Here is a 255,567-nt window from a genome sequence, read left to right as displayed (position 1 = left end):
AGATTTCAAAGTTCGAATAGACAAACAAACACAAATATTGTGCCTGATATTCATATGATGAAATCATAATCTTTCAATCAGTTTAATTGAAGTCTGGAGCTGGCATGTCAGTTAACTGCTAGTAGTCTGTTGTTATTTATGTATAATTGTCATTTTGTTTATTTTCTCTGTTTACATCTTCTGACTTCAGACTCGGACTTCTCTTGAATTGAATTTTAAATGTGCGTATGGTTATTGCGTTACTTTTCTACATTGGCTAGAGGTATAAGGGGGGGGGGTGAGATCTCATAAACTTGTTTAACCCCGCCGCATTTTTGCGCCTGTCCCAAGTCAGGAGCCTCTGGCCTTTATTAGTCTTGTATTATTTTAATTTAAGTTTCTTGTGTACAATTTGGAAATTAGTATGGCGGTCATTATCACTGAACTAGCATATATATACGTTTAGGGTCCAGTTGAAGGACGCCTCCGGGTGCGGGAATTTCTCGCTTTTGTTTTTTCTATGGTCGGGTTGTTGTCTCTTTGACACATTCGCCATTTCCAATCTCAATTTTATGGTTTCAAAGTTCAAATAGACAAACAAACACAACTGATTTCAAAGTTCAAATAGACAAACAAACACAAATGATTTCAAAGTTCAAATAGACAAACAAACACAACTGGTTTTAAAGTTCAAATAGACCAACAAACACAACTGGTTTTAAAGTTCAAATAGACAAACAAACACAACTGGTTTTAAAATTCAAATAGATAAACAAACGCAACTGATTTCAAAGTTCAAATAGACTGATTTCAAAGTTCAAATAGACTGATTTCAAAGTTCAAATAGACTGATTTCAAAGTTCAAATAGACTGATTTCAAAGTTCAAATAGACTAACAAACACAACTTATTTCAAGATTCAAAGAGACATACAAAACATGTACATAAAGTATTGCAAAACACATTTCTAACAGAACTAAAAATTAAAGAAACAAACACACTCATGAAAAAAACAAACATAAAGGAAAAAGGTTTTTATTACTGTTCTTCATCTTAAAGTCACAGCGATACTTTAACATGAAACAAAAACCCCTGCTTCACTATAAATTCGAAATGACCACTATCACTGGTTTATTATATAAGAAAAACAACAGAACTTGAAATAAAAATAACAACAGACACGACTCCCTCCTCTTCATTTTTAGACTTATACATCGAATTTGATATACACAGTCATCTCATGGCCAGAATCTCTGACAAACGAAACAATTTTAATTTTCAAATTATCAATTTCCCCCATCTTAGCAGCAATATACCAATTTCACCTGCATATTGGATATACATTTTAAAACTTAATCGGTATTCGAGAGCTTGCAACTCCAACTCAGACATTGTAAAACTACACCAGTGACTGAAGAAAAAGTTGACAAACCGTTGTTGACATGAATATCAATTATATGGTCATTTTTATAAATTTTCTGTTTACAAAACTTTGAATTTTTCGAAATACTAAGGATTTTCTTACCCCAGGAGTAGATAACCTTAACCGTATTTGGCACAACTTTTTGGAATTTTGGATCCTCAATGCTCTTCAACTTTGTATTTATTTGGCTTCTTAACTATTTTGATCTGAGCGTCACTGATGAGTCTTATGTAGACGAAACGCGCGTCTGGCGTATAAAATTATAATCCTGGTACTTTTGATAACTATTTACACCACTGGGTCGATGCCACTGCTGGTGGACGTTTCGTCCCCGAGGGTATCACCAGCCCAGTAGTCAGCATTTCGTTGTTGACATGAATATCAATTATATGGTCATTTTTATAAATTTTCTGTTTACAAAACTTTGAATTTTTCGAAATACTAAGGATTTTCTTACCCCAGGAGTAGATTACCTTAACCGTATTTGGCACAACTTTTTGGAATTTTGGATCCTCAATGCTCTTCAACTTTGTATTTATTTGGCTTTTTAACTATTTTGATCTGAGCGTCACTGATGAGTCTTATGTAGACGAAACGCGCGTCTGGCGTATAAAATTATAATCCTGGTACTTTTGATAACTATTTACACCACTGGGTCGATGCCACTGCTGGTGGACGTTTCGTCCCCGAGGGTATCACCAGCCCAGTAGTCAGCATTTCGTTGTTGACATGAATATCAATTATATGGTCATTTTTATAAATTTTCTGTTTACAAAACTTTGAATTTTTCGAAATACTAAGGATTTTCTTACCCCAGGAGTAGATTACCTTAACCGTATTTGGCACAACTTTTTGGAATTTTGGATCCTCAATGCTCTTCAACTTTGTATTTATTTGGCTTTTTAACTATTTTGATCTGAGCGTCACTGATGAGTCTTATGTAGACGAAACGCGCGTCTGGCGTATAAAATTATAATCCTGGTACTTTTGATAACTATTTACACCACTGGGTCGATGCCACTGCTGGTGGACGTTTCGTCCCCGAGGGTATCACCAGCCCAGTAGTCAGCATTTCGTTGTTGACATGAATATCAATTATATGGTCATTTTTATAAATTTTCTGTTTACAAAACTTTGAATTTTTCGAAATACTAAGGATTTTCTTACCCCAGGAGTAGATTACCTTAACCGTATTTGGCACAACTTTTTGGAATTTTGGATCCTCAATGCTCTTCAACTTTGTATTTATTTGGCTTTTTAACTATTTTGATCTTAGCGTCACTGATGAGTCTTATGTAGACGAAACGCGCGTCTGGCGTATAAAATTATAATCCTGGTACTTTTGATAACTATATACTGTCAAAGAACGTTTCGTCCTTTTTCTAAAAAAAAAACAGTTCATCGGAAGGTACCAAGACCTTATTGATAAATATTCCGCATCAACTTCACAAAAAATACACGATGGTCTTAAAGCATAGATTCTGCGTACTGACGTTGTTGGTAATTTTAATAACATGTTATAATATTCTTTTATTTGTCTTTATTAACATTACGTTTACTGTTTGGCTGTTTTTGTTTGGCTGTCTAACTATCATAATCTTTGTGTGACTGATGAGTCTAATGTAGACGAAACGCTCGTCTGGCGTTTTAAATTATAAGCCTGGTACCATTGATAACTATTTTGTGATATCCATATGACGCGATTCTGTACTTTATCATCCCGTCATTGTGTCATTGTTCTTTTATTTTTGTATTCTTAACTTCCATCTTTGCTAATGTGCTTTGTCTGTATGACTTTTTGTTTTGTCTTTGATACATAATGACGTGGCCTTTTTTATAAAAATAATAATATCACAATAAGTGACCGCATTTGTGTTCATTCTCAATATTTAAATGTAAGTTGCACTTAATGATAATACATACCATATATAAAGGTTGAGGGTGAACACGAATGCGCCCACTTTCATTTATGACAAAAAAATATCTGACTAGTAAAATACGTAAATACAAAATTTAATCCTGGTATCTATGATGCATTTATTCACATAAACAAATTGAATCGACTGAAGTAGACACTTTAGTGTATAAAATGTATAAAATCTGTCATCAGATGTACCTGCAATTTGAGGCTAAAACTTTTCAGTTCTTTTTTTGTAACATCTATTATTTTTTTAATTTAAGAACAGTAAGAGCTACAGCTATTATTCGATACATTCTATTCATTGAACTTTTTTGTTCAAAATCATATGAAACTTAATAATTATAATTCCTAGCAATGACAATCAAAATCCTCTATAGATATTAGTATATGATTTATTTCGTTTACAAATTCTCCGAAACATGAAACTACTAGTGTTTGTCTTTACTCTGATATTTTTCCACTCAAAATCCATTTAATCAAATAATTGTGAAAAACATTTAAGTTATGATATAGTGGTTTCATTGTCGAGTATACAAGAGTTAAAGTGTTAATTTCTTGTTTTGTAATCCCAATGATGTACACAGTGGTTATATTCCAATTTTATTCCAGAGAGCAACATGGCCAATATGCAGATCACTGTTTAGATTTCAACTATAAGTAACAACCGTTCAGTATAAAAATCTATTAAAGGCCTTTATGTGGCAAGCTATTAAACAATTTATAAAAACGTGAAAACCGGTATAATTTTTATAAAACAATAAACAAAATCAAAACGAAAAAAAAACTCATCGTTAAAAAATCATAAATTGGTAGCTCATTTGCAATACTGTTTATTTACCCTGAATATCGTTTCAAATTATTATTATCAAGATGCCGCATCATTCAGGTATACAAATATCCCCTTTTATTCACCAAAACAACACTTCAGTTCCAATTACCATCACCTAGTATCTATACATACATATTGACATCTTTCCTATAAGATGTTGACGAGAGGTAGCAATTTGTAAGTTCATAAAAAATATTAAACAACACTTTGGCTAGATTCGTTCGCAAACTTTGTTCAGAATCTTTTATCTATGAAAATTAACATTAAGATTATTGACAAACATTTAAGCCCTATCATGAACAAAAACTGGAACCCGAAGGAGACGATACAATTATTATTAAGGTCTTTCCTCCACGCAAGGAAAGACCTTATTGTTTTTTTGTAATATAATGTTTATGCTTTTTGATCATTATTAACTGTATACCGTTTATAAAAATGTATCAATAATTTAACAGGATTTATGATGTTAAAACATACAGAAATTTAAAATGAATGTTAACTACGCATAGACAATTTATCATGAACATTTCTTTTTTATTCAAGTATTCTTAAAATCATAATTGATATAATTATAACCAGTTATAAATCGTTAAGAAACAAAAATAAATAAAACTTCTTTATATCACGAGAATATCATATCCATTCCGCAATGCTATAAGCAATTGCAGTTAGTAAACACGATTATCTCCCTTTTAACATGTTGAACGGGATGATTTTCCCATAACGTACAATTTTAGGCTGTGTTAAAATATGCCTCTATTCATAAAGTCTTATTAGAAGAAAGAATGCTTGATCCTTTGTTTATTGAAAATGAAAAGTTGAATTCAGCTATAACTATAGATGAAATTAGGCGACTTGTCTCAAGAACAAAAAACGGTAAATCATGTGGAATTGATAATATCCCTTATGAAGTACCGAAGACAGAAAACGTTATCGCCGTCCTATATTCTATGTTTCAACTAGTTTTCGACACGAGCATGGTACCATCATTATGGCACCAGGCTATTATCTGTCCGATACTTAAAGACAAATCATCAGATAAACACATTCCACTACACTATCGAGGAATCAGTTTGTTGTCGTGTGTTTCGAAGCTGTACAGTGGATTTATAAACAATAGAGTGTCTTCATATCTGGAGGATAATGATTTACTTTCTGAGGAACAAAACGGCTTTCGTAAAAATCGTTCGTGTGAGGATCATATATTCACCCTTAACAGCATAATAAAAAACAATCCCTATAATGTTATTGCCACATTTATTGATCTAAAAAAGGCTTTTGATTTCGTAGATCGTGATATGTTGCTGTACAAACTGTTGCTTAATAATATGGATGGGAAAATATATAACTCAATTAAAAGTTTATATGTGCAAACAACCGCAAGAATTCGATTAAACAATAAAATGTCTGATTGGTTTTTATGTAACTCTGGTGTAAAACAAGGTGATAAATTATCTCCGACATTATTTTCTGTTTTCATTGATGATCTTGTTGATGAAATCAACCAACTTGGACTTGGCTTCAATATTGGAGAATCGAAATTGTCTTTACTTCTATATGCGGACGATATTGTATTGATGGCCGAGAATAAATGTGATATGCAAAAGATACTAGATAAATTACATGATTGGTGTAAAAAATGGAGAGTCTTAATAACAGACAAGTCAAAAGAGGTACACTTCAGAGCATCCGGCAAAAAAGGAGTGAATTTCAGTTCAGAATCGAAGGGAACATCTTGCAAATTACAGACAAACAGAAATACCTTGGAGTTATTTTCAACGAGAGAAAAAAATATATATCGAATGCTGAAAATCTTTCTGCAGCTGGTGGAAGAGCACTCGGAGCTGTTATATCGAAAATACACAGTTTAAAAGAATTTGGGATAAAGACTTATGAAAAACTGTATGTCTCTTGTATTGTGCCAATACTCGACTACTGTTCTTCATTGTGGGGTATTAAAGACATAAATTGTGTAGACAATGTTCAAAACAAGGCCATACGATACTTTTTGGGAGTTCACAAGTTTGCTCCAAAGCTGGCTATCAATGGAGATGTTGGATGGTTACCTTCAATAGAACGTCGCTGGTGTAATATGGTTAGATATTGGAACCGATTGATGGGTATGGACAATAGTAGACTTTGTAAAAGGGTGTTCATGTGGGACTACGAACTATCTACGAACAATTGGTCATCTAGTGTAAGAACAATAATGTCTTTAGTTGGTATGGATGATAACTTTCAACAAATGTTAAAATGTGATGTCAAAAGCGTCAGAAACAGTCTTATGGATATATGTGCAACACAATGGCATACAAACTTATCTAACTTTCCGAAACTACGTACATATAGAACTTTTAAATCTACATATTCAACATAAACGTTTGTTAAACAAAATTTAAAACGTAGAGAAAGATCAGTACTGGCCCAGTTTAGATGTGGTATTCTTCCGCTAAGATTAGAAACAGGACGTTTTGTTGGTGAGCCAGAATATCAACGGATATGTAAAATGAGCGACTCCGGACAAGTTGAAAATGAACTACACTTTCTGATTGAATGCCAGTTTTACAATGTACTACGTAATCAATTATTCTCTGGACTTAGTGAAACCTAATTAAATTTAAATAACAGTGAAAAGTTAAATTTATTATTTTCAGAATATCCTCAAAAAACAGCTCGATACTTAGAACATGAATTTACAAAACGCAGACAACACTTAAATTTAAATAATTAACATGTATATAAAATTCCTGATGACAATCTGAATTATAACTATAGTATCTATTTGAAGTGACTTATAGGTCTATTGGGCCGGGTGTAATTTAATTGAAATATTTCAATATTGTACATAATTTGTTATACACAATGTCACTATAATAAACATATTTGTATTGTAATGTATTGTATTGTTAACAAACTAACCGTCTTGTTGTGAAAAATTCGAACTTTCATTACACATGTGAAGACAGACAGACACACTATCAGACAGATGGACAGAATAGTTCCTTTTTACCTGCACCAAAAGTATTTTGCATGGAGTATAATAAAAAACAAAACATTAGGTAAAATGCAAAAGAACAGAAGTAACAATTGCTTCTCTTTTCTCCATCTTTAAAGATATCAATAATCAGTTATGAAAAAAATCGTGTTACAAAATTGATTTCAGCAAAAACGGAGATTTATTTTCGAAAATGCCATAATTACTTTTTCGATATTTGGAATATCATAGTATTCAGAGAAGCATGCATGTTGTAAACTCAACGTGCCAAAAAAACTTCATAGGAAGTATATAACATTATTCAAATTTAAGAGTTGACAGTGTATTTTCTAAACTCCGATGTTTGTCTTCTAATGTACTAATTTGTTTTTTCAGTTCTTTTATTTTAACTTCTGTCATCATTTCATTATCATGTATTTTTCTTAGAATTTCTGCTATTTCATCCTTTCTCCTTCTTTCTTTAATCTTATCATTTTTTAAAGACCTTCTATATTCAAATAACAGAAATGATGCCGATATTCCATAAACTAATGTTTCTCCAACTAATTTGGTCCCCAAATTCCTAGCTTCATCTTCTGATAAGGATTTCACTTTTTTTGGTTTACCAAAACCAAGTAATTTACTTTGTACTGTAAAATCCATTGAATGATAAACTGAAAATAATAGAATGAAGCTTCAAATGTACTATAAAAAGAAGTAGGTCCAGTAAGACTCCTTTTTGGCCCTAAAATACAGCAGTTTTACAAAATTGTTTAAATGTAAACTTTTTGTAAACTTGAAATTTGAGGCCAAAATTGGCCCTTATCGGACCTTCTGCTTTACCTGAAAGAAAAAGTCTCCACTTTGAAATAAGTATAACATATCAAGGATATTTTATTGATCACTGGCTCGAACTTTCAAGAAATAGGAACCTCTCGATGAGATAATTTTGACAGATGTAGACAGACGAAATTTGTTTTCACTTGGAATTTATGTTATGAGATATGAAGAAATATTGCTTAGTGTTGCTTAGTCTTTTGTTTTCTATCTTGTGTTTTAAATGTTATCATTTGTCTGTTTGTCTGTTTCTTATTTAGCCATGGCTTTGTCGGTTTATTTTTTTATCTATGAGTTAGAATTTTCCTCTGGTATCTTTCGCACCTCTTTTTTCTGAAACAAACATCATCAAAATGATAAGTAGTCATACATTTAAGAAGTCAATACAATTGAAATTTAAGCAACTGAACCAGAGTTGGAACATCAATACAAGAAAAAGAATTTAAAAAAAAAGAAACTTGGTCAGAAAAAAGAAATCTTCGAAATACAAGCTTCAACTACTATTTCATTAAGGCTTATTCAAGACCATGTGTCTAAAACAGAATTTTCTTAATTAAGGACATACATGTCTACAAGTTTGTATATAGAAGCTTGACAAGATCAACACGACGAGTGTCACATTTGGAAAAACATATGCGTAACCGTCTGAAGCATCCCTACGTTCATTTTGTTGAGTTCGTGTTTTTTAGTCTATGATATTCGATGTTGTGTTTCATATACTGTTGTGTTTCTTTTAAAACGTATTTCGCCATGGCATTGTCAGTTTGTGTTGGAGTAAGGGTTTGAAAGTCCTTTTGTATATTTCGTCTCTTTTTCCATACAAATTTATGATAAGATAAAAGCTTATTTTTTATATTTTCCCGCACAAAATATATATGTTATAATTGCACATCATTTTCAGAAATGTAACACTTTAAATGTATGGACAATACATACTATTTAGGGGAAAACCCACACACTATGACGTACAATAACAAGCAATTCTGGATTTTGTCTTTTCATCTAGATAAATAAGACTCTTATTACGTTTTATAAAATTCTCACAATCCAATATGATAATTACTTTATACACATTTCATCTTAAATTGTCGTTCAACAAAGTGAAAGTGCATGCACTATTTATGCACTTTGAAATTATAAACCTGGTTATCGTATAATTCTTACTTTGAGCCATACGTCCGATACCTGAGCTAAATTTTGGATGATGCTTTGCCCATTCACTCAAACTTTTTACAACTGGTCTTTGGAACTGTTTGAATAGTAACGTTGCCAATTTTACAATTGGCAATACCATATTTTCGTCTGCGTTGAGGTAAAACGGAATATCAATTTCCGGGAACTTTGTCTTCTCGGTTACCCAGACGCTTATGTTATGAAAATGAAAATGATTTTCTCTCTCGATCAGAAGCAATCCTCGACAATTTTTCGGTAGATCAGGTTTTAATACTACTGAGAGAATCAGCTGATGATTTTGATTCTCATTTTCTTATCTGAAACGTGAATAAAATAATGAGTATAATTTCTGACAATACTAAGTAAATTGAACAGTTTGAAATCATTGATGAACATTATATGATTTTCCTTTGGTGGTAGTTAAGATTCGATATTCGGAATAAAGCGGTAGTTGTTGAATATTTGTGATTGACAGGAAAACAGTTCAATTCCATAAAGACATGCTTTGCAAAAGATATATAACACATGAACTAAAACAATAAATGACTTAATTTAATTTTAGATTCAATATACGTATAATAAATGGCACCATTACCAGACTTATGAAGGCTAGTTTATGCCCAAACAGCAATGTTTTAAAAACTATAGAGACAGACTTTCAAAAGATCTCTATAACTTCTGTCACAAATATTTTTTCAATCTTTCCCCTTAAAAAATAAAAAAAAGATCATTAACATTTACCCTAACAATATTTTACCTTCCGACAGAATCAAAAAAGTAGACAGTATCATAATTTTTTTTAATTGTTTTTATTATTTTTCATTTTTTGAAAACAGCCCAGGTGGTCGTGTGGTCTAGCGGGACGGCTGCAGAGCAGGCGATTTGGTGTCACGATATCACAGTAGCATGGGTTCGAATCCCGGCGAGGGAAGAACCAAAAATTTGCGAAAGCAAATTTACAGATCTAACATTGTTGGGTTGATGTTTAGACGAGTTGTATATATATTAAGATCCAGTTTGTTACATCTTGTGATCAATTTTATTTGGCAGTCGCGAATGGCAGTCAGCAGGGTTAAAGAACATCAGTTGTTCGACCTGTTAGTCAAATGCGTTTTGTTTAAATATACTTTTTCACGTTGTTGGTCTTTTGGAAAATGTTGTTTGTGCGGTTTTTAGACCCTTCTACAACGAAATTTGTTTGACATGCACACGTATAAAAATTGCGATTTTTATCCAACGCAATCATAGGTTTGAACGTAGTTTTCAATTTAGACTCGTTTATATATTTTTTGTTTGGGCATGTATCATATTTTCCCTCCGGTTTATATGATCCGTTCATCCTATATTGACTCTTAAATTCAATAGTCAATCTCAAATTGAGAGTAAATTATATGGCCTTCCAAATACCGTTTCGATCCCTAACATCACTGAAGAGACATATATTGTCGAAATCTAGATCTGGTGTACTAAAGAAATATTGACACCGAATGTTTGTGGCGCAACATCGTGACCACAAGTTAACAATTTTTTTTTTCTGTGACGTATTAAATTTATATTAAGATCCAGTTTGTTACATCTTGTGATCAATTTTATTTGGCAGTCGCGAATGGCAGTCAGCAGGGTTAAAGAACATCAGTTGTTCGACCTGTTAGTCAAATGCGTTTTGTTTAAATATACGTTTTCACTTTGTTGGTCTTTTGGAAAATGTTGTTTGTGCTGTTTTTAGACCCTTCTACAACGAAATTTGTTTGACATGCACACGTATAAAAATTGCGGTTTTTATCCAACGCAATAATAGGTTTGAACGTAGTTTTCAATTTAGACTCGTTTATATATATATATATATATCGTGACACCAAATCGCCTGCACTGCAGCCGTCCCGCTAGACCACACGACCACCTGGGCTCTCAAAGAAAGAGCTTTCGGTGGGCATGTGTTACCTTTCCACGTCAGTTTTAATCTAGCGGCGTACTACAGTACATGATATATAAGGCATGAAGATGTTATTGCTACAGATCAGCTAAATTATCTATAGTAAAGGATCCTACAAATTAATGTAAGATACAGTCACAGAAAATAATATATATATATATAAAAAAAGGAAAATCACAAAAACACTGAACTCGGAGGAAAATCCAATGGGAAAGTCCAAAATTACATGGCAAAATCAAGTGACAAAACACATAAAAAACGAATGGACAAGAACTGTCATATTCCTGACTTGGTACAGGCCTTTTCAAATTTAGAATTTAAAACAATAACCAAAGATACCAGGATTACAATTTACTACACAATACGCGTGTTTCGTCTACATAAGACTCATCAGTGATGTTTATATCAATAATGTTAAAAAGCCAAGCAAATACAAAGTTGTGAAAATATAAGTATTCATTTCTATATTGCACATGTCTATAAAATTATACAAAAGAGGTTGAGCGTACAAGTAAATAAGCTGATTCATATTGTTAATACACAAACTTAAATTGTTTAAATACACATAATAATAATAATAATAATACAAATTTGGGTTAATTTATGAATTACATAGTATCACGAGTTTAAAACAAACACACAATCAATGACAGTGAATTTCATATTGTACATGTTGTATGCATATGAGATAATCATATAGTTAACAGGTGCGGATCCAGGTATTATTATTGAAATTATTGAAATATTCTTCTAAAGAGTGTCCAATGTAGATATCTTGCCAAGCAAAACGTGGCGAAAAATATTTTGTGGTAAAGGAAGCGAGAATTAAAGTTTCAAGCTAAAACCGCATAAAAACCCCCTGTCAATCTACAACCACCATAATTAACAAGAAATCTGTAATCTTCTATTCATTAACTAAACAATAGTTCACCTGAAAAATATGAGATTTTGAAAAAAAATCTACTTTAAAATTGGCAGCAATTTTTTATTGCCTTTATAACTTTTTTTTAATTTTATTTTTTGCTGTTTTCGGAGGTCGTGCACCACTTTTGGGAATTTTGGATCCTCAATGCTCTTCAACTTTGTATTTATTTGGCTTTTTAACTATTTTGATCTTAGCGTCACTGATGAGTCTTATGTAGACGAAACGCGCGTCTGGCGTATGAAATTAGAATCCTGGTACTTTCGATATCTATTTATACCACTGGGTCGATGCCACTGCTGGTGGACGTTTCGTCCCCGAGGGTATCACCAGCCCAGTAGTCAGCACTTCGGTGTTGACATGAATATCAATTATATGGTCATTTTTATAAATTTTCTGTTTTTTTTTATCTTTGATTTTGATCTGAGCGTCACTGATGAGTCTTATGAAGACGAAATTTGCGTCTGGCGTATAAAATTATAATCCTGGTACTTTCGATAACTATTTATATACATTATTTTTACCGCAAACCACTTAAATCGGAATGAGATCCTTACGGAGATATTTTTATTTTCATGGGATCCTACGTATTACAGAAGTACGGGTCTTGACCGTTTAAGCATGCTTCGGCATACAGGTTGAAAGTGAAAACATATATTGATACAGAGATATTAAATAATGATACAAATTAATAAACTAACCTTTTCGCTTGAACCAGTATTTCTATCTTTCATTAAGAAAGAATCTAACGTGAACTTTTTCTAGGCCGTGAAATGATGAAATAACCAACCCAACTGCGGGTAGGGCACTTTCACCTACTTCGTGGAAAAGTGCGGTAGGGATGTTTTTGAACTTCGATTATTAAAGAAATTGTTTATAAAATTAGCAACTATAACACTGTCACAATGCTCTTCAACTTCGTACTTTATTAACTAATTGGATTCGAGCGTTACTGATTGATCTTTTGTAGACGAAACGCGCGTCTGGCGTATATGCTAAATTTGGTCCTGGTATCTGTGATAAGTTTATTCACAATTGTTTTACTTTAACTGCTAAAAGTCTATGATATATGTCATCAAAAGCAGTTCTGCGTTTGATACCTTTCTTTGAAGTATATAATATTTTTAGAACTTATAAATAAACCGTAGTTCAGTTTATTAGTAATCACGTTGATTCTGTTAAACATACAGTTTTACATACTTCTTTGAATGTTAAAACAGATGCAACGGGACGACATGAACTTTCGTCTGTTCAAAAACTTTATTGAGCTGAAGAAAACCCATGCTTTGCAAATATATGGGGGGCGCACGCCCGCCACGCTTCGACCTTAATCCGCTCCTGGCTAGCTATTGTGTAATTTAACTTGTTTGCGTTTAAAAAAGTCAGTCTTACAGTATCATTGTTTCCCGGTTGTACATTCAGAAAATTGGTGATTACAAAAAATATTATTAAATGATACAGTTAAGTCTGCTTCATATCTTGACTTACACCTTGAATTGACAATTACGGTTGATTGAAAACAAAACTTTAAAACAAAAGACATGATGTACTCTTCCCAATTATGAACTCGCCACTTCTATGTAGCAACATTCCAGTAGTGCTAGCCTAAGGAGTATATATACATATTAACAAGTTGATACGATACTCCTGAGATTGTCTTTGCTATCATGATTTCTATGTTAGAGAGTTGCTACTAAGAAGAAAGCTATTTAACCAAGAGAACAAATTGGTGACTTTGAAATCATCCCTTAATAAATTATACAGGCTCCGTTTTGGGTTTGTTGACCATTATGGGACATCGGTTTTACAAATGACATCATATATGTTCCAGTTGTCATTATTATAATCCTGTCCAATTTCCCCCGAAATTGACCTACCGAGTCAGGGTTGTCAGCGGGTTTAAACTTGCTTGAGCGACACGATGGATGCTCATTGTTGGTGGGGTTACTTTTGCTCCAATACTTGTTTTCTATGTTGTCTTTGTGTTCTGTTGTTTGTTGCTTGTTTTTTGTTTAGTTATGGCGTTATTCTTTTATTTTCGACTCTTAGATATCCCATATTGGTATCTTTTGTCGTTTGTGTTTTCTCTTATTTTTGAGAGATTGAGATAAGACGTGGCACGGTACTTGTCTATCCCAAATTCATGTATTTGGTTTTCATGTTATATTTGTTATTCTCGTGGTGTTTTGTCTGATGCTTGGTCCGTTTCTGTGTGTGTTACGTTTTGGTGTTATGTCGTTGTTCTCCTCTTATATTTAATGCGTTTCCCTCGGTTTTAGTTTGATACCCCGATTTTGTTTTTTGTCCATGGATTTATGAGTTTTGAACAGCGGTATACTATTGTTGCCTTTATTTGTCGTCTGTCTTTTATTCCTATATTTCAATACATATAAGTCAATAACAGAATTATATACCACTTGGCTAAAACTATATTGCACATTGAAATTGAAATGTTATAAAAGTTAGTTGAAATCTTATTCAAACTCAACATGTTGTCTTTTGTTTTAAATCAATCTCAATATAATGTCATCTACAAAGAAGGGCTAAAATATTAAGCGGTTTAGTCAAACTATGAACTTTTAACAGTCCATAGGTGAAATTATATTACTTAAATGTAGACCATACCAACACAGTTCAACGGGGATAAAATTCAGACGCAGGACAGAATCGAATGTTAATATATATTCTGATAAATACAACGTTTCGAAATTCATGTCTTAGAAATCAACTTACTGGAGCTGAATTGTAAGTATTACTTTCGACTCTAAAAACACTCACTTCGAACAAAAATCGTTTCACATTGTCAAATTGTTAAAATATTTTACAAATTGATCAGTTTGAAGGAGAAGAATTCGGCTTTCAATTTGGTCAACTGTTTTAGCGGTGATACCAAAAAGCCCATGAATAAGAACAGTAAAGTATTTTTAAGTGAAACGCAATTGCTACTTATACCTTTTAAAATAATTATTTTATAAATTTTGTTTTTAGTTATTGTACGTACTATATCTATAAACGATATATAGGCATTCTAAAGAGCAAAATTTAACATCAAGCTAAGATAAACTAATAAGTTTTTTTTACAGAAACTGCTAGTAGACACTTTTAAGTTTGTTTTTTAAAAACTGTTACAGAAATATTTTTTTTAATAGTGAAAAACTGTAAACAAATAAACTTATCAGCAATTCAACACCATCAAAACGACACATGCCTTAAAAGCATTAACCAGGCACTTGTTACGAGATACACATGTCTATAAAAATCAAATTAGTAATTTTTTGTTTAATTATTAATGAAAGTGACGTAAAAAATGAGAATTTGCCTTTTTTTTTTTTAAATGTCCTCTACCATGTCTGGGAAATGGCAGTTGTTATCATATACTTCATTTCTGTGTGTGTTGCATTTTCGTTTGTTTTTTTGCTCGATAATTCGACCTCATTGAATCCTTATTCGTCTGACCTTCAATTTAACCCCTGAACTACAGATGGGAAACGCATAAACTATGCGTGTTCGGTTATCAAAAGGGAAAGAATGTTATAATTTATAGTGAGTAAAGTGTAAATAATTCGATTGAACGATTCGAACCACAAAAACTAATTTTTATACAGACAAAAACAATGATTAACAGATATTTTCCTACTATAATATGAAATTAAACAATTGCACGAATTTGATATCAATTTATGATTGTAGTAATGTGCATAACGCTTTTATGACGGTCGTCAGTCTTCGGAGGTCAACTCGATAGTTAATTACATTTCGACTAGACTAAAATACACACTTAACGATGATATATATTATCGAGCCCATGTAAATTGTTTATTTCAGATTTTAATAACGTGATATACGTTTTGTATATTATACTAGTAAATCAAATATGAGAGTTTGAGTCAAATCGATGAACTTGTATATGGCAGTCAATGCCCCTTTTAAAAATCAGAGCAAATTATCTTTTGCAGTACCTTTTGCTAATGTAAAAAAACAGTCACACAATTTACTTTTTTCAAACTTTTTGAGAATATCAGAGCATCATTTGTGTGTTTTTTTAACATCTCTATTCATTAATCAGCTGGGGTAAGTATGTTCTATTCGTGACTTAGGCTGAAGCTGATCACATGATAATTATATTCATCCATGAACAAATCAATTCTTATCTAAAAGTATAAAAGGTAGTGAGCTCTATTAAAACGGATATTGTTATTTAAATATCTTTTGAATTGCATTATAATGGCATATTGAATTCACACAACATTCTTACAACATATATACGTGTGCATCGTCTCATTAAATGTGCATTCTAAGTAGATATGTTGATAAATTAGGCTTTGAACTGGGACGTTCATTCATTGCTTGCAAAACACTGGAAGTTAGTGTGTATGTATACAAAAACACATAGATGCATAACTATGTTTATACCAACTATTAATAGTAATTCAATTAAAAAATGTTTTATTGAATTTCAGCTTTTGGGGAGCAAGACCATAAACCTTTTTGGAGAAATACTGAACTTTACGAAAAATTAAATTTGTAACAGATTCAAGAAACTGACACTTTAATCTGAAGCAATTTGATGGATTTTCGCTTATACACAATTTTACTTTTGTTTTTGTGATCAGATTACTTTAATGCAACTATTTGTTGAAGAGTTAAACACAACATAAAAATTTGTTCTGCTTACTATTTAAACAATACTTTAACGTAGACGTTTTATTTAATGTCAAGCGTCTGGGTCATCACGAATATCTAGTTCACGGAAACAACCGTCCCACCTCAATGCAGACGACATTATGGTATTGCTAATAGTGAAATTGGCTGGACAATTGGCTAAATTACTAATCAAACAGTCTTTAAGAAAATTCAGAAGACCGCCAAATCGTAATCCAGACAAAGATATTGCAAAGGTACAGTTGGCATCTTCATTCGTAGAACAGTTTACAGGACCAGCTGTACAGAGACTTGGTGAAACGACAAAGAGAAATCTCAAATATCGTATCGTTATTATATGGATTGGTCAAAGTAAGAATTATAGAATAACAATAAAAATTGGCAAACAAAATATTATTAACAAATTTAGAGTACTGTACAGGAATAAAAAATCTACTTTCATTTTGCTCATCCACAGTTTCAGGGCAGATTGAAGAAGAAATGTGTTTTTCTGTGATTTGCACTTATTTTGTAAACATATTATAATTAATATTTCATAATCGATAGACAAATAAAAATAATAATGAACCAGATGACGTTGGAATGAGTTAATATGCACGTCATTATGGTCGTTTACAAAATAAAACAGATTTTGGGAAATGCATTATATACTCAATGAAAGAGTTACATTTAACATGTTTAAGATTTTTTGTTTTGTTATAAAGGGAAATATACGTAAAGTTAAGTTTGTTCAATAACTATCCGTCAGTAAATGTGTACCATTACTATTTCAATTGTTCAATATACAACAAAACATGCATTGCTGTTCAGTTAATTAAACTGATCGTGCTACATATGTCCATACTTTTAGTTTAGTATTGCACTGTGTTTTGTTTTTCTGATACTGAATTATCTTCATTATGAGTGATTAGAACTAAAAAAGTTGGAAATACAAAAGAAGATGAGGTATAATTGCCAATGAGACAACTCTTCACAGGAGACCAAATGACACAGAAATTAACAACTTTAGGTCAGCATATAGTCTTCAACAATGAGCAAAGCACATCGCACATAGTTAGCTATAAAAGGACAGAAGTGACAAAAGTAAAACAATTCACAAAAGAAAACTAACGGTCTTACTAATGTTAAAAAAATATAAAAAGGGTAAATATATAACACATAAACAAACGACAACCACTAAAGTACAGGCTCCTGACTTGGGATAGGCACATACATAAAGATTGTGGCGGGGTTAAACATGTTAGCGGGATTCCAATGCACCCCCTAACATGGGAAAGGGGTGTCACACAATATAACATAAAAAAAGAACTATATGTTCAAAGATATCAATGACAATTATTGACATTATAATCAATCTATTTTCCATTTAAACGTTTATTTTATACTGACTTCTTCTTAATTAAATTTAATATCTATGGCAAGATTTTAACTGTATCTTTATTTTGTAGGGTATCATTTATTGAATATTACATTACAAAGTAAATTACTTGGTTTTCGGAAACCAATTGAAGTGAAATCACTAACAGAAGATGAAGCTATGCGTTTAGGAAACAAAATACTTGGAGAATCATTCATTTATGCAATCACTGCAGCATTTGTGTTATATGAATACACCAAGTCTTCCAAAAAAGAACAGATCAAGGAAGAACACAGTAGGTTTGAAATAGCTAAACTTCAAAGAAAAACACATGAATATGGACTTGTAAATGAACTGCAAGAAACTGAGATTAAAGAATTGAGAAGAAAAATGTTTCAATTAGAGGATAAAAATACAAGTTTAGGAAGCAAACTGTTTTCCTCTCTAAAATCATAATAATGTTTTATTATGGTTATGTAAGGAACTGATTTCATTCTAACATTAAAGTAAATTTACTTACAAATTTTTCTAGTGTGTTTCATCGATCATGGAATCAAATATCTTCAAAGATTAGGGAATCGAAGAACTAAAAAGGAAAAGTTGTTGATTCAGAGAATAAAATAAGAGTTAGACAAGCAAATTACTTACCTCTCCTCAATCAGGAGAATGTGTAATGTCAGAAACTACTTATATATTTTTGTAAATACATCTGTTTCTCAAACCATGCCTCTTTTGTTTAGGGGCCAGCTGTAGGACGCCTCCGGGTGCGGGAATTTCTCGCTACATTGAAGACCTGTTGGTGACCTTCTGCTGTTGTTTTTTATTTGGTCGGGTTGTTGTCTCTTTGACACATTCCCCATTTCCATTCTCAATTTTATCTCTTTTGGGGAAATGTATAGTATTCAAAGATAATTAATTTGGTTTACGTTCTGGTTCCAAATTATGATTTCTATATATGTTTTATCTCATAAAGACATATATTGGGAATGAAACCAGTAAATATACATATGCATATTGGTTGTATTGAACTATGTGGTAATCCGTAGTTTAGAAGTTCGGGACATATAAACCTTGAATTTATACCGTACGCCTCTATATTTTAACCATAAAAAGAGTTCTTATCGAAAACTGCATTGTCGATATTTACAGAAATTGAACCTATAACGATAACTGATTCAAATATTAACATCACATACTCAAACGGTTTTAAAATCTTTGCAGGCTTTTTCTAACTTGTTTTCAATACAATAGGCCTGCACACTATGATATGATGATCAAGGTAAAAGAGAAATATTTTGAAAAAAACGCTGCTTCAAAGACAAATCCGTGAACTGAAAGGAAAATCAATCTAAAATGCAAATGTTTGATTTAAAAGAAGTATATTAAAGTTTGAAAAATAAAATTTTCACATCAGTAAACATGGTAAAAGTTAATTACTGTGTTATAATAAGACTAATTTATATTTTTTAGCTTTACTTTACCTAACATATGTTACAGGCATGTGTCTTTTAAAAATGATATGGAAATCAAAGGATAGACATCACAAGTCTTTCAAAATAGATTGACAAAGATATATTATTGTGTAATTTAAGAACAAAAGTGTGTAGTTTAGATTCAGAAAATAGTGTTAAACAAATTTGATGCGTATTTATTTTCTACATTGTTATACCTGCAAGAGAAATCAAATTTATTTCAGCTCAGAGCGTATATCGCTATTTTTGATGGCTTTACAAGTATTGAAATCTTCGTATATTTTCTGACAATTTGAAAAGTCCTTTGTTTCTTTTGTCAGGGTAACATTAAACCTCTGTATATTTTCTTGATCACGATTTTTTTTTATTTGTTTGTAATATTGAATCTGAAATTGAATAAAGCCCTTTTGGACTCTTGTTTTGCTACTAAGGAATGTCAATGTGTTAATTCTTAGTTTTTAGATATGGAAAGGGACATAACACTCTGTTACACTGAATTTCTTATTTTTATTAGTAGAATAAGTGTTTTCTTATAGAAACGCTCATACACATTCATTAATCATAATTCGTTATAAGATAAAGTCATTCTTTTATATGAACATGCAGGGAAAGTGAAGAATGTTATACAAAGCGATCATTTTTTCCATTAGCAGCACTGTAAATATTTTCTAGTGAATTAAAAAAACATGTTTTCTTATGAAATTTTTTTTTTCATCTCATCCTTAGATCAAGTCTGAAATAAAAAATAATTTAGGCGTCAATAACTTTGTCAAACTTAAATTGAATACTACAAAGCTTGTATTTTGGCACAAGATTTCTCTTCCTAAGCAAATTTTAGATTTAGATTCAATTTTATTTATTTTACTAAGTTCTTAATCTTTTGTCAATCAAAATGACTCTTTTACACTGACAGCACTGAGAAATAATTGATGGCACGAAACATGTTTTGTGGAATCAATGCCATTTTTTTAATATAATTTTTCATTAACTTCTTCATACTAATAAAAATTACATTCCTTCTCTTTTACTCTAAAATACTACATAGATTTATTTATTGATTGGGTATAAGCGACTATATTTTGTGTCATGTAACCTTGATAAGTTATCATTTTTTTTCAAGTGTAAACTGAATGCTTATAATTATAAAAGGCGATTTTTTTTGTTTTTTTATTTTTTTGTTTTGTTTATAAGTTACTACACATCTTTATTCATATATCTGTGCATCACTTTTGTTTAAACACGTACGAATAATTCTTCTGCGCCTGCAAAAGAAGGCAGCACTAGCATTCAGTTTGAGGTTATATTTTTACGACATTATATTCTTCATCGTTAAATTAAAATAGCAAAACTACAGAACTGTCAACGAAATTAAAAAAACGAGGTGTCCTTAAATAATCAGAAAATATTAAAAGCTCAAACAATCAAACGAATTGAAATTGCCTATCATATTCCTGACTTGGTACAGTCATTACCTTCTGTAAACAAAAATGGTGGATTAAACCTGTTTTTAAACACTGCCATGTAAACTGAATATTTGGCAAGCAATAAAACCAGGTTCAACCTACATTTTTTCTTAAAATGTCCTATTTCAAGGATTATGAGAGTTGTTATCTAATAGTCTGATTCTATATATGTTGGCGTTTGTTTTTTAGAGCGTTGTTCAGCGTGTCTGTTGTTTTTCTTTGTTGTCCTCATATGGTTGATGTGTTTCCCTCTGTTTCGGTTTGTTATTGACTATTGAAACTATCGTATACCTCGGAGTTCGGTATTTTTGTGTTTTTACTTTATACTACTGTTGACTTTATTCATATCTAGCTAAATATATGAACTTTAAGAAACATTTGCTGATTTTTTGTGTGTGTTTTATGAGACTGTATTCAGACCAAGAAATTTACGAAAGGAACAGAAATCTGTTAAACTCTGCATACATTTTTAAAATCATCTTTTCTTAAGTTACCAATCAAATAACCTGGCTGTTTGTTTTAATCTAGTTTCACATTTCTTGATTATTCAGGATTAAAGTATGCCCTTGTAAATACAGTGTCAATCAAGTGTCATCACTGATTATTCATGCGTATAAAAAATACATAAAAAAACAAATTCTAAGAAAGACAACAGGTTTAACTTGACTGTAATGTTATCTTTGTAAATGGTATTTTTTTATGTTAGCAATATTTGTTTTGTTAATGAGTTACTCAAAATTTTGACAAATGTTTTCAATCTATGCATAACATGTTCTAATTGTTGAGTTTTTTTTATTAGTTGTCATCATTTATTTTACAACTTGCCTTTACCATAAAAAAATATGTGTCGTCGAGCTATTTTTCACGCTACAGGTTGTGCAAAATTGTCAGATTTTGTATTGGTGTGCATAAAAACATATTTTTTGTATAATGCAACCAAAAAAATTGACAAATAACATAATTTTCCATATAAGAAGGCTCGAGGGTAAAAGATTTTCAGAAAAAAAATAAGATTTAATTTTTCATTACAAATTTCATTCATTACCTTTAGTAGTTGTTTCTTTATAAATCATTCCAAAATATCAATTTCTGTTGGCCCCAGGTGACTTTTAAATGTCGATATTATTGAAAAAGCTCCAAATTATCTTCCTTTGGTGCAAAAATGCCATCTTTTGGCATTAAATTTGAAATATCTTTTTCAACTCTTTGGTGACCTATATTTTTTATTGTTGTTTTCGAATAAGCTGTACATAAATTTGATAATTGTAAAATTTAAGCAATTTCTGTAATTAAGTTCTTTTTTTTCGATATTACCGCTATTTCTCCTTTTTTCTCTCGATATTACCGCTATTTCTTCTATTATCACAGAAAAAAAGGATATTAACAAAAAGGCATGGATTACCTTAGCCGTATTTGGCACAACTTTTTGGAATTTTGGATCCTCAATGCTTTTCAACTTTGTACTTGTTTGGCTTTATAAATACTTTGATATGAGCGTTACTGATGAGTCTTATGTAGACGAAACACGCGTCTGGCGTACTAAATTATAATCCTGGTACCTTTGATAACTATGCCTCTTTCGGAAGCAGATTGTGAGCTTAACTGAACGGTGACCCCAATTTTTAATTTCATTTTTCTATTTAAAGTATAACAAAGGGTGTCTTCCTCGAATGCCAACATTTCATATGTTACCTATTCCTTGAATGCCAACAAAAATATTTCAATGGATGTTTATATATTAACAATAGGTGTTTTTATAAGTATTTAACTGTTAAAAATAATTAGTGAATTTGACAAAATTGCAACATTTTATCACTTTTTCATAAAAAAATAGAAAAATTTTAGGGTTCAAATTATTATGAATTTAAAATAATAAAATGAAAACATTTTTTGACTTTTTATTGAAAAATAAATATAAAATTTGGGAATAGAAATGTTTATTAACATAAAAAACATTAGAAATATTAAAGACATTTAGGTTAAATACAATTATTTCAAAAAAAAAAAAAGATATTAGAGATTTATTTATATTCATATCATTTCGTATAGTTACATGTACATGTAAATATATACATGAACAATATGAAGATTTCAATTGCACAGTAATTGTTAATTAAACTTTAGAAATCATCAGAAATAATTAGGTAAATTTTATAACTTCCAAGCTGGCACTCTGCAAAGCTTGAAGAAAATCCATAAAATAGGGTAACAAGAATTCAGTCTCAAAGGCATGATTTTTTTATTAGTATTCAGTGGGTTTGAACTTATTGTCAGTAACTGCGAGTAGTCTCAGATCTATACTAAGTGTCTTTATGTTGTTCAGATAAACAAGTACACGGCCACGTCCACTCTGTGTAGTATTTCTATTTGTATGCATCTGATGAGTTTAAATTGAGAATGGACATGGGGAATGTGTTAAAGAGACAACAATCCGACCAAAGAGCAAACAACAACCTTTTTTCAACTGACGTGTATTTTTCGTTCTGTATATGTTGTACTGTTACAACACTGTCCCAGGTTAGGGGAGGATTGGGACCCCGCTTACATATTTATCCCCGCCACATTATGTATGTGTGTGCCTGTCTGAAGTCGGAAGCCTGTAATTTACCTCTTACCAACATCTATTTATGTATCATGATCTACAAAAAAGGGTGCAGTATTATAACAAAGAAAAATCCTGAACAAACTGAACATACTAAAACATAGTAATCAAACACATCATACAAAGTTTCAAGAAGTTCTATCAATATGGGAGGATATTACAGCACACACAACTATAGAACTATTGAAAAAAACTTCAAAGTCCAAAGAAGCAGTTGTAGAAAGTGTGTTAACTGGAATTCCTGACAATATGAACATGTTGAGTTTGTGATGCAACACTTTTCAAATTTTCATTTTAAGGAAATCCATATTTGTTGAAGCGTTCACAGCAAAAAATGATTTTCAACAACTTGTAATTTACCTATCTGTTTAATTAGACTAAAAGTATGATTGTTTTCATAAGCATGCACTTTTGTTATGATAACTACTTACACCTATTCCTCGAATGCCAACATTATTTTACAGGTAAATAGTCGGTAAATCAAAGGATGTTGGCATTCAAGGAATAAACCTAACAAAGTTCATTTATTTAAAAATATAGAGAAATCCTATATCAGGAAAAAAATGATTTAGACCCGCAAACCCCCTAGGACTTTAATTCATTAACTATGAATTATTCTACATTAATTAATCTGATCGACAAAAATACTAAACAACAACAACAACACAAACTTACAACAGATCACACAAGGTACCAAAAAAGGTCTCACAAATACTGAAACACAGTTTAAAGCCAATTTAAACGCGCGTTTGTCTACATAAGACTCATCAATGACGCTCATATAAAAATGTGTATAAAGCCAAACAAGTACAAAGTTGAAGAGCATTTAGGATCCAAAATTTCTAAAAGTTGTGCCAAATACGTTTAAAGAACTCCGAAGTGCTGACTCCTGGGCTGGTGATACCCTTAGGGACGAAACGTCCACCAGCAGTGGCATCGACCCAGTGGTGTTAATAGTTATCAAAGGTACCAGGGTTATAATTTAGTACGCCAGACGCGCGTTTCTAAGCTATACAGTCATGAAAAATATGAAACAATTCAATTGAGCAAAAATTACGGCTTTATTTATAGAAGAATGATTAACGAGGTTCTAATATGAAATACATGACACCCACTGAACTACACGCTCTGAAGAGTATGATCGTGTTGACTATGTTTAAAAGCGAAAACCTTCCCCTTACATGGGGCAAACGTTTTAATAATTTAACGTTAAAACAAACTACACAAAACAATTATTAATTTATACACGAAATATGATATGTCAAAAAAACAAAATAAACGTCAACCATTCAATAATAATCTCACTCAAACCGGAGTTTAGTATTTTTGTGATTATACTTTATACATGCACATATTGGCAGGTATGCGTAATAGATTTCCCATAGATAACTATGGTAACTGGTTGTTCTGTGCCTCAGTCCACATCGTAAACGTTGATTTCTCGTTTGGCAGCTGAGATAATTTTACATATGTGGTTAAATTTGTACAAGGTTCATTTCCCGTAAATTATCCCACTCAGAATATCATTTTGTGATGCGTCTCGTCAGGTAAAACAATGCCTTCTTTAAAAATTTAATAACTTGCATACATTTAATAACTCCATAGTTTTTGCTCATTTATACTTTAGTCCTATACTTTCTCAACCAACACAAAAAGATAAGCTCAGTCACTTGTTAAAAAAGAAACGTGTCCAATTTCAATTCACAGAGATTTATTGTTTACACACAACTTTTGTTTTCCTATATTTGGGGTGCATTAGGGATATTGACACATATAGATTGGTGCAGGGTAAACGTGTTCGAAAGCGTCAATCCTCTTCCTAATCTTGGGCATTGATATCACATAAAAACATACATAAAAAATCAGTTAAAAACGGCTTACATTATCAGATCAATACAAAACAGAAAAACACATTTATCAAAACAAAGACCGGATGTGGTAGGGTATTTATATATCTTTCATAACGAAGTAGAAAAAAAAGTACCCATCCGATAGTACTCCTAGTTACTGATATGATTTTTTATGTTGCAACGCCACTTTTAAGGACCGCTTTTGGACTTTTTCGTGGCGACCTTTTTTTTTGGTTGAGGAAGCCGGAGGGCCCACAGAAACCACCAACCTTCGATAGGAAAAATGACAGTTCCAGTCAATTAAAATTGGAGTCGAGTGCACACACATGAGCTGGGTTGAAAGTCGCACCATCACTTATTTTTACATCAGTGTAAACTGGTTAGTGATTACAGTAGTAATTATTTAGACCACTCGGCCACGGAGACCTCTCTGAGTTACTGACGGGTTGTTCCAATTTATCAACAATTCATTAATATTCGTGTATCTTAGAAAATAATACATATCTCAGATATCCAGCATCCAATTGATTTAGTGTAAAGACGTCAATAACAGTCACGGAAAAATGACCTGTGCAATGCAAAAATAAAAATCGGCATTGACAGAAGGAAGTACTGTTAATCTGCATACCAACAATAGTCAGTATGGTTTTAAATTACTGATAATCAAATAAATACGTACTAGTATACACATAAAAACAATATTCAGATATTGAATATACAAATAAAAGCAATATTCAGATATTGAATGTACAAATAAAAGCAATATTCAGATATTGAATATACAAATAAAAGCAGTATTCAGATATCTAAACTGAATCTATCTGTGTTGTTGCAATATCGAGTAAAAGAACAAGACATGAAGCAGAACTTCTACTTTCGGTAGTATTATTTGTCTCAAGATATCGACGTTACGCACAGTGTTCGGTTTAGTAATGATAACGTTACTCGACGTAGTTTTTAATTATTTCATCCTACTTCTATACAAAACGCCAAAGCTTTACACAGTATTTAATACAGCTGGCATTAAGATGTTTAACTTCTTATTTAGAAAAAAAAAAGACTGCATACATGACTGATTACATATTTTTGACAAATAAACTTTATTTCCTCATAATCCTATTGAAAATATATATTTCAAGTATTTTTCACTGCCCATTGCATGTCAATTGTTGCAAATTGCGTATATCCTCTATGATGCTCAGGATTCCGACACCACAAGTATCTTAGTCTAGGCATGTACAACGTGAGGAAACAGTCAGTATATATCAAAGCTGTTTAGTACTTTAAAAGTATAAATGTTATCAATCTTCTTTAATTGTAGTTTTCGAACTATAAATAGGGAATAATTTTATGATCTTTTTTATCCGTACTATCAATATCCCAAATATGTTTCTTTCAAGAAGATTATAATGTTTGTGGATGCGTGGAGGAAATGACTGTAAGTCACAGTGTAGATACTATTCTGTTCGCTATCCGGAAGTCTCGATTTTCAAAGCGAGGATTTCCAACTGGCTAACAAAACGGTTTTGTTTCGGTGCTTTTTCTCATCATTTGTTTACTCCTATATCTATAAAGTGCTTTGTAAACCTTCAATGAATGTATCGCATCCTAAATATGAGTAACTGTAACAAAAACATGATTAGTATAAAAAAATTACGTGTGCATCACACCAACGTCATAGAAAAATATGAAATCGATGGACAATTTTGCTCTCGTAGTACAAAGCAAATAATCTTTTATTGCAAATATTTGCATTCGTTTACAGTTAAATATATACTGTTTCAATATTCTTACAGTATTTAAGTATAATTTTCGTATTTCAAATACAAAATATGTTTTCCTTGAGGATCCCAAAATAAATTTCTGTACGATCAGTCTAAAACTGACTGTATTATAGAAGCGATTTCAGATTTTTTGTCTGTATGACCAGTCGTGATTTTGAAGAAAAAATACGACAATTAAATGGTATATACGTGTCTATGTGATATTATGAACTGTCCATGAAACAATAACGTGTAATTTCTTTCATAAGACAATACAAATATATTTGTGATGATTTTTGTAGACGGCAAAATAATTATATTTTTGTTCCGTCAGTCTTATTTAAAATCAAATGCCAAAAAAGCAATACATGATTCGCTTGTGGACTTTGTATTAGTGTGTCGTTGCAGTTATCTGCTTAGCTATGACATGTTTAAATACTATTTACACCGTCTCAGTGCCGTTGACCAATTGGTTATAAAATACACCAAGCTTGGTCTCTTTTAAAATTACAAAAAAAAGATAGAGAAAGCTTTGTTTAAAAACTTTAGGTATTGAGGAAAGAATTAACGAAATTATACCCGCCACTTCTTTAGTCCATGTTTTGGAAAAAAATAAACCACCAAAAAACTAAATTATAGGTGCACAGGGGCATCATTTTATAAAGATTATGAGGAAGTTTCATTAATATATGGTAAGTTTGTGAAAGTTGCGTGTAGTAAATGGGTACCACCCAATAAGGTAGTGGAAAAGTCCTTATCATGGAAATAGAAAAACTGCTGAATTTTCGAAAAATCAAAATAAGAGGTGCACAATTGAATTAATGATCAAAGAATCTGAAAAAAGATTCATTATGTTAGGACAAGTGTCGGAAGGAAGTTGTGGATATAAAATAGCTACGCCCAGTATAAGGCTATGACAAAGTCCGTATTTTAGATATAGAAACATCAAAAATATGTTTACCAAAAATTCGAAATAGAAGAGACATAATACATTAATTGATTAGAAATGGAGCAATTTTAGAAAACTTTAACAATTTGTTTTGGAAGTCACGGTTGGAAATACCTGATAGGTGCCCCCATATAATGCAATGTTCAAGTCCTTATCTTATATAAAGAAACCCCATAAAAGATTTTTAATAAAATTCGAAATACATTCCTTTTTTATATAAATAAGGCCGTTAATTTTCTCGTTTGAATTGTTTTACATTGTCATTTCGGGACCTTGTATAGCTGACTTTGTGATATTGGCTTTGCTCATTGTTGAAGGCCAAACGGTGACCTATATTTGTTAATGTCTGTGTCATTTTGGTCTCTCGTGGACGGTTGTCTCATTAGCAATCATACCGCATCTTCTTCTTTTTTTTTATATTATCATGTATGATACGGAATCTGAATAAAAATAATCAATAGTTATACTAGTGACGTATTCAAGAAAAATGAAAAAAAATAAACTATCAATGCATTTGTATGGGAACATATGTTAAGAATCTTCTTTTCTCCTGGATTGGACCCCCTCTCCATTTAAAAATGTCTGGAAACCCCAATGTATATTAAGTGGTTTATGAGAAGATGCACTTACTAAACCGGCGAAACATGTTATAACGGTCCAACGGACGGACGGAAAGACGGACTTCATTATCACTATAAACCACCGCTTTATAAAGTGGTGTACAAAACAAAGTGAAGGAACTGTGGTGAATTATAGGCTACAGTACGGCCTCGAATGTTGGTAAATTCATGCATTTTTATATAACAATTAAATATGTGTGTTCGTACAATTAAACAGAGGACATTTCTGCAACTTATATAAACAACAAACCTTCCTCTTAATTTAGCAACATTCAAACATCCTTATACTTAATGTTTTAAGTCGAGTACACCCTATCAAGCTAAAACATGTTTGATAAGTTTTCAGGATGTGAATTAATTGAAATGCATTTGTGTTATTTATAAAACTTCCATCTTCTAATGTATCGTAAATAACTTGAAATCATCACTAGAATACAGTGAAATAAAGACTGATCATACAGTTTCAAAATATACAAGCGAGACTGATCGTACAGTGAGAAATTCAAACAAGTGTAATTTTCTTATTCCTGGATTCAAAGATCTGGCTGAAACTTTTACCACCACTTAAAAGATACTTTTTTTTGGTTAAAAAAGACTGTTTTTTACGTAAGTTTGTACAGTAAGTGTGCAAAAAGATTGTTTTTAGGTTCACCGACTGATTTTTCTTAGTGATGCACTTGCAAATCTCTTGATTAAGGCAAAGATACAAATAATGAATGTGCTAAATTTAATTATGAACCATTTGTGAATATCGATGTCAGCTGAGTTAATCATTAAGCAATGTACAGATGAACATCTTACCGTTTAATACAGTATATCCAACAAATTTAAAATGTAATTTCAAAAAGTTCTCGCCTCGAAAATCGCGACTTCCGGATAGCGTACAGAACAGTATCTACACTGTGTTAGTGTATACAACAAAAAATCGTTCTAGCAGGCATATACATGTTTCTATGTTCCAAAGTCGAAAAGTTATTATTTATCAAAAACTTCTAAGCCTTTAGGATCAGCACATAGTTTACAACAATATACTTTAAGTCGAATTTTCTTGGTGATTTATTACCTTTTCAGAGAAATTATTAAATAATATCTCCAAAAAATATATTGTTACACAGAACATGTTAAATACTATATAGCTTATGTCACAAAATAGCTTAACTTTCAGTTAATGGAAAGAAGAATTATATATAATAAAATTAACGGTTCCAATTTTCTTGCACCAGATGCGCATTTCGACAATACATGTCTCTTCAGTGATGCTTGTGGCCAAAATATTTGAAATATAAAAAAATCCTTAAATTACGTTACATATCATACGTTCCGTGCAAAACACGTTCAATTTGGACGTGATAACATTTTTGGGAGACACTGACAACCTGACGGAAATTGATGAAAAAATTAGCATTTCCTTAACATTGAAGGCTTCAACAAATCTTCAAACAAATTACATTTCAGCAGTAACATTTGTTTTCATAGTTCATTTGTCTGTCACAAATTTAATAAGCATAAATTAAAATGGTACTGAAAAATCCTGAACAATGGCTCTATGGTAACATTTAAATGAGACACGGAAAAAACTGAAAAAAAAATAAAAGGAGAAAAGCTGTGTTAGAAATAAAAACGTGTTCGTAAAATTCAATAAAATTACATTTTTATGTAGAGATGGCAAACCGTATCTTCAATTTATGTGAAAATATTGTAATATCGAAGTGCTTGCTTTCATTTTTGAATACTCGAATTTTCAATTCTTACAGCTTTATGGAATTTCTACAATTGCCGCTAGATTGCGCACTGACATGATATTTATCGTGCGTGACCTGTTCTCACCATGATCACGATCATATTATATTCCACATGTAAAAATTTCACAGGTATTTATTCAGCAGTAAGGTTTTTTTCTCCGTTTATATTTAGATGGTCAGTTATTGTTGTTACGTCTTACACGGCAAAAATGGCAGTATGAACGCGGAATCATTGCTTAATTGTGTAATAATAAATACATAACATTACATTTGATTAAAATCAGGTTTTATCTGATTTCGATTAAACTGATGAATCAATACAAGTTACTATTTAATAACACACAGAGGGGTGTTATGATTGATCAAATGAAAGACCGACCGAAAGGATGTATTTATTGGGGCAATCATGACACCTTAAAGTGTTATACGACAAGTAAACCTTTATAGTATGCATTATTTGAGTTTTATTTATCTATGGAGATTTATTTTCTTTTAGAACGACGTGTCTTTTCTGAAGAATTAATCCGGACGATATCATGTCTCAATGAAACTTGCCTAAAGGTATGAAATAATAAACTTGTGTAAGGTTTTTTTTTTTTGTCTATTTAACTTTTTTGGATTCAAGCGTCACTGATGAGTGTTTTGTAGACGAAACGCGCGTCTGGCGTATATAAAATATCTAGTCCTTGTATCTATGATGAGTTTATTAACTTGATATAAGTGCAATCTAGAATTTACTTCAACATTTGATTCGTTAAAAATTATCGTATTCTGTGCATAAATAATTATCTCCTTCGTTTTTTTAGACGAAATTACCTAAAACTCGCAGTGGACACACCTATTAACTTTCGATATAAATAATGTTATATTTTATTTAATCATTTAAACAATATTTGAGACCATTTTGATAGTTTAAAATAAGCCAGATTTAACATATTCGTGTGCCGCATTTTGAAAGTCTTTTTGAGTCACACTGTATTATAAATCATACATTGACCTGTGAAAACTCGGTTTGTCGTGCTAAGTGTACATGTATCACGTGATCTATTTGTGTCAGTTCTGAATATATTACATCTATAGAATGAAATCCAAAACAGTGTGGCTGTGGCTATTGATTGACAGATTAAATTCATCATTTGACTGGGAAAATTTACGTGAACGTTTGTATGTAACGACCACTGTTCACGACGTACCTACGATAGACATTTAAACTGTGTATAAATAAAAAAATCGTGTTATTTCTGATTAATTTTTCGAATTACTTTATTTAGGTGTTGAGAACCTTTGGTGACCCCATAGTTTGAGAGTCTTTTAAAAGTGCATAGTGAGCAGTGGTAGTTACATACAAACGTTCACCTTAATTGTCCTAGTCAATGGATGAATTTAATGTGTCAATCAATGGCCACAGCCACACTGTTTTGAATTCCATTCTATTTACCTATACCGTTTCCTCAAATGAACAAATGACCAAATATTTTAATTTCTATAGAAAAACAGTCACGGTTGGTTTGGGAGGGGGGAGGGAGTATACTATTGTATTCTGACTAAGATCTTAGTTTGATAAAAATGTATAACCATTCAAAAGTGTAGGAAAAAAATGACTGAACAGCTCTTTAAAGCTTTGGAAAAAACATCTGCTTTTCCACGATGTAAATAGTAAAAATTTACTTACAAATTGACTTGTATTTTAAATTTCCATACAGTTGTGTTTTGCTTCATGCAGTTACATTGATATTTCTATTGTACCTGGATAATAATTGCAATAGCATAAATCTAGATTAAATGGTGAGTTTTGTTTCACTTAACAAATGAGCCGTTGGGCGTATTAAAACAAGAACGCACCAGAAAAGAATACCCAACTTCAATGTGGTAAGTAAAACTGGAAGGAAATGCTGCAAATCTTTGCAGAAAATAACATTTTTTGACGGTGAATATATATAGATTCTTACATTGATACGAGTGGATTATCGGATCTATCCAATCGAGATAGTTAAATTAACAAATAAGGCTCGAACTTTAAAATTTATAATTAAACTATTGAGATTGGATAAATTCGACAATTAACGAGTAACTATGTACATTGATGTTAGATGGCCATTGTTATAGTATTGTTCGTTTCTTTGTGTGTTGCATTTTAACGTTGTGTCGTTTGTTTTCTCTTATTTTTGAGATATTAAGATAAGACGTGGCAAGGTACTTGTCTATCCCAAATTCTTGTATTTGGTTTTGATGTTATATTTGTTATTCTCGTGGGATTTTGTCTGATGCTTGGTCCGTGTCTGTGTGTGTTGCGTGTCGTTGTTCTCCTCTTATATTTAATGCGTTTCCCTCGGTTTTTCGATTTTGTTTTTTATCAATGGATTTATGAGTTTTGAACAGCGGTAAACTACTGTTGCCTTTACTTAAGAATCTGTTTCTCTAATGATTAAAAGATACATGTTCTTTTTTTTGATAACCGAAAATCCCCTTCGAGTGCCTTTAACGTTGAACTTAGTCGTCAATTTCATTAACACCTGGGTAACATTCAATATCGTAGCAGCTACGTAATGCTACGTAGATTTGGACTATTGAACGATTAGCTATAGACAAGTTGTTACATAGATATTGATAGCAGCTACGTAGCTGCTACGTTGCTGCTACGATATTGAACTCCGCCCTGTTATAGCATATTTTGATTCATCCAGTTAGATAAAAAGGTCATGATCCTTACAATCATCCAATGATCTTCTGAGATCACCGGCAACCAAACGTTGATTAAAAAAATATATACAATGGGTTCGGAAAGGGATAAATTTTCATAGAATTAGAGAAATGTAAATATCTGAATGTTTCATTTTGAAAACGTTTTGTATAATTCTGACTAATACATGACCGTGTTACCCCTTACAGCATTAATTCACTTCGTATAGCAGGCAGACATCATAGTTGAATATAAAAACTGCAATAACGAATACTTCTGCATGGCCATTGAATTGAAAAGTAAATGACCTTTTCCTGATCACTGCAGCAAATAATTGAGAGTGAATCAGAAATTAACCAACATGGAATTTAATAATCTGTAGTGTGTCAACCACTTCGGTGTATATCTATATAAACTCATCATAGATACCAGGACTAAATTTTATATATACGCCAGACGCACGTTTCGTCTACAAAAGACTCATCAGTGAAGCTGGAAAAAAAAGTTTAAAAGGCCAAATAAAGTACGAAGTTGAAGAGCATTGAGGACCAAAATTCCTAAAATTTTGGCCAAATACTGCTAAGGTAATCTATGCCTGATGTATAAAGTAATTTTAATAAATTTACTGTGTCAAAAGTTTGAATTATTCTTGATACTAAGAATTTTCTTATCCCAGGCAAATAACCGTATCCGTATTTGGCATAATATTTTTGGAACTTTTGGTCCTAAATGGTCCTTAACTTTTTACGTAATTTGGCTTTCGAACTTTTTTTTTATCACTGATGAGTCTTATGTTTACGAAACGCGCGTCTGGCGTATTAAATTATAAGCTTTGTACCTTTTGATAGCTATTATAAGTGTGTGCTTCTGTCCTGTATGTTCTCCTATTTATTTGTATTGTAGTCCAGTCATGTAATGTTGTCATTCTAATGTTATATCTAACATTGCCATAAAAGCGGGAGGTCTGATTAGCCACAAAATAAGATTAATCCACCATTTTTCTTAAAATGTCCTGTATGAAATAAAGATTGTCGTTGTTACATTTAATTCGTTTCTGTGTGTGTTGCATTTAAGAGTTGTGTTTCCCTCAGTTTTAGTTTGTAACCAGAATTTATTTTTCCTCGATCGATTTATGAATTTCGAACAGCGGTATACTAATGTTACCTTTATTTGAAAAGGGACGTGTATCAGTAGTCAGACATTAAATTTCTGTTAAAGAAAGAAACTGAGGGTCTATCAATACCCATGCCACGTCATTCTCTAAATGTTGCAAAACACTTGTCCTGCCTCCATGACGAATATGTCGTTGTCTCCGCAGATAAAGCCTTAAGTCGTTTTGTGTGTGTCAATCATACTACATAAACAGCTTGATAAACGAATTATTGATAGGTATTGGCAATTTAATTGGAATCTCAACATATATCCCGACGATACGTATTTAAGACGAAATCACATAAGTTTGTTCCATGTTCATTCGAAATTTCAACCACAGATGAAGAACTGGATCTTCCTTCACTGCATTGAATACCTAAACTTCATAAATGTCCCTATGAACAACTGTATAGTGCTGGCTCTTTCGAGTACACCAAGACACTTCTTTCAAGATATTTTTTATCAGCAATCGAAGCCGGCATTCAAAGTCATTTCGAAACTGACTATTTTTGAGATGCTGTGAATCAGAAGTGGATACTAATCCATAGATCTGTTCCGGTATATACAACCTAAGACTCTTTCATCTTGCAATAGTATTAAACATTTGACTTTTCTACAAAGTTTACACAAGTAAACTAAAAGACACACTGGAAGAGTTGGTATTGCTTTGCTTCATTAAAAAGAATGACCAACGTAGATTCAACCATCATGTCTTAGGGAAGGATAATAAGTCTTACTTTGAAAAAAAGCCATTGATAAACAAAAATTGAAAACTAAAATTATCAAGATTCTTGATTTCTTGACTTACAATACATTTGTCACATTTAGAGGACATGTTTTTCAAAGAATTTTGTCATTCCAAGTGAAACCAACTGTCCCCCTCTTCTTGCCGGCTTATTCCTTTATTTTCATACAGGAACTTCTAAAAAAAGAAAGAACAAAGGTAAGAAGTATAACAGCTAAAAAGATGATGTTCTCTCAGTAATTAATTCAAAATTTGGTGACTAAGTTGGACGCATTTATTCCATCGAACTAGAGATAAAGGATATTAACATATACAGTAAAGTGTGCCAAACATCTTGGCTTACACAAAAAAAATTGACAATGAGGGTCGGTTGAAAACAAAACTTTACGACAAAAGCTCCCAATTGCAACTTTCCATCATTTCTATGTAGTAACATTCAAGCAGCCCCTGTATACTGGGTATATATCTCCTAATTAATACGATATTCCCGGGTTTGTATTTCTTTGACACATTTATTCTGAATTGTTATTTAGAAAGGAAATACACTTATCATTCAGAACCTACCTATTAGAAAAGGAATAAGGGGTATCCATGTATGAAACAAAATCACTCCATGTACAACATTAAACATGCAAAAAAAAGGAACAGCGCTTTTATTGCTGGTCTGAATCTCGAGGTCACATTGGGGTCTTCAACACAAAGCAAAAAGCTTCAACCTCACTGCAAGTTTAAAACGTCTCCTATCAGTGGCTTGAGAGGAATTCTCTGCAGAATGTTTTGGATAGACTTTGTTAAATGTAGCACCACTGATTCGGACCCGTTCAAAAAAGAACATACTGGAAAGTAGCACAATTTTTTAAATGCTTAAACGCATTAGTATAAATAAACTATGAATAATATACTTTTAGTAATTTATGTATTAGCAAGCGATTCTTGTTGAATCTGATAAATTGAAATAAAACAAAAATGTATGAATGAATTCTAAAACAAAGCGCATATAAAGCCTGAAGGTGAACTTATAAATTGTTAAGACAGACACAGTTGGAAAAGATTCGTTGATAAATAGGGGGTTTGAATGAATTGCATGGTGGTGTAAAATCATTACTATTTATACGTCATAAAAGATTTTATTAAATTTTCCCGCCAATAAATCGATGTGATGGAAAAAAATCACTTAGAAAAATCAAATAAAGACTGTAGTGGTCTTCAGTGTTACTTTACGATAAATAGAGAAGCCCACTGAGTTAATATTTTTTTTAAACCCATTGTTCATTTGTGCAGCAATTATTTTCTGTATTTTGTGGGCAGATTGTTTTTTAATCCTGTCGTTTTAAAGATTATTTATTTCGTTTTCTAACTATAAAAAAGTGAAATAGAAAAAATACCAAACTCCAAGGATAAATCAAAACGGAAATTCCTTTATCAAATGTCACAATGAAAAGTTCAAACACATCAATCGAATATAAAACCACTGCTATATTTCAGATTTAATCCCTCATATTTATTTTTAAACGTTCATTTCCGAGAAATCCAATCTCTTACTGAAAATGCACAAGCAGCATTCTTGAGAACTGTAGTTATTTCATAATTTCGTTACTGAACCATATATCGTTTTAAATATTTCTATTAGATAATATCAGTCAGGTCAAAATTTAAAAACCAGACAAAAAATATGGTATCATGTATCCAGGTAATCTAGTTAGACTATCGACTGGCTACGTTGTAATGGCGGCCAAAACTGAAAACCTATAAAATTAGAAGGAAGTCATGATACCATCAAAAATTGTAGGTGTACTTCTCAACCATGTTTCAAGACCCGTTGCCAATGGTCTCAGTATATGGGCAAAGAAAAACCCAAAATTCTGTTCAGTTGTTATACGATTAGCACAGCGTAAGTTTCAATTCAGGATTCTAATCTATAAAGTCATCAAAATAAAAGGAAAAATCGCATTTAAAGTTGTAAGTATTTGCACTTAATTTTAAGACTTTATGTGAAGCTATTGCGCAAATTCTAAGGGACCACTCAGACAGAAATTTTAGTTCATACAGAATTGAGTCGCATTATTGATCCTGTATTTGTCATTACACAAAATCTTAGTTCCTCAAATCTTCGTGAAGATTAATTGCTCAGCAGGGAGACATTAAATACCAATTTCTTACAATGCCGTGTATCTAATTTATAGACCAATAGACGACTTCCAAATTCGTGCACTTTCGAATCGGTTCCGTCGTCACACTAATTATGCTATTTCACAACAGAAAGAAACGATTGTTCAGTGACCTCATTTAACCACTTGACCTCATTTATAAAAAAATTAACAAAGAAAAATCATTTATCGAGCATGAGTGTGAGGATTAGCCAATAGCTATGACTTCGCATGTATGTGACTGAGCTTGTTTTGTTATACATATTTATATGTAGCACGCAAGTTGTGTCGTTTCGTAATGGATATTTGTGTCATCTGTATGTGCAGTACTAATACACAGTTGCTATACAGCCAAATTAAGGCAGTTTTGATTTTTTAATTGTATAATTTAAGATCACCTGTCCGGAAGGGCTAAGTGAGCTTTTCTCGTCACTTGGGATCCGCCGTCCGTGGTCCGTTGTCCGTCGTCGTCCGTCGTCGTCCGTCGTCGTCATTAACTTTTTACATTTTGACCTTCTTCTAGAGAACCACTGAATGGAATAAAATCAAACATGGCATGAATGTTCCTTATGAGGTGCTGACAAAGTGTTGTTACTTTGTAGCCGGTCCAACATCCAAAATGGCCGCCAGCGGGGGACTTAACATAGGACCCTATTGGAAATGCATACAAATGACTTCTTTCAGAGAACCACTGAATGGAATGAAACCAAACATGCCATGAATATTCCTTATAAGGTGCTGACTAAGTGTTGTTACTTTGTAGCCGATCCATCATCCAAGATGGCTGCCAGCGGGGGACTTAGTTGAACATAGGACCTTTTGGGAAATGCATACAAATGTCTTCTTTTAAAGAACCACTAAATGGAATAAAACCGAACATGGCTTGAATGTTCCCTATGATGTGCTGACCAAGTGTTGTTACTTTGTAGCCGATCCATCATCCAAGATGGCCGCCAGCGGGGGACTTAGTTAAACATAGGACCCTATGGGAAATACATACAAATGACTCTTTTTATAGAACCACTGAATTTAATTAAACCAAACATGCCATGAATGTTCCTTTTAAGGTGCTGACCAAGTGTTGTTACTTTGTAGCCGATCCATCATCCAAGATGGCCGCCAGCAGGGGACTTAGTTGAACATAGGACCTTTTGTGAAATGCATACAAATGACTTCTTTTAGAGAACCACTGTATGGAATGAAACCAAACATAGTATGAATGTTCCTTATGAGGTGCTGATCAAGTGTTGTTACTTTGTAGCCGATCAATCATCCAAGATGGCTGTCAGCGAGGAACTTAGTTTTACAGAGGACCCAATGGGAAATACATACAAATGTCTTATTTTAGAGAACCACTGAATGGAGTGAAGTTAAACATAACATGAATGTTCCTTATGACATGCTGGCTAAGTGTTGTTACTTTGTAGCCAATCTATGATCCAAGTTGGCTTCTAGCAGGGGACTTGGTTTAACATCGGACCTTATGGGAATTACATACAAATGTCTTCTTTTAGAGAACCACTGAATTGAATGAAAGCAAACATAGCATAAATGTTCCTTCCTTAATGATGTGCTGGCCAAGTGTTGTTACTTTGTAGCCAAATTTTATCTTTTTATATGATTTCAAAAACCCAAGTAGAATCAGGTGAGCGATACAGGCTCTTGAGAGCCTCTAGTTTACTTTCATTGGTGCTATTGATGTGATGCGGTGATGCTTTTCATTTCAAGTCTGTTTACAATGCCCCTTCATAGCATTTTGATTTTTTTTACTCTCTAACGTTATGTGTAGATGTAAAGTCTAGTAATATGATATAGATATCTCATTTATTGTATCCAGAAGGACTGCAAATGTTGTCTTTATCTTGATTTGTTGATAATTTACATGATTCCTTGCCAAGAACTTCTGTTGAGGAAATGCCGTATTTTTACTCTCTCTCAAAAGCAATATTAGAATTTAAATCTTCATATTATTTCTAACCTTGCTTTTGAAATATGGCACTGAATTTGTTTGTATGATGTATGCAATAAGAACAGACTTATATTCTCAATGTAGCCTTTTAGATAAATTTTGCTCTTTTTTAATTGTCGAAAAAAACACTTGGCATTGTTTTCTGTAAGATTGCAAAAAATATATATAATACAAGCTGCTTGATAACAAATTTTTCAATTATAATAATAATGCCACTGACTTTAAACCAAAAATGAGAGTTTTTGTTGTTGTTTAACGTCAATCATCTACCAGCTAGAATAGATAACAATAATAGTCATAAGCAGATAAAAGATAAGCAGATAAGAATTAAAATCCGCTGTTCAGAGGATAATTGGAGGTCTTTCCATCCGAAATAATTTATTTTGATATAAGTTGGTGTGCGATAATCGCTTATTATCCACTGATTCCAAAAATATATGGTTTCCATACACTTTTATTTGAAATAATAGGAAAATTTGTTACTTCAATTTTGAAAAATATCACTTGCGGTAATATTATATCATTGGTTACTTGACCCTGATATCCAAAATATATATGGTTCTATTTACTTTTCGTTTTAAGTCAGTTAAAATATAGCTACTTCAGGTTGATTATTCAGGTCACAAGTCTTACAACCTACTGCTAAAGGTTCAAAGGGTGCAATTAACAGAGTCATATTTGGAGGGACAATGCATGAGTGACTCTTACTGATTGTATGTCTCATGAGGGTATTGTAATATTATTACTGGAATCAGAATTTGCCAAAGGCAAATAGTTTACCTGATATATAATCATAACATTTCCTTATAATAGTTTCATCAGTTTAAAGTCATATGAAACGAGTGAGCGGTGAAAAAAAAATGTTTATCCAATTCTTGAACCAATGCATGTATATATCATAAACTTAGTCCTGTGTGCACGATTTTATCATTATTTTCGCAAATACATCATATAATCGTCAATTTTTCTCTCTCTGTTTGCTATGATTTAACAAATATGGCTGCTCATTAAATGCCGTGTTTTGAAGCCGAGTTTTACCGATTGTTACCTTATAGTACACAAATAACAAAAAGCATGGGTATTGAGCACGTGTTTAACATGTATAATCAGATATTTGTTTATTTCAACGACAGATCCATGCGTATTGCGATCACCGGATTTTATATATTTGTTGACGCCGACGACGACGGAATGTAGGATCGCTTAGTCTCGCTTTTTCGACTAAAGTCGAAGGCTCGACAAAAATGAACGAAAAACAAATATGTAACACATAAACAAACGACAACCATTGAATTTACAGGCTCTTTACTTGGGACAGGCTCATACATTAATAATGTGGCGGGGTTAAACATGTTAGTAAGCATGAATTAAGTTACTGTTAACATAATTTTGTCCCAATTATTACATAAACTAAGTTAAAACGAAGTTCCAAATAAATATTGAAAATTGTTGGGTTTTTTTTTAAATCGCACTTGGAGCCTTTTTGACTATAAAATTACCAAATTTATAAGATATTGAATAAAAATGTATTCAACACGGTTCAGTGGTAATGACCAAATTCGAAAAAAATCGATACTTCTTGTGTGCATCTTTTGGTCCCAAATATATGAGAAAATGAATAAAAATATCATGTCGTTGCACAAAATTACACATTTAGACAGAATATGTTTTTTTTTAAATCTGGTTGCTATGTACCAATCTGTAATATTTGCATTTAGTGTATTATACAGACGTTTTAAAAAATATGTAGACATGCTGTACAATAATCTTCAGAACTGGTTTACTCAATTTGCTTTCACATTTCTATGCTAGAACCTCACTATTTTATGATAAATTAAATATTTATCAATTATGAACTTATGACGAGGTCATTACGTTATATATGAACCTGTTCAGATTATTTTGATCGTGGACGAAGTCAAGAGTGCCGATTGAATCAAACACGTTCATATACAAAAATTATAACGTATTGACTGAGTGAACGTCCTAAATTTTTATATTACATATGTCAATAATTAATTAGGCAAATGACGTTCAATGTTCTTCCTGTGTATTTTTAAATTGTATTTTGTTAGATTTTTAACAATATATTGAAAATATCAATCTTCTTTGAACAATTTCATAGCTTGTAGTGCTAGCTTTCTTGTATTCTTAGCGTCTGCATTCAGCATATTTTTTTTTTGTATCTCCTTCAGAATCTGGTTATAAACTTGCAAATTTTCATTTCGTTAGCTGCTGTGCATCTTGCATCCTGCATCTTTGTAACGTATGTAGCATTATTTTTTATATTGCAAGTCACAGAAATAATATTCTCACATCATTATTCAGTCGGAAACCCGGTTGAAATAGAACAACAGAATCGAAGCTCTTTGTTAGAGAAGACGATAAATGCTTACTATACTGTTTACTATAGTGACAAAAAAATTAAAAGTTAATAGAAAAAAACAAAATTGCAAAATGTAAAAATTAAGGGTTGTCGTTCTGTCAATATGTTATATATGGACCTGTTAATATGTCTCGTAGATATACATAGAAGCATAGCGTCAAAATACTTAAAATAAAAACAAGGCTTCAGATACATGAAATATATGTTGAAACACTTGATCGAAATATTCAATAAAACAGGATGATGCTACCCTATATGTATAACTATTTTCAATTTAAGGGTGCAATCAACAGTGCTTTTCTTAATCTATAGCGTTGTTTATTGAATGATTATGCATACGTGACTCTTAGTGGTGGTTGTGTTAATTGAGATACTCGTATAAAACAACATATTACTGGAATCAGAATTTTCTATAGTGCATATTGAAATAAAAATAAAGTGTAATTTTAATATAATTAAACTTTCTTTCCGTGGGAAGATGTAAATAAATGCCTAATCTGAACATGAAAACCCGTAAATCTAGTCATGTGCATACTCATGTACGCACGGGACAGGTCTATTTCAGAAATAATAAGAACTATATAAATTTCATATATTTGTACCTAGTCGTTCAAAAATTCTCGACTATACATGGTTGTGTGCTTGCTTTGGAAAGAGCTACAGTAGCTACAAATAAGTAATCATTGATCACAACAACAAAAATCAGGAAGTTAACAGTGCAGTATGTTTATTTATTGTCACAAAATATCATATCTATTAAACAGAATTAGTAGATTTATGTCCTTATATTTGAAAAAAATCAACATTTATTTTTAGTGGTAAATTGTTAAACGTTAATTTACTAGCTATAATTAAAATTTGTTTGCTCTCCCCTCTCTGTGATTAGTGTAAAATAATATAACCAACCATTCTCCTGGTATCATTATGGGGAGATAATATAATTTGGTTTTCATCCGTTGTTTTTTTTCAAAAAAGATTTATGTAGGTTCCAATTATAAAGGTCACAAAGCATTTGGCATAAGTGTAAAGCTTCTGGAATAAAGTGGTGGCTATGGTGATTTGTTTTTGTGTTTGTGCGTATGTGTGTTTGTTGTAGGGGGCTACACTTATTTCGTATAGTTTTCTTTAGGGATCGAGTAATGCAGATAAATTTCGACTCATAAAAAGATAATTTGATACAATACCAAGCATGGGTCACTTGACTTTTTTCACCTTGTAGGTTTGACAATTATGTATAGATTAAGCATGAAATGTACAATTTTGTGAGATAAAAAAAAAATACATCATAGAATTTTTAGATCAAATGTGAGAAGATAGTTCTTATAACATGCCTTGGAATAAGAAATAGAAAAAATCGGGTAACCGGACTTGTTTTCTAGCTACATATTAAAATAGGTAAATTCACAACACTTTCTATTGTTAAATTTCTTTTTCTGAGTTATCTCCCCTACTATCTGATTTACATGCCCTTTTTTGGCAAAGTCGAAAAAAAATAATTAAACAAAAATATCGGGTTTTTGTTTTAAAGAAAACACAGTCTTAGATATGATAAAATACATAATTTTCTATGATAAAATTACAAGTCTTACACATGAATGAAATACTACTCTCAACTTTTGCACATTTCATTAAAAATGTTGACCAATTGTTATCTGCTTCATTTAATTTCAAGATGGAGAAAGACACCCGAGCGACCTTAAAGTGGCACTAGCTAGGAAATATATTAAAAATCTTATATATTATTTGTTTTGGCTCAATCAGTAATGAAATACAAAAAGTGAGATAGTATTTCCTTCTTATTATCCAATAGTGTTAAATTTTGTCAAAATAAGCACAATAAAAACATTGATTATGAATTATTCACTTGAGAGTGAATATTTCGACCTCATTGAATCCGTATGCATGTACAATTTAATTTAACTCCTTAGCTTGAAATGGACAACACGTGTATTGTATGTGCAGAGTTATTAACAGAAAGAGAATGCATAAGTTAAAAGTGAAACAAAGTTAAATCATTTGATTGACTGATTCGATCCACAAATACACATTCTAATACATGTAAAAACGATGATAAACATTTTTTTTTGTATCTGTAATATGAAATTAAATTACAAAGACCTAGAATAATTCAACAGCACGTGCTTGCTTAAGGTTCATGTGGACCCTATGGCTAAAATGGCCGTATTTTCACCTCAAAATTTTCTCTAAGTACAGGCAAACCTGTACCTCTGGAAATGTTTTAAGGCATAGCATGCCCTAGATAAATAAAATTCAAATGCATTGTATGATTTAGAAAATTCATAACTTAATTGGATTTTGCCGTACACTTTTTTTCGGCTCTGCAGAAGATGATAAAATAAACAAACAGTTGAGTTTACCTTGATATGGTCCACTCAGGTACACAGTTTAAATAACCAATTATTGTCAGGTATCTATTGTCCATCTAATGTCCATGTCAATTAAAAATGCTCACTTTAATTTTTACCTGTGGGGAAGTTCTCAAACCTGTTTCCCAACTTAGTTTATTTTGGCACCTTCTGGAGGAATGAAAAAAAGTGCACGGCATAATCCTGGTAAGTTTTTATTTTTCTAAAACATAAAACATACTTAAAATTCGATTATCTAGGGCATGCTATGCCTGAATTTTTTTTACAGATGCGCAGGTTTGTCTGTACTCAGAGTAAATTTTGAGGTGAAAATACGGCCATTTTAGCCATAGGGTTCACATGAACCTTAAGGTTCATCATAACAAACGGACAAATATGGCTGTATTTACATGCCAAAATTTACTCTGAGTACAGACTTACCTGTGAACTTGGAAAAGTTTTAATGCCTGGCATCAACTAGATATAATAAAGTTTAATGCATTTTGTGTTTCAGAAAGATAAAATCTCTTTTGGATTTTGACGGGCATTTTTTTTCTTTCATGCAAAAGGTGTGAAAATTAACTAAGTTGTAGTACAACTATGAGGCAAAAACCGGTTTGTATTGTTTTAATTGTCCTTAATTGACATAGACAAGAGGTATCTTCACAACTATAGGTGAGTTAAAGAGTTTATCTGAGTCAGCTGTGAGTGGACAGTATCAAAGTAATTCATGTGTTTGTTTATTTTTGCACCTTCTGCAGAAAGGAAAAAAAATGTCCATCAAAAACCAAGAAAGATTTTATCTTTCTTAAACAAAAACTGCATTAAACTTTTATATATCTAGTGGATGCTAGGCATAAAATCTTTCCAAACAGCACAGGTAAGTCTGTACACAGAGTGGTTTTTGAGTTGAAAATACGGCCAAATTTGTCCATTTGTTATGATGAACCTTAATTTATTTATGTTTACATCGCTTATATGGTCATCGGATGACTATAAAGGTCAACTCGATAAATAATAGATGGCGTCTAGACTCAAATACACACCAAACGAAGCTACTTATTGTCATGTCTATGCCTTGTTTATTGTTTTATTTATACTTTTAATAGTTTGGATAAATGCTTCACATTGTTATTAAATCAAATATGAGAAGTTGATTAGTATTGTTGAACATGAATTTGACAGCTAGTGCCCCTTTCTAAATACTACACATGCTTTTACAAGTATCATGATCATTCCTGTTAAATGAAGCATATCACAACTTGAAAAAATATATTCTTCACAGCAGAATGAAATATGAATTATTCACCTGCATATTGTAGCTCAATTATAATTAAGAGAGCCGTGGTGTAGTGGTTAGTGCATCGGACTACTAACACAAAGGTTCCTGGTGCGATTCCCGTTTGGGATGAAAATTTCAGGAACTCAATTTTCGGCTCTCCCTTGACACCATTTGCGATTATGGTCTTGAGGAAACGATGATAGTCCGTCGGACGGGGACGATAAATGGCTGACCCGTGTTAAGAGAGAGCCACATCTCTTGCACGTTAAAGACACCCTTGTAGATTTCGAAAAAGAGTAGGCTAATATGCCGCTACAAGGTAGCACTCGCACCCGCAAAGTTGAGAGGGATTAATATAAGTTGCAAAACTTGTTTCCCAATCCACTATAAATAAATATGTTTAAACTAAAAGTATGCAGATTTTTTTTTTATTTTGTGGTTTTATTTTTATTTTAGACTTAAGTTTTTCCCAAATAGGCATTTTCAAAAGTTTTTCCCATAGTATGTGTAACTTATATACCCCGGTAATTACTCATTATAGTTGGATCTTTTTGTTTTTTAAGTACTGGAGTAAGTAATCCTGATAAAAAAATGTTGGTACTGTGCTTTTTTTATACTAAATTGTTTTAAAAATACTAAAGTTAGCAAAGGAGCGACGGTTGATTTGGTTTTCTGTAAATGTTCAGCTTATGCAAGATTCATCTGCACTTTTTTAAATATTGAATTGTTCAACTGCTTTCATGACTTCAGTCTTGATGGTCTTTAAAAAACATACTACAATTTGGAATTACAGATGGACTGTTCTTAATTATGCCAAGTCTGCTCATAAAACAATAAAGCAAATTAACAGATTTTTTTTGTGTTTAATCTTGATATACAATCAGCATTTGATGTTGTACAGCATGTCATTTTAATTGATAAGGCGCTTGATCAAAATATACATCCAATTTATTGGAAATTATAACAGAGCTATGTGAAGGGCTTAGTTCAAAAGTGAAATGACCAATTCAACAATAAGCAAGGAGAAAGACTAGGGAGAATACTCTCGACACATATATACCAAATATTTATACAAGTTTTATCGGTGTACCTAGAACAGTACTCATTAGGATATCATTTGGGATACATAAATGAAATTTACATATTATGCAGATGCTGAATGTAATAGACAGATATTATAAAGAGCATTATTATAAAATTCATCCTAACAAAACAGAGGTAATCGTTTGCTCAAAACATAAAACAGACTTCAACTGACAATGGTTAGCAAAACAGTTATAACAACTGACTGTAGTGTTCATCTAGAAATAAAGAGAACCGATGAGAAAGAACATAACTGTTACATAAAAGAAAGAATACAATCAGATAGAAGAACAACTTATGCATTTATGAGTTCTGGTGCAAACGGACTTAACCCTGCAATCTCATAATTTAACAACTATATTATACATATGTAATACCAAGGTTTACTTGTGGACAAACAGTTTAATCGTTGACAAAATCAAATATCGAGGCACGAGGGATATTCCATCAAAATAAAAAAAAAATTGAGGAATCTTCTTTATCTTACCTCCTATACATTTCTAGGAATATGATTGGTTAAAAGCGACCCCGTGGAGTCCGTGTATATTCAATATTAGGTTAGTAGGGATGCGGGGCTTATTTCAATACACGGTTAGTTGTGGATTGATGACTTGGGCACTGTTTGATTATTTAAAACTATTAAAGTTCTGTTTAATATTGTTGATATCAAGGTTGTTGATAATAAATATTTATCGTCTACATTAGTTGTTTAGTGCAGACCAATTGAAGAAGGTTCTTAAAATTGAACACTTGAACACTTTTAAAATACAGAAAAAAGACGATGGGTTATGATAGCAAATAAGACAACATTAGTCTAAATTCAACAAATAAAGATAGTCGGTAAGATAAATTCGTTACATAGAGTGTTAGTGACTTAATATGATATATACAGGGTAAGTAAATTTCAAATGGGGTTCAAGCTTCGCTCTCACCCCATATGGAACTTACTGACCCTATATATATCATATTAGGTCACTTACACACTATGCAACTAATAGTATCTACCGGAGATAACATAAAATGCCATTGCCTTACTTTTATTTGGAACCTTGCCGATAGAAGCTGAAATACATAAGAGACAACTATCACTTTTATAGTCCATCAATAACATGTGACATGTAACAGCAAATTTAAGGACGTTGTGGATAGATAAATACATATCCGAGATAAATGATCTTCCTTCCATCAGTTTTTTTTCAAGAAAAACATACAAAAAGAGTTTACTGAAACTTAGAAAAAAGTAAATCAATTTAGAACGCTCAATTTAAATATGAGGCTTTCAATAAAACCAGTCTAACATATATGAACATACATATGAGAAATGGACAAACGGCACAAATCAGGAATCAACCAAGACTTGAGCTAAAAAAAAAAGCTATTGTACAAGCCAGAATGATGACTGGTACGTCATAGTGCATATTGTTACATCATGTCCAGTGCGCAATACTATAAAAGAGAAATACTTTGTAATGATGAAATAGGAAGTATTGGATAGTATTGATCATACTGAATGGAATACTTTCTGTTGTAACAAGATGGAAATAACCCGTGTGTTACTGGACTGTAATACTTTCAAAGGAATTTAACATAAGCAACTTACTTGTAACCAAGATAGAAGAAAAAGGCATTATTCCAACTTCAAGTCAAGAGAAAAGAATTATTAGATGCGTTAAAAAAACCCAAATAGAATGAAATTCATAACAGTGTAGCCGCGAGCATTGATTGGCGCGCTACAATCTCCCATTGACTGGAACAGATTATGTGAACGTTCGTCTGTAACACCCACTGTTCACGACGTACTCATAATAGATATAGGAAGATGTGGGGTGAGTGCCAATGAGACAACTCTCCATCCAAATAACAATTTAAAAAGTAAACCAGTATAGGTTAAAGTACGGCCTTCAACACGGAGCCTTGGCTCACACCGAACAACAAGCTATAAAGGGCCCCAAAATTACTAGTGTAAAACCATTCAAACGGGAAAACCAACGGTGTAATCTATATAAACAAAATTAATAGCCATTTAAACTGTGGTCACCAAAGGTTATATACGTCTAAATAAAATAATCAAAAAAACTAATCAGAAATCACCTTTGTGTTTTGATTTATATTGAATACTTAAACTTTCTTGACTTGTGTTTTTGTTATGTTTTTACAATCAATTTTCATAATATGATATCGCACGTCCTTTCAGAAAAAAAATGACCTACCTGGCTTTCAAAGTTAAAATGCATCTGTTGATTATTATAATTTTTTTGGAAGTCAAAGCGATTTATCAATTGCAGTTGTTGAATTATGTCATCTTTTTCATCGTTTAACTTTTATCTGGTCTAAAGAAAATATTTTAGAATGAATGCATGTTCAACTTTCAAAAGTTGTGCAAATACAAAACATATAGAAAAATATATCTCTGTCCTGTCATGCTCGTATTTGCAAGTTATTTGATAAATTAAAAAAAGCTACTGGATTAAGTCTTGTGAAAAGACAATGTACGATAAGCCCCCGTATTGGCCTCTCTATTTTTTCAATTTGTCAAATTTTGTTTTGAAAATCTACTTATCAAATCAAAATATTCTCTGAGATTTGAAGTTTGCATGAACTTCAAAATCATTAATTACAGCATACTTGAATCCGTAGAAACAGACAACATACTCTTTTCAAATAGACAACTTAACAATGAAAATATATCAATAAGGAACCACACAGTTTGTTTACTGATTTAATATATCAAAGAGATTATATTATGTATAAAAAAGTTATGGAATGATTGCCAATGAGACAACTCTCCACAAGAGACCAAAATGACACAGAAATTAACAACTATAGGTCACCGTGCGGCCTTCAACAATGAGCAAATCCCATATCGCATAGTCAGCTATAAAAGGCCTCAAAATGACAATGTAAAACAATTCAAACGAAAAAACTGACGGCCTGTTTATATAACAAAATGAATGAAAAACAAATATGTAACACATAAACAAACGACAAACACTAACAGTTTTAATTGTATTTTTCAGGCCTTAATTCCACATACTCCAACCTACAAAAACTAGTTTATGGTTTAAGACAAGTGAAAACTTCATCTGGAGATGGTGATTGCTCAAGAAATGTGAAACCTGTATCCGTAGAGGATTCTTACTCAAGACACATTATACCTATATCAGATGATGAGGCCATCTCAAAACAAGCACAACCTCCACCAAGAAATGATGATAATTCAAAACAAATGAAACGTCTATCAGAGTCAGAAGAGAAAGCAATTAATACAGTTGCAAAACTAATTGTGGAAATATTAGTTTTTGGAATCGCTGCGATATACTGTTTATATGAATACAACGTGATAACAGTAAGAGGGGAACAACAGAGGGAAGCACAGAGAAACTCTGACAATTTAAAACACGAAAAGAACATGAATGAATTAAAAAATGAAATATATTTTGAATTGAGGGAAATTAAGGATATTTTAGAATTAAATTCCAAAATATTGAAGCTGTACCTTTATCATATAGAAATGGGGGGAAAACAGGACCAAAACAACCCTAACAATTTGTTGAAAGAAATTGTACAAGAAAACCCGCCAATACCAACTCCAAACTGTATTAAAGATGTTCCTCTCAAAAAGATACAGACTAAAACATTGCAATAAGTAATGAAAGTATGAGTTAAACGACAGAAATGGAAAATTAAGCAACTGACCATTTTATTGTCTAAAGTTGTGATACTTTGTAATAAAAAGAATACTATTATATTTCTTGTGCATTATTTTGATTCATTACGTATTTTTGATAGTTTGTTTATGATTTTCAACTATGTACACTGCACTTTCATATACTCTTTTCAAATTAAAGTTCCTTATTCCAAGTTATCTCCTTTGTCTGAAACATTAAACAAGGAGGTTGATACGATGATATAAATGCATATTAATTTGGATCAGGTAGTCTTTATTTGTGTCATTTGTAGTGGATTTTATGGGTTATAAATATCAATATTTTCGATACTGAAACGAAAGGTAATATAGAGAAGATATTTTCAGAGTTGCCTTGATGTCAACAGCAGACAGACTCAGATGGAAGGCTTCATTTCACGCCTTATGCGACAAAGGGCGCTAACGGGAGTCGTAAGTAAGTTCAAATCCAATTACAGATACCAAATAAATTATTTACTCCCAGATTTAGTTATCAATCTTTACACAAGTCAAGACAAGAAAAGACAATATTTTATTTGAGTCTCACCTCTTATACAACATTTACATAATATTACAATTTCCAATAAAACAAGAGCCATTTCAAAAAGAGTTATGAGAGACTATAAAAATGGTATACACATTTACATATATACAACAGTGGTCTAGCAGGACGGCTACAGTGCAAGCGATTTGGTGTCACGATATCTCAGTAGCATGGGTTCGAATCCCGGCGAGGGAAGAACAAAATATTTGCGAAAGAAAATTTGCAGATAACATTGTTGGGTGGATGTTTAGACGAGTTGTATATACATAATGTACACAGCCATGTATCACAATCACTGCTGCTGCATGATCCGATGGATACATCTGTTGTAGAGTTGTCACTGTCTCAGACGTGCATTTGCACATATATATATACACACATACAGTAGCATATTAATCTATTGCAATAAAAAATCATAATATCTAATAAAATTTGTAGATTTAGCTTACAAAGTCCTTATATTTATATAAAGTAACATTCGTTTATAGTGTAAAATTGTTTTAACGTTGAATAAGCTACAATTAAATATTGCTGGCTGGTCCCTCTCTGTGATTACCTTTAGTTAACGCTGGTTCATCTCCCAATCTTTTTTTTATCTTTCCCATTCATATATTGTATATGGGTAAATTGACATCAACATACAGGACTCATAAAATTTCATCATACATACCATAAAAGTTTACTGATTAAGAAAAAGGTACCAGACAATGAGAAGAGATAAGATAAGAAATAAAATGATATATGATTGATTATGTGATAATTGATGAATATATATACAACAGGTTCAGAAAAACAATGAAAAAAATTATGATATGGAGACCTTCTATATTACTTTTAGGTTGCTATTGTGAGTACAATTACAATTTTAAGTAATAAATCCGATCTTAAGGCACAAAAATGAAAATTTTTAATTTGTCAATCATATGGTAATTGAATTTAATTTATTAATTCCATTTCATGATTATTGCAAGTTTCATGCAAAAAGAAATAATTCCATATTCAATGAAAAATAAAATTAAAAAAATTGATGTAAAAAAGTTAACCAATGACAACATAAGAAAATTCATTTCTATAAATAATGATGAAGATTTAAACTGAAAACCTGATTATATAAGGTGTCATATAAATTGTAAAATTGAGAATGAAAATAGGTCATTTCCCAATCTTTTTTTGACATACTTTGGTAGGATTGCTACGGGTGATTCCGACAACAAATGTAGGCATGTTATACACCATTGTAAAGATAAATCAATTTAAATTTACGATATAACAAGCTTTAGTGGGGTTGAAATCCTATAAAGCGGCATATAACGGAACTTCGTCACCACCTAGCATTTTTCTAAAATGCAAGTTAAGTACCTTGTGTTATAATAAGGTATATAGGGAAAAAAAATTCTGAGACAAGTGCCTGTGCCTTCAATGATGATTCTAAATTATAAATATAACCAAAAGTTGTTAATCTATAGATAGTGAAGACTTATGAAAGCTAACCCACTGTAAAAATATTTCTTTGCAAATTTTTTTAATTTCCTCAGAAAAATGCTCGAGCCACCTGACTTTTATAGCTCAAAATTAAAGTTTTTACACAATATTTGAATAAAGTAGTTCAAGATTATTCGCTTCTCAAAGTATAATTTTTGTATGTCTGTACATATACACTATGTAATTATTGTGTGTATCTCTATACCATTGTAATTTGGTTTGTTGAGAAATAAAGATATATAGTTACAAAGTGTAAGACGCAATAAAAATCGTATGCTTTCACCATCCTACCGAAATACGGATTTAATTAAATCCTGAACATTTCGACATTCCTTCGTATATTTTTATTAAAACCGGTTTTAACCAAATCACAAGTACGTGTTAAGATCCGACTAAATACCTTTTTTCCGTTATGGTCAGGTAAAGTTGCTACATGATGCAGTTTAAAACATAAAAAAAATAAAAGTATACAAATGTTAAGAATATAATCAACATTTTCTTTTCAGTAAAATATCATAGCAAATTTTGGCAGTATAAAAGTAAACATTTTCTTCATTAAATAAAAATACAAATTTATCGTCATTTCACATACGATTAAAATCATAACAAAAAGAATTATCATAACTAAACAAGACAGCACGAAAATCTGTATATAGTGGATATTTCAAAATTACATGTTTCTCATCTTCAATGGTAGCATTACAACTAAAATATATTCTTTCATTAATAAGTAAGTTTTGATACCAGCCCGTTTCAATTTTTAGGGGCGCAACATCACAGCGAAATTTTGCAAAAGCACTTCTATATTTCCCTGCAATAATTTTAAAAATGTAATTTTCTACCTTAAATTCTGTTTAAATAATTTTATCACTGCGTTGTTTGGCATATTCATTCGAAACCAACTTATTATGCCATTCATTTTTATATAAATCAATACATGTATCTAGGTATTCTATATCTTTAATTACATTTTTAGTTAACAATATGTTTCAAGATTATACTCGTTAAACTAAGTCATTACTCTGAAGCACCAGTTTTTAATTGGCTTATTTCCATACTTATATGACCACATTAATACTCTTTTTCGATCTATTATTGTTCATTTTACACAATCTGGACCATAATCTTAAAACAGCTGTCCATTGCTTTACATTGCATGGAATCCAGCCCATATCACAAAAAACACCATTTGATTTACATTTTGCGATCAATAACTTAAGAGCTCTACTTACCGACTTGTAAATAGCTTTTGTTATTAAATCATGATTCAAAAATTCTGTAAGATGTAAACCAAGGTAAGTTTATTGTATAACAATTTCAATATTATCATAAATATATATATAGACCTTGGAAAGAAGATGGTCTAAAATGAATTATCTTAGATTTACACAAATTAAAATCATAAGAAACGAGTGACCGGTGAAAAAATTGTTCTTCCAATTCTTGAACCAATGCATACAAACTTCATAAACTTAGTCTTCTGTGCACGTAATTTATCATTTTTTCGTGTATATTTCGTATAATCGTCAATTTTTTTTTTAATCGGTCAGTGTTGTTGTGAAAATATGGCAGGTAATTAAAGTTCGTGTTTTAAAGACGAGGTTTAACGATGGTCACCTGTTTGTCAACAATCGACAAAAAATAAACAAAAAAGCATGGAAAGAGAGCACGTGTTTAACATGTAAATTCAGATAATAGTTTATTTTAAGGACATTCATGCGTATTGTGACCACCGGATTTTTACGAGATGGGTCACACTGAGGTCACTTTGAATACGGAAAATATGTTGGGGGAATTGCTTGCTGGAAGGAAGCAATTAAAATAAAGTACACTTCTTCTAAATATGAATAAATTAAAGAATTTTCTTCAAAAAAAAAGTATATGTACATAAGTTTTATAATGAAAACTATCCATTGAGTTATTAAAATCATATGCAATAATTTTTTTTTATGTAAGGGATATAAGCCGATAACAGTCCAATATTTTACAGAATGGACTGTTAGAGGCTTATATCTTACTTAAAACATTGTTTTACTTGTTATGGACCATAAAAAAGCATACAAAAATAGTGTTTTTGCAAATTTTTTCACATCAAGTGTTTAAATAGTTTTGCAAAAACTTTATTAGTACTATCCTATATCTTGGCCCCTTTAAACACTAGTTCAAACTCAAACAATAGAGAGAAAAAAAGAATGTACAGTTGAAGGTAAACTACATGTAAAGGTACATGCAAAAACAGTGCATGCGTATCACGAATTTTACGTGCTCTAGGCCTACATATAAACTCCCCGTGAGTACTTTCAATGCATTTAATGTTTGGAAATGGATATAGACGACGATGAAAGTATTTTTATAACGCAGAATACTTTCCAACAAGAACAAAGCGACGTTGACGATAGTGATGATATTGTTTCCAACTTTGTGTTAAAATCGGATCTTTATTCTGATATATCCAGTGCGGACAACGACGAAGAATTAGTAATGGCAGCTACTAATGGCAAGTTTTTAATTTATCTTAACATGGGCGGAATCCAGTAATTTAAAAAAATGGGGTCCCACACCAGAGTAAAAAAAGGGGGGTATTCCAACAACTTTTCACCATTCAAATGTATTGATCGGCCACACGGGTAGTAAGGTCGTCATATCGAGGAGCGTTTAGTACAGTGATTTTGTCATAGTTTGGATAAGTTTGACATGACGGTGTTAAGTCTTTTTGATGAAAATCAATGCAAAAATGTAAACATTGGGATATTTTGTAAACGAAACTTCTGATCATTAATTCAAGCTGGTAAGTACCTTTATATCAAGTTAATATGTTAGTAGATCACAAGTTGTATCATATGGTTAATGATTTAACACAGAACAAAGCTTGCGTATGTCAAAAATTAAAACTTGCTTATTTGTTTAACGTGCATAAAAAAAGTTATTTTCTTACAGTCTGTTACATCACATATATCTTCGTGATATAACACTGCGGTCAATTATTCTGAAAATTACCTACTTTTGCAATCAATTCAAAATTACTGAAATATCTGTGTCATGGTTTGGTTAATTCATGTCAAGGTTAAGTTCATGTTCGACATGGTTCAGTTATGTAATTCTTGTCGTGTATAATGAAGAGTTACTATCAAAATTAACAAAAATCGTTCCAATTGAAACACAAAAGGACATAAGAACGCACATACCATGTAGTAATATATTATAAGTAGATGCAATATGATTGCCAATGATATAACCATCCACCTGAGATCAAATGACGTAGATGTTAGCAGCTATTTGTTATCAAGAGGCCTTCAACATTCAACAATGAGCAAAACCATATTTCTTAGCAAGATATAAAAGGCTGCGACAAAATTCAATGTATAGGAATTCCAATTAGAAAACCATCAGCCTAATTTCTGTCCAAAATAAATAGCAAAATATGATACACAGTTACATACGATATTCACGGCATTACAGACACTTAACTTGAGACAGTATAAACAAAATATTGCGGAGTAAAACATGTTTTCGGGCTCCCCAACCTCTTCTTCGCCTTAACCATGCCACACATGTAAAACTCACCAGATCGGGTTTAAACAAGAAAATCAAGTAACAGAAACACCAAAAACACAAATAAAGTACAGATGTTTAGTGGGACATACTTTCAAACTAATAACAAATAATAAAAAGTCATGATTCTTAGATAGCTTCTTTTAAATTTAAGGGTGGAATTATGCTGCCAATATTGTGAGCATCTTTGGATTATGTCTAGCAATAAATAACGATATATATTTAACACTGTATTTTCATTGAAAAGCATTATATGAAACAATAATGAGAGGATCCTATTTTTTAATATTTGTTTCTTAATTTTTAAATCTTTTATTGCCGCAGTCATATTATAAACTTGAATCCTAAAGAACTTATTAAACAATACTAAGTTTATTTATTTCAGTAGCCATTCAATATTTGACCAACCCCGAAGATCTACTGCTAAACGTAAAAGTGCAATCATTAACCCATATGATGGATTTGCACATGGTGCTCAAGGAATCATCGTCAGTACCATGTTATGATATCTCAAAATGTCATTATCTGGAAATTGAGACAATATATCATTTATACTTTATGAATGCTAGAAATGAATCAGTAAAATATAAGTTTTCAACACAGACACCAAACAGGCATTCATAAGCGCTAACTATTGTGAAAGGAAGGGTTTTACACATTTGATTTCAAAATCATATTCACTGAATTCCGAAGTTGAGACTCACCAAAAATGCCCAGAACCTAGTGACGCGACATGTTATCCTATGTCATACCTTACTGATTTACGCTATACTGAGACTAGTTTGGTGGTTTCAGATCTCTGGCTGTCTCTGTCCAATTTATTTACCCATTTTATAGAAACAGGCAGATACAGAGTTTGGCATATTTAATTTATCCTATTGTTGAAGAATTAATTTTTTGTGGTTTGGTTTTCAATCCTTTTTTCAATCACGTTTATTAATATACCACCTCATACTTAAAACTAGATAGCAGGAGTTTTTTTCACAAAGAATAGAAACTATATTACATAAAAAGTCAAATATTTTAAATAATTTAATGATATTATACACGATGCATTTATACAATATTACAAAGATTTTTATTGATTCGTAATAATAATGATAAACTTGAACATTATATCGGCTGAAATCCAAAGTTGGAGTTGTGATCTTTCATATTTTGAATTCAAACTTTGAAAGTACTTTGTATTGTAAATTCACCTATTATAATTTTAAAACCAATAAGTTTTAAAACTGTTGTCCATGCTACGCGTAACTATTCGGTTTCGTAAATGGTTGAAGACTTATGATATCCTCTTAATATCTTTTGGTTAGTTTTGTATTTGGGGTACTGCATGTATCATGGACATATAACCCTACATCTCCTTTTATTCCTCATAAACTGGTTCAAAATTTAAAATAAATAAAAACCAACAAATGTATAGTTTTCTAGAAAAGAAAAGGAAAAACAAAAATTACTTTTTGACTGGCTGCCACTTTTGAGTAGAAGTCTTTGTGGCATAACGATTCTGCCTTTTCGCCATCGTATGTGACGTCTCATTTTTTTAATTACGTTGACGCCTGGACTGATTCGGATGTGTGTCTATTTTGTGATAAACTCGGGTTTAGTTTTCTGTAATTATTTAATACTTCAGTTTCATTATGTACATCTCTTTCATATTTATTTGTTAAAATTTACTGTTTGCAATAGCATTAAGTGTTCTATATAATAAGGATGTTCTTATCCCGTGCATAAAAACAATGCCGTATTTGTCAAAACCTTTTAAACTTTTGTTCTTCAGTGTTGTACAACGTTGTACCTTTTTCACGTTCGATCTTTTATATCTAGGCGTTATGTATTCAGGTTTAGTTTTCTGTAATTAGTTAATACTTCAGTTTCTTTGTGTATATCTCTTTCATATTCATTTGATAAAATTTACTGTTTGCAATAGCATGAATTGTTCTATATAATAAGAATGTTCTTTATATCCCGGGCATAAAAACAATGCCGTATTTGGCGAAACCGTTTCAACTTTTGATCTTCAGTGCTGTACAACTTTTTACTTTTTTCACTTTCGATCTTTTATATCTGGGCGTCACTGGTGAGTCTTGTGTGGACAAGGCGCGTTTTTGGCGTATTGAATTTTAAACCTGATGCTTTTTGTTATCTATTAATCATGTTTTTCTTTGTCTAATATGTTCTCCTATTTATTTGTATTGTAGTCCTGTAATATTATGTTGTCATTTCAATGTTATATTTAACTTTGCCATTAAAGTGCGAGGTTTGGCATGCCGTAAAACCAGGTTCAACCCACCACTTTTATTCTCCTTTAAAAGTGTCCTGTACCAAGTCAGGAAGATGGCCATTGTTATATTATTGTTCGTTTCTGTGTGTGTTGCATTTTAATGTTGAGTCGTTTGTGTTTTCTCTTATTTTTGAGATATTGAGATAAGACGTGGCACGGTACTTGTCTATCCCAAATTCATGTATTTGGTTTTCATGTTATATTTGTTATTCTCGTGGTGTTTTGTCTGATACTTGGTCCGTTTCTGTGTGTGTTGCGTTTCGGTGTTGTGTCGTTGTTCTCCTCTTAAATTTAATGCGTTTCCCTCGGTTTTGGTTTGTTACCCCGAATGTGTTTTTTTGTCCATGGATTTTTGAGTTTTGAACAGCGGTATACTACTGTTGCCTTTATTTGGCTATTTCACATGCCGCTCATGATATCCCCGTCAGAATCGAGCATAGGCATATGGAGAAAAGATTATATGTAAAACAGAAGCAACGCTTTGTCTTTTTTTTGTAAAATTTTATCGAAAGCTAGTTTAAAAGAGCAGTGAATTTTAAATTCATATTGTAGAAAACTAACGAAAAGTAACATGATATGTTTAATTTACACTTTTACGATAACACCCACTAAATTTGGTTTAACAGGCTTTTTTCTTCTCAGGCAGTTAATATATAGTGTAACTTCGTTCAATAACAGGCGCTATCAATCCAATTTTCAGTATTAAAGTGAAACACATATATATTTATTTCGATCTAAACCATGACAATCTTGATGAAAACCATGACGATTTTCTAGACTCTTAACCGAACCATGTCAATCGCTTAACCGAACCATAGCAATTCCGATATCTTGCTTATTCTGCGTTAATTTCGTGAAACAACAATTCCAATATAGATCGTTTGACCTCCAATACAGATTCAAGCATCTTATTTGCTTTTTATCTGCTCGTGTGAATAGAACTGAGGAAATAGTTTGGGGAAGCAACATAAATTAACCATGTCAAACTTATCCAAACTATGACAAAATCACTGTACTAAACGCTCCTCGATATGACGACCTTACTACCCGTGGGCCAATAAAAAGGGGGTTCCGGACCCCACCCCCCACACCTGGATACACCAATGCTCAAAATGTAATCCTATTTTTAACTGATTCCTCAGTTCCTTTTAAAACGCAGTGGCGGATTCATGTATTTTTGTAAGGGTTTCCGCTGACTGACATAAGAAGAGGTCGATCCAGTCATGCTTCAGTGATTCCCCAAAAATATTAATTGAAATTTTCCTCGACTTATTAGAGGATGGCCCAAGGTCCCCCTTGATCCGCCTTTGAATAACATTATACGTTTAAAGACGGCCGGGTTCAAGTTGAAGAAAAAGGTTCAATTATATCAAATGCACCGCGTTCAATTTTATTAACAATGCAACACCATATATGCACGTAGAATATAATAAAAAGCACAAGTAAAAGAGATAATATGCATGCAAGCAATTTGAATTATTTAGATTCTTATCTTCTAAGTTTCTGCATACTAGTATTATATCATACCAATCAAGTTAAAATTTATGAGTCCTTCTGTAAGTCTTTGCTGTACGAATTTTGTACTGTGCAAACATATTACATCAGAAATACTGAATAATAGAGACATGTCATAGTGTACATATACTGAAATAAATTTTCTTTTATTTCAAACTTGTCATAGAAAAATCGATTGTTGTTGTTGCAAAAGATCTGACCCAAAAGAAAAGGCAAAAAAGAAAAAAATACAATAACAAACAAACGAACAAAACATAAAAAAAACCTCGCACACATTCACTTTTCGATTTTTATACAAGGTTTATGTGGCTCTTTTTATCCGATTATGTTTGGGTTACTCTTTTTAGTGTTTACCGAAATATTTCGTCCCTCGATCCCACTTGGCAAATGACCAAAAAAACAAAACAAAACATTTTTGTTTACATATAAAAAAAGGAGATATTGTATCCTTCTTGTGTTTTCGTAATATACATTGTATACACTCAATGTGACCTTTTAGGTGAAGACTGTTTGAAACTGTTGTTACATTTCAACGAAACATTTATTGATCATAGTATGGCGTTTTTAAATAAAATGCATTCATTAAGACCCCCCTTTTTTAATCAATAAAATGCAGAAACGGTTTTAATTTTTGACTTAATTATATAACACAATTGCAAACTGCTTAAAATTTCATTTTACAAACATAATATGATTAAATTTGTCAAAATCAAATGACTATACTTTAAGATATATCCGTTTTTAAACAGTCACTTGGAACAACGTGCGAATCAAAAACTTTTTGATCTCTTTAAACTGCTGTAAAGGTGTTTCTTTTTTCTGATTTATTTCTAAGTTTGTCATATTCCAATACAGGCAATACTATCCGATATTTAGATAAAAACAAACTTGAAAACAAACGCCCAAATCTGTGAATTAAGAAAAAAATGATGTCCTTGATTGATTAAGCAAGTGTCCGATTTGCATTTTGTACACAGTAGGAGGTGCACATCAAATGAGCAAATTTCTCTTAATTTTAACCAAAATATTTTACTGAAGGTCTTTGAATTTCTGTCCAAGATACCCTTATTTTTCAGTGGCAGTCCAAATTTCTCCGACCGTCATCCCAGATGGCCTCTATCGTATCAACCTACCAATTGTATTTATTGTGAACTTGTTCTCGTCCTGAATATGCATGAAATATTTGCCACTGGATGTTAAGCAACCAACAATCAATCAATCGAATTGTGTCATTGTCTATAAAGCGTTAATTGTTTTCATTTTTTTTATTGTAGCTGAAAATGATGGTCAACAGAAAGAGATTAACAACAACAAAAGCGGAAGATTTGTATATCCGAAGACCGATGACGACATAAAACAGCTTGTGCAAAAAGAAATCCCCAAAAGCACGAAAAACAAAACTGATTGGGCTGTGAAACTGTTCGAAAATTGGCTAGAGCATAGAAATGAAATAGCGAAAACTGATAATGAGATTTCTAAAATTGAAGGTAGATTAGTTACCATGACAAATGATCAACTCAACACAGTTCTTGGGTATTTTATTACTGAAGTGCGCAATAAGAAAGGACTTGAGTACTATCCAAATACACTGTATGAACTAATAATTTGCATCCAGCGTTTTTTAAGACAAAATGACCGGTCCGTAAGTATTTTAGATGACAGAGATTTTAGTGCCTTGCGCAGTGTTCTAAATTCTAAAATGAAAGAACTAAGTAGAAACGGAATTGGTCTTAAAACAAAGAAGGCGGATGTGATAAGCGCTGACCAGGAAACATACATTTGGAGTAACAATGTTTTAGGAACTGATACGCCAAAAAAACTCTGTGACACCTTATTGTACTGTATCGGGTTAAACTTTGCCTTGCGTGCCGCACAAGAACACAGAAATCTACGTGTTGGTACTAATTCACAAATATCTTTGAAAATATCTCCTACTGATTTTTTTAGTTTAAACATATTTATTTATAGTGGATTGGGAAACAAGTTTTGCAACTTATATTAATCCCTTTCCACTTTGCGGGTGCGAGTGCTGCCTTGTATCGGCATTAGCCTACTCTTTTTCGAAATCTACAAGGGTGTCTTTAACGTGCAAGAGATATGGCTCTCTCTTAACACGGGTCAGCCATTTATCGTCCCCTTCCGACGGACTATCATCGTTTCCTCAAGACCACAGGCGCTTGGGTCTATGATACAGATTTTTTTTTTTTTTTTTTTTTTTTTTTTATTAAAATATTCAATTTTCTATTTTTATAATACATATCTATCACTTCTGTGCATGTCTCGCTTAGTTTCGAGTGATTTAAACGACCCAGAGAAAATACCAAATTTTACTATCCATACTAAGAAACAAAAAGGCAACTAACTCGACGCCATTTTTCTGCTATCTATAAATAAATAGATTGACCTACCTGGATTCCCCAACGATTTCTTTGGGAAAACGTGCCTTCCTTGCCGTCAGACCGCACACATCGTTGATATTTATCAAATTGGTATTGTTCGTAACATTTTTAGTCCATCTCCAGCATATAATAAAAAGATTTTAACTATTTTGACTAATTTCAAATTTACGAGCACGGAAGTTGACTGTCTTTCCCGAACTTTTGTTAAAGGGAAGTAATATTTTCCCGGACTTTTTCGGAACATCTCTCCAAGTACGTAGGAAAATAACAAAATGATACGATGATTTCCGAACTTTTACCAAAAAGGCGCAAATTTCGCCGGAAAAGATTCTACATATTTAGTCTGAAATGATGACTATTCAACCAAAGGAAGTTACTCATAAAAACGTTGATTCAAGATAATTTATGGATATACAATACTCACACAAAATTGACCTATGAGAGGAATTAAAAAAAATTAAGCCATTGACCAGTTGATCTGATATTTTTATTTATTTGGTTGAAAAGGGAGGGGAGGGGGCAAGGAAATTTACTAATATTTTCTTTCCACGAAAATGTTATTGACTTTGGTTTGATTATTACAAAACATGGGTCATGTTAACTGAAGTAAAAAAAAAAGGGGGGGGGGGGACAATATTTCCAAATTTTGTAGTTACCCCTTTCTAACATAAAATTAAAACTGATTTTTAAAAATTAAAAGATTATGACCACTAACAATCAAATAAGGGGCTTGATTTTGTTCGTTGTTCATCATATATGTTTGTTAACATACAGTATTAGTTCGGAAGTCATCGTATCACTTTGTTATTTTCCTACGTACTAGGAGAGATGTTCCGAAAAAGTCCGGGAAAATATTACTTCCCTTTAACAAAAGTTCGGGAAAAACAGTCAACTTCCGGCCTCGTAAATTTGAAATTAGTCAAAATAGTTAAAATCTTTTTATTATATGCTGGAGATGGACTAAAAATGTTACGAACAATACCAATTTGATAAATATCAACGATGTGTGCGGTCTGACGGCAAGGAAGGCACGTTTTCCCAAAGAAATCGTTGGGGAATCCAGGTAGGTCAATCTATTTAGGAGATAACTGTATTGTATTTTAAGCTCCGACGGCATCAATTGGGGATTTGATGGTCGCAAATTAAGTTTACTGGCGACGCGTTAGCGGAGACAGTAAACGGGTATTTGCGACCATAAAATCCCCAATTGATGCCGTCGGAGCTTAAAATACAATATTGTTATCTCCATTCTAATGAGACTGACATAAAACAACGTTAAAACATGCATTTAAAATCTGACATATGCCGTCTGCGCATGCGCGTACGCCCCATAGCATCAATTGTCAATTGATGCCATGTAAATAAGTGACGTTATCCAATCAAAATGAACGTTACAAACGTTGTTGCATTAGAATTATTTATAGATAGCAGAAAAATGGCGTCGAGTTAGTTGCCTTTTTGTTTCTTAGTATGGATAGTAAAATTTGGTATTTTCTCTGGGTCGTTTAAATCACTCGAAACTAAGCGAGACATGCACAGAAGTGATAGATATGTATTATAAAAATAGAAAATTGAATATTTTAATAAAAAAAAAAAAAATCTGTATCATAGACCCAAGCGCCTGTGCTCAAGACCATACTCGCAAATGGTGTCAAGGGAGAGCCGAAAATTGAGTTCCTGAAATTTTCATCCTAGATGGGAATCGAACCAGGAACCTTTGTGCTAGTAGTCCGATGCACTAACCACTACACCACGGCTCTCTCACCTACTGATGGAAGAAAGTATTTAGAATATACAGAGGATGTTTCAAAAACGAATTGCGGGGGCTTAGAGCATCGAAAAATCCAATCAAAAGTAGTGAGGGCATACCAGAATACTGACTGTCCTGAAAGATGCATTATAAATATGTACCAAAAGTACATGTCACTGAGGTAAATATTGATTACTTTATATAAGAATAATATTGGTATAAATTATTAACTATCTCGGCAACCATTAAGGATGTACTTAGATGATAAGGTTTAGGAATTTTGTCAATTGATTGGACTCTTTTTTTCTCCCTATAATACAGGGTAAAATATTTTGCTTTATAAAATTAATTCTTCTTTTATATAAGACTCCAATAGCTCATTAAAGGTTCTTACCAAACATTTAAGCAGACTGAATATTTCTTTTCTTTCGATTAGAAACATTAAAAAAAATCCAATGCAAAAAAAAAGAAGTCCAAGACAGCCTTTTACCGCCGTTTTTTTCAAACTTCAGTTTTACGATCTTTAACCTATCAAAACTTGTAACTCATTTCTTTGCTGGAACAGTGCTCTTCTGACTTGTAGTATCGATTCTATATTTTAGATATTTCATCCGAGTACATCCTTAAGATCATACTTTCGCTTTTCTTTGTTAATGATTTGTCCCCATTTTAGTTTACATGTAAACAGTATCAAAATAATATAAAATATGTACATGTGATACGATTGACGATGAGACGATTATACAACAAAGTTTAAATGAAGTTGATACTCGCAATTATGAACAACCGTTCAGCCTTTAACAATGAGAAAAAAAACATTTTTTTTCTTTTTTTTTTAAACGCATATCATTGTGACAATACAAATTTTGAAATAGATTTGATGCAATAAACATTTGTTAACAGTTTTGTGCAATACATGTAAACTATTCTTGCGCTGAAAATAATATTGGACGACACAATTCATCTTTTTTTCACTTTGATTGTTCAACAATTGTCAAATGGTTAGATTGCGGAGCATCAATACCAGGATGACGTTTTACACAGATTTTTGGAGCATGCCTTAAATTAAAAAAAAGATATCCCTCCCCCAACTCCTCTCTTTAGGTTGATTGGTCGTTTCATTATTTAACTTTACACTTTTTTCAAAATGAGGTGCTATGTAGAGTTTAATTTTGATATTTGCATTTCATTTCAGACCAAATGAGGGGAAATGTCAGGCGTTTTACTTGAGATCAAAGAAATATCCAACAAGTGATGAATGGTACGACGATTGTCCAATCGGGGTCCACCAGCTGCAAAAAACGGTGTCGGATTTGTGTAAAGGTGCTCAATTTTCTGGTAACTTCACAAACCATTCTCTACGTGCGACGGCAGCGACAAGGCTATACGCGGCAGGTGTAGATGAGCAGCTAATTTCAGAAAAAACTGGTCATCGTTCATCGGCAGTGCGTGGGTATAAAAGGACATGTGAAGATCAGCTTATAATGGTCGACAGCGTTGTTAACGCAAAAGTTCACAAGACGCAAGACTCCACACTTACAAAGAGCGTCGACGTCAAGGGAGACGACCCGAAAAATGAGAATGGCCGTGAAATAAGCATTGACGCTGGAAGTGTTAAAATAAATTTGAAGTTCTAAAAAACTGTCCACAAAATAACTGATTAGGAAAGTTACCTTAATAAAAATGTGTTTGTCAAATTGCCGTCATGTTTTCTTTCGCTGTAAATTTACAGGTGACAGATGTTTAATGTTAAGTGAGTGGACAATCATTTACTTGTAAGAAACTATTATGTTACCTTAAACTGTCCAATATTTTTAAGAAAAGAGAGATCTATTCTTAAAAATACTGGACAGTTTAAGGTAACATATTGGTTTCTTACAGGTAAATGATAGTCCAATCACTGAAATAAAGAACAGGTAGAACAATAGAATTACGTCACAACAATGTTTTAATTTAGGTTTCTTATGACTTTAACACTAATATCATTTTTATGACACCATTTATGTCAAACATCTAAGAGCATCTGTAAGTCTGATTAATTTTCAGCAAGTAAAACCATATCATCAGCATAGAGCAAAATACATATTTTCTCTTCCTCTATTGGAATATCAACATTTAAACTTTTAACCTCTCTTACTAAATTATCAATAAAAATATTAAATAACATAAGCTACGGGGCGCCGAATGGGACTCTTGTGGTTTTGTACTCAAAATTCAATTTTGTACGGACAAAAGTGACTTTTGTTCAACAAAAATGAGTTCAGTTTAACAAAATTTGTATCATACTACAAATTTGAAATGTTGTCATACAAAATTATCTATCAGCGGACAAAAGTCACTTTTGTCATGACAAAATTCATTTTTGTTACACAGACTTGACTTTTGTTACCTAATTTGAAAATTGAGCGACAAAAGTCAATTTTGTATTTAAATTAGTTTAGTTTGGTTTCTGTGAACTAATTTGCATACAAAAACGACTTTTGTTACACAAAATTGACTTTTGTTACACAAAAATTACTTTTGTTACACAAAAATGACTTTTGTTACACAAAAATGACTTTTGTTACACAAAATTGACAAAAATTGACTTTTGTTACACAAAATTGACTTTTGTTACACAAAATTGACTTTTGTGAGACAAAATTGACAAAATTGACTTTTGTCTCAACAAAATTGACAAAATTGACAAAATTGAATTTTGTCTCAACAAAATTAACAAAATTGAATTTTGTTACAACAAAATTGACAAAATTGAATTTTGTCTCAACAAAATTAACAAAATTGAATTTTGTCTCAACAAAATTGATTTTTGTCTCACGAAAGTCAATTTTGTCTCACGAAAGTCAATTTTGTCTCATAAAAGTCAATTTTGTTGTTACAAAATTGAATTTTGTCATCACAAAAATGAATTTTGTCGTCACAAAATTGACTTTTGTCTCAACAAAATTGACAAAATTGACTTTAGTCTCAACAAAATTGACAAAATTGACTTTTGTCTCAACAAAATTTACAAAATTGACTTTTGTCTCAACAAAATTAACAAAATTGACTTTTGTCTCAACAAAAATGACAAAATTGAATTTTGTCTCAACAAAAATGACAAAATTGAATTTTGTCTCAACAAAAATGACAAAAGTCAATTTTGTCTCACAAAAGTCAATTTTGTCTCACAAAAGTCAATTTTGTCTCACAAAAGTTAATTTTGTATTTAAATTAGTTTAGTTTGGTTTCTGTGAACTAATTTGCATACAAAAACGACTTTTGTTACACAAAATTGACTTTTGTTACACAAAAATTACTTTTGTTACACAAAATTGACTTTTGTTACACAAAATTGACTTTTGTTACACAAAATTGACTTTTGTTACACAAAATTGACTTTTGTGAGACAAAATTGACAAAATTGACTTTTGTCTCAACAAAATTGACAAAATTGAATTTTGTCTCAACAAAATTGACAAAATTGAATTTTGTCTCAACAAAATTAACAAAATTGAATTTTGTCTCAACAAAATTGACAAAATTGAATTTTGTCTCAACAAAATTGATTTTTGTCTCACGAAAGTCAATTTTGTCTCACGAAAGTCAATTTTGTCTCATAAAAGTCAATTTTGTTGTTACAAAATTGAATTTTGTCATCACAAAAATGAATTTTGTCGTCACAATATTGACTTTTGTCTCAACAAAATTGACAAAATTGACTTTAGTCTCAACAAAATTGACAAAATTGACTTTTGTCTCAACAAAATTTACAAAATTGACTTTTGTCTCAACAAAATTAACAAAATTGACTTTTGTCTCAACAAAATTTACAAAATTGACTTTTGTCTCAACAAAATTAACAAAATTGACTTTTGTCTCAACAAAAGTCAATTTTGTCTCACAAAAGTCAATTTTGTCTCACAAAAGTCAATTTTGTATTTAAATTAGTTTAGTTTGGTTTCTGTGAACTAATTTGCATACAAAAACGACTTTTGTTACACAAAATTGACTTTTGTTACACAAAATTGACTTTTGTTACACAAAAATTACTTTTGTTACACAAAATTGACTTTTGTTACACAAAATTGACTTTTGTTACACAAAATTGACTTTTGTTACACAAAATTGACTTTTGTTACACAAAATTGACTTTTGTTACACAAAATTGACTTTTGTTACACAAAATTGACTTTTGTTACACAAAATTGACTTTTGTTACACAAAATTGACTTTTGTTACACAAAATTGAGTTTTGTTACACAAAATTGACTTTTGTGAGACAAAATTGACAAAATTGACTTTTGTCTCAACAAAATTGACAAAATTGAATTTTGTGTCAACAAAATTAACAAAATTGAATTTTGTCTCAACAAAATTGAATTTTGTCTCAACAAAATTGACAAAATTGAATTTTGTCTCAACAAAATTGACAAAATTGAATTTTGTCTCAACAAAATTGACAAAATTGAATTTTGTTGTCTCAACAAAATTGAATTTTGTCTCAACAAAATTGAATTTTGTCTCAACAAAATTGAATTTTGTCTCAACAAAATTAACAAAATTGAATTTTGTCTCAACAAAATTAACAAAATTGAATTTTGTCTCAACAAAATTGATTTTTGTCTCACGAAAGTCAATTTTGTCTCACGAAAGTCAATTTTGTCTCATAAAAGTCAATTTTGTTGTTACAAAATTGAATTTTGTCATCACAAAAATGAATTTTGTCGTCACAAAATTGACTTTTGTCTCAACAAAATTGACAAAATTGACTTTTGTCTCAACAAAATTGACAAAATTGACTTTTGTCTCAACAAAATTGACAAAATTGACTTTTGTCTCAACAAAATTTACAAAATTGACTTTTGTCTCAACAAAATTAACAAAATTGACTTTTGTCTCAACAAAAATGACAAAATTGAATTTTGTCTCAACAAAAATGACAAAATTGAATTTTGTCTCAACAAAAATGACAAAAGTCAATTTTGTCTCACAAAAGTCAATTTTGTCTCACAAAAGTCAATTTTGTCTCACAAAAGTCAATTTTGTCTCACAAAAGTCAATTTTGTCTCACAAAAGTCAATTTTGTCTCACAAAAGTCAATTTTGTCTCACAAAAGTCAATTTTGTCTCACAAAAGTCAATTTAGTCTCACAAAAGTTAATTTTGTTTCACAAAAGTCAATTTTGTCTCACAAAATTGAATCTTACCGTACACAATTGACTTTTGTGATTTAATTTCCATATCAGGTAACAAAAGTCAATTTTGTATGCAAATATGTTTATATTTGCATACCTTTAGGACAAAATTGACTTTTGTCATGACAAATATGAATTTTGTCTACAAAAATGAATTTTGTCATGACAAAAATGATTTTTGTCTACACAAATGAATTTTGTCATCACAAAATTGAAGTTCTCACAAAACAAGTCTGTAGCACATAGTTTTGTAAGACAACAATGATTTTGTTATGACAGAATTGAATTTTGTACAAAACCACAAGAGTCCCATTCGGCGCCCCGTATAAGCGATAACACACACCTTTTAAACCACAATGAACATCAAACCATTGGGTTAACATCCTATTAACTTTAACACATGACTACTTTATGATATAACGATTTTAAAGCATTCAACATTTTACTACTAATTCCTATTGACTCAAGTTTACAAAATAATAAAAATCTGTTTACAGTATCATATGCCTATTTGAAATCAATAAAAGCTGCAAAAGTTGACAGTTTACACATTTTTCTTGTTTCAAATGATCAATAGTACAACGATTAGATCTAAAACCATTTTGTTCATCATGTATAAAATTAAGTTCATCAAGCTTAACAGTTAATCTTGAATTCAGTACTCCGCAATACAGTTTATAAGAAGTTGGCACCAATGTTATTCCTCTGTAAGACATCGTGTCCCGATGGTCGAAAGTCGAACTCTTCGGTATCGGGGTGATTATTTTTCTGCTCCATAGCTCTGGTATCATTCCTGTATTGTAACAGATGTTAAACACTTGAGTAAGGGCGTTTATAGCTGTCTGATTTTTATACATTTCCATCGGAATTTCATCACATTGAGGAGATTTTCCCGCTTTTGCCAATTTTAAAATATTGACAACATCCTCATGTTTTTTTTCACTATCAAGAATATCATCGGTTATTATGCAACTGTTAACATCTTTTTCGGTGGCTTCATATAACTTTCCAGAATTTAACTTGTTGAAAATCACATTTCCATTTATCTAAAACAATTTTCGGTTCGGTACATATTGAATTATCTTCCATTTTCACTTCCATTGGAATACTTAGCCTGTTGTTTTCTACTCCAATTTTCGCAATTTTCCTTCAAAATTCTTTGGTATTATTTTCTAAATTCTTTAATTCATCTGGCATACTAAACCAGTATTGGCGTTTGGAACGTTGACACACTTTATCGAAATATTTCCATTTTTGGACATAATTATGATGTAACATACTTTTATTACAGGTTGCTTTGATCCATATTTTTTCGGCACTACAAACACAATTCCATAAAACGGTTAGTTCTTCATTCCACCATGAGTTTTTCATCTACGGCGTTTGTTATTAAATCCATCAGTAATATATGTTTTAAGAGGAAGTTTACTTGACATCTCTGAGTTAACCACTTTAACAAATACACCTTATCGCTATTCCCGGCTGACCCTGCCGCTTGAACTTTTGACGCATACAACAATCACTTTTTCATTGTGGTGTCAGCTATTTTGTTTTATGACGTCATAATTTTACGGGAACCTGTGTAATATCCAGTAATGGCGGACAAATAGCGATAAGGTGTATTCACAATACATTTGGTCTTAATCGATTTGTGACTTATTATACTTTTCAAGCTCTACAATAAGTTTGTTTAAGTCACAAAAAGCTTTCGAATTTAATAGAAAGTCCTGAGGTATGTTTTGTATGTCGTACTTCGTCTTAACAGATTGTTTGGTATCTTCACGTGTTATTTCAGTCACTGAAAAGTCTAGTGACATCTCCCATAATAACATAGAATGATCTGAAGCAAAGTCTTTTAAGTCATATTTTCCGATAACATTTAAGTGTCGACTAAAGAAGTTGCACGACTTACACTTAACTTTTTAAAATGCTGTAACTTTTTGTAAGGTACTATAGAGTAATCTACTACACTAGATCCCCGAGTAGATACGTACGTAAAGTCGTTTTGAATCATATTTCGGCCATTCAGTAAACAACAAATTATATCAGATAGAAAATCGCAAAATATATTTCCATACATATTGCATTTGAAATCAACTACATTTCAGTCTGGTAAGGAGTCTACGCCTGGTATATAGTCTACCATATCACCACATCGGCTATTCCAATCTCCACACAGATAAAACATATTTTCGTTCGGAATTGTATAAATATCACCGATAATATTGTCCAAATATGCTTGTGCGTTTACAGCCTTAGTCGAGTTTTCTGGTGGCAAATACACCATGCAAACATAAAAACAGTTTTGGACATAGTTTTTTTTCAGTAAATCTAATCCACATGATTCCATCTTTACTGCTTTCGACAATTTCTATTGAAAACTGGTCAGCAAAATCTAAAACACCAACTCCACCCGTTCCACATTTCGCACGTTTGTGTATAAAAAGTAAAATCACAAAAATACTGAAATCAGAGGAAAATCAATACGGAAAGTCCATAATCACATGGCAAAATCAAATAACAAAACGCATCAAAAACGAATAGACAAGAACTGTCATATTCCTGACTTGGTACAGGCATTTTCAAATGTAGAAAATGGTGGATTAAACCTGGTTCTATAGCGCTAACCCTCTCTCTTAAATAACAGTCTCATCAAATTCCGTTATATTTACATGATGCGTTAAATAAACAGTCACAATTAATAAAATAGTCAAAATATGGGTACATCAGTCATTATCGCATAACAATTTTAAAAGGGACAATTTAACAGAACACAAAAACATCTATCTACGAACACATGGATTGACTTGAGTGAATGACGTCATAAAATTTGTATACGTCACATAAATTTGTCGTTCAATGTGCATACAAACAGTTTTAAAATTTACATAGGCAATGTAAGCATACAGAGTTAAAAAATCAAAAGTATTTTAAGAAAAAATTACAGAAATAGACCGAGATTTAAACTAGTCCAAAAGTTATAGGTAGAATTTATGAGAATCCAAAAATAGTTAATTCCACTACGCGATTGAATGATTTTGACGTTTGTGGTTCAACGTATATAGTAATTCATAATAGAAATATATCATAATGACATATAATAGACCAAAATAATACTGACGGGATCTTTTAAAGTACAGAGTCACGTAAGAAAACAAAAGAAATACAAAGAGTCGCATATACAAAACAAACCACCAAAAAATGAAAGCCAATACACACACATTGACGAGATGTAAAAGTATCGAGCCACGTCAAACGGATATCACATAAAACCATTCAACGGTAAAAGTACTATTAATAATAGAACAAAGACAAATAAAAGAACAGTAAAACATATTGTTAAGATGATAAACAACATCAGTACGCAGAATATATACATCAAGACCATCGTGTATTATTTGAGAAGTTGATACGGAATATTTATCAACAAGGTCTTGGTACCTTCCGATGAACTTTTTGAGAAAAAGGACGAGACGTTCTTTGACATACCCCTGGTTCATCAACTTTCTACTCAGACACTGATGACGTTTTACAAACTCTGAGTAGGAGCTGCAAGCTCTTGAATATCGAATAAGTTGGGAAATATATATCCAATATGCAGGTGAAGTTGGTATGTTGCTACTAAGGTGGGGGAAATTTATAATTTCAAAATTAAAATCGTCTCGTTTGTCATAGATTCTGGTACTGAGATGACTGTGTAAGTCAAATTCGAGATATAAGTCTAAAAATGAGGCGGAGGAAGCGGTGTCTGTTGTTTCTTTAATCTCTAGTTCTGGGGGATATATCAATGCAACCCAATCAGAAAAGTTCGGATTGTTTATGGAAAGAACATCATCAATGTATCTGAAAGTGGAATTAAATAATCTAGCTTCTTTGATCCTCTTGTTTTTGACAAGTGTCTGGAGGAACTCCGATTCATATGAAAATAAGAAGAGGTCGGCAAGAAGAGGCGCACAGTTTGTTCCCATAGGAATGCCGACAATTTGTTGGAAAAGTCTACCTCCAAACTCAACAAATATGTTGTCGATAAGAAACTCCAGCATACTGACCACTTGTTCTTCTGTGTAGCTTATTTTACCTTTTTGTTTGTCACTATTATTTCGGTTATGTCCAAACCATTGATATCCATTCATTACAATAGAAAGTGTGTTTCCGCCAGTCCAACTATATGCAGATTACCGTGTGCGATAATATCGGTTAAAAGGTTAAATTGATCCCGTTTACAATCAGTATTCCAGCCATTTAAGTTCCAAAATCGACATTCAACCTAATACCCTCTTTGTTTACCATTTCGACCTCTGATGCCACCGTTTCTACCACATCCAGAATTATTAGTTGCTGGTTGTGTTCTTGGTTGTCCAATTTACTTGATTGACGTCGCTTTTACCGGCTACGACAGGACTTTTCTCCCTAGACACACGATTAGCATATGATGGTGTAATACCACCATTGATTTTTCCCTATTAGTCTTTGTTAAATTGGCACTTTTAAAAAAATTATGCAGTATTTACCTTTATTTCAACCAAAGAAATACTTTGTATGAATAAAGTTTAATCCTTTCCAGTGCTACAGTGAAAATATCACACCACATTTCATTGCATATAAGAACGTAACCAGCACCGGAAGTAAACAACCCAATTTTTACACTGTTATTTACTGGTTACCTGCTTTGGTAACTATGTAACCTTAACTTTCCAAAATATTTTATAAGACCATCAAATAAAAAAAGAATGATGCTTTCAGACACCCAACGTACATGTTTATGACTCAGAAAAATTTAAGTGCATTGAAATGCAGGGTTAATTTTCTACAACTGTCAAATTCAAGGGAATATTTTTTTAGACCTACTTTCGTATGCAACCGGATGTAACGTATCATGATTTGGTGGTATTACACCTAAATGTTGGACAAACCCTTGTTCCTCTCATTTCTAGCTTATTCACGGTGGGTATGGTTGTCCTGCGAGAGAACGTACTGTGCTGGTGATTTGGTCCTGACGGGTGCTGGTGGGTCCTGATTCTGTGCTGGTGGGTTTGTTTACATTGTATCAGAACGGCAATAAAATGACTGTTTTGTTGCTTAATTTTTCTCTGATGTGTCATAAGTACCATGCAAAGTATATTACAACAATATTATATTGCAAAAGTCGTGCAAGTTCGTTAAACGGAACTGTCCTGACGCTGTGCTGGTGATTAGAAAAACGGTCCTGGTTCTGTGCTCCTATGTCCTGGTTCTGTGCTTTTATATTTTAGTTAAAAGTGGCATATATTCAAGATCATTGATGCTGTACTGTTATTGACTTATAAGCTGATGTCTGCTTTCTTGAAATTGACATTTTTGTGAATCTGTTTACTGTTATAATGAGAGAAAAAATACCCCTATTTTTTAATATTTTTTTTAAACTAACTGTAATTGAATTTTGTCTCAACAAAATTGATTTTTGTCTCACGAAAGTCAATTTTGTCTCACGAAAGTCAATTTTGTCTCATAAAAGTCAATTTTGTTGTTACAAAATTGAATTTTGTCATCACAAAAATGAATTTTGTCGTCACAAAATTGACTTTTGTCTCAACAAAATTGACAAAATTGACTTTTGTCTCAACAAAATTGACTTTTGTCTCAACAAAATTTACAAAATTGACTTTTGTCTCAACAAAATTAACAAAATTGACTTTTGTCTCAACAAAAATGACAAAATTGAATTTTGTCTCAACAAAAATGACAAAATTGAATTTTGTCTCAACAAAAATGACAAAAGTCAATTTTGTCTCACAAAAGTCAATTTTGTCTCACAAAAGTTAATTTTGTTTCACAAAAGTCAATTTTGTCTCACAAAATTGAATCTTACCGTACACAATTGACTTTTGTGATTTAATTTCCATATCAGGTAACAAAAGTCAATTTTGTATGCAAATATGTTTATATTTGCATACCTTTAGGACAAATATGAATTTTGTCTACAAAAATGAATTTTGTCTACAAAAATGAATTTTGTCTACAAAAATGAATTTTGTCATGACAAAAATGATTTTTGTCTACACAAATGAATTTTGTCATCACAAAATTGAAGTTCTCACAAAACAAGTCTGTAGCACATAGTTTTGTAAGACAACAATGATTTTGTTATGACAGAATTGAATTTTGTACAAAACCACAAGAGTCCCATTCGGCGCCCCGTATAAGCGATAACACACACCTTTTAAACCACAATGAACATCAAACCATTGGGTTAACATCCTATTAACTTTAACACATGACTACTTTATGATATAACGATTTTAAAGCATTCAACATTTTACTACTAATTCCTATTGACTCAAGTTTACAAAATAATAAAAATCTGTTTACAGTATCATATGCCTATTTGAAATCAATAAAAGCTGCAAAAGTTGACAGTTTACACATTTTTCTTGTTTCAAATGATCAATAGTACAACGATTAGATCTAAAACCATTTTGTTCATCATGTATAAAATTAAGTTCATCAAGCTTAACAGTTAATCTTGAATTCAGTACTCCGCAATACAGTTTATAAGAAGTTGGCACCAATGTTATTCCTCTGTAAGACATCGTGTCCCGATGGTCGAAAGTCGAACTCTTCGGTATCGGGGTGATTATTTTTCTGCTCCATAGCTCTGGTATCATTCCTGTATTGTAACAGATGTTAAACACTTGAGTAAGGGCGTTTATAGCTGTCTGATTTTTATACATTTCCATCGGAATTTCATCACATTGAGGAGATTTTCCCGCTTTTGCCAATTTTAAAATATTGACAACATCCTCATGTTTTTTTTCACTATCAAGAATATCATCGGTTATTATGCAACTGTTAACATCTTTTTCGGTGGCTTCATATAACTTTCCAGAATTTAACTTGTTGAAAATCACATTTCCATTTATCTAAAACAATTTTCGGTTCGGTACATATTGAATTATCTTCCATTTTCACTTCCATTGGAATACTTAGCCTGTTGTTTTCTACTCCAATTTTCGCAATTTTCCTTCAAAATTCTTTGGTATTATTTTCTAAATTCTTTAATTCATCTGGCATACTAAACCAGTATTGGCGTTTGGAACGTTGACACACTTTATCGAAATATTTCCCCTTTTGGACATAATTATGATGTAACATACTTTTATTACAGGTTGCTTTGATCCATATTTTTTCGGCACTACAAACACAATTCCATAAAACGGTTAGTTCTTCATTCCACCATGAGTTTTTCATCTACGGCGTTTGTTATTAAATCCATCAGTAATATATGTTTTAAGAGGAAGTTTACTTGACATCTCTGAGTTAACCACTTTAACAAATACACCTTATCGCTATTCCCGGCTGACCCTGCCGCTTGAACTTTTGACGCATACAACAATCACTTTTTCATTGTGGCGTCAGCTATTTTGTTTTATGACGTCATAATTTTACGGGAACCTGTGTGATATCCAGTAATGGCGGACAAATAGCGATAAGGTGTATTCACAATACATTTGGTCTTAATCGATTTGTGACTTATTATACTTTTCAAGCTCTACAATAAGTTTGTTTAAGTCACAAAAAGCTTTCGAATTTAATAGAAAGTCCTGAGGTATGTTTTGTATGTCGTACTTCGTCTTAACAGATTGTTTGGTATCTTCACGTGTTATTTCAGTCACTGAAAAGTCTAGTGACATCTCCCATAATAACATAGAATGATCTGAAGCAAAGTCTTTTAAGTCATATTTTCCGATAACATTTAAGTGTCGACTAAAGAAGTTGCACGACTTACACTTAACTTTTTAAAATGCTGTAACTTTTTGTAAGGTACTATAGAGTAATCTACTACACTAGATCCCCGAGTAGATACGTACGTAAAGTCGTTTTGAATCATATTTCGGCCATTCAGTAAACAACAAATTATATCAGATAGAAAATCGCAAAATATATTTCCATACATATTGCATTTGAAATCAACTACATTTCAGTCTGGTAAGGAGTCTACGCCTGGTATATAGTCTACCATATCACCACATCGGCTATTCCAATCTCCACACAGATAAAACATATTTTCGTTCGGAATTGTATAAATATCACCGATAATATTGTCCAAATATGCTTGTGCGTTTACAGCCTTAGTCGAGTTTTCTGGTGGCAAATACACCATGCAAACATAAAAACAGTTTTGGACATAGTTTTTTTTTCAGTAAATCTAATCCACATGATTCCATCTTTACTGCTTTCGACAATTTCTATTGAAAACTGGTCAGCAAAATCTAAAACACCAACTCCACCCGTTCCACATTTCGCACGTTTGTGTATAAAAAGTAAAATCACAAAAATACTGAAATCGGAGGAAAATCAATACGGAAAGTCCATAATCACATGGCAAAATCAAATAACAAAACGCATCAAAAACGAATAGACAAGAACTGTCATATTCCTGACTTGGTACAGGCATTTTCAAATGTAGAAAATGGTGGATTAAACCTGGTTCTATAGCGCTAACCCTCTCTCTTAAATAACAGTCTCATCAAATTCCGTTATATTTACATGATGCGTTAAATAAACAGTCACAATTAATAAAATAGTCAAAATATGGGTACATCAGTCATTATCGCATAACAATTTTAAAAGGGACAATTTAACAGAACACAAAAACATCTATCTACGAACACATGGATTGACTTGAGTGAATGACGTCATAAAATTTGTATACGTCACATAAATTTGTCGTTCAATGTGCATACAAACAGTTTTAAAATTTACATAGGCAATGTAAGCATACAGAGTTAAAAAATCAAAAGTATTTTAAGAAAAAAATTACAGAAATAGACCGAGATTTAAACTAGTCCAAAAGTTATAGATAGAATTTATGAGAATCCAAAAATAGTTAATTCCACTACGCGATTGAATGATTTTGACGTTTGTGGTTCAACGTATATAGTAATTCATAATAGAAATATATCATAATGACATATAATAGACCAAAATAATACTGACGGGATCTTTTAAAGTACAGAGTCACGTAAGAAAACGAAAGAAATACAAAGAGTCGCATATACAAAACAAACCACCAAAAAATGAAAGCCAATACACACACATTGACGAGATGTAAAAGTATCGAGCCACGTCAAACGGATATCACATAAAACCATTCAACAGTAAAAGTACTATTAATAATAGAACAAAGACAAATAAAAGAACAGAAAAACATATTGTTAAGATGATAAACAACATCAGTACGCAGAATATATACATCAAGACCATCGTGTATTATTTGAGAAGTTGATACGGAATATTTATCAACAAGGTCTTGGTACCTTCCGATGAACTTTTTGAGAAAAAGGACGAGACGTTCTTTGACATACCCCTGGTTCATCAACTTTCTACTCAGACACTGATGACGTTTTACAAATTCTGAGTAGGAGCTGCAAGCTCTTGAATATCGAATAAGTTGGGAAATATATATCCAATATGCAGGTGAAGTTGGTATGTTGCTACTAAGGTGGGGGAAATTTATAATTTCAAAATTAAAATCGTCTCGTTTGTCATAGATTCTGGTACTGAGATGACTGTGTAAGTCAAATTCGAGATATAAGTCTAAAAATGAGGCGGAGGAAGCGGTGTCTGTTGTTTCTTTAATCTCTAGTTCTGGGGGATATATCAATGCAACCCAATCAGAAAAGTTCGGATTGTTTATGGAAAGAACATCATCAATGTATCTGAAAGTGGAATTAAATAATCTAGCTTCTTTGATCCTCTTGTTTTTGACAAGTGTCTGGAGGAACTCCGATTCATATGAAAATAAGAAGAGGTCGGCAAGAAGAGGCGCACAGTTTGTTCCCATAGGAATGCCGACAATTTGTTGGAAAAGTCTACCTCCAAACTCAACAAATATGTTGTCGATAAGAAACTCCAGCATACTGACCACTTGTTCTTCTGTGTAGCTTATTTTACCTTTTTGTTTGTCACTATTATTTCGGTTATGTCCAAACCATTGATATCATTCATTACAATAGAAAGTGTGTTTCCGCCAGTCCAACTATATGCAGATTACCGTGTGCGATAATATCGGTTAAAAGGTTAAATTGATCCCGTTTACAATCAGTATTCCAGCCATTTAAGTTCCAAAATCGACATTCAACCTAATACCCTCTTTGTTTACCATTTCGACCTCTGATGCCACAGTTTCTACCACATCCAGAATTATTAGTTGCTGGTTGTGTTCTTGGTTGTCCAATTTACTTGATTGACGTCGCTTTTACCGGCTACGACAGGACTTTTCTCCCTAGACACACGATTAGCATATGATGGTGTAATACCACCATTGATTTTTCCCTATTAGTCTTTGTTAAATTGGCACTTTTAAAAAAATTATGCAGTATTTACCTTTATTTCAACCAAAGAAATACTTTGTATGAATAAAGTTTAATCCTTTCCAGTGCTACAGTGAAAATATCACACCACATTTCATTGCATATAAGAACGTAACCAGCACCGGAAGTAAACAACCCAATTTTTACACTGTTATTTACTGGTTACCTGCTTTGGTAACTATGTAACCTTAACTTTCCAAAATATTTTATAAGACCATCAAATAAAAAAAGAATGATGCTTTCAGACACCCAACGTACATGTTTATGACTCAGAAAAATTTAAGTGCATTGAAATGCAGGGTTAATTTTCTACAACTGTCAAATTCAAGGGAATATTTTTTTAGACCTACTTTCGTATGCAACCGGATGTAACGTATCATGATTTGGTGGTATTACACCTAAATGTTGGACAAACCCTTGTTCCTCTCATTTCTAGCTTATTCACGGTGGGTATGGTTGTCCTGCGAGAGAACGTACTGTGCTGGTGATTTGGTCCTGACGGGTGCTGGTGGGTCCTGATTCTGTGCTGGTGGGTTTGTTTACATTGTATCAGAACGGCAATAAAATGACTGTTTTGTTGCTTAATTTTTCTCTGATGTGTCATAAGTACCATGCAAAGTATATTACAACAATATTATATTGCAAAAGTCGTGCAAGTTCGTTAAACGGAACTGTCCTGACGCTGTGCTGGTGATTAGAAAAACGGTCCTGGTTCTGTGCTCCTATGTCCTGGTTCTGTGCTTTTATATTTTAGTTAAAAGTGGCATATATTCAAGATCATTGATGCTGTACTGTTATTGACTTATAAGCTGATGTCTGCTTTCTTGAAATTGACATTTTTGTGAATCTGTTTACTGTTATAATGAGAGAAAAAATACCCCTATTTTTTAATATTTTTTTTAAACTAACTGTAATCTTATGTATTGGCCTGTTAATGGAACCCTTCTTGCCCCCTTTTAAGATAAGAAAATATGTTTACGATTTTCGGGATTACAATCCTTTTGCAAGATCACCAAAATATGTTGTAATTTATACCATACTTATATAAAGTAGATGATGTGGTATGTTTGTTGTCAATGGACAAATTTCCATAAGAAACCAAAGGAAGTATGTGTTAACAACCATACGCCATCGTACGACCTTCAACAATAACCCATAAAATAAAAATGTAAAAGGTTTTGCATAAAAATGGAGAGCAAAAATATAGAACAAAGGACTTTCTGAGCGTTTGAATCATGTCTTTAGCAGCTTAAAACACATTTTTTTGTGAACAATTGAGTGCTGACTATAAGAATTACAATAGTATTGCGGGTTTGTTTGTTTGGTGTTTTTGTTTGGGGGGGGGGAGGGATGGGGATAAGTTAGAGCGAGGTTACAGTGAAAGCTTGGAATAGTTTCCCGTAAGATTTAAAAGTTTTATTGTAAAAGAAAAATGTATCTTATTATCAAGAATCACTTGCTGTAAGATTTTCCCAACAATTTTTTTTTTGTCTAAACGGTTATCAGGTATTATTTTTTTTCGAAATTTCGATAGAACACTTAAAAAAATCACTATTTTATGAAAGGGCAGGCTAGAATATGTCAGAGAATGAAGACGAGATAACCTAGAGAACACTAATAAAATTAAGATTTCTTAGCTTTTTTCATTTCAAAATAAATATTTTTGATAAAGAATTACGGGGGAGGAAGTGAACAATGTGTCCTTCTTTTCTATATATAAATATTTTTCATGAATAAAAATAAAATGTGCCTTGATTATAATTGAAAATGAGTAAATGGAAAAAAATACCCAACTAAAATACACTTTTATTTTAATATTGGTAATATCACTAAGCTTTAAGTTTTGTGTGTCAAACACACCATCTCTGTAGTAATGACTCCTTACTAAGATATTTCACTGCATTCATTTTTTTTCTGCATTTTTTTATATTGTGAATTCATAGAAATATTATATAAAAATGTAGCCTTGATTTATATTTAATAAAAACTGAATCTAAAGCCAGATATATCAAACATTTTTGTTTCCATCTATCCGTTTTCAGGACTTTAACAATCAACAATAACACGCCTGGAAAGTAAAATGCGTACTCGGCTGTCTGTAATCGGCCATTTTTAGACACCCCAGGCTCCTAAAAAACAAGCCGGGGTGGGGTTCAAAGATGCAAATTAAGTACTTATATCCATATGTTATCTTTTCGTGTACGGTTTATGACCCCTCCTGTGGCCTGTCAATTCCGAAATGTGCAAACTGCAATAGTATCAAAACAGCACAGACAATGAATAATGGAGATTTATTTTGTACATATATCAAGGGGAAACGTCTTGCAAAGCATTATTATTTATAGTTCATTATTGAATTTAGTAGAAAAAGAGAATTTAGTGAAAATAATCACTATTTTTGTAGAAAATTCACAGACCTTTGTACAGAGATTTTTGTTATGTTTAGCATGGAATAAACACAATGGTTCATTACCGAGTAAAAAAAATCAAAATGTCTATCTACCTTGCACATTTCAGAAAATTCAACCACACCAGATCAGATAACGAAACTGGTTCCAGCAACATTTATAAGCAATTTAAGATTGTGACCCTCACAGTTTCCATTCACCACAAATATTCTCGTTACAACAAATCATTTTAAATACAAAAATACGTGTTGCATGCAGCCTTTTGTTTATCTATTAATATATGTATACGGATAAAGTTATGAAAGGCAGCAGGGTCATCAGGGTGAGGAGTCCATGTCGTCTGATATAAATGCTAAGCATAGATCTAGAAAGCGACATATAATCATGACATTAAAAAAAGTCTCTTCTTTTCGACTTTTTTCAAACAAATTGACACATAAAATGAATTATATAGTATTGTGGAATTTTATACTTATTTTAGATACTATATATTGTTATCTGATATTATGTAATTCAAGTTCAGATCATTTGAAAACACATATTAAACAGCCAAATGGATGCACAAGAGCTAAAATAGGAGTCATGGATCCTGTTGGCAACAGCTATCTGGCTAATTTTATTGATTTTGTAACATTTGTTTCAAATATGACCAACTTCTTATCCAAAATCACCAGCACCGTATCAGGACCCACCAGCACAATGACAGGACCCACCAGCACAGTATCAGGACATGCATAAATTGAGAAAATGCTAAATTTTAATAAATTGCAATGTTTTTTTCACAAAATTGTTTTGTCGTGTGGATTGCGGTATAGAAAGCGGACTCTATGAGCATTTTTGTTTTATTTTTTCAGTTCGAGATTTTCAGAAAATGAGCATTTTTGTGTAACGCTTACTGAAACAGTTTAGAGGGTCATTTTTTAAATGGTTTATATATGAACCCATAAGAAACGAAATTGAAAAATCTCAACTGTTTTCTTCCATTTTTTATGAGTGAAAACGTCAAAAATCATAATTTTCGTCTTTGTTTACATTTTTTCATTGATCACCAGCACCCGTCAGGACCGAATCACCAGCACAGTACGTTCTCTCGCAGGACAACCATACCCACCGTGTTATTCATGCCGATTGCTTTCACTATATTGCGCAAGTTTTTTTTTCATTAGCCTCTGTGCTTTCGGTAAATCGTTTTCGATAAAAACGTCCTGGAAATTTGTCGACTGTTTCAGCTCTCTTTTCTTTTCCACCACTTAACGTTTTTCTGCACTTGATGTAACTTTACTACCACAACCCTGTGTTTCTTTCTATTTGCCGTTTTCTTTTTTTCCGCTGAAACCACTTGTATATCTTTTAGGCGTAATCCATTTTTAAAATCACTGATAACTTTATTTACAACATTTTCTGTTTCAGGTAGTTACGAATCACAAGGATATCATCATATGTTGTGTGGTCTGTATTAGCTTTTGTCAAATTAGCGCAAGAAGAAGTTTCCATCTTGTTTAAACTGTTTCGGTGACATCATTTAGATAAAACTTAAATTGCTCTTTTATCTTCAGATATTTTTGTACCAATCATAGCAGCAACTTGCCTATGTATATTCATTTCAAAGTCATTCATCCGTTTTGTCATTACTTCACAAATACTATCCATGGTGCCCGTTAATCCTAAAATCAACGATTTCAGTTCACTATTATCACTCTTAGGCCGTGTTCGCACCAAACGCCGTGTAGAGTAAACATGTTTACAATTAGTTTAGTGTAGTGTACACTGGTTTCACATTACATTTGTTCACATCTATATACCTTGTTTTGCTACCTGTACATAAGATTTGTTCCCACTTGTAAACTATATTTCATTTAAATGTTCATTTCGTAGAACTGAATTCAAAATTTTTAGAAATTTTTTCTAGCGGTAAGGGAACAACCATTTGACTTCAAAAGGGGGTGGGGGATGGGAATGGAAATATTCCGATCCTCAATTTGATAAAAAAAAAAATTGGTCATACAGATGATAAAAAAATTTATTCTGAATCAAGAGTTTCCCCATATATTATAGTGTTAAATATTGAAAAAAAAGTATTTTATCACCAGCATCGGAAAAAATGGAATAAAAACGTACGCGCGAAAAAAATCTGGCTCAGATAAAAAAAATAACCCTCCACCTTTTTTTAAGTTAAGTGGTTACTACTTTATGAAAGCCATTTTTATAATTTGCAGTAGTTTGAATACACTAGAAATGTCTCGATAACGCATTAGAAAAAGTTAGCTGCAACAGCGTGCTTACAGCCGAAAAAAAAAGATTGAGATATTCGGAATCACTACATTTTTATCTTTTCTGTTCGTTTCAAATAGTATTTCTTCTCTAAGGAGTATTTGGTAAAGGAATAGGGTAACGGTTTTTTTAATTTATTTTACGTGTTATTTAACGGATCTGAGATACTAGACAAACATATCATTTACCTCACACTTTTTTTAGTCATGCATTTATGCGTGAATCGTTTTTTGAGTAAAGACCAGTGGCGAATATTTCTGTGTACGTCAAGTCGATTCGGGAAGACCTTTTCAAATGAATTAGGCAGCAACTATTTACTTCATTTTTTGTGGAAGGGGAGGAGGGCGTGAGCTATTTTTTCAGGACAAATTTTGGTGACAAGTCGAAATCAATTTTAGCATTATATATAGTGGCAGCTGAGGATGAAACAAACAAAAACATTTTCAGGGTCAAAAACTGGAAACATTTTTTGTTTCCAAACCAAAATCCATAGCTCACCACCCCCACCCTCTTGCCTTTATGATTTATACTCAACTATAATAGCCCCCCCCCCCCCGAAAATCTATTGGTCGCTGCCTTATGGGTTCGGCAATGGTGCTGCTTTGAGTCTTAATTAGGGGTTAATAAAGTACGTTCATTTTTTTTTAAATCTGTAAAATTTAGACAACTAATAATTATCAAAAATATCAATTCTACTCAAAATAGTTTCCTCTTTACATATATACACGATAAAACTCATGTCCTTAATGCCTAGTTTTGTGTACACTTAACCTACACAAGGTCTTCATTGACTATCGACCGTGTGTAGGCAAAACATGATTTAAACTACATGTAAACATTGAGTTTTATCAATGGGAACGCAATAGACCACTTTCGAGTTCATCCGTCACCGGAAAAAACTCGTCAATTATACACGCCTTTATCAACGTCATTTGTGCGTTTAGGGGCGTCGTCACTTCCCTTCCAATGTTGAGCGAGTGGTTGGAAAACTATAATTCTATATTGTACGAATTATTCGGCAAATTGAATTCTCAAAATTGACAATCAACACTGCTGTCATTAGGGAATTGTCAGTAAGTACCTACAGAGCAACCATTATTTCTAGTTTATCCTGCACAAAGACGATCACTAAGACGCTTGACGAACGTAAATAGTGCAGGGATACAGGCAACCCCCTCTATCTGGTAAATGACGTCATAAAGGCGTGCATAATTGAAGAGTTTTTGCCGTTAACGGATGAACTCGAAAGTGGTCTATTGTGTTTAGTTTACGTGTGAGGTACACTAACACAACGATGAATTTATGTCAATGTGAACACGGCCTTATCTGTGTTATTAAAAGTACACTGTTGTGAATCTGTTAATCGATATATCTCGTCGTCTTTATCACCACACATTGATTTTAGTTTTTTACAGTTATCTAGTTTAGAATTAGGATCTGGTGATAAACACCGTTTTGTATCAACGTTTACTACTTTTCTATATTTTTACTCACATTGTTCTCTATATGGATATCTGCTGCTATTGTCACATCACAGTGGATGATCAAAAGACGCAATCAACAGTCTGAGAAAAGCTTGGCATTATGCCATGCCAAAATATAAATAAACAATATACGAATGACACAGGATCCTTAGAATTCCTAACTGTTCATTTACAGTAATAAGTATTTAGTTGTGTTTTTATATTTTTTTAACAACAAAATCAATGTTAATTTCGATAAAAAAATTCAATGACTTTACTACTATGTTGAATTGACAACCAAACTTTAAAAACGATAGGTAAATTTATAGATCCATGTTAATTAACAGAAAGTCGATATCTCGGTTTGAAAATGAATTCTACAAATACAAGCAAACCGCTTATTCACGATTGTGTTTTTTTGAAAGACTCAAGTATGAATTTAGGAAATCTGTAGTAAGAAAACGCTTGACTCAATACTTTACCAGTTATGCATAATAGAGACACGAGAGTTACTAAAGTGATATACAATCATATTGTAAGTCGAAAACAAATTGATAATGCCATGTCAGAACACAAAAAAACGTCAAAAATATACACCAGTACACAAAATACAACATAGAAAACTAAAGACTGAGCAACATTGATGCAAACAAAAAATTCGGGATGGTCTCAGGTGTTCTGGAAAGTTAAACATAACCTTCTCCACATGTTGTCCTCGTGGTTTTGCTGGTAGATCTAGTTTGGTATTTCATATATGAGAAAAAGAGGACTTTCATAGATATCTAGACTAAACGACACGGGCATGGCGAACAAGTTGTGAAATAAACACACCGTCAGAAGGAGACAAAGGAATCACTCCGTCCAAAAGGAGAAAAAAATTAATAGGGAACGACTGAATATGATTCAACAGGATTTTCAATATCTACGCAAATACAAAATTTCAATCCAGGTATCTGTGATGAGTTTAATTAAAACAAATGGGTCGATGCTACAGCTGGTAAAGAGTTTATAACCCGAGGATTTCAGACACCCAGTTGTCAACACTTCTGTGATGACATAAATTGTCATTGATATGGTAATATTAATTTTAAAAACCTAGAAGACTTTTCTTCCTAAGGAATAGATTAACGCAGCTGTATTTGGCATAATTTTAAGATTTTTTTCCCACCTGAATGCTTTTTTATTCGTACAAACACAAAATTTCAATTCTGGTATCTACATGTATGATGAGTTTATTGACCCGCTTGTACTCCTCAGATAAAACTCATCAAATATACTAAACACATAACTAGGTACGCTAGATGCGTTTCGAACACAACATGACAAAAAGATTTTAAATGAAGGCCATTGCAATAAGAAGGTCAAAGAGCATTAAAAACCAAAAGACTGAAAATGTGTTGTACATCTAACAAAAGTGACTTCAAAACATTTGAGGCTTGAATTATTTAAAAACAAAATCGATATGGAGATGCTGGCAGTGTGGTTTTTGCCTCGATTCAAAAGAGGACGAGATGTCAATAACAAAATAAAAGATTGCTCATGGTGTTAATGTTTGTAATTTATTTTGAATAAGGTGATATCATTTGTAGACGACTTCCAAAACATCATTTATGCGATGTTTTGTTAAAATTGGGACAAATCGGGGAAATGTGAAATTCAAAAGAACTTTGATCCAAAATATGTACAGCATTAACGCTATGATTTCCCAAAAGAATCAACATTTACTGAGGAATTTTTTAGATTATATTTTTGAGGGAAAAACAATCGAAACTAGGAACTTTTCCTAAGGCTATAATTTTATCTAATTAGTACATGCAATATCATAACACTTTTAAAATTGTTAAAATTACAGATTGTTTTTCACATGTTCCGTTGATATACAGTCCGCCAAAAGTTAAGCACCACCGAAATATAACAGCTATATATATACACATGTGTTATCAATGAATGTATATAAATATATGATAGCAGTTGATAAGAAAGGTAGACTTTATCCCAGTTTTTTTATCTTTGTAATAATGATAAGTGGGAAACACATGATTCAGGGAACGTCATCGTTGTCATCAATTCACATATCATCGTCACAGAGTTATACGATTTTTCAAACTATGCATGTCCATTAAATTATACTATTATTGTAACTTTATATTGTATTATGAAGAAGAATTCATTAGTATGATTTACTTGTGTCTAATCCATTTTGCTTTAATTCAGCAAATAAAATATGTTTAAACTAAACATGATTCACCTGTTATTGCAAAAAAGAATCAATAAGGACTCAATTAAATTTCGAAATCAAAATCGTATACAAATAGATTTTCTAATAGTTTCACAAAGCTGGAAATTCCAAGTTAAAACAAATTAAAGGATATCTAGAATTAAGTAGGCATAATCGGTTCAGAGAAACGACAAGTATTTAATCAGAATCTACTATAGTCATTAAAAAAAATTAGGATCTCTGTATGTACATCTTCAGGTAAAGTTCTTCAATTGTGTCAAGTTTTACCAGTCGTTGATAGAAATGTTTGCTTGCAATGCATTGTACCGACAGAGGTCCAATCATATGAACAAACAGGCATGGTGATTACTATATGCCTAAAAAAAATTAGGAGGGTATAATAAAAATACCATGTACTTCTCTGTGTCTCTGTCAAAGATAGTAGAACATTGTAACGAAAAAAACTGTCGACCTAACACAATTGGTGACTACGTGTTGCTTCAGTTAAAGCTTTGTGGTACTAGTTTTAACATTACACATTTTTTTCGATAAGCGTACATACAAAAAATTGCAGGAACCAAAATATATTACAATATACAGAACATTATCTTGATTTTTGGGAGGTCAGTATATTTTTCGAACTGCGATTTTTGGCCTCTAATTCAAATACTTTTCGTCTCAGTTGTTCAATTTCTGCTTCTGTTACGTCCCAATACTCCTGTACTTTTCCTTGAAGCTCTGCTTTTTCATTCCGTCTTTTTTCAGCCTTGATCTTTTCTTTTCGAGACGATTTGTGGTATTCATAAAACAGAAATGATGCCGAGACTCCGTAAACTAATACTTCTCCAAGTTATTTTGACTCTAAATTCATTGCTTCATCTGTTGATAATGGTTCTACTCTTGGTGACGAAATAAAACTGTATAACAAACTCGATTGGAAACTATTATTTCACTATAAGTGGAATCAATTTCTATACTACAAATAATAGCTGGGTATTATCAATACTAATTCAAATAATCTTCAAAGACATTATCTTTATCATTACAAGATAAAGGCAAATGAATAATTAACAATTTCTTGATAGAACAAATCTGTGATGAGATATGAATCATTCAGATTATATTTGTTGGTTTTTTTTAATGACAAATGCGAACCTCTCCTTTATATGTGTCATTTGATTCATTCCGGCCTGTCACTAATACAACGACAGCAATTCACAAGCATTGAACATGGCTAGTTTCCCAAACATATTTAAGCTTTCAAAGAAGTCGCTTTTCTACTGAGAGTGAGAGAAAGGAAAAAGAATAGACCACGCTAAAGTGCGCAGATACTAACATCATTTTCTTTTGTTACAATAATACCATGGGAAAAATCTTCAATATTGCTCGTATAAATTTCTTAAACAAAGAATTTATCCTCACCCTGAATTCAGACATATTTTTTTTCAATCAGTGATCAAGTTACATTTTCTTGATTTGGTTTTAAAAAAAATATACACAAATGTTATACACATTAATTAATGTATGAATATGTTAAGTTTGCTTAAAAAATTACAACCTTAATGAAAAAAAATAAAGAGTAATGATTAACAATACGACAACTTGTGTTGTAATGAACCGACGTTTAAATGAAGTTGATGTAAGCAATTATAAGCAACCTTACGATCTTTCACGACGAGAAAAACCCAAAACGCATTGACGGCTACGAAATGTATCGACAAGAATAAAGATTGAACAATTTAAGATAACTAACGACCTTATTCATTATATAACAATAAAGAATTTCTAATATTTATAGCAGACATTAATCAACAACAAACTCATTCAATCTAGTGGACTGATTTAAAATTTATTTATAACAAATATAAGTAGTTGTTTATGATATTTTAAAACAAATTGTATGTAATATATATTTGTGCTGACATTAATTATCATTGATATGGTTATATTTATAAATAAACTATTTACAAAATTAAGAATTTTTGAAATATAAAGGCTTTTCTACCTCAGGCATAGATTACCTTAACTGGATTTGGCAACATTTTAGGAATTTTGGTCCTCAATGCACTTCAACTTCGTACTTCTTTTGGCCTTTTTTACTTTTTGGGATTCGAGCGTCACTGATGAGTCTTTTGAAGACGAAACGCGCGTCTGGCGTATATTCCAAATTTTGTCCTGATATCTATGATGAGTTTATTTGCCAGCTCCACACAATATTGCATCGAAATAGAATCACGATAAAGAGCTTGACCTTATTTTTCAAAATTTTCTGTTTTTCCTGATCTTTTATTCTATTTATATAGATTAAACTCGAAACTTCTATGAGTCTAATAAAGTAATAGCATAAATACCAAACTCAAAAGTATTTTCAAGCGGGAATGTTCATAGCACCTGGCATAATCAAACTCTTTTCTATATCAACCAACGGAAAGAATTAAAATTGACTATCATATTCCTGATGTGGAACAGTTATTTTGGGAAGACAATAGTGGGTTTAAATATGTTTTGCATCTAGCTGAACCTCCAAATTGTATGACGGCTGTTTATAGCAATGTTAAAAAGTTGGATAAGCAACCCAATCAGACAGAATTGATAACGATGACAATCATTGAGATCCAGCAGTCAAACTTTTGTAAACATATATCAAAGACATACAAATACAACTGGTTTTAAAATTTAAACAAACAGACATACAAAGCTAACTGATTTATAAATGCAAACAGACATTCAAACACAACTGATTTAGAAATTCAAACAAACAAATATCCAAAACACACAAAAACACACAAAAATGTGTAGTTGATAGTACATTCAGTATTACCATCATAAATTCATTAACACTTTCCCAATAATTGAAACTTCACCGAACTTCACCGAACTTCACCGAACAGACTTTGATTGTCGACTTGTTCTTCCAGTGCAGTAAAATTGGTACCTTCAACGTAATTGATAGATTTAAACCATTAGGTTGATTCCAAGCATTTTAGCCAGTTAGTCGGTACTGCAATGATCAAATAAATAATGTGAAAAAGAAATTGATTGTCTAAAGGTGGATCTGGTGCAGTAATAAAAGGTACCGTTGATGTTATAACACTACAAAATACTGTGTATTGTAACATACTGCTGACTAGAATCACTTTTAGCATAGCTAAGATTCTAAAACATCTGTTTCAAAAGCACTAGGACAAAAAACAATTAATCATATTGAATTACAAATGACGTTTAGTCATGCAACCAAAATGAAAGTAAGGTAGCGTCAGCATTTTCAAGAATTGGTACATAAAAGGAGTTGTGAGTTTTCATGTTTGAACAGTGTTACTTATGTAAATAAAGAAGATGATGTTTACTTTTGAACTTGCTTTTATTCAACTGATGATAATGGCTACAGCCGACTGCAGTCCAAAACTTGGTAAGTTTATTTTTAAAATCTTGTATTTTAAGACAGAAACCCTTGTTCAAATAATTCATATACTAGTATGTTTTAAATATCTATGCTTCAGCTGATGCCATGATTTCTATGCGTGAAGGAACCATGTAACTTCTATTTGAGGGGATGGTTAGTTTATAAGTGCCTTGTTTGAAAAGTAAATCCTGCACCTTTTAAACTCATTTACCATTACTTCAATCCACAGTCACGTTTCAGTTATTACAGCTGAACAGACGTGCTGGTTCAGCTCTCCTTTACCCGATATCTACGATGAGGGTTTACTGATAGATTGATCGACGACTTACTACTTTCGATAACAGAAATTAATCTAACGCTGAACAGACTAAGTTCGGCTTTATCAATGTAAATACCCGCGGCAAAATACCCTGCAAAAAAACATTATACATGGGGGGTGTTATTCCGACTGACGTCCGAGGGCTGTATCTTAGGTGTTACATTTTTTACCTCCATTTTACTGTCTCACGACTATAGTCCTGATAATGTTTCCTGTCATCGTTAATACTACGCCCGAAACTCATCTTCCTGTACTCCTTTATCGAGGTTAGCGGGCTGCAAAGCTGACCAACCTGGCCCTGACAGAAACCGTTATGAAGGCAGTAAACAACACCAAAATAGTCAAATTCAAAAAGATATTACAAAAAACAAATTGGCGGTCGTCCTGTTCTAACTTACCATCGTCACGATTGCAAATATTTAAACGCGAGCACCAAACGCACTCGGCACCAGCCAACCGCTGCGAGTGCTGCAAAACCAGTCAATGTCGTTCCATCATCAACTCATTTTTGCCTAAATGCTCTTCAACTTTTTCATTGTTTGCACTTTTTAACTTTTTTATTAGAGCGTCATTACTGAGTCTTCTGAAGAAGAAAAAAGCGCGTTTCTGGCGCACAAAATCAAAATCCTAGTATCAAGGATGAGTTTATTTACAAGTTGCAGTCCACATTTTCTGCCCTTCATCGTGATTAACTAACCTATAGTAATAATTGTTAATGAGTTCTATTCCCAAACCATTCATGAAATATTTGCAACTACACGTCAAAAACATGTACTTAGTTTAACAGTGCAAATAAGTGTTTTATATAGAAAGCATGTTGAAATGAGTATACTGGCATTACGTCTTAGTGGTTGTATTAGTACATTTAGCTTCTTGAAAGAATAAATATACCAGGATTGAAATTTAGTTTTAGCGCCAGTCGCGTGTTTCGTCTACAAAAGACTTAGAAAACCCATAGTATTTACAAAATTCAAATTTTTCGCTTTTTCGTTACATGATTGTCAATGAAAAATAATTACTTTTATTGAAAACTTTATTGTGTAGATAATGCAGTAGTTGAAGACCTTTTGACAATGCTAGTAAGATATAAAGAAGGATATGGTAAGTCATAAAAACGATTATTTTTACATGAGCTGGCCTTTAAGAAAAGGATAGATATTTGAAAAATTCAAAGGAATTCGAAAACAAGAACGATTTTTGTGATATTTCATTTTCATTCATATCCTATACTTAAAAAGTATATATGAATATTTAATACATTTTAAATGAAGAATTTTGTCTGTATAATATGTCTGAAAATTCCTCAGGCCTTCTGACAAAGGGAAATTATATATAATGGTGAATCTTTTTTTTGTTGGTTTAATACAATCAGTCTGAGTTTGAGAAATTTTAAGGGTATATTTTGGAGTTAATGCTGTCCAGCATTTTTACCAACAGTCTGGAAGGTTTATTACTTAAATCAATAATTTATAACAAATGAATATAACTTGATTATTACAAGAAATCAACTAATTTAGACACTGAAGCCAAATTTAGAGGGAAAAATTACAGTTAAATCAGAAAGGAGTAGGTTCAGTAAGACCCCTCTTTGGCCCCAAAATATAGCAGTTTTATAAAATTGTTAAAATGTAAACTTTTAGTTATTTATTGGATAGTAGAATGGTTCTTCTACATAAAAATGGGCTGTTTTTGGACAATACAATGCACATATATTGGGTACTAGCACTATTAAGTCATACTCAATGACTGAAATCTTCACAATTCCAGCATTTTAGTTAAATTTTAGACGGTTTCCGGGTAAAACGAAAGTGGCCGCATTCGTGTTCATCCAAATTATTGAGATGGAAGTTGTATTTGACGATAAAACATAACATATATAAAGATTGAGGATGAACACGGATGCGGCCACTTTCGTTTTTGAAAAAAAAAAACATCTGAAAAGTGAATTTTTTTTGGCATATTTGGTAGATTTTTCATATTTGAGCTTGAATCGGATCGTTTTTAATAACTTAATAAGTTAAAATCTTCCATATAAATTAATTGAATCAAATAAAATAGACACTTAAGCGTTTAAAAAGTGGTCAAAATCTTTAGTCAGATGAAACTGAAATTTGAGGCCAAAAGCGGTCCTTACTGGACCTACTCCTTTCAATTTTACTACAATGGCAGAGATAATAAATTCATCTTTTAAGTAAGAAATAATAAAACGAATATTATCCATTAACCTTCTTAGTAAGGTATGTCGCAACTATTCCATATCGGTTTATAAGATTTGAACATCGTAATACTGTCACTTTCTTTTAATACACGTACATGTGAAACAATATATTCAGAAAGGCCGTGTATAAAAAATGTGAAGTTCAATCTTGATTTCTATATTCCAATAGATTTTAGAAACCCTGGAAATTGGAGATATATTCCTGCCTTTACTGCATCTTTTTCACATTCCAAGAATATTAAGGCTAAAGAAATTGTGATGTTCGACAAAATTTGGACAAACAATGGAAATCACTATGATCCTAACACGGGTATTTTCCAAGCTCCAAGAGAAGGACTGTATCATGTATCTTCTACAGTCGTGTCAGTAAAAGGAAAAACAGTTTATGCTCATATATGGCAGAACGAGACCAGGACAGTTGGAATGTATCCTGGTATTGGCTATAATGAAGCTACCTCTAATATTGTGTTACATCTAAAGGAAGGGGACAAAATAACAGTAAGAGGCGGTGGTAATCGTTCTTATCTTTACAGCAGTGAGGGCCACTACATAATGTTCTCTGCCTATCTGATAGCATAATAAATGCACTTTGAATAAATAATACAATTAATAGTTATGTTTTCCTTATGCAAACAGTTATGTGTGTCTTACAGGATGCATTTAGAACACAGTTATACAGTTTAAAAAAAATATCTCTTGATATATTATGATATTTTTAAGTTCTTGCTTTTTCGTTAGCTTTGTACATTCAAAAAAAATCTCAGAAAACTTCAGGTAAAGTCTTCAAACATTCCGATCCAGTATATCCATGATGCCCTCTAACGGGAACTTTAAACAACTGTTAAAAATAAGTCGGGGTTTATGCTAGCTAAAAAAAAACTAGGTTGAGTCGTCAATTTTCCTCGAAAATGCCTGTACTAAGTCAGAAATATGACAGTTGTTTTGAATTCGTTCCGTTGGTCAATATATAGTTGAACGTATGATTTTGAATCATTTTATGAATTTCCTGTTTACTAAACTTTGAATTTTTCGAAAAAAACTAAGGATTTTCTTACCCCAGGAGTGGATTACCTTAGCCGTATTTGGCACAACTTTTTGGAATTTTGGGTCCTCAATGCTCTTCAACTTTGTATTTGTTTGGCTTTTTAAATATTTTGATCTGAGCGTCACTGATGAGTCTTATGTAGACGAAACGCGCGTCTGGCGTATAAAATTATAATCTTGGTACTTTTGATAACTATTTGTCAGGTTTTATAAACCTTCCTTTTTTAATTCACTTTGGAGTTCGGTATTTGTGTTTAAAATTCTTTTCTGTTGCATTTTGTATCCGATAAACGGACTTAACAGTAATACGTAACATTGGTACAAAAAATCAGGAAAAAGAGGTCAATGGCAGATAAACCATGTTAGACGGATACATACACTGTAAAATCATGCAATTATACATGAAATACAGTTGGCATAAATTTTTAGAATTTTGGAACCTTAATGCCCTTTAACTTTGTACTTATTTGGCTTTATTACTATTTTGATATGAGCGTCACTGATGATACTTACATAAAACAAGAGTGCACACACTGAAATTTCTCGCCTTCTTTACTAATCCTTGATACTATCTTGATAGACCTAAATATAAAGCTTTATTACAACTGTCACATAAACTCAACATTAACCAAGAAAAGGAAACATTGATCAATCAACCATGAAAATGAGGTCAAGGTCAGATGAACCATGCCAGGCTAACATGTACAGCTAACAATTCTTCAATACAACAAAAATAGTTGACTTATTGCTTATAAATAAAGAAAAACAGACCAAAACACACAAACACTTTAAACTTAGCAATGAAACATGAAAATGAGGTCAAAGTCAAATAAAACCAGCGTAACCGACATAAAGATCATAAAATATGTCCAAACACCAAATATAGTTGACCTAATGCATAAAGTATTAGAAAAATAGACCAAAACTAAAAAACTTAACTTTGACCACTGAACCATAAAAAATAAGGTCAAGGTCAGATGACACCTGTCAGCTAGACATGTACACCTTACAATCATTCCATACACCAATTATAGTAGACCTATTGCATATAGTATAAGAAAAACAGACCAAAACACAACAAGAGTGCACACACTGAAGCCTTCTTTACTTATCATTGATATTATGTTGATAGTCCTAAGTATAAAGCTTTATTACAACTGTCACATAAACGTTACATTAACCAAGATAACTAAACAGACCAATGAACCATGAAAATGGGGTCAAGGTCAGATGAACCATGCCAGGCTGACATGTACAGCTAACATTGCTTCCATAAAACAAATATAGTTAACCTAATACTTATAGTTTAATAAAAATAGACTAAAACACAAAAACTTGACACTGAGCAATGAACTATGAAAATGAGGTCAAGGTCAAATAAAACCTGCGCGACTAATATATAGATCCTAAAATATTTCCATACACTTAATATAGTTGACCTATGGCGTTAAGTATTTGATAAAAAGACCAAAACTGAAAAAAATTAACTTTGACCACTGAACCATGAAAATGAGGTCAAGGTCATTTGACATCTGTCCACTAGACATGTTCACCTTACAATCATTCCATACAACAAATATAGTAGACCTATTGCTTAAAGAATGAGAAAAACTGACCAAAACACAAAAACTTAACTATAACCACTGAACCATGAAAATGAGGTCAAGGTCAGATGACACCTGCCAGTTGGACATGTACACCTTCCAGTCCTTCCATACACTGAATGTACTAGCCCTATTGCTTATAGTATCTAAGATATCGACTTGACCACCAAAATTTAACCTTATTCACTGAGACATGAAATAAGGTCGAGGTCAAGTGAAAATTGCCTGATAGGCATGAGGACCTTGCAAGGTACCCACATACCATATATAGTTATCCTATTACTTATAATAAATGAGAATTCAACATTACAAAAAATCTGAACTTTTTCACTGAACCATGAAAATGAGGTCAAGGACATTGGACATGTGACTAACGGAAACTTCGTAACATGAGGCATTTATATACAAAGTATGAAGCATCCACGTCTTCCACCTTATAAAATATAAAGCTTTTAAGAAATGACCTAACACCGCCACCGCCGGATCACTATCCCTATGTCGAGCTTTCTGCAACAAAAGTTGCAGGCTCGACAAAAACTTAACTATAACCACTGAACAATGAAAATGAGGTCAAGGTCAGATGACACCTGTCAACTAGACATGTACACCTTACAATCATTCTATACACCAATTATAGTAGACCTATTGCATATAGTATAAGAAAAACAGACCAAAGCACAAAAACTAAACTATAACCACTGAACCATGAAAATGAGGTCAAGGTCAGATGATACCTGCCAGTTGGACATGTACACCTTACAGTCCTTCCATACACCGAATATACTAGACCTATTGCTTATAGTATCTGAGATATGGACTTGACCACCAAAACTTAACCTTGTTCACTGATCCATGAAATGAGGTCGAGGTCAAGTTAAAACTGTCTGACAGACATGAGGACCTTGCAAGGTACGCACATACCAAATATAGTTATCCAATTACTTATAATAAGAGAGAATTTAACATTACAAAAAATCTGAACTTTTTTTTCAAGTAGTCACTGAACCATGAAAATGAGGTCAAGGACATTGGACAAAGTTCGTAACATTAGGCATCTATATACAAAGTATGAAGCATCCAGGTCTTCTACCTTCTAAAATATAAAGCTTTTAAGAAGTGAGCTAACACCGCCGCCGCCGCCGCCAGATCACTATCCTTATGTCGACCTTTCTGCAACAAAAGTTGCAGGCTCGACAAAAACGCGCGCCTGGCGTACGCAATTATAATCCAGGAACCTTTGATAACTATTACAGTAACTGAGAAACGGACCAAACCACAAAAACTTAAAATTGCCATTTGAACCTTGAATATGCAGTTAAGGTCAGAGTTATCCAAACAGATAGACATGTTTACCTTATAATTATCCAAGTATACACCAAATATAGTTGGCCAATATCTTATAAAATATCTAAAATAGTTAGTTTCGATGTATGTTGGCGTTTATGTTGCACTTCAGTGTTCCTGTTGTTCCTGTTGTTTGTTATTCTCGTATAGTTGATGTGTTTCCCTCGAAAACAGTTTGTAACCCGGATTTGATATCTCTTTAAATCGATATAGGACTTTTGAACAACGGAATACTACTATTGCTTTTATTTGTTATATATGAGAAACTTACCAAATCAAAATATTTTGAAATTGAGCTATAGTTCTTTGAAATGAGATCAAGATTATATCTAACCTGTCAGTCTGTCATGTAAATTAATCATAATAATCATTCAGCATATTTGACCTACTTCTCGTAGTATGTCTGCAATACGGGCTAATCATTCACATTTTAACTTTGCCATAAAAAGGATCTGTACAGGTTCGGTTTAGTTCAATTATTTAAAATGCTATATAAAAAAAATCCGAAACCATGATATATGTACAAAAAGTACAATAAGACAGAATGAAATTGTATTATTCAAACCGTTTACAGTAAGATTGTCTAATGATTTTATGAGGCTGAAATATCAAAGTTATAACAAATAAAAGTACCTGTTAAATTTAGCAGGCATGATTGGTTTAGAGAAACAAACAGTTTTCGAGCAAAAGCTAGGAATGGGAACTAGGATGATGTTTCCTGTATGTATATCCTGGTGTAGTTTCCCTTATTTTTGTAACTTTCTATAAATGCCTGACTAATCGTTAATGGCTAGTTCCAGTGTCAATGCATTGGACCGACAGACGTACAAAAATATAAACTAACAGGCATTGTGATTTCTATATAATTCTCACCACAATTTGTTTCAAGAGGGGATAATAAAAAGGCTAATTGTTAATAATTATAATTTGATGCACCAGATGTGCGTTTCGTCTGCGTAAAGCTCATCGGTGTCGCTCAGATAGTTAAGAAAGTCAAACAAGTATATTAGTACACTTTGGGATAACTGAGGACCCAAAATTTCACAAATTGAGCTAACTAAGACTAAGGTAATCTATGTCTGGAATAGGAAAATCCTAAGTATTTCGAATAATTTTACTTTTGTAAACAGTTAAATTATAAAAATTATCATATGATTGATATTCATGTCAACGTTAGTTACAAAAACTGTCTGTTCTGTGTCTCTGTCTATAATAAATTACATAGAACGTTGTTTCGAAAAAAAAATCGACACTAACAACAATGACGACCACTTGGTTCTTCAGTAAGAGTTTTCTGCCACCAGTTTTAAAGTTTGGCAATATCGTTTTCAAAAAACAAACAAGAAAAATAGTACAGTCACCATAATGTATAAGAATAAGTTCTTGCACTGAACATTATCCTTATTATAAGAGGTTGGTGTATTTTCTTAACTGTGATTTTTGACCTCTAATTCAAATATTTTTCTTTTAAGTAGTGCAATTTCTGCTTCTGTTACGTCCCAATACTCCTGTATTTTTCCTTGGAGCTCTGCTTTTTCATTCTGTCTGTTTTTCGCCTTGATCTTTTCTTTTCGTGACGACTTGTGGTATTCATAAAGCAGAAATGATGCAGAGACTCCGTAAACTAATACTTCTCCAAGTAATTTTGAACCTAAATTCATTGCTTCATCTGTTGATAATGGCTCTGCTTGTGTTTGTGTATCAACACCAAATAATCTACTTTGTGATGTAAAATTCATTGAGTGATACCCTAAAAAAACAATAATAAACTAATAAAAACCTCAAAAAGTTTTATCTAAATTAAAAAGTCACCAGTTTGTAAGGTAAGGCTTCAAACAACCTATATTTATTGCATGGATATATTATTTTTTTATTTTTTTTAGTTTATTTATATGTTTTTGAGTTTAGCATGACGTCCATTTTCACTGAAGTAGTACACATTTTAATTTACGGGCCAGCTGAGACCCACCTCCGGATGTGGGATTTTCTCGCTGCGTTGAAGACCCATCGGTGGACTTCGGCTGTTATCTGCACTTTTATCGGGTTGTTGTCTCTCCCGATTTCCATTATCAATTTTATTTTTATTAGAAGATGTGGTATGAGCGCCAATGCGACAACTCTCCACTTATGTCACAATGTGTTTTAGTAAACCATTTGAGGTTTAAGTACGGAATCAACACGGAGCCTTGGCTCACACCGAACAGCAAACTATAAAATGCCCCAAGAATGACTAGTGTAAACCCATTCAAAAAAATAAATATCTTAGCAAACTCTTCTTCCTAAGTTGGCTAGATCTATGTTGTTTTTTTATGTTTTATTATCGGTTGAACGTTTTTAAATGTTTGTTTTATGATCTCGATGATACCCGATCAGAAAAGAGGCCAATCGTAGCAATTCGTAATTAATGGAGAAACAATTGCAACATAAATCTATTTTCGTGTATGTCATAGATTTTAAACATAGTTTCACATAGAAAACTATAGGACAAAACACTGAAAATATTATCAATCATCCAAACGTCCATGTACTATCCACACTGATTTAGTATTACTCGAGAAAAAACTGAACCACTGATTATAAGCCTACTGACTTTAGACAGACACACACAGTATGAGCTGGGCATCTTTTGCGAGTGCCGAACCCTCCATTAAGCTGGTACAGTGGTGTAACGACGACACAAGATAAGGACAGACAGTTATTGACAGCTGAATTTGATGAAGAGTTGTCTCATTGGCACTCATACCACATCTTTTTATATCTATTGATTCATCAAATCGATATAATTCAAAAAAAATAAAAACCTAACAGAGAGACTAAGGACACACACAATCAATCTAAGAGTCACATAACTGTTATTCATACTGAACAGCCAATCACGACTTATTTATATATATATATATATATAAATTGTTTCTAAGACTGTTGCTCTCCTTGTAATGTGAACAATTATAATGTTAGACGTCGTTAAACATTCACTGAACAAACAAAACAAACAAACAAAGTGATCAAGCAAGCAAGCGAAAACAAACAAACAAACGTAAGAACCATCCATGTTTCGAAGGGAATACTTGTATACCGTTTCAATTTATTTTTCAATCCATTGATTTATATTTATTAAAACTTACATAAGTACAAGAAAACACGAAAACGCTAAAATCTGGAAAATGTTAAAAAAAGATAAGTGAAACCATTTCGCGTTTGGCTTCGCGTTTACGCATTTTCGACATTGCGTACTTGCGTTGTCAACTTTCCGTTTTTCGTGTTTCCGCCCTATAGAATACAAAAGACGAAAAGGCAAAATCGTGAACACGCGAAATGGCGTTAAACGATCCCAATAATTAGCTATAATTAATAAGTATTGCCCCGTCAGCGTAAAAGTGACTATCCATATTAACAATGTAGATGAAAAATACTTTTTGAAGTTACATAACATGAAAAAAAAAATATGGTTGATAATTATATCCAACGTAGCGATAACGGTTTTATCTGAAAGAAAAGCGTCTTCTGTTTTACATCATCAGGCAAGCGAATCAAGATATTTTACAAAATTCAAAGAATGATAAAATTGCAATCGATCCCACAACACTCAAAAAACGTACTACGTTGAAATTTTCAACATTTGGGTTTGGGTACTATGACGTATATCAATTTTCATACATCAAATATATTTCCAGGGAAGACCACCCCACCTTTTAATTTACACATTCGGAAATGCATTTATAATAACATTACTTATAGAAACAAAGATGCTTATATTTTGAAATTTTGGCTCATATTTGTTGTCAATTTACTTTTGCCTCTATAGTGAGAACAGATATCAATATGAGTTTATATTTGTATCTTATAAAAAATTAATGTTGAAAGCATTTGCACTTTTTGTCCTTAAATTAAGAAGAAAAGGTTCATATTAAGAGATGGTATTCTTTAATCAATTAAATACATCAAGGGTAAACGGTGTATTAGTGGTGTTACGTCATAGGGTAGCTGAAATGCGTCTAATGTGGCGGATATCGACCATTTGATATACTGCTGCTGCTAATTAGCCTACCTTTAGGTGAAAGGGAGAGTCGAGTTCGTAAACCTTGCCCTACCAGTACAAAGCCTCTATACTACCAAGACTCTTGTAATACCTTCCCGTGGCAATACAAGGATACTGGGATCCAGTATTCCAGGCTAAATTGCAAGGGATATTGGAGCAGCAAGGGCCCTAGAGATGTAGAATGCAGGCCCACCGGTGACTTTGTAAAGTCAAAGGCTATGGAAGTAAATCCAGAAAGGAAATCCGGGTAGATGGAACTCGTAAGGTCATGTAGTCGTCTAAGGGATGGAAAACCCCTACAGAATAACCCGACCCTTCACGTAGAAGGTTATGCTTAGTGTTAACGACTCTAACAAGTAAAATCAACTCATGTTACAGAAACAGCAACGAAGAATACGCTGCCCCACACGCCAATGGGCATAATGGACAGAAATTAAGTTAGTAAGGGTAAACGAAATTCAATTTTCTAATAATAAATATGAAAAAATAGAAGATGTGGTATCATTGCTAATATGTCCAATACGAACCCACCCGAGAGCAAAGCAAGTAAATGCAAGGATTTATGGGTCATCATACGGCCTTAAACGATTAGAAAGACTTTTACAGTCTTGTCTGGTCACGCATTTCTTTCACGATCATTATAAAGTGTTGTCTTAGGCCGTGTTCATACCAAACGCCGTGTACAGTAAACATGTTTACATTTGGTTTAATGTAATCTACACTAGTTTCAAATAGCTTTGTCCACATCTATACACCTTGTTTAGTTACCAGTACATAAGATGTGTTCACACTTGTAAACTATATGTGATTTAAAATGTTCATTACGTAGAACCGAACTCAAATTTCCGAACAAATTTTTCTAGCAGTAGGGGAACGACCATTTGACTTTTTAAAAAAAAGGGGGGTGGATTTTCTCACAATTTGATTGAAAAATAATCGGGTCATACAGATGATTAGAATGAAAAAATAGTCTGAATCAAAAGTTTCCCTTGTACATTATAGTGTTAAATATTGAATTGGTACCATCCAAAAAAATTGAATATTAACTTTCGCGCGATAAAAAATTAGGACGCAGACCCCCCCCCCCCCCTTTTTTTTTTTTTGGTTATAATAAAACACCCATGCAACCACGCATCCCATATTGCTGATAGGACCCGACACAAATATCAATTTCGTGTTTCGGTAGTTAAGCTTGGGATGGTCAATTTAAGATGCATTATTTGAATATAATCAAATATGAAAATTATTCATATTTATATTGATATATTTATATTTTTATTCTTCTTCTTTATATCTAGTTATTATGACAGATCTACCATCATCAGGGGTCCAACTGTCAATTTAATGTTAAAGTCTTTAACTTTGATCTACTAAGCATATCTCCAATACTTTTATGTTTGCTATACGCAACTATTGGTGCTGCATTGAATATTTGTTCACAGTCTTCATCGAACTGTAATAACTGCCAGTGTTTCATTATACGTTTCTTTATTTTACGTATATATGGATTATATTTAGTTATTAAAACTAACGGAATACTTTGCTTCTCTTTAGATTTGTTTTGTTGTAATAAATCAGTACGGTCAATTGCTAAAGCATCAGTAATACTATCATCTATTTCCACGTTATCATAACCCCTATCTAATAATTTCACTTTGAAATTAGTTAGATTGTTTATTAATTTGTTATGGTCACTTGTATTTCTAATTTGCCGTATTGCTTCACCTTTAATAAATCCTCTGAATACATGCTGTGAGTGACAGCTATTTCTGTGCAGAAACAGATAAGAATTTGTTTCTTTAAAATGTATTTCGAGGTCAAGAATGCCATATGTTGTAAATCTTTGACCTTTAATTACATCAACATCCAAGAACGACATTTTATCGTTTTTGATTTCATAGGTGAACTTTAATAAGGGGTTATAATCATTTGCTAGACGAAAAAAATCTGTAATTTCATCTGATGTTCCATCATATATTATGAATCCATCGTCTCTATATCTGCCATGATAGAATATTTTGTCTTTATATTGAAATGCAGAAATAATTTCATTCATTATTTCAAACATAAGAATGTCACAGATTTCCGGTGACGGAACTGCACCAATTGCCGTACCTATTATTTGTTTGTAAATTTTCCCATCAAATTCAAATACATTGTTTTCTAAAATGATTCTCAACAAATGTATTAATACATTGACTGGCGGAGCATTGACCTTGAAGTTCGATTTGTCAAAACTGTCATATGCTCGTTCAACTGCACGCAATAATGCTTCTTGAGGTAGATTTGTAAACATCTGTGTTATATCATACGAAACTAACAGGCTGTTTGCCATAGGTTTTAATTTCTCAATGATATTAATGAACGATGTAGTATCTTTTATATATGTGGACTGATTTTGAACTATTGGTATAAGAAAATAGTCAACGTAATGACCTATAAGTTCAGTTACAGAACCACACTGTGATATAATTGGTCTGCCAGGTGGAATTATATTTAATTCATTTAATCCATCTTGTTGTATTTGTTTAAACGTCTCTATTTCAAGGCGGTGAATTTTTGGAAGAATATAAATTCTCCCTAATCGTGCATCTCTTAATTTTTGACCATTTGTTAAAAATCTAAATGATATTTTGTCGATTATGCCTTGATCGTATAATGATTTAACATACTCAATGACTTTGATTTTCAGTTCTGCCATGTTAAATGAATCTAATTGGCAGTAATGTTGAGTATTTAGTTGTCTTGTGACTTCTGTTATATAGTCTAGCCTGTCTAAAATAACACAATTTGAATTTTTATCTGCCTTTTTTATTACTATTGTTTCATCATTTTTCAAATTGCTTAGCGCTATTCTTTCGCCCTTAGTAAGATTGTTTTTTACATTTCTTTCTATTGGTAGAAAAGACAATTCAAGCTTGGTTAACTCTATATAATTTTCCAACGTATGGCACGTAGAGGCAGGTTTATATCCTGTATTGTTACGAAATGGATGAAGGTCAGTTTTTTCTTGACTGAACATATACCTACATCGTAATTTTCTAGCAAATTCATTGTAGTCTTTTAGTATAGACATTTTTGCATTTTTGCTTGATGGCGTTGGTATAAATTTCAAGCCTTTCGCCAACAGGATATATTCCTGATTTGATAATCTGCGTTTCGATAGATTAATTACATGCTTTTTGGCATGTGCAGTTCTTTGCTGCATATTGTATTTATTCCGTTCTTTTTTATTGTAGAATCGGAATTTTTGCTTTTTAGCATTTCTATTAAAACGACGTGCCATTTTTGAGTTCACATTGGGTGATTCTCTTAGCTACGTGCCTTTGTTGAGCTCACATTTTGTTATAATAAAACACCCATGCAACCACGCATCCCATATTGCTGATAGGACCCGACACAAATATCAATTTCGTGTTTCGGTAGTTAAGCTTGGGATGGTCAATTTAAGATGCATTATTTGAATATAATCAAATATGAAAATTATTCATATTTATATTGATATATTTATATTTTTATTCTTCTTCTTTATATCTAGTTATTATGACAGATCTACCATCATCAGGGGTCCAACTGTCAATTTAATGTTAAAGTCTTTAACTTTGATCTACTAAGCATATCTCCAATACTTTTATGTTTGCTATACGCAACTATTGGTGCTGCATTGAATATTTGTGCACAGTCTTCATCGAACTGTAATAACTGCCAGTGTTTCATTATACGTTTCTTTATTTTACGTATATATGGATTATATTTAGTTATTAAAACTAACGGAATACTTTGCTTCTCTTTAGATTTGTTTTGTTGTAATAAATCAGTACGGTCAATTGCTAAAGCATCAGTAATACTATCATCTATTTCCACGTTATCATAACCCCTATCTAATAATTTCACTTTGAAATTAGTTAGATTGTTTATTAATTTGTTATGGTCACTTGTATTTCTAATTTGCCGTATTGCTTCACCTTTAATAAATCCTCTGAATACATGCTGTGAGTGACAGCTATTTCTGTGCAGAAACAGATAAGAATTTGTTTCTTTAAAATGTATTTCGAGGTCAAGAATGCCATATGTTGTAAATCTTTGACCTTTAATTACATCAACATCCAAGAACGACATTTTATCGTTTTTGATTTCATAGGTGAACTTTAATAAGGGGTTATAATCATTTGCTAGACGAAAAAAATCTGTAATTTCATCTGATGTTCCATCATATATTATGAATCCATCGTCTCTATATCTGCCATGATAGAATATTTTGTCTTTATATTGAAATGCAGAAATAATTTCATTCATTATTTCAAACATAAGAATGTCACAGATTTCCGGTGACGGAACTGCACCAATTGCCGTACCTATTATTTGTTTGTAAATTTTCCCATCAAATTCAAATACATTGTTTTCTAAAATGATTCTCAACAAATGTATTAATACATTGACTGGCGGAGCATTGACCTTGAAGTTCGATTTGTCAAAACTGTCATATGCTCGTTCAACTGCACGCAATAATGCTTCTTGAGGTAGATTTGTAAACATCTGTGTTATATCATACGAAACTAACAGGCTGTTTGCCATAGGTTTTAATTTCTCAATGATATTAATGAACGATGTAGTATCTTTTATATATGTGGACTGATTTTGAACTATTGGTATAAGAAAATAGTCAACGTAATGACCTATAAGTTCAGTTACAGAACCACACTGTGATATAATTGGTCTGCCAGGTGGAATTATATTTAATTCATTTAATCCATCTTGTTGTATTTGTTTAAACGTCTCTATTTCAAGGCGGTGAATTTTTGGAAGAATATAAATTCTCCCTAATCGTGCATCTCTTAATTTTTGACCATTTGTTAAAAATCTAAATGATATTTTGTCGATTATGCCTTGATCGTATAATGATTTAACATACTCAATGACTTGGATTTTCAGTTCTGCCATGTTAAATGAATCTAATTGGCAGTAATGTTGAGTATTTAGTTGTCTTGTGACTTCTGTTATATAGTCTAGCCTGTCTAAAATAACACAATTTGAATTTTTATCTGCCTTTTTTATTACTATTGTTTCATCATTTTTCAAATTGCTTAGCGCTATTCTTTCGCCCTTAGTAAGATTGTTTTTTACATTTCTTTCTATTGGTAGAAAAGACAATTCAAGCTTGGTTAACTCTATATAATTTTCCAACGTATGGCACGTAGAGGCAGGTTTATATCCTGTATTGTTACGAAATGGATGAAGGTCAGTTTTTTCTTGACTGAACATATACCTACATCGTAATTTTCTAGCAAATTCATTGTAGTCTTTTAGTATAGACATTTTTGCATTTTTGCTTGATGGCGTTGGTATAAATTTCAAGCCTTTCGCCAACAGGATATATTCCTGATTTGATAATCTGCGTTTCGATAGATTAATTACATGCTTTTTGGCATGTGCAGTTCTTTGCTGCATATTGTATTTATTCCGTTCTTTTTTATTGTAGAATCGGAATTTTTGCTTTTTAGCATTTCTATTAAAACGACGTGCCATTTTTGAGTTCACATTGGGTGATTCTCTTAGCTACGTGCCTTTGTTGAGCTCACATTGGGTGGCTGAAGAATTTTTAGGTTTACACATGTTATAAACCTTGAAAGAAGATCCGCCCATTTTGACGTGGGTTGATAGGCGGGGATAAGATAGCAGTGAGAAATTGTCTGTGTTGATGATGTATAAATGAGTCACATTGTTGTGTGGAATTTTTCAAAGTAAATCATGTCATGAAGTATTTTCAACTCAAGGCTAAAAGCTTTGTCCACCGGAACAATAAAATAACATTTTGTTATAATAAAACACCCATGCAACCACGCATCCCATATTGCTGATAGGATCCCCGCCTATCAACCCACGTCAAAATGGGCGGATCTTCTTTCGAGGTTTATAACATGTGTAAACCTAAAAATTCTTCAGCCACCCAATGTGAGCTCAACAAAGGCACGTAGCTAAGAGAATCACCCAATGTGAACTCAAAAATGGCACGTCGTTTTAATAGAAATGCTAAAAAGCAAAAATTCCGATTCTACAATAAAAAAGAACGGAATAAATACAATATGCAGCAAAGAACTGCACATGCCAAAAAGCATGTAATTAATCTATCGAAACGCAGATTATCAAATCAGGAATATATCCTGTTGGCGAAAGGCTTGAAATTTATACCAACGCCATCAAGCAAAAATGCAAAAATGTCTATACTAAAAGACTACAATGAATTTGCTAGAAAATTACGATGTAGGTATATGTTCAGTCAAGAAAAAACTGACCTTCATCCATTTCGTAACAATACAGGATATAAACCTGCCTCTACGTGCCATACGTTGGAAAATTATATAGAGTTAACCAAGCTTGAATTGTCTTTTCTACCAATAGAAAGAAATGTAAAAAACAATCTTACTAAGGGCGAAAGAATAGCGCTAAGCAATTTGAAAAATGATGAAACAATAGTAATAAAAAAGGCAGATAAAAATTCAAATTGTGTTATTTTAGACAGGCTAGACTATATAACAGAAGTCACAAGACAACTAAATACTCAACATTACTGCCAATTAGATTCATTTAACATGGCAGAACTGAAAATCCAAGTCATTGAGTATGTTAAATCATTATACGATGAAGGCATAATCGACAAAATATCATTTAGATTTTTAACAAATGGTCAAAAATTAAGAGATGCACGATTAGGGAGAATTTATATTCTTCCAAAAATTCACCGCCTTGAAATAGAGACGTTTAAACAAATACAACAAGATGGATTAAATGAATTAAATATAATTCCACCTGGCAGACCAATTATATCACAGTGTGGTTCTGTAACTGAACTTATAGGTCATTACGTTGACTATTTTCTTATACCAATAGTTCAAAATCAGTCCACATATATAAAAGATACTACATCGTTCATTAATATCATTGAGAAATTAAAACCTATGGCAAACAGCCTGTTAGTTTCGTATGATATAACACAGATGTTTACAAATCTACCTCAAGAAGCATTATTGCGTGCAGTTGAACGAGCATATGACAGTTTTGACAAATCGAACTTCAAGGTCAATGCTCCGCCAGTCAATGTATTAATACATTTGTTGAGAATCATTTTAGAAAACAATGTATTTGAATTTGATGGGAAAATTTACAAACAAATAATAGGTACGGCAATTGGTGCAGTTCCGTCACCGGAAATCTGTGACATTCTTATGTTTGAAATAATGAATGAAATTATTTCTGCATTTCAATATAAAGACAAAATATTCTATCATGGCAGATATAGAGACGATGGATTCATAATATATGATGGAACATCAGATGAAATTACAGATTTTTTTCGTCTAGCAAATGATTATAACCCCTTATTAAAGTTCACCTATGAAATCAAAAACGATAAAATGTCGTTCTTGGATGTTGATGTAATTAAAGGTCAAAGATTTACAACATATGGCATTCTTGACCTCGAAATACATTTTAAAGAAACAAATTCTTATCTGTTTCTGCACAGAAATAGCTGTCACTCACAGCATGTATTCAGAGGATTTATTAAAGGTGAAGCAATACGGCAAATTAGAAATACAAGTGACCATAACAAAGTAATAAACAATCTAACTAATTTCAAAGTGAAATTATTAGATAGGGGTTATGATAACGTGGAAATAGATGATAGTATTACTGATGCTTTAGCAATTGACCGTACTGATTTATTACAACAAAACAAATCTAAAGAGAAGCAAAGTATTCCGTTAGTTTTAATAACTAAATATAATCCATATATACGTAAAATAAAGAAACGTATAATGAAACACTGGCAGTTATTACAGTTCGATGAAGACTGTGCACAAATATTCAATGCAGCACCAATAGTTGCGTATAGCAAACATAAAAGTATTGGAGATATGCTTAGTAGATCAAAGTTAAAGACTTTAACATTAAATTGACAGTTGGACCCCTGATGATGGTAGATCTGTCATAATAACTAGATATAAAGAAGAAGAATAAAAATATAAATATATCAATATAAATATGAATAATTTTCATATTTGATTATATTCAAATAATGCATCTTAAATTGACCATCCCAAGCTTAACTACCGAAACACGAAATTGATATTTGTGTCGGGTCCTATCAGCAATATGGGATGCGTGGTTGCATGGGTGTTTTATTATAACAAAACCATTTGACTTTTAAAAAAAAAAGGGGGGTGGATTTTCTCACAATTTGATTGAAAAATAATCGGGTCATACAGATGATTAGAATGAAAAAATAGTCTGAATCAAAAGTTTCCCTTGTACATTATAGTGTTAAATATTGAATTGGTACCATCCAAAAAAATTGAATATTAACTTTCGCGCGATAAAAAATTAGGACGCAGACCCCCCCCCCTTTTTTTTTTTTTTTTGTAAAGTAAAGTGGTTGCTCCTTTAAGAAAGTAATTTTGGATGATTTGTAGTAGTTTAAAGATGTCTCGACTTCGCATTAAAAATGTAGGCTGCATCAGCGTGCTTATAGACAAAGAAAAAGAATTGCGATGTTAAGGATCACTACATTTCTATCTTTTCTGTTTGTTTCAAATGGTATTGTTTCTACAAGTAGGGTTTTTTTTGGCAAAAGGAGAGGGTGATATTTTTTTTTTGTTTCTAATTGCATTTTAACGGATCTGAGATTCTACACAAACAAACAATAAACCTCCCCCTTTTTCAGTAATGCATTTATGAGTGAATCGTTGTTTGAGTAAAGATCAGTGGCAAATATTTCTGTCAGTGTGTACGTCCAGTCGATTCGGGAAGACCTTTTCTAAGGAACTATGTGTTCGGCAATGATGATGGATGAGTTTTGATAAGGGGTTAATAAGGCTACGTAAAGTGTTTTTATAACAAATAAATATATCACGTTTAGACAAATATTTCTGTAAAGAACTTATTATAATTAATAAGTGTTATAAGTATCAATTTTATATAAAAATCGCTTCTTTTTTTACATATAAATGGAAAATTACAGTTTGGAATGTCTAGTTTTGTGTACACTGAACCTACACAAGGCCTACATCGACTATCGACTGCATGTAGACAAAACATGATTTAAACTACATGTAAACAATGAGTTTTATCAATGGAAACGTGATTATGTTTAGTTTATTTGTGAGTTACACTAACACAACACCAAGTTTAGGTCAATGTGAACACGGCCTTATATTTCATGATCAATTTTGTATAAAAAAAAATCAACAAAATTCTTTTCTTTTAAAATAATAATCTAAATACATGTTCAAGCCGAAAAAAAGCACTTCCGTTGTACTGTACTGCATTTTTTCTTTTATCTAAGGGCATATTATTTTCAAGGAAGTTGAACAATTTTGACAGACATAATTCGTTTTTCTGGTGTTTTGCGCATGCTGATAATACAACGGACATTTTCACAGATGTTGCAGTTGAATTGTGCGAAACTGATTTCACGAACCGATACCATCCTTTCACGATCCAATCGCATTGCTTGACCACCTTTACATATTCTTTCACGATCTTTTTTTTCTCTCGATATGAAACTAACCAAAAGACAGCTTCCATACGATAGGATACAGAGTGAGGACCGTTTGGCAAAAAACGGCCGTGTTTTCATCTAAATTTAACTCTAAGATCTGTCAAACCTGTGCATATGGAATAATAATTTAATTTTGGATGTAACGCGTCTTCTGATTGGCTGACTTTATTTTCTTATCAACCCATAGACATAATAACATTAACGGTACCAATTTTCCTGCACCAGATGCGCATTTCGACAATACATGTCTCTTCAGTGATGCTCGTGGCCAAAATATTTGAAAATCCAAAGGCGTATATAAAAGATGAAGAGCTATAATCCAAAAGGTCCAAAAAGTAAAGCCAAATTCGTAAAAGGAACCAGAGTTTTGCATGAGGGAGATACATTCCTTAATTTATAATAATTTCTAACATTTTTTAACAGCAAATTTTAATAATACAAAATAAATCCGTATTTTCATGCCAGTACTGAAGTACTGGCTTCTGAGCTGGTGATACCCTCGGGGACTAACAGTCCACCATGCAGCAGAGGCATATTTAGTTATGTGACGTCATCAACGTTTTTTCGTGTTTTTTTACGGTTTGAAATGGAATTTAGAATTAAATTATAAGGAATGACTGTAATAATTTTTTCTGTCTATGAAGAAATAACATAAAAAATTGATGTACACTGAAAAACGCGCGAATAGTATTATAGCATAGCAGGCCCAAGATAATTAAAATTCATTTTATGTTTTTGTGACAACGATGTTGTAAATGGAATGTTTGATACAGTGCAACAGGTTATGATGCTGAAACTGGCGAGATGCTAAAAGAAAGACAGTGTCCGACGACTGGTCCCCTGCCCTCACTGGCGAAACTAGCTTACAAACTGGTAGACCGAATTAAGTATTGATTTTTCTTTCACTTTAATGAACGGATGGTGTCCGTATGAACGGATGGTGTCCGTTAAGTAGGCTGACTCCCACTGAAGACAATTTCGATCGACACATTATAAAGATATACAATGTTTACAGGTTGCCAAAGAATTAAGATTACATAATGATAAAGTTGGCAAATTACACAAGCATACAATATAAGCACTTCAAAGTTCTTAAAAGTAACAATAGACCGTAATTGAAAAAAGGATAAGAGCTATTTTCCTAATGCATGCACTAGTAGTTGATTGGCTTGCTTGTTTTGTTTGTGTCAATGGTTGCTGCGTGTTAACTAAACCTTTAAAAAACAATGTACTCATAAATTTAGCTCTTAAGTCAAATGCAATGATATTAAATGCACAGAACAAGAACTGCAGATAAATAGAAATAATTATTTATGTACGCTATAAAAATCAACGGATTAAAAAATAATGAAATGAAATAGTTGTGTAGCATAAATTAAAAGAATCTTTTTTTGAGTTTTTCACACAGTTTTAGATTAAAAACTAACACACATGAATAATATTTTAGAATGCAAATCTGTTGAATTTAAAATGAATTGTTCTGAAAAGATTAAAAAGAAAACTGTAAATAATATTAGAACAAGTCCAAATGTCCGAAAAAAAGAAATATAGAATTTAGTTCGACTTTTTCTACAATAACAGATCAATTTAGAAAAATAATCTGATGTCACTTCTTATTTTTGGTTGGTTGCTCAGCCTTTAGTTTCTGTGTTGTGTTTTTATACTGTTGTTTTTCTTTTCATTTTCTTTTCGACTTGGGGTGTGTACAGAAAAAAAGGTAATAATTGAAATGAACTGTATTAATTGACAGTGTTGATGATAGAGGGACATTAGATACCTAACAATAAATGAATATTGAAATTGTTTTACTGAGTGGATCTCATCAAGTAAAACTCAACTGTTTGTTAATTTTATCATCGTCTGCAGGGACGAAAAAAAAGTGCACTGAAAAATCCTGGGAATTAAGTAATGTTTTAAAGCATAAAATTTGAATTTTATTTCTATAAGGCCATCTATGTCCCAAAACTTTCCCATGTACACAGGTTAGTCTGTACTCATAGTTAACGTTGAGGTGAAAACGCAGCCATTTTAGCCAACATTTTGAAATCGTACATGTATACTAATTATAAATTCTTACCTTGCCCAATTGGTACAATTACTGAACGAAATGTTCGATTCCGCTTTGCCAATGCACCAAGTCTATGAACAACTGGTCGTGTTATTTGTCTGGCTAGTAAAATAACCAATTTAACTATTGGCAATACCATATTTTCGTCCGCATTGAGGTGGAACAGTGGTATTTAATTTCCGGGAACTAGTTGTCTCGGTTTACTAGACGCTTAAATTTTTCAATCAATCGGCATGATGTTCTTTAATTATTTCGTCCTACCTCCTCGACGATATGAATCAGAGATGTGGCTAAGATACAATAAGTACCGATTATCAGGTTATCTGCATGTTGATATCGTAAAATATCAGCTGCGAGACATAATATGAAGCTTTTTGTCGAGTGAGCGTAGCGAACGAGATCAAAAAGCCTTCATATAATGCCAAGCAGCTGATATTTTACAATATCATTATGCAGATAATCTGATAATCGATTTATCGGGCTATATTTGCTTGTTTCAGAAGTGTTTTCTTTGTTTCACCAGCAAACAGAAGATGACTTGATAAGTTCGGGTCAAAGTTATTAACGTCGGTTCAAACATTATGACGTCGCTGATATGTCCGGGTCAAAGTTATTTAGGCCGGGTCAACGTATTTGACGTCACAAAGACATGATATGGAATAATATTAAAAAAAAAAATCTTTGTTGCGTATAGTTTAGACAAGTCAGGCCCGTAATATTAAGGACAAAAACTGATGGTTGATGATGATGATAGTTACATTCAAACGGACAACATAACACAGGAACTTCACGAGGTTGACGTCTTGACTTATGTACAGAACAAATGACGAAAAACGATAAACAGCAATAAACGTCAACCATTGAAATAAAGGTTCCTAACTTAGGGCAGGCACATTAAGAAAGTGGCGGGTTTAAACATGTTAGATGGCGTCGAACCCTCATCAAACCTGAGACACTGATGTAGCAGCAGATCATTTGAGTAACTATACGAATATTGAACATAACTTAATTCATCATATCGATATAAGGCAAAAAAGTAACAGAAACACAGAGTGGACGTGGCCGAGTACTTGTATATCCCAGAACTAAAAGATAGTTCAAAGCCACTAACAACTAATAAGAAAAATGCATCTTTTACGGACTAAATTATCAATCAGCGTTATCTTAAATTTAATGGATTTAGTGTATACATGTAAAAAAACGACCCTATTCTATGTCAAAATACAGGTTTCGACAGATAGTAGAACCGCGAATGTGCATATGTATATACATATAACAATGATATAAGTTTGGCGAGTTGTGATATATATAAACGCCGTTAGATGGTTCAAATGAACACCTCATTGGCACTCACACCACATCTTTGTCCAAAATGGTTGATGAATTACCTAAAACCAATGCTTTATGAAATCTTCTTTGAAAATTGGAGTTATCTTTCTTTGTTCTGAATAGTAGTTGAATCAACTTAAATCAATGCTATATACAATATACAATGCAATATTCACTTTACTACCAACTGATAAATTAAAGCAGTCACTAATAACCATTCAGTGATTACAAGCACTTTGATTATCATTCTAGGGGTATGCCCTTTTACAAATGGAAAAATTGAACATTTTTTTATTTTCTGATCTCTTAACTTAAGTTTGTCCTTATTAAATTTAATGAATTGTGTATATATATATATATATAAAATGCTTATTACCTCAAAACTCAGTTTAAGTTCATTTTTGGCAGCTTCACTTTTACAGTTCTTGGTTTATGTCCCTTTATAAGTTATATGCTAGCGGGGGCATCATCTTTGTCCCTTTGGACACATTCCCCATTTATTTTTTTAGAAGTAATTAATATTAATTTTAACCAAGACTGTATGACGTTTTATATTTTAATATTTTATGATGTATTTAAATGAGTATTTATTGTTGCAAACTCCATTAGAAATTTGAATTGAGATCATTTCTGAATAAGGGAAAGGGGGAGGTGAAAAAAATTTGGGAGAGGAGGGGTCAATTTTTCAGAAATTGAAAAGAAAATTTTTAAATATTTTTTTTTTGAAAGGATTAATATTCAACAGCAAATGAATTGCTCCAAAACAAAAAGCAAAACAAATATTTTAAGATCATTAGACCACATTCATTCTGTGCCAGAAACATAAGCTGTGTCAACTATTTAATCACAATCCAAATTCAGGGCTGTATCCAGCCAGAATGTTGTGTCCATACTAGCCCTATCCGTTCAGGGTTCGACCTCTGCAGTCGTATAAAGCTGCACCGTGCAAAGCATCTGGTCTATTCATTTGTTTTATTTCTTAATTTGTGTGAATTAACATTGTTATAGTAAATGTTAATTACTACACTTTCATACCACACCAAATATTGTATTGGTACATGTATCACTTATATTGGTATCCATATAACAACAAAAAAATGAAAAGGAATAGTTTTGCATTTACCTTCCTAGGAATGGAATACACAATTACAAGAGTCTACAACGGCAGTTAATTACAGCATTTTTTTAAGTTAGAATTAAAAAAAAAATAATTATATCTTGGATCTGAACAAAAGTACTTTGCTATAGAACCACAAACCACAGTCCCAATATTCTTTATTAGATACAGTAAGGTTTGATAATGTTTATAGAAATGATAGCAAATACAATCTTTATAATATTGGAAGCATTGGAGACTAGTTTCATTATCTGCTAGAATGTCCATCAGTAGAACATTATACATTGAAAAGTACTATTTGGCTCGTGATAATACACTAAACTTTTTAGAAGTCATCCTGGCAACAACAAAAAATATGCATTATTTTAATACCACAGTATTGTATATATATATATGTTATGTAAATAGACGCATATGTATGTACTGTACATATTTCGCACTGTCTTTGTACCTTTTATGTATCTGCATGGTTATCAGAATAAAGATATAGTTACTAAATTTTATTGAAATTATTTATTATTATTGAATTTGTATCATCTGAATAAATTTAGGGTTTTACTTTTTGATGAAATCATACCTGCCCACTACAGTTATATCCGCTTCTTCTCCGACATTTCTAATCAAAATTATATCAAACTTTCGCTTAATCTCTTAACTGCATATAAAGCTAGTATACATTTTCTAAGTGTTTTTTTACAATAATTTCAGTGAAAATGGTAGCTGCACACCGTTCAAATATAAATGCATTGTAATCAGACTGACTTGAACATTGTGGTTCTGTTGCTTATGTTTGTGAGTGCTCAACAATGTGGTTGTGTGTTGAACCCTGACACGTAACTTATGTGTCTGTCCAAAGTCAGGAGCCTACATTTTAGTGGTGGTCTTTGGTTGTTGTCTGCCATATTAGTACTGTGTCTGTCACTTAATAGATATAGGAAGATGTGGTGTGAGTGCCAATGAGACAACTCTCCATCCAAACAACAATTCAAAAATTAAACCATTATAGGTTAAAGTACGGCCTTCAACACGGAGCCTTGGCTCACACCGAACAACAAGCTATAAAGGGCCCCAAAATAACTAGTGTAAAACCATTCAAACGGGAAAACCAACGGTCTAATCTATATAAACAAAACGAGAAACGAGAAACACGTATATATTACATAAACAAACGACAACTACTGTACATCAGATTCCTGACTTAGGACATTGTTAGCATATGGTTTTCAAGATTGAATATGTCATGATGGAGCAAATAGAGCTTACTATACGTTATGAGTTTTGATCATAGTTGAAGGCCATACAGTGCCCTATTATAGCGTACATTTACGTGTTTGAGGCTAGATGTCTTGTTTGCAAGCATACCACATCTTCTTATTTCTACATCTTTTAGTATGTGAAAGATGGTGAGGTAAATGTCGAGTTCGTTATTCAGATAAATCACTTTTACAAAACTCCAAATACCATTCTGATTCAGAAAAAAGAATACAAAAACAGTGAACAAAATAAAAATAAAATGTAATATAATACACAAAAAAAACAATTTATCAAACTACAGATTTATCATTATCCTGTTGTTTGTAACAAGAAAAGATCCTGAAAAATGCACGAATGTTTGCTGAAAATGTGTTCTTCTTTCCAGCAATGGTAGTATCTATTCTATCAATGTTTTCCTTCTTGGTAACTATTGTTTGAAAATCTTTCTCTTTTGGATCTATTATTTTCTTTTCCCCTTTCTTTGCTTTTCTATTCTTCATAGCATTTTCTTCATCCACAGTGGATGACTCTTTCTTCTCAAAGTCCTTATTATTCCCTGTAACTTTCTTTGTTTTGCTTTTCTTCATATCGTTTTGTTTTTTCTTTACATTTAAAGATTGGTCTGGTTTCTTCTTTTCGTTCTTTATACATTCTTTCTCCCTCTTGTTTATGTCTGTAAAGGCAAGTGATACAATCTAATAAGGCCATGAAGTTTTATAATCATAATATAAAAATAAGGAGAATTGTTATAATGTTCAACGATGTATTAATTTTATGATTTAAATCAACGTACACTATTTTTTTCTATTGCATTCAACATATATTTCAGAATTTACTTGGTATCAACTATTTTATCCTGTTTTACTATATATATGCGTTAAGCGACTGGACTTATATCAAAATAAGTTTTTGGTGCTCTTTTTAGCGGTAATGAATTTATGAGGTTTATGACCCCTTCTGAAGACATTTTTGTACGAACTTTTCAAACTTCAATTGTATCAAACCTACGGATATAATGAATAATAGAGATAGGCCATTTTGTACATATTCCAAAGGGAAACTTGCTTGTTTTTTACTGTTTCATTGCATTTTATAGTTGAAGAGTACTTTGTGGCAAATAAATCAAGATTTTTTTTATAGAAAATCCACAGCCTATAATACAGAGATTTTTTTTCTCTTTTTCAATTAAATGCAACGAAACAGTAAAAAATAATGCTTTGCATCGAGTTTCCCTTTGGAATATGTACAAATTGAAGTTTGAAAAGTTCGTACAGAAATGGCTACAAAAGGGGTCATAAACCTTAACCCTTGTAAAAAATGTTGGCTAAATTAAAAATTTATAGATTTCGAGTTTGTACGATGTTTCATTCTTCATTGGCATGTGTTGGTTGAAATAAGAAAACATTAAAGAGAAGACCCCTTAAAGTGTACATTTTAGTAAAATGAATATGTACCTTTTTCCAACATCTTTAGGGTTTTTTTCTCTGCTTTTTCCAATTGCTTCCTCTTCTTTTCTTCCTTCTTGTGTTGTACTCTAACATTATTGCTGTACCTTGACATAATGTTGTCAACTGCTTTGAAATACAACTGCACGACTTTTTCTTCTTCTTTGGCTATTTTTATACTAATTTTCTCCTCTTTCTTCAATTTTCTTTTTTCCCTTTTTTTGTCCTTTTTTGTCTGTTTGCTAATAACTCCATGTAAATCAAAATTCTGCACTGTATCCTACAAAAAAATACCCATCGTTTATGTAGTCCTAGCTGTCATCCTTTTTTCATAATCATTCAGGAATTATATCAATAATATCATATCTCATAAAACATTTAAAAACACAACAGAAAACCCAGGAATTTCCAAAGCATTGGACAAAACCACAAACTACAGCAACCATCATCGCCTCCCTACTACGAACCAATAAACACGAAAAACGAACAAAACAACATATGACAAGGATAGTCAGACTGTGGTCATTAGGTTATACCAGTTTTACGTACTCATAAATCTCCTTATTATATCGTATATCAAATACAACAAGACTTTCACTGATTGGGGAAAAATCATTTATACTAATAAGACAAAAGTAAAAGATAACAGAATTTACTCACATATTGGACAGTACGTTTGATCACATTATCAATCAATCAACCAATCAATCAATCGTGTTAGATCCTACAGCAAAAAGTAACATTTTACCCTTTTCACACAACAGAGTGGCTATTCTCCCCTTCATGTTCAGTGGCAAATAGTTCGTACATATTCAGGACAAAGAAAGGCAATAAAAAAGATATCGTTCCACTGACCCATTAATATTTCATAGTATATCATGTAAGATTATTGCTGTCATCAGCATCTTCCCTATTAATATTTACCTTCAAAACATATCTGGCATCTTTCAGTGTTTTCTCTGTTGGTTCTATAAAATGAAAAAAAATAAACTTAGTTAACTGAAATATAAAGATGAAACATCAAATAATTCTTAATATCCAACTACTTCAAATTAATTGACTTTTATAAAAAAAAAAAAAAAAAAATAACACTCCTAATGCTCAGTTATGTTGTCACCGTGCAAGACAGTTATAACACCATATAGGAAAAACATAGAACTCCTTTTGTCATAAGATACTGTAAAAAATCCAAACATACTATCCACACTCATCTGTGTCCACACTTTACAATTTATGTTATTTACTGATGTTTATGAACGATCAAACTCTGTGATACTGTTCAGTTCATAGTAAGTAACATGAAACAAGGAACTTATAGTTATATCTGAAAGAACATATCATTATTTAACTAAAAGCAAAAACCTAAAAGAACTCAAGAAATACGACTCAATTATGAAGAAGATTTAAAAAGTATTTATACGTACTTGTGTCTAAGATATAGGAAATAAAATATATTTAAACTAAACCAAAAAAATGTTCAATAAGCAAAGTTGAATTCAAGTATAAAGAAGAAGTGACGTCATTACCGGCTGCTGTCATTAATGTCTTCTGCTGTTCTACTTCGTCTAGTTCTTCCCCTAAGTCTTTCAATATATCCTCTACACATTGAGTGTCGTCTGGAACTGTTAATTCATTGTCATCTGTTTCTATATTTTCTTCTGCAGTTGTGTTCTGATCTTTTAATTTATCTAAATGGAGAAACAGGCCTTTGTTAGGCTTGTATGATTTTTAATTTTAGTTTCTTGTGTATATTTCAGAGTTTAGTATGATGTCAATTATCACTGAACTAGTATACATTTTTGTTTAGGGGTCAGCTGAAGCACAACTCCGGTCGAGGGAGTTTCTCGCTGCATCGAAAACCCATTGATGGCTTTCGATTGTTGTCTGCTCTTCGGGTTGTTGTCTCTTTGACACATTACCCATTTCCATTCTCAATTTTATATATCACAATGATCTTGAACATTGGTGAGATGGTCGGCTATATTGTACATGATGAGACAACAATCTAACAGCTCAAATTAACAAGTGTCTGATAAATTTAAATGACCATTTGTATACACGCGAGGCGATGTTGACATTGACATTTGTAAGGCTTAGATTTAGAAACAAAGAGCCAGAATGACATTTTTTCCCCCTGAGAAATGACAAATTATTGTGATTTAAACATTTTACTCAGTTTTGCCTTCAAACAAACATATCTACAAACAATTTCGTTTTATACCCAATATCATCTTGAACGGTATATTTCACAAAACATAAGGTTATAATTTATCCATATGTTAAGGAGATACTAGTAGTGGTCAATAAATGTACAAAAGGATCATAAGAGACAACTTTTATTTGGATTTATACTTCAGAAGTGTAAGCTAAGACAGAGGAGGAAGACTATTTGACGGACATACCTAATTCCTTCATCAGTGCAGATTCCCTGTCTTCTGCTGCTCTGATATCAACCTCCACTATTTCCCATTGTTCAAGTGTGAACCTAAATGTCGCAACACTAATGATCGCTTCACACAAGACACCTGCTGCCTGATGTACCTTTTCTTCTTGGGACTCCATACTTATCCTGTTGATTGTTGAGATAAATGACAAAATTGAAAATGCATTGTGAAATTCGTTGTTACCCCTCCCCTATATCCCCTTTCAAAACTTCAGTCTACTTCGGCAACTATATATTATATTTGATTCATCTTAATGACTACTTATTGCAGTGGTGGATTCAGAGGGGGGCGTAGAGGGCGTACGCCCCCCCCCCCCCTTTGCTCGGATTTTTTTTTTTTTTGGTAAACATGATTAATCAGACTAGACTTCGTGAACTTTGCCATTTTCCGAGTATTTAATTTTTATACTATAATTCTTTACTTATAAAGATATTTTTCGCTGGTATTTACTGATTGTCAAATAAAGGCAACAGTAGTATACCGCTGTTCAAAACTCATAAATCCATGGACAAAAACAAAATCGGAGTAACAAACTAAAACCGAGGGAAACGCATTAAATATAAGAGGAGAACAACGACACAACACTGAAATTTAACACTCACAGAAACGGACCAAGCATCAGACAAGATCCCACGAGAATAACAAATACATGAATTTGGGATAGACAAGTACCGTGAAGTCGGCATGTGATTTGCTATGGTGGAGTTGACCAGTGCGTTAACAAAACGGCTCTCGGTCATTTTGAAATTCAAATTACAGTAATACACATTGCTTAGGCTGAGAATGTCATGACAATAAGGAAACCTTCAAAGCGACACAGGATTGAGCAAGAAAGTATTGACTTCTATGTCACTATTCCACCAAACAGAAAGTAATAGTAAATACTCTATAGACTATTACACTCTCATGAAAAAAAGTTCCACAATATTATTTACCAACGAAAACATGTTTAACCCCAACTACCCCAGCCTTTTTTATAAATAACAAAGTTGAATAATGATCCTCAGTCAGTATAAGCTCCAGAAAGATTTCAAGTCTCATGTACGAACCATTTGATTTGAGGAGGCAGTCAGATATTTGAGAGAAACAAAATTGACTCTGATTCTTGCCTTAAACAAAAATTCTTGTCCACGTTTTTGCTATTAAAAACGAAAATTTCCAACAAAATTATTAAACATGAAATGAACATAATGAATAAAAACGGGCGTATTTTGTGACCGGGGTTTGCATGTCTGACTGGAATGTCTGTTTCGCTTGACTTATACATATTGAATATTTTTTTTCAAGACAAGACTGTAACCTGCCTGCTGGGTGTGACCTTTATTTCTCTATTTGTCGACCGTCATTCACAACTTCGTTGTCATTTCAGACCCTTTCGCAGTCATTTCAGACACTTTCGTCGTCTTTGATGGATTTGGAACCCCTCACTTCGGTTCCCGAAGTTACGTTTGGTGAAACATATCAATCCAATATTTTGATTATTACTGCTTGTTTGTCTTTTGAACTCGTGTAAGTCGTATTGTAAATTTCATCGAATTCCCATGTCTATTTTTTACTGACAAGTATACATCAAATTTATCAGTACATAGCATTGGATCAATACTATAATTTTATGATAGACAATTAATAGGGAGAATACAGCATAAACAATGTCCAACCCTTACACTTTACAACAACTATAAAATATACATGCCCCAAGCCAGGAACCGTTTAAATAGTGTATAATACACTTATTCTATGTTTTTTAGCCCAAAAAAGTTCCCAAAATTTTTTCGCCTCGCTCCGCTCGGCGAAATTTAAAATGTTCGCCCCCCCTTTCCAAAATCCTGGATCCGCCCCTGACTTATTGTATTGTATGAATGAATGAACAGAAAAATCTAAGCTAACTCTTAAACGTTCATTTGGCCAATGCATTTAATCTAAGCTTGCTCAATTTCAACTTTTCAAATGGCGTCAAACCCTGAAAATGATTCTAGAATAAACGAAATTTAACATATCTAATTTGCCGAATTCTACCCGGCTAAGATAAAGAGAAGTTAATATTGACCCTGCATGCATTTTATCTCAGGTTACTGTATCAAAGAGCTCCAATTTTAAGGTCAATAGTACTTTTAGAATTAGCTGTCTAGGCAAACTAAATTTATCGCAAAATCTATGGAAGTATAGAGGATGATCAGCAAATTTAACATTCATTGATATGTCTTAATACTTTATTAGGAAATATAACAACGACCTTCTCATTAACGTAACGAACTCCGTTCCAGACAATGGAAAAGAAGACTTGCATTAACTTGAAGGTGATGAAGGCCTTAAAAAAGTTTTCTTTAACGATGATTTTTCCATTTTTGTCTCATTAGCTTTTTGAAATGGAAAGTGACTTGGTAAAAAAGTACATTAAAAAACTCACCACACTTCTCTTTTGATTTCCACTATCTTCTGAAAAGCTGCACGGGATTAATATTTAAAACTCTGAAAACTTATCCTTGTGAAATCTATTGCCGATACTTCGACAATAACGTTGTCAGCGGAGATGTTTGTTTATGACGTCGATGTGAATGGAATTAGCGCAAGCGCAACATTTTCTCGGATTCCTTCAATTTCGTACATTGTATTTTAATCATATCCCGCCTTATACAGTGACGGAGGTGTTTGTCCGTACGTATGTGTGTTCGTCCGTTCGTAGTTTTGATGCGATTTTTTATCCGTTTCCGCGCTTTAACTGATAAACGTAAATTTATGAGACTTTGACAAGAATGTACTGAAAATATTAACTTCTGCGCCTTTTATTTCATTTTTATCATTTGACTATATTTTGGGTTTTACTTTTGGAAGAAGTTATATTTGCACACTGTAGTAAACATTTGTTATCCCCTTATAACATTTACATTATTTTTTTGCAGATTCTCAACTGTGTAATGCTATTGTACACTTAATGTCTGTCCCATTGTTTTGTGTGTATGTGGGGCGGGGGAAAGGATATTTTTCTTTGGGTTCCCCTAGAAAGGTATGGACCACACCTTTGCTTTATTTTTAGTTTACCACTATTTTTATCCATAAATCTTCTTAATAAAATTAAGAACGGAAATGGGAATATGTCAAAGAGACAATAACCCGACCAAAAAAGCAGACATCAGCTTAATGCCACCGATGGGTCGGAGGCGGTCCTCAGCTGGCACCTAAATTAAACCCCTTATTGCAATTTATGATATCTAACTTTCTCGCAATTTCAATCATATCATAAGAATCTATGTTTTTCTCTGTAGCCAGTGATGGCTTATGCTACGGGTGGGATGTCACTTTGCGATTCTGCTCGCAGTACTGCTTGTTCCTTATACAGATTGTTTTGCTTATATTTTCCACATTCTGTGTAGTGTTGTGTGGACTGTGGTGAATTGATCTATGTAGTGTTGTGTGGACTGTGGTAAGTTGATCCGTGTAGTGTTGTATGAACTGTTGTAAAGTTGATATGTGTAGTGTTGTGCGTACTGATGTAAGTTGATCTTAGTAGTTTTTTGTAGACTGTGTTTAGTTAGTTGATCTGTGTAGTGTTGTGTGGACTGTTGTAATTTGGTCTTGTGTAGTGTTTAGTTGACTGTGGTATTGACAACTAAGTTAATCCGTTTAGTGTTGTGTGGACTGTTGTAAGTTGGTCCTGTGTAGTGTTTAGTTGATTGTGGTAAGTTAATCCGTTTAGTGTTGTTGATCTTTTTAGTTATGTGTGGACTGACAAAACTTTTTTCATTTACCTGTGAAGGATATGAAACAGTTTTTTTCAAAGGTGATGATTTTCTAAAAATTGTTAAATATTTCACAGTGGTAACTTACTTTAACTTTGTTAAAACCGGTTTGTTTACATTTGACTTAAACTATTAATCCCTAATAATTGTTATTAACTTGGTATTTGCATGCAGGTATCGCAGAGCAAATTTATTCGTTCGTAGTGTGTTAATTTGTGTTTTTTTTTATTGAGTTAGGCCTTTCAATTGATTTGTTGTAGTGTGTTTTTCTATGTTGGGATGTTAGACTATTGTTTCAGAAAAGGGAGAAGGTATGGTAACATTTAAACATTTAATCCGTTGCAGATGTTTGCACCTGTCCTAAGTCAGGAATCTGATGTACGATAGTTGTCGATTGTTTATTTTATTTATACGTGTTCTCGTTTTAATTTATATAGATGAGACCGTTGGTTTTCCCGTTTGAATGGTTTAACACTAGTAATTTGTGGGGCCATTCATAGCATGCTGTCCGGTTTTAGCCTGTAATTCAGTGGTTGTCGTTTGTTTATGTGTTACATATTTGTTTTTCGTTCATTTTTTTTACATAAGTTAGGCCGTGGTTAGTTTTCTCGTTTGAATTGTTTTACATTGTCTAATCGGGGCCTTTTATAGCTGACTATGGGATATGGGCTTTGCTCATTGTTGAAAGCCGTACGGTGACCTATAGTTGTTAATGTTTGTGTCATTTTGGTCCTTTGTGGATAGTTGTCTCATTGGCAATCATACCACATCTTCTTTTTTATATTTTGTAAGTTTATCTGTGTAGTGTTGTGTGGACTGTTGTACGTTGATCTTTGTAGTCAGTGTTGTGTGGACTGTTGTACGTTGGGCTGTTTAGTGTTGTGTAGACTTTTGTAAGTTTATCTGTGTAGTGTTGTGTGGACTGTTGCAAGTTTATCTTTGTAGTCAGTGTTGTGTGGACTGTTGTAAGTTGGGCTGTTTAGTGTTGTGTAGACTTTTGTACATTGGTCTGTGTTCTGTTGTACGTTGGTATTCTTTTCGTCATTGTGTTGTCAGTTTTACAAATTTACGTCAACTCAAATTTTTGAGCATTCTTGTTACCTTTTCTGTTTTGTAAACATTTCTTCTATAAACATCAAAAATTTATTCAACAGTGGTATATTCAGGGAGGATAGCGAGCGAACGCAGGAAAACGCTAAACTCAGTGCCAAACCCTTTTTGTACAGATAATCTTAATATCAAAACAAGGAGACGTCGAAGGGTTGCCACTGAGAAAAATATCTAGCAGAAACCAAAGTTTATGGATTGAAACAACTAAAGGTTGACATTTGGTCTTCAACAACGAACATTTCCATGCAACTTAGTATAGTAAGTTATACTTGTATTTGAAACATCACAGAATGATAAAACGGATCACATTTTAAGGAGGAGAACAGATGCCTAATTTATGCTAAAACAATCAATTCACGAATTACAAACATGGCAAACAGAGCCTGACTCTCAGAATTATAGGATTAATTCGTAACGTTTCTGATATTGAAAAGGCCATATTCTGGTTTCTGCACACATATCAGATTCTAGCCCTATGTAAACTTGAGTTTCTGCAAATGGAGATCAGCGAATGAGCTAAATAGTTTCGCATTGTTTAGAGCGACTGATAATTTACTATATCTATCTTAAGGGACGATATCAAAAGTTCAATGTAGGAAAAAAACCTTAATTCATATAATTTTTTCACACTGACCCCCTACCCACTCTCTTAACTTAATTTGGGAATAAAATATTGACCAATAAGGATATACATAAAATCGATGTCAATTAATCAAAACTTGCAGCAACTTTGACCCCCCTCCCAAAAAAAAAGCAAAAAAACAAACAAACTATTTGAAGTAATTTTTTTTATCCTTATTGATTTTTTGATGTCGTCCCTAATACACTGAGAAAAACAGATAATCTGTCACTCGCACTTTTTTTTGTCTTCTTTAACATTTCTGTAGATAGTTTTATGCTCGGTTAACCTAGTCCAACATTTATACTTCATGTATCATTTCGGACTATTCCCTCAATTTTCTCTTCTTTTATTCCATTATTTTATTGCGACTTGACATGCATTTTGTATGTTTTTTTTATATCTTGTCTTTTGCTTTGAATTAGTTCTGTGCCTTCTTTGTAATTTGATTGGAACTGATATTTTTTGAACTTCTAGCGATTTGATCAAACTTAACGTTTTCTTTTATTTGACATAAATTTTTCCATTATTTTTCTTACTCCCTCGAACTTTCCTTTCAAATTTCTCTGTGTGACAAAAAATGGAACCAGTGGGTGTGAAGATGGTTCTCATTGGAATGCAGACTGTCTATTGAAAAAAAGCGCCTATCAAACATAAAAAAAATATATTGATAACCAGATTCAGAGTAAGAATGTTTTATCCATCTTTCATCCAAGATTTTTTTTATCTAAGTTGGTTATTTTGTATGCAGCAAGCTTTGATTTATTCGTTTTGACTAATAAAAAAGTATTCTAGTAAAGAACAAAGACGTGAAAGAAAGTCGGAGATCGATAACATGGTTTGTTTAAAAGTAGAAATACGCATTTCATTAACTTTCAGAACTTTTTGATTGGTGTTATTTGTGTCTTTTTAAAATCCCAGAGATTTAACGCTACATGCAGATATTTTGAGTCTGGAGCTTTTCAAACTGATTTTAACAGTTTGTAACTGTAAATGTTGCACCACTGTACAAGGATGCAAGCGAGTTGAGCGCTCACACACATTATTAACTGCCAATAACCCTATCACATAACTTCAATCTATAGTTGAAATTCAGATCTATCTTGAGTCGAGTGCTCGAAAATATATCATAAAAAGGATAACGAAATCGAAGACCTATATTTTCAATTGTATTGACATTGATTATGTGTGTGCCAAGGCATGGGCTTATAAGTGGGAGTTGTTAAACTAGTGTGCCAAAATTATTTTCATTTATTGATTTATTATCTGTTGTGTTAATTTTGTAGCTTAGGTACGGATTTTGCTCATAGTTGAAGGCCGTACATTAATATATTTCTGTTTACACGCTCGTCCCTTGGATCTTGTTGTAGTTGTCTTCAATGATTGGAAATCATATCACATCTCATATTTTTGTGTAAGCATGAATTAAATATTTTTTTAATAAATGGCAATATAAACCAATTGTGTGTTGAAGGAACCCTTGCTTAGTTAAAAAAAAATAATGATGTGTACACACATTTTTTTATAATTAAGTGTGGACACATATCAGTGTGTATAGTATGTTTGATTGTTTGACAGTATTTTCTAACAAAAGAAAAGGTTTAAGCTATGTGGTTTCTACCTATAGGGTCAAATGTTGAACTGTGTTCCACAGTGACAGTTATCCTGAATATCAGACCAGTACCTAACACCTAAAATTTGCGTTCTTATCGTGCGTGTTAGTCTCTTTTTGGAAATGAGGAAAATATTAAATAAATTGCACAATTTTTCATTTTCGCCACTTTTGTAGATTTTAAAAAGTTAAACAATTCAAACCTTTGACTAAAGGTGGATACTCAGAATTCTGCTTCAAGGGTTATTATCATGTCATGTAAAATACAGTAACGAATCGATACTGAGGGCTGACGTGTTGGCGTGTATAGCTGGCATTAATGCAACAGTAATAACTCGCCGTATTTCCTGTTTTTATTAATGTATTTTTCTATTTTCGTTTTCGACATATATTACAGAGTATGTTCCTAGAGAAGTTCAAAGGTCGAACACTGTATACTGTCACAAATAGAAAGTTCCACAAGAAAGCCTCACCCCTTCATTTTTGTTTTCAAATTTAACTCCAATGATTTCCTTGATGAACAAAGGCGATTGTTCCAGTTAAAAAAAATAGCGTATCTTTGGCTAAGAACTTTTAAACTTATCTAATACTAAAAATTGTGTCAGGATACTTCCTGCGGTAAGCATTTAGAATTTCTTAGACCGTGGAAAATACAACTAACTATTCTGATCGTTCTGATCTTGTACTGTTATACCCCGCCACATTTTGTATGTATGTACCTGTCCCAAGTCAAGAGCAGGTAATTCAGTGGTTGTCGTTTGTTTAAATATGTTACATATTATTTTGTTTTTCGTTCATTGTTTATACCTAAATTAGGCCGTTAGTTTTTTCGTTTGAATTGTTTGAATTGTTTTACATTATCATTTCGGGGCCTTATATAGCTGACTATGAGGTATGGGCTTTTCTCATTGTTGAAGGCCGTATGGTGACATATAGTTGTTAATTTCTGTGTCATTTTGGTATCTTGTGGCGAGTTGTCTCATTGGCAATAATACCTCATCTTCTTTTTTTTTTTATATCTATAGTAATTATTGATAATTATAAAATTAAGGAAACATGGAATGATTTCCAATGAGTCAAATACTAGTATCCCACAGTGTTCAAATAATGTGTATTTAAAAACAAACCATGATAATCTGTATATTTTAAACGGCAGCAATATTGTAGACGACAAGGACAATATGATAAATATATCATTAGAAAAATCGCATAGAGCCATTCTATTTATTGTACAGTTGTGTTATATAAGAAAAAAAGTAAAATACTGAACTCCGAGACAAATTCAAAACGGAAATTCCCTAATCAAATGTAGAAAATGGTGGATTAAACTTGGTTTTATAGCGCTAAACCTCTCATTTGTATGACAGTCGCATCCAGTTCCATTATATTTACATCGATGCGAAAACAAAGTTTGCAGTGGCAGCCGTATTATAATGTCCATCAATTTTAAACAGTACAAATCAGATGGATTCGACACTTTCTATAAATATCATATAAGTGACCTACGAACTATAATTATATATAGCTGACCTACCGAATTAGACTATTTACCGGATTTGTTATCACATAAGCAACACGACGGGTACCACATGTGGAGCAGGATCTGCTTACCCCTCCGGAACACCTGAGATGACCCCTAGTTTTTCGTGGGGTTCGTGTTGTTTATTCTTTAGTTTCTATGTTGTGTCATGTGAACTATTGTTTGTCTGTTTGTCTTTTTCATATTTAGCCATGGCGTTGTCAGTTTGTTTTAGATTTATGAGTTTGACTGTCCCTTTGGTATCTTTCGTCCCTCTTTTATTCAAATATGGTAACTTAAAACCAACTGTGATGGAAAGGAAGCCCTTAATATATTAAGTACTTATCCAAGTTCATCTCTCTTCCGTCCAAGCACACCTCACTTAAAAATTGATTGCTTTGTTTTGGTAAATTTATTGGGTACTGAATGCGTTGACCGAAGTACATTATGTATGAAGCGCATAAACGCTTCATTCTAAAAATGTACGCATGGTCAACGCTTTAACAACCCTATGAAATTACTAAAAGAAGCATTCAATACTTATAATCACATTTTTTCGCTATTATCAAGAAAACACGATAACCAACAAAAGTATAATCACAAAATGCTGAACTTCGAGGAAAAATCAAAACGGAAAATTCCCTAATCAAATGGAAAAATCAAAAGATAAAACACATCAAACGAATGGACAACCTTTGTCATATTTCTGACTTGGTACCGGCATTATCTTATGTAGAAAATGGTGGATTGAACCTGGTTTGATAGTGCTAAACCTCTCACTTATATGACAGTCGCATCAAATTCCATTATATTGACAACGACGCGTGGATAAAACAGACATGATAGCTAAAATTGTCAAAATAGGGGTACAGCAGTCATCACCGTGTAACAATCTCAATCAGAACAAAAACAAACAAATATTTGACAAAGAAGCACATAATAGAACAATAAAATAATGCCGGAATGTTACAAAGCCACGTCATCATTTGTATCAAAGGAACACAAAAAGTCACACGGACAAAGCACATTAGCATAAATGAAAGATAATACAAACAACAAATTGACGGGATTCATGAGATTCGAGCCACGTTAAATTGATATTATCAAAAACAGACCAAACAGTAAGAGTAATATTAATAAAGACAAATTAAAGAACAAATAACAGGTTATTAAGATGAAAAACAACGTTAGTACGCAGAATAAATACACCTAGACCATCAAGTTTTTCTTTATTTACCTGTGCACTTTATCGTGGAAACATGTGCCATCGTGTATATTTCAATTTTTGCAATTCATTTTGAAATGAAGAATGCCGCGATATTGTTGTTAGCCAATCAAAAAAACATACATATAATGTAATTATTTCGAAATGAAGATTAATTTCAGAATGACGCGCGATTGCTGTTACCCAACAAAATTGATGTATTATAATGCAACATACATTTAATGTTATAATTCACAAATCTTTCTCCATATTTTCATTCATCGTCTATTTTGCTTTAAATCGACATACTATGTTTACATTGGATTCTTCTGCAAATTTTACAAAATTTTAAACAAAAGCGCACCTATTAGTGTTTAGATTACAAACACGACGAAAATAATAATGTAAATCTTTTTCATTAATCAGTTGCAGACGTAAATCTGGACTTTGTGTATTATACATTGAAAAACATTGTCTGAAAAATGTAAAGCTGGTACCGTAAAGCTCGTCCCATCCTTGAACAATATGATGAACTGTGTCCCGTCTGAAAAATGTAAAGCTGGTACCGTAAAGCTCGTCCCATCCTTGAACAATATGATGAACTGTGTCCCCGTTAGTGCTCACGTGATCTACGTCCGCGTTTCCATCGTATTTCCACGTGGTCACAAGAGTGGCAAACGGATATTTAATAGGATTCCTTGTAGTTATAATGTCTTTAAAAATAACTTCAGTCTGTTGCCATATAGACTTTATTACAATAGTACTAGAACCATTATCTTTAAATGTGACGAATAACTTTTTTGCGTGAGGTGCAATGTCTATCTTTGATATTGAAGCCATTGGAAAGTTTTTACTTGGATCATTTTGACCAATTATTAATGAAGAGCCGTATGGAATTTCAGTTAGACGGTGCGGAGGAATCGGCAAAATATGCATTTCTCCTTGCCTTGATAGTTTAACAATTGGGCTATAAGCGTTGGTCCATGGAGATATGTGTGATATTACTATTTCCGACACATTTAGAAATTCCTGACTAGTATCTACATTCCTGACTGTCATTGTTTTTTGTTTTATATCCGTCCTTTTGAATACGTCCGTGAAAACTTCAATTTTCATTGCAGGATCTATATATAGAACCTCGTGGTGCTTTGTTTCTATCGCTTGATATTCCAACGTTATATATTCAATTGTTATAGATCTTATTTCAGAAGGATAAGTAAAAATATAAAACATAATTTCATTTTGGACCGACCAACTCTGTTTTGGTATTATCCATTCATGCTTAGTTTTTTGTCGACTAAAGTAAGTACTGTTCAGTGCCATCCATACTCCCTTAGCATTATAGGAACCTGATACAAGAAATATGTCCACCACTTCTAAAAATTTGAGAACAAGTCTGCTGTTAACATCATAATCCTTTATATTGTTAAATGATACATTAACAAAATGAGACCTGGATGCACTTGATCGGCCATGTTTAATACAAACACCAGAGTACATGTCGCTAGTCGAAGTATTATTTTGTGAATTGAGTTTGATATTTGATAATTTCCATACTGTCGTATTGCCTTTATTGCAAAATATCTCTTCATTGTGAAAATTGTTTTCAAAAGATTTGTACTTTGGATTCATTGCAGTGACGACAAACATGCGCACACTCTTATTGTATATTGGTAGGAATACATTGTTGGTACTCTGACAGGTTGATCGCAATGTTCTTCTTTTCAGCACTGCAGGTGGAATATCGTGACGTTTTTTTCCATTAGAATACATGATATTTCTGTCACAGTAAGACGAACATTTAAATGATTCTTCTATTAGATAATTGTCCGTCGTACTAATTGTAAGTTTGTCTAATTCAATTCCATAATAATCAGTGTAAATGATATTAACGGATAAAACATGTTTACCAGAGGATAAAGTCATAGCTGAGCCAATTTGTCCAGTATAAATAAAATTGTTCCATCCGTGACCACCATTTCTATAAAATTTCGTCGTTAAAAAACCTAGTTGTTTCCCATCTACGCTAAATGACACAGAGTCCCCTCCTCCGTCGTTCGAATATCTCACACTCCATAGGCGCACCTCAGTTGTGTTGCGTAGACAAAAATATATGAGAAAAGAATCTCCTGTTTTAAAGAGCGCCGATTTATATGCAGATGCTCGGCTTCTGCTCATAATAAACTTATCCACAACGAAATTTTCAATTTCAAATGTGAAATGTGAACCTTCACATAAGTAACACAACTGTTGAACCAATATCAAAGAGATACTCACAAGTACATGCATCTCAACAGATATTTATAATTTACTAAATAGTTCGATATTACCTGATCAAAATTAATGTGTTATTGATAAAATACAGGTGAATATTTTTCTGTAAAAAATGAATTAAATGATTCATTGTGTGGTATATATTTGACATTTCAATTTAAGGCCGAGAATATTTGGTTTCTTTCTTGTTGTTACTTACGATAGAACAACGAATGACAATTTAAACAAAAATCGCTAAAAACAACTCCCTTAGTCAATAGCAATAGTGTATACCATCAAAATCATAATTAGAATGTTGGTTGTTATTTTTCTGTTGGAATATTAGTAGAGGAAGTTAACTTCTATTTTGCGTTCTACACTATTGATAGATGTTTATTCGGTGGATAACGAATTTCGTTTATTTCATGGGAACATGTGGACAACGAATTCCGAATGTTCAACAATTTTCAATTTTTTATAGGTTTGTATGAAAATATCGTCAAAACCACGAAATCAAATATCCGCGAAAATGCAAGTTTCCTCAATCAACGAAAATTGATACCCACGTTAATTAATGAATCCGCAGTATTTGAATGAAAACGTAATTCAAAAGAGGGGCGACAGTTTCCAAATGTACATTTAAACTCATACATCGAAAATAAACTGACAACGCCAAGGATAAAAAAAAAAAAGTAAAAGACACACAGATAAATATTAGTACACAAGACACAACATAGACCAAATAACGACTTAATAACACGATCCCCACCAAAAACTGGAGATTACCTCAGGTGCTCTGGAAGGGTAATCGGATTCAGCTCCATTTGTGGCACCTGTCGTGTTTATCATGATATTTCAAATCTGGTAATTAGTATAATCTGGTAGGTCACACTTGTGTAAAAGGAACGGGATGGTAGTTACGACAAAATGAATATATCCGATATCATCTGTGAAATGGTTATTCCATGACGATCAACCAACGCGAGATGACGTCAGTCTGGTTTAATGGGTTCCTTGTGAGCATCAACACTCGATCACAGAAATCATGAAATACAAGCCCGGAAATATCGTATCAATTAGAATATATATATACTCCGTATGCATGCACTGATGGAATTTTGCTATATAGAAATGAAAAGTTCACAATTTGAAAAGAAGCTAAAATAATCTCTTTTGTCGCAAAGTTTAGTTTATAAAGGTAGGAAAGAATTTTAAAAAATGGTTTTAGAAAATATGTTCCTGACCTAAGTTTTTTGCTTGTTTACCGTTCGAGCGTCACTTGTGAGTCTTTTGTAGACGAAACGCGCGTCTGGCGTATATACAAAATTTAGTCCTGGTATCTATGATGAGTTTATTTGCAACGCCCTTCAATTTCATGTCATGTAGGGACTGACATAAGAATCAAGCATTTTGTATGCCTCTTTCACTCAAGCACAATTAATGGTATATAATTATGGAAAAAAAACGGCCTGATTTATGCTTCCTTCTTAAACGAACGTTTGTCTCTCTTTTACAATGGTTTGGTCACAGAACACGTAGTATATTAATCATTTATTACTCCTAAACGACATGATATGTTGTTCATGACCACCTTACAAATCGTACGCCTTCTCTTTTTCTTTAATCAACATTCACTGTAATAAATGCTGACAGTAAATAATATTTGTATATGAGGAATTATGTATCAATTTTATTGCTGATAGAGAAGACCAAAAAAAGATAAATACATTTTCCATTTATCAGAATTGTACATCAACTGTTTCTTTTCAGATGTAAATATATTTACAATTTCCTTTTCAACAAACTGTATTACTACATCGACAATTAACATATGAAAGTTTTTTCCATAAAATTTGAATTCGTTCGGATGTTCAACTGATCCAGTTCAATTCCGTAATAATCTGTGTGACTCACATTGACAGAAATAAGATATTTACCAGGTGATAAGGTTAAACTTGGGCCTTTAGGATAATAATGTATGAACTCGTCCCATCCATGACCATAATTGCTATGATACGTTGTCGTTAGGTTGCCAAACATTATGCCATCTAAACGAAACTGTACATCGTCATCTGCTCCGTCGTTAGAATATACAACACTCCATAGTTTCACCTTTGTCAAGTTTTGTAGACAAAAGTTTATGTTGAAACAAGCCCCTTCTTTGAAGTGAGCTGATTTTTGTCCATTAGCTGAATCTCTTTTCATAACGAATCTATCAGCAACGTAATCTTCAATTTCAAATGATACAAGAGAATCTCCATATGAAAGTGATAATTGATATAGCAGTATTAAAGCACATTTTATAGATACGTACATCTCGAAGTTTACTTTAACAACAGTGAATCTCATTTCAAATATGAAGTTAAATGTTATTTTCATTTATTTAATTAGCTATATAGATTTATATAGGTAATATGGATGAATCACCAACATGATAGATTACATTTCATAATTAGGCCAAAGCCAATATTATCTTGTTGCATGCTCTTTGACGATTTATATCAACTTAGTGCAGCTAGGTGCATCTCCATTTTATCTTCATTAACTTAGTTGGTATGGCATATACAAATAAAGGCAACAGTAGTATACCGCTGTTCAAAACTCATAAATCCATGGAAAAAAAAACAAAATCGGGGTAACAAACTAAAACCGAGGGAAACGCATTAAATATAAGAGGAGAACAACGACACAACACCGAAACGCAACACACACAGAAACGGACCAAGCATCAGACAAAACACCACGAGAATAACAAACATAAATATAATATATAAAAACTTTTAAAACATACATAATCTAATACTTTTTTGACAATTTTCAAAATGATACGTGATTGATGTTTCTTTCTTTCGAGAATGTTAAGTTTAAATCATTTAATGTTTGGTTTGTCCTTTGAACACTACTGTTGTTTTTTTTTAATTTCAAATTGTTTAAAAAAGTTAATACCTTTTTTTTTTAACATTTTTTAATAAGTCTTATACAATCATGATTAAATTTCAAAACTTGTAGCCAAATGACATGCATTTATTTATATACCTATTTCCCACAAAACAATTGATTAGAAACTATATGCTGGCGTAAATCCTCATTTTACCGTTTGCAAACTTTAGAAAGCGAAGACCTATATCTATGTGGCCATCTATTATCAGGGTTTAACCTACATGTGTCTTTCCTGTGTCTTTTCAAGTCCTTGGTGAAAGAAAATGTAATAGGGTGTAATTCAAACCAACAATTTGGTAAACGGTTTAATACTGAAGTAACATAGTGTTTGATGAAACAAATAAATATTGACAAATTGCTGACGTACTAAAGACTGATGAAGAAAAAGAGAGGCCAAGATACCAAAGGGAAATTCAAATTCATAAGTCGACAATGCCATGGCTAAAAAAGATAAAGACAAACAGACAAACAATAGTACCCTAAACACATTATAGAAAACTAAAGACTGGGCAATACGAACCCCACCAAAAACTGATGAGGGTGATCTCAGGTGCTCCGGAAGGATATACAGGTGCTTCACTTGTGACATCCGTCGTGTTGATCATGTTAGAACAAACCAGGTTATAAGTGTGATTCGGCAGGTCACATTCGGGAAAAGCAGACGGGATTGTAGTCACGACAGTAGGAACATATTCGCTATCATTTGTAAAACGGAAATTCCGTAACGGTCAAACAACACGTGATGGCGTCCGTAAAATTTACGAAGGGATGATTTCAACTTCGCCATTTGGAACTCTTGTTCTAATAGATCCCTTGTGAGCAACACTCCTCTATCAAAAAATCATGATGGGAAATACCAGCCCTGGAGTATCCCATCAACTTGGAGATATATATTCCGTATGTACGCCCTGCTGGAATGTTGCTACATGTAAACATGGAAAGTTCACGATAGGGAAGCTGAAATAATCTCTTTTGTCATAAAGGTTTGTTTTCAACTGATACTCATTGAAAAATTCTAGATGTAATCCAAGATATGAGACAGAAGTACCTGTATCTGTTGTATCCTTTATCTCAAGTTCAAGAAATGTTGGATTAAGTCGGATGTTAAACCTCATATTTTTTCTTCTTCTTATGGCTAAGCATTCTCTTACGCTGTCAATAAGAAAATTATTATAGGATTTCGAACAATTACGCTTTCTAAAATAGTTCCCTCGGACCGAACATTTTTCAATCTACGAGCAATCTTTACTGTTTCGTTCTACAAGCAATCTTTACTGTTTCGATGTGAAAGTGTTTTATTCATAACCAAACTTGGTTGTTTTGAAATCCAGTGAGATCTTATTATTCTCTCCCTTCACAGTTTTATTAAGTGTAATTAATTGACTCATCATATATACCAGGCTTAATACTTTGTAGCTCAGTTTTGCGTTTCGACAACAAAAGTCTATCAATAACGCCGGCATCAACAAAGTTATGTATTCGGGTTTAGTTTTCTGTAATTAGTTTTTACTTCAGTTTCATTATGTATATCTCTTTCATATTCATTTGTTAAAATTTACTGTTTGCAATAGTGTGAATTGTTTTATATAATATGAATGTTCTTATCCTGGGCATACAAACAATGCCGTATTTGGCAAAACCTTTTCAACTTTTGATCTTCAGTGCTGTACAATTTTGTATTTTTTTCGTCACTGGTGAGTCTCGTGTGGACTAGACGCGTTTTTGGCGTATTGAATTTTAAACATGATGCTTTTTGTTATCTATTAATCATGCTTTTCTTTGTCTAATATGTTCTGCTTTTTATTTGTATTGTAGTCCTGTAATATTTTGTTTTCATTTCAATGTTATATTTAACTGTGCCATTAAAGTGCGAGGTTTGGCATGCCTTAAAACCAGGTTCAACCCACCACTTTTATTCCCCTTTAAAAGTGTCCTGTACCAAGTCAGGAAGATGGCCATTGTTATAATATTGTTCGTTTCTGTGTGTGTGTTGCATTTTAACGTTGAGTCGTTTCTGTTTTCTCTTATTTTTGAGATAAGACTTGGCACGGTACTTGTCTATCCCATATTCATGTATTTGGTTTTGATGTTATATTTGTTATTCTCGTGGTGTATTGTCTGTTGCTTGGTCCGTTTCTGTGTGCTGTTGCGTTTCGGTGTTGTGTCGTTGTTCTCCTCTTATATTTAATGCGTTTCCCTCGGTTTTGGTTTGTTGCCCCGATTTTGTTTTTTGTCCATGGATTTACGAGTTTAAAACAGCGGTATACTACTGTTGCCTTTATTTAGAAAGGCAAAATAAACTACGAATGGGAATTCATTTAGTGTAAAAAATACCGTACGAATTTGCCAATTTAGCTAATAAAAGGTAATCTATTCCTGGGCATCACTAGTCCAGTAGTCTGCACTTTTGTGTTGACATGAAATGTCACTGATATTTTAATTTGATTAACTGTTAATAGAATTTTGAATTATTCTAATAAAACGTTTTCTAGCCACAGCTATTTATCCATTAGTCCAATTTAGAACAACCTTTTGCATATTTAGTTTTTAAGTTCTTCAATTTCGTATATGATTTGGTCTTCCAACTGTTTTGATTCGAGTGTAACAAGATATAGGAGGATGTGGTGTGAGTGCCAATGAGACAACTCTCCATCCAAATAACAATTTAAAAATTAAACCATTATAGGTTAAAGTACGGCCTTCAACACGGAGCCTTGGCACCTGTATACGAAAAGTGTATCTGGCGTAAAAAGCATTTTTGTAGATACTGATTTTTTTGCCTTACGTTTCCCTTCGGTTGTTAGATGGCTTTCTCAGAGGAACAATTGATTTAAGGAGAATACGGCTAATGCTATAAGTCACCAATTGGCGAAGCCAAAAAGGACGTTTAGGGACTTTCCGTTTTAAATCTCGGAGTTGGTTTTTTTTGTGATTTTACTTTTTTTTTAATCAAACAATGAAGTATGTAGATTTGGTGAGCACAATTGAGAGGTTAAGCTAGCAAAAAACAGGTTTAATCCACCATTTTCTACATAAGAAAATGCCTGTACTAAGGAATATTGACAGTAATGCATTCTTTTGATGTGTTTGATCTTTTGATCATTACATTTGAAAAGGGGCTTTCCGTTTTGAATTTTCCTCAGAGTTCAGCTTTCTTTTTTCATTTTACTTTTTTGTATCAATACGATTATGTATGTCAAAAAAATCGCTTTCTTTAATTCGTGGTACAAAAAAATAAAATACTATCTTAATATAGAGGGTCACATCCTAAATGTAGAGAACTATTGATACAGTGTAATTTGATGAAAGAGGAAACCAAAAAGGATATTTATGAAGATATATCAAGATAAAAATTTAGTTTTCACAAGAGTTGTACTTTTGTGTAATTTTTCTTAATTGCGCACAAAAAAAATCTTCAAATTAATGTTGCAATAGAAAGAAATATGCTACAAATGTACTTGGTTTAACAGGTTATATGAAAATAAGAATAAATATGGAATGATTGCCAATGAGACATTTTACTGTCAGGTGTAGAAAATTGCACGAAGAATTGACTCTGAATAGATGTAGGTGTGTTGTGCAAATTTTCAAGAAGGAAACGAAGCCGAACCTATTGTTGGATTTGCTCCTTTTTTCTTAAATTTTCGGTGTTGTTGGCTGTTATTTTGTCCAAAAAAGACATCCATATGATACAGTAATTTCGTGACATACTAGGAAACAACTATTTAGTTATCTATGCTGGGAACGGATGTTGAGTATTTTTTTATTTTTTTTTTTACTTTGTGTCTTTTGTTTGACTTTATCATCTTCCCATTGGTCGTATAAGTCAGGAATAAGGCAGTTGTTATCAAATAGACCGTGTCTATATTTGTTTGCGTTTGTGTTAAAATTGTCAGCAGTTCAGTGCTTCTGTTGTGCCTTAGTTTTTCTCATATTATATAATAGTTAATATGTTTTCCTCGGTTTTAGTTTTTGTGACCCGGATTTTGATTACTCTTAATCGATTTTAACAGCGGTATACTACAATTGCCTTTAAATATAACTCTTGACCGGACTTTTTATTTGGTGTAGTTTTGGGATTCGTTCGCATAAAATTTGTATTGTGTTATTTTCATTTTGTAATCCATTATAATGATATTAGATGCAAGTTTCATTATAATACGTTATTCTGATTGGCTAACTGCACATCACATGTTATTCCGTAAACAATTGAATTAGACAATAAAATTTATCATGCAAAATGACACGAGGTCCCACAATAAAGTGCACAGGTGAATTAAATAAAACTGGATAAAAATCGTGTTTTCATGAAAAATGTAATTATAAGTATTGAATGCTTCTTTTTGTAACTTTATAGGGTTGTAAAGCGTTGACCGTGCGTACATTTTTAGAATGAAGCGCTTCCGCGCTTCATACAAAATGTACTTCGGTCAACGCTTTTACACCCCAATAAATTTACAATAAGAAGCATTCAATTCATTAGTACATTGTTTATATACTTGATAACATAATTTCTACATTATCGGTAAATTTGTAAATGTTGTTTTGTTTTACTTTTTTTTTCTTTTTTTTCAGTTTTGTTCGATTTTATTGTATGTTTGTTATTGTTAAGTTTGTTTTGATATTTTAAGTCATTTATGATATATATCTATGATGCATTTTTACACAAATTTTGGCTGCTGTCTCCAAATTATTGTCATTTTGAACAGATCTTTGACTGGGTTGTTTCTCCCACAGGTATGTCAATGCAACGAACCTATTCAATAAAAATAACTATGGGTGGCTAGCTGTATTATTAGTTTAAACTAACCATTTTCTTCGGTAAATTTCTGTTCCAAGTCATCAATATGACATTTGTTTGCCAGTCGTTCCGAAGGTTGATGAATTCGAGCATTTTGTTTTACCGTGATGTTTAATTTGTTTTGTTAAAACATTTTTTCATCAAATTAATAGCATATCAGTCGTTGTTCTCTCTCTCTTATATCTTTTTTTGCTCGACTTTGAAAAGTAGTCTGAATAATTTACATATTCTGAATGTAAAATAAAATAAACATTAATTACGGGGAAACGGGAACATTTGTCCAAAATACCAGACGAGTAAAATATTAACAACATTATGAAAAGCCAACAGAAACCACTAATATTTGTATACTAAAACAATGTAAGATACTTTTCTATGTTCATGAAAGCTATTGATAAAATGTAAAAAAGTTGCTAATTCTATAATTAAGAAAGACAATTCTATATGCTGAATAGTCCATGTTCATTAAATATATGAATTAAGCATCGTATTTTTTTCTGAGTATCACTGATGAGTCTTGTGTAGGCGAAACGCTCGTCTGGCGTATTAAATTATAATCCTGGTACTTTTGTTAACTATTGTCAATCTCTATTTCAAATGCATAAAAAAGGTGTGAAGATATTCTTATGATATTCTTTTTCTTTCTTTTCGTTGATTTAGACAGTATTTATCATTGAAAAATTATAACAATATGCTGTGTAGTAAAAATTCACAAAGCAGTCAAATATGGGATTCGGAACCAAGTTTAGAAAAACTTTACTAAATCAGTCTCAATAACAACAAAATCATATTTTCTCATTTATCACTATTTCAATTGTTATTTCCGAGGAGATACAATTCAAATTTCTCGTTATCTTATTTAATTGCACATTTAATTTCAATAAATAGTATTGAATTGCTGTGATCTAAAATTAGGAAAGAAGTCATTTAACGCACATTTACAAGCGAAACAAGACAGACAGCATAACTGATATGATTACAAATCCTTGCCTGATAACAGTTTATATTCCTGTCAATAGTATGTTCAAATGATAGTTTACTATTGGATAACAGATTAAAACAAACTTTCTGGTCATTCAAAACTTCGAAATTCCACTAACGTGTGTATATAATAAAACTGTTTAAAATATGCATACATAATATCCTTGTATATTATTCATTCGTCTGACTGTCTTCCCATTTAACTCGTCGAAACGCTTTGGCAAGTTCAGATTGAGGTTCAACGCTATTTACCGGAAGTGACGATTGAGGTCCACTTTTTGGTTTTGATTTCTTCAAGACAAATGCTTTGGCAAGTTCTGATTCCGGTTCTATACTATTTACAGGACGTGACGACAAACTTCCACTTTTTCTTTGCGTATTCTTAAACCGATTGAGTACACTATGTAGCTCTAGCATGGCACCAGGATTTTCACCGTCGTTCGCATCTGGCTTTTCTTTAATTTGGCGCGCATTCTCCTTCAGTATTGGCTTTCCAGAATTGATCCTCTTCATCATTTCTTCCAGTGCTTTGCCATACCCCTTTTCATCTACACCTGTCTGTTGACCAACAACCGGTTTCTTCTTTTTGTTACCCCTTATTCTTGCTAGGAATCCCTTTGACGTCGAGGTCGATGGCGGTGGTGGCAAAGGTGGCGGTGGTGGTATGGGTGGACTCAATGCCTCTTCAAGTTTCATTTCCAGCTCTTTATACTGTCTTTCAAGATTAGAATATAGTTGCTCATAATTTGTCACTTTCTTTGTTAAATCCTCAATCTCGACAGACAGTTTATCCCTTTCCTCCTCAAGCTGTGTCAGAGCTTCCTCATTTGTTTCATTAGACATTTGCTCTTTCAAATCGCCCACATCCCTTTCTAAATTGGTTTTGTCCTCCTCCAACTCCTCAATTTTACATAACGCAAGAATCAGATGTTGGTCATTAGCCACTTTTGACATAAGAATTGTACTCTGTGTTTTCATTGCTTCATTTTGTGCTTTGATCTTTTGCATTTTATTCTCTGCTTCAGTCCTCTGTTGAGCTTCGATTTCATACTTGCTTTTCAAATGTTCATATTCTTCATACGCTGACTCTGACATTGTAGATAACTCCGTCATAGCATTTTGGTACTGAGTTAACGTGTTCTCAGTTTGATTGAGGCTTTGTTTTAAATGTTCATTTTTCTGTTGGAGTCGAAAGTTGTTTTCACGTTCTGTAGACAACTCCTCCGTAGCTGTAGTGAGAGAGGTGACATAGTGAGAAACTTTTTCCTCTAGATCTTTGATTGTGTTGTTAAGCTTGTCCGTGTATTCCTTGTACCCTGCGGTCTCCTCTTCCTCTTCTGGTTCCTCGAGAATTTCCTCTGGTATTTGGGTTATATCAATCTTTTCCAAATGGCAAAGTAAAGCCTGCGATTGACGTTTTAACGTAATGTTTTGTGAGGTCACTTTTCGGGCAATATTTTCAGCCTCATTTCTGCAGTTTACTTCAATGTCATATTTTACAATCAGTCGTTCGTGTTCAGAAACGGCAGGTTCGATTAGACCTTTCATGTCATCCAACATGGCCTCCCTTTCTTTGAGTGTTTTAACAACTTCATCGTACTGCTGTTCGTTCTGCTTATACTTTTCCAGCAGTTCATCGTACTTCTTCAATACCTGTCTTGCAATAGCTTTAATCTCTTTTAACTCCCGACAATTAGCACATTCATTTGTAGCCATCATTTTTTATTCTAACACGGAAACATATGTATTTTGCGGAAGAAACTTTTTTCTATTTTCACTCGCTCTAATTAAAAATTTCAATTGGTTTGACGACAAGGAAGTGTCCACTTGAAAGGTTTAGGCATAGGGTGGATCACTGGGATCAAAATGATAACGATTTATAATTTTATAAATCTCCATTTGAATTTGATACAATATATATACTATAAGATGATATAACATAACATAAAAAAAGGTTATCATTTAACTTAGCTTTACTCCTCTACCTTTTAACGACGTAAATGGAAATTGGAATTAAAATCTTGTCTTGAAGTGCCCCTTCACATACATTAACATTCATAAGGGTTCAATCACTGTTTTTGAAAGTGTTGAATCTATTATTAGTGAATTTTACATGTACATTATCATAGGAATACACAAAAAAAAAACATCCAGATGAACGCTTCGACTACATTAACCATATTGGATACATGCATACATAATAACATACATGTAATTGAATATATTTATTTGAGGCATTCGATTAAGAATACTTATTTAATCTGAAATACAACAACTTCCTTGAAGAAAAAGATATATGATTATTTGAAGAAAAAAATAATGGGCCATGGAATATTAGTTTATTCTGTGTAATTTAAAATCTCTGTAATTAAAAAAAAAAAGAAACGCATAGTAAGAATTTCTAAATAGTTATATCAAAGGTACCAGGCTTATAATTTAAGACACAAGACGCGCGTTTTGTCTGCAAAAGACTCATCAGTGACGCTAAAATCAAAATACTAGTAGTCAGAAAGCAAAATAAGTACAAAGTTGGAGAGCATTTATGACCAAAAATTCTAAAAGGTTGTTCCACATAAGGCTTAGGTTATCAACGCCTGGTATCAGAAATTCCTTAGTATTTCGAATAATTCTTACTTTTGCAAACAGAAAATTTATAAAAAATACCATATACCGGTCATTGATATTCATGTCAAAACCGAAGTGCTGACTATTGGGCTGGTGATACCCTCGGGGGTCAAACGTCCACCAGCAGAGGCATCGACCCAGTGGAGTAAATAGTTATCAAAGGTACCAGGCTTATGATTTAATTCGCCAGACTTGCGTTTCGTCTGCAGAAGACTCATCAGTGACGCTCATATAAAAAAAGATTAGAAAGCCAAATAAGTACAAAATTCTAAAACGTTGTGCCAAAAACGGCTTATGTTATATATGCCTGGGATAAATGTTATTCTGTTAACTTTAGTTTTCAGAGCAAAAAAAATCAGACATGAAAGTTATACAGGATACTGGACAATGGCTTGATTAAAACAGTCAAAAGCGATAAATTAGGTCAATTTCCGTTAACATCGATTGTTAGTATCATGTCCGGCTAATTTTATTCCGCATCTCTTCGGCATGATTCGCATAAAATGTTGGGGTTTTTTTTCGTTTGTTGTATCATTGCTCGAATATCTGCATCTAGAGGTCGGTTGGTAGCATTGTGACTGCAAGGTATCGTCTCTATAATGTTGAGCTATTTATGTCTTTGGTATACACTAGGTATGTTCTGTTAGATATTGCTGCTCATATCATGACGCTCCCATCGCTAAATTTGTAAACTTCCGCACATGTGTACACGGTGTAAAATCCTCATTTCGGGCCCCTATAATTGGGATAGTTTTTTACTTTCTATTGAGAAAAATACGTGACTCACCACTTATTAAATTTTCATCAGTTTCTCAAAGTTAAAGTTTAGTTCTTTAAGGTAACACCAACGAACACTTGCACATACGTGTACCTGGTCAACACTTGTCTATAACGCGGGCTTCGTGATCATACTCTGCATTTAGCAATGCGACTGTTTGTGTTAACTTAAAACTATATATGTAGTTTACCCTAGAATACCAACAGTAGGTTTTGTAGCGATGGATGTTCGATTTAGTTATAGGCGTGACATACAATTGTTATAGCAATTTTATGCTGAATCAGCTTAACCACCTGAATCCCGCCTCCGTGTGTGGAATGTCCTCGTTGCTCTCGTTTTCTGCTCTTTGATCGGTTTGTTGCCTCTTTTACATATTCTCCGTTTCCTTTTCTATTCTAATTTCTGCCGAAGGTATAATGTAGCAGGATGCTGCTGCATAGCAGCATTCTAGGTTCGCAATGACAATCAGAAATCGCATTGTTGACACACAGTTTTTATACACAATAGTTTTAGAGTTGCTTAAGCCACAAGTTTTAACCACTGTTCTTCTACACAGTAACGGTAATTTCCATATCTTGCAATTTGTTCTTACTGCAATTTTGCATTTATGTACGACCGTGTTAACTACTTGCTAGGAAAGTTTGGTATTCACTTATTTGTTGTCATCTGTTTTCTTGTGTGTTTATTTCTTGATTAATCGGTCCTCTATGTTTCTTTTTTGTTGAGTGTAAAGTATCGACTTTTCTTCTTTTCTGTTTGTTTCTAAAATGATGTTTTATATAGACTTAGGGTTATAGAATATTAAAAACAACAAGTTATTAATTCCTTGCGTCCGAAGCGCTTTTCTGGATTTACCTTCATCAGGAACGCTCAAAGCCAAACATTTGAAATCCGAAGATGTATAAGTACCGAAACCGTTGAAAAGTTATATGTCAAAAATACCTAAAATAAATAGCCAAATTCATCTAAAGCCAACTTTGCCTGAGGGAGTTATAGATGAGGTGTGCCGAAATCAGCAAAGAAAAAAATGACAAACATATAAATGGTTATACCAAAAGAAATCGTGCTAAGTTATAACGGACTGACCATATCCAAACCATGAAACAAGACTAAAAACAGCGAAAATTTCGCGATGTGTTATTTATCCTATGCTGTAAATTGGCGATTACAATTGTATCTTCACATCTAGATATGTATAATTTTTCAACAGATTACCTGCCTGCTTTGTGGTAGGACATTCTGGTAAATGGTTTATCTCAGATTAAACGAATGCTTGAACATAACTTTTTTTCAATTATAAAAAAACTAAAATCAATTTGAAACTTGAAAAAAAAACAATTAAAAAATGACAAGTCTTGTAAGAAGGAAGTTAATAAAATATTTTATTTTTTAAATGGAAAGAAAGTACATGTATATTGATTCACGATATGACACACTAACGCGTACTTCCCTGTTACAAAAGAAAGGATTTTTTTTTATTGTTTTACTCCTCGTAACCCTTGGCTATTGAAGATGACGGGTATTATTCATGGACATTTACTTTTATATATATATGCTGGTAAACCGGATTGTATAAAAAAAACCACACAATATGATGATATACTAGTTTATATAAAGATAACATATGTCAATGAGACAACTCTCCATAAGATACCAATTGACACCAACTATTGGTCACCGTACGGCCTTCGACAATGAGCAAAACCCATACCGCATAATCAGCCGTATAAAAGGCTTCCAAAATGACAAATGTAACACAATATTCAAACGAGAAAACTAACCGCATAATTTATATACAAAACAATTAACGAAAAACAAATATGATATACAGCAACAAACGAAATCCTCTGAATTACAGGCTCATCATTTGGGACATACACATATAAAATATGGCGGGGTTAAACTAGTCAAGTTGAAGCCGAGCCCTCCTCTAACCTGGGACAGTGGTGTAACAATACAACATGAGAAAAAACTAAAAGTATCAATCGTCAGATCGATACAAAGCAGAAATATTTCTTAAAAAAACCCACACAGAGTGGACATGGCAGGGTACTTAACGTGGGTATACTATACAGATCAAACCATTTATGGAGGAAATTTAAATTTTAGGTGAAAGTTTGAAATCTAAGGAAGTACAAAAATAATATAATTATAATTGAAATTGAAACTTCTTTTTTTTCATTAAATATATATGCACTCTAGCTTCCCTGCTAAAACAATTAATTTTGCTAATTTTAATTTAAAGTGAATTTTATCTGGCTTTTCAATAAAATCATTGGTAAAATCCAAATTCTGGCAACAACCGTAAATCTTGTGATATTCCGAACGAAACGATGATAATAAATACGCGGTGTATCATATCATCAAAAGGCTATTTTTAATCTCCGGTTTCCTAAGATTTCAAAGGAGTTCCCACGGAGTTTATAATTGATGTATCAACACTCATATCAATTTTAAACTGGAAAGAAAAACTTGGCATTAATTTCGTAGATTATAAAATTTAAAGACGATCTAATTAAAGATGTAAAAGATTTGGAGAGACAACTCTTCGCAATTAATTCTTCAAATTTTAAGAACGGTTTATCATCGTTCATATATGTAAAATTTGAACTGCAGAATAATCAGATTGTGGTGTGAAGGTATGTTAGCCCGTATTGTGTCTTTGATATGTTTCCGGCTATACATACTTTCGACATGTACAGACTATTTTAAGAATATAATGTTACAATAAGAAATTTCACCAGAGACGGATTACACTAAATTGCCCCAATAGATTTATTTTGGTCGACAAATTGATATATAATTACCCGGCGTTTAGATTGAGAAGTTGAAAAGTACCAATTCTACGTTAACTAAATACATTTGTTATTTTGTAATTTTGTAATCATTTCATTTACCGTGATGTTTTGTAACAATAAATCCGACAGTGCAATTTATAGGAAAAATGACACTTGCACTTTTCAATATAGTTTTTACAGTGTAGTGAACTACATTTGGGAAAAAAATAGATTTTTTTTTATATAGAACAAGTATGGACACAGACGCAAATTGTCAGTGGGGTTAAAGGTCGTTAGAAATGTATTGAAAGCTAGACTGGAAATGTGTATTAACAAATTGAGTTGATGTGTACATGTCTTCATTCAAATGCATTGACTGATAAAAAAGGTGGCTTCAACTTCCACCCCTCTCTATGAATTAGTTGTTTGAGTGTTTGAATATGGAGTTTGTTAATAAATAAATAGCTGCACTCTAAGCGCATGATATGTCTTGATTCCTTTAAAGCTTGCTTAAAGGTTGAACTATTTTGTTTTGTACAATTATTAGTCTATTTGTTTTCTCATTTCATTTGTTTTTAAATTTCATTTTAAGGTCTTTTATAGCTGACTGTGCAGTATGAGCTTTTGTCATTGTTGAAGGCTATTTGGGGACCTGTAGTTGTTAATCGTGTTTTAAATTTTGGAATGTATAATAGCTGAAGTCAACAGACATAGACAATTCACCCAAGTTTTATAAAATGATGTGGAAGTGTTTATGTGAATAATTAAGATAGGAAATAAGGAAAGTGACAAAGTGACAACAACCCAACCATAGAGTAGACAACAGCTGAAGACCTCCAATGGGTTTTCAATGTAGCCAGAAACTCCTGCACTTATAGGTGTCCAAAAACTATAAAATCCCTTTTTTTTTTTTAGCATATATAAAAATTCATAACACAGAAATGTATAATCTGAAATTTATTACAATCAAAAGGGACCTTAGGTCAATAGTGTAAACAATTCCCCAAAGTTTAATTAAAGATGATGGATGCATTTTTGTGTTATTGTTCAAAATTGGAAAATTCTCTCTTTTTTAAGGATAAAATCTCTCTTCATAACATGGAAATGAAAATTCTAAAATTTATAAAATCGATGTGGAGCTAATGTCAATAGATATAAACATTTCAACAAAGTTTCTTGAGAGTAGGGGGAAGTGTTTTCTAGTTATTGTCTGAAGTGTGGATGATGGACTGATAGACAACAGTATACTATAATATGTTGTGTGTGAGGCATTGGTATAATAAAATGGTTTTGAATGAATAATGATTAGAAACTGTTTAATGCAGTTATTGAGGGAACGACAGTGAAGAAATTGCTGAGATCAATGCGTTTGAATCCTAAGAATTCAATTTTTGTTGAAATGAAACAAAGTTCAATTTTTGGCCCTTTGGATCTTAATGTAGACCAATTTGAAAACGGGACAATCCTGTGCAATTGAATATTCCTGGCTATTGGCAATACTGTGCAATTGAAAATTTCTTGCTATTGCGCAATATTGTGCAATTAGATATTTCTTGCTATTGTGCAATACTGTGCAATTAAAAATTTCTTGATATTGCACAATACTGTGCAATTGGAGATTTCTTGCTAGTGTGCAATACTGTGCAATTGAACATTTCTTGCTATTGAACAATACTGTGCAATTGAAGATTTCTTGCTATTGCAGAATACTGCGCAATTGAAAATTTCTTGCTATTGCACAATACTTAGTATAATAATTTTTGACCCTATTTGGACCAACTTGAAAACTGGGCCCATAATCAAAAATCTAAGTACATGTTAAGACTCACCATATCAAAGAACCCCAAGAATTCAATTTTTATTAAAATCAAGCTTATTTTAATTTTGACCCTTTGGACTTTAATGTAGACCAATTAGAAAACAGGACCTAAAATTAAGAATTTGGACATGGTTAGATTTGGCATATCAAAGAAGCACAATACCGTAATTCATTTTTTGATGAAATCAAACAAAGTTTAATTTTGGCCCCTTATTCCTTGGGACCAAAACTCCAAAATTAATCCAAACCTTCCTTTTGTGGTCATAAACCTTTATAGATTTCTATTAACTTATACTAAAGTTATTGTTCAAAAACCAAGAAAAATGCTTATTTGGGGCCTGTTTTTGGCCCCTAAATCCTACACTGTTGGAATTAAAATTACCAAAATCTATCACAACCCTCCTTATGTGGCCATAGACCTTCTGTTTACCAATACTTAAGTTATAGAGCAAAAACCAAGAACAATGCTAATTTGGCCCCTTATTCCTAAACTGTTGAGACCAAAATACCCCAAATCAATTCCACCCTTCCTTTCATGGTCATAAATCTTGTGTCTAAATTTCATATATTTCTATTTTACTTTTACTGAAGTTAGAGTGCGAAAACCGAATGTCTTTGGATGAAGACAATGATGCCAACGTGATACCAATGTACAACCAAAAAGTTTTCAATTTTTGCGGTTGTATAAAAATGATCTCAAATCAAATTTGTAATGGAGTTTGTTTTTTATATAGAAATATAACTTCGCCGCTGTAAATAAAATCATTTGCCATTTTACGTTACGGAATCTTTTATTATAAAAAAGTTCCGTTGGACATCTTCTAACGTAAATAATGGGGGATGCCGGGGTAAATTAAAGTACACTAGCAAATTCACCATTAAGTAAAATATATACATAATCTCATTTTTGGCCATACTGAGCAATTTCAATAAATTTTGAATACTATACATTTCGTGAAAATGGTACACTTAAAAGTACAAAATTAATGTGCATTCATGCCAAGAAATTGCCTCCGTTGAAATTCTGCGAACACCCCATAGAGCAAATTACATGGATGATTAATATTGACCATTTGGTATAAGGCTGTGTTCTAAGCGACACGTACAGGAAGATTATAAATTAATTTGTTGAATGAAATCAAATCTTTTACAACTAATGCGTGCCGTAGGAGGTCGACCGGAATTTTTAGCGAGGATTTCTTGGCATGACAATGTTTTTTTAAATGTAAAAAAACAAACCATCCGACATAGATATTATATATAGAGTGTGTCAACCCCTCATTTCTTTTGACTGATCATACTTTCTGTTACTTCATTTGCATATTCAACTGGCGAGTTTCTTTGCATATGATAACATTTTAGCGATGAATGGTCTAAAGATCAAAGGAAACGAAACCGTCTGGATCAAATAGCCTGATAATAATAAATCCAATTATAACACCAATTTCATAATTTTTTCACATCCAAATAAATCGCGGGCATTTCTTGAGAACATAAATTCTTTGCAAGTAGTCTAGTTTTTATTATAGGTTTGTAGCTTCTAATGTCACGGAACAGAAGTTCCTATATAATATAAGTTCCAAATGGAAAAAATATTCAGGAACATTTTTTCCACTGGAATAAATATTACAGTATTATATATATGTTCCTAACGGAATAAATGGTATAGAATATTTGTTCCAACAGGAATAGATATTATGACAATGTTTATAACAAAGTTTCCATTCACGGGAACTTCTGTTAGGTGGAACAAATATACGTTGACACTAAGACGATGCAGCGTGTCGACCATATTTACCTACAAGAAAACATGACTGTGTGTACATCGGCCCTTTTCATGGTGATTCAATATTTTAACTACCCAGATAGAATTTCACGACAAAGGAAAAAATATCAATAGTGAAATATTTTCCTACGGATGAAAAATAACAACAACTGTGACATTTTTTCCACCGGATCATTTCTCCCGAATATAATTTTGCTTTACACTACTACATTATCTTTTATCAGTTTTGTTAGTGTGATCAGTGACATAACATACAAAGTATTGTATGTCTCTGGTGCGACATAATTATATGATGTTATTGGACTGTTGCAATTATAGTTTTTCTCCAGTAATAGAGTTGGTTACGTTGTCCGTTGTTGCCGTCCTCATTGAGTCAACGCTTTGTTTTCTTTAGATACACCCATAGATGGCGCGCTGAAAGTGAAAGAAGAACAAGATGTGAATGGATCAAAACAAACCTATTAAACTGAACTTTTCTGTTTGAATTATAAATCAAAGTCAGCATGAGTCGTTTAAGGGGCGAAATAACTATTGAGGAAATAGACGATTGGTTTGCGATAGGTGCCAAGTCCGTAAAGAACACAAAATCGGTTCCCAGAACAGCAACAGGAGGAAGATTTTTCAATACAGAAACACAGAGTGCACGTGTTCCACAAGAAAAAGTCTATGTTCCATCATATAATCAGTATGTTTCTTACATATAATTTTGAATTTGAAATAGTCAGTAACTTAACCGTGTTTTCAGGATAGCATGATTTTCTAATTACTAGATTTCCCCCAGTTTGTATATAGGCACTGACTACGGTTACATGGAAATGTAACAATAATAAAAATATTATTGTTACATAGGAGACTAAATGCCGGAATTCAAAGTCGGGTAAGGAACCGATTAATTACGAATGTAACAATAATTACTGAGGCTACGGTTACATAGCGTTATTGTTACATGAAAAATAGCAATATACGATGGATCTATTAAAATGTGCTAGATAATAAAAATTAAAGACATTATTTTATATTTACAATACATACAATTATTAAATATAAATTCTTTAATTTTTTATTTGCAATGACATTTTCTACATATCCAGTAAGTGGTTTTGGAGCATTTCTGAGTCCGACACATTTTTGGTGAAACCACTCCACGCAGCCATCACACACCAGTGATGTCGCACTGTGAACGTCCGTATCACATACTGTACAGTTCCATTCTGCGATATCCATTTTTGTCACAAAACAAACATTTGATTTTAATTTCACATATAAAAATGTTTTTAATGAGCACCATATTGAATGACTTAACTTACATGCGTAATGGGTCTTAGACCCTCTGCATTTAAATGATGTAGATGTAGCAAATATGTCGTTGAAAGATGGCAAAAAAGAGTTGGAGACTTGGTCTGTGTCAATTCAAACTTTGAATTATGAAACGAAATGAATATTTTGACCCATTGATATTCGTTTATAGGTTAAAATAACTTACCTTTGGTTTGGACGAGCTCCGTCTGATTTTGAAACGAAATTACGTCCTCCGTTGATACATGTATACCGAAGTTCACAGTATTTTACTTCACAGTTAGCAAACTTTGTTATAGATGAATCAATTTTTTTAGAACTGCGTTTGTAAAGCTGAATGAAATTAGTGTCTTGATATTGTTTCAGTTTTGTTTCAAACGAATCCCAAGTTTTAAATTTTTCACCCACAACAAAATTGGTCACAAGAATCTCTTCATCCATTGTGCATTGAATAATGACAGTAATACGAGTAGGTGTGCAGTTAAATATTTAAAGTGGACACTTTTCTCAGCCTGAGTTCTCAACAACAAACCATTGGTCTATATTTTCGCATTTAGCACTACTTATCAAAAGTAGTACCTTTATAACACCAAAACCATTTATACGTTAGAAAAAACAGTTTAAACACCATTTGTTAACGATAATATTTATTATTTATCATTATTACAAGTATTATTTCGTACATATGCAAGATTAAGGCAACAAAACTATACAAGATTTAAGTTTAATGATTGCTGTTTTTCATGTAACAATAACGCCATGTAACCGTAGCCTCAGTAATTATTGTTACATTCGTAATTAATCGGTTCCTTATCCGCCTTTGCATTCCGGCATTTAGTCTCCTATGTAACAATAATATTTTTATTATTGTTACATTTCCATGTAACCGTAGCCAGTGCCTTGTATATATTATTCACCATTTAAATTTAGTCTAAATATGAGACCATTCATGGTTATTGCAGCCAAAACTGATAAATAAAATTAACTATTTATTCTTTATCCTAAGCAGGCTTCTAAAGTAAGCATTTGAAGACTGGTAATTGTTCTCACACCAAACTCTGAGGGGGGATAGGACCTTTATCAGGACTCTGGGATCGGGTGTTTTTAGCTCGGGTTTTCTGGATTGACCCTTTTGGGATTCGGGAATTCTTTTTGTCAAATTTCTGGACCTCTGGATTTTGTGTTTTTTTTACGCGGGATTTCAGGATTTCGTGTTTTTAAGCCCGGTATTTCGGGATCAGGACCCCTCCTATCCCCCTCAACTCTTCAAGGGGAGAATCTTGTGTGATCTTTTGCTGTGTTTTCATTGCATAACCTGTTTTCCTAATATGAAGTAGTATTTGAAATACTTTTGAATGAATACAGAACACTCTTCAAGTTTTATAAACAAGTCAAAATCACAAATAAATAATTGAGAAAGATGTATTTCCTTTTAACCAAAAGTTGGATGTTTCGGATCCCGCTTTAATAACGGCTAACATGTTTAACTCCGCTGCATTCTCTCTGTGTGTGCCTGTCCCAATTCAGGAGCCTGTAATTCAGTGGTTGTCGTTTGCTGCTTTGAATCATGTTTGTTTATGTTCATTTTTGTCCAGAATTGTCCAGCCTGCAACTTTTGTTGCATAAGCAAGACATAGCCACCCTACATTCTGGCATTATTTATATAGTATATGTATTATATAGTCATTGATATTAAAATTGGCTTAGACTGTAATCTTTGAAAATAGTTTGAAATCCAATCCATATAACTTAACATACTTAGTAATGATTTTACAATACTACATGTACAATGTACATGTACATGTACCAGCTGTTAAACATATTTATGAGCTGCAGGCTTAAGATATAACATATTTGCATGGGAAACATATTTGTATTTCATGTCACTGAGGGGAAAATTGATTAATTAATAAAAGCAGAAGAAACTGTTTCAAACTTAATTTAAACAATATACTCAAAAGTGATCATAAAATGAAAAACAAGATTAAAAATGCAGGCCAGAAGTTGAACAATGTTAAAAAAATATGAAATTGTGACTTTCAGTAATAATTTTATCAGCTAGGTATCACAAAAATCACAAGGCAGCATTGATTAAATTCACAGTAAGTGTTGTGAACTTACTTATTTATATAACAAACGGGTCCGAGCGGGTAAAATCATACATGGGCTTCACAACATTAAACAATTACCACAACTTTATACGGCTGTTACGTTTATATGCAAACAACATGTAAAAATACAATACTTTATTATAATACACAATAAATATACAACACAGTTTATTCACACAGGAATACGCGAATAAATAATGACAAATGAACAACCAACGTTAATGTGTTTGAATTGCCGATCGCGCTATATTTAACAAGGGAAACTACGATCTATAAATAGGGCAAAGTATATATTTAGAACCTGATGCGGAGATCAGTAAAATACTATTGTGTGTAAAATGTATGCTGTTTACCTTTTATAAATATATCAAGTCAAATACCAATCTTCTTATTCTTCAACGTAACTTCACTCTTCAAAACCAGATAAACAATTGCTCGGCGGAAGTTGACGTCAACAAAGGGAAAGTGAAAGTACGGGAATAAATATAACGTTACGTCGTGTAAATTGTACATTCACAACACTGCCCCCCCTTTTCAAAAAAATCATTTCGCCCTCGAAATTAAAACATTACCTAAATGTACCTTCTTTACAGTAAAAAAAAAAATCAACAATAACGATCGACATGAAAAATACACAATATGCAAAATTTCAAAATTTTAAAATCACCTCTTCTGTAAATGCATATTCATACAATAAAACATAGCAATATCAACACAAAAACATTAAGCAATAATTCATCCAAACATTTTCAAATTTATTAATACAGTTTATCAACAGGTGACTTGTACGGAAAGAACACCACACTTTTTATTTTCCTATTTTCTTTTTCCAGTCTTCTCTTCTTCTGTGACGATGGTTGGATTATTTCCTCTTCTGGCTGTCTCTTCATGGCAAGGACTTTTACAAAGTATTTAGGTGGAATAACTCCTTCTTCATTTCCAGCACAAAGTATTACATTATTTGCTGAACGGTAAAACTTGAACCCATCTGCTAAAGCTGTCTCTAGATTTATAAATATCATTACTTCACAGGATTGTCTCATGCCACTGATGACTCCATTTTCTCCTGGTTCTCCTGTCGCGAAATGGATATGGTTTCTACCCATTCTACTTAAACCTGTGTGTTTGATCTTCTCCCAAGAATTATAGTAGGTTCCGTGGACAACCATAGAAACTTCCTTGGCATTTAATACTGGTTTTAATTCAAGATCCTCTACGTCAATACTATGTCCTTGGTTTGCTCTGATTTTCATTTTTCCAGTTTCCTTATCTGGCTCCATATAAAATCTCTTCTTGCCGTTTGTTTCCACAATTCGTTTTACATCTTCATGATTATAATCCCGTAGATTGCTTTGCCTTTTTAGAATTTCATCAACATAAAGAAAACCTCCTGGCATCATTTTATATCCCTGTCTTTCTGCATCATGTCTTAAAATAAATGATAGTGCCTTTGATAGATGGATGTCTGACTTTTCTCCCCATGATCTTTGCTGTCTCCTGTCTCTTTTATTGTATCTATGATCTTGCTGGTAACTAACAATGTTGTCAGAAAAACCTTGATATCGTTGACCTCTACCATAAATATATCTTCTATCGTCATTACTCCGATGCTGTTGACCTCTGTCTTGATTGTGATAGTCATACTGTCTTTTGTTGTACCTATGATGCTTCGGATCTCTCACTTGACCCATAGAGCTCTTCCATTTTTCATTAAATCCTTGTCGTTGTTGACCTTTTCCTCTGTTGTATTGTTGAGGTCTGTCATCTTGTTTACGTGGGTTTGTATTGTTCAAAACTTGACCTTGGTCTTGTTGCGCATCCCATTCCATATTTTGGTTATCAAGACCTTGTTGGTTTATATCAATTCCTTTGGGACCTTCATCTGTTGTACTTAGTACTTCAGTTGACTGGTCTTTTAATGCAGCATCAGTAAAAGAACCAATAGTATACTGTAGGCAGTGTTTAGGTAAGCTTTTATCTATACTTGGATCCCTGGTATGATCCTCATCATTTTTGTCTTTTGGTCTCAATTTCTCTTGCCTGTCTGAACTAGAATCTCTCATATGATCATCATTGTTTTTGTCTTTAGGTCTTTCACCCCGGTGTTTTACATTTGATTTCTGGTTGTTTAGAGTTTTATCTAAATCACTCCTTTGTGGTCTCTCTTCTTGATTATGTTGTCTGTTTTCTTGTCTATAATTGTCTCGGTTATTCTCTTGATTAAATTGTCTGTCATTAACTCTGTTGTAATGTCCATTACCACCTCTGGCTCTGCCTTTATCACTTCTTTGATAACTGTTCCCCTCTTCTTTCAAAGATCCACCTTTCTGGTGCGCATCCGCCCTTTGGCCACTGTTGTACTTCAACAGTCTGATACTTTCTCTTCTCTTCACTTCACATGGATACCAAATGTCTTTTATTTGAAATCCACGTTTTGTATTTAACGTGATGTCCATTTCATCAATAATATCACAACCAAGAAGCAAATCGTCATTTAAAGGAGCTACGTATACTGGCCAAGTAAAACGCAGTGGTCCCAAACTCATTTCTATCTCTGTAATACCAGTTGCTGACATCTTTTTTCCCTCTTCAGCTACTAACAATCCACGTGTTGCTGTCTTTAACTCAAGATGATGTTCTTTTGCAAGGTTCCTATAAACCTTTTCACTGAGCACAGTGACCTCAGCACCTGTGTCAATTACCGCCTTTAACTCATAGTCATTTATTCTCACAGACGTTTGAATAACTGCTGATTCAACTCTGTCAATACATACATTATTTTCTCCATCAACACTCTCATCAGAAGATTCGTTGTCTTCAAAGTGTTTCTCTGGTAAAATTCCGGAAGTTAAAGGACAAGTTTTCTTTTTCATATCATCTCTATACTGATTCACAGCATCAACTCTGGACAAAACTGGTTTTTCAATATGTTCATTCTTGCTACATTGGTCTGATTTCTTACTGCTAATTTTAACATCACTGCTTGAAGGGCCTAAACCTTCAGTAGTTAGTTGTTTCTCAGAAGAGCTTTTCTCTGAGGTTACAAGTTTTCCTTTTAAACATTCAATTTCCTTCTTTGAAATAGATTGTTGTCTTTTCTCCATAATTTCTTCATTACTCTTTGGGGCTATGGCTTGGCCTACAGGCACAGCCCTTTCTAGTTTAAAGGATCGAAAGGTGTTTTGACTGGTGCATATGCATCTCTTTGTTGGTTGTTTCCATAATGGCCATTTCTCTTTGAATCCCATTTATCTTGTTTTGATGGACAATTACGGCTATAATGACCAATACCATTGCAATTATAACACTTATTGTTATTACTCTCCGTTTTCTTTGCGTAATTGGACTGCTGGTAATTATTACTGTTAGTACTTGGCAAACTAGGCATTTTTTTATTTAAATTAGCCATTCCCTCAATAATAGAATCTTTGAGTTCTCTGCCAAACTGGTTAAGTCTTTCTTCAGTTACGTATTGTTTTTGGTGTAACCTTCTGATATCGTTTTCTTCACACTGGCTATCAAACTGTACTTCTCGTATTGATGATTTGCGGTTTTTACCACTCCTAGATCTACAGCTCTCATGCCACATGACCATATTCAAAGCTTCATCAATAGATTTTGGCTGCTTGCTTATAACATCATACGTCATATTTTCATCATTAAGACCATAAAGGAAATGTTCAACAGTCAATTCTTCAAATAGCTGAGTCCCTTTAATTTCTGGGTAAGCTTTACTTATCAGGTTTACAACTCTATAAGCAAATTCCTGTAGGCTTTCTTTGTTCTGCTTATTAAGATCTTGAAGTGCTGCTCTGTGTGTTGATGGTAAAATATTGTCACCGAACCTCTTCTTCAACTCAACAAACAAACTAAAAATATCTGTCTGTACTGCATGTGGGAGCCTTGAAGCAAAGTTTAAAGCTTCATTTTGCAAACATAATAGCAGCTGTGTTGCTTGCTTCTGGTTGTCCCAAGCGTAGCTTCTTGAAATGATCTGGAATTGACACCAAAATGATTCCCATTCAGTTTTGCCATTATAAAAAGGAAGTCTATGTTGTGGCTCATTTGATGACGTACGACTCATATTTGATACCTTGGAATATGCATTTTCTGGACAACGAGGTCTATCATATAGCGAGTACATATTATCAGCAGTTGCTCTTGGATATTCTGTTCCTCTAACTTGTTGTATAGTTTCTGACGGAACATATGTCTGAGGTTCAGCATAATTACTTTTGGTATGTGTATAATCAGGCATATTTCTTAGTAATTCTGGATGTCTTGTAGAAGTCTCTGGGTACCCCATCAATCTTTCATGATGCGTACTATCAGAATTTTGAGATGACGACTGTCTATGATCTGGATAAGTATCAACATACGGATATCTTCCCACTTCAGAATAGTCCATTCTCTGCTGTTCATGTCTATTCATTTCACACCTCTCCCTTTCAACAGAACTGTGAGTGTTTTGATGTTCTTTACTGCTTTGACCATATGTTCTGTTCAATTCCCGTCGTTTAGAGTGATCAGTACTCCAAGTACTTGGATTTTCCCTCATGTCCGAGTGATCAGTATTCCATGCTTTTTGATATGTATCTCTGTTATCTGAGTGACCAGTACTCCAAGTTCTTTGATACGTTTCTCTATTTTCAGATGGAACAGTATTAATCTCTGTACTTTGATTGTTTGGTCGCCTATTTTCAGTATGTAAGGTACTTTGATGAGCCTCTCTGTTCATGTCCCATCTAGGATTTGTATCACCTAGTCTCATTGCGGTTATTTCTTCTCCATTGTAACTATCATTATGTCTTGGTATGGTACTTTCATCAGTGAAAATTGGTGTATTACCTCCAGAAACATGGGTCATTGTTTCAACTTCATTTGTTGCTGAATTTTGTGGTACGTTTTCTCGATTTTTATTCAATAAGTGTGAATCCGATACTGAACCTAAACAACTTCTTGGTTCATATAAATTTCTAGTTCTTTGAACCGTAGGTAACTGACGACTTCTGAGCATCATATTCTTATTCAAATGTAAAATATTGCACGAATGTCGAAATTATATATCTAAACACGATACTTAAATCACGGTTTACTAACTATTATTCGCGACTGAAAAATAAAAAAAACCTAAAAGCTAATACAACCTTGAATGCGATTTGAAATATTTATTGAAATACCGAAAACGATCATATACAAAAAAAAAACACACCTTCAAAACCAATAGCTAAATCAGCTATAAAAAGTCTAGAAGTAATGCTAGCACTGCAGTTAAATTTCAAAACCAAAAGCTAAATACGCTTTGAAAAGTTTTGAAACCCTTAAAAATCAACGGAGCACGATATTTCAAAACCGAAAGCAAAATACGCTTTGAAAAGTTTTGATACGCGGGAAACGCGGGACAAAAGGACAAATTTCATAGACCAAAGCAAATTATGCCCTACAAAGTCTAGAAATTTAGGGTCACGTGAACTTAAAACCAAAAGCTAAAACAGCTTTAAAAAGTTTTAAATTCGGTAAAATATCACGACAAGCTTCCGAACGAAGAAAACAAAACCAAAAGCTAAAATCTGCTTTGAAAAGTTTTGCAATCTTTAAATAACACGAATTTTAAATTAATCCCACGGCTGTCACCAGTTGTTGTGAACTTACTTATTTATATAACAAACGGGTCCGAGCGGGTAAAATCATACATGGGCTTCACAACATTAAACAATTACCACAACTTTATACGGCTGTTACGTTTATATGCAAACAACATGTAAAAATACAATACTTTATTATAATACACAATAAATATACAACACAGTTTATTCACACAGGAATACGCGAATAAATAATGACAAATGAACAACCAACGTTAATGTGTTTGAATTGCCGATCGCGCTATATTTAACAAGGGAAACTACGATCTATAAATAGGGCAAAGTATATATTTAGAACCTGATGCGGAGATCAGTAAAATACTATTGTGTGTAAAATGTATGCTGTTTACCTTTTATAAATATATCAAGTCAAATACCAATCTTCTTATTCTTCAACGTAACTTCACTCTTCAAAACCAGATAAACAATTGCTCGGCGGAAGTTGACGTCAACAAAGGGAAAGTGAAAGTACGGGAATAAATATAACGTTACGTCGTGTAAATTGTACATTCACAACAGTAAGTCTAGTGTGGAATTATTTTTGTACACATATTTTAAGAAAAACCATGATTTCTAGGGTGATAGTAAAGCTTATGTCACATGGTGTAATAATCAATGTGGTTATTGACTTCTCAAGGTTTTGTATCCTGTAAAATCCTCCCTATTCCATGTTTTCCAAAGGATAAACTTTATCTTATAAGAAATAGGGAATCTTAAGTTGCTAGCACAAAATTGTTGCATTTTCACTACTTTTGTAGTTTGGCCTAATAAACAAAAGTTCAATCATTGGATTTAAGGATGACCACTTTTGATAAGTCAAATATATTTGGTATAAGTTCTAAGCATTGGCATTTCTCATTTCCATGATGGTTATATTTGGCCCTGTACCTTCAGTCATTGTTAGTTGACCTTGATTGATTTCTGTTTTACAACACTTTCAACACTAATGTAGTAGTGTATTTTGTGGCGGTAAGTTTTTATTGGAGGAAGATGAAGTCCAAAGAGAGAACAACCAACCTTGAATTGACTTTGAATGTTTTGAATAGATCACATGTTTATTTAATTGTCATTTTCATTTCAAAATTTGCATTTTCCTATAAATTACACAAAAGTGGAACATCTCTCTATCAAGTTCAACAATTCATTACTATATATATATTTTCAGACCAAGTTACGATGCTACAGCGTACGCAGAAGCTTACAAGATTGAAGAAGAGCAGGACCTATTTAATAGCCAGTCACAAGTGAGCTAAAAATATAAATACAAAATCTACTTATCTTTTGTTATTCCATTTTCTAACTTTAATATATTGCACATTTCATGCTAGAACATTGGCAAAGATTATGTTTTTATATGACTGCAAAAAAAAATTTGGGATCGTATAATGGTATGATGTTGTTGTCTTCTTCGTCTGAGTCGTCGTTGGAAGACACATTTGGTGTCCAGACAATAACTTTAGTTTAAGTGAATGGATCTCTATAAAATTTAAGAAGAAGGTTCAATACCACAAGAGGAAGGTTGGGATAGATTTTGGGGATGATGGTTCAAACTGTTTTTAGGATACGTGAAGACTTATACCATTGGCTCAGGGCTGCCCTCACGTCAACCATTTTATTCTAAACATTAAGGAACATCTCAGTTTCTTAGGATTGTCTTGCTTTAAAAGGTAAAAACAAACAAAGGGATTGAACTTAAACAACTTTCCTTTAATGTTCTTTTCATAATCTTCATGTTTGATATTTCTCTCGACTTATATGCTTGTTTTTAACAACACCGAAAATCAAAATTAATCAGTGTTTATGTTTAGTGTTTTTATAAATTTAGAAACACGTCAGGGAATTCCCCAGTTTTGATAAAAATGCGAGAGTTCTCATAAATTCTGATAAATCTATTTTTGTCATATAAGAACTGAAGTGGAGTACTTCCATAAAGAAATAGAGAACCATCTTGGTCGTTTAATTAACATTTAATATATGTTCTTGCTCCAGGGTTTTGTTGAGGTTAATATGCCCATGCGTATAGTTTTCTTGACTTCAAGGGGTATTAGATTGAATGGTTGCTCTGGATTCCCCACTCAATTTAAAACTCATGTGATCCTTTCTACAATGTATGTATGTCTGCTATTGAGGGTTATTGCTGTTGCATAATTTTAATTTATGTGCATCATTTAAATTAAAATGAATGTAGTCCACATCGTAAAGGTGTAACTACAACACCCCTTCAGGCGAAATGGAGTCTTCCATATTATCATTACGAGTTGTCTCCCTTACGGAAGTAAATTCCGTCAATTCTGCAATACAACACATCGAGAAAAAATTAACTCGTTCTGTCGATAAACGTCGTATTATATTAAAAACGATCGCTATTTAAACCGAGGAATGTGTACGGAAAGGAGTCATGACAGTGATATTGTTTGCCTTAAATTAGTGGAGAATACAGGCTTTTTCCCCTGGAGAAGAATCCCAATTTGAAGAAAAAAATGGCTTAAATTATTCCCAAAAAGACAATTTTTTCCCCAATTAGTGCAGTCTCAATAGTAATTGTACATGAATACAAACTGAAAACACTCATTTAAAGATTTTTCATGCCTAAAACGACTATAGGTGCAGATTTGAGGGTCTATTTATGTATCATCACTGATAAAATGGGGTCTTATTTTATAGCAGGGTTTGACTAGTGAAAATGGGTCTGTATATTGAAGTTTCAGTAAAATTCATGGTATATTTTAAATTTCCCAATTTGATGAAAATGACGCATATTTTCCCAATAAAAAAGGGTAGAGGTAGTTTTGAAAAAAGCCAACAATATCACTGCATGACCACTGACCCTAAGGAAATTAAATATGTAAAGAGTTAGGAATGGGGTTCCTCATAGAATTAACGTAGGAAAATAGTTGATAAGATACGAAGTGAAATACCTTCTCTCACTCTGAGTCTCAACAAGGATTTGTAAAGTGAAATCTCACTATACAAATTCTTGGTCTCAGTGACTGCTGTGGAATTGATAGTACAAAAATAAAACACAATAGGCCGAAGTACACATGTATACATGTGTCAATGAAAACAATGGCAATTGTATCCATCAGAACAATCTGCTATTTGATTGTATTAGGGGCCCAAAAGGGGCCCAAAACAAGCATTTTTCTACATTCAGTATATAAAACTTGTGTATAAGTATTTCAATTGCTCTGAAATTGTAGCACAATATTAAATACCACAAGTAGATATTAAGGGCCAAAAAGGGTCCAAAAACTAGCATGTTTGTAGTTTCCGGACAATAACTTGTTTGTAAGTATATGGATCTCTCTTACATTGTACCACAAGGTTCCATATCACAAAAGAAAGGCTGGGATTGAGTTTGAGGGTAATTGCCCAATTCATGTGGGAATTAGGGGCCAAAAAAAGGGGCAAAAACAAGTATTTTTCTAGTTTCCAGACATAACTCATGTTTAAGAATATGAATCTCTCTGAAATCGTTCTACAAGGTTCCATACTACAAAGGAAAGGATGAGTTTGAGTGTGGGGGTAATTGCTCCAAGGAGGGGTTCAAAAAGTTTGGGGTTCAAATTTTTTTTTTCAAAATATTTTAAATTTCAATTTTTTTTTCAAATTTTCAAGAAGAATCTTTAATTGCACAGTATTTTGCAATAGATTTGTAAGATCTTGACATTTATTTTGTGTCAGAATCCAATACTATGTCAATTTTTTTATCACAATCCAAATTCAGATAAAATCAAGCTTGAATATTGTGTCCAAATTTGCCACAACTGTTCAGGGTTAAACCTCTGTGGTTGTTTTAGGCTGTGCTCAGCGAAGCATTTTATTATACACCTGTTTACGGTATATATTATGGTTATCCCATGTCCATCCGTCTGTTTATCATCAACATTTAAGACAATAACTAAAAAAACACTTTGTAATTTGTATTAAAATTTTGTGAATTGTTTATATCTATTGTTGTGGGTTCCCTTTCGGTTTATAAGAATTTTAAGATTTCACATTTTTAATTTATGGGGTTATTTGGCATCCATCATTTGTCTATTGGACAAAGATAAAAATCATTTATTCATTGGAATCCACATGTCAGTATTTAAAAAAGAAATAGGTTAACCTAAAAAGAAGAGGCAGAAAAGAAAATGCCTACACTGTCTCTACCTTTGAGTAGGGTTTTGTCAAACTAAAACATACTTTACAGTGTGGTCTAAAGTCTGGTTTTATATTTTAAGTATGTATTTATCTTTGTATTTTAGACCAATAATGATTTTGTTGGACTTAGTGGTAAAATGGAGCATCTTGACCTTGAGTCCATAGTATCAGGATCTGTTGCAGTGCCTGATGATTTAGTCCCAGAAAATGCCACAGATGTCTATAACAGCTACAATTTTGACCATAGATATGATCCGAAGCTACCAATTACACAGTATAGGGATCAGGTGAGTGTGAAATTGTAACTGTTAATCAAGCATTGTCAAGTGTGCAAACCTAAGACCAAAAAGTAGGATTGATACACAATTCTGAAATGATTGTGCACATTAACATGTGTTTTTGTAAATCATTGATTACTGGTAAAATTGTGAGATTTTATAATTTGATTGCAAAATTTGTTTGCAAAATTATAAACAGATATATCATGTTTAGGAGGGGTATTTGCGAAAAATTCCAGTCGAGAGAATATTAAATTTCGCGAGCCCCAAGGCGGGGGAAATTCATTCTCAAGACTGGTATTTTTCGTAAATACCCCTCAAGAACATGCTATATCTGTTTAATTACACCGAATGTTAATGTTCAAAAACGCATTGATGATCGTGACTTTACAAGCGTCCAGTAGGATAGAGTATTTTTTGGCAAATACCACGGCAGAGAGGGTAAAAAGGCAAATCCTTTTTGCAAATACACCGCAGGTTTTAAAAAATGAACGATATTCATTTGATAGCAGTAAATTGGTGAAAAATACACTGGCTATCAACCAATCAAAACCCAGGATTCTTACATAAGGTGTAATTACAACAGAAATTACACAGTACAAGGATCTAGTTGAATATAACATAGTAATTGTTAATTTAAACTTGCTGATTACAAAGTAGAGGGACCAGATAAATAAGACTTGGTTTTTGTTGATCAGAAGTCAACAACAATGCATAAAGGAACCATATATGTGAGTAGGATTTGAACTTATTACACAAACGCCAAATGAAAAGAGTACTCCAGTTCAAAGAAGCCAACAATATAACCCTTAAGAAGATTCTGAGCACAAAGATTTTACAGACACAATGTAAGTTTAAAATAATATTGACCTCTACATTTATTTTATTTGCTTATAGGTGTTGGCCACAATTGAAAGTAATCAAGTGACAGTTATTCAGGGTTCTACAGGATCAGGAAAGACAACTCAGGTTCCACAGTATATACTGGATCACTACGCTAGCATGGGGAAATACTGTAACATTATAGTCACCCAGCCTCGTAGAATAGCTGCTATGAGTATTGCCAGAAGAGTTTGTAGTGAGAGGAACTGGGATGTTGGAACCATATGTGGTTATCAAGTATGTAGAACTTGGCTATTGTTTGAATCTGCTGACTTATGTCATACATATCAGGGGTGAATCAGGCAATTTTAAAAGAAGGTTCCAACCATATATAGAAATAAGAAGATGTGGTATGAGTGCCAATGAGACATCTCTCCATCCAAGTCACAATTTGTAAAAGTAAACCATAAGAGGTCAAAGTACAGTCTTCAAGACGGAGCCTTGGCTCACACCAACAGCAAGCTATAAAGGGCCCCAAAAAAGTGTAAAATTTGTCCCTATTTATTTTTGATCGACCACTGCATATTATAATTTATAAATGAAAAATAGAAAACATTTGATGATATATAGATATCTAGCTATGCAGCATCAAATAAACAAATGTTTGGGTGGTGTCACTTATGCTGTTCTTAAGGTAGTAAATGGAAAAATTGCTGAATTTGTTGTTTTACACTTTAACTTAATTTTGCCACTACTAAATGATCTGAAACTTCTACACAATGCCTATTACCACCAAACACAGTTTAAATTCAAATCTAGGTGGAGTCACTTTTACTGTTCTTGTGTAATTTTTCTTGACAATTTGCTGTCAGAAATTGCTGTTTACACTATAGATTTAATATAACTAAATCACTACCATAAACAGATCGAATTTGAATTTGGGTGGCATCATTTTCACTGTTTTCAAGCCATATCTCTTTTTTAAAGGAAAACCTGCTGAACTTGTCATATACTTAAAGTGGGGGTATCTGTGTTCACATTTTTTTCTTCTATTTCAGGTATATTTTTATTGACTTGTATGTGATATCATATCTTTAACAACAGATATAGGCCTGGTATAAGTTTTAATACTATTTCTTTATACATTATTATAGGTTGGTATGGACAGGACTGCTAATGAAGATACACGTCTACTGTATGTGACAACTGGAGTTCTTCTACGTAAACTTATCAAAACAAAGAATATGCTACAGTTTACACATGTCATACTGGATGAGGTAAGGCTGCAGATTTTAAGACGGTACATAACATAACGGGGAGATAACTCTGTAAAAATCAGCTGTATGTTTAATCATGTTCACAATTTATAAAAAAAACAATTTTTGTCAAGCTGTTTTTATGTGTTTGGTACCATGTTCATGAAATAAATATAACAATTTGAAATTTGATACAATGAAATGAAAGATGAGCGATTTCCATCTAAAGTATTGGTGCTTGGAAAAGTGTGAGATCAACTTCAAAATCTTTTCATGAAAGGATATTAAATGCCAGATTTTATCTATGATATGTTGTTATATAAGCTTTGTTACAAAGGAAATGTTCTGGAAAATTCACAAATTTGAACCTCACCCATATGTGAGAGAGTTAGAAAATAAATGACAGAATCAAATTATGTCAGTGTAATGTTATATATCCTTGTCTCATAGGTTTTCGTATTATTAAGAATGCATTGTGACGTCACTATTTTCATTGAAGAAGCGTGCATGATACGACTTCCTATGATTAAAATTGAGAATGGAAATGGGGAATGTGTCAAAGAGACAACAACCCAACCATAGAACAGACAACAGCAGAAGGTCACCAACAGGTCTTCAATGCAGCGAGAAATTCCCCCACCCGGAGTCCTTCAGCTGGCCCCTAAACAAATATATATACTAGTTCAGTGATAATGAACGCCATACTAAACTCCAGATTGTTCATAAGAAACTAAAATTAAAAATAATACAAGACTAACAAAGGCCACAGGCTCCTGACTTGGGACAGGCGCAAAAATGCGGCAGGGTTAAACATGTTTATAAGATCTCATAAGTTATAATATAAAGGAGTATGTTCGATAAGGTCCAAAATTGGCCCCCTTTTTTAGCGGAAATTTCAAATTCGGATTTATTGACCAATATCACGATAACTTATAGCTAATACATTGACTAGCTAGGATATAAGCCATTTTGTTGAACATTTTACGTTTCTGCGTTTCATTATGACGTCAAAAGTTGTACTCATATTGATATTTAACGAAAAAATTGATAAAAATCAGTAAATTTCCATAAATAATTGGACAGGAAACATAGAGCGCATACGTCGACAAAAAAGATCTTTTAAAATAATGTTTGTGAAGACATTTCACATGTCTTGTTTGAATATAAAGCTTGTCGACGCCTGCACTCGGTGTTTCCTGGTCCTTTATTTAGTTGAAATCCAGCTGATTTTGTCCATTTTCACCAAAATCCCTTATCTTGACCATTTTGGGATGTAAAAATCAACGAGTTAGAATCAAACTTTGTCAAAAACAGTTTGGATTAACTTTCCCACATGTCTTTAAGGCAACTTAAAACAATTATTGTCGTCTAACTATCAACTTTATAATTGGGGCCAAATATGGCCCTTACCGAACTTACTCCTTTCTGTAATTTTTCGTTCTTCTTGCAGGTTCATGAGCGTGATCAAGAAACAGACTTCTCATTGTTGATTGTCAGAAAGTTATTGAGATCAAATTCTCGTCATGTCAAGGTTGTGATGATGTCTGCTACATTTGATTCTGACATGTTTGGCCAGTACTTTGCAGTACCCATCAGAGATAGGTTAGAACCAGCACCTGTTGTCTGTGTTGAAGGAAAGGCTTATAATGTATCAGAGTATTATGCTGATGATCTTACTCAGCTGGGAGAGGTAGGTTTGACTAATTCCCAGAAACAAAGATGGTGGCCATTCCATCAATAAAAGGGTATATGCATCTCATTTGGCTTTGTCTTTGAATTTTTAACCACATTTATCTGTATTGCTATTATAGACCATCAAAACTAGACGAGGATTTCTCAAAACAAAAATCAAAAAACCTATGTTAAGAATTAAACAAAAAATTTAGAACTTAGTTTTTATTAGTTAAAGACATATAAGATAGAACATGCAGAGTATAAGAGACGATTATTAGAGTTTGATATATGTGAAGAAGAACAACCAACAGCACATTTTTGTTTAGGGGCCAGCTGAAGCACACCTCTGGGTGCAAGATTTTCTTGCTGTGTTGAAGACCCATTGGTGGCCTTCGACTGTTTTCTGCTCTTTGGTCAGGGTTTTGTCTCCTTGACACATTCCCCATTTCCATCCAAATTTATGATCAAAATACTGGAAGAAGACTATGCCATACAAGCATTTTTTACATGTTTTGAAATTTGTATTGAACTGTCTTGTAGCTATGTATAGGACATTCATTCAATATTGTAAGCTTCTTTATCATGTTTCATATATGTTCTTTATGATTTATCATTCCATTTTTATCTTAGATACCCCCATTAGATGAAACAAGACCAGAGATATCAGAGCTAGCATACATTCTGGCTTGCAGACTGATACAGGAGTTCGATAATCTGGACATAAAAAAACAAGGGTAGGTCAAACATTTTATGGGAAGGTTTTTGATGACCTCATGTATGACAACTGATAGAAGATACATATTTAAAATGAAACATCAATATGAGTTTGTGATTACAATATATGAATAAAGAGATGTGGTATGAGACAACACTATCCACCAAAGTCCAAATAAAGTGGATGTTAGCAACTTTAGGAAACAGTACAGCCTTCAACAGTGAGAAAAACACTTACCGTATAGACACATTTAAAAGGTCCAACTATTTGATTGAGAAAACTAATGGCCTAATAACAAAACATTATACAAAGAACAAATATGACAGAAGTGAACCAATGACAATCACCTAACTATCAGCTCTGGACATAAGGTCATTTGTGTTTTAGAAGTCAACATGTCTATTTTCTGAAAACTGATATGTAAAACTGCATTTTTCTATGGATACATATTTTCTAAATTTTGTATGTGACTTTTTTGAAAAAAACCCAAAATGATGATAGTTTTTTTATTGAACTTTTATTTTATAAGAATAGAAGAGTCTGAAACAAGTATTTTTCCCATTATAATAGATAATTTTTTATGTGAAAAAATCCTGCATTGATTTGGTCTGAATTGTTTATTTTCTGTTGAATATCAAAGTTTTTGATACTTTAATATTTTGTTTATATTTTCCTTTTAGAATAGTTAAAGGAAATAAATTTGCTCCATACAGGGGTACAGTCTTAGTGTTTTTACCTGGTAAGTAGAATTAACAGGATAACCAGTGATATACAGGTTGCATTTCTGTTTCCCATAGGAACATCCTTTTCAGCTAAAACTGTGCCACTTTAACTATGAAGTTTTATAATAAATTTATATCCTAAACATGAAATTTTATATACACTACTTTTTTTTCAGAAATATAGGACTTTGTGGCATATTTTCAATACTTACATGCCCTGAACCTCTAAGAGTTTACACTGATACTGAAATGCAATGTTTGTCGCTATCATATGTTTTTATAATGGTAACATTCACAAGTTGTGTCTATAAAACAAAAAATAGAGATCATGTATGGGAACGAGTATGTAAACAAAACAAATATCTATGAATATTATGTATCCATACCTGCCAAGTTTTCAAAATGCCCATGGGGGTTTTGCATGCAAGATGGCTGCCATACTCCTAAAAAATCTTCAAGGGGGCCTTAAAATTTGGTGTAATGTTGTTTTTTTGGTTTCTTCATACTTTTATAAGCCTCAATTCATTGTAAAATTAATTGTTTTGTTGAAATTGTGGACATAATTGCTCTTTAAAAATTTTAATTTGGGAGTCTCCATGGGGGAAATCCCCCGCAAATAGTGACAGTTGGCAGGTATGTGTATCTGCCAAAAGAGGCGTGGTTTCAGAAACAGCTCTATTTACAAAATGCAACCTATAAGTACAAGCTCAGTAATGAAATGCTGTTACTGGATATAGTAGCTATGCTCACAATGTTCATGATGTTAATGCATGAAGTATTTTTCAGATTTACAATATATATTAGTGTTTGTAAGTTGATAAATATAATGTATCTTAAGATTTTTGGAAAATCTCCATTCAGTCCATTCATTTACACTTTTTGTTATATAATTTATTACAGGTTATGCTGAAATTGAGAATATGCAGAAACTACTAAAACAGGTCGAAGATATTCATAAGTAAGTTCATCTACCTCTTTTAATGTGAAGGGCCATTATGTTTTTCGTCTGTGCGTCCATCAGTCTGTCCTGCTTCAGGTTAAAGTTTTTGGTCATGGTAGATTTTGGTGAAGTTGAAGTCCAATTAACTTAAAACTTAGTACACATGTTTTCTATGAAATGATCTTTCTAGTTTTAATGTCAAATTATAGTTTTGACCCCTATTTCACAGTCCACTGAACTTAAAAAATGATAGTGCAAGTGGGGTCTGTATGTAGTATGGACACTTTCTTAATAGTTCTGTGATTTCAGATGGAAACTCAAACATCTTTGCCTTCATTCCTTTAAAAGAAAATGAACATAGCATAGAGTCTATCTAAACAAATCATGTATTTCTGTTTTCCATGCAATCAAAATTTTAAACGTTTAATATACCATCTTCTTTTCCACTATCTTCTGTCCTGATATCTACTTCATATTTGTTTTTGCTGAAAGAATTTATGAAGATTTGGATGAGAAGAATATAAGAAGTGGGCTATGATGAATAATTCACAGTTTCCATAAACTCATTAGGTATAATCTAGCAGTAAAAGCAGATTCGCACAAGTTGTGACTTAAAAAGTCTTTTATTCCTTTTCATTCTATTTTGCATGTATATACATTGAAATATAGTTCTATAGCCATTTTTACAAATCACACATAGTTAATATTAGTTTTGTATTTTCAGTCTTGTCATATACCCTCTGCATTCCTCAATTACTTTAGAGGAACAATCTAGAGTATTCAGAATGCCGGAAGAAGGAGAAAGAAAGGTATAAAGATGTTGTTGAAGTAACTATTGTAGGCATTGATATATTATAAAAGGGCTAATAACATTTTATTAATTATTTAATCTTTGACGCACCAAGTAAGATTTATATATAGATACCCTCCCTCTCTTTGGATGCATTAATTTTAAGGAAGTAGTTTTAAGACGGGAAATCGCCAGTGGGATTCCAAGTTTCATGTAGAACTGTGCATAGACTCTTGTTGTCTCAGTCACATGGTCATTTAAAGCTTTTGCATACTTTAATAATAAAATGATCAGTTACCATATCAAATATTCTGAATCAATTCCGTGGTAAAATGTATTTTGTGCAAATATGTAACTTGCAAAATATTTCTTTGTTTTCCATTTAGATTATTTTATCTACAAACATTGCAGAAAGTTCCATCACAGTTCCTGATATTAAATATGGTAGGTAGCCATTGTAAATTATAGATATAGTTATATCAAATGATAAAATTTGAAGGAATATGCTTATTTTTTGTCTTAAACATACATGACATAGTTACATTTAATACCAGTATGAAGGTTAAATTCTGAGATTTTGATGTAGAAAGGTGAGAATACCATTAAAGGTGAAAATATTTGGGCTAGTCTTTTTCACAAAATAATTTTGAAAGTTACTTTCAGTTTTAAAACCATGTCAGTTTGTGAAAGTGAAAGCAAAATGTTATGTGAACCTGACAACAGTATATAATTTCTAAAGATTTACAGTGTAGTTCTTAAAAAAAAATAGATTTATGTACATGTATGAAACTGTGGATTTATTAATATTCCTTGGAGACTAATTTTCACGGATTTTGTGGGAACAGGGAAACTGTGAGAATGAATGTTCAATGAATCACATATGTTCTAAAGGAATGTATGCAGACTTTGCTTAAACCAAGAAATTAAACATCCACTAAAAGTACAAATTTTTCGTCAATTCACAGGGAGAAAAAATTATCCACAGTCTATTATCTTGTCACTTGAACAACAGTTTTACATGTTTTTCAGTGATTGACTTTTGTCTGACAAAGAGCTTAGTAAGTGATCCAGATACAAACTACACCAGTCTACAATTGGAATGGGCTTCTAGAGCTAACTGTACCCAGAGAAAAGGTAAACTGGTAACAAGTCAATCACAAGAACTTCATGTTGAATATGTATCATAGTCTTAATAGCTTATTGTGTACAGAGTTACATTTCTTTCTGATTGAACAGATAGTTTCTTAAATATATGATTAATGTTAAAAGTAGACATTTTCAGTTGAAGAATGGCAAAAATGCCCTTGGATTCCTGTTTTAATTCTAAAATATAAACTCGAGCCATATCATAAGGAACCTGTTTTTTGTACCAATTGTTTATTACACATATTTTTGTCCCCAACGCAATGTATTGCTGGAGACATATGAATACAGGCTAATGGTCAGAACTGAATAAAAGTTTAAATCTTTTTAACCGGATTTTTGTGACAAAAATGTCGGTTATTGATTTGGGGATGTACGGCGGGCAGACGGGCGGGCGGCAATCAAATGTTGTCCATGCATTAACTCATGAACTGTTCAACCAAAGCTTTTAAAATTTTAATATGTTGTTACTGACAACTAAATGAAGGTTAAGTTCAATAATGACAATTTTGACTTTTACAGTTCAGGAGTTATGGTTCTTGAAAGATTGAAAAATTGAGTTTCCAGTCGTGTCCGTGCATTTAGGCATTAACTGTTCTACCAAAGCTTCCCAAATTTTAATATGTTGTTACTGATGACAAAATAGAGGTCAAGTTCAATAATGACAATTTTGACTTTTACGGTTCAGGAGTTATGGTTCTTGAAAGATTGAAAAATGGTGTTTCCAGTCGTGTCCGTGCATTTTCTCATGAACCATTCAACCAAAGCTTTTGAAATTTTTATATGTTGTTACTGATGACAAAATAGAGGTCAAGTATAATAATGACGATTTTGACTTTTACCGTTCAGGAGTTATGAGTCTTGAAAGATTGTAAAATGGAGTTTCCATTCACGTTGTTGCATTTACTCATGAACCATTCAATCTAAGCTTTTCAAATTTTAATATTTGATACTGATGACAAAATGGAAGTCAAATTTGATATTGACGATTTTCACTTTCACCATTCATCAGTAATGGTTCTTGTGATATTGCCAGGACACAAATAAATGTTAATAAATCCGGTTTGCTGTCGTTGTGACAGCCTCTTGTTTCTAATATGTAGCCAACTTTAATTAACAGAATACCATTAAAAAAAAACTTTATTTTTTTTATTAAAAAAAGGACCCAATGAGCATCAGGAATATAACTTGCTGTGATATTATTTTCACTTAAAATAACTTATTATTTTCAGGGCGAGCTGGTCGAGTGTCAGATGGTAGAGTATACAGAATGATAACAAGGTTCTTCTGGGAGACTTACATACCAGATTATGGAATACCAGAGATGCAGGTAACAAAAAAAATTATGCTGGATATTTTTATACGACCGCAAAATTTGTATATTGGTATGATGTTGACGTCGTTGTCGTCGTCCGAAGACACATTGGTTTTCGCACTATAACTTTAGTTTAACTAAATAGAAATCTATGAAACACAAGGTTTATGACCTCAAAAGGAAGGTTGGGATTGATTTTGGGAGTTTTGGTCCCCACAGTTTAGGAATTAGGGGTCAAAAAGGGCTCAAAAAGCATTTTTTTTGGTTTTCGCACATTAACTTTAGTATAAGTAAATAAAAATCTATGAAATTTAAACACAAAGGTTTATGAACACAAAAGGAAGGTTGGGATTGATTTTGGGAGTTTTGGTCCCAACAGTTTATGAATTAGGGGCCCAAAGGGTCAAAATTAAAATTTGTTTGATTTAATAAAAAATTGAATAATTGGGGTTCTTTGATATGTCGAATCCAACTGTGTATGTAGATTCTTAATTTTTGGTCCCGTTTTCAAATTGGTCTACATTAAGGTCCAAAGGGTCCATAATAAAACTTAGTTTGATTTTAACAAAAATTGAATTGTTAGTGTTCTTTGATATGCTGAATCTAAACATGTACTTAAATTTTTGATTATGGGCCCATTTTTCAAGTTGGTCCAAATCGGGGTCCAAAATTAAACTTTGTTTGATGAAATTGAATCCTTGGGGTTCTTTGATATGCTGAATCTAAACATGTATTTAGATTTTTTATTATGGGCCCAGTTTTCAAGTTGGTCCAAATCGGGGTCCAAAATTAAACTTTGTTTGATTTCAACAAAAATTGAATATTTGGGGTTCTTTGATATATGCTGAATCCAACAATGTTTTTAGATTTTTGATATTTTGGCCTGATTATCAAATTGGTCCACATTGAGGTCTAAAGGGTCCAAAATTGAACTTTATTTGATTTCATCAAAAATTGAATTCTTTGGGTTCTTTGATATGCTGAATCTAACCATGTATTTAGATTTTGGATATTGGACCATAATAGGTAAATGTCTAATTTAAAAATTTAAAGTTTTTACGTTTAAGTTCTTAGACCACATTCATTCTGTGTCAGAAACCTATGTTGTGTCAAGTATTTAAACACAATTCAAATTCAGAGCTGTATCAAGCTTGAATATTGAGTCCATACTTGCCCCACCTGTTCTGGGTTTCGAACTCTGCAACGTATAAAGCTGCGCCTGGGGAGCATCTAGTTGTTATATTAATTATTAAACGTGATATGGATCTAACATTGACTAGAGTTGGAAAAAAATAGGCATAATGCCATCAACAACATTCAACTGAATCCTTGCTTAGTTTTCAGAAATGGTTATACTTTTTTATAAAGATTATTTTAGAAATGCCTGAAATATTTGCAACTAGACATAAGGAGATGTGGTATGATTTCCAATGAGACTATTATCCACCAGATCCCAATGATGTGATCAACTACAGTATAGTTAGCTGTTTGAGTAGAGGGGATAGCAAATGTGAAAGTATTTTAAGAGAAAACCAATGGCCTGATTTAGGCTAAAACCGATGAAAAATCATTAATTTAAAGGACAATAAATTAAATAGACGTTTAATGATTTAAGATTATGCTATGTTTTGGCTCAGAACTTATTCATAGACTGTCACAGTTGGCAATGTTTTCTTCAGGTAACAATCTGCTTAATCAACCTCTCAATTATGTATCATTTATATATTATTCTATATCTCATTTGACGTTGTATTGTTTTCTTTAATTTCAGAGATGTCCTTTGGAGCAGTTGGTATTACAAGTGAAGCTGCTGGATCTTGGTCAGCCCAAGGCTATATTGGCTTTAGCTCTGACACCACCAAACCTTAATGATATTGAGAAAACCATACTTCTCTTGAAAGAGGTAAGTAGTTTTGAATTACCTGAAGAATTTCTGCAAAAATAAATAGATAAAAATTTAAGAGTCCTTCTATAGTTTAGAGATAAACATTGTCATGACATTTGAGATCCAGAAGTTTAAAAAAAAAAAATCAAACCTGTTAAAAAACAAAAATTTTACACAAAGATTTATTGTTTTGATAAGAATAGAAAAAAATAATCAACCTAAAATTTATCAGAGTTATACTTATTGTTAGTGGCCATTGTAGAGGGACTTCACAATTATCTAAATTAGATTTTGAGAAATTTTATTCTCTCTTCGACACTATAGCTATCTGATAAAATTCATTGATATATGATTGTTTTAACACACATACCTATGTTATATATTAATTACATGAATTTAATCTCCATCTAGGTAGGTGCATTATCTGCTCCCTCTACAGGTGTTAAGAACCCATATGATGGTCAGCTGACATTTGTGGGGCGTGTCTTAGCAGAACTTCCTGTTGACATACGAATTGGTAAACTCTTGATGTTAGGGCATGTGTTTGGACTACTAGAAGAATGCTTGATCATTGGTAAGTTTATATATTAAAGATACTAGAAGATGTCCGTGAAATCCAGGTACAATTGGGCAAGTGTTGAAAGAAAGTTTAAAAATTTGGGGCAGTATGTTGACTGAGCATGCAAAAATGCATATAATATATATGGATCAATAATTGTCTCCGACTTTGAATATTTTCTGTGGAAAAAAGATTGTTTCAAAGACAAATTTAGGAAGTACAGAACACTACATTTATACTTCATATCACAAATGTTTCCAACTTTTTATGGTTTTAGAGGAGTTGCAGCTCAAAGATATCAGTCTCTTCCTTTAGTATTTTAGATATTAGCTTGCATCATTTAATGTAAAATTCAAAACCAACTCAAAATAAAATGTTCGTTTTCATACAGTACACAGAAGAGGTACATATTCTAACAGCTTAAATTTATACAAGAAATGAAATGCATAGATCTTAAAATAAAAATTTCTTTTGATCATAATTTTACCACAGGTGTTACACTGTAATCATTTCAATAATTCATTGGTTTATATGTGTTTTGCTTTTGTATTTACAAAGAATGATTTATTATTTGAGTGAGTTGTACTGTTATCAATTTTTTTTAAATGCCAAGCAGTCACAATACTACATATGAATTTCTCAATACCCTGGATGAATAAAATGTTTCTTCAATAAAGCAATTTTGGGTAAGGTATGCACAACATCACATTCAAATTTTTGTTCTGTATAAATTTACAATTATTTTACACAGTCAAAACAGTATATATTTTTTGTAGGTGCAGCTCTGTCTCTAAAGTCTTTGTTTTCCAAGCCATTCAGGGAACATCTGAATTCCTTCAAGTAAGTTCCTAATTCCATTCATTAACTTAGAGAACATAAAATGTCTGCTTTGATGATCTACAAGTTTATCAAATAGTTTACTTGATGTAAAATGTCATAAGTGTTTGTTTGTTTAGTTTGAATGTAATACATGTATCATTTTGCTGTTCTTTTTGTTAAACAAACACAATGTTATATTATATTTTTTCAATTTTTCAAGGTCGTTTGGATGATAAAAATTTCAATATTTTTTTGATTTTAGAATTAGGTGTATATTTTGTTTGTGTTTGTAGTTAGTTTGCTGACCGGACTTGTACATTTTCTGTTTCACATAGTAGTGATAACTAATTAATGATGGTTTTTTTTCAGACATAAACTAGATTGGTCACATGGTTCACTCAGTGATCAGCTGACTATACTCAATGCTTACCAGGTAAGTTCCCCCTCAGAGTTGGTAAATCTAAAAAGTGTTTTTAATAGTTGGCAATTTTTGAAAGGTGGTCATTTTTTGGTAATCTTGCATGTTATAATTTCATTGAATTTAGCTCTGTAGTGAATAGATTTATATCCACATACCAAGTACTGTAAACCAATTTATTTTCGTAGATACTTTATTTTGTGTTTTATCCATTCTAGTCAACTTCGCTGCTATTTAATTTTGCAATTTTCAAATTTATATGATGTAGTTAAATAAGGACAGATCCAAGTTTTGCATTTTAGCAACGATTTATTTTTGCTCTATTTTTCTACTTGCGAAAGTCGCAAAAATAAATCGCTTGCAAAATAAGTTGGTTTACGGTAGATTATATTTGAGAGCTTATAGATTCAGTGTATATCATACAATGTCGTTCTATTGGTCTGAAGATTAGGGAATATTTGTACAAGAAGTTGTTCTGGAAAGCACTGTTAAAAGTGTTTAATATTAAAAGTACCATACAATTGTAACTATGAGTAACAAGTTAATACATTTAGAATTCATAATGTTTAATATTATTTGTAATTTGGAAAACTTTTTATTTAGCTAGACTTTGACTTTTCAGTTTTTCCTGCCCCCATTGTATATATAAAAAAATGTGGTATGATTGCCAATGAGACAACTCTCCACAAGAGACCAAAATGACACAGAAATTAACAACTATAGGTCACCGTACTGACTATTTAACCATGAGCAAAGCCCATGCCGCATAATCAGCTATTAAAGGCCCTGAAATGATAATGTAAAACATTTCAAACAAAAAAACTAACGGCCTTATTTATATAAAAAAATGAACGAAAAACAAATATGTAACACATAAACAAACGACAACCACTGAATTACAGTCTCCTGATTTGTATGTTTTTCATAGTATTTCAATAATACTTTATAAATGCAGGAATGGGAAAGACTGACCAACATGAATGGATTTAGATCTGGACAGAATGAAAATAAGTGGGGTAAAATGCATTACCTACAGGTCAGACGTCTCAGAGAGGTGAATTTATTTGCTAAGTCTATAGTAAATTAACAAAAATACCAAACTCCAAGGAAATTTCAAAACTGAAAGTCCATAAGGGCTATTCCAGAAAAAAATGTATGGGGGGGGGGGGTTGGAAGGCACATTGTATTAATAATACATGGGTGATGGGTATCAGAGTAACTTTTCACACTATAATGCACTATAATTCTCAATTACAATTGTCTGGGTGGCGGGTGCCGACAAAAATTGCCTTCCAACCCCCCCATACATTTTTTTCTGGAATAGCCCTAATCAAAAGGCAAAATAAAAAGCTGAAAACACATCAAACGAATGGCTAACAACTGTCATATTTCTATGACTGTTAACCTATAAAGACACCAGTAAAATATTTGTTGAAAATGAAGTATATAAATATCGCTCATAATTATATGCTGATTATTGTAGAGAAATTTCCATTTGGCACAAAAATACATATTAAGATACTACTGCTTGAAAAAAGTAAATTTTTATGTGAATTGTGCATGTTAGGCCACATAATGATTTTAAAATATTTATTCTCGGTCTATATTTATTTGAATGTTTATATTTTTTCTCAGTCACTATTTAATGGTTTCTAAATCAACTTCATATTTTACACACAGACAAGGGAGTTGATAAAGGACCTTGAAATGAGGCTGAATAATTTCAACATACAGAAGCACAGGACAACTCCTAATTATAAGAAAAAGTACAAACCAGACCAGGAGAGACTATTGCTAAAGGTACTAATGTTTTCTGGTTATTAATATAGAATTTCATCTAAGATGGTGGTTTAGAAAAGTACTTTTCATTGAATATATAGTGTTTATTTATAAGACAAAGTGTCATGACAATAGCTTATGTTCATCAATTTAAAAATAAAGGGAGTTAAGCTTGTGAATTTTACCAAACACTATTGAAAACTTGTAAGAGATAAAAATGAACAATTGAAGACAACATCTGTACCTTGCATCAGATATCTTTTACTTACTTTATAGAAAGTATTTATGTTTCATCAATAATATTCCTTTGATAATCTGATGTGATTGTGAGGTGAAGACACTTCAAATTAACTAAAAAAAGACCTCTGTGTGTCAGCCTAAGGCTTTTGACGATGAACAAAGTTGCAAATCATATCTAAAACACCAAATTGTCCCCAATCAATGTGTTACCTGTTGTAACAAATATCCTTTTGTTTTATAGCTGGTCATGTGTGGAGCCTTTTATCCTAATTATTTCTTAAAAGGAGAAATAGATGAAGAGGATGCCGTTCGTATGATGTCTGGTCACGATCCATTGGAAACAGTCATGGTAATGCTTACATCACAGTATTAAAGCAAAACAGATATTGCACAAATCTTGCAGACTTATTTTGAAAATATAAAAATTCTTTTTGTCTCAAAAGTTGCAAAAGAAAGATTTAGTTTCAGAGGAACCATTATTGATTAGAAAATATAGCAAATGTCATCTGAAATCATCTGAATGACTTTTATATGAGTAATAAAATAAAGCTACCTTACATTTTGTTGATTTATGTATCATGTTTAATTGCACATGTACATTTTTATGTGAATGTATTTTTGGCTGACATTGGAGTAAACTAACTTTTGGCATTCAGTTTTGATCTCTTTACAAAACATTTAAAATTGAGAACGGAAATTGGAAATATGTCAAAGAGACAGCAACCTGACCAACGAGCGGACAACAGCCGAAGGCCACCAAAGGGTCTAAAACACAGTGACAAAATCTTGGGGTGGTCCTCAGGTGGCCCTTAAATAAAATTAGGTACTAGTTCAGTATAAAATGGACGCCACACTAAACTCGAGAACATATAAATGAACTAAAATGAAAAAAACAACATACAAGGCAACTAAGACCAGAGGCTCCTGACTTGGGCAAACATTGTGGCAGGGTTAAAGGTTTGTTTATTTACAGGTAAAAGATTTACCAGCTAAGCAGGGTAGTCTATACAAGCAAGCTTTAGAAGATCAGTTAAGATATATGAATTATATTTTGTTTATCTACAGGTTAAAGGTTTACCAGCTAACCAGGGTAGTTTGTACAAGCAAGCATTGGAAGACCAGTTTAGATCTATTTCTCCTCACCCTACTGCTTATTTTGAGGAAACCAGGTAAATTATTATGAAACCAGTATGTTTAGATTATTAAGTTAAAGACAAATTGATACTGTTAAGCAACATTTATATAACTTGTATATCACATAACATTGATCATCATATTAATATAAACTTAATCCTATTGTATGAAAAATATTTGTGGTTGCTCTAAACCTTTTAGTTTTACTGAAACAGTTTATGCTTATAGTCGCAAGGCCCATATGAAATTTTTTTTAAATAAATTTTGATTAAAATCTGTAAACCAGCAATTATTTTATGATACATTTTATAGTAATCATTATATACCTCTGTCAGCATACAACTTGTTTGTTTTGTCAATCCTGATATAATCCTTGCAATGGAGTATCTAATATTGATGCTTATGTATAAATTTGTTCATTTGTAATTCTTTTTTTTTATTTTAGAGCTTACATAAAATTCCCAAGAAAGCAGGAAAACCGGCAGACAGTACATCCTGGCGTTTATCTTTCTGTGAAGCACAGGTAGAGTTTTCTTTGTTGGCAATAATAGATCAGTATACCAAACTTCACATATCAAAAGTTAGAATTTAACCTAACAAAAATCTACTCTTAAATTCAGATGATTATTGTTAACATCTGTTTTTTTGCCACGAAAAAGTATTTGATAGAAACACAGTCATGTAAGAAAGGGAAATGGCCTATTTTTGGCCTCAAATCTACTGCAGATTTTAAAGTAACCATACATAATCTTGAATTTGCTATACTATGATTTCAGTGATACAAATTATTGTGATTATTTCATGTAACATTTTATGTACAACTAAATATAAGTTGCAACAGTTTGTGAATGCGTTGAAGGGTTTAATTTTACAATTACTAGGTCCATCCACATTCCTAAAGGTTTCATATTCACTATTTCATGTCCTGAATTAGGGAATATTTTTGCAGTTCTATTAAATAAAAAAATTAGCCAGCCCAAAAAAAACTCCTCCAATTTTTTTTCTCTCACTTTTTGATCAAATCATAAGATGTAATCATTACTATAAGTGAGAAAAAAAAATGTAATCAGTTCAGGTCAAAGGTAAGTTGTACGCTCTATATCAATATATTTGAAAGGTGCACTTCATTGAAAACTACTGCCATGAAAATATATGAATTTATTTTCCTCATAGAATTTTATCAAATAGATAGTGCTTTTTTAGACTTCTCAATCAGAAGATAGAAATTACATTATATTCTCCTGAGGAGGCAAGTGAAAAGATGGATGAAATAAGGAAGCAACAAGAGAATGCCAAAGGAAGACTCAGAAGTAATAGGTATGATAATCATTTAGGAAAATTATTATATTGATAGTAACTAATTTCCGCTAGCAATTTATTTTTGCAACTTTCACAGGTAGAAAAAAAATAATGAAAGTATAAATCGTCAGGATTACTAGTTCTTTTCTCCATGTATTATTTAAAAAAAGTAACAAACTTTTAAAATTGCTAAACTAGATCACTGTAAAATAGTCTGAAAAGGACTAAACAAACCCAGATTTCCCCCCAAAAAATAAGTTGGTTTACAGTACATGGAATTCCAGGATATCAGAGAAACATCAAATATTTAATATATAATCTTTTAAGAAACTAATTATACCACATCTTCTTTTTATAACTATTATTTTAATTATGTTTTACTACTGTCTTTCCATTTGTCCATATGTCCAGCCACAAATTTCTGTCTCATTTTGATACTAAGTGACCTAATGTGAGATAAAATTAGGTCAACCCATTTTGCAAAACCTGCCTGTTTGACCATTACTTTATTCAAATTTCCTGAAATATTTTTACAGAACAATCAAAACATATGATTTACACATGTTTTAATTAGATGAAAAGATATTCTGAAGAGGTCTGATTAATTGAATAACAGATTTAATTTTGTATTAATGTTAATTCCTATTTAAGTAAAGAAGAAAAAAACATTACTACTTAAAAAGGAAAGTTTGTATTCATTACCGATGATTTTAACTTAAGGAATTTAATTGTGTTACAATTTTTAATGGACCTAGTAGGTCAATATGGTTGTTCAGGGTATAAAATATGTATTTTTCTTTATTTCAGGTTTACTGTAGGTGATGTTGGTTGTTCAGAACAGAAATTACAGAGGGAGCCACCACCTGCAGAAACTACTATGGTTGTACTCCATGTTACTGAGGTAATTATGTCGGCTTACATTACAGAAGGTTATATTAGGTTTTATTCATCAGTTATGGTTAGTGTTGCAGAACAAATGAACAGATTCTCTTTTTTTATACGACCGCAAAAAATTTGACTATCATGTGGTCGTCTGCATTGTCGTCTGTATTTGCATTTAGTGCCTAGACAATAACTTTAGTTTAAGTGAATGGATCTCTATAATTATTTACCAGAAGGTTCAATACCACTAAAGTAAGGTTTGGATTGATTTTGGGGCTTATGGTCCCAACAGATGGGAATAAGGGGCCAAAATAAACACTTTTGTAATTTCCAGAAAATAACTTGTGTTTAATTGTATAAATCTCTCTGAAATTATACCACAAGTTTCCATACCACAAAGGGATGGTTATGATATACTTGTGTGGGGTTATGGAGAAATTAGGGGCAAAAAGGGGGGAGGGGGAACTAAATGTTTCTGTTTAATGGACAATTAAGACAATTTAAAAGCAGTGTAAGGGAGGTAATTCAAATTGAAATACATTTAAAATACAATGTTGTGTATGTTTGAATTTACCTCCTTTACACTACTTGTAAATTAATGAAGAAATAACAGGTTTTGGACTATTTAAAAAAAAAGGGTGAGTCAATAGGCAACAGCATAGTGAAATTGCACCAAAGCAAAAAATATATAAATTCAAATCATATAACCAATTCTAAGTTCTTTGACTACAGTTATTCTGTGTCAGAAACTTATTATGTGTCAAATATTTAATTACAATCCAAATTCAGACCTGAATCAAGCGCGAGTATTGTGTCCATTTATTGTCCCAACTGTTCAGGGTTGGACCTCTGATGTCACATCCAGCTGCACTCAGGGAAGGAATTTATTACTATTGAGAAAAAATCTTTTACATTATTTTGAAACAGTTTGCAAGTAAGCCATTTCAGGTTTTTTTTTTGCCTTTGTTATAAAAAGGTGTGGTAAAGTCATTCATAATTATTTTTTTGCAGGGCTGTTGCCAGGAGTAAACACAGCAAATATTTACCAGCTATATTTCTTTATATTTATAGGTGGTTGATTGTGGACATTTTTGGGCACAGTATGCTGAAGAGAAGACACAACATGATCTGTTTTGTGTACAGAATGCCCTGAACAATGAAAACGTTTTGCCAGTGAGTACAAGTGAAAATAAATAACTTGTAACTAGTTGCAGGATTGTTTGTTCTAACTGTTTTTAAAATAATTTATACATTTTTAACTAAAATGATTTGTACATTTTTAACTATAATGTATTTAACTTCTAGGAGTTTTTATTCTGTATATGTATTGACTTCTCTCATTATTTTTCTGTGGACTTGCTATCTTTGATTATATTAGTACAAAGATGGTTAGTTAATTAGACCTGATAAATTGACAGTTGTTTATTTGGATTTTTTGTTCAATCTGATATTTTTTTTATGTGTTTACTGACTGTTTCACTTATAATGAAATAGAATCAAGGTTTCTGTGGCTAAAAAGTACAATGTAATAAATCTGCAAATTCTGTATCATTATAAGAGTTTATTTTTTTTAATTTCCCAATGTGAATGAACAATATATAAATAACACACAGCTGAGAGGGTGATGGAGCAGATTGGTACCCCTTGAAAACATTGTCAAAGCCAAGGTTGACAATGCCTTTTTCGAGGGGTTCCAATCTGCTCTATCACCCTCTCAGCTATGTGTTGTTTAATTTATTATACTGAATGTCCTATCATTATTGGCTTTTACAGATTACTTTTATTTTAAAAGTATTTTCTATGACGTCATGTTCATAACAACGTTTCAGGCATTAGAAAAAAACAACAAAAGTCAAGCAAGATGTTTTATTTTATTTATTTTAACATTCGATAAAAAAATCTGAGCCAAAACGTAGAACTTAAGCATTGTATTTAATTCCTTGATGTAAATTCAATTCATTGTTCTTTGAATTATTGATTTCTGATTGGTCTAGACCAGAGGGTAACATTAAAAAAATTGTCACCTGCTCAGTCATGTGATAGAGTAAATTGACACCCTTGTCTTAGCCAATCAAAATATGGCATTTTAACGTGAAGTATAATAACTATATATATCAACCTAAGTCACCTAACTTGTATTCATGTAAACTCATTTTTTTAGCAAATTAAGCCTGACCCATATCTACGTCGGGGAATGTTCTGTGCAGCACCTTTTGAAGGAGAACTTTACAGAGCCAGAGTAGAAAGTGTGGAAAGAGAGAAGGATGGCCGTAGTAACCAGTGGATTGAAATTGTAGAGGTAGGGTTTAACATACAAAAACTTAAGAAAAAAATGAAATGGTAAGTCAAAAGAATAACAAAAAGTATAATATCAAAAATACCAAACTCTGAGGAAAATTCAAAACAGAAATAAAATTGAGAATGGAAATGGGGAATGTATCAAAGAGATAACAACCCGACCATAGAAAAAACAACAGCAGAAGGTCACCAACAGGTCTTCAATGTAACCTAAAAAGTCTGTAATTAAATGGCAAAATCATAAGAACAAACACATCTAACAAATGGATAACAAGTGTCATATTCCTGACTTGCTACATGCATTTCATTATGTAGAAAATGGTGGACTAAACCTGATTTATAGCTAGCTAAACCTCTCCCTTATATGCCAGTCACATAAAATTCCATTAAATTGACAATAATGTGTGAACAAAGTAAACAGATATAAAAGGTAATACATATTTATGGTCCTCATGTACTGCATAGCACAAAATAATAAATTAGCTTTTTATTACCAGGTTTTCTTTGTGGATTATGGGAACACTGAAAAGATGAGAAAAGAAGCTTTGAGAGAAATGTCAAGTGAATTCTTATCAATTCCATTCCAGGTATGTCAAATAGAGATATCATCTTGTTCACGAGTTTGTTGTAATTATTTCATCTCACAAACCCCTTGGAAGACAATTTACTTTCAAAGAGACCCATTACCAACAGATATAAATTTAGTACTATGGATTCATTATTAATTTTGGTTAGATACTTATTTTTGTTGATTTCGTGGTAACAGGAGAGCCACAAATTTAAATGTTCAACAAATTGGAAATTTTCAATTGGCTTGTACCGTATTTGGGCATGTATAGTCCGCACTTTTTTTCCTAAAATATGTGGTTTGTACAAGGGATGCGGACTATACACAACTATAGACGGTTTTTCGAAATTTATAAAAAAAAAATAATTTTTTTTTTTTTTTTTTTTAATTTCGTTTTTTCTTCATTAATAATGTATATTGTAGACGTTTATTATATTTATTTTATTTAATTCTTAGTCTCTTATTCATTTTTAACTTATCTGTTCAAAATTGATTATTAAAAGTAAAGGAGTGACATCCTGCATAGGTAATCAAGAGGGGTAATTAAGGATTAATTATGTGTGTGTAGCATTTAAATAATGATGTCAAGTTTTGACAGGTGTTAAATATTATAATCCGAGGCAAAAAAAACCCATGATCAATGAAAAGATTATATAAGATTAAATAGTTTTAAAATTTTGATTATTGCTAATTAATGTAGATAAATGTTTGATCTCTTTTTTCTTTTTTTCCATAATCTTCAATTTATTTTTGTTATATTATATATCAGCTTGGACATACCTAGACAAATGTTGATTTTAAAAGGGATCTTTTAATTAAAACCTTCTTTTATAAAATTATTAAATATTAATTACCTGATGAAAAGCTCTACCATTTCATTATTTTTCATGAAATAAATAAAACATTTTTTTTTACATAAAATACTTGGAGAATAGGTCCCTTTCAAAGGATTTTAACTAGATTTTTATAAAAAAAAAAAAATTTTTTTTTGCAAAACTTTTTTTCTCGATTTTAAGGGGATGAAAAGGGGGTGCGGACTATACACGGCCGAATACGGTATACAAACTTTGGCAAAACCACAAAATTAAGTTTTCCTCAATTCGTGAAAATTGGTACTCACGAAAATAAATGAATCCACAGTATTATAGACTCAGAAATTTTTAAGATAGGTGAAGAAACAACAAAAAAGTTGAAATTTAAATTTTGATGGCATTTTTTGTATGCAGCATTTCATGAAATTACAATAATTAATCTGACATGTTTCTTCGATGTTTAACATAGCAATAATAATACACATGAAAAAAAATTATGAATTTCTCTGGAAATATTATGTTAAAGATTTAGAAACCAAAATAATGTATCTTTGTATTCTTACAGGCTGTAGAATGTAAGCTTTGTGAAATCCGTCCTTCACCAATTAAATGTCCTGATGGAACATGGACAGTTGAAGCTAAGGAACAGTTTAAACATCTAGTCATAAACAAGAATTTCATTGGTCAGGTAAGTTAATGAAAATGGTTTGGAACCAACTTAATGTCATGATGGAATCTGGACATTCGAAGCTAAGAAACAGGTTAAACACCTAGTTATAAACAAAAATTTCATTGATCAGGTAAGTTGATGAAAATGGTTTGGAACCAATTAAATGACCTAATGGAACCTGGACAGTGAAAGCTATAAGCAGTTTGGAAAAGAACCAAGAACTTCATTGGTCAGTTAAGTTGAATAAATCTTTTGGAACCATTTGAAAATCAGGATAAAGTTGAATAACTGAATTAATTGGTCAGGAAGCATCTGTTTTATTCGCTTATCCAAGAGACTTTGTCCTCATACATTGGCAATTGACCAATCACTTTTCAAGTTTTAGCTCAAAACTCTTTTTATAAACATCTCAATTAGTAATTTGTGTATATAAAAAAAAGAACATGTGGTAGCCCATTGCTAAATAAAGGTTGTTAGTATAAAGCTACTATAGTGTAATGATAATAATCTGCACGTTCTTGTGTTAATGTAACACTATATCCCTTTGCAAATAAAGCTTTGGAGGAACATCAAAATCATTCTGTAGGTTCATCAGTCTGTCTGTCAATGTGTCTTGTAATGTTCAACTCCCCTAAACAGTACAGATGATGGATATTTATGAAACTTTACCCACAGGAATATAAACCTAGGGGAGATAATTGAATTTGCAAGCTGGGCATAACATTTTTAAAGTTTTTGTTTTCATTTTTTTACCCAACAACTGACTTAATTTTTGCAGAACTTTGCAACCTAATGTTTTAATTATGAAATAGTGCTTAGTATATTACTTTTCTTAATCAAGTCACCTTTTAGTTACTAGAACTTCAAGTGAATCCACAAAAAGTCATCCTGTCCAACATGCTTTTCTGGATTTACCTTCATTAGGTGTTTTTCCTAGAAAAATTTGCAGTCAGTGTCAAGATTTAAAAGTCATATCCCTTTCATCAGGTTAAACTTTGAACCTTTTGATGTTTTAAATTTAACCTTGGCAGCTTTAATAGCTCTTTATATAGAAATCTGTGTTGGTAGCAGATCTTTGGTAGTCTGTGCTCAATTTATTCACTTCTTTTCTGGATTAGTTAAATTAGAACTTGACAAAGTAAAGACCCCTGACTATTTTGACCTCTAAATGTGTTGTTAGGTTGCTGCTGCCTCAACGACTTAACCCAATAAACCAACACATCTTTTTATTCATGTAAAATTTTAATTTTGAAGGGAAGACATGTATACAATTTATAATTGAGTAGAATAAAAGTAACCTGTTTCTTCAGCAGTACAGCTGACCTTCGCAACTTGGATTATGTAAGATAAAAGGTGATAGAATTCTTGCTTGATTAAGAGATAAGAAAGCCAGAAAACATGCTGTGATGATTCGTATTACTGAAGATTGTCTGACTGCCTTTATTATCATGATGTTTAACAAACACACGATCTCCTTTCTTTAATTCGAGTACAATATCAGCAGAACCTGTACCAGGACCTTGTCCAGGGTACAATCCTACAGTTTTTTCATCATTTTTCCATAGAGATGCATTAAAATATTTTCCATGACTAGACATAACTGTTGTGCTTATTTGATAGTACCCTTTCTTTGGTGCTGTGAAAAATCCAGAATTTGTGTCATATCCTTGACCAGCATTGGTCCAAACTTTATCAAACTTAACAATTGCTAGAGGAGTAAGAGATTTAGGAGCTGACATAGAAGCTGTGAAAGCAATAACCTTCTTCTGACAGGTACAGGTAGAAACTTCTGTAAATATAGAGTTTTTATTTAAGAATTGAATGCTTCTTTTTGTAACTTCATAGGGTTGTAAAAGTGTTGACCGAAGCGCTTCATTTTAAAAATGTGCCGCGGTCAACCCTTTTACAACCCTATGAAGTTACAAAAAGAAACATTCAATACTTATAATTACATTTTTTAGCTATGATTATGAAAACACGATTTTTATCAAGTTTTTATTTGTTTTACCTGTGTAATTATGAAATTGCTTAAGGAATAATGCGAGATTGCAGTGTAGCCAATCAGAATAACGTATTATAATGAAGCAAACATCTAATGTAAATATTATTGTTTGAAAATTGGATCAATGGCAAAGTCAAGTTGATGGGTGTTTTTAAACTCTTTATCGTACATTGAACTAAAACAACAACAAAAATTATTTCAAATTGGTATATGAAATATAACCGTTGCCACACTTAGTCACTGAGGTTGTTTCTTTTAGATTTTTTTTACAGGATATACAGCACTTCATAAGAACTATTTAACAAAAATCTGTATTCCATCCATCTTATGAAATGGAAAAATCAGAGCTTCTAGCAATTTAGTATAAAGCTTCAGTTGAGCATGTTTTACACTGTGATGAGTTATTCATTTTCCTGTAAGTAAAGTTGCAGAATGTTATGAAGTTTCCGTCTGTCATATGTTCTTTGCAATTGTCTTTGACCTTATTTTCATGAATCAGTGACTTCTTGAAAAAAAATCAGTGTTTGGCAAGTGAATTATGCACTAACTTTTTATGCGTAAAGGGATAACTGTATTTTGTATATATGATCCTTCTACATTTACTGAGAAAAATGTGACATAAATAATTTCATGGGATGTGATGATGCACTCGCTTAAAAATGGATAGAGGTAAAACCCCTCTGTTATGGCATGGTCTGAATTTCTGAAAGTGCCTAAATAATGAAATTAAAATGCAAAACTGCTATTGAAAGTTTCAAAAATAGTACAGTACATATCTATTAAATGCTTTTAAAAAAACATACCTGAACTGGAACCTTTTATCTTCATCTTCATATTAAGAAGATCTTGAATGAGGCCATTATCTGCCAAAAAAGATGCACTTTATATACTAGTTGTTACAGAATATATTTAGTCATTTTGTGAATGTTGCGTATGAGTTTTCATTTTCTTTCTAATAATGATCAAGGTAAATTGAAATATGTCTTAATTAAGTACTTACGAAGTTCAGTATTACTGGCAGACTCCACTTTAACCATCATCATCAATAACATGAAAACTGTCACAGTTGTCCTAAACATTGTGTTCAAGGGAAGTAACCTGTTTTATTAGATAAGTGCTTTGGATGTTTGTTTTGCATCTCAAGTCATATTTATACTTAGCTGAAACCTTACAAGCTGTTATATGTTTCTTTCATTAAATGAAATATGATGCTTATTGATTATATATGACATGCAACTTAACTAGTTCGAAGAATTTGGTACAAAATATTTTTCTGGAACAATTAGTCACTCCTAAATTTGTGGAGTCGCATAACATTGCCAGTATAAATGATTTACTGTCCATATATTTTTGGCTCTTAAATAGTGAATGTTGATATGAATCATTGTTAAAGATGAGTTACAGGAATAGAAAAATATCAGTGGCGGATCCAGAACTTTTCATAAGGGGGAGGGGGGACCGCAGACTGACCTGAGGGGCACCCATCATGCTTTAGTGATTCCCTCAATAATTAACCAAATTTTCCCCTATTCGCCTATGATTATCAATTTCAATGAGCCAAGGAATTAAAGGGTTAAAATCTAAAATATTTTCTGGATTACATTGAAACTTAAGGATAATTAGAAATGAACATAATAGTAATTTCTATTTCATATTTTGGTAACAAAGTATTTCATTTGTACTAGTCATGAGAGATATCTGGGAAGAATAATTGATTTGTAACAATCTTGAGGGGACAATCAATTTTATGTATAAGTATTAATTAAAGTTTATTCGCAGAATAAAAATAGCAATGAAACAAATTCCCTGTTTATTGACATATCAGCTGATAATTATCATGTTTTATTTTGCATTTGGTAGTAAGAAGTAATAAGTTTACATTAAATTAAAACATGATTAAAGATCAGAATGAATTTGAAAATTAAAATAAATAAACTTTGTATAAGGGGAAACAACTCTTGTTTTTTTTTAGTAGGGAAAAGTTGAAAACTAAATTGATTTAGCTACTCTGGCTAGCAGATATAATGTCAGTTAACTCACTGTTTGGTAATGAAAACAATATATTTTTAGAAAATAAAAAATTTATTCCTAAGTGTGCTAATAAAATGTTAGTCCCTTCTTGTAAAAATTTATTTTCATACTGAATTTTTTTATATTTTGATTAAAATTTTATTATACATGAATATATACACCATTATTTATACTTCATGTTACATAAGAACTCTGCATTTGTTTCCCTTCAATTGAATTGTATTTTTGGATTTTTTTGCTGCATTGGAGACCCATTGGTGGCCTTCGGCTGTTTCTGCCCTTTGGTAAGGTTGTTGTCTCTTTGGCATATTCCCAATTTTCATTCTCAACTTTAAACAAGGTCAAATATGTCAATTTCGAATGGCAACACATTACAGTCATAATAAATGAATTAGTAGCAACATGTGCACCATTTAAGAGTTTGGAAGTGTTTTAAGTTAGTAAATACATTAAATGCATGCTAATTTGACAAAATTCATTATTCTGCAGTAGTCAATATACGCATGTGCAAACAAATTTTATTGGATTTAGAGCATGGGTTTATTCATAAAGGAAAAGAAGCATGTCATATTAGAATATATAACAAGATTTGTCTGAAAAATGGTAATAAACTGTGCAATGTTTTGTATTTAAAGATGAAGTGGCAAAGTCCTGCTCAAATCAGTTGTGATTAAGGTGTTTATCCAAGAAATTGTTTACAGTTGAATGAATTAAAAGTCATAAATAGACTTTTAATTAAGTGAATTTTTTTTTACCTTCTGATGTTATGACATTCGCTTTAAAGTAAGGTATAGTTTTGGGAAATTTTTGGTGTTGATAGCAAATCTTTGATAATCACTGATATATTTGTTCACTACACTTCACACTAAATCAACTTATAGAAATGGACATATTGTAAATAAACATATTGATCGTCGAATCATTTGTAGAACTGTTAGTTTGTTGTTGGGATGCTGTCTCACTGAAACATACCAAACCTTTTATTTTATTCAATAAAACTTCATTTGAAATGAAATAAAATTGAGAATGGAAATGGGGAATGTGTCAAAGAGACAACAACCCGACCAAATAAAAAACAACAGCAGAAGGTCACCAACAGGTCTTCAATGTAGCGAGAAATTCCCGCACCCGGAGGCGTCCTTCAGCTGGCCCCATAACAAATATATACTAGTTCAGTGATAATGAACGCCCAGGAAAACATGTATATGATTTAAACATTGAAAATAAACAGTTTGTTTAGCAGATCGGGTCACCTGAAGTAATGGTGTGTTTAAAAGAGAAAAGGTTATATTTGCTTTATATTTTATTCAGATATGAGGAAGCCAGAAAACATGCTCCAAAGGTGGGCATCACTGTAGATTTTCTCACTGCTGTTATGATGTTTAAGGAACACATGATCTCCTTTCTTTAATTCGAGAACTATGCTAGCAGAATGTGTAATCTGGCCTGGTCCAGCATACAACCCTACAGTCTTTTCATCATTTTTCCATAGATTTGCAAAAAATTTGTTTCCTTGATAAGATGTTGCTCTTGCAATTATTTGATAGTAACCTTTCTTTGGTGCTGTAAAAATTCCAGAATTTGGGTCATATCCTTTGCCAGCATTGGTCCAAACTTTGTTGAACTTAATTGTTTCTAGAGGACCAATGGATTTAGTAGCTGATAAAGAAGCTGTGAAAGCAATTGCAGGTACAATCTTCTGGCATTTACATGTGGAAAGTTCTGCAAAGAAAAATGATTTTTCTTGTCATAAAACTGGGACAAGACAAAATCAAGTGTTCAATTAAATTGAGAATGGAAATTGGGAATATGTCAAAGAGACAATAACCCAACCAAAGAGCAGATAACAGCTGAAGGCAACCAATGGGTCTTCAATGAAGCGAGAAAATCCTGCACCTTGAGTTAGGCCTCAGTTGGCCCCTGAAGAAAAATGTGTACCAGTTCAGTGAAAATGAACATCATACTAAACTCCAAAACATATAAATTTAAAAAAAAACATACAAGACTTACAAAAGCCAGAGGCTCCTGACTTGGGACAGGAGCAAACATGTGGTGCAGTTAAACATATTTTGTGAGTTCTCAACCCTCCCCCTATACCTCTAAGCCAAATTGGAATAAACAAACACACAGTAAAACTCAGTTTAAAAGAAGTCTGAGTCGAGTTCAATGCATGATCTAAAATATTAAGTGATATACATCAGTATATTATAATTGTTGATAAAAAAAACTGTATTCCATCCAACAAACCCTTTTTTTTATCACATTTTCTACAAATCTGATCTTCTGGAAATTTGATATCAAACTTCAATGGGCATGCTATACTCTCTAATGCTTTTTCTCTTCCATCAAAAAAGTGGTGATGTCAATAACATATTAATTTATGATTAGGTCAGTTTTTGGAGAACCACTAGTGGTAGGTTAATGAAATTGGGTATGCAGTTGTATAAGGATTTGCATGTCTTGTTTCCATGGAGATGATGTGACCCCGCCCCCTCAGTAATAGTCTATTAACTTTGAAACTTCTGCTCAGTTTACATGAACAACTTTGTGATTATGTCAGTTTATGGGAAACCACCAGTGAAGGGTCAATGATATTTGGTATGCAGTTGTACAAACATTGGCACATGTCATTTCTTTAGAGATTTTTTTTGCCACACCCACTCAGTTATGGTCTATTGACTTCAAAACTTTTGCTTAGTTTACATGTATTAGCTTTTGATTAGGTCAATTAATGGGCAACCACAAGTGGCAGGTTAATGACATTTAGTACAGTGGCGGATCCAAGGGGGGTGTTTGGAACCCACCTTGTTTTTTGGCCCATCAATGCATTTGAATGGGGACATACAGTTGGGATACCCTCCTTTTTGAAATGGCTGGATCCACCCCTTTAGTATGTAGTTGTATTCACATTGGCACATCTCATTTCCTTTTAGATTTTTTGGCCTGTTGACTTTGAAACCTTTGTTTAGTTTACATGCATTAGTTTGTGATTATGTCAGTTCATGTGGAACGACTATTTGATTGTCAATGTTATTTAATATACAGTTGTATTAAAAATTGGCACATCTTATTTCCATGGAGATTGATTGCTGATATTCAAAGCTCAAAACTAGTTTATCAAATGTTGTTAAAAGAACATACCAGGACTAAAACCTTTTATCTTCATCATCATATTAAGGAGATCTTGAAAAAGGCCATTCTCTGCAAATAGAAAAAAATACTTAAATGTACTAGTTGTTGCAGAATATACTTAGTCATACATGTATAGAAGTGGTCCTTCAGTTATTTTTCTTTCTTGAAATGCTGAAGTAATCTGTAATTTGCTAAAATTACGGTAAATTCAGAAATTATTTGGAATAATGCATCTGTATGAAAACCTTATACATGTATTCTGATATTTGATACATGCAAGTGCAGGCAACTTTTATTTCGAAATAAAAATAATAAATTTTGCAATTTCTTCAAAAATCAAATAATGAATACACCAATTAATTTCTGAATTTAAAGTAAATACTTACGAAGTTCAGAATCACAGACAGACTTCACTTTACCCACCAGCATTCCTAACATGAAAACTGTCACAGTTGTCCTAAACATTGTGTTCAAGGAAAGTAACCTGTTGTATTGCATAAATACTGTGGATGTTTGAATTGCATTTCAACTTGTTTTATACTTAACTGAATTCTAACAAGCTGTTCCATGTGTCTCTCATTAAAATGAAATATGATTCTTATGATAAAATACTACATGCAACCTAACTAGTTCCAAGAATATGGTTCAAAATATTGCACTGATATTTTCCATTTGTATGAATTGTTTTTGAAATAATTCCAGAATGAAATTTCAAAGAGACTGAAAAGTCAGAAGAATACATCCCTAATTCAAATTTCTTTTTAACCCCAACTATGGCTAAAAGTGAGGATGTTAAAATATGATGTAGTACAGACAAACTGTTTCTTGCACCCTAACATACAGTGTAACTTATATGCAGCAAAAGTACCTATCATCTTGGACCTTTTGAACATGAAAAGTTACTCAAAAGTTGCTTTTAATTTGAAAATGATGTATCTTGGTAAAAAAGACAAACACTTTCTTTTGCAGTTATATTCAATTGTTGGAGGTATATTGAGACTTGAATTAATGGAGTCTCCAGACAGAGGAATACAACTTTCTATCAATAAAGAACTTATAAAGAAAGGATTTGCAGATGAAGCTGAGGAGACATACTTATCAAGAGTAAGTAGAGATAAATGGTTAGAAAATAGGCAAAGTAATTCATAAAGTGTGTATCATGTATTGATCAGGTCATTAAAGATGTATTTTCTGATATTGTTCTTAATCAATTTCAAACTTTCAATAAAGTTTGCTTTAAACTTACAAGTTGTACCGAATGCTCAGTTTAGAAGTTCCCATCAGGGGTATGAAAATTATCTTAAGTTTCAATAAAAAAATATGTGTATACCAGTAGTATGTATTGAATACACTTTTCATAAGAATTCACTATATTATGATTTCAGAAATAAATGTTTATACATTTCAGGTGTTTGTATTTTAATTTTCTTGATATATGTACAATCTAATACTATTTTCTTATCTGCAATGAAAGATTACCTTGACTTTATTTTCATTTATGTTAGCATACCTGATCAAATTATAACAAAAAATGAATTGGGATAAGAAAACGTGTTTATTTCTATTTATTTTCTGTAGCAAAATCATGATCAGCGAGAAATGGAAGCTATTAGTAACTCTGTTGTAAGTCCTAGTAGACTTCTGCAAGAAGAGAAACCAACATTTAAGGACAGACAGAGTGATTGGTTCTCAGTATCATTAGGAAACAACCGGCCAGCATCTTCTAAAGGAAGAAGGACAGTGAAGGTAAAACTTTAACAAACTTTTTATTTTTAGACAAACTATTCAGCTTCTTTCACAATCAGTTGACCCTGTCAGTCATCCAATATGGCCATATAGTAGGGTGTCCAGTATCGAAAAAGACTTCTTGTTAACGAGTTTAAGTTAACGGATAACATACAGCTATATTTATATGCAAACGATTGGAAAATCATTATATTTTTTAATCATGAATGTCGTCGTATGCTCCCTTGGTCACGTTTTTCAAAATTTTGTGGTTTCTTAGGGTACCCACAGATACCTCATCATACAGACCATCTTCAACAAGAAAAATAAAATTATTGCTTTCTATTTTATTTGTTCAAATGATACTCATCATTTAGCTTAAAAATTAAATTTATCATATAATTAAAGATGAAAAGATTTATATAATTTAAAAATAAGTATTTCATGATTTTAGTATGGCTATTTTTTTAGCTGTAATTTACCACATTTTGAACAAAAGAAAATTTATTACGTGTTACTTTCACAGGATTTTTACTCTGATTACATCAATAACACATGGTTCATATGTGTGCCAAATATCTTTTGTGTAATGTTAATCGATGAGAAGAAAATAGCAATTTAAAACTTAGTGATAATTCTGCCTTGTTTCAAACACGCCTTTTCTCATGCCGTTAATTGTTTTGTAGCTTACACTACCAGGTCATTAAAATACAATGGGATAAGTGTGTTGTATGTCAAGGTTCTTTTACTGAATTGCTTATTAATAATCGAGTAATAAGCACAAACAAAAGCTTTATCGAGGCTATTGGAGCACGGAAATATTTGAGTTTATTGCCTGATGCTTCAGACCTAGACCATTTTCGTACTGATGATTACAAAATGTTGTAGCATCATTCTTGCTACAAATCTTACACTAGCAGACACAACTGAAGTTGTTTTTTTTTAAAGCTGAATGAAGTTCTTGAATCTGTTAAAGTGTTTCAGAACATAACATATAGAAGGTCGTCAAATTCCAGCCTGGAAAAAGTTTTTTTGAGTCAGTGAGATCCAGCAGGCCTTAATCAGATTTCTTGGGGAATCGATTGTTCAGCATCATAGTATATCAACAGTTGCTATGAAACATGAGAAAGTCATATTCCAGCTAGCACTTCAAAGGACCCTAAATCAGCTCAGAAATAGTATTTAGGTTTTAAGAATTATTTTGTACGCCCGATGAAGTAGATACTCGCATGATTTTACATATGCATGCTATTCATGTAGACAAAGAGATAGGTGTGAAAAGAATCAAGGGTAGGATAATAACAAATCACTAGATACAGATGTTCTAATCTTATGCGTTCTTTACATCCACTCCACGCAGCATACACATGAGCTATGGTTTCAAACAGACACTATTACTTGAATACAAGATTTTCACATCTATATAAATATAGGAAGATGTGGTGTGAGTGCCAATGAGACAACTCTCTGTGCAAATAACAATTTAAAAAAGTAAACCATTATAGGTCAATGTACGGCCTTCAACACGGAGCCTTGGCTCACACCGAACAACAAGCTATAAAGAGCCCCAAAATTACTAGTGTAAAACCATTCAAACGGAAAAAAACAACGGTCTAATCGATATAAAAAACGAGAAATGAGAAACACGTATAAATTACATAAACAATTGACAACTACTATAAACCTGTCCACGAAATATGTAAAAGTCTCGGGTTTGCCATATGTAACTTTCTACCACATGTGCTGTTACATGATGCAATACAACGTATTGGACCCTGTTTAGGATCAGTAAGCGCACTGTGTTTTAGTCTTGAGGACAGCCCAGATGATTTTACTGATTTGTCAAACCTTTCTTATTGTGACATTGCTGAACCTATAGATGCAGATCGATGATCTTGTAGTCAGGTTGAATGATCTCAAGTCAAACTAAAAATAGATCACTGCGACCTAAACAATTTGAGCGTAAAATTGGCTACAATTTAAAATTTCTCCCTTGTCAAACTTCCACCTTGTGAATCTACTTTTAAACAATATGTAATAATAGTTTCACTCCAGACGTAAATTTTATGTCTTCCCGTGTAGCAGAACTACACCTTAGCATTCCCCTCTTCAAAATGGGCAATGACTTGTTCCTTTCTATCTCGAAGGTCATATGTCATCTGAATTTCTGCAAGATTTAGTTTCTACTTGTAAGGGGAATTCTGTGTTTTCAAAGGGTTTCATTTGCATTGATCAAAATCTATCATGTATAGATGTATGCCCGTGTCAGGCAAATGACATATGTCAAAATGTAAATACTCGTGTGGTTGTAGTTAGACAAATTGATGACGACGAAGTATAAGATTTCATTTTTCTGTATGTGTCTTATAAATCATTGTTAGCAATTGAATGAAGATAACGCAGTTCATTATATTTTCTAAACAATACATAGAACATCTTCTCAATTTTGAAATCGTGGGAAATATAGTAATAATCTATCTAGTGGGGAAAGATATGTAAAAAAAAATAATAAAAAAACCTGCTATATGTTCTTTGACGTTGGCCGGGGAACTACAGGAGACCATCAAATGTAGTGTAGGTAATACTAGCCTCGATCATAATTTTCTATTTGCATTTGTTTTTCTTTTTCGTGTTTTGCCATGCTGAAGTCTGCCTATCTTCAGTTTATAAGTTTTTAATGTTCCTTTGGTTTCTCACGCCTTTTTTGTTTGCAATTGTTTGTAAAAAAACATAAATGCTGAACATAACCCTCTCCATCATTATATTTTTGGAATACTTGTAAACATTATAGCCAATTGTTGCTTGTTTAGTCATTTGTATATGTAGGATAGGGTTTCTAATACCTGTTTTGTTTTCAAAACTTTTTCCTCTCCCCCTTTTTCTCTGTTTGCAGTAATTTTTACTTCTGTAAAGCAAAGCTATACACAGAGCTTTATATTCAACCAAATGTGATGTTAATTTTGAAACAAATCATTTATTTATACTCTTTAACACACAATAACAGAAATTTGATTTTTACCTTGAAATTGACGAACACCTTACTATCAAAAGACGTGAAAATCACATTTTTTTTTCGACAAATGATTAAAGTTAAGATCTAAAAAATATCTTTAGATCGTACTTGTAGCGAATTTAATACAAAAAAATCAAATTTAGAAATTGAAATAGGTCAAGGTCAGTCACTGTTATTGAACAGCTATTCAAAAATTTCAAATTTGCACCCTATATGCAAAAAAGTCAATTTATAGTCATTTTTGGCGATAAAAATATAAAATTAGTTCTAAATATAGATACATAAGATATTTTTCTCTAAATTAGTTGTTTTTATTTTCCTCCAAACGCATATATGTAGGCGAAACTAGCTATCTAAACTGTGACTGTGCAGTTTTCTTGATTTTTTGCTTTGACCTTTGACCCTGATTAAAAAAAACTGTGACCAAGGCAGACAACGACGACAACGCTATTTCGATGAGGCTTGTTCTCCTCTTTACAAGGATATAAAATATAGCCGTATGTTATTCCGTTAAGGCAAATCGATAAAATTTGTTGATTGGGCTCCCTACTAATAATCCCTGTCAGACAAAATTTCTATTCAGCCTAACCAATACTTTTTTTCGTACTAACCTAGAGGTAGATTGATACATTTTATACTCAAATTACTGATTAAATTATTTTACGATAGTAAATATTCATTAGTAAGATACATTCTGTCAATTATTTTGATATTTTTCTGTGAACTTCATGTTGGTTTAATCAGATAATCATTCTGTAATCTTTACTTTTATAGCAAAAGTTAAATGGACCACACAATCCTTATGAAATGATGTTTAACAGTTTGACCAATGTTGGAAGATTAAGGTAATGTCTATTATGTATTGCTATTTTCCCTTTTTGATTGGTGTGTGAGAAAAACATTTCTCCTCTCTAGTGAAATATCTGTTCTCAGCAATAATTGGTCAAAATTTAATTATGATGTCAAATTTTCTAGGTTTCTTCTGAATTTTTCCAATTGTGACATCATGAAATAAGACGACCCATGCCTTATGACATCACATTTAAAGAACACAACTTTCTGCAAATCTTTGGAAAAGGAAGGTTAAAAATCCTCTAACCAGATTCCACCACTTAAACTTGTGTATTACAATACTCTCACGCTTTAAATATTAATATTTAACTGTTTTGAGTGTACAAATATTAAAAAAACATGTAAGTGGTCGAATTCTATTTTTCTTGTTATATGTTATACTTGGTGAAGACCAGTTACTGTCACATGGCATTTATTGAAAAAAGAAAGTTTTGCGTATATAAATGTAAATAAGACATAACCCTGCTAACTTCACACAAATAGTGTTACTTCATTTGTTAATCTCTGGCTTGTTTGATATTAGGAGTGCATAGAGATGCCTATATCACAGGATATTTCAATATTTCACTGTAAAGATTAGAAACTACTAATACTACTTCATTTTTTAAGTTTTATATGACTTTTCTTTCTTTCATAAGTTACATTTGAAAAATCCTTTTCATTGAAGATTTTATATCTGAATGAACCTGTAAGCAACTAACACTATCACTTCATATTTTAGATCTGTGAAGACTGACCCAGATAGTGTGAACTCTGTTGCTATTGACAATGAACCTCAGGATCGCTATGACAGATTAATGGTATCAGGGTTTGTAGGTCTGAATCCTGCAGGATCTACAATGATGGCTAGGGATACTACAATAATGCCTGCCATTTCTGGTCTGCCATCTATAATATCACTCTTGTTCTGTCCTGTAGCAGAATTAAGGTAAATTTAAAAATCAGCTGCTAAGGGAACTTACCTGTTATGGTCAATATTTTGTGTAACAATAGTTGTTGTTTTGATTCTTGGTTTCCTTTTGATTATTGTGGATTCATTATTATTCATGGGGTACATATTTTAATATATTTCATGGATAAAAATAAAACCCAAATTCAAATGTTCAACTAACTTCTCATTCTTTATATTTTTGAATGCTGATTTTGTAAAACCACAAAAATTAATATCCAAGAAAATACAAATATTCTTCAATCCAGGAATATTAAAGAATTTTTTTTCTGTAATTGCTGTGCATTAGACTCAAATAGACAAATAAGGTAGTGCAAGATATTGCTGCAGACCAGTTTCCCATAGCCTACAATAAGCTTGTGAGGTGAAATTTTCATATTTAGGTCACCTACAGCAAGTGATTTGATATTAACTTTATTAATTTTGTTAAGGAGAGACAGAGAAAACAAAAGGTATATTGGTTGTATTTGTGGACTTGGTGTGGACAGAGATCAGAGACACTCACTATTCCCTGAACATGACATGGAAATCACATTTGATGTTGAAATAGACAACAAAGACATCTCACAGGTAAACTGGAAGAATAAGTAGTAAAACTATGTTGACAATTACAGCTAATTTCCTAATGCTTGTAGAGTAAAACTTTGGTTGGCATGCTTGCTTTGTTTGTATAAATTTTATTCAAGCTTTGTAATTAAGATTGACATTTTCAAACAATATGTATAGGCATAGTTAAACTTGTATATATTATATTTAAATTTAATTGGATGTTTTCCAAATATAATTGTACATTATACAAACAAAGTAAACCAGCTATCCAAAGTCTTGCTCTACAGTCTACATCCATAAGGAAATTAGCTGTATAATGTAAAAGTAGATGTTAACCACTGTGTCTAGCCTGTTTAAAAATAATTATACCCCTGCTTTAAAAAACATATACCTCCATGTAAATTCAAAATTTGTATGTGCCTTTAATATTATTATTTTGGAATATCAACCAAATGTGAGATTATGTTTTTAAATGTCTGTAAGTATTTCATACAATTAAAGATTTCAGTTAACCAACAATCATATAAACAAAAAGTCAAAACAATATTTTACTATAAACTAATTAAACTTTAAAAACAAATGATTATCATGTACAATTTCAGATAAATGGTGTAAGATCAGCCATAAACCTGGCTATAGGTAATGAAGAGAAGGTATCAGCATGGGGACCTGATGCTATCTATAAAATACAGGAAGCTGCAAGGAAAAAACTTTTGGAGTAAGTTGAATTATCTTGACTCACAGCCTTGTTTAATTGTTTCTCAAAATAAATACAGTCGACTCTCGTTATCTCGAAGTCAGCCGGACCGGAGAAATATTTCGAGATACACATAGTTCGACTCAAACGAAAACCGGAAGTTTGACTGAACAAGGGACACAACTCTTGCCGACAAGTTGCCTAGCATGGTAAAGCTAAAATAAATCAGGGTGAATATGGGAAGGGGATCGATATTCTGGTATCAGATCGATGTATTTGTATGTCATGGTCTTTCGTTATTATAATAACATTGTTTTACTTATTCAATTGTTTCAGTTACAATTGTTTCCTATGGCTTTTATCCGAGAGAGTAATTTCCAATCGATAGTTTCGTTATTCAGGTTGTTTAAAGTTCACAAAATTGTTTATTCTCGGATACAAAAGACTTTAAAAAATTTAAATTCCTCTTCATTTTGTTTTATCTCACTCTTCCTTTTAATAAAAGAAAATACAACAAGATTAAAGACGCCGATTGAGTAATTTTTAGGTGATCATCAACGGAAATCATAATCCTTACTTTATACACACCCAAGCTCATTAGTGTAAATCACAATTAATTGTTTTGTAAACATTTTAAATACTTTTTCATGAACATAAACAATATATCACTCATTATTTATAAAAATTCTATATAAGATAATCTTAGGTAAACACTCGTGGAAACAGCATGTCATAAATCAATACAGTGGTCAGTGACTGGAAATTTAATTACACGTGTATTGTCAGATTAACTCTTCAATCCATTTAAATGCCGGAGGTCATGTTTTGACATATGTATTAGTTCGAGATAAATAATGAATTTTGAATGGTTTTGTTAACCTTGGGATCGTAAATTTAGTTCGACTCAACCGAAATTTCGACACATCCAATTTCGACTCATCAGGAGTCGAATTACATACATTTATATGGAACAAAGTTCGGGACCACGTGAAAACTTCGACTCATCCGAAATTTCGAGTCAACCGAGTTCGAGACAACGAGAGTTAACTGTACTTACAAATGCTATTTGTCAGTGATTTCTTTAGATTTATGTTGGTTACATATTTTGTGCTTTAAACATTCATGACATAAATCTTTCATCCATTATAATTGCTTGAGTAACTTACACCAATGTTATTAAAAAAACAATATATAACTCTTTATATTGATGATTTCGCTTTTTAGCTCACCTGGCCCGAAGTGCCAAGTGTGGTTTTCTCATCACTTGGCGTCCGTCGTCGTTAACGTTTACAAAAATCTTCTCCTCTGAAACTACTGGGCCAAATTAAAACAAACTTGGCCACAATCATCATTGGGGTATTTAATTTTAAAAATGTGTGGCGTGATCCGCCAAACCAACCAAGATGGCTGCCATGGCTCAAAATAGAACATAGGGGTAAAATGCAGTTTTTGGCTTATAACTCAAAAACCAAAGCATTTAGAGCAAATCTGAAATGAGGTAAAATTGTTTATTAGGTCAAGATCTATCTGCCCTGAAATTTTCAGATGAATCGGACAACCCGTTGTTGGGTTGCTGCCCCTGAATTGGTAATTTTAGGGAAATTTTGCTGTTTTTGGTTATTATCTTGAATATTATTATAGATAGAGATAAACTGTAAACAGCAATAATGTTCAGCAAAGTAAGATTTACAAATAAGTCAGCATGACCAAAATGGTCAATTGACCCCCTAAGGAGTTATTGTCCTTTATAGTCAATTTTAAACAATTTCCATAAAATTTGTAAATTTTTACTACCGGTAACATTTTCCACAGAAACTACTGGGCCAAGTTCATTATAGATAGTGATAATTGTAAGCAGCAAGAATGTTCAGTAAAGTAAGATAACAGATAATAGATAATTTTTTTATTAACCAATCATGGTGCCCAAAATTTGAGCTATACAATCAAATGAATGAATTACAAAATAAAGCACAGACAATGATTAGAATGATTAAAGTACATTTAGACAACAAAAAACAAAATGTTCAAACATATCACCATCACCAAAACACAATTTTGTCATGAATCCATCTGCTTCCTTTGTTTGATATTCACATAGACCAAGGTGAGCGACACAGGCTCTTTAGAGCCTCTAGTTCTTGTGTCAAAGGAAATTTCGGATTTAAGGTCAAGTCAAACTGACTGTTCACTATCACACACATCATATATAGGTATAAGAATTACGAGGTTTATCTACATATATAAAATATATTATCTATTTGTAGAGTTGTATATAAGAAAAGAGAGCGTGTTGATCCTGTCAATTACAACAACCCATATTCCTGGAATCAGGTATGTTACTGATAAAGAATTGATTTATACGCTACTTATCTGTTATCCAGCAGGATACAACAGTGCTCCTGATGTCATGTTGTTAAGTTGCTTGCAAGGATTTGATATTTCTACATTTTATGATTGATTTTGACCTGAAAAGTTTTATATCTGGTGTTGTCAATCGTTAACATAAAGGCAAATTATTGTGAGGTGTATCTTATACATGGTCATAATAAGTGCTAGCTCTTTAGAGAACTAAAAAGGATTTAAAAGGACTGCATTTAAGTGCAAATAATGTGGACTATTAATATACTGATTCCCAAATGCTTATCCCTTTGTTAATTAAAGTTTGTTCAATAATGTAAATCAATAATTTTGATTACATTTTAGATATTTATGAATGGATATGCTTTTTGTAAATTTTAAAGTGGATTTGAACAAATTTGTTGCAAGCTTTTTATTTCCTGTGATATTTCATCAATTTACACATTCCCAAAATGCAACATTCTTGCTTCCAAAGACGTAAACATATCTTATTATTCTGCCCTGGGTTTGGGTCATATATATCCCTATATCTTGTCATAAAATTGGGAAATATCATTCTGAAACAGGTGAAATTTAGATTCAAATGGTAAACCCTATAATAGAAGTCAAGTTCATTATCAAAAACAGGTATATTTCTTCAAAATTTGACTGAAAAAACAGCTCATTCCATTTTGATTAGTTAAACTGGGAATGGTATGTTCCAGAGAGACCAGTCCATTATAAATACATTTTATTCAAATTCAAACCACATTAACAGTAATCGTTAATGATATGACAAAGAGTTCAGGTACTTAGTAAAAGTCAAGATTGATAAATGTTAATCTTCAAATCATTTCAGTGATACATCAACACATTTTATTGAATAAATTTCAGTCATGACAGGTTGTTTACAAAACATGGATTTGTTTTCACATAGGAAAAAAGTTTGTTGAAAAATTTCTTCACTTGAAGTGAATACTTAACAGTAATTATTTAATTTTCTAGATGATGACTTTTCTATGTGTTATATAGTTTCTTTGAGACAACCTAACAATTCTTTCAGCAAATTTCCTAAATGCACTTAACAAATCCAAGAACGCAAAAGGAATACCACTTTTAAACAGTATATAAGTATATAGTTTTCATATTTTTATGAGAAAAATTCTATATAATTACCTAATATTGCATTATTCAAGCATTTTTATTTGCACTAATTCATTTAATACCACCAAAAGATAGAGTAGTTTCTATCAAAATATAAAACCAGATGCTCCGCAGGGTGCAGCTTTATACGACCGCAGAGGTTGAACCCTGAAAGGTTGGGGCAAGTATGGACAACATTCAAGCTGGATTCAGCTCTAAATTTGGATTGTGATTAAATAGTTGACACAGCATAGGTTTCTGACACAGAATGAATGTGGTCTAATAAACTTAAAATTTTTGTTTTGCCTTTGAGCAATTCACTATGCTGTTGAATATTAATCCTCTCAAAAAATGTTTGAAGAAATTTCAAATGAGAAAAATTGAACCCCCCCTCCCCCCCCCCCTCAATTTTTTTTTGCACATCCCCTTTTCCTTTATTCCAAAACTGATCTCAATTCAAATTTCTAATGGAGTTTGCAACAATAATTACTCATTTAAAGATTGTTTTAATTTATCAGTTGGTAGTAAAAGTGAATATACATTGTATATTGTATAAAACAATGATTTAAGTTGATTCAACTACTATTTTGGACAAAGAAAGATAACTCCAATTGAAATTTCTTGCTATTGTGCAATTAGATATTTCTTGCTATTGCACAATACTGTGCAATTGAAAATACTTGCTATTGCACAATACTGTGCAATTGAAGATTTCTTGCTATTGCGCAATACTGTGCAATTGAAAATTTCTTACTATTGCACAATACTGTGCAATTGAAGATTTCTTGTTATTGCTGAGTACTGTGCAATTGAAAATTTCTTGCTATTGCACAATACTTAATATAATAATTTTGGATCCTGATTTGGACCAACTTGAAAACTGGGCCCATAATCAAAAATCTAGGTACATGTTTGGATTCAGCATATCAAAGAACCCCAAGAATTCAATTTTTGTTAAAATCAAACTAAGTTTAATTTTGGACCCTTTGGACCCCTTATTCCTAAACTGTTGGGACCAAAACTCCCAAAATCAATACCAACCTTCCTTTTATGGTCATAAACCTTGTGTTTAAATTTCATAGATTTCTATTTACTTATACTAAAGTTATGGTGGGAAAACGAAAGAAAAATGCTTATTTGGGCCCTTTTTTGGTCCCTAATTCCTAAACTGTTGAGACCTCAACTCCCAAAATCAATACCAACCTTCCTTTTGTGGTCATAAACCTTGTGTTCAAATTTCATTGATTTCTGTTTACTTAAACTAAAGTTATTGTGCGAAAACCAAGAAAATGCTTATTTGGGCCCTTTTTGGCCCCTAATTCTTAAAATGTTGGGATCAAAACTCCCAAAATCAATCCCAACCTTCCTTTTGTAGTCATAAACCTTGTGTTAAAATTTCATAGATTTCTATTCACTTTTACTAAAGTTAGAGTGTGAAAACTGAAAGTATTCGGACGACGACGCCAACGGGATAGCAATATACCACGAAATTTTTTTTAATTTTTGCGGTCATATAAAAAAATGTTTGACAAGATAATTGAATTTGTTTGCCGTTTTTAAACTATTGTGATCTTGGTTATACTGCTGTTGGATCTGAAGTGATGTGCACAATAATCAATATAATAATATTTTTAGGTGGATCCAGATGATTTGATAGAGACGTCATTAGAAGGAACCCCTGCTGATGCCCCACATCTCCTTAACCTACACAAAGCTCAAATGTTGGAGGAAGAGGTCTATGTGGATAAATCTAGTCCCGAATATTTGAAAGAACATGCACAATGGTTGAAAAAAGCTTCAAAAGAGTGAGTTGATTTCTTGTGTTTAATTATCAGCAATAAAGATTTTAGTAAAACCATGAATTTAGATGTTCAACGAAGTCAAAATAAACTATTTTGCAGACTTTGACAAAACCGCAAAGTTCAATATTTACAAAAATCCAACTTTTCCTAAATACATGAAAATTAATGAATCCACTGTATTGTAAATTTTTTTTTTTTTTTAAAAGGCACCCACCAGGTCTTCAAAAACAATTAACAGTTATTTTTAGTCTGTTCTTTCATTACATTTCACTGAACATTTAGTTATTTTTTATCTATCATTCTGAAAATGCATAAAATGTTTGCCACTTAACGTTAAGCAAATATCAACTAATATAAGTAATAACAAAATAGACAGTTTATGCCAGATATTGTTGTTTATTTTCAGCTTCACAAAGAGAGAACCTATCACATGTGAGATCTGTGAAATGACGTGGCACACACCACAGCTGTTAGCGATACACATAGAGACAGGGAGACATCAAGAAAAAGTGGCGGCTTTGTATCAAAAAGAAGATTACTGATCAATATTCCTAAGTTCTGTAATGTACCATGATCAGAAATCACTATGGTGATGTAATAAGTACCAACATTCCTGCTTTGCTTCAATGATTATGTTCAGGTCAAGGTCTCAGTGACCTTGTAGAAGAGATGATCTTATTTTGGAGTACAGAATTGTTCAGATTGTGATATAGAAACTTGTTGAATTTAAAGGTTCTGTTGTGTGAAAGGAATTGGTCAATCAATGATGAAGCACCAATAATCTGTTGAATATTTTAAATTCACTGTAGCAGAGGGGCTTTTTGTTTAACATTATTGTAATGGAGGGAAAGAAATAAATTCTGTTGAGTTTTAATTCATAAGTATAACTATATAGAGTTATAGGAGCAAAAATCAATGTATAATTCAACAGATTGCTGAAAACTACCGTTAAAGTTTTACTGAATTCCTTTGCAGACGATATTGAGGTCTAAGATAGTTGTTTGTTCATATTTTAATATGTTTATATTTTTTCTATTTTTATTACTCTAGTCATAAACAAAGACATCTGTATATAATCTTAATTCCATACATGAAGATGTACGTTTAATAATTGATGATGAATGTTTTATATATTAGAAAATACTCATTTGTATCATTTTGAGGGAAGTTTTGATATATGGGATTGTCAATTTTTCATTTTCATTGATATTCTGTTAAAGAATTATGATTTCAACCATGTGGGAAATGAATTATCTTATTTCTTTTTATGTCATTTTGAAATTATAGTTAAATTTTGTCAGTTTTTTGTTTAAATGCATATTTAGGAAAATATGTATGGATTGTTTTGTTAAATGATAACATTGTTGAAAGATAAAAAATGTCAAAAAAGTATTCTCAAGAGTTTAACTCTGTCTTTCATGTTTTAGCAATCATTTGTTTTTTGTATCAAGTTCTTGGAAAGGAACTTGCAATTTCATGAAAATAAAATAAAAGTATCAAATAACTTTTCTTAATTTCATTAACAAAGTATTATATATTCTATATTTGTAGGGCAAATGTATAATTAAAATGTTTAAAATAAAATAATGAGTTCTTAAAGATTACAGTTTATCACAATTTTGGCATTTCATGATGAGCTTCAACAATGATGATGAATGGCTAACAACTAATGGCAAATTAAATACATATTCAGGAGAACAGATTTGAAAATACCATACGAATATCAACCCTGCTATATATAAAGCCAACATTCTGTTTGATGTGAGCCAAGGCTCTATTGAAGGCTGCACTTTGGCCCATAATGGTTTACTTTTACAAATTGCGACTTGGATGGAGTGTTGTCTCATTTGCACTACTACCAAATCTTCTAAGTTTTACTACCCAGGTATTTTAGGTGCTAGTTCACAAGGTAACTTTATGCAGGAAGATGTGACACATTATTCTGACATATTATTCTGACTGTATAAAGCTTTTTAAACAGTCTTTACTCTTACTCTTTGATTCTTTGTACTGAAACACACATACTTTGATTCTTTAGTTTAACCAGAATGTAATGAATCACACACGCTCAAGACCATGAAGGTTAAAATAATAGATTCAATGAGACAGCATCCAAATAGAAAAAAGTTAATACAGATAATTTTTTAAAGAATTTCTGTTCCTTTATTTAAGATAACAAAAAGGGGATTACTGTGACTAGTATTTTCCAGTTCGTAGTCACAAAATGTTCATTAAAAGGGTGCTTATGATTTCTGTAAGTCTTTACATAACTAGTCATTTGATTATTCTTATTTCATTAAACAGACTTATGGAAGGAAGCATAAAAAATATATTAAACACATTAGAGAACTCATTTATTATAAATAATATATGTGACATAACTGAATAAATTAGCTCCCAACTTTTTACAACTCCACACAGCTCATGAAACAACCTCACTACATTTGTAATTTATCATTAATTTAAGCAGTTTATTTCATTGTTTAAAAGTATATTTGTGAGTAGAAGAAAAAGAAAAATCACAAAAATACTGAACCCCAAGAAAATTCAAAAAGGAAAGTCCCTTATCAAATGACAAAATCAAAAGCTCAATCACATCAAAGGAATGGATAACAACTGTCATATTCCTGACTTGTTACAGGCATTTTCTAATGTAGAAAATGGTGGATATAACCTGGTTTATAGCTAGCTAATACTCTCACTTATATGACAGTCACATCAAATTCCATTACATTGACAACCATGTGAGAACAAAACAGATACAATGGGTAAAAATGTCAAAAATAGGGATACAGCATTCAGAATTGAGTACACTATGATATACTTTTATGTAACTGCTTCCGGTATATTAATTATGTACAATAAAAAACAACAGCACTGCTGCCTTTCCCTGCTAGTGTTATATGAAGAATTAGAGGTTTAATATATGGTATTGAATTTATAACAGAAAAGTATTGAAACTTTTAAACTCGCTGCATTTGTTTGCACCTAGCCTAAGTCAGGATCCTGATGTTTAGTGGTTGTTTTTTGTTTATTTGGTTCTTAAGTGTTTCTCATTTTTATACGATCACAAAAATTAAGAAAAATTTGGTTGTATCTTGGTATCACATCGTCGTCAGCGTCGTTTAAAGACGGATTGTTTCCAGATTATAACTTTTGAATAAGTAAAAAGAAATCAATAAAATTTTAACACAATGTTCATAACCACAGAAGGAAGCATGGGAATGATTTTGGGTCTTATGGTCCCAAAGGTTTAGCAATTAGGGGCCAAAAACAGCATTTATCTAGTTCAGTACAAGAAGTTGTGTATTAGTATTTCAATTGTTCTGCTATTGTACCAAAATGTTAATGCCATAAGTAGAAGGTTGGTATTTACTTTAAGGGGTTATTGGGCAAACAGTCTAGGAATTAAGGCCATAAGGGGCCAAAAAACAAGCATTTTTCTAGTTTCAAGACAATAACTTGTGTGTAACTGTAAGGATGTTTCTGACATTGTACTACAAGTTTCCATATAGCACAGGGAAGGCTGGAAATCAGTTAATTTTTCTGAATATGTAGGAATAAGGGGCCAAAAAGAAGCATTTTTCTAGTTTACAGACAATAACTTGAGTTAAAGTGTATGGATTTCTATGAAGCCCGTATTGGGACCTATAATTGTTTACTTTTACAAATTGTGACTTGGATGGCACATATACCACATCGTCTTACATCTAGTTGTTTTATTTTGTGTTTATACATGTAAGCTGTGTAGAACTTTGTCCTTCAGCCATTAAATGTTCTAATGGCACAGTGGGAGGGCACCTAGATAGTTGAAGAGAAGGAAACAGTACAAATATATGGTTCTGGACAAGAATTACATTGTGAGGGTAAGTTTTTAATGAATAAGACTGCTGAAAACAAAAAAACATTACAATCACATGAATTTTTCAACAACGTTTTGTACAAAAATGATAAGAGATTCCTAATGTATGGTGTATGTGATTCATACAATTTCTTCACATATGGTTCACCTGATTCTGATTACGTTTTTGTCGAGCCTTCAACTTTAGCGAGACATATCGATCATTTTTTATCTGGAAAGGGGGGGGGCTGGTCAAAATACAGGGGGATCAAGTTTTTTTCTGTATCTGGAAAGGGGGGGTTCAATTTTTTTTATAAATTCAAAGTGGAGGGATCAAATTTTTATTCACATGAAAATAAGTATTTTACATACTTCAAGGGATAAAATGTCTATAAGAACATTACAACAGTCAAATCAAAATATATGTTTAACACCATTTATATACAATTATTAAAGTAAGACAACACAAGATTTTGGTGATGTAGCAAGCTGCAGCTTCCTTATCCAAATAATTCAGTCGTTATACATGTATTTCACTCACTTTGATCACTAAATTAACAAACCCTACTGCCAAACTTTTAATAATTTTAATCAGCTTATTAGTTTGAGAGAAATTAGGTATAAATCAAAACGAAGTCTACACCGATTTGTTCAAAATTTTGTCCAAACATACAAATCACGCCAAGTTATGAAAAAACATAGTGTACAGCAATAAATTCTCCTATAAATGATTAAATATTTATCTACTCTGCATTTAAATACTGATACACCTTGATAATGAAGATGAGGATGAAGAAAACCACAATGTATCTTTTTGTGTTCATAACAAGATCCCTTTGGGTCCATTTATACCTCTAACTCCCTCAAAATATGTACTTTTTAGGCTAAAAGATCAAAATTTTAAGGTTAGTACTATCACATATTTGCCAGTGAATAAAATGTGACAATAAATGAGTAATTGAATTGTTCAAGCTGAAAGCATGAACAATATCCATATAAAAGTTTAGCAATTCAATTGAGGTTTCAATAAGGCCTTAAATAAAGCTTAAGTTTAAGCAGCGTTCATATAATATATTCCTCTTAACAAAAGATGTATTGTTAATGTTTCAAAAAGTTATCTTTTGAGTTACTTAGGATCAAGTTTTCTTTTATAGCACAATATAGGAAATTAGAAAAAAAGTCAGAAAAACTACTAAAAGCACTGGCTTACTCTATCTACTTATGTTCACAGAAAAGGCCTTATGGAAGAGCCCTATTTCAAGACAATTTTCTCTCAAATATGTTTTCATTTCTAATATTTTCGTGAAATAATAAGTGTTTTTGATATTAAAATTTTCGTATATAAATTGAGGGTGAAATCAATTTTTTTAAATATTTTTGCTGGGGGGATCAAATAAAAATAGTGAAATATTATGGGGGGGATCAAGAAATTTTACAAGTTTATTAATTTCAAAATGACCAGCCTCCTCCTAGGTAAATACGGTTAAGTCCCTTAAAGTTTTGAAATTTTAATAACTTTCTTGAATTATCCTGGATTTTTACCAAACTTGGACAGAACCTTGTTTATGTTCGTAAGATAGTATCCAGAAGTAAATTTTGTAAAAATAGAATTGTTTTTTTCCGCATTTTACTTATAAATGAACTTAGTTTTTCTGCCAGGAACCATTACATTCACTCTGTGGTAATTTGAAAGTTTTTAAAATTTTAATAACTTTCTCAAACTATCCCTGAATTGTACCAAACGTGGACAGAAGCTTATTTATGATCAGGAGATTGTATCCAGAAGTAAATTTTGTAAAAATAAAATTCCATTTTTTCTGTATTCTACTTATAAATGGACTTGTCGTTGGTTTTCCCGTTTTAATGGTTTTACACTAGTAATTTTGGGGCCCTTTATAGCTTGTTGTTCGGCGTGAGCAAAGGCTCCGTGTTAAAGGCCGTACATTGATCTATAATGGTAAACTTGTTATTTGGATGGAGAGTTGTCTCATTGGCGCTCACCTCACATCTTCCTATATTTATTAGTTTTTTTCTGCCAGGAACTGACATTACATTCACTCTGTGGTTAAAGTTTTTAAATTTTGAATAACCTTCTTAGATATTCTGGATTTGTACTAAAGATCGACAGAAGCATGTTTCTAATCATAAGATAGTATCCAGGAGTAAAATTTGTAAAAAAAAATCATTTTTTCCTTGTATTTTACCTATAAATGGACTTAACATTTTTTTCTGACAGTTAACATTATACAGTCTGCAGTTAAAGTTTTTAAAACATTTTTAAGATTCTTAAACTAGCCTGGATTTTTACCAAACTTGGACAGAAGCTTCTGACAATCAAACTATAGTATCGAGAGGAAAATTTTTATTGTTTTTTTTTCATCACTTTTGTTGAGTGTGTGATTAACAGCAAAAGTAGGCGAGACACTTGGGTTCTGCCGAACCCTTGCAAATTTTAATGATCAGTAACCAATGCTAAGTTTTCGTGATCTATAATCCTTATCGTAGATTAGCAGCAGCCGGTTTTTTTTATTTGCATAAATATCAATAAAGTAATTAAAACGTATTAACATGTAAAAACATTGAAATTAAGTTTCAAATATGTAGTACTAACTGCACCACAAAAAAAATAAGTTTCTTAAATATTTAATTGAATCATAAAAGAAATCACGATGACAATTTGGAGATATTTTATATTGACTTTCGACTTATATTTGGTATATATTTGGTATCTAACACATTGGCTGTTGGTGTTTTAACGCAACTTTTAAGCGCCACTTATGGCTATTTCGTGGTGTTTAGTTTTTATTGGTGGAGGAAGCCGGGATGCCAGGAGAAAACCAGTGACCTTCGAAAGGAAAACTGACAATCCTAGTCAATTAAGATTAGAACGGCGGGATTCGAACTCAAAACATCATTGTTAACGGGCTAGTGATTACAGTAGTATAACTACTTAAACCACTAGTCTCCCATAGAAAGTGGTGTCATTGGCAATAATACCCCATATTTTTTTATTGATAATGTCAACTGTAATTTGTTATTTCAATTATCTTTAAAAGGGAATGTTTTGTCTTTTTTATTCGGTTTCATTCATTCCTGTTGCCAATAGTACAACGATTAAACGAGAGTAAATGTAAGGAGTTTGAGATTAATAAGATTTTACGTCTTTATAAATAAATAAAAAATAAAAATATTATGTAACCATGTTTTTATGAATGAAAATATTTGTTTTTGCAGCAGAACAGCTCGCCAGACAACATAGATATATACTAGTAAGATAAAATGTATTGAATTCTTGCTTCATATTTTATTCAGAAATAAGGAATCCTGAAAACATGCTCCAATGATCAGGATCGCTATAAATTTTCTCGGTGTTGTTTTTATGCTTTATGTACACACGGTCTCCTTTCTTTAATTTCAGAACAATGTTAGCTGAACCTGTTTGAGGACCTTGTCCTGGGTACATTCCGACAGTTTTTTCATTATTTTTCATAAGATATGAATGGAAGTATGCTCCATGTGCAGACATTGTTGTTGCAGATATTTGATAGAATCCTTTCCTTGGTGCTGTGAAAATTCCAGAATTCGGGTCCAATCCATTTCCCTCATTTGTCCAAACTTTATCAAACTGAACAATTGCACCTGAGCCAATAGATTTTGTAGCGGAGAGCGCAGCTGTGAAAGCAATCACAATCTTTTTGCAGTTACAGGTAGACGGTTCTGCTAAAAAAATATGTTAATCATCATACAATAAGTGTTTAGGTTTCAAAACAGAAAGATAAATAAAATGATTTTACAAAGATAATCCATGGATTTAGTTTTGTTTGATCAAAGATTAAAACCGTTAGGTTATATTTAAAGTAGATCATTGGTTTGATGTATACTGTTACATGTGCAACCAATTGTCATTTAAGTAGTGTCAATGTTTCAGAGGGGGCCATACTCTTTTTTATGTTAACCTGTTTTGGCCCTTTTCAAGGTACTGTTAACTGTTAAAATTAAAACTGTTAACTGTTTTCAACTCACTGTGTTCATTGTTATCAGCATTTTTGAATTTGTTGTTAACCGTTTTTGCCAAAATCGAGGTGTTGTTAACATGTAAACAGACCCCCTATTGTCCCCTCGTTTTCCAGTCACAATTATCCTTGGAATTCGAATTGCCAGGACATGTTGGTTCTGGTCAAGTGCAAAGTTTCTAAGTTAAAGAATATAATATTGTAACGCTTTTCCTCAAGTGTTGTTTATTTCAGAGTTTGTATTTACATGAGTAACACTTCGGGTGCCATGTGTGGCGAAGGATCTGCTTGCCATTCCGGATCACATAAGATCACCTTAATTTTTTTGTTATTTCTTTCTTCTGTTAAAGGTACACTTGCATTTTAAATGATATATATCTAATATTATGATATATATCTAATATTATGATATATATCTAATATTATGATATATATCTAATATTATGATATATATCTAATGATGCTTGTATACAAATTGACACAAATTTGCCTAACACATTTTTATTGACATATAAATCAAGGAAAACACGACTAGGAGGCTCACCATGAAATAAGTATCCAAACCTGCTATTGAATGTATATAATTAGTATGCAAAAGGCTGTTATAAATAGAAAATGAATATACTAAATACTATTGAAAGAACATACCAGAACTAGAACCTTTTATCTTCATCATCATATTTAGAAGATCTTGAAAGAGTCCATTCTCTGCAAAAAATATATACTTAAATGTATAAGTTGTTACAGAAAATATATTTGTTCAAACATGTATACATTTCATTTCATATTTTCTTCTATAGATAATAAAGTAATCGGCTTTTATAAATACTTACGAAGTTGAGAATCACAGAAAGAGTCCACTTTAACCATGTGTGTCCATAACACCAGAACAATCATAAGAGTCCTAAACATTGTCTTCAAGGTAAGTGACGTGTGCTATCAAATACGTATTTTGGATGTTGCTGTTTTCTGTGCGTCTCAACTTCTATTTATACTTAACTGAAATATTGCAAGCTGTTCTATATGTACTAGTATATCATTGTATGATATATGATTCCGATTGATTATATAGAACATGCAAATAAACTTTTTTCCAAGAATTTGTTGCAAAAATATCTTAATCTTGTGATCCTTAAAATGATTTACATTTTGTTGCAGTTTGCTAACTCTTATATGATGATTATTATATGAAATCATGATGATAGTGGTTAATAGTAATCAAAGGTATCAGGATTATAATTTGATACGTCAGACGCGCGTTTCGTCTACATACGAAAATCATTAGTTTTTCGAAAAACTCAAAGTTTTGTAACAGGAAATTTATAAAAATGACCATATAATTGATATTCATGTCAACACTGAAATGCTGACAACTGGGCTGGTGGTACCCTCGGGGACGAAACGTCCACCAGCAGTGGCAATTGCAGCAAGTATGAAATGATGATATATTTGATACAAGAACTTAAATAAGTTGATATAACCAGAAGTAACACCATTGTTTTCTTATTTTATGATAAAAATGAAACTTTAAAATATATAAGTAAAGATAAGAGAAAGAAATATATTCTGCTATTTCTAGATTTCTATGTTTAACTAGTTGTGTAAATTTCCTAAATATAGTAACACAGCTATATTTTGTATAATGTCAATTTCATATACAATGTCTCGATAAAACTCCAGTTTCTCAGCCTCTTACAAAATGTTTATATTTTCCTGACATTGACCTAATATTGTATATTTATACAACACTTTATAAATTTCATGCTTTTAAAGTACTTTTCTGTATTTTCTGGATGACATATCTGTTATCAAGAATATAGTACATAATGAAATCCAAACATCCAGCCAGGAGAAATAACTGGCTAAATAAAATGTAGTTCGCTGACAATCTTTATATACTTAGATATGCATCAATATGTTTTCTATCTTCTTGAACCTATGAAACATCAAAACGTCCAGTCTATTGTTAGTTATGAAGATTTTAGAAACTTTGCATTGAAATTAACAAAAAGCTTCGAAGAACCTGAATTGCTCATCTAGCATGAATATAGCATTTTGATATCGATTTTGTAATTGCTGATCATTTTTGTTAGCTATACATAATCAAATATCAAAATAGTCTGGCGCGCCTACTTTAGTTTTGGGAAACTAGACAAACTAAAATATTTTTTTGGTTTTGGTTTCGTCATTGAGTCATTTGATAATTTTGCTTTCGTCATTGAGTCATTTGATAATTTTGGTTTCGTCATTGAGTCATTTGATAATTTTGGTTTCGTCATTGAGTCATAATTTTGATGTTAAGGAGAAAATGTAGATATTGCATTCTGATATGGTTTATTCCATTGTTTATCCTCGTTACATCATTGTTGTCAAAAAATTAGACGGATGATTCATGCAATTTATGTTCAATTTCGATCATGTCAGGTAGAAGAGGGGGACGTTGAATGAGTTTTACTTACAATAAAATAACATTTCTCCCTGAACTTTTATAGTACCCATTCAAAACGGGTTCCCTGCTCCGACATGCATGGGTTTTCCAATTTGTTTTTCTATATTGAATACAAATGTTTATAACAAAATTTTGAAGATATTAACAGATAGCAATACAACTCGGTGTTTTGGTTTGGATGCAAAATATAGGGATGTTTGTTTCTGATCGCTGAAGAAAATTATATGGTCTTTCCAATCTAATGAAGATCTACTTTAGCCTCTTTAATCTTCTTATAAGCAAACAGATATAAGTCAGCCTAATCATGATTATGTTATTTTGACAAATGTTTGCATCTTTTGGGAACTCATCAAAATAACGTTTGATAAAACCTATATTTTTCGAAAAATGTGTGTATTCAATAATTTTCATACAAAAATCTGCTCTCTTGTTCAATGCCCAATTCATGGGCTCGGTTTTTGTAAACATTCATTCTGTATCATATCTGGTAAAATGCCTAAAAAATTGTCATATATATAACACACCAGAATCAATAATATACCTGTCACATATAAATCACCGGCAACGAAGATTTCAAAATCAGTGACTGATTAAAGAAACCTTTTTAAGCTCACCTGGCCCAAAGGGCCAAGTGAGCTTTTCCCATCACTTGGCGTCCGGCGTCCGTCGTCGTCGTCCGTCGTCGTCGTCGTTAGCTTTTACAAAAATCTTCTCCTCTGAAACTACTGGGCCAAATTAAACCAAACTTGGCCACAATCATCATTGGGGTATCTAGTTTAACAAATGTGTGGCGTGACCCCGTCAACCAACCAAGATGGCCGCCACGGCTAAAAATAGAACATAGGGGTAAAATGCAGTTTTTGACTTATAACTCAAAAACCAAAGCATTTAGAGCATGCCCCTGAATTGGTAATTTTAAGGAAATTTTGCTGTTTTTGGTTATTATCTTGAATACTATTATAGATACAGATAAACTGTAAACAGCAATAATGTTCAGCAAAGTAAGATTTACAAATAAGTTAACACGACCGAAATGGTCAATTGACCCCCTAAAGAGTTACTGCCCTTTATAGTTAATTTTTAACAATTTTCCTAAAATTTGTAAATTTTTATTAACATTTTCCACTGAAACTACTGGGACAAGTTCATTATAGATAGAGATAATTGTAAGCAGCAAGACTGTTTAGTAAAGTAAGATTCACAAACACATCACCATCACCAAAACACAATTTTGTCATGAATCCATCTGCTTCCTTTGTTTAATATTCACATAGACCAAGGTGAGCGACACAGGCTCTTTAGAGCCTCTAGTTTCACTTATAATTGCCGAGTAAAATATTTGGTGTATGGGATTCATGCAAGGCCTTATTAGTTTTTAACATATATTACGTTTTACCTAAGAGTGTTCACGTGATTCTTGGCTATTTTATCAACACTCAGTTTTCTTCTCATATATTTCAGGCAAAATTTCAACTATAATAATAAGGTGTATTGAATAATTGTAAGATATATGTATGCGTTTGTTGGCAGGATTCTTCTAACCTTGACTTCATTTTCATTGTTTATTGTTTAATGTGTTTGTGATCTGGTTAGCCTCGCATTTCCCCGTTTCTAAGCCTCATCCTTATATCGTTGATATGTCAAGTCGATGCACTATTATTGTCTATATATATATACCGTACTGTATTGCTACACGGTTTTACCTAGCGTAGTGCCGTACGAAAATAGCCTTTGCATAATGCAAATGTTTAGTTCTCCTACAGTATTTATATTATATAAAACAATAAGGAGATGTGGTATGACATCCAATGAGTCAACTACCCACCACTGGTTAAATAAAGTCGATGTAAGCAATAACTAGTAAGAACCAAACTGTTTTCAACAATTAAAGGGACAATAACATAATGTGAAGGCCACACAATACTCCGATATGAAAAATGCACTAAACATTAAATTGCAGTTATAAGTGTCACAAAACTTTCCTGACCTCTTTTCTTTAACCGTAATGTAATGTTCTTCTCATTCATAACCTTGAATTGAGACTTGAGAATAAAACGTTACTTCAAAATTACATTCTGTAATTTGAAATGATGCACACAGACACAATAAAAGAAAAACATGTTGCTATCTCTCTAAATTTGAATTTGATGAAATAGAAATGACGTGTTATATATTTATCTTACATGTATCATGTGTATGTGTACCATCAATTTCAATTTGGTTCTAAATTTAGATTTAGTTTTCCCATTAATTGCGGACGGAATAGAAGACACCTGCTTATTTTCTGCACATGTAGAAAAGTTGATAACTGGGAGTTGAATGACATAGTTTTTACTTATTCTAAGATAAATGTTTAGAGTGATCACTTTTTAGTTTACTGAGTATTTTTTTTTTTGGGGGGGGGGGCTAATTTGTTAATTTTCGTCTTTGACTTTGTTCTTCCGACTTGTAAGTGTTGCACTATAGTGGTCAAATTATATTATCTTGGTAGTCCTTGGTATTGTCTTAATTTCTAAATGGATATAAATCATGTCCTTAAATTTTCATTTGCCCAAAATACGAACATGTCAACGTTTTTTTAATCTAATAATTAATTTCACAAGTCGTTCATTCATTGTTCGTGTGAAACTTTACGTTGCGTACTGTGTGTTTTCCTCCAAACTACGGCTTTTAAAACGATAGTGTTGGGTAAATTTAGGTTTCATTTTAATTAATTTGATATCAATAAAAGTAGAATTGTCACATGTTTATTTATTTATAATTCTGTTGTGAGGCGTTTTTACAATCTGTTGATATCATAAGTTTTACACGAAATGCCTTCCATGTCCCATGCGTCTAAAACAAAAACAAATCAACTGGTATTAAAGTCAGGCTGCACGAAACAATATAATGCTTTGATTTCTAACTGGTGTTATTCAAATAATTTTTAAGACAGCACAGGTGTGCTTGTTGGATTCATGATAGACCGCACGAAGTAGTTTCTCTTTCGTGTGTCCTTTCTTGGAGTAAGGGAGATAACTTGCCGGTAACTAACCAATCTCCCATACAGACAGAGTTATCGTCCTTTCCTCCTCAATCTAACGTCGAACGTTATTAATCCCGTGTTCCGCTAGGGGCGTGCAATTACGTACACTTCGCCTTAAATTAAATATTGAAAGTTTAAGGCATGCATGTTTTAATATCAATAAAATAGTTTATTAAGTCATAGCTTTATTTCATTAACACGCTCTACCACTACCGAAAAGTAAAAGTTTAATTTTTAATTTAATTGTATAATGCAACTAATCAAATGACCTCATTTAATTTTTACGTTCCTCTCGCCCTTAGTCACATACTTCGTATCAGGTGGATGTTTATCTGATTGCCAATCGTACCATATCTTTTTATTTTAATGTTTAAGATACAACTTATTGATTCAAGCATTTTCACTTGGTAATTTGGATAGCAATTCTTTTTATTAATGCCGGCGTCACACATGGGTGTATAGACCGGTGTGCAGCAGACGTACACAGAAAGATTACAATCTCGGTATACGTTAGTTGCACGACAGATGAACGCTTAAGCAATCGTTAAATGTGCGTTGCATAAGTTTGTAGTACCTCAAAATGCAAGTGTATACGCTTGGTGACCGATTCAACTCCAGGAATTTTTTAATTTTCATCCAGCTCAAGCATTTGTCTAGCGTATACATGTACGCTACACGCACGTAATTTAAACGCTACAAGCGCGTTGAAGACTTCACAGATAAGATTAAAACACGTCCTATATGCTCCTAGACACGCCGAAAGCACGGATTATCGTCTGAGATACGACCGGAACGCGTCTCATATACGTTCAAGAGACTTTTCCCTCCGTAGCCTGCATTCCAGCTTCCTAAGACAAACGCCAGGCATACGCCAACATAGGTAACTTGAACGCCTGATAAACGCTCAGGTACGCTTCTTGTACGCCCAATACACGCTTAAAGCTCATTGTGCACACGATACAGACATGATTAACAGGTTGAATGCACCAAAAATTACTAGCGTATTAGCAGCGAACGTAATATTTTACCACGCCCAGCGTACGTTGGAGCTATACGCTGACACTAACGTTATTTATTCATACAACCTGAAACTAACAAAATGATTCCACATTTATTTTAAGGTTGTGCACCTAGTGTTATGGAAATGTTCATTCATTTGTTTATACTGCTGGGTCTTACAGATGTGGATGCTTAAAAATTGCCAAAATACATGCAAACTAAGTCTCTTTTGTCTAACAATACTATTAAAACATTATGAAATTCAAAACGTTTTGTTTTTGTTTTTTATGAAATCTACACTTCACACAATTATTCCCCATACCAAACAAAAAGACAAACTAAATGAATTGTACCTGCTTAGTTACTTAAAACATAATGCCCGACACAGATACAATTGTCTTGTCTAAAGAAAGGGGGTAAATCGTACTTTGTAAACAAAATATTTTCTCAAACTGACATTTGATTTCTTGATTGACAGCACAATTGCTCGTTTAGAAGACGCGGTTTTATCAGGCAAATGAAAAGAAGGAAGCAATATTATTTAACTTCACATTGTGGTATATAGGAGATCTCGACTCAATGTATAATTAAAAGTTAAATGATGGCATTGCATTTAGGCGTCTACCTCAGCAAGTTTGAAATAAAGGATACAACAGATTCAGATAGTTCTGTCTCATATCTTGAAATTGACAATTAGTGTCGCTAGAGAAAAAACCTTTACGACAAAGGGGATGATTCAGCTTCCAAATTGGGAACTTTCCATTTATATGATTAAAAATTCTAGAAACGCCGCATAAAAGGGTATATAAATGTCAGTTGATACGATATTCTGTTTGTCTGTTCGTTTTATGCCATGGCATTGTAAGTTTGTTTTCGACTTATGAGTTTGGATGTCAATTGGTATCTTTCTCATCTCTTTGAATTGAGTTTTCATTTTTACCTATTATGTATGTTTGTTTTGTTTACACATCGTTGTCAATTATATGGCATTTTCTGCGACTGTCATTCAAGTCAGAAGTAAGAATATTGTAATCCATTCTTTTGATGTGTTTGATCTTTTGATTTTACCATTTGCTGAGGGACTTTAGGTGTAGAATTTCCTCGGAGTTTGATATTTGTGTTATATGACTTTTAGGAAAGTTATCGCCAAGATTTTTAGATTGATTTGATTAACAACATAAGCTCTACATGCTTTATATAAAAGGGAAGACAGGTATTTCGTATGTACGAAATTTAAGAATGGGAAATATACTGCTTGCTGAACAAAACACCAGGCAATGTGGATATATAAGATCAAATGTAATAGAATTCTTGCTTCATATTTTTTTCTGAAAAAAAAACATGCTCCAATTATTGAAAACTACTGTTGACTTCCTCTTTGCCTCTACGTACGATGCTTAATTTAAAAACGGGTTTTCTTTGATTGATTATAGTTTTAACTAATCTTTGTAGTATCTTTTTCATGGATACACTTTGAGTTTATTCTTAGGATTTAGAAACAGCTTTCAAAACCAACATTTAGATTTTTATTTCTTGATGTGTTTTCCTCGGTTTCTTTTTGTAATGATGATTTGTTTTCTATCAATCGATTAATGACTTTTGAACAGCGGTATACTACTACTGCCTTTATTCAAAGCTCTATTATCATTAAGAGAAATATTAAGAATTTAACATGACAAAAATTAAGCAAAAAAAAACAAACAAAAAAACTCATTCATTTTGATGTTTTGTCTGACCCTTAGTCATATATTTGATTTTTGGTGGATGTTTTTGTCATTGACAATCCAGGTACTTCTCATTATTGTTGTGCCATTTATTTTCACTAGGGAATTGATCCCAAGTTTGTCTTATTACATCATACTACAGTTTGAATCCATAACCATCAATTCACAAATATTGAAGATGTGCACCTAGTGTTATAGGATTTTCTTATCCAAGGCATTGATTACATTAGCTGTATTTGGCACAACTTTTTGGAATTTTGGATCCTCAATGCTCTTCAACTTTGTACTTGTTTGGTTTTATAAATATTTTGATATGAGCGTCACTGATGAGTCTTATGTAGACGAAACGCGCGTCTGGCGTACTAAATTATAATCCTGGTACCTTTGATAACTATATAGAGTTGTTTTTATATATTTTTTCTCTTTCAAAAAATTGGTGCACGAAAGATAGTACCAGTAGGGTATTATAAACTCCTTCTGTAGTTTACAAACATGATCCTTGAATTGATATAGGACGATGAGGTATGAGTGCCAATGAGACAACTCTCAATCCAAGTTACAATTTATAAAAGTAAATCATTATAGGTAATGGTAAGGTCCTCAACACGGAGCCTTGACACCAAACAGAAAGAAAACTAGAGGCTCTCAAGAGCCAGAGTCGCTTACTTGTATTTACTGATGATTTGAAATCATGTAAATAAGGTTAAATAAAGGCAACAGTAGTATACCACTGTTCAAAACTCAAGAATTCATGGACAAAAAACTAAATCGGGGTAACGAACTAAAACCGAGGGAAACGCACTAAATATAAGAGGAGAATAACGACATAATAACACTAAAATGTAACACACACAGAAACGGAACGAGCATCAGACAAAATCGTAATTAATAGTATTAGTTACAATACCTTATAATGATATCGTGGATAATGATTTAAAACTGCAATTTCTGTAAAATTACTAACTTAGGGGCAGCAATCCAACAACAGGTTTTCGGGGTGGTCTGAAAATTTCAGGGCAGATAAATCTAAATCTGGTGAAAATGTTTGCCACTGTAAGATTTGCTCTATATGCTTTAGTGTCAGAGATATAAACAAAAAATGCAGTTTACCCCTATATTCTATTTTTACCATGTAGGCCATGGTGTTTGGGAGGCGGGGTCATCGGACACATACAGCGTATCTCCATCTATACTAAAATTCAAGATAATAACCAAAAACTGCAACATTTCCTAAAATTACCACTTCAGGGACAGCCACCCAACAATGGGTTGTCGCATTCGTCTGAAAATTTCAAGGCGGATAGATCTTAGCCTAATGAATATTTTGAACCCATGTTAGATTTGCTCGAAATGCTTTAGTTTCAGAGCTATAAGCCAAAAAAAACTTTTTACCCCTATGTTCTATTTTTAGCCATGTCGGCTATGTTGGTTGGCATCCGAGCGAGCATCCGGGTCGTCAGACACATTTTTTTAACTAGATACCGTTGTGATGATTGTTGCCAAGTTTTGTTTAATTTGGGCCATTAGTTTCAGAGAAGAAGATTTTTGTAAAAGTTAATAGACGACGAGCAAATCTAACATGGGTTCAAAATATTCATTAGGTTAAGATCTATCCGCCTTGAAATTTTCAGACGATACCCTTGTGATGATTGTTGCCAAGTTTTGTTTAATTTGGGCAATTAGTTTCAGAGAAGAAGATTTTTGTAAAAGTTAACAGACGACGAGCAAATCTAACATGGGTTCAAAACATTCATTAGGTTAAGATCTATCCGCCTTGAAATTTTCAGACGATACCCTTGTGATGATTGTTGCCAAGTTTTGTTTAATTTGGGCCATTAGTTTCAGAGAAGAAGATTTTTGTAAAAGTTAACAGACGACGAGGACGAGAACGGCGCACGCCTAGTGATGAGAATAGCTTACTTGACCTTTCAGGCCCCCAAAAATTACTAGTGTTAAACCATTCAAACGTGAAAACCAACAGTCTAATCTATATAAAAACAAAAAACGAGAAACACTTATGAACCACAAAAAAACAACTACTGAACATCCGATTCACTGGTGACTTGAAGTTCTTAATACGTTTGAACGCATATTGAAGTTGATGACCTCCTAATTAGTAAGTGTGTTTCACGTTTTTTTCCCGCTTTTTTCCATTTTATATATGTGTTGAAATGATCACTATAACTAACCATTTTAATTGTTTATTTCAGTCATAGAAATATTTTGGCTGGAACGTTGTCTGATTGAGGTATACACTCCATCATCCATATGTCTTGTTATTTACAGTACAAAAATTCAAAAGTCAAATACTTTCGTAGCTCTTTAAATTGATTAGAGTTTTGCAACTAATATCTGTATGGGTAATGTAAAGTATACCACTTAATTCAAAACGAAAGACAAGTTTTAGGTATGTAAGAGTTCATAAATGAGAACAATTTGTTAGTGCAACATAACAGCTCACAAGCCAATATAGATATACAAAATAAAATAAAATTCTTGTCTCAAATTTTATTCAGAAATAAGAAATCCAGAAAACATGCTATAATGATTGCTATCACTATAAATGCTCTCGGTGTTGCTTGCATGTTTAATGTACACACGGTCTCCTTTCTCTAATTTCAGAACAATGTTTGCTGCACCTGTATGATGACCTCGGCCTGGGTACATTCTGACAGTTTGTTTATCATTTTTCATAAGATATGAATGGAAATATTTTCCATTCGGAGACATTATTGTTGCAGATATTTGATAGAATCCTGTCTTTGGTGCTGTGAAGACTCCAGAATGTGGGTGATAGCCGTTTCCCTCATTGGTCCAAACTTTATCAAACTTTACAACTTCGTTTATGCCAATGGATTTTGCAGCTGACAGCGAAGCTGTGAAAGCAATTACAATCTTCTTGCAGTTACAGGTAGACGGTTCTGATAAAAATAATATGTAGATTATTATACAATAAACGTATCGGTTCTAAATCAGAAAGATAGATCAAATGATATAACAAAAATAAATCATATATTAAGTTTATATAAAAAAAAGAAGATGTGGTATGAATGCCAATGAGACAACTATCCACAAAAGACCAAAATAACACACATTAACAACTATAGGTCACCGTAGTTTGATTTAAAAAAAAAAGTGTTGCTGTAAGATTAAAATTATAGTAAATCATTTGTGTGATAAGAGATATATATAGTGTAATGTATACAGGTAACTATGCCACCATTTGTCAGTTAAGTAGTGTCTTTGTTTTGAATTCACAATTTTCCATTGAAACTCTAATTGCTCAAGAGCAATGCATTGGGAATCAACAAAGCAATAAAGTGTAAATAGCTGTATGGATTTATATAGCATTTTTTTTACTGTGTCCTGACAATATACAAATTGCTCAAAACGTTTTAGCAAATTTGAGTATGTATACACCTCCACAAATAGATCAACTGGTAAATCAGTGCAAGTCACTGCTTGAGTAAAAGGTTGTCTGTGTGAAGTTATTTAAGTGACACAAAACTAGTGCTTACTATCTTTATAGATAGATATAGGAAGATGTGGTGTGAAAAAAACGAGAAACGAAAAACACATATATATTACATAAACAAACGACAACTTCTGTACATCAGATTCCTGACTTAGGACAGGTGCAAACAATTTTATAATGTCTTTGTCATGAAGTTGAAATAAACAAATCAACAAATAAACGATCGGGAACTGATTTTAAAAAGGTCCAAATCGGATATAAAAACTTTTATCTAATGAAAATTTTATGAATAATTAGGTCAAATAACGTCTTTAGCAATTGATAACGTGATAAGGAACACAGTAAATGAGTTTAGAAAACCTTCGACAGCAAAACATTTTCAGACACTCATATAATTCTGATGTTTGTCTTTTGATCTTTTTTAAAGTTTTTTCCCATGGCATTTAGTTTAAATAACCGTTTGGTACCTTTCGTCTCACTTGTATATTAGAAAAAGACTAGATATGGACAATGACCCTCTTCGCTTTTCTACTCTGCCATATGCATTCGTTCTACTCTGCCATATGCATTCGTATAGTTCGACGTTTTGGCTTTTGTTTTTAGATTTAACAAACAGTGGTGTTGGCTGCAACTTGAAATTATTATTGCTGTCTGTAAGTCACAAATGATTCCCCCGCCTGACCATAGGAAATTATAAGTTTAACATTATGAATGATGATGTAACTATAAGAGGAGATAGCTGGACAACTGTGATCTCTTATGAAGCTTGTACCAAAACAAATGACCAAAGTCCAACTTACTGTATTTTTTTTTCGAGTAATTGAGAGAAAAAAATCCTTTAAGCATGCATACCTTCATTTTGTGTATAAACATCCTACAAAATATTAAACTTATGCGTCCAAAACTGTAGAAGGAGATAGCCGGATAAACACTGTATCCAAATCAGGGTACATGGACGTACAGACGAACGAACGGACAGAGAGGGGCAAATTATCATGCCCCTCGACATTTTTTCTCTAGGGAATAAAAAAAGGGCAATTGACCTTCAGTTACATATTATGATATACTAGTATATTTAAGATGATGCTTGCAAAAAAATTAGATAAATAAATCCCTATTGACCTCTTGATGAAGTCAACATGACAAAGTGGCGGACTGTGAAATAAGTATCCAAACGATATTTTAACCTGCTATTGGAGGTATACAATGAGTATGCTAAATGCAATTAAAATTAGAAATTGAGTAAACAAAATGCATTTATAAGTAGAAAATGAGTGTCACTGAACAACATGCTGTTACAAGTAGTAATGAGTATGCAATATGCTATCTTAAGTAGATAATGCGTATAAAAAATGCAACTATAAGAAAAAAGGAGTATGAAAAATGCAACATAAGAAAAAATGAGTATGAAAAATGCAACATAAGAAAAAATGAGTATGAAAAATGCAACATAAGAAAAAATGAGTATGAAAAATGCAACTATAAGAAAAAATGAGTATGAAAAATGCAACTATAAGAAAAAATGAGTATGAAAAATGCAACTATAAGAAAAAATGAGTATGCAAAATGCTGTTATAAGTAGAAAATAAGTACGCAAAATACTGTTGAAAAAACATACCAGAACTAGGACCTTTTACCTTTATCATCATATCAAGAAGACCTTGAAAGAGTCCATTCTCTGTAAAAAGATATATTTTTACATTTACGTAGTTGTTATATCAAATATATATTTATTCAATCATTATGCATTTTATTACACGTTTCCTTCTTTGAATGGCAAAGTTATCGGTTTTAATTCATACTTAAACGTTTTAGCATATTTAAATATGAATGCACCTCTACAAAAAGATCAACTTACACGTAAGACAGGTTGTTTGTGTGAATAGATTTCAGTGATTTGAAAAAAATGCTTACCATCCTAAGTCCAGTTATACTATTTGTCTGTCATGAAATTTCAATAAAATAATCACCAACTATAAGATGAGGAATTGATCATGTTTTTCTCTAACTGTTTATGACGTCTTTACACTAAATCCGTTGGATGTTGTATGTGCACGAATGGATAATTTAGTCTTAGATGATTGATTTTTTATTAGTTGTTAGTGGCTTTGAACTAGCTGTCAGTTAACTTCGAGTACTCTAAGATCTGTTCCTAGTGTCTTTTTGTTGTTGGGATGTACAAGTACCATGTCACGTCCACTTGTAATTTTGTCCATCTGATTAGTTAACCCTTTTTCAACTGATATTTATAGTTCGTTCTTATGTTGTATTGTTATTCCACTGTCCCAGGTTAGGAGAAGGATTGAAATCCCGCTGACATGTTTAACCCCTCCACATTATGTATGTTTGTGTCTGTATCAAGTCAGGAGCCAGTATTTCAGGAGTTGTCGTTTGTTTATTTGTTACATAATATGTTTCGTTTAATTTTTTAGATAAATAAGGCCGTTAGTTTTTCTCCACTGTCATTTCGGGGCCTTTTATATCTGACTATGCGATATTGGCTTTGCTTATTGTTGAAGACCGTACGGTGACCTATAGTTGTTACATTTCTTTGTCATCTTGGTTCCTCGTGGAGAGTTGTTTCCTTGGCTATCATACCACATCTTCTTCTTTTTATATTAAAAAAAAGTCTAACTCGGATATGAAAACATCTATTCTATGAAATTTTATGAATAATTATGTCAATAAATGTCTTTAGTTATTGATATACCGAAAGGGAGAAGCCTTTTCCATTCTCAATTTTATTCTTGATAATCACATTAAATGATTTTAACACAATATGTTAAGGTAACAACACTAATTATACTGTTGCTTGTCTTTTGATTGTTTTAAATTTGTTAGCCATGGCATTTTCAGTTTGTTTTCGATTTATGAGTTTGAATATCCTTTTGTTATACTTACATATCAGTAAAAATTCATTTCATTTCCTGGCCACATTGAATTTGCATATACATTTGCCTATTGAAAACTAAAGCTTCATTTATATACTATGAAACATATCTACGATATCTACCATTAGGCTCACAGGAACGGATCCAGCCATTTTCAAAAGGGAGAGTGGGTTCTAACCCAAGATAAAGGAGGGGGTCCAACCGAATATCTTCATTCATATGACTTGATCGTCCAAAAAAGGGGGTACCAACTAACGGACCCCCCCCTCCCAAAAAAAAAGGATCCGCCAATAGCTTGTAAACGAATTGAACAATGGATAAACAAATTCCTATTGCCCTCTCGATAAATTTAAACACGAGAAGGTGTAACGTATAAAAGAGGGACGAAAGATACCAGAGTAAATCGAAAATAAACTGACAACGCCATGGCTAAAAATGAAAATTTTATATAAAATTAGAATGCAAATGCTATTGAAAGTAGAAATTGAGTATGCAAAATGAATTAAAAAAATAGTATGCAAATTTCAATTATAAATAGAAAATGAGTTGAAAGAACATACCAGAACTAGGACCTTTCATCTTCATCAGCATATTAAGAATATCTTGGTAGAGCACATTCTCTGCAAAAAGATATATATCATACTTAAATGACTTAGTTGTTATATAAATTTTCTTTTTTAGATATGTTTCCATTTCTTTTTTAGATATGTGTCCATTTCTTGTCATATTTTCTTTTTTAGATATGTGTCCATTTCTTGTCACATTTTCTTTTTTAGATATGTGTCCATTTCTTGTCACATTTTCTTCTTTAAGGTGGCTCGTGGGTACAAAAATTTTAGCAAAAAATTAAACCCTTTATTTTTTCATTACAAATTTATTTATTACACTATTAGTTGTTACCTTATGATATGGTACAAAAAACAACCCCAAAAAATGATTTGGTTTGACCCCAGATGACCTTAAAAATTGAAAAAGCTCCAAATTATCTCCCTTTGGTCCAAAAATGCCATTTTTTGCCTTAAATTTGAAATATCTTTTTTAACTCATCGGTGACCTACATTTTTTATTATTGTTTTCAAATAAGCTGTACATAAACTATATAATTGTAAAATTTAAGCGATTTCTTATATTAGGTGATTTTTTTATTTCGATATTTCCTCTTTTTCTCCTATTAGTTCAACAGAAAAAAAGGACATTAACAAAAATGTATGCTTCTTCCAGAGGCAGATTTTAGCTTAACTAAACGGTGACCCCATTTTTTTATTTCATTTTTCTTTTAAGTATATGATAAAGTTCATCTATGAAAAAATATAGCGAAATCCTATATTAGAAAGAAAAAAATCATTTATACCCAGGAGCCCCCTTAAATGGCAAAGTGATCTGTTTTAATAAATACTTACTAAGTTCAGAATCACATGTAGTGTCCACTGTAACTATATGTGCCCATATCATAAGAGCAAACACTGGTATCCTAAACATTGTATTCAAGGGAAATGCTAAGAAGTCAACGATTTGGATGCTTTTTTTTTGTGAATCTCAAGTTGTGTTAAAAAATCAAAAAAGTTCAAACCTTGCAAGCTGTTTTTTTGTGTTTCTCATTAAATGTTATATGATTCGTATTGATTATATAGTACATGCAAGTCAACATTTTTCCAATAATTTGTTTCAATATTTTATCTGTGAATCTTGTCCTGAAGAACTTTCCGAACTTTTTTATCTTTTATTTGCATGATTTTTTTTTTATAGGAATATATTATGCAAGTGTGACGCTTGATTTCTTGATTGACATCATGATGCAAAGTTTTGAAGACGTGTTTTTAATTAGGAAATATTTAAGAAGCAAGCATTAACTGAAAATTCTCGTTCCGGTAGATATATATATATGATGTCCTCTCATTGAATAATTCAAAGTGTAGTGATAACGTTAAACGCCCCTCCCCCAATTAAGTTTAAAATTTACAATGATTTTCGGTAGAGATGAAAATTTTACGAGAAAAGGGATGATTCAGCTTTCTAATTGTAAACTTTTCATTTATGTATATAGCAATATTTCAGCAGCGCCTTGCATATAGCATTGTATAGGGCAGATATATGTAATAAGTTGATACGATATTCTGTTTCTCTGTTCGTTTTTGTCTGTTTGTTTTAGATTTGTGCGTCGAAATGTCCTTTGGTAATTTTTTACTCTCTTAATTGAAGTGAAGTTTTATCAATCATTTTTATAGTAAGGATATGTTCATTCTTGGTTTGGTGTAAATACCACCATTTTTCTGTAAAGTAGTGTCTATGTTTCTAAGTCACAATGTTCTTTGAAATCCAGCAATGAAATATAACATATTTTGTTACCGAGAGTATCAGTCCTTATAAGGTTTACAGAATTTGGACATCGGTTAAGTAGTTAAAAACAGAACAGCTCAACAACCTATATCGATATAAGATAGAATTTAACAGAATACATGCTGCATAATTTATTAAGAAATCAGGAAACCAGAAAACATGTTCCAATGAGCGCCATCGCTGTATATTTCCTCTGTGCCGCTTTGATGTTTTATGTACACACGGTCTCCTTTCATTAGTTGTAGTACAATGGTAGCTGAACCTGTATGATAGCCAGCTCCAGGGTACATTCCGACAGTTGTTTCATTATTTTTCATAAGATACGAATGGAAGTATTTTCCACTTGGAGACATTGTTGTTGCAGATATTTGATAGAATCCTTTCATTGGTGCTATGAAAATTCCAGAATATGGGTCATATCCTTTTCCCTCATTGGTCCAAACTTTATCAAACTTAACAACAGCATGGGAGCCAATGGAAATGGCTTTTGTAGTTGACAATGAAGCCGTGAAAGCAATCACAATCTTCTTGCAATTGCATGTAGACGGTTCTGCTAAGAACAATAAGTTAATGATCATACAATAAACGTGTCAGTTGCAAAACAGAAAGTTTAATGAAATGTAATAACAAAGCCGGATAATTTAAGATAATTTGTATATTAAGTATTGATTGATTACAGATTTTTACTGTACCGTCATATATATATACAGTAGATCATTGGTTTAATGTATACGGTTATCTATGCATCGTTTGTCAGTTAAGTAGTATCTTTGTTTCAAATGCACAATTTCCATTGGAATCAAATTGCTAAAGAACAGTTACAATTAAAGGTTAATCAAGCAGGCAAGTGTAAATAATTGTAAATTATCGGTATGGAGTTGTAGAGCGTTTGTACTACTGTGCTTAATCCAGAAGGCTGTGTCCTATCGACATATCCCAATTGCAACAGTAATATACCGTTGTTCAAAAGTCATTAGTCGTTTGAGAGAGACAAATCCGGGTTTCAAACTAAAGCCGGGGGTAACATATCAGCTATAAGAGGAAAACAACGAAATAGCAGAACACATAGATGCAAAAAAAAAAATCAACAACGTAACATACATAGAAACGAATAATTAGATAACAACTGCCATATTCCTGACTTGGTACAAGACATTTTAAGAAAAAAATGGTGGATTGAATCTGGTTTTGTGGCTAGCCAAACCTCCGCGCTTTATGGTAATATTAAATATACCGTAAAAACGTTTTAGCAAATTTGAGTATGTATTCACATCTGTAAATAGATCAACTGATTTAACAGTTAAGCTCACTGCTTTTGTAAAAAGTTGTTTATGTGAAGTGATTTCAGCGATACAGAAATAGTGCTTAGTGTACCAAGTCTAGTTATCTAATGTCTTTGTCTTGAAATTGAAATAAAATAATCACCTACTATAAAGAATAGGAACTGGTTTATTTTGGTTATGGAAATGTCTATCCTTATGAAATACATGAATAATTAGGTCTATAAACGTCTTTATCATTTGATATAGTGATACGGAAAAGCCAATTCGATTTAAGTTTTTTGCCATGACATAATTAGTCGGTTTTCGACTTATGAGTTTACTTGAACGTTTGTTACCTTTCGCATCAATTATATACCAGTATAACTCAATGGACAGGCATTTCATGTCCATAATCACATTTGTGAATTTCGTATACATTTGCTTACGAGTATCAATTGAGTTTCATTTATATATTATGATTTATTATATCTAGTGTGGCTTGAACACAAATTTGAATATCCCTTTGTTACCTTTCGTCTCACTTATATATCAGTAAAATTCAATGATATATCATTTCATGTATTGTATTTGAATATACATTTGCTTACAGAAAAACCAACAATCAATAAGGCTTAATTTGTATATCATGATATATATTTAAGATGATTGTAAACAAATTGAAACAATTGGATAAACAAATTCCTATTGACCTCTAAATAAACGAAAACACGACAAAGGGACGTATTATGAAATAAGTAACCTCAACCTTATATTGAAAATATAACATCAGTTTGCAAAATGCAATTGAAAGTAGAAAATGAGTAGCAAAATGATGTTTTATGTAGAAAATGAGTATGCAAAATACTGTTGAAAGAATATACCAGAACTAGGACCTTTTATCTTCATCATCATATGAAGAAGATCTTGAACGAGTCCATTCTCTAAAAAAAATTAGACATACTTAAATGTACTTAGTTGTTATAGAAAATATTTTTTTTTAAATATGTGTTCATTTCCTTTAATATTTTCTTCTTTTCTTCTTTCAAAGACAAAGTTATCTTTTTAAATAAATACTTACGAAGTTCAGAATCACAGGTAGACTCCACTTTAACCATTTGTGTCCATATCATAAGAGCAATCACTGATGTCCTAAACATTGTGTTAAAGGGAAATGTTATGAAGTAAATGCTTTGGATGGTTTTTTTTCTATTGCTGGTGCATTTCCCCTCACCCTCCCCCTCCGAGAATATCACCAGCCCAGTAGTCAGCACTTCGGTGTTGTCATGAATTATTGATATGGTCATAATTATAAATTAACTGTTTTTAAAACTGAATTTTTGAAACTAAGCTTTACGACCTCAGGATTTTATTACCTTAGCTGTTTTTTGCATAGCTTTTGAGAATGTTTGTTCCTCAATTCTCAATGCTTTATTTGACATTGATAACTTTTGTTTTATTCGAGCGTCATTGATGAGTCTTTTGTAGACGAAACGCGCGTCTGGAGCAAATACAAAATGTCAATCTTAGTATCGATAATGAGTTTATTTCCTCTGTGTGTCAGTTTGTGAATGAAGGACTTTCAAAACTTTTCGAACTCTTAAATGATGATTTTTCATATGAATACATTATGAAAGTGGATAATAACATTAGAAAAAAATTAAATGATAAATGCCTATGACCCAAGAAGTTGATTAAATTAAAACAACCGGAAGATATGCCATTCTTTTGAAGTTATTGTAATAACACATAAGTAATGAAAAAAATATAATTTCCATTTCATATTTTGGTAAATAGTAGGAATGTCAACGAGTACTCTGGTACTCACTCGGAAGTCCGAGTACTCGAGTACAATTTACACGAACACGTACACAAACAATAACTGCTGTTATGAGAGGTTATTTGTAGAAACGGCGGTCGGTAATTCATTGTTTAATTGACACAAAAGAAAAGAGGAATAAGCTATGTTTGTAGTACGTTTGCCTTTCGTTAATATGTTTATGAAAGGCAATAGCAGAAACACTGCATCCCACCTAAAATCTTAACTTTTCAATAGACGTTTTGATTCATCCGACTACACGCGAGTACTTGAGTATCACGACCGAGTATCCGAGTATTAAATTTAAGTTCTTTTGACATCCCAACTTATTAGAGAGAAAAAATGAATACAACACTTTATTATTAATTAACATTCTAGTTTCGAAGCACTTTTCTGCATTTTTAAAAAATTTAATTTCTGGTAGCTAGGAGGTTGTACCGAATGTAATGCGAAACATCCGACCAGAGGAAAGAACTATTTGAATAGATTTTAGTTCTCTTTAATTCTTTAGATACTCATTCTGCATCAATAAGATGGTTATCTTCTGGAAACTAAGCATTATAACTCGCTTGTACTTTTTGAAGATTTCACAAACTTTGCTTTACTTAGCTCAGCAGAATCTAAATACGTTTTTTCGATTTCCTAACAAGATTTATCAAGTCAATCCATTTAAACGTTTTATGGGGTAACTGGATCCCTGCATCTTTGAACTGATTAAGTAATTGTGAATGCCTGACATTTTTTCAAAAACTCGTCGTTATTCTGATCTTGATAGTCTAACATGCCAAAAGAAAAATAGTTATTGTATCATTCAAAAATCAGTTATCGAGGCTGTCACAATGCAGTTATCTTCCATTTGAATATTCGTCCTTTAGCCCAACCTACAAACGTAGATTTTATGCCAAACAAACGCACAAATGACTTCAAATAAAGTCATCTCAAACCAAACACTTTAACGGATGGATTCCGATTGAAATCGAGCTTATTGCTCCACAAGAATGAATATGACATTTTAATTGCTGATCATTTGTATCAACAATACAGAATCAATATTATAGTTTTTTAAATAAAATTAGTTTAAACACTTAAAAAAGATACCATTGTCGTTTGAGGCAAGTTTCCGAAAATTCTTTGGTCTTTACAATCTACTGGAGATCTGGATTAGTCTCCTGAATGTAACTGTAATACACCAAAAAAAGAAAACATCATTTCGTAAAATGTGAAATAATTTCAAAATATATGTGTATTTAATAATTTTCATACAAAAATCTGATCTGTTGTTGAATGCTTAATTGATTGCCTCAGTTTTTTTATCGAGCCTGCGACTTTTGTCGCAGAAAGCTCGATATAGGGATAGTGATCCGGTGGCGGCGGCGGCGGCGGCGTTAGCTAACTTCCCAAAAGCTTTATATTTTAGAAGGTAGAAGACCTGGATGCTTCATACTTTGTATATGGATGCCTCATGTTACGAAGTTTCTGTCAGTCACATGTCCAATGTCCTTGATCTCATTTTGATGGTTCAGTGACTACTTGAAAAAAAAGTTAAGATTTTTTGTAATGTTAAATTCTCTCTTACTATAAGTAATAGGATAAATATATTTGGTATGTGCGTACCTTGCAAGGTTCTCATGCCCGTCAGACAGTTTTTACTTGACCTCGACCTCGTTTCATGGATCAATGAGCAAGGTTAAGTTTTGGTGGTCAAGTCCATATCTGAGATACTATAAGGAATATGTCTAGTATATTCGGTGTATGGAAGCACTGTAAGGTATACATGTCCAACTGGCCAACCTCATTTTCATGGTTCAGTGGTTATAGTTAAGTTTTTGTGTTTTGGTCTGTTTTTCTTATACTGTATGCAATAGGTCTACTATATTTGGTGTGAGGAATGATTGTAAGGTGTACATGTCTAGCTTGCAGGTGTCATCTGACCTTGACCTCATTTTCATGGTTCAGTGGTCAAAGTTAAGTTTTTGAGTTTTGGTATTTTTTTCCAATACTCTATGCAATAGGTCAACTATATTTGGTATCTGCAAATATTTTATGATCTATATGTCAGTCGTGCAGGTTTTATTTGACCTTGACCTTATTTTCACATGTCATTGCTCAGTGTTAAGTTTTTGTGTTTTGGTCTGTTTTTCTTAAACTAGAGGCAATAGGTCAACTTTATTTGTTGTATGGACCTCATTTTCATGGTTCAAAGGTCATGGTTTAGTTTTCTTGGTTTATGTTAAGTTTATGTGACAGTTGTAATAAAGCTTTATATTTAGGACTATCCACATAATATCAATGATTAGCAAAGAAGGTGAGACATTCCAGTGTGTGCACTCTTGTGTTAACATTTATTACTAGTATGTATAATAATTTTGTTAAATGCCTTAAGAATTAACCATATATAAAACACCTGAATCTAAACCAAAAAAAAATGTCACATATATAAACTTTTTTCACTTATAATTGCCGGGTAAAAAAAATCTAATTTTTAGATACTTGAGATTCATGCAAGGCCTACAAGTTTCCTGCATATTGTACTTTTTACCTGGGAGTGTTAACCTCAAATTCCTGGTTAATTGTTCAACACTGAGTTTTCGTGATATGGTCTGTTTCTTAGGCACTTCAATCAAAATTTCAACAATACTTAGTGTATGGAATACTTATAAGATGTGTATGTGTTTGTTTGGAGATTCATCTTACCTTGACTTCATGTTTATGGCTCATCGCTTAATGTTTTTGTTATCTGGTCAGTTTCCGATGACAGCCAGACAACTATATTAGATATATGCAATAAATGTTAGGTGAACATATCTGCTCAGCAAGGTTTATCTGACCTTGATCTCATTTTCATGGTCCATTGGTCAACATCAAGTTTTGTTAGCTCTATTAAAGCCATATAACTATATTTGGTGTATGAAATGAATGGAAGGTGTACATGTATGTCCGACAGATTAATGCATCTGATCTTGACGTACTTTTTACGTATCATTAATAAGCTTGTTCACTTTTAACATCAACTTCAATCACCCTCAGATGAGCAAGCGAGAAATTTAAGCGTGTGTATTCTATTTTAACATGTATATTAAAAGTTTAAGGCATGCTTGTTTTAACAAGACATGGATGTTTAATTTTCAATCATAATTGCATGCCATTTATACAAAAGCCATTAAGGTATTCATCATTTTCGCACAAAACTGTATTTCATACACCTTTTAAAACTTCATTCTCTGTTTAATTTATGTTTGGAAACAACTATTACTAATCCTCATTCAAACCAATACAATCTTACAGCTAACATTTCGGTTATTGGACGTCACAGAAGTTTCAAACCAGTTTTCATTTGAAAAGATGAAAAAGATCCTTTCTTAAACTTTGCTTTGCCAACAAAGGTTTCGATGCCGTCAACTTGGACTTCAATATGCTAATGGATTTTCTGATTCAGTCGAGGATTATGCCAGGCAAAGGGCTAAACGCGAGAAAAAAGACGTAGATACTCTTGTCGAATGGTATAAAGTTGTGAGGTCGTTGATACAAATCAGATTAAAACAACTGAATAGGTCTATCAATACCCATACTACAGTCAATCTACAAAGACCCAAATGTTGCAAAACACTTGTCCTACCTCCATGACAAACATGTTGTTGTCCCCACAGATAAAGCCCCAAATAACATAGTTTTGTGTGTTAATCTCATTACAAAAACTGCGTGATAAATGAATTAGGTATTGACAATTCACTCAGAAACTCAACAAATACCCTAACAGACATGGGGTCAATTACATTGGAATGTATTTTAATTAAATTACACATTAAAGATATTACATTGCAAAAATAATCAATAACATTAATTACCATTACTCAGGTTTTTTTTTAAATGTAATTAATTAAATTACAATTACTTTACTAAAGTAAATAATTCTTTACTAAAGTAATTAATTAAATTACAAATTACATTTTATCATAAACAATATACGTATATAGCATGTGTAAAATATTCATGTGAGCTAAAACAATTTGCATTAGATCTTTATTAGAAGTTTCAATGTTTTGTCATTAAGTCTGCATCTCTCTGGTCTTAACATGTTTACTTTGCCAGAATTCTAAATAGTCTTATGACAGGAGATGATTGAGCAGGTATCACTAGATCATGATATTTGTTGATAGAAGAGGGAATATGTTCCTATTAACTTGATAATACATTAAGGGGTATTTATATATCTTAGAAATACATCATTCAATAAAAATAATAAGAATAAATGAAAAGTATTCTTGTCACAATACTGAAAATAAGTTTTAGTTCAAACAATATATAATGTCTTAATATTAGCAAAATATTGCGAATTAGTTAAAATACATGTACTAGTGGCATTGTCTCTAGGCTGTTTTATTACACATTTTAATCTGCTTTTTTACAGGAGTAATTTTTATTTCTTTAATCCTTCTATGTGTACTCATTTGACAAAATGGTTGTGTGCAGTGATTTATAATTCTAAATAAACATTTTAAGAAAGATTATTCAACAATGTTTTCACTTTTATTTTACCATGCCTACATGTTTTGATGATACATGTATGGCGGTTTAGCCTAGGATTTTTGTTTCACAAACTGATTAATTACTAATCAATCAATTTAGATCCATCTTTAAAACAAAACAACACTAATATATGATTCTCTCATTATTATCTTAAATTATAAGACTATCAAGCAAACGTTTCTGTATGTCAAATAAATAATATTAAACTTCAGAATAAGTATTTACCTGATATATTAAAATTTGTTGAATAAATATCATTTTACAATTTATATTAATATAATTTCTATCATTAGCACGATAAAAGTACACATAATTGAAATGTAATTCAATAGTAAATCAGCATTGCATGATGTTTTCATGGTTATTAACTAAATTGTCCATTCGTTTTTGATGTGTTTTGTTATTTGATTTTGCCATGGCATTATTGTTTCCTTAGGGACTTTGCGTTTAGCATTTTCTCAGAGTTTGGTATTTTTGTTATTTTACTTTTTTGAAACTGTTTGTTAAGTTCTTTAGATTAATTTAATTTGAACAATCATATGTTTTTTTAACACACTTTATTTAAAAGGAAAGTCAAGTATTACGTATATAAGAATCTAAGAAAGGAATGCATTGTTTGCTGAAAAACACCAGACAACATGAATAAAATGATCAAATGTTATTAGAATGTTTTATTCAGTGGTGATGATGCCATAAATATGCTCCGATTATTGCAAACTTCTTTTGATTTCCTCTATACTTCTAAGATGCTTAATTCGAACACGGTCTTTCTTTTATTGAGTACCATCTTAACTGAACTTTGCTAAATCTTTTTTTATCGATCTTAAGTTTATTCTTAGAATTTAGAGACATCCTCAAAAACAACATTTCGATGTTTTCCTGGGTTGTTTTTTTGTAATCATATTTTTTTTCTTTCAACTGATTTATGACTTTTGAAGTGGTATGTTACTGCTGCCTTTATTCAAAGCTCTATTATCATTAAAAGAAACATTAAGACTTTAACTTGAGAAAAATTGAGCAAAGAAACCTAAACAACTCATGCAATTTGATGTTTTGTCTGACCCTTAGTCATATATTTGATTTTTGGTGGATGTTTTTGTCATTGACAATCCGGGTACTTCTCATTATTGTCGAGTCAATTATTTTTACTAGGGAATTGATCACAAGTTTGTTTTATTAACTCATACTACAATTTTAATCCATAAACATCAATTGACATAAATTGAAGATGTGCACCTAGTGTTATAGAGTTGTTTTTAGATATTGTTTTCTCTTTTCTCTTGAATTGATATAAGACGATTACGTATGAGTGCCAATGAGACAACTCTTCATCCAAGTTACAATTTATAAAAGTAAACCATTATAGGTCAAGGTAAGGTCCTCAACACGGAGCCTTGACACCAAACAGAAAGAAAACTAGAGGCTCTCAAGAGCCAGAGTCGCTTACCTGTATTTACTGAAGCTTTGAAATCATGTAAATAAGGTTAAATAAAGGCAACAGTAGTATACCACTGTTCAAAACTCAAGAATTCATGGACAAAAAAACAAAATCGGGGTAACGAACTAAAACAGAGGGAAACGCACTAAATATAAGAGGAGAACACTAAAATGTAACACACACAGAAACATAAAGAGCATCAGACAAAATCGTAACTAATAGTATTAGTTACAATACCTTATAATGAGATCGTGGATAATGATTTAAAACTGCAATTTCTGTAAAATTACTAACTTAGGGGCAGCAATCCAACAACAGGTTTTCGGGGTGGTCTGAAAATTTCAGGGCAGATAAATCTAAATCTGGTGAAAATGTTTGCCACTGTAAGATTTGCTCTATATGCTTTAGTGTCAGAGATATAAAAAAAAAATGCAGTTTACGCCTATATTCTATTTTTACCATGTAGGCCATGATGTTTGGGAGGCGGGGTCATCGGACACATACAGCGTTATTCCATCTATACTAAAATTCAAGATAATAACCAAAAACTGCAACATTTCCTAAAATTACCACTTCAGGGACAGCCACCCAACAATGGGTTGTCGCATTCGTCTGAAAATTTCAAGGCGGATAGATCTTAACCTAATGAATATTTTGAACCCATGTTAGATTTGCTCAAAATGCTTTAGTTTCAGAGCTATAAGCCAAAAAAAGCATTTTACCCCTAGGTTCTATGTCGGCTATGTTGGTTAGCATCCGGGCGAGCATCCGGGTCGTCAGACACATTTTTTAACTAGATACCCTTGTGATGATTGTTGCCAAGTTTTGTTTAATTTGGGCCATTAGTTTCAGAGAAGAAGATTTTTGTAAAAGTTAACAGACGACGACGAGAACGGCGCACGCCTAGTGGTGAGAATAGCTTACTTGACCTTTCAGGCCCCCAAAAATTACTAGTGTTAAACCATTCAAACGTGAAAACCAACAGTCTAATCTATATAAAAACAAAAAACGAGAAACACTTATGAACCACAAAAAAACAACTACTGAACATCCGATTCACTGGTGACTTGAAGTTCTTAATACGTTTGAACGCATATTGAAGTTGATGACCTCTTAATTAGTAAGTGTGTTTCACGGGTTTTTCCCGCTATTTTTTTCCATTTTATATATGTGTTGAAATGATCACTATAATCAACCATTTTTAATTGTTTAAAAAATACCTGTTCATTTCAGTCATAGAAATATTTCGGCTGGAATATTATCTGATTAAGGTATACACTCCATCATCCATATGTCTTGTTATATACAGTAAAACAAATTAAAAGTCAAATACTTTCAGAGCTCTTTAAATTGATTAGAGTTTTGCAACTAATATCTGTATGTGTAATGTAAGGTATACCACTTAATTCAAAAGGAAAGTTTTAGGTATGTAAGAATTCATAAATAAGAACAATTTGATTGTGAAACATAACAGCTCACAAGCCAATATAGATATACAAGATAAAATAAAATTCTTGTCTCAAATTTTATTCAGAAATAAGAAATCCAGAAAACATGCTATAATGATTGCTATCACTATAAATGCTCTCGATGTTGCTTGCATGCCTAATGTACACACGATCTCCTTTCTTTAATTTCAGAACAATGTTTGCTGCACCTGTATGATGGCCTTGTCCTGGGTACATTCCAACAGTTTGTTTATTATTTTTCATAAGATATGAATGAAAATATTTTCCATTCGGAGACATTATTGTTGCAGATATTTGATAGAATCCTGTCTTTGGTGCTGTGAAGACTCCAGAATTTGAGTGATATCCGTTTCCCTCATTGGTCCAAACTTTATCAAACTTAACAACCTCGTTTATGCCAATGGATTTTGCAGCTGACAGCGAAGCTGTGAAAGCAATTACAATCTTCTTGCAGTTACAGGTAGACGGTTCTGATAAAAAATAATATGTTGATTATTATACAATAAACGTATCCGTTTAAAATCAGAAAGTAAGAGTCAATGATATAACACAGATTATTCATATATAAAGTTTGGTTTGATTTAAACTAAAGGCTCTAAAGAGCATGTGTCGCTAACCTTGGTCTATGTGATTATTAAACAATGGATGCAGATGGATTCATGGCAATATTGTGTTTTGGTGATGGTGATGTGTTTGTACATCTTACTTTACTGAACATTCTTGCTGCTTACAATTATCTCTATCTATAATGAACTTGGCCCAGAAGTTTCAGTGGAAAATTTGAATAAAAAAATAACAAATTTTATAAAAATTGTTAAAAATTTACTATAAAGGACAATAACTTCTTAGGGGGGTCAATTGACCATTTTGGTCATGTTCACTTTATTTTCGGTCTTACTTTGCTGTACATTATTGCTGTTCACAGTTTATCTATATCTATAATAATATTCAAGTTAATAACAAAAAACGGCAAAATGTCCTTAAAATTACCAATTCAGGGGCAGCAACCTTGCAACAGGTTGCCCAATCAATCTGTAAATTTCAGTGCAGAAAGATCTTGACATAATAAACAATTAAACCCCAGTCAGATTTGCTCTAAATGCTTTGGGTTTTTTTTTAGTTTTAAGCCAAAAACTGCATTTTACCCCCTATGTTCTATTTTTAGCTTTGGCGGCAATCTTGGTTAAATGTCCGGATCACCGGACACATTTTTAAAACTAGATATCCCAAAGATGATTGTGGCCAAGTTTGGATTAATTTCGCCCAGTAGTTTCAGAGGAGAAGATTTTTGTAAAAGATTACTAAGATTTACGAAAAATGGTTAAAAATTGACTATAAAGGGCAATAACTCCTAAAGTGGTCAACTTACCATTTTGGTCAGGTTAACTTATTTGTAGATCTTACTTTGTTGAACATTATTGCTGTTTAAAGTTCATCTTTATCTATAATAGTAATCAAGATAATAACAAAAAACAGTAAAATTTCCTTTAAATTACCAATTTAGGGGCAGCAACCCAACATCAGGTTGACCGATTCATCTGAAAATTTCAGGGCAGATAGATCTTGACCTGATTAATAATTCAACTCTGTCAGATTTGCTCTAAATGCTTTGGTTTTTTAGTTATAATCCAAAAACTGCATTTTACCCCATGTTCTATTTTAAGCTGTGGCGGCCATCTTGGCTAGATGAGCGGTCACTGGACACATTTTTAAAACTACATACCCAAAGATGATTGTGGCCAAGTTTGGATTCATTTGGTCAAGTAGTTTCAGAGGAGAAGATTTTTGTAAAAGATTACTAAGATTTACGAAAAATGGTTAAAAATTGACTATAAAGGGCAATAACTCCTAAAGCGGTCAACTGACCATTTCGGTCACATGACTTATTTGTAGATCTTACTTTGCTGAACATTATTGCTGTTCACAGTTCATCTCTATCTATAATAATATTCAAGATAATAACCAAAAACAGTAAAATTCCCTTAAAATTAACAGTTTAGGGACAGCAACCCAACAACGGGTTGACCGATTCATCTTAAAATTACAGGGCAGATAGATCTTGACCTGATAATTTTTTTTATCCCTCATCAGATTTTCTATAAATGCTTTCGTTTTTGAGTTGTAAGCCTGCATTTTACCCCTATGTTCTATTTTTAGCCATGGCGGCCATCTTGGTTGGTTGGCGGGGTCACCGGACACATTTTTAGACTAAATACCCCAATGATGGTTGTGGCCAAATTTTGTTTAATTTGGCCTGGTAGTTTCAGAGAAGATTTTTGTAAAAGCTAACGACGGACGACGGACGACGACGGACGACGACGACGACGGACGACGGACGACGGATGCCAAGTGATGATTGAAGCTCACTTGGCCCTTTGGGCCAGGTGAGCAAAAAAGAGTGTTGCTGTAAGGTTGTAATTATACTAAATCGTTTGTGTGATGTATACAGGTATCTAGTCCCAAGTCAGAAGCCTCTGGCCTTTGTTAATCTTGTATTATTTTAATTTTAGTTTCTTGTGTACATTTTGGAAATTGGTATGGCGGTCATTATCACTGAACTAGTATATATTTGTTTAGGGGCCAGCTGAAGGACGCCTCCGGTTGCGGGAATTTCTGGCTACATTGAAGACCTGTTGGTGACCTCTTGCTGTTGGTTATTTCTATGGTCGGGTTGTTGTCTCTTTGACACATTCCCTATTTCCATTCTCAATTGTATTTATGCCACCATTTGTCAGTTAAGTAGTGTCTTCGTTTTGAATTTATAATTTTCCATGGAAACTCGAATTGCTCAAGAGCATGCATATCGGAATTAACAAAGCAGTAAAGTGTAAATAGTTGTATGGAGTTATATAGCGTACAAATTGCTCAAAACTTTTCAGCAAATTTGAGTATGTATTCACCTCCACAAATATATCAACTGGTAAAACAGTGCAAGCCACTGCTTGAATAAAACGTTGTTTGAATGAAGTTATTTCAGTGACACACAAATTGTGCTTACCATCTTTATAGAGTAAATTTGTTCATGTCTTTGTAATGAAGTTGAAATAAAAAAATCACCTACTAAACGATCGGGAACTGATTTTAAAAAGGTCCAACTCGGATATAAAAACTTTTATCTGATGGAAATTTTATGAATAATTAGGTCAAAAAACGTCTTTAGCAATTGATAACAATATCACGATAAAAGCCTCCATGCTTTGCACAGTAAATGAATTTAACAAACCATCGACAGCAAAACATTTTTTATAATTCTGATGTTTGTCTTTTTATCTTTTTTTAGTTTTTTTTTCCCATGGCATTTAGTTTAAATACCCGTTTGGTACCTTTCGCCTCACTTGTATATTAGAAAAAACAAGATATGGACAATGGCCCTCTTCGCTTTTCTGCTCTGCCATATGCATTCGTATAGTTCAACGTGTTTGGTTTTCTTTTAGATTTAACAAACAGTGGTGTTGGCTGCAACTTGAAATTATTATTGCTGTCTGTTAGTCACAAATGATTCCCCCTCCTGACCATAGGAAATTACAAGTTTAGCATTATGTATGATGATGTAACTATAAGAGGAAATAGCTGGACAACTGTGATCTCTTATGAAGCTAGTACCAAAACAAATGACCAAAGTCCAACTAATTGTCATTTTTCCGAATAATTGAGAGAAAAAAATCATGTAAGCATGCATACCTTCATTTTGTGTATAAACATCCTACAAAATATTAAACCTATGCGTCAAAAACTGCAGACGGAGATAGCCAGATAAACACTGTATCCAAATCAGGGTACACGGACGTACAGACGAACGAACGGACAGACAGGGGTAAATTATTATGCCCCTCGACATTTTGTCTCAAGGGACTAAAAAAACAGCAATTAACCTTCAGTTACATATTATGATATATATTTAATATGATGCTTGCAAACATTGAATTCAAACAAATTAGATAAATAAATCCCTATTGACCTTTTGATGAAGTCAACATGACAAAGTGGCGGACTGTGAAATAAGTATCCAAACGGTATTTTAACCTGCTATTGGAGGTATAAAATGAGAATGCTAAATGCTATTGCAAGTAGAAATTGAGTAAACAAAATGCATTTATAAGTAGAAAATGAGTGAACAACATGATGTTACAAGTAGTATTGCGTATGCAATATGCTATCTTAAGTAGATAATGAGTATGAAAAATGCAACTATAAGGAAAAATGAGTATGAAAAATGCAACTATAAGAAAAAAATGAGTATGCAAGATGCTGTTATAAGTAGAAAATAAGTACGCAAAATACTGTTGAAAAAACATACCAGAACTAGGACCTTTTACCTTCATCATCATATCAAGAAGACCTCGAAGGAGTCCATTCTCTGTAAAAAGACATATTCTTACATTTACGTAGTTGTTATAACAAATATATATTTATTCAATCATTATGTATTTTATTACACGTTTCCTTCTTTGAATGGCAAAGTTATCAGTTTTAATTCATACTAAAACTTTTTAGCATATTTAAATATGAATGCACCTCTACAAATAGATCAACTTACACGTAAGACAGGTTGTTTGTGTGAATAGATTTCAGTGATTTGAAAAAAAAATTGCTTACCATCCTAAGTCCAGTCATACTATGTGTCTGTCATGAAATTTCAATAAAATTATCACCAACTATAAGATGAGGAATTTGTCATGTTTTTCTCTAACTGTTTATGACGTCTTCTCACTAAATCCATTGCATGTTGGATGTGTACGAATGGATAATTTAGTCTTAGATAATTGTTTTATTATTAGTTGTGTGTGGCTTTGAACTAGCTGTCAGTTAACTTCAAGTACTCTAAGATCTGTTTCTAGTGTCTTTTTGTTGTTGGGATGTACAAGTACCATGTCACGTCCACTTGTAATTTTGTCCATCTGATTAGTTAAACCTTTTTCAACTGATATGTATAGTTCGTTCTTATGTTGTATTGTTATACCACTGTCCCAGGTTAGGAGAAGTGGTTGACTTCCCGCTGACATGTTTAACCCCTCCACATTATGTATGTTTGTGTCTGTATCAAGTCAGGAGCCAGTATTTTAGGAGTTGCCGTTTGTTTATTTGTTACATATTATGTTTCGTTTATTTTTTTAAATAAATAAGGCCGTTAGTTTTTCTCCACTGTCATTTCGGGCCCTTTTATATCTGACTATGCGGTATAGGCTTTGCTTATTGTTGAAGACCGTACGGTGACCTATAGTTGTTACATTTCTGTGTCATCTTGGTTCCTCGTGGAGAGTTGTTTCATTGGCAATCATACCACATCTTCTTCTTTTTATATTAAAAAAAAAGTCTAACTCGGATATGAAAACATCTCTTCTATGACATTTTATGAATAATTATGTCAATAAATGTCTTTAGGTATTGAATTCCATTCTCAATTTTATTCTTGATAATCACGTTAAATGATTTTAACACAATATTTTAAGGTAACAACACTAATTATACTGTTGCTTGTCTTTTGATTGTTTTAAATTTTTTAGCCATGGCATTTTCAGTTTGTTTTCGATTTATGAGTTTGAATATCCTTTTGTTATACTTACATATCAGTAAAAATTCATTTCATTTCCCTGGCCACATTGAATTTGCATATACATTTGCCTATTGAAAACTAAAGCTTCATTTATATACTATGAAACATATCTACGATATCTACCATTAGGCTCACAGGAACGGATCCAGCCATTTTCAAAAGGGAGAGTGGGTTCTAACCCAAGATAAAGGAGGGGGTCCAACCGAATATCTTCATTCACATGACTTGATCGTCCAAAAAAGGGGGTACCAACTAACGGACCCCCCCCCCTCCCAAAAAAAAAATGATCCGCCAATAGCTTGTTAACAAATTGAACAATCGATAAACAAATTCCTATTGCCCTCTCGATAAATTTAAACACGAGAAGGTGTAACGTATAAAAGAGGGACGAAAGATACCAGAGGGACCGCAAACATAAATCGAAAATAAACTGACAACGCCATGGCTAAAAATGAAAATTTTACATAAAATTAGAATGCAAATGCTATTGAAAGTAGAAATTGAGTATGCAAAATGAATTAAAAAAATAGTATGCAAATTTCAATTATAAATAGAAAATTTAGTTGAAAGAACATACCAGAACTAGGACCTTTCATCTTCATCAGCATATTAAGAATATCTTGGTAGAGCACATTCTCTGCAAAAAGATATATATCATACTTAAATGACTTAGTTGTTATATAAATTTTCTTTTTTTAGATATGTGTCCATTTCTTGTCACATTTTCTTCTTTAAATGGCAAAGTGATCTGTTTTAATAAATACTTACTAAGTTCAGAATCACATGTAGTGTCCACTGTAACTATCTGTGCCCATATCATAAGAGCAAACACTGGTATCCTAAACATTGTATTCAAGGGAAATGCTAAGAAGTCAACGATTTGGATGCTTTTTTTTGTGAATCTCAAGTTGTGTTAAAAAATCAAAAAAGTTCAAACCTTGCAAGCTGTTTTTTTGTGTTTCTCATTAAATGTTATATGATTCGTATTGATTATATAGTACATGCAAGTCAACATTTTTCCAATAATTTGTTTCAATATTTCATCTCTGAATCTTGTCCTGAAGAATGTTCCGAACTTTTCTAACTTTTATTTGCATGAATTTTTTTTAAGGAATATATTATGAAAGTGTGACGCTAGATTTCTTGATTGACAAAGATGCAAAGTTTTGAAGACATGTTTTTAATTAGGAAATATTAAAAGAAGCAAGCATTAACTGGAAATTCTCGTTCCGGTAGATATATATAAATTATATCCTCTCATTGAATAATTCAACGTGTAGTGATAAAGTTAAACGCCCCTCCCCAAATAAGTTTAAAATTTACAATGATTGTCGGTAGAGATGAAAATTTTACGAGAAAAGGGATGATTCAGCTTTCTAATTGTAAAATTTTCATTTATATATATATAGCAATATTTCAGCAGCGCCTTGCATATAGCATTGTATAGGGCAGATATATGTAATAAGTTGATACGATATTCTGTTTCTCTGTTCGTTTTTGTCTGTTGTTTTAGATTTGTGCGTCGAAATGTCCTTTGGTATTTTTTTCCTCTCTTAATTGAAGTGAAGTTTGATCAATCATTTTTATAGTAAGGATATGTTCATTCTTGGTTTGGTGTAAACCAATACCACCATTTTTCTGTAAAGTAGTGTCACAATGTTCTTTGAAATCCAGCAGTGAAATCGAGTTATATAATAGATTTTCTTACCAAGAGTATCAGTCCTTATGAGGTTTACAGAATTTGAACATCGGTTACTAGTAAGTAGTTAAAAACAAAACAGCTCACCAGACTACATGGATATATAAGATAAAATGTAACAATATGCATTGCTTCAGATTTTATTCAGAAATAAGAAAGCCAGAAAACATGCTCCAATGATCACCATCGCTGTAGATTGCCTCTGTACCACTACGGTGCTTAATGTACACACGGTCTCCTTTCTTTAATTTGAAAACAATGCTAGCTGAACCTGTATGATATCCTTGTCCTGTGTACAATCCTACAGTTTTTTCATTATTTTTCATAAGGTATGAATGGAAGTATTTTCCATCTGGAGACATTGTTGTTGCAGATATTTGATAAAATCCTTTCCTTGGTGCTGTGAATATTCCAGAATTTGGGTCATATCCATTCCCCTCATTAGTCCACACTTTATCAAACTGAACAACTGCACCAGAGCCAATAGATTTTGTAGCTGAAAGCGAAGCTGTTAATGCTATCACAATCTTCTTGCAGCTACAGGTAGAAGGTTCTGCTAAAAAATATGTCAATTATCATTCAACAAATGTGTCGGTTACAAAACAGAAAGTTAAATGAAATGATATTACAAAGATAATCAATGTATTTAGTTCAGTTTGATCAACGATTGTCACTGTTAGGTTATATCTAAAAAGTAAAATCACAAAAATACTGAACTCAGAGGAAAATCAATTTGAAAAGTCCATAATCAGATGGCAAAATCAAATAACAAAACGCATCAAAAACGAGACTTATTTGTAGATCTTACTTTGCTGAACATTATTGCTGTTTACAGTTTATCTCTTTCTATAATAATATTCAAGATAATAACCAAAAAAAAGGCAAAGTTTCTTTAAAAATAACCAATGGGGGGAGGGGGCAGAAACCCAACAACCGATTGTACGATTCATCTTAAAATTTCAAGGCAGATAGATATTGACTTGATTAACAATTTAACTACTTGTCAGATTTGCTCTAAATGCTTTTGTTTTTGAGTTATAAGCCAAAAACTACATTTTACCCCCTATGTTCTATTTTTATCCGTGGCGGCCATCTTGGTTGGATGGCCAGGTCATCGGACACATTTTTCCAACTAGATACCCCAAAGATAATTGTGGCCAAGTTTGCATTAATTTGGCCCAGTAGTTTCAGAGGAGAAGATTTTTGTAAAAGATAACTTAGATTTACGAAAAATGGTTAAAATTTACTACAAAGGGCAATAGCTCCTAAAGGGGTCAACTGACCATTTCGGTCATGTTGACTTATTTGTAAATCTTACTTTGTTGAACATTATTGCTGTTTACAGTTTATCTCTATCTATAATAATATTCAAGATAATAACCAAAAACAGCAAAATTTCCTCAAAATTACATATTCAGGGGCAACAACCCAACAACGGGTTGATCTATTCATCTGAAAATTTCAGGACAAATAGATCTGGACCTGATAAACATTTCTACGTCGTCAGATTTGCTCTACATGCTTTGATTTTGAGATATAAGCCAAAAACTACATGTTACCCCTATGTTCTATTTTTAGCCGTGGCGGCCATCTTGGTTGGTTGGCTGGGTCACGCCACACATTTTTTAAATTAGATACCCCAATGATGATTGTGGCCAAGTTTGGTTCAATTTAGCCCTGTAGTTTCAGAGGAGAAATTTTTTGTAAAAGCTAACGACGACGTACGACGACGACGACGACAGACGACGACAGACGACGACAGACGCCAAGTGATGTGAAAAGCTCACTTGTTCGGGCCAAGTGAGCTAAAAATGATAGCCATCCCAAGTCCAGTTATCTAATGTCTTTAAAAACGAAAAAATCACCTACTATGAGATAAGGAACTAGGTGAAAAAGGTCCAACTTGGATATAAAAACTCTATCCTAATTAGATTTAATTAATAATAGGGAGCATACGTCTTTATAGCAATCGGTAGCTTTATCAGTCTAAAATAGGGCATATTTGCATGTAATGCAGGTTATAATCCTGAATGTGCATTCACTGTTTACTACTGACATTGAGCATACATCAACCAAAACAATTTAGATACTAAAAATACACGCACAAGATTAAAAAGTATGAGAGTGTGGCGGGGGATTTTCTTACCCTTCCGAATCACCTAATGTCACCCTTAGTGTTGGTTGGCGATGTGTTGTGCTATGTATACTGGTGGTTTTTTATTTTGATCGTTTTGCGTTTTTGTCATGGCATTGTCAGTTTGTTTTCGACTTATGAGTTTAATTGTCCCTTTTGTACCTTTGGAATCAGTTATTGATTAGGAAAAAAATCAATGGACATGCATTTCATGTCAATATTCACATTTGTGATGATTTGCTTACAAGTATCAATTAAACTTCATTTACATATTATGATATATTTATATTTATCATATGTTTAGTACTAAAATACAGCAATTTTGTATATGTAAATGATTATCAGTTCAAAATGGTATTATGAATAGAAAATGAGTATGCAATATGTTATTATAAGTAGGAAATAAGTATAGAAAATACTGTTTACAGAACATACCAGAACTGGTACCCTTTATCTTCATCATCATATTAACAAGATCTTGAAAGAGACCATTCTCTGGAAAGAAAGATATATAATTAAATGTGTATAGAAAATATATTTGTTAAATATCATTTCTCTAATTCTATGGAAATTTATCCCTTTCCGGACCCATTGTATAAAAAAATTTCTCTAATTCTATGGAAATTTATCCCTTTTCGAACCCATTGTATAAAAAAATTTAATCAACGTGTGGTTGCTGGTGATCTCAGAATATCATTGGATGATTTTAAGGGTCATGACCTTTTTGGCTGACTGGATGAACCAAAATATGATAACAGGTGTTAATGAAATTGACAACTTCGTGCAATGTGAAAGGCACTCGAAGGGGATTTTCGGTAAACAAAAAAAGAAAATGTCTTTTTAATCATTAGAGAAACAGATTCTTACATAGTTACTCGTGGATTATCGGATTTATCCAATCTCGATAGTTAAATTATAAATTTTGAAGTACTCGCCGAGGCGGCTCGAACTTTAAAATTGATAATTTAACTATCTCGATTGGATAAATTCGATAATCCACTGGTATCAATGTAAGAATCTATATGTAATCAACCCGTGGTTGCTGGTGATCTCAAAAGATCATTGGATGATTTTAAGGGTCATGACCTTTTCAGCTAACTGGATGAATCAAAATATGATAACAGGTGTTAAAAGAAATTTACAACTTCGTGCAATGTGAAAGGCACTCGAAGGGGATTTTCGGTTAACAACAAACGAGAATTTCTTTTTAATCATTAGAGAAACAGATTCTTACATAGTTACTCGTTGATTATCGGATTTATCCAATCTCGCCGAGGCGGCTCGGACTTTAAAATTGATAATTTAACTATCTCGATTGGATAAATCCGATAATCCACTGGTATCAATGTAAGAATCTCTATGTATACATCACCAGCCCAGTAGCCAGTACTTCGGTACTAGCATGAAAATACGGATTTTTTTGTGTTAGTAAAATTTGCTGTTACAAAATGTTAGAAATTATAATAAATTAAGGAATGTATCTCCCTCATGCAAAGCTCTGATTCCTTTCACGGATTTGGCTATACTTTTGGAGACCTTTTGGATTATAGCTCTTCATCTTTTAAATTAGCTTTGGATTTCAAATATTTTGATCACGAGCATCACTGAAGAAACATGTATTGTCAAAATGCGTATTTGGTGCAGGAAATTTGGTACCGTTAATGTTATTTCATTTCATAATTTCTTGTATAAAAAGCAAAGTAATCTACTTTTGAGGAATGACTGTAATATTTTTCTGTCTATGAAGAAATACCATACAAAATGTGGTGCACACTAAACAACCCGCGTTGTTCCGAATAGACAGGGAAAAAATACACATATTCTTAATAATGTGTTATTAAATTCCCTTTTAAGTCGGATCCAATCTTGAAAAACGTTGATGACGCCACGGTTACAAGACAAAAATATTTCTATGAGCATATATACAAAACATTGTCAGGCAATTAGAAGACGTCTTGCATTCAAAATTAAATTATTAAAATATACCTACGAAGTTCAGAATCACAGGCAGAATCCACTTTAACCATCTGTGTCCATACCATAAGAGCAATCACTTGTATCCTAAACATTGTGTTCAAGGGAAATGGTATGAAGTAAGTGCGTTGGTTGTTATGTTGGTATTTTTTGCATTTCAAATTGTATTTATACTTAACTGAAACATTGTAAGCTGTTTTAATGTGTATATCATTAAATGATACACGAGTCCTAATGATTATAAAGGACATGCAATTCAACTTTTTCCAAGAATTTGTTACAAAACTATTTGTCTCAATGAAACTATGTGCATCTATGTGGCAGTTTGTGAATAACGGCCTTTTCAAACTAGGCTAACTCTTATATAAGATGTTTTTTGTGGGTGATAATAAGACAAAAACAAAAGAAACGACAAATGCCTTGGCCCTTAGTTGTTGAAAAGAGTAAAAAAAAAAAAAAAAAGAGGAAGAAAAGGCGCCAGTTGTAAATTTTTATTTTTTTTTAACTTTCAAATATATATAAGTAATGAAAATGATGTAAATTTCATTTTCTCTAATTCTATGGAAATTTATTGCTTTCCGAACCCATTGTATAAAAAAATTTAATCAACGTGTGGTTGCCGGTGATCTCAGAATATCATTGGATGATTTTAAGGGTCATGACCTTTTTAGCTAACTGGATGAATCAAAACATGCTAACAGGTGTTAATGAAATTGACAACTTCGTGCAATATGAAAGGCATTCGAGGGGGGTTTTCGGTTAACAAAAAAAGAAAATGTATTTTTTAATCATTAGAGAAACAGATTCTTACATAGTTACTCGTGAATTATCGGATTTATCCAATCTCGATAGTTAAATTATAAATTTTAAAGTCCTCGCCGAGGCGGCTCGGACTTTAAAATTGATAATTTAACTATCTCGATTGGATAAATCCGATAATCCACTGGTACCAATGTAAGAATCTATATTTATCTTTTGGTAAATACATACAAAGGGGAATTCAACACTGAATAACTAGGATGTTGTACAAAGGAGGTACAAAATGGAAAGTAAAACTAATCCGGGGAGAGAACTAGTCAAATTAAATAAACTCTGACAATCATTAGATACTAAACATGCATAGATAGGATTACTTTCTTCTTGAACCTTTTAACCATCAGAACTATGTTGTTAGTTTTGGAGATATAGCGAAAATGTAGCTTAACTGGCCTAAATGCGTTAACACTGGACTGTTACCTGAGCTTTCGATTGTTACAAGAATTGTTACAAGTATGTTAGGACTGGAAATAATAGTCCCAGACAGACGAATTATATTTTCAAACAATGAAGAATTCAGAAGAAGGCCGAAGAGACATACTTAACAGAAGT

General features: G+C 32.3%; 14 protein-coding genes across 15 annotated transcripts; 3 read left to right on the top strand and 11 right to left on the bottom strand.

Moving 5' to 3' along the window:
* Nucleotides 1-7,332: 7,332 nt before the first annotated feature.
* Nucleotides 7,333-9,269, bottom strand: LOC134709387 (optic atrophy 3 protein homolog). The gene is made up of 2 exons (XM_063569554.1): nucleotides 9,127-9,269; nucleotides 7,333-7,799 (listed from the first exon to the last, which is right to left on the bottom strand). Exons 1-2 carry the CDS (start codon nucleotides 9,254-9,256, stop codon nucleotides 7,444-7,446), a joined length of 486 nt encoding a protein of 161 aa, XP_063425624.1. The 5' UTR covers nucleotides 9,257-9,269; the 3' UTR covers nucleotides 7,333-7,443.
* Nucleotides 9,270-16,753: 7,484 nt separating this feature from the next.
* On the top strand, nucleotides 16,754-18,465 carry LOC134710717 (uncharacterized). Its single transcript, XM_063571108.1, has 2 exons — nucleotides 16,754-17,003; nucleotides 18,101-18,465. Exons 1-2 carry the CDS (start codon nucleotides 16,775-16,777, stop codon nucleotides 18,463-18,465), a joined length of 594 nt encoding a protein of 197 aa, XP_063427178.1. The 5' UTR covers nucleotides 16,754-16,774.
* Nucleotides 18,466-90,715: 72,250 nt separating this feature from the next.
* Nucleotides 90,716-93,919, top strand: LOC134709386 (complement C1q-like protein 3). Its single transcript, XM_063569553.1, has 3 exons — nucleotides 90,716-90,788; nucleotides 92,146-92,202; nucleotides 93,489-93,919. Exons 1-3 carry the CDS (start codon nucleotides 90,716-90,718, stop codon nucleotides 93,896-93,898), a joined length of 540 nt encoding a protein of 179 aa, XP_063425623.1. The 3' UTR covers nucleotides 93,899-93,919.
* A 4,492-nt stretch (nucleotides 93,920-98,411) lies between these two features.
* Nucleotides 98,412-113,173, bottom strand: LOC134709385 (uncharacterized). The gene is made up of 2 exons (XM_063569552.1): nucleotides 112,984-113,173; nucleotides 98,412-99,061 (listed from the first exon to the last, which is right to left on the bottom strand). Exons 1-2 carry the CDS (start codon nucleotides 113,111-113,113, stop codon nucleotides 98,739-98,741), a joined length of 453 nt encoding a protein of 150 aa, XP_063425622.1. The 5' UTR covers nucleotides 113,114-113,173; the 3' UTR covers nucleotides 98,412-98,738.
* A 3,791-nt stretch (nucleotides 113,174-116,964) lies between these two features.
* On the bottom strand, nucleotides 116,965-123,093 carry LOC134710716 (DNA ligase 1-like). The gene is made up of 6 exons (XM_063571107.1): nucleotides 122,971-123,093; nucleotides 120,522-120,688; nucleotides 119,646-119,807; nucleotides 119,044-119,087; nucleotides 118,129-118,399; nucleotides 116,965-117,347 (listed from the first exon to the last, which is right to left on the bottom strand). The coding sequence occupies exons 2-6, from the start codon at nucleotides 120,679-120,681 to the stop codon at nucleotides 116,965-116,967; spliced, it is 1,020 nt and encodes a 339-aa protein (XP_063427177.1). The 5' UTR covers nucleotides 120,682-120,688; nucleotides 122,971-123,093.
* Nucleotides 123,094-140,957: 17,864 nt separating this feature from the next.
* Nucleotides 140,958-143,134, bottom strand: LOC134711323 (shootin-1-like). Its single transcript, XM_063571861.1, has one exon. The coding sequence runs from the start codon at nucleotides 143,056-143,058 to the stop codon at nucleotides 141,511-141,513; it is 1,548 nt and encodes a 515-aa protein (XP_063427931.1). The 5' UTR covers nucleotides 143,059-143,134; the 3' UTR covers nucleotides 140,958-141,510.
* Nucleotides 143,135-151,508: 8,374 nt separating this feature from the next.
* On the top strand, nucleotides 151,509-208,964 carry LOC134711319 (ATP-dependent RNA helicase TDRD9-like). Its single transcript, XM_063571856.1, has 37 exons — nucleotides 151,509-151,809; nucleotides 161,342-161,420; nucleotides 164,427-164,609; nucleotides 165,498-165,719; nucleotides 166,577-166,699; nucleotides 168,129-168,368; nucleotides 168,983-169,086; nucleotides 169,748-169,806; nucleotides 170,690-170,747; nucleotides 171,454-171,538; nucleotides 171,906-171,963; nucleotides 172,549-172,653; nucleotides 173,895-173,992; nucleotides 175,749-175,880; nucleotides 176,274-176,436; nucleotides 177,198-177,261; nucleotides 177,610-177,673; nucleotides 178,614-178,712; nucleotides 179,339-179,458; nucleotides 179,919-180,026; nucleotides 180,743-180,846; nucleotides 181,257-181,334; nucleotides 182,015-182,128; nucleotides 182,918-183,011; nucleotides 184,064-184,165; nucleotides 185,154-185,291; nucleotides 185,788-185,877; nucleotides 187,236-187,358; nucleotides 195,475-195,609; nucleotides 196,084-196,251; nucleotides 200,018-200,088; nucleotides 200,817-201,023; nucleotides 201,476-201,614; nucleotides 202,196-202,311; nucleotides 204,555-204,621; nucleotides 207,406-207,575; nucleotides 207,979-208,964. The coding sequence occupies exons 1-37, from the start codon at nucleotides 151,628-151,630 to the stop codon at nucleotides 208,112-208,114; spliced, it is 4,398 nt and encodes a 1,465-aa protein (XP_063427926.1). The 5' UTR covers nucleotides 151,509-151,627; the 3' UTR covers nucleotides 208,115-208,964.
* Nucleotides 155,278-158,585, bottom strand: LOC134711320 (uncharacterized). The gene has a single exon (XM_063571858.1). It carries the CDS (start codon nucleotides 157,777-157,779, stop codon nucleotides 155,290-155,292), a length of 2,490 nt encoding a protein of 829 aa, XP_063427928.1. The 5' UTR covers nucleotides 157,780-158,585; the 3' UTR covers nucleotides 155,278-155,289.
* Nucleotides 188,714-190,451, bottom strand: LOC134711322 (complement C1q tumor necrosis factor-related protein 6-like). The gene is made up of 3 exons (XM_063571860.1): nucleotides 190,343-190,451; nucleotides 190,146-190,205; nucleotides 188,714-189,126 (listed from the first exon to the last, which is right to left on the bottom strand). The coding sequence occupies exons 1-3, from the start codon at nucleotides 190,419-190,421 to the stop codon at nucleotides 188,714-188,716; spliced, it is 552 nt and encodes a 183-aa protein (XP_063427930.1). The 5' UTR covers nucleotides 190,422-190,451.
* On the bottom strand, nucleotides 192,670-194,989 carry LOC134711321 (collagen alpha-1(X) chain-like). The gene is made up of 3 exons (XM_063571859.1): nucleotides 194,892-194,989; nucleotides 194,515-194,574; nucleotides 192,670-193,095 (listed from the first exon to the last, which is right to left on the bottom strand). Exons 1-3 carry the CDS (start codon nucleotides 194,968-194,970, stop codon nucleotides 192,677-192,679), a joined length of 558 nt encoding a protein of 185 aa, XP_063427929.1. The 5' UTR covers nucleotides 194,971-194,989; the 3' UTR covers nucleotides 192,670-192,676.
* A 5,751-nt stretch (nucleotides 208,965-214,715) lies between the features above and the next one.
* Nucleotides 214,716-216,369, bottom strand: LOC134709383 (complement C1q tumor necrosis factor-related protein 6-like). 2 transcript variants are annotated; one of them, XM_063569550.1, is made up of 3 exons: nucleotides 216,260-216,369; nucleotides 216,075-216,134; nucleotides 214,716-215,133 (listed from the first exon to the last, which is right to left on the bottom strand). In XM_063569550.1, exons 1-3 carry the CDS (start codon nucleotides 216,336-216,338, stop codon nucleotides 214,718-214,720), a joined length of 555 nt encoding a protein of 184 aa, XP_063425620.1. In that variant the 5' UTR covers nucleotides 216,339-216,369; the 3' UTR covers nucleotides 214,716-214,717. The 2 variants fall into 2 exon arrangements, with proteins under 2 accessions (XP_063425620.1, XP_063425621.1); XM_063569551.1 differs by having other exon boundaries at nucleotides 214,716-215,130.
* A 9,742-nt stretch (nucleotides 216,370-226,111) lies between these two features.
* LOC134710714 (uncharacterized) lies at nucleotides 226,112-234,745 on the bottom strand. The gene is made up of 7 exons (XM_063571106.1): nucleotides 234,667-234,745; nucleotides 234,470-234,529; nucleotides 232,465-232,879; nucleotides 231,390-231,508; nucleotides 230,550-230,609; nucleotides 228,717-228,776; nucleotides 226,112-226,544 (listed from the first exon to the last, which is right to left on the bottom strand). Exons 1-7 carry the CDS (start codon nucleotides 234,743-234,745, stop codon nucleotides 226,132-226,134), a joined length of 1,206 nt encoding a protein of 401 aa, XP_063427176.1. The 3' UTR covers nucleotides 226,112-226,131.
* An 8,150-nt stretch (nucleotides 234,746-242,895) lies between these two features.
* LOC134709382 (heavy metal-binding protein HIP-like) lies at nucleotides 242,896-249,274 on the bottom strand. The gene is made up of 4 exons (XM_063569549.1): nucleotides 249,161-249,274; nucleotides 248,970-249,029; nucleotides 246,862-246,864; nucleotides 242,896-243,308 (listed from the first exon to the last, which is right to left on the bottom strand). The coding sequence occupies exons 1-4, from the start codon at nucleotides 249,237-249,239 to the stop codon at nucleotides 242,896-242,898; spliced, it is 555 nt and encodes a 184-aa protein (XP_063425619.1). The 5' UTR covers nucleotides 249,240-249,274.
* Nucleotides 249,275-250,231: 957 nt separating this feature from the next.
* LOC134709381 (cerebellin-3-like) lies at nucleotides 250,232-254,333 on the bottom strand. The gene is made up of 3 exons (XM_063569548.1): nucleotides 254,216-254,333; nucleotides 252,661-252,720; nucleotides 250,232-250,647 (listed from the first exon to the last, which is right to left on the bottom strand). The coding sequence occupies exons 1-3, from the start codon at nucleotides 254,292-254,294 to the stop codon at nucleotides 250,232-250,234; spliced, it is 555 nt and encodes a 184-aa protein (XP_063425618.1). The 5' UTR covers nucleotides 254,295-254,333.
* Between the last annotated feature and the right edge of the window lie 1,234 nt (nucleotides 254,334-255,567).

This window comes from Mytilus trossulus, chromosome 3 (genome assembly GCF_036588685.1).
Source record: "Mytilus trossulus isolate FHL-02 chromosome 3, PNRI_Mtr1.1.1.hap1, whole genome shotgun sequence".
In the NCBI taxonomy this organism is placed as follows: domain Eukaryota; kingdom Metazoa; phylum Mollusca; class Bivalvia; order Mytilida; family Mytilidae; genus Mytilus; species Mytilus trossulus.
This window is presented reverse-complemented; position numbering and strand designations above follow the sequence as displayed.

Bases quoted from the DNA above. Each gene is read 5' to 3' on its own strand.
- LOC134710716 (XM_063571107.1), bottom strand. From the start codon at position 120,681: ATGGAGTCCCAAGAAGAAAAGGTACATCAGGCAGCAGGTGTCTTGTGT. The intron at 118,400-119,043 runs GTAAATATTAAT...ATTTTTTTGTAG, and splicing joins ATGCCAGATATGTTTTGAAG to GATACAGTGCAGAATTTTGA. The intron at 117,348-118,128 runs GTACATATTCAT...TTGCCTTTACAG, and splicing joins CCTAAAGATGTTGGAAAAAG to ACATAAACAAGAGGGAGAAA.
- LOC134709385 (XM_063569552.1), bottom strand. From the start codon at position 113,113: ATGGTATTGCCAATAGTTAAATTGGTTATTTTACTAGCCAGACAAATA. The intron at 99,062-112,983 runs GTAAGAATTTAT...TTGTTTTTTTAG, and splicing joins AATTGTACCAATTGGGCAAG to GGTATCACTCAATGAATTTT.
- LOC134710714 (XM_063571106.1), bottom strand. From the start codon at position 234,745: ATGTTTAGGACATCAGTGATTGCTCTTATGATATGGACACAAATGGTT. The intron at 230,610-231,389 runs GTAAGTATTTAT...ATCTTTTTGCAG, and splicing joins TACATGTGATTCTGAACTTA to AGAATGTGCTCTACCAAGAT. The intron at 226,545-228,716 runs GTATGTTTTTTC...TATTTTTATCAG, and splicing joins GGTAAAAGGTCCTAGTTCTG to AACCGTCTACCTGTAACTGC.
- LOC134711322 (XM_063571860.1), bottom strand. From the start codon at position 190,421: ATGTTTAGGACAACTGTGACAGTTTTCATGTTATTGATGATGATGGTT. The intron at 190,206-190,342 runs GTAAGTACTTAA...CTTTTTTGGCAG, and splicing joins TGCCAGTAATACTGAACTTC to ATAATGGCCTCATTCAAGAT. The intron at 189,127-190,145 runs GTATGTTTTTTT...TATTTACAGAAG, and splicing joins GATAAAAGGTTCCAGTTCAG to TTTCTACCTGTACCTGTCAG.
- LOC134711323 (XM_063571861.1), bottom strand. From the start codon at position 143,058: ATGATGGCTACAAATGAATGTGCTAATTGTCGGGAGTTAAAAGAGATT.
- LOC134709386 (XM_063569553.1), top strand. From the start codon at position 90,716: ATGATGTTTACTTTTGAACTTGCTTTTATTCAACTGATGATAATGGCT. The intron at 90,789-92,145 runs GTAAGTTTATTT...TTTATTGTGTAG, and splicing joins CGACTGCAGTCCAAAACTTG to ATAATGCAGTAGTTGAAGAC. The intron at 92,203-93,488 runs GTAAGTCATAAA...ATATTCCAATAG, and splicing joins AAGATATAAAGAAGGATATG to ATTTTAGAAACCCTGGAAAT.
- LOC134709382 (XM_063569549.1), bottom strand. From the start codon at position 249,239: ATGTTTAGGATACCAGTGTTTGCTCTTATGATATGGGCACAGATAGTT. The intron at 249,030-249,160 runs GTAAGTATTTAT...ATCTTTTTGCAG, and splicing joins TACATGTGATTCTGAACTTA to AGAATGTGCTCTACCAAGAT.
- LOC134709383 (XM_063569550.1), bottom strand. From the start codon at position 216,338: ATGTTTAGGACTCTTATGATTGTTCTGGTGTTATGGACACACATGGTT. The intron at 216,135-216,259 runs GTAAGTATTTAT...TATTTTTTGCAG, and splicing joins TTTCTGTGATTCTCAACTTC to AGAATGGACTCTTTCAAGAT. The intron at 215,134-216,074 runs GTATGTTCTTTC...ATATTTTTTTAG, and splicing joins GATAAAAGGTTCTAGTTCTG to CAGAACCGTCTACCTGTAAC.
- LOC134709381 (XM_063569548.1), bottom strand. From the start codon at position 254,294: ATGTTTAGGATACAAGTGATTGCTCTTATGGTATGGACACAGATGGTT. The intron at 252,721-254,215 runs GTAGGTATATTT...CTTTCTTTCCAG, and splicing joins TGCCTGTGATTCTGAACTTC to AGAATGGTCTCTTTCAAGAT. The intron at 250,648-252,660 runs GTATGTTCTGTA...CATATTTTTTAG, and splicing joins GATAAAGGGTACCAGTTCTG to CAGAACCTTCTACCTGTAGC.
- LOC134709387 (XM_063569554.1), bottom strand. From the start codon at position 9,256: ATGGTATTGCCAATTGTAAAATTGGCAACGTTACTATTCAAACAGTTC. The intron at 7,800-9,126 runs GTAAGAATTATA...TATTATTTTCAG, and splicing joins TATCGGACGTATGGCTCAAA to TTTATCATTCAATGGATTTT.
- LOC134711319 (XM_063571856.1), top strand. From the start codon at position 151,628: ATGAGTCGTTTAAGGGGCGAAATAACTATTGAGGAAATAGACGATTGG. The intron at 187,359-195,474 runs GTAAGTTAATGA...TTTCTTTTGCAG, and splicing joins ACAAGAATTTCATTGGTCAG to TTATATTCAATTGTTGGAGG. The intron at 201,615-202,195 runs GTAAACTGGAAG...GTACAATTTCAG, and splicing joins ACAACAAAGACATCTCACAG to ATAAATGGTGTAAGATCAGC.
- LOC134711320 (XM_063571858.1), bottom strand. From the start codon at position 157,779: ATGGGATTCAAAGAGAAATGGCCATTATGGAAACAACCAACAAAGAGA.
- LOC134711321 (XM_063571859.1), bottom strand. From the start codon at position 194,970: ATGTTTAGGACAACTGTGACAGTTTTCATGTTAGGAATGCTGGTGGGT. The intron at 194,575-194,891 runs GTAAGTATTTAC...TTCTATTTGCAG, and splicing joins TGTCTGTGATTCTGAACTTC to AGAATGGCCTTTTTCAAGAT. The intron at 193,096-194,514 runs GTATGTTCTTTT...TTTTCTTTGCAG, and splicing joins GATAAAAGGTTTTAGTCCTG to AACTTTCCACATGTAAATGC.
- LOC134710717 (XM_063571108.1), top strand. From the start codon at position 16,775: ATGGTATTGCTAATAGTGAAATTGGCTGGACAATTGGCTAAATTACTA. The intron at 17,004-18,100 runs GTAAGAATTATA...TTTATTTTGTAG, and splicing joins TATTATATGGATTGGTCAAA to GGTATCATTTATTGAATATT.